Source organism: Durio zibethinus, chromosome 18 (assembly GCF_047325235.1).
Source record: "Durio zibethinus cultivar Kanyao isolate XHJ-2024 chromosome 18, ASM4732523v1, whole genome shotgun sequence".
NCBI classification, from domain to species: domain Eukaryota; kingdom Viridiplantae; phylum Streptophyta; class Magnoliopsida; order Malvales; family Malvaceae; genus Durio; species Durio zibethinus.
Window position 1 is genome coordinate 7450616 of NC_143179.1, and position 275303 is coordinate 7725918.

A 275303-nucleotide genomic window follows, 5' to 3' on the forward strand; every position below is an offset into this window, starting at 1 on the left:
AATTTTGGTGAAATAATTAGGAATTGAAACATTCAAACGAGAGTATTCATAAGTGGGTTCTCCCTCAGCGTTGACAACACGATGAGTTTAGTTTTATTGAAATTCCCATGGATTTATATGTTTGCTGATCAACATCATGATATTATCAACTTTCAAACTTTGATTTTCCATGATATTTTATTTCCTATCCCTTCTCTCAAGTCACCTAACTACCCACCTCCAAACTATTGGAGGATCCTGTCCCCTATCTCTTATATTTCTTGATTAATTTTTTTTTCGTTTTTGTCCTTTTGTTTTGGTTGGTTTAGGAGTGAACGCTATTTATTTGCAATAAAGAAAACAAAAAAGAAAAAAAATAAGGGACTACCATGTGGTACCCCTTGATCATATACAGTTTATTCTAGCATAATCAAAATTGAAACTTTTAATATGCTATTATTTGTTTATTTAGTCTTCCAAACGTATAACGTTATTTTGAATTTTATATCAAGGCCCTGCGCATCATTAAATTATATATATAATCACTAAGTAATTAGAGGAAAATTATCCATATATAGTTGGATTTGAATTGCTCTATAATTCACATCTACAGAAAAGCCAGCTTTTGTACAGATTTTCTAGCAAATTATGCTCATAATTGTGATTTTGATGTTGTTAAGTTATTTTCTCCTTCTGCTTAAGGTAGATTGTTACAGGAAGACCTCTTAAGTGTTGCAAGGGCTAAGGCCTGTGTGGTGTAAGTGGTTTAACCGCTCTGTTGCACAAAATATAAATATATATATATGCATATATACACGTATTTGTATACTTGTATATGTAGACTGTAGACTGAGAGTTTGTCCATTGCATGACAGTATGTTTTCATGGGTCCCAATTCTACAATATGTACATATTATGCTAATCACCACATAGTGTAGAGAGGAAAAAAGAAAGAAAAGATGCGGATGGAGCATGAGATAATATTAGATATGATTTCTTGAAAGAGAAGTGTGCTTGTAATTTTCTTTTGTTTAGAACCCAAGTTGGAAAAATATCCAACTATAAACTATACCTCCATTTTCATAAACCCCACCTTATTCCATCATCATATAAACCACCAAACATCTCAGTTATTTGCTCTCTCTCTGAGTTTGTTATCTTTGGGTGTTGGTCTGAGAAGTTGAGCTTTGTCTGGAAGGAAATGGGCAGGAAGTGCTCACATTGCGGAAACACAGGCCATAATTCAAGGACCTGCAACACTTATAGAGCGACTGCTGTGGGAGGACTTAGGCTTTTTGGTGTTCAACTTGACATGTCTTCATCATCTGTTTCCATGAAGAAGAGTTTTAGCATGGATTGCTTGTCTTCAGCCCCTCCCTCATCGCCCTCTCCTTCTTCTTCTAGAGTTTCCATCGATGAAAATTCTGATAAAACTTCCATTGATTATCTATCTGATGGTCTCATGGGTCGATCTCCGGACAGGAAGAAGGGTTAGTTCTTAATCAGTACCTTTTATATTATATATCCTTTGATTGTCATCATATTCCTTAATTTGGCATCGATTTTGCTTTATCTTTATGTTGTTCGATCTGTTCATAAAATCATCTGCTACAACCTGTTTTGATCATCTTTATTCAGCCTGTTGATTGACTAGAAATTGATCAAATATTACTTATATGATGAAAAAAATTTTATTTTTATCAAAGAAACTGATTTAAAAAAAAAAGCTAGTACTGTAATAGTTAGATTATAACCATAATTAGTGTTTACATGGTTTGGATATTTAGGAGTTCCATGGACAGAAGAGGAACACCGAACATTTCTACTTGGGCTGGAGAAGCTAGGGAAAGGGGACTGGAGAGGCATCTCCAGAGACTTTGTGACTACAAGAACTCCAACCCAAGTTGCAAGTCATGCTCAAAAGTATTTTCTTCGACAGTCAACTCTCAACAAGAAGAAGCGACGTTCGAGCCTGTTTGACATGGTACGCACGGTTTTTGTTCAATTCTAGGTTTAATTGCCAGCTTTATTCCTTGGTTATATTCTGATAATCCTGATTATGAAACCATCTGTTAAGATTTTATTTCTTGTTCTGAACATGACAGGTTAGAGGCAGTAGCGTGGCTGGATCTCATGTTAACAGCTCTAACTCCCAGCCTAGTCATACAATTCCTCAATTAGGTTTGCATCATCATCATCATCATGCCATGCCCGTTAACCTGGAGCATGGGTTCAGTGATTTCCGGACAGAAACATCAAATGCAGCACAATCTAGCAATATCTCTCCAAATGTGGCGCCTGATCTGGAGCTCACGCTTGCCACCCCAAGGCCTTTAGAAGAAAATAAGTCATCCTCAAGAACCCTCCTTAACAGACCTATTAGCGTTACTTGACAACTTTGCAAGGATAAGATATACTGAATGAATAACCATGTCATTTCTGTTCAGGCTGATGAAGATGAAGGAACATACTATCCAGATTTAGGCAATTACTTTCGTTTATGATACATAGTTAATTTTTTGATAATACACTCATGGGTGTTTTCGGGTTTTGTTTGGATCTATTTTCTTTCTCGAATAATTTTAAAAGGCGACATTATAGCAGAATCATCCTTTTATTCTTTAATTTGCCAATGATTGCAGAATGTGAATTAGCCTATTGCTGGGCCTAAGCCATTTCCCCATTGTTTTTTGGTATGTGAAAGGACCACAAAGTCAGAAATAGCAGCAAGAAATGAATTAACTTTATGCATGTTTATTGTTTGCATTAGCGATGATTAACAAAGGCATCTTTCCCTTCACCCCCTCCTCTCCTCCAAAGGAGTCAGATTTTTTTTTTTCTTTTTCAATGCCCATACCGAACCACCTTTATGTCTGCTTTTGTTCATTCTAAAATGGGGTCTAAAAGGTGATGATTTACAATTGTGACAACTTCTCACTTCATTTTACTCCTAGCTGTGTTAACAGCGATAGATGTAGAAAAGAACCAAAGTGATGATCATTGAACCAAGACAAAGCACCCTTTAACTTCCTCTCTTTTAGAATAATACAAGTACGTATCATCCTTGTTTGGCTACGGGGAAAAGATAGGGAAAGGAAAAGAAGAAAGAAATGGAATCTGACCATGTGGGATTGTAAATGGTTGTCTTATGGTTTTAAAGTGCTAAGAGGAAGAAAATTTGTTGCTTCTTTTTCAGAGTTCCAAACTAGGAAAAAGGTATATGCTGAAGTGTAAATTGGTTCAGACTTCAGAAACTCAACTAAAATCAGGAATTTCAAATTAGAATTTGAATAATGTTGACCTATACAACTTACTGGAAGACAAAAAATGTTAGAAAAATGTCATCAAAATTATTCAAATCTTAATCCAAATCTGCCTACCTCTTAATTTCTATTTCATCTTTTTACAAGAAAATTTTGTAACTTTTTGTTTTTCCTCTTTACAGCTGGTCCACCTTACTCTGATTCTCTAGAAATTGATCAGGAAATGTTGATGAAGAGACTGCACTTTTTTATGAAAAGGTATATTCATGGCACATAATAATTGACGTTGGTGAATAAAAACATAAGAAAAGACAAGGTATGTCTTGTCATAGAAGGAAAAAAGGGACCATGCTATTTGCTTCTCCATAGATTGAAACTTCAGCTATCAGAAAACATTATTCTGGAATTGGGCCCTGTTACGGGGTCCTCTTCTAAGACAAAACACTGCTTGGCCAAACTTTCATCAAATATTTTCATTTCTTTTCTCTTTCTTTCCTTCCTACCAAACGGGTAAAGATCCTGAATTCGATTGACAGCTACAATATTCCTTGTTCCTGGGGAAACAAGTAGAATTTTGGTAACGTATACATATCAGGATATTCTTCTCTGTAATAAAAAAATCTTCAATTTCTTGAGTTGAATTATTACAGTAATGAAATAATAAATTAGCCTGTCAAAACAAACCAGACCAGAAGATTGAAACCGAAATAACAATTTGGAAAAAAAAATAACCACTTTGACTGCTGACTTTTAAAAAATTGTCAACACCCTCAAAGACTTCAATGCTGTTCAAAGTTAAAATGTCTTTGAAAGTTCAATGAATATAGTATTAACTCTGATTAATTCAACCCCGCATATGATTCAACCCAGTAATTTTTCAAGAGTTTTGACATCATTTAAATATCTTCCAATTTTGTTTTGATTGGCTGTGGGACCAAAACCTTGGATTTGTGCCAGTTCATGCATGTATATGACTCAGATGAAAATGACTCGTGTTCCAAAATTTTAGCATTGAAACAAAAGAAAATTGTGACTAGAAAACTGGCACACCTCCAGGCAATTTTTGACTCCACCTGAAATAAACTTGAAAGATAAGGAAAACAAGTAAGGAAATGAAGCTTGTCCTCAAGCTTAAAAACTTGGAATAATCTCCACATTATCACCTTGGAGCAGTACTGGCATTTAATTTTACCATTTTGCTGTTGAATGGACAACCATTGAAAGGACTTGAGAAGGAGTAAAGGGGGATCTCTATATCTTCTCCGATCATGGTATTGTAAGCAAACAAATAATAATAGCACATAAAAAAATCAACGACATCTAATAATTTCAAATAGATATTGTGATAAGATATAAAAATGATAAAAAAAAATATAATTTAAAAAAATATATATTTTATACGAAATAAATATAACTCAAATACATATTGTATCAAAATAAGATCCTATGGATATAGGTAGCTTTCTTGGATTTCACTCACTTCTGCCCGTCTGTCTGACGAGTGATGGACTGGTTTGGTTTGTCCAAATTGAAATTCATATCTCACAATTATGATCACTTTTAAGACACAGTGACATTTCAACAAACAAGACATGTTTTTATTTACTAGCTGTAAACATCAATGAGGTGTCAAGTTCAGTTCTTTGGAACCTTTTTGCCAGAGCCAAGCAACCATCTTATTTCCCATCCTTTGTGTACTCCTATGGATAATAAAAGCTTTATATATATATATATATATATACATATTCCTATTTGATCTATATGTATCTACACCTATCGAAATCAGATTGTGACATTAAAATTTGTAGGAAAAATTTTTTTTATTTGGAAGAAGAAAGATTCGAATTCTATTTTGAATTAAAAAATTATGCAATTATAATTGAATCAAATATGATGTTTAATATAATAATAGTTTTTAACTAATATTTTTTTCTACTTAAATTATTTGAATGGTATTGATTTTTTCGAAATTTAAAAAAAAATTTGACTTTAATGTATTTAATATTAAAATTAATTTTTTTTATAAAATTAAAGTTTCATGACTTTTAATGTCAAAAAGTAAAAAAAAAAAATTTTCAAAATAAGTTTTAAAATATAAAAAAGTAAAAATTTTAGATATTCAAAAAAAAAAATTTTAAAGACATAAAAAAAATGAATAAAAAATGGGACAAAGGGAGTAGTATGCAATTACAATTTACAAATGTACAATTTAAGTACTAAAGCCATTTCTTTTTCACGTCAATAATAGCCAAAGCTTGTGTCGCATTTGCCTTTGAAAAATGTTTAAAATGTTTAATCTATGAGCAACGTACCAATAATGACATGTACCCAAAAAAAAATGCACCAATAATGACCCTAATGTTAAAATATATATATAAGTATAGAATTAACAAGGACTTGGGTAAAACGAAGATGATTATAATGAAGAGAAAGAAATCATTGGAAAAATGAATATTTTTCCAATTTAACATGAATGTCATGTTCAACATTTGTTGCTTTCCTTAAAACTATTGTTTTGGCTTTTTTATGGGTAGAAAGTTATGTCACCAATGACATCAAGTTTGCGAACCATGTTTTATTCGTGTTGTTGACAAGGTCCTAATTGGACAAATCTCAGGCCAAAAATGTGGGTAACCCCTCAATTTTCTTATGGAATACCTTACTTAAAAATTACTAATAATTTCCTTCACTTACCTTTCTTTTCTTTTAATTATTAATCCTAAAATTTATTCGGTTATAAATACTGATTAAGAGTTGTTAAGATGTTATTTTTTAATATATATATATATATATATTTATTTATTTACCCCAAAAAATTACATTTAATGTATTATTTTTATCACATTTAAAGAGAAATAATATAGTTATAAAAGTTATTAATTATTACTAACATTTACAAAGTTAAATGTTAGAGGAAAAGTAATAATAAACCAAACAAAAATGTAATTTGAAAAATAACTACAATCAAAACTTGAAATTTCAAACTAAATAAATGTTTTGTGATTGATGAAAAGATACCAAACAAACTATTACTTAGCTTTGTCTTTATAAAGTGTAAGAACGTGTAAGAAAGCTCCACAAATCCTTATCAAAAATATAGAAAAAAAAAAAAAAACAATACTGTCGATTTTACCTACTTGAAGGCAATATGGATTTTCAAATTTTAATGATCGCTTTCGTAATAAATTAACATTTGATCTACCCATATATATAATAAATATTGCATTTAAAGCATAATTAATACTTGTTATTTTTGTTTATATATATATATAGCAATAGGCAATAGCTCTTAGTGCCAATTTTATAAGGAAAGAAATAAAATAAGGCTTCAGGTGAACATTAATATTTACAAAAGAAAATAAAAAGGTAGGAACTTGGCTTTCATTACAGGATGCGAAATTAAAAAAAAAAAAAAAAAAAAAAACCCGCATGCGAAGGTTAGTAAAATCAGCAATCAAATGAAGGAAAGAGGGATTAATTATGATACTTTTATTCAAAATCAAGATATTCCTTCTGCTGCAACAATTAATCATTATTTCTTAAATATAAACAGTTGAATAAAAGTTTATCAAATGATCTTAATATGTGAAACAAAATTTTATTTTACAAGATCAAGGTGCGGTATCCACAGGAACCAAAACATGAACAGATACACTTGCAATTTGTAGCCTGGCTAATAGCTCACCCAGGAAAAAAGAAAAAGAAAAAAGAAAAAAGGATGAAATAAAACAAATAAACCAATCAATTGAACTGGGTAAAAGGGAAAAGATTGAAATAATACGTTAGAAATGGACCCTATTTTACAAAGGTCATCAGGGAAAGTTTAATGTGATGATCAGAACCAACATTAGGAGGAGGAAGGAGGATCATATTTATATTGCTGTTCATATCTCAGTGCTGGCTGTTTTTTGCACGGTCTTTGCTTGGTCATGGGAAGGTGGGAATGGAAAAGAACCTGTTCACTCAGTCAACTTCCTTTGCACTTTTAATCACCTGTCCTCCAGAGTATAACAACCCCATCAGGTAAAGGCTGAAATTGGCAATTTTCTGGTTCATGTTTTTATTTATTATCATGAATCATGAGAGCCTTGGACCATCAAAGTAATACGCTTAGCACTGTCCGCCCGAACAGTATCTCCTTTAAAACCAATCTGGGAGGAGAAATCATATTCAACATAACCTCAAAACACTTGTTCCCGCAAGAATCAGGTAAAAATTTAAAACAGGTGCAACCCTCTCTTCAGTAATCTGTTATCAGAATAATAACATTATACCATTAAGTTTACATTCAAAGGCAGATGGATTACCTCAGCTGGACTATCAGCAGGGAACCACCGCAAGAGCACACCAAGATGAACAACAGCTGGAATCAGCTTGAAAAGCAATGGAGTAGTCACCTGCAAGATTATTTTACGAGCACAATTTGAACCTTAATAGAAATTTAGTTTAGTGCTCTATCATAGAATGCTATTTTAACAACAAAAGAACTTCATGAAATTGGCTAGTGTCAGCTAAATCAGGCACTTAAAAGGTAAAGTTTCCATTCTGAACCGAAAATGCTTAAACCAATTGCATTGTTTCTAATAGACTATTGTTCTGGAACCTATAAGCAGAAGAAGCAACTGCAGCAAGACATTTATTGCAGTTGCACATGTTCAAACAACCCGCCAGTTGCATGTTCACTACTCACAATCAGAATAGTAAACCCACAAAGATTCTCAAAAGTCATTTTTTTTCTTGAATAGAATATAATGTCAAATGCTAATGCAAGCACATATAATGACTCACATACCAAACTAAGAGCTGTTGTGCCCAGAAGTAGCCGGTAAAGTTTACCCTACAGCAATGACAAAAATTTCAGCAATACTGTCAGTAAGGAAGCTTCAGAAAAAAGAACTGAAGTACTTGTTTTCAGATAAAGGTGCATGATTTTCTTAACACTTCTAAATTCAGATAAAAATGTATGATGTTCTTAACAACACTTATAAATTAAGTAAATTCATCAGTCAGATAACACTGTAGGAGATCTGGGCAACCTCAGGGTTACAGGAAGGTGGGGGGTGAAGAGAGAGAGAGAGTCAGACACATACGCAGTAGTAACTTCAATTATATGATGATTAAAGCAATGGAGTTCAAACCTCAACTAGATGAAGATTAGAAGCACGACTTAGAAGAACAAAAGCAAATTCTCCAATCTGGGCCAAAGACATCCCTACCTACACAATAAGTTAAAAGGAACTAAGGTCCCTTTATAGAATGATGTCAAAATAAATACACAATGCAAGTGGTATGCTCAACTCATACAAGAATCGAAGTTTTGTTGCTGTATCTAAATCCCTTGACAACTGCAGCAACTACCATTGTTTTAATAATAATCACCAATATTACAGCTGCTAGCAATATATCAACGTGATTCCAAAGGAAATGCACATGAATCAACATCCCAATACTGGCAAGGAAAAGAGCAGCAAAGAAATTGCGAATGGGTTCGACCTGTATATAAGAGAGAGAAAACCAAGGCAGAATTTCATTGGTTAGCAGATGTATGCATAAGGAATCAATGCATAACAAGGCAAGAACACCATTGTAACATACTATCTTGTATTAGTTCAGAGTACAAACAAAAAATATGAATAAAAAAAAGTTCAGATATACTAATATCTGAACTTATATTCACAATAAAGCTCTCATGCATGCTTCATAAACCAAATTAAACTTGAGGAAAAAAGTTCCAGTAAGTAGAAAATACCAATTAAAACCCTAGAGGCCACACCAAGATGGTTATGGTCGTGCCTGATGGACACAAGACTGTCCTAACTGCACATCTAGTACAGACAGGACTCTGAATTACCTTACTACAAGAACCACTCATCTTACACCATCAGTAATTGCCTTTAGCTGATTCAATAACATTAAGACTGATAACTCAGTCTAGAAAGGGATTACAATATTTACTCTGTGCAGAGATGGCCAATGAGCTCACATAACAATTGATTTAAGTAGGAAGTTAACATATTTTTGATCATACATAAATCTACTTCACAATGCAAATCACTTAACCACAAAAAGGACTTCGAGAGAAGCATAACAAAAGTAATCAGGCATTGCAAGTTCCAGAAAGAGTACACAAAACTAGAAATCTTACTTGTTCAAGCGTATGCTGACCCAGATCAGTGGTTGATATCATCACTCCCGCGGCAAAGGAACCCAGCTCAAGGCTTAGACCCAGCTTATCACTACACTGGAGTTTTACAACAAGCAATGTTACGTGTATATATATACACATAATTGTAGATTGCTAACCGAATGAAAAGGTAAGTAGGTCTTTTTGGTTGGAAAAGAAAAGCTGCAAGAATGAGCAAGCACAAAAAGTGAAGAAACTCATGCAATAAAATGAGAGATCGTTCTGATGTTTATGTTGCAATGAAATGCTAAGTTCATTACAATGCAAGAAGTAAGAAGGGAATGAGCAAACCCAAGCAACAAGCAAGCAGAATGCCACGGATGCCAACTGATAGAGCTCATTAGTCTGTGCAAGTAAATATTTGTGTTAATAAATCTCTACATGGATTAAAGAACAAAACCAAATAATACATGTTACCTCTGATGATAGGCTTATCATGAGCTTAAGAAACCATGGGACACAAGTCCGAGATAATATTGTCAAAATGGCCAGAAATGAGATTAAAACCACCAACCTGAAGATTGACAGAAAATTTATCATTAGAAACCTACAAACAGAGAAGATCTTTGCCTCACCTGAATCAAAGCGAGCTGATCCTATAGATTTTTCATTTACGATTTAGTCATGGATAATAATCCTTGAAGGATGCCAGAACTGCCACCTAGAACTGGAAGTAAAGCAAACAGCAAACCCACAGCGCAGTCCTGCCAACCATAATAGTTCAGAACTTCATACTAGCTAAGTATCTATGCACAACTAAAGTCAATATTCTTTTGACTGATATGTTGACCGAGAAAATAAATACCTGTAAGATAAGAGTTCCAATTGTAACCTGACCATGAAGGGCACTTGTACTATTCCTTTCCATCAAAAATTTCAAAACCTGGAACCACAAAATACAAAGCAGTCATCATGAGAGTAAAAGAAAACTACTTGTATATGGAAGGCAAATATTTGTAAAAGTGATTCCATGAACAAGCACCTGTCTCTATCCAAATTGAGAGAGAAATTAACCGACAAGGTCAAGATTCATGCAAACTGTAATATACTAAAAGTTTTCACCATTCCAAGTTCTCATTAGATATGCAGTTCATAGAGGCTTACCACTGCTGTAGAAGACATAGACAAGAATGCACCAACGAAAACCCCCTCTGAAGGTTTACCCCCACATAACTGCAAAAAGCATGAAGCTGCATTCATCAAAAACTCATAAATATAATACTCTGAGTAATGGAGAAGGTAAATGTTATAAGACTAGTAAAATAAGGAAAAAAAATAGAAAAACAGCATATCTTCTCCAATTTAAAAAGCAGCACTTTAGTCCACATGCCTAATTGAACAAACAAATGAATGGGTCCTCGCCCAACTGAGGAGAAAGAGTAAATAATATCTAGCCAGAGCCCAAACAACCATTGAATAATGCTCACTTATGCTGTTATGCTAGATGTTTTATAAGTGCAGTACATGAATGATAAAATTTGTAGGAAATGTATCATTCACAGCTTCTGAAGTAAATGTTGGAATCATATGACCAACACCTGCAGTTTTGTGCACATACCACTAATGTGAGTGTAAAACAACTGAGGACAGAAACTAGAGAGACCAATAATTCGAGCTCAAGCCAGTTTAGGCATAAGAAATATTCGGTGGCTTCTCTAGAATACAATTAAAATCTCAGTTCTCTATTGGGTACAAAATACAAACCTTATATAATAAAACAAAGAATCTAAGAAATGCAAAGGTTATTATGTGGTAAGGTTTTAGATATCAAACAACAAACATTTACATATGATATGTCTACCAATAACAGACATACCGAGACTGTTATACCACACAAGCACATGAATAGAAAAATTTGGAGAAGACCTCCAAGGACAGCAACTGCTCGAACAACACGAAGCTGTAAAAACGGTTACCAGGTTAGTGTCATTAATCATAGGAATGAATCTAATAGGGAAGTACAAGGCAACAAGCAAAACCTTTGTTGTTGAAAACTCCAAGCCTAGTGCAAAAAGAAGAAATATTACACCAAATTGAGCCACTGTTTCAACCTAAATGCATGTGCCAATAAAAATAAGAACATAGTAAGGGAAATTATTTGAAAAATGAAAAGAGATGTCGGCTTCGATCACTACCACAGTTTCCTTAAACAAAATTCATGAAGAATTAATAAGACATTTTTGTTTTGTTTGCTACAGCAGCACAAGTAATAGCACGTGTACCATTACCATTTTGATGCATATGGCATGGTTCTCTTTCTAGGAACCTATGCATGCAGGCAAATGTCAAACCAGTAGAAACTATGAAAACTATATTCTAACCAAAGCTGAAATTTTAAAAATTTTACAGGCATCAATAGAGAACAAGGGTACTGGGTGACAGTAGGCCTCAGTTCTTGCATTAGCAAGTAAATATGGTAGTTGTAGACTATACCACGTCATGCTCATAGGCTTTAGTTGGTTTACATATGTTAGTTTAGATATGCAACTAAACAGCTATCTCTATTTATTATAACACAATAGCATACATTTCATCCTAAATCCTAACTCAGCATCATGATTTTTAAAGTGTCTAAAATGTGTTGGACTCTTATATAACTCACTTACAAAATCTCCCCAAATCCCCCATTTTTCTATTTTCCTATAGGGGCTTAATAGGTCCAATGCTTAAATGCAACCCCTCCCCCCAGGCCAAAAAAAATGATTCATTGTAGGAAGGAGATTAGGATATCCTGCCTTATTCAGGTAACCAACTTCAACCTCACTTCTTATGTCTTGATGTTTAATCCACCAATGAATTAACATAAAGATGTTTAGGACAATGAGTTTCCTAAGCTAAAGATAAGTAAACTGCCAACTAGCATCCAAGCGGAAGCAACATACTTGCACCATTTCACCAACAAAGCTAAAACCACCAGGCCCAATAATAGATCCTGCAAGCAGATATCCAGTAATAACCTGAAATTTCCAAATGCAAAGGTGAGGCTCTCCGTTAGAGAAGACCTATCACTGTGAATCAAGAACAAGTTTTACAAAGCTTTTACAAAGAGACAGAGAATGAATCAAACAAGCAGAACAATATTGCAAAGGGTGAAAACCAATGGAATAAAGAACATGAAAGGTACAGCAGTGGTACCGGTTGTCCAGCACAAGCAAAAGCAATGCCACCACATGTAGCAGAGACAATGACAACTACCAGATCTGATATTAATCTGCACAAGGATTTTAGAACAATCAAAAAGTGTTTCCATTACAATTGTAACAGCATCAAAATTAAATACAAAAAATATTTAACAAAAGTATAACCTTAAGTCTAGTTGTAGAACAGGATATTTCGACTTTGGATTGGATATTATAAAGACATTGTCCTGGAAAGAAATATCCCAACATAATCAACATTTAATGTCCTTAAAATATAACAACTCTAAAAGTACAATTGCTTTAAGCAGTATTGTCATAATTCAATATAAACGCCAAGGCAAAGTGTCAACTGGATAGAAGAAGTTTCCTAAGACTTTTGCAGAACATACATTTTGATCTATCAATGTTGGCGCATCTTCTGCTCCATTTTCATTATCCAAATGGAAAACATCATGGAGCTGAAACGACCTGACATAAGGCTCAAAAAAATGTAAGCTGTCCTCTGGGTTAATGAAGCGAAATCCCTAAAATATCAGAAGAGGTAGGGTTTAACTCTTACTTCTCTTCCTTGGTCTCGTTTTTCTTGGTCTTAACTCTAGCAACAGTTTCCAAGACAGCCTAACAAAAATAAACCAATTACATTATCACCACCCAAGAGCAAGAGTTTCTTTAATACTCAATAGAAAATTCATAAACAGAAAAGTATTTTATAATTCAATCAACAAAATATACTTCATTTTCCATTACCAGAAAAATCACTCATTTATTGCAAGAGTGGCATGGTTGTGTACTGGTCTCAAAAGTTTTTCTCCCTTGAAAACTAGAATGGATATTATCCAAATTATAACTAATCCTAAAAGTAACAATGATTAATATCTGGTCCAAGATTTCTTTTTCAGGTTTAGGTCCTTTAAACACTAAAATTGAAATTGTAATTTAAACAGCAGCCAACTGCCTTAAAGGCCTATTCGCATTCCTATGTTGAGAGATGGAACGCAACAAAAGAATCCATACTTTTGACTGCTTAAAATGTGCACATAATCACTTTCAAAACTAAAAGGTCATAGAAAATGAATAACAATATTAGAAAATGTCACTAGCCTACCACCAACCTGCTTCCCCGCGACACTATTGTTGAAACTACCAGGATCAGTGGCTGCAAAAGAAAACACTAGTAAGAATTTCAATAATTGAAACTGAATGAATAGAGGAATTCACCTAAGCCGAATAAGCATTATATTTTATAACTTATAATACAAAAAGAAAAAACAAGCAATTTCATCTTTCTACTTCTCATTTTCACTGCAAAATTTAAAGCTCTTTACGCAAATACCTACAATTTTCTAAATAAAATAATGCGAACAAATATACGGAAAATAAAATAAAATAAATAAATTTTAAAATTAAACATTTTAATGAAAAATACAGAACTAAGAGAAATTGAGTGAAACTAAAGCTGATCTACAGACTTCAAAACCCTAGCTCAACCACCATTAATACTGAAACAAATGCAAATGCAAAAAGAGAGAGCTTGCGAGAGTTCAGATCTAGTACAGACCTTCATTTTGGTCAGTGTCATTGAATTCCTTCTCAAGAGCGCGATCGATCATGTCGGCGAAACTATCCTCTCTGGATCTCGGGTCCGAGAAATTGGACTGAGCGGCAGTGACATTGATCTCCGACGCAGACTGGGACTGGGCGTCAATGGCGGCGACCGAAGCAAAGAATACGAAGAGATCGCAAATGAATAAGAGAGCCACGAGTCCCCTCCTCATTGCCGAGGTTTTAGTGAGAGAAAAGAAAAGAAAAGAAATACGTAGAGAGTGTAAAGGTGAACGGAAAGGTGCGCAGAAATAGTAGAAGCGTAAGTTAGCAAAACAAGGAGCGAGGGTGTTGGATTTGCGCCTTTCGTCCTTCCTTTTCTTTCTCTTCTCTCTGTGGTTTGGGGAGAACGAGAGGGAAAAAATGGTGGTTAAGTAAAAGTACAAAAAAGTCCTTTAACTTGAGATACTGTAGACTCAAATCAGTACTGATCCTGCTCCTACGCGCTCAACGATATCGCGTGTAAAGAACGCAGTGTTTTGAAGATTGCGCCGCTAAACTGAGTCCCTAAAAAAAAAAAAATTGGAATTCCAAAACGGGAATTGCACTAGCAAAGTAGTTGGGCTGTGATTTCACGCTCCCCATTGAAAAGCTGGAATTTCTTCCCGACCAGAAAGTATGTTGTTTTTGGGCTCATAGTTTAGAGATGCCCAAAAATCGGATAGCTAGTCCAAATCTATAAGCTCGGAAAATTTCGGGCTGGGCTTAGACATAGCTCTTTAAGCCTAAATTAAGTTTGATGTTTAATATATTAATAAATAAAACTTTTTTATTTAATTTTAGTTTTAAACTATATTTTAAAATATTAAAATATAGGATATTTTAATATTTTAATTATGCCCTTCATATATTTCCAAAGGTAAAAAATGCAATATTGTAATTGCTATAATTAAAATAATCATTGTAAATTACTGAATAATATTTAGAACACTGTGCAATAGATTTAGTTAAATATTAAGTAATGCAATTCAGAGATCCTTTGTTTCCCTTCCAAAATTTGCGAAAAAAAGGGAACAAAAAAGAAGAAGAAACTCATTGATTGGAAGAAATTTCTCATAATCTTCAGCCCGGTAGCTTCTTAAGCTGTATAGAGCTTCCTAGAGTAAACAATGTACATAGGATCTGAGCGTCCAGGATTAGGAGATATATCAACAGCCTGCAGCCAGAAGCGAATTTTTTTAGAAGAAAGATCAGATTAGAATTTATCATCAGCTTGAGTGCCTTTAAATATAGGATATGCTCATTTGAATGCACATGGATTTACATCAATAGGCTGTGCATCAGCATATTCCGGTCAATATCAGCGGATATTATATAAAAAACAACCCCACTCTCTCTCTCGACACACAGCAAATATATAGAGCTAAGAGATTGCCAGCTAGTGGTTATCCAAGAACAACTTCATGGGTGAAATATTGAAGTTTATTTACCTGAGGAGGTTCAAATCCACCAGCATAATGGAAATATGACCCGACAATCACAACATGATCGGTGTCACCAGTGGATGTCCATATAGAGATTGCTTTTGTCCAAAAGCAACGATTGGAAAAGCTGTTCAGAAATGAATTACATCAAGTTAAAAAAAGTTAAAAGTTTTTGGATGCATAAAAATGGTTGAACAAAGAAATGGAAGATGCAATAGAAACAAGAAACATTGAAGGTATCTAGCAGACAGAAGTTCTATTGCAATACTAAATCATAAAAAAAAAAATGTGGTGCAATTATAGCCAAGGCTATAAATCACACAGGTTGTAGAAACAACAAGAAATACTGCCAGAAAATCAACATGACATGAGCTTAGTGATGATGGAAAATCAAATTCTTATTGAGTTGGAACTTACTAAATCTTTTCATTAGTTGTCAAGAATCACTTCATGGAAACAGACAATTCTTATAACAGATTGTAAAAAGCAAAAAAAATTAATAAAATTTGATCTCAAACTTGAATGCAATCATTAGTAATAAGTAGATGAAAACTTCACCTCATTATAGCTAATCCACCGGGCTTAAGAATCCGGCGCATCTCTTTGAAAACATCAAGAGGCTTTGTTAGATAATCAACACTGACCTACACATTTCGAAGTTAATCATGTAAGCATCCTTAAGATGTCATGTTTAAAAGCATACTTGGAGTTGGTTGTAGGCATCCAAAACTTAGAAAGTATGATTCTGCTCGGAGATAAGCATATAAGCCAAGCTTTCACAGAAGAAGTTCAAAAAATCCTGAAGCATCCTTCAGTTCATCCAAAGTAGGACAAGAAGAAGAGAGAAAGGAATAACTGATGTGCAAAAGGCAATTTTAAAAGTGAAACTTCAAAAGACAAGGAGATATTGAAGAGATGAGAAAAAGCACCTACCACATTAGTAATAACATCAAAGGAATTATCTTCAAATGGAAGCTTAGGATTCAAATTTAAGTCTTGCACAACATACTCTGTTAGAACCTACAAAGACAAATAATTAAAGTAATACTAATCTCCTCATCACATCAGTATATACGTTATTAATTGAAAAAGTCAGGCAAGGCTATAACTCCCTTGCTCAGAAACACAACAATGTCTTGAACTAGACATGTTTCAAAGTGATTCCATTAACTGCAGTATCACATTTCAGTTGTACCAATGAACTCAGTCAGATGAGAGTCAGATGACAATCATCTAGAAAGAATATCAAGACAAAAATAATAGCTGCAGTAGTGGAGACCTCTTGTACAGAGTAACTTAATGCTATGATTTGAATAGAACTTGTTAATCTGTTACAATTTTGATGGAGTCTACTTATTAAATTAACTAAATCGTTAAAGTTGTCGTTGCTAAAGTCAGCCTCATATAGCAGCAGTTTGATGACCAGCTTCAAGATTTTTGAAAATGTACTTATAAGCCGACTGTTACAAAAGCGACAAGAAAAATTTTAATCTCACAGGATTTTGCTTGAGCTCTTCTTCGTTCATGCCCGTTCCAACTACCCGTTCTTGCTTGTATCCTTTTGGAAAATGACTGACCTAAACATAACGACAAGAACTGGGTCATGAGAATGCAATAGAGAAAGAAGCTGATCTCAACATCAAGAATGTCTTACCCAACTGCTGCACATATCGAAGATGCTCACTCCGGGAGTATTGCTGGGAGGGAAAACCTCTGAATAGTACTTACTAAGTGCAGCAATGGCTGGATCATCAATGTGTGTAACAAAGCGAGGAGCTTCGTAGAACAGTGAATCTGGTGATCTGAAACATATCAAAAGGTGCATTACAGCCATGAAAATCTGGAAACCTGGTCAATATACTTAACATTGAGGATGAAACTTTGAAATCATTTAAGCAAAGCATAACTTTCAGCTAAATTATATCTTCTTGATTGAACAACTCATTAAAGCATTAAATCTTGTAATCAATATAGTATAGGATGATAAATGCAAGGATGAATTGTGGAGTGCTGTAAGATTTCCTGTTTGTTTGACAGTACAACGAACTTCATTTTCTATTTTATTCTAGCAAAGTTTAGAGGATATTACGAGAGATATAGGCAGAAAGTACAGCGTGCTTGATTGAAACCTAAAGCCCTTATTCTAGGAGAAATTAGAGGTTCAACAGAGTCATGTTCTTTGAAGTTTGAACAAAGGGTTTGCCAAACATGTCTCACATCAACACCCTCATTCATCTAAAATTGGTAATAGATGCTTCAAAATTTACTTCTCTAATCTCCAACCAGCAATCACAAATATGTATAATCATCATGAAGATGGTGAGTAACAGCAGATAGGAAATTAACGTATGGAAGAAGCAAAGCATGAACAAAATTAGATGAATAATCTCAAGGAAAGCAGAAATTTAACATAGATTTCAATTTAAACAGAAAATTTTAGTTTGTATTATTTACTCATCAAAACGTTGGAAATCCTCATCATTGAAGGGGAACTGTTCTGGCCATTCCACATTCTGCAATACCTGTGCAGTAAAGTGAGGGAATTTGGCATCTCAATCTGAGAGAATAACAATTTCCATTTGAATTTTAGTGATGAAATATAGCATTAGAACAATGGTGGGCTCATAGGTTCATTAATGTTTCAAATTTCAACTCCTCCATAACCCACGGACATAATTCAAAGTGCATGAAAATGAAACCCAGAAAACAAATCAACAAAAGAATTAGTAAACATTGAAAATGCACCTGTTCAACAGCCCCGTTGTGCCTTGCAGAAGCAATGAAAGATTTGCAATTGCCAGCCATGTTCATATACTGAGCCCAAAAAGAAGTCCCTAAGCCTAGCACCAGCCTACGGGGCAGTCTACCACCATTGTTCCATTTTTTCAGCTTACTCGAAGGACTAGAAACAGAATTAACAGCGCGAGCACGAACCGTAGCAGAAGTCAAACAAGAATAGCCAACACCGCCCCAGACAGGGAACCTTTGTTGCAGTTGAAGTCCGAGGATTACCATCTTTGATAACATCTCATCATATATATATAGATTAGTGCTTTTATATGCTGCTACTTGGGATACGGTAGCATGCACGTGGGGCCTTTATAGCCGTAGGATTGAAGAAGATAGATGTTCTGTTGACGATGATAGTCAAGGTTGTCAATGAAGAAAGTGCCCAGACAAGGGTGTGGTTTATATTATTTGGTGTCTGATCTTATACAAGTGATTCTCGTTTGGTTAACGTGGATATCCTTCTCGTCATCATTTGTTTCCAAAGTCTACGATTTGACAAATTGATTCCAAACAGATTTAGCCTCCAAATTCTGAACATCAGCACAAAATGATCCTTAAACAGGAAATCACTTGAGAAAACTAAACGGGAGTTTCATTTCATCTAACAGAAAAAAAAAAAAAAAAAAAGATGGCATTCTTTGTTGTTCCCGGATGAATGGCACAGGGTGAATCCACATTGGCAAAATGAATATGGGATTCATAGCATCAAACTTCCAAAGTTCAAAAGCCCTTAACGTTTGAGAAAATTAATCGAAGATCGTTACTGAATCGACAAATGAACCCATATTTGTGAACGCTACTACCAAGCTTGATAGGCCCAAATCAGTCCATGGATCAAAATGATGGACCAAACCAGGGCAATATCATCATCCTGAATCGTTACGTGAAGATCGGGGGCACCGGGAAACCGCAAGGTAACCACGCCAAGATACAATTTTCGTGTCAAAAGAAAGCCTATCATCTTTAAATAATCTAATAGCCATCTAGTGTAGAATAATCAAATGCCTGTAAGCTTGCAGCAACTAAGATAAAGAATTCCAAGGAAAGTGTGAATCAAATGTCAGCACCATTTGGCAATAAGCATATGGCTTTTTAGTATGGTTGCGTTCCATCTGCAAGGGTCTAAAAGCCAAGACTAATGACACAGGTTTAATTACCATGAAAAAGAGAAACAATAATCATGCAAAATGAAGTGATTGTCAAGGTGGAAACTATAACAAATAAAAAAAATAATAATAATAAAATTCATGGCTGTACAGTGGCTCCCATGAACAGGGGAAGGAAAATCATGCAATTGTGCTAATCTTGCCTTTATCCAGCTGATGAATTATTAAAACTTGCTCAATGACAAAATTTGATAACATATTAGATAAATTATTAGTATGGATAATGATTCTTTTGTTTGGTTGCATCATCATGTTGGAAGTTGACTTGACAATTGGATCTTATCAAATATCAATAATGTAGATGTAAAGGCAAAAAGGAGCAGAAAGCAATGGATCCTTTTCCAGTGTTTTATCATCAGCCTATAGGATTTATTTCATTGACCAAAGGTTGATTTTGATAGATAATGAGATTAATTTTGATAAAATTAAAATTAATAATAATTATTATTATAATTATGATTGAAAAAAATTATTATAATTATGATTAAAAAATTTTATAAAAATTTTAAACTGAGTAAATTTTATTAAAATTAACATTTAAATTTAATTCATAATAATTGAAGTTTAATTACACCTTATTAAAAAGTACAGTTGCATCCTAGGCTGAGTTTCTTGCTTTCACTCGATAAATCTTATTTTACCAGTGTTCTGACCATAATATCAAGCACCTTTAAAATGACTATCCCTCCTCCATCTTTAAGCATTAACAAAAGAAAACATTGTGTTCAAAATATCGTGGCTATGGACAAGCTTATCTAATGGTGGAATCAATCAATCAATCAATTATTTTAAGACAAATCTTTATATTTTCTTTTCCTTACCTTTTTCTTCAGTGCCAATAAATATGGCACATTGTTGTTTGGCACATGTACAATATGTTAAAAAACTTAATCAACCATCATCCAATTTTAAAAATAAAGGTTAAAAACAAAAAAAAAAACATATGTATTAAAGTAAATATAATAAACATATTAAAATAAATTAAAACAATAACAATTAAAAATAATTGAAAACTATCTTTGACTTCAAGTTCAATGAATAAAAAATCTTAAAAAAAATATTAAAGTTGGAGTTCGATTCCAACCCCCTCTCTTATTATAAATTCTATCATTTTTAAAAAATAAAAATAAATAAAAATTTATCAATAATATACACATTAAATATTTTAATTATGTACATATATATATTAAATATAAATATGGGACAAGTGTTATAATGTTTAATTATCTATTCATGTACTTATTAAATATGTAAAAGTCATATTTTTCACGATTTCATTTTTTAATATTCATATTTTGCTTTTTTTGGATAAAAATCCGAATACGCATAAAATATGAGCAAAATAGATATCTTAATTCTAGTAGTAATAATAATTAACACTCCTTCACATTCAAGAAATTAGTAAAAAAAAAAGCCCGAACTTATATCTTTTTGCCCCCCTAATATCATGGATCTAGCAAAATTTACCACCCTTAAACAGTAAAAAACTAACAGTTACATAGCAAAAGTTAGTAATACTTGTACTTAATCGGTGTTCTGGACAGCCATAAACCAATTCTCACTATAAATAATCCCCACTTACTTCTCTCCTTTACTCCCACCTCCCCTCCTTTTTATTTCCAGGAATGTTTGTCCTCCGCGGCCCACCGTCTCCGACCGAGTCAAACATAAGCCTATCTTCCAAAATGGATCGACCCAGATTCGTAATCGACTCTGTCGAAGCCGAACAAATGGCCAAACAATCAGGCCAAACGGTGCTCCAACTCCTTCCGTCCTTGGTCAAATCTGCCCAGGGCTTAGCCCGCCCGCCAATCTCGAACTACCAAGTTGGGGCTGTCGGACTTGGGTCATCTGGTCGGATCTTCTTCGGAGCCAATCTGGAATTTCCCGGTCTCCCCCTCAACCATTCCGTCCACGCCGAGCAGTTCCTCATCACCAACCTTTCCCTCAATGCGGAGCCACGTCTTAAATACGTCGCCGTCTCCGCCGCCCCTTGCGGCCATTGCCGCCAATTCCTCCAAGAGCTCCGTGGAGCCCCCGATGTTAAGATCCTCATAATCTCCTCCGAAAAGGAAAAAGAAAACAAAATGAACAATAATTGTAATGATAAAGACCACGAATTTACTCCATTATCTCATCTTTTACCTCACAGGTTCGGCCCAGATGATTTGCTAGAAAAAGACGTCCCTCTTCTCCTCGAGCCTCACCGAAACGGTTTGTCGATTTGCTCCGATATATGCAACGGCAAAATCAACGGTGAGGATGATTTAAAATACGCGGCTCTTGATGCGGCGAATATGTCACACGCGCCATACAGCGGGTGTCCATCTGGAGTGGCGTTGGTGGATGTTGAAGGGAAGATATATACAGGGTCTTACATGGAATCGGCGGCTTATAATCCGAGTTTGCCGCCGATTCAGGCGGCGCTCGTGGCTTACCTGGCGAATGGTGGCGGAGGAGGGTATGACAGGATTGTTGGCGCAGTTTTGGTGGAGAAAGCGGATGCTGTTATCAAACAAGAACATACGGCTAGGCTGCTTTTGCAGTGTATTTCGCCAAAGTCTGAGTTTAAGGTGTTCCATTGTAAAAAAACAAGTTAAAAATGCGAGTACCATGTACAATTTATGCTCATATAACCATTTGTAATGGTTTAATAATGGCAAATATAGGGAATTTGTCGATCAATTGATGAAAAGTTAATAAAATGTTTAATCTTTATGATGCTTTGTAATATCTTCTGCAACTTGAATTATTGTCTCCTGTTCTGTTTTCTCTCTGTTCTGTTGGGGTGTGTTAAATGGACTTGGATGAGATGCTGGAACTGTTGGGTAAATGAAACATGAAAAGCGGGTGGGTGTGGCTGCTAAGCTGAGGAATGACAATTCTTTCAAAGTTTTTCGTTGGTAAAAGGCATCCAAAAAAATGCAAACATAGAGATTTCACTTTTGGACTGGACTGGTATGGAAACTGGTCCATTTTCCAGCTGAAGTTTTGATTGGTGGGTGGTGGATCCTCGCTGCAAAGGAGTTCCAACATTTCAACTTTTGAGACACAGTTTACTGATCTATATGTATGTAGTTTTCAAGATCTACCATCATCATCATCATCATCATCATCATCGAAATGGGTTGTCCAAAGGGTCCTTTAGTTATTAACCTCAAATACTTGCAACTCTTCTTAATGGCCTCTCAAAGTGCCAGGACTTGTTCTGCTGCTGCAAAATTTTCTTTATTTTCATTTTTTCAGTTTGGTAGGATCATTTCTATTTATCTTGGTGATTAGGTTATAAACTTATGATCCATACAATTTATTATCAGAAAGTGGGATAATACTCTAGGGGCATTTTCACTTTCATGCAGGCTACTGCAGAGTAGTGACTTAACTTGATAAGAGATGGCAATAGTGAAATTGGTGATGATGAATCAAGTGCTGTAGGCTCAAACAAGGTGGAAATTGATAGTTCTTAACCACCAAAACTGTAGATTCTATTGTTTGACTTTGTCCGAATATTGTGGCTTTCAATGAAGGGAAAAAGAATAAAAAAGTACAGAAAGTACATTGTAGACCCAACTCATGGAACAACAGATTGAGGATCCACTCCAGAAAGGCAGCGCCAACAAGTAGGAAACAAAAAGAACATTGATGTTTGCCTTCAAAGTTAGCTACATCTCTGCACAGCATTTCTATATTGCTGCCAGGGAAATGCCAGCCAACCTACAGTAAATTTTAATTAACATTTCAGGGGAAATTAATAGATATTGACCATGTTAGATACCAAACCAAACTGGTAAATTTATGGTCATTTAGAACAGATTCTGGCAACTAAGACTCGTCATAATCTCCAAATTTATAATAGATCAGATCCATTTGCAAGGAAATCAGATTGCAAACTTCCAGGCTCCTACAAACACCGTTGTGCCAGATAAAGAAAATCCTAATCATCCCAACCTTGTTCATCTCTTGTATTAAAGATCCGATATGCCAATGTCATTGCTCCAGCCAAATATGGCATAAAGTTGCTTGCAGCTTGCAACTAGCAATTTCCTTCTAAATGTAGGAATCAAAGATTTCATCTAAGTGCAATGGATGTCGAAAGATGGTCAAAATAGCTGAACAAAGCAGCACCTATATTGCCAGCAAATTAATTTCTGTTTAACTAGTGCAATTCCACCCATAAATGATATAGTTTATTTTTTTTTTTGTGATAAAGTCCTATGGTGTCCCTATAAACTGATTTATTATCCCAGAAAAAGTTAAACCGTCTGTCATTATCGACATCAATCTTGAACTTATGACGGCATAGATGACTGTAACCTTGTCCATGCTTATCCTATTTAATCTCCATGCTTATCCTTCTTAATCGAATGATTAGAAGCTGAAAGCGAGATTATCTTTATATGAATCACACTCTTGGCACTTTTTTAGCAAAGTTACAAACTTGAATGGCTACTTTTTAAGGATTTATCCGACATGAAAGTAATTGATTTTGATTATCAACAAACTTGGTTCATCCGTTTCCATTCGGCCTCTAAAGCTTCAAAAGTCATAGCACTTCTAATGCCAACTTATAGAAAACATTGAATTTCATGCAACAAAAATTTTTCTTGGTGGAAGATGTTATATGATATACACATGAATCTTAAACCGCAAAGAATCTCTTGCTTTTCCCTGGGTCATGTATAATTCTAAATTGAACAACAGCTTTGGAAGCATTCAAGAGAACACTAGGACACAGAATAAGAAGAGGAGGCAGCATTCTTCGATGGCAGAGGCGCAGCTTCCTTGGCATGGCGCATCAACACTGGCAATCTGTTCGCTTCTTCCTCATCCCCGAAGAACAAATCATCAGTACTTCTGAATACTCCATGGACCAAAACAATAGCTAATCCAAGAGAAAGACCAATTATGATATTATCTGTCACATCTGTTAGGAAAAGCATGGCAAAGGTAACCAACAACAGACCCGTCGTCATAACGAAATCATCAATCACAAAGCCCTCAATTGATACAGGGTTGTCACGTAAAAGATATAGGAACAACCATGCAACTATCAGGATAATTAAGACAATCAGTGAGACAGGGTGCCAGAGCAAGTTGAGGAAGAGAAGAAACATTATGACGATGACATAGTTCATCCTAAAAAATGCAGCGTTGGTTCGGATTCTTTGTATGGAGTTATTTAAATTGGAGGGGAGGCTTATAGCTTGAATCTTGATCATCTCTTTCCATTGTCTTCGTGAGCCAAGGGCTGATAGGATCTCTTCTCTTGCAGGGAAAATGAAGGTCGTTGATGGAGGCAACTCTGTTGGAATAGTTCCATATGTTGTCATTTTTGTAATTAGATCCGCAGAGAGCTACGGGCCAAAGCTAAGGAAGAGGAAAGAGGGAAGACAAGAGACAACGCTACAGGAGGGGAGAGAAGAACATGATCTTCATAATTTGCTAAATTTGAGGTAAGTTGAATGTAACTAAATATAACATCTAGGTGGATTTCATTCTTCATTTTGTGGCTTAAGTTAACCCATGCCAGCTAGTTATTTCGATTGAGCGTAGATCAAATTGCTATATAATCAATGCGAGATCTTTATTAATTCGTTCAGGAGGATTGACACTGCATCACCAGTGGTTTCCCTTCCCTGCCTAAAGAATATCCTCAAGGAACAACCACTCTGCATATTCCACGCCAATATGCTATATTGAAAAAAAAAAACAAAAAAAAAGCAAGGGACACCTTGGGGAGCAAGATCAAATGACAAATAAAGGTAAGGATATTAGATTGATGAAATGCTAATGGTATGATTTTTGTTTTTACGAAGTGGTCTCTCCTCTTCACATGGAAATAATAAAGCTCCTCCCATGCAAATATGATACTAGAAATAATTAAAGACTAAATAATCTTCTATCTCAACTAATCATAGACAAACATCATCTATACTGTAATTATTTTCCAGATGCATCCTAAAGACTACCAAATCTGTAACTTGTATACAGAAATTGAGTAAAATAGAAAAAATGGCACAATAGTTCTTTGACTGCATCTTCTTGCTTTCACTGATTAGGTGGTAGGACATCACCTTTGAGCACCTTCCAGGGATCACCATAAAATTTCGGCTTCATGAGTGGCACTGCTTCCCCAGGGTGATCTTCCCAGTACTTTTCCGGATCAATAACACAAATTGCAACTCATCCTTGAAGATTGCAATTCCTAAGTGACCAATGATGACAACATGGGTTTCCATGAGCTTTTACAAAATCCTTGGCAACTTAAGTTTGAAAATAAATGAAATGAAAGAAAAGATAGAGAAAAAAGTGACAGAAAAACAAATTTAATTCCTTTTAGTAGTTAGAGGACTCTAGATAAATGATAAGAAAAACAAGATGAAATTCAATTATGGGACATTTGCTCCGCTCTTCGTTAATGAATTGGATGAATATATTGATTATGTTCGCAAAGTTGAAATCAAAACTTAAAGATTTATATGCACTTGATTCGTTAAGATACAATCTCTTGAAAGAAAACTTCATGACCATCTTCAATCACCTGATATAAGCCACATGATAGCTCAAAACTAAAATCTAATGTAATTCTGATTCAATATAAAAGAAAGCTTGAGAAAAAAGTGTTATACCAAAGCTTTATATATATAAGAATTGATAACTGACGGTAACCATTTCCACGTAATTCATTCCAAGTGATATGGACTTTCACCAAGCTTTATGGTAAATTGTTAAAATACAATTACCAAATATCTAAAAGAAGCTTAAAGCGTAGAATTGAGCTATAGATAATTCAGGAAAACATATTTTCCGAGTTTCAACAATTCTTAGTATTTTATAATTTCCTATTGTAATTTCCAGTTTACTTATATGAACTCCAAATTTAATATTTTTTCATCCAAGTTTTCACAAAAAAAATATATATATACTTCTAGTTTAACTAAACAAGTGGTTACAATATTAATACAGGAAATCCAAGAAAATGGTGAAAAGAAAATACTTGTAAAGTTGCTCAGTGATGCGTCGTCGATGAAATCAGTGTAAAAAGCTGTAATATAAATAGTGAGGGGAGGGAAAAAAAAAAAAATATATATATATATATATAACTTTTTAATAGAAAAAAAAAAAAGCAAACCTTTTTAGTTTAACTAAATAAGTTGTTATAATATTTGTAAACGCCATTTTTTATTATTATTATTATTTTTTTCTCTTTCTTTCTTTTTTTATTTGTCTCTTTTTTTCTTTCTTTTTTTTTCTTCTTCTTCTCTTATCCGGTGCATTAAATGCACTATCACCAAAGTTCAAAATATCAACGGCTGTTACCACCGACAGTTGCCTAACACACTACTTAACCGACAAGCATAAATTTTAAGTTGAAAATGTGGGATTCGAATATCAGAATATCTGATATTTGAATTCTAATAAATAGAGCTTTTAACTTGCAAGAAAAACAAAGAAAGGGAATCGAAAAAAAACTGCAAAAAATTTTTATAAAAAAAGAGAGCTTCTTGTCGAAAAAAAATCATTTTAGCTTTCTGTAAAAAAAAAAAAAACAAAAAAATCATAGTCTCTAAACAGGGGAACCTAGCGCCAAAAATAAAAAAAACACCTGCAAAAAGAAATCAAGGTCAGTTACAAAAAAATAAAAAAATAAAAAAAGAGTTTTTAACCGAACCTTCAAAGATAGATCTAGGTCGTTTGAGTCTTCTTTTGGTAAAACAGAGGCTGAATATGAATTTGGTGAGTCGAGAGGAGTTTGTGGAAAGATTTTGAAATTTTTCGACCACCGACGACAACGGCAACGACAACGACGAGATCGACCGACATCTCTATTTTGATTGAGTAAAAAAAAAAGAGGTATTTTTTTTTTTTGAGAAGGGAAGAAATGATCGAATTTTTTTTTTTTACTTTTATATAAGCTACCAAAACCAAAAACGACGTCGTTTCAATAATGCTTAAACAATGTTGTTTTGAGATCTAAGGATCCGCACGTCAATTTGCAATCCGATCAGGGATCTGCACAATAGACCCGACGATCCGTTCCCCTTTTGATCTTTGATCGGTCCAGGTGAACCGGACCAGACCGTCGCTAAACCGTCGAATCACCCAAACCAGCGCTGAACTGACGAAACTGGTCCAGACCCACGTTGACCGGACCGTTGACCTGTCCGGTTCAGGTAAAAAATTTTTTTTTTGAATTTTTTAAAGATTTTTCTATATATTATTTTTGTTATTTTAATTATTATTAATATTTATGCATGTAAAAATGTTTAAATTTACCAAAATAAAATTTTATTGTTTTATAATATTAATTAATAAAAAAAATAATAAAAAAAAAATTTTACCCGATGATGAGATTCATATATATTATGAGTAGTGATACCTATGAAATCTCTAGGTGAAAATATTTTTTTTTAATACTACCAGTGTATTGGAGTATTTATAAAAAATTTTCAATAGAATAAAATTTTTTTTATAGCATAATAAATAAAATTAATTAATTTATTAAAAATAGTATAAATAAGGAAAATGAAAATTTTATCCAATAATGAGATTCTAAAAGTATTCCGAGTAGTGATGCTTTACGAAATCCCTAGGTGAGAAAATTTTTTAAAAAAATATTACCAACGTATTGAAATATTTATAGAAAAACTTAAATACAATAAAAATTTCTTTTTTTCTTCAAAATAAAAATAAAAAAATTAATAAAACAATTAATAAAAAATTTTAAAAAAATAAAATGTGTGCATCAATATGTTATTATTTGTATTGCATACATGACATAATTTTTACGAAAAGTAAATTCGGACCTCCTAGGATGGGATTCTAAAGTATTTCGACAAGCGATGCTTAAAAAATCTTTATGTGAAAATGAGTTCTTTTAATGTTACCAACGTAATGAAATATTTTGAGAATTATTTCAATAAAAAGGTTTTAATTTATTTTTCTCGAATAAAATTTAAATAATAAATTTTCATAATAAATTTCTAAAAAATTAATTTCCAATAAACAAAAGAAATAAAAAAAATTATTTTTCAAACATAAAAAATAAGACTATTTTATTAAAATCGGAAGATAACATGTAGTTAATTGGTACCGTCTTAAACGGGCGTTGTGTGGGTGCTAATCATTCCCCACGCGTAACTGATTCTCGAACTCAGACTGTTACGTAGATCCTAAAATTATCCTTATAATAAATTTTAATTGATTTTAAGATTTTATTAAAAAGATATATTTTAATATGTGACCAATTATACTTAACTAAAAAAAATTAGTAACGATTTCGTTATTTTTTTTTATTTTCGTTTCTAAATTCATCATACGGATACAAAATTATTATAACAATATTAATACAAAAAATCCAAGAAAATGCTGGAAAGAAAATACTTGTAAAGATGAAATCATTGTAAAAAGCTGCAATATAAATAGTAAGGAGAGCGTAAAAGATTTGGGTCTTGATAGGGCTCTAACATGTCCAAAGAAACTTTCTTTCCTATTTGCTGTAAACATAGTCTGCATACTTTCTCCACAGAAAGTTCGCCATTATTTTGCATAATTTCTCCACAGATAGTTCGCCATTTTTTTTACACCTCTTGTTTGCTACTTTTCTTTATGGTTTATTTCTTTAATGTTAACCACTTGCTTATGACGGCGCTGAGATATAGTTTAGCAAATATAAAATATTTTAAAAATAATTTAATAAAAATTTTAATAAAAAAAATTAAAAGCAATAAATTGTATAATTTAAGGTAAAAATTAATAATATATAAAAAAATATAAAAAATATTGTTTATAATTCAAATTAATTAATATTTAATAATAAAAATTCTATCAATATTTAAAAAAAAAATGTTTGTCTAAATCCACGATGTACTTAAAGTTTGTGTTATGTACTCAATTAATTTTCTGAAAGTTTGAAAATAAGGTAAGAAGAAGAGAATTTAAAGCAAAAGTAAATTATTTACTTAAACATACAATTGTTGTTCTAATTTTTTTGTTAACTTTCAATGTCCCTTTATGTATTCAATCTATGTTTCTATCTCTCTATCTTTTTATATACAAATGTGGAAGGGCACCTTTATTTATATTTGAACCTTCGTAACATATGTGGTCATGGTCATTAAAAATCCAAATGTGTGTCTAATAAAATCCTTTTATATTGTTTTAGAACTTTTAAACTCATGCTAATTCCGTTTAACTATTTCCAGAAACTTATCGGTTCTAGGCCTTCTATTAAACACCAGATTTTTAAGAATCCAGGTATTTTCGCAAAATGCCTAAGTCTTCTAGAACCTTTTTTGTTTGCCGAGTCCTACTTTCGATAATGACAGTTAAAGAGCATATCATGCATTCTAGTCAGCTAAAAGATACTTTCCTTAACTAATGTAACAGTTAAAGTAATAGTTAAAAGGTATAATCGATTGAATTCGAATCGATATAATATTAAATTTGAATTTGAATTTAAATTTAATTTAAAATTTAAAATTTAAAATTTAATTCGAATTCGATTGAATTTTATTTTTTAATTTAAATTTAATTCAAGATAAAAATTAAATTACTCGAACTCGTTTGATTAAATTTTAATTAACATATAAAAATAAATTTGATTTTTATATTTGATAAAAATTTGATTATTTATACTCGAATTTGAGATATTTGATTAATTAAAATAATTAAAATATAAAAATTCGATTAAACTCGCGAGTTACTCAAATTAGATATAAAAATATTTAAATTCGATTCGATCGATAAGTCGAGTAACTTAAGCTCAAACTTGACTCGATAATAATCGAACCAAATTTAAATTTTATTCGAGTTAAATTTAAATACTTTATAAGTATTAATGTATTATTTATACTTATCATACCTATGTCTTTGGTCTATCTCCTGGTTGTTCTAAAGCTTTCTCAGCTTGAGTGCTTGCATCATGCTTCTAGGGCATTCTAAAACCTTTCAATGAACGACTTTTATACTCAACATCAGGTTGTTTACCCTACGGAGTATTCCCGCAATCTGATTATAACCCATACATTTGGGTCTCTTATGTGCCTTTAGAGACTAAATCTCGATACCACCTGATTCTCTGCCTGCACCAACTTGAACAAACACCATCATAGGCCCACTTGAGCTTAGACTTGCGCATAGGTCGTGACAAATAAAACTAGCTTCTAAGCCTTTTTTTTTTTTTTTGATCTTTTATTTTTATGATAATTGTTACCGATATCATTCAATTCGTTTTTTTCATCTAAATCAAAATTTTACTATAGATTTTCAAAATCCAGATGAAAATCCAGGACTCCCTTTGTCATTTGTAATTTATCAACTTACAATGCATAAATAACAATAGTAATAAGAATGAAATAAAATCAATTTTCATGAGCTTATATTTGTTACTTGTTTAGTTGTTTTAATTTACATAACCTCGTTTTGAGACATTAAATTTCTTATATGGTACGGATGGAGTTCAGAAAAAAAAAAAAAAAACACTCACAGAGACGTAGGAAGTGTTAGGTAAAAAAACCTCAATCCAATCCCTTTTCATATCTTCGTACTCTTAAAATTTTTCTTTTAAAAGTTAAATTTCTCTATTAAAATTTTTTTTTTTTCACAAATCTTTTTATCCATCAAATAATATCTATTAATCCCAAACAAATCTCATTATTCCTAACAGGAAGGTTCAGACTTCAGAAACATGGGAATTTGGTTATACTTGAATTTCTAGGTTACAAATATCACAGGCAGAGTAAGAATAAAAAAGAATGCAGCAACTTCAACCGAGAAAATGCCAGTAAACAGACATATTATTAGATAATCTCAAAATGACTCGCCCACTGTGGAATGCAATATGAATGGAAATGCACACATGCTATATAACGAATCCAGTTTTTAGGTTGACACAGCTGGCATTTCAATCGGAGCAGATACAGATTCAAGATTCAGGTATCCATCTACCTTAGATGGACCAATGTTGCAATGCGGTTGGCTGTGCATTTCGATAGCATCGTTTATTTTTTGAAACTGCAGATGATATGGCAAAGAACCAGATTTAGCAAAGGCATCGAAGATAAAGCTACTAATAATTTTGTGTGAAATAGTTGCATAAGAAAGTCGATCATCTATAAATGCGGTTTTCAAGCCTATATATGCATGAAGAAGAGTCTTTCAGTCTAACCTATAATCATTTCGAGATCTTTATTAATTCTTCCAGGTGGATTGACACTGCATCAAAAGCGGCGGTTTCCCTTCCCTACCATAAGAAAATCCTCAAGGGAACAACCACTTTGCATATTCCGCCCCAATATGCTATATTGAGAGAAAAAAAGGGGCGGTTGGAGAGCAAGATCAAATGACAAATAGGGATAAGGATATTAGATTGATGAAACACTAATGGTATGATTTTTGTTTTTAAGAAGTGGTCTCTCCTTTTCACATGGAAACAGTAAGGCTCCTCCCATGTATCTGATGCTAGAAACAATTAAAGTCTAAACAATCTTTTACCTCAACTAGTCATTGGCAAACATCGTCTCCACTGTAATTATTTTCCAGATGCATCCTAAAGACTACCAAATCTGTAACCTGTATACAGAAATTGAGTAAAACAGAAGGAATGGCAAAATAGTTCTTTGACTGGATCTTCTTGCTTTCACCGATTAGGTGGTTGTACATCACCTTTGCGCACCTTCCAAGGACTACCATAAAATTTCGGCTTCATGAGCGGCACTGCTTTCCCAGGGTGATCTTCCCAGTACTTTCCTGATCAATAACACAAATTGCAACTCTTAATAGATCCCCGAAGACTGCAATTCCTAAATGACCAATGATGACAACATGGGTTTCATGAGCTTTTACAATATGCTTGGCAACTTAAATTTGAAAATAAATGAAATGAAAGAAAATATTGAGAAAAAAAGCGACAGAAAAACCGATTTAATTCTTTTAGTAGTTTGAGGATTTGAGATAAATGATGACAAGAAAAATGAGATGAAATTCAATTATAAGACATTTGCTCCGCTCTTCATTATGAATATATTAATTATGTTCGCAAAGTTGAAAACAAAACTTAAAGGTTTATATGCACTTGATTTGTTAATGATTCAATATCTTGAAAAAAAAACTTCTTCACTATCCTCAATCTGCTATCAGCCACATGATAACTCAAAACTAAAACCTAATGAATCCTGAGTCAATATAAAAGAAAGCTTGAGATAAAATGTTATGGCCAGGCTTTATATAGACAAGGATTGATCATTGACGGATATCATTTTCATGTAATTCACTTCCAATTGTTATGGATTTTGTATCACTTCCCTAAACCTGAAAATTGAGCTACCGATAATTCAGTAATACATTTCTTTCAAGTTTCAACAATTCTTAGTATTTTAAAATTTCTTATTATAATTTTCAGTTTACGTTTATGAACTCCAAACCCAATCTTTTCTCATCCAAGTTTTCATAAAAAAGAATATAACTTTCTAACAGCAAAAAAAAATAGAAAAGCAGCATTTTGGTTTTACTAAAAAAGTGATTACAATATTAATACAAGAAACCCAGGTAAATGGTGGAAAGAGAATACATTATAGAGTTGCTCAGTAATGGCGGCACCGATGACGCCAGTGTAAAAGGCTGCAATATAAATAGCAACGAGAGGCGTAAAAGATTTGGGTCTGCGATAGGGATCTAACATGTCCCAAAAAAGCATTTTTTCCCATTTGGTGTAAAGATAGTCTGCATAATTTCTCCACAGATAGCTAGCCATTTTTTTTTCCACCTCTTCTTTGCTACTCTTTTTTATGGTTCATGAAATGTTGAAACCCGCTTGCAGCGCTTGAGATAGAGTTTATAGGGTTGGTAAATATATCCAAACCCGTCCATTCCAATCCGATATTTTATGAGATCGATTTTTTTTAAAATATAGGGTGTGAGGTTGAAATTTGAAAAAAAAAACATTGAAATTAATTCGGAATTAGGTTTTAAGTAAATCCATTTCGATTTCATTTAATATATATATAATATTTCTTAATTATTTATATATTTATATAAATATATTATATTAAAAAATTATTATGTAATAGTTTGATTTAAAATATTAATTTAATAAAAATATTATATTTATATTATAATTAAAATATAATTTACATTAAAAATAATATTTTATAAATATTATATTAAATTAATTTTAAATTAGATCAATTACGATTTTATATATATATATATATATTTATATATTTATATTTATATATACACACAAAGAGATTAAAAATTTATTTTAAAAAATTGGGATGGGATCGGGGTAAGACTTGCCATCTCTAATAGTTTACCTTGGTGGTAAGAGAACTAAATGGTGAAAATATCCAAAACCTCCCTGAATGAATCTAGCTTCTAAGCAATTTTTTTTTTTACCTTTTATTTTGGGTGATTGTAAATTATACCCATACCATTCAATTTGTTTTCTTTTTGTTTTCTTTTAAATCAAAATTTTACTATAAATTCCAAAAATTCAGATGAAAATCTAGAATCCCCTTTGTCATTTGTAATTTATCTACTTACAATATCGCAATAACACTAGCAATCTGGATGAAATAAAATCAATTTTCATGAGCTTATGATGGCGCTGAGATATAATTTAGCCAATATAAAATATTTTAAAAATAATTTAATAAAAATTTAAAATCAATAAATTATATAATTTAATGTAAAAATTAATAATATATAAAAAATTATAAAAAAATATTGTTTATAATTTAAATTGATTGATATTTAATGATAAAATTTTATCAATATTTTTATTAAAAATATCTATCTAAAAATATGTCTAAATCGATACTTAGAGTTTGTGTTATGCACTCAATTAATTTTCAGAAAGTTTGAGAAAAAACTAAGAAAAAGATAATTTAAGGCAAGAGTATATTATTTACTTACACATACAATTGTTGTTCTAATCTCTTTTGTTAACTCTCAATGTCTCTTTATGTATTCAATCTATGTTTTTATCTTTTTATCTTTCACCTCTATTTATATTTAAGCCTCGTAATATATGTGGTCACTAAAGATCCAAGTGAGTCTATTCCAAACTTTTTAAGTTGTTTCAAGACTTTTAAACTCATGCTAAATCCGTTAAACCATTTCTAAAAACTTATTGGTTCTAGGCCCTCTATTGAACACCAGATCTGGAAGGGCCTAAGAATTTCCGCTAAATGCCTGTGTCTAGAGGTTTCTAAAACCTTCTTGTTTGCGGAGTCCTACATTCGATAATGACAGTTAAAGAGCATATCATGCAGTCTAGTCAGCTAAAAGATACCTTCCTTAACTAATGAGTACTAAGGTGTCTCCTAAAGTGTCCGTGCACTTGGTCTATCTCCAGGTTGTTCTCAGCTTGAGTGCTCGCATCATGCTTCTAAGGCATTCTAGAACCTTTCAATGAACGACTTTTATACTCAACATCAGGTTGTTTTCCCTAGGGCGTACTTCCGCAATCTGGTCATAACCCACACATGGGTCTTTTATGTGACTTTAGAGATTCAATCTCGATACCTCCTGATTTTTTGCCTGCAAACAAACACCATCACAGACCCACTTGAGCTTAGACTTGTGCGTCGGTTCTGACAAATAAAACTAACTTCTAAGCCTTTTTCTTTTTGACCTTTTATTTTTATGATAATTGTTACCCATATCATTCAATTCGTCTTTTTCATCTAAATCAAAATTTTACTATAAATTCCCAAAATACAGATGAAAATCCAGGACCCCCTTTGTCATCTGTAATTTATCTACTTACAATGCAGCAATAACACTAGTAATCAGGATGAAATAAAATCAATTTTCATGAGCTTATATTTGTTACTTATTTAGTTGTTTTAATTTACATCACTTCGTTTTGAGACATCAAATTTCTTACATGTTATGGATGGAGTTCAGAAAAAAAAATATACACAAACAAAGATAGGATCACATTCTAAACTACCAACACCGGATATAGTTAAGACATTGAAGGTTAAGCTACTAATAATTTTGTATCGAATATTCTTTGTAGGTGATATAGTGGCATAAGAAAGTCGATCATCTATAAATGCGGTTTTGAAGCCTATATATGCATGAAGAAGAGACTTTCAGTCTAGCCTATAATCATTCCGAGATCTTTATTAATGCCTTCAGGTGGATTGACACTGCATCAAAAGCGGCGGTTTCCCTTCCCTGCCATAAGAAAATCCTCAAGGGAACAACCACTTTGCATATTCCACGCCAATATGCCATATTGCGAGAAAAAAAAGTGGCGGTTGGGGAGTAAAATCAAATGACAAATAGGGATAAGGATATTAGATTGATGAAACACTAATGGTATGATTTTTGTTTTTAAGAAGTGTTCTCTCCTTTTCACATGGACACAGCAAGGCTCCTCCTATGTAAATCTGATGCTAGAAACAATTAAAGACTAAACAATCTTCTACCTCAACTAGTCATTGACAAACATCGTCTCCACTGTAATTAATTTCCAGATGCATCCTAAAGACTACCAAATCTTAACCTGTATACAGAAATTGAGTAAAACAGAAGGAATGGCAAAATAGTTCTTTGACTGGATCTTCCTGCTTTCACCGATTAGGTGGCAGGACATCACCTTTGCGCACCTTCCAGGTACCACCATAAAATTTCGGCTTCATGAGCGGCACTGCTTTCCCAGGGTGATCTTCCCAGTACTTTTCCTGATCAATAACACAAATTGCAACTCTTAGTAGATCCTCGAAGACTGCAATTCCTAAACGACCAACGATGACAACATGGGTTTCATGAGCTTGTACAATATGCTTGGCAACTTAAGTTTGAAAATAAATGAAATGAAAGAAAATATAGAGAAAAAAAGCGACAGAAAAACAGATTTAATTCTTTTAGTAGTTTGAGGATTTGAGATAAATGATGACAAGAAAAATGAGATGAAATTCAATTATAAGACATTTGCTTCGCTCTTCATTATGAATATATTAATTATGTTCGCAAAGTTGAAAACAAAATTTAAAGGTTTATGTGCACTTGATTTGTTAATGATTCAATATCTTCAAAAAATACTTCATCACTATCTTCAATCTGTTATGAGCCAAATGATAACTCAAAACTAAAACCTAATGAATCCTGAGTCAATATAAAAGAAAGCTTGAGATAAAATGTTATGGCAAGGCTTTATATAGACAAGGATTTATCATCGACGGAGAGCATTTTCATGTAATTCACTTCCAATTGTTATGGATTTTGTATCACTTCAAAAAGAAACCTAAACCTGAAACCTGAAAATTGAGCTACCGATAAATTCAGTAATACATATCTTTTAAGTTTCAACAATTTTTAGTATTTTACAATTTCTTATTGTAATTACCAGTTTACATATATGAACTCCAAATCTAATCTTTTCTCATCCAAGTTTTCACCAAAAAGAATATAACTTCCTAACAGCAAAAAAATAGAAAAGCAACATTTTGGTTTAACTAAAAAAATGATTACAATATTAATACAAGAAACTCAGAAAAATGGTGGAAAGAAAATACCTTATAGAGTTGCTCAGAAATGGCGGCACCGATGACGCCAGCGTAAAAGGCTGCAATATAAATAGTAACGAGAGGCGTAAAAGATTTGGGTCGATAGGGCTCTAACATGTCCCAAAGAAGCGTTCTTTCCCATTTGCTGTAAATAGAGTCTGCATACTTTCTCCACAGATAGCTAGCCATTTTTTTTTCCACCTAAATATATCCAAACTCGTCCATTCCAATCTGATATTTTATGAGATCGATTTTTTTTAATAAGGTTTGAGGTTAGATTGAATTTTTAAAAATAAAAATTTTGAAATTAAATCAAAATCAGATTTTAGATAAATTTATTCTGAATCAATTTGATATATATTATATTTTTTAATTATTTATTTAATTTTATATTTATATAAATATATTATAATAATAAAATTATTATGTAATATTTTGATTTAAGATATTAATTTAATAAAAATATTATATTTATATTATAATTAAGATATAATTTACATTAAAAATAATATTTTATAAATATTATATTAAATTAAAATTATTAAATTAATATATATATATATATATATATATATATATATATATATATATATGAATTAGATCGAGGTTGAAAATTTATTTTAAAAAATTGGGATGGGATCCGGGTAAGCCTTGCCATCTCTAATAATTTAGCTTGGTGGTGAGAGAAGTAAATGGTAAAAATACCCAAAACCTCACTGAATGAAACTAGCTTCTAAGCATTTTTTTTCACCTTTTATTTTGGGTGATTGTAAATTATACACCATTATCTCTTACAAGACTTTTTTAAAAAACTCTTTCAGACAAAATTATTTATTTACCTTTTTTCATCTTAATTTTACAGGTTTTGGATATAGATTTTTAATAAGTTATATAATTTATAGAAATTTTATATCTTTGTAAGTTAAAATTTCATATTTGATAAGTTAAAAAAATCATATTTAAATTTAAGAAAAAAAATACTTGGGTAGAATATATTACAAAAATTTTTAAATTTTGGGATATACAAATCTAAAAATTTTAAAAAGTTTTGGGATATATAATTCTAAAGTGTTTTAGGAGCTTTCAAACTTGCAAATTCAAAAACTTTCCGCAGGAAAGAGTGTGAAGAGAAAAGAAAATTAGTAATTAAATAATTTCATTTAAAATAATTTTAAAAAGGGCATTTTTAGAATTTTCCTATATTTTTATGATAATTGATACCCATACCATTCAATTCGTTTTTTTTTTAAATCAAAATTTTACTATAAATTCCAAAAATCCAGATGAAGATCCAGAACCCCCTTTGTATAATTTATTTACTTACAATGCCGCAATAACACTAGCAATCAGAATAAAATAAAATCAATTTTCATGAGCTTATATTGTTTACTTGTTTTAATTTACACCACCTCATTTTGAGACATAAAATTTCTTACATGGTACAGAACTACAGATGAAGTTTAGAAGAAAAAAAACACACACACAGGTAGGAAGGTTCAGACTTGAGAAACAAGGAAATTTGATTTCTACTTGAATTTCGAGGTTATATATATCACAGGCAGAATAAGAATGAAAAAGAATGCGGCAACTTCAACCAAGAAAAATGCCAATATACAGAGATATTAGATAAGCTCAAAATGACTTGTCCACTGGTATGCAATATGCATGGAAATGCATGAATCCAGTGTTTAGGTTGACACAGCTGGCATTTCAATCGGAGAAGAAACAGATTCAAGATTCAGGTCTCCAACTCCCTTAGATGGACCAATGTTGCAATGCGGTTGGCTGTGCATTTCGATAGCATCCTTTATTTTTTGAAACTGCAGATGATACGGAAAAGAACCAGATGTAGCTAAGACATTGAAATTTAAGCTACTAATAATTTTGTATCGAATATTCCTTGTAAGTGATATAGTTGCATAAGAAAGTTGATCATCTATAAATGCGGTTTTGAAGCCAATAAATGCATGAAGAAGTGTCTTTCAGTCTGAATTTTCTTAAGGCTGTGCATTGTTAGGAATAATAACTCAAATTTCATAGTAGATTGGTTTGGGATTTGTTGGAGATTTTTTTAAAATTGGTCAGATATTACTTGATGGACAAAAAGACTTGCAAAAGAAGAATTCTAAGATAAAAAAGATTTTTAATAGACAAGTTTGACTTGCAGGAAAAGAATTCTAAGAGGAAAGGGATTCTTAATAAGCAAATTTGTATGGTTATAAATAGGTGAAGTCTTTATAGGGTTAGGTATGAGAAAAAGATGTAAGAGAGTTATAGGATTTTGTAAGATAGACATCTCATAGGAGTATTGAGGTTTTACATCTTATGGGTGTGTATGTTTATTTGTGAGTGAAGTAGAAGAGATTGAAAGGGTCAACATAGGTATGATGTATGGGTGCATATGGGTATGTGTTCGGTTGTGTTGAAATGGTGCATATGAGTATGTGTTTGTTTAGGTTGAGAATACTTCATAGGACTAGAGAAGATTATGAGGTCTATGGGTATTGATTGTTGAGTGGTTGATACGTTTTGATGTATATTTGTAATTCTCTACAACTAATGAATCTTGTTTCTCATCTGTGGATGTAGGTCAATTGGACCAAACCACTTTAAATTGTTGTCTCTTGTATAATTGATTAATTATTTGATTTCGCTTTCACTGGTGTGATTGGATTAAGGCTTTTTAGCCTAACATACATCACCTTATACATTTTTTTTTGCCATTCTCTTAAAAAAAAACCACCATCAAAATAAGAAAAACTTTGTATTTCTAATCTTTCAAGCAAGGTAAGCAATGCTGAAAGCTTCTAATGGTCAACCTATAGTTCAATAAGCAAAGTATTCTAGAACCAAAATTTGGTGCCACAACATTTACTTTAAGGGGAGTGCCTTGTTTTTATTTGCACTACAAGAAAATAAAAGATTAATAGTAATTTTGTAACAGCGTTTCACTTACAAATGTCGCTAACTTTCGTGTTTTTATAAAACTTAAGGCATTTATTATCAAAATGTCACTGAATATTCAAATAGCGGCGTTGTTACTTATAAAAACCACCCAAGACTTGATATGAGTGATGTTTTTCAACTAAAATGTCTTGAATAATCTTACCTTAAAATTTTGAGTGAATACTAAAGATATTTTTGGTAGAAAACGTCTTGAATAATCACGTTAAAAAAATGATAAAAAATACTAAAAGTGTTTTTGGCAGATAATACCTTCAATAATCCCCTTATAAAAAATATATGCGATTATTAAAAGTGTTTTCTACCAGAAACGCCTTTAATAATTCCACAAAAAAAATTCACAAGCTTATTAAAGGCTTTTTTTGGTAAAAAAATGACTTCAATAAATATCATATCAAAATTTTTGGATCGTACGGATGTTAACCATAAGGTGGTAAGTTTGATCCCTCCCTTTAGCCTTTTTTGGGTTTTTATAGAGATTATTTGTAATTGATTATTTTAGATATTTTCTTGACAAAAAAGCCTTCACCAATTGTTTTAAAAAAATTTAGAGAGAATGTTGAAGGTGTTTTTCATAGAGAAATGCTTTTAATAATCCATAGAAAAAATATAGAACCGATTCTTAAGGTGTTTTTGGTTGAACTCGCCTTCTATAATCCAATTAATAAATTTTTAGTTAGGATTATTAAAGGCAATTTTTATCAAAAACCCCTTCAATAATTTATAGACAAAAGTTGGAATAGATTTTTTAAGGCGTTTACACTTTTAATATTCTAGACAATAAATTTGAATGGTCGGATTATTGAAGGCGATTTTTTTCAAAAATACCTTTAATAACATTTTGTTATAGATTATTCAAGGTGTTACCTGTAGGAAAATACCCTTAATAATCCATTCAATTAAGTTTTAATTGGTATTATTGAAGGCGATTTTTTTTAAACACCTTGAATAATCCATACAAAAAAGTTAGAATGGATTCTTGAAGGTGTTTTTTGCCCAAAAAACATTTAATATTTCATAAGAAAAAATTTTAGATGAGATTATTGCAGGAGGTTTTGGTAAAAAATACTTTCAATAACATGTTTTTTGGAATTATTGAAGGCGTTTTCTTGCTAAATATGCTCGTAATAATCCACAAAAAAATATAGAACGAATTCTTAAAGGCGTTTTTGAGTGAAAACGCCTTCAATAATCCAATAAATAAATTTTTAACAAAAATTATTGAAGGCATTTTTTTTCAAAAATGCATTCAATAATCCATACACAATATTTTGTATGATTCTTGAAGACGTTTTTTTTTCAAAACACCTTTAATATTCTACACAATATATTTTTAAGTAAGATTATTAAATGTGGTTTTTGTTAAAAACGCATTCAATAACATTTTATTATGAATGATTTAAGGCCTTTTTTTGCTAAAAACACATTCATTAATCCCATCAAAAAAAATTTGATATTGTATATGTCAAGTCAGTTGTAGGTTTATGCCTAGAAAATGTTTGAAGTTAGTTGTATAGTTATGCCCAGAAAATATTTGGTTTATATATGTGTTACTACGAATTACATTTTGAAATTTATATAATAAACATTATTGTATTTTAATAAATTGACCATACATCCAAAATTAAAATTGATAATGTTGCCATATTAATAAACTTTTCTAAAATAATTGAACTTAATAATATATTAAATACACATAGTGTATTCATATTAAGTATATCAATAATATTAAACCAATACCTTAATGTACAAACTTAAAGTTTTCATTCAACATGGCATGTTAAAAACATTATAACAATTTATTCCTCATATATTTACATTCAACCAACAATGTCTAACTTCAAGGTTTATCAACATTGATAAATGATAATACATACTCAAACCATTCTTTACGGACTTCATCCAGTTCCTCTTTCGTGAAACTTTCTTTACTCTCCTACTAAAAAAAAATCAGAAGTAAATGTTAATAAATGAGAACATAAGGTACCTTTTTATTTTTATAAAGATATAACGAGTTTATGAAATTTATACTAACATTAAATGGTGTGGTTATAAAATAATGTAAAACTATCTCGCGTATAAAACGAAGGATATAATATCCACATTCAATATTATCGGGTTGACAAGATACCTAAAAATTAAATTGAGTGGGTTTAAGAAATATTTATCTACACAAATTTAGCATAAAAGAATATATTTCACATTTACTGGTAATGACACCCATTTCATTTTCTTTATCTTCTAATCAATGCAAATATTACCTTAAATTGAAAAGAAAAAAATTATTTAATATATAAATAAAATTACTTATAAAGAAACATAAGATATATAATATAATAAAGTGTAATACCTCTTTATAAAAGTTTGAATATCGGGATTAGGCATGACCATTGGATTTACTGAATTAAATAAGTATGGCGTTAAAGATTTGGTGTTAATCACAATAAGCATCCAATGACGACTGTAAAATAATAAAAATGATATATTCAGATTATGCATCAGATCGAATTTGGGTAAGGTTAAAATAATTAAGGTTGGAATATAACTTACTGTGCATTATACGAGAGCAAATAATAATCAACCAGTCTTTTCATGCATTGGATCACATGATTAGCATGATAAGTGACTATACCACTCTGCTCACTAATGAAGTTAGGGTCAACAAATCTAAATTTGTTGATCAATTGTCTCCCCTTAAGCTCTCTATATAGGAAATTACATGATAATAATCAATACTACTAGTTAGTATTACACCCTAATATAGATTACTACATATTAAATGTGCATATTTATATTTATAAGCTAATATCATATAAACAACAATATCAACAGCTGATAATGAGCAAACATATAAATTATTAATATTAATAATGAGCTTGACTTAATATAAAAATTATTAATATCAATTATGAATTAATCCATATCTGATCCGATCTATAAATACCTATAAGCCATACCATTAGTTTTTTTTTTCAAAATAAGGTCATTAAAAACTTTTATTCTCAAACTAGATATTTTTGTTCTTATTTCTTAAAAATTAGTTTTTTTGCCACATGCCACGTCAGTTTTTTACTTCTCTCTTACCCTTATTTTCTTTCACTTTCGGTTTGTTTTCCCTCAACTGATTTCCTTGCACAGCTACGAATCCGGATGCTAGATTACTTTGATAAATTGAATTTGTGTAAAGGGGGAGATGAGATACGAGGAGACATAAACTGTAGGTAAAATAAATGGCAACATCGAAGCCCGGATGGAAGGAGGTACAGTCGTCATTGATTCTTCCGACATGACTTTGCTTCCTTAAGTTTTTGCTGAGAGATCAAAAGAAGGGCACCAACAGAATTGCACAAGAAAAGGGTAGAGAGAAAAATGTTTGAAATGAGGGTGGAGCCTCGATTTGAGGGTTTAGTTCAGGCCATTGCCTATCAGTCTTTTTTTTTTCTGATGTTTTTTTTTTTTTCCAATAAGAGTGAAGCAAATCCTTAAAATCTTCTCTATACCTGAGAACAAACTGCTCAGAGTAAAACAGAAGAGATAAGAATCTGTTTTGCTATAAGAATCCTATGATAGAATTTATCCCACAAAACAAAAATGCATGATGAAAGTCAGAATAAATCAAAGTTCAAGAAGCTTGGCAATTTTCTCTACCGGCAAGACAGGGCATACATTGAAACAACTAGCTTCTAAATTATTTGTTTTCAATTTAATTGTGAATTCCAATTTCCAGGATCCAAGGTATGCGCTAGAAAAAGACACCAAATTGGATGAGCAACCTAGGCCTTATCTAAGGAGGAGCCAGAAGCAGAAAGAACAATACCAGAATACTTTGCACTATCCGATTTATTTTGATGCTACTTTTAAAACATGGTAACAGCATCGCACAAAAGAGCATATTAATTACAGATGGCATGATGCAGCTCAGATGCATGAAAAATTGAAGCCAAGTAACTACAGATACAAAGTACAAACACCTGTAGCTCAACAATCTAAAAGGATCCTAATTCCTGAGTTCATTAATATCCTTCTTCTGCACAGTCTCATCATATCTGCGTGGGTCATTTGGCTTCGCAGTAGCCTTCCTGCCCACTTCTGCTCCATACTTCCGCAGCTAAGATCACTTGGAACATGCTTAGGAGATAATTATTATTGGCTGGGCAAAAGAAGAGACACAGGGAATGCTGAAGACCCATTATTGGGAGCACCCTGTATCTTGAGAATTGAAGTTACCAAGTTATATATCTGAACATTCTCAAAAGATGGGACCTTTCCCCTTGCAAATTGAGGACCATGACCAATAAAAATAGTCCTCATGGAGAAAACTGCATTGTCATACCCATATGATCCTCCACATTCTTTTCCCTTAGTCCTTTTCAGTTCCACCTTAAAACTCTCCTCAATCAGCCCTATTATGGGAGGAATCCGGTCACTTGCTGCATAATGTAGCCGACTGGGTAGCTCCTCCTTAAGATAAACCTTCAAATACTTCCCATTCTCAACTTTCCCAGATTCCAGTCCTTCTTTCATCTTTGCAACAACATCCGATGGTGCATAACCAGGTGGTGGACGAATCGCAAGCAATGGACTATAAGACTGAACCCATTCGGCTGGAATTTCAATCCAAGATGCTAAATCATCAAGAAAAATTAGCTTTTTATCACATGTACCAACCATCCCATGATCTCCAACCATAATTATAGTAACATCCTCAAAAATCTCTCTTTTTTCTAAACCATCGATTAACCTCCCAATCATTCTATCAATTCTGGCAACAGCTTCAGTAATCTCGGGATCATCAGCTCCAACCTGGTGACCCTGATGATCAGGATCCTCAAAATACAATGTCATAAACACGGGAATTTCACTACTAGGCAAATCAAAATAACTTAAAACGGTATCAACTCTATCCTCAAAAGGAACAGAACCATTATAGAACTTACAAAACTTTTCAGGACAATTCCAAGAACCCTTTTTTACCTCACTTCCAGGCCAAAAATAGGTAGCAGCCTTTAACCCATGATTGACCAGAGTCTCCCAAAGTGGCTCACCTAACCACCACTTGGGTTCAGGACTTGCCATGGTGAAAGCCTCACCAGTGTTAGGATCCAAAAAATAGTTATTTATAATACCATGATAAGCAGGATAAAGGCCGGTGGCAATGGAGTAATGATAGGGAAAAGTAAGAGTAGGGAAAACAGGAATCAAACCCACCTCAGCTTCAGTCCCATTAGCAATCAAACGGTGGATGTTTGGTGTTGAGGTCTTGAATTGGTACCCAAATCGAAACCCATCAGAGGAAATAAAAAGAACCACTGGTTTTTCCAGTTTCTTCAAAGGACCGGACACGTTGTGTGCTGCACTGAAGAGGAAGATGATGAAGAGGAAGAAGAGTAAAAGAGTGAAGAGGAAGAAGAGTAAAAGAGGAAAGCAAAGGCAAAGGCAGCAGAAAGAGCAATGCAAGTGAGGAGTATTAAAGCAATGAAGATGATGGTAGTTCTGGGCCTTGAAGGAGATTCTTTTGCTGAAGGGTCTAAAGAAGAATCAGTGTTGAAAGAAAGGAGAGCTCCGGATTGGCTTGAAGGGTCTTCTTCTCGGGGTGGGCCTAGTATTGGCTTTGTTTGACTAACGAATCAGAACCCATCATTTCTTTCTTCTGCTTTCTCCACAGTTTCTGTGAAATCAAGGCCTCAGAGACAATTAAATTAGAGATCAAGAAGACTTAGAGGGTACAATGATAAGTGGTAGATTGGAGAGTGAAATGCAAGAATTAGAGGTGTTTCGATGACGGTTGGCAAGTCGCCTAAGGAGTCTTTGTTTGGGAAAGTGAAGTGGACAAATGGAGTCCAGTTGACGAAGAGCCCTTTTATTCGGAATATTCCAGTCACCGGAGAATGATCAGAATGCTGACCATTACTTCGCTGTCCATTTGCGCTGCTTTAATGCATTACGGGTCCCACTAATACAATTTGCGTCGGCCCAATGTATAGTTTAATCCCAAGTTTAGAACGTTGTCGTTTCCAATATCAAATTCCAAATCCTAGTAGCTCAAGGAGAAATATTTTCTTCTTTTCTTTGTATAAAAGGAAAAGCCAGGTTGAAACAGAAAACTACAGTTGAACTAGCGGACCAGTTGATCAATACAAAAGACTGAATTTTCATTTTTAAATGTACTTTAATTGATAAAAATCGAAACTTTTAGTGGAGCAATGGCGTATCCAACCATGGGTGAAGCCCATAGAAGAATCACCGATTACCTAAACAAAATTTTCCGACGCCGTTACCTACCAAGATGTAGCTTCCCTTGCTCAGCTCTTTTCCTTGTCCTCCAACTCTCCCTCTCTGCTTTCCCTTGCTGATGCCCTCAACTTCTTCCAGGTCTCTCTCTATTCCTCTTTATTCTTATCTATCTATTCTTTCAATAAATCAAAATAAATTTGTCATTTTTTTTCTTTGTGATAGGATGCTAACAGATTGATCAAGCAGTCAGATAAGTTTTCACAGTTTGGTGAGATTTTGGCCCCTCTTTTTTGTTCTCTGCTAGGCTATAGACTTGGAAACTTGGTTGATGCCTACCATGCCTTTGAAAAATTTGCCAAGTAACTTACATTTTCCTCTTTTGGTTTTTAAGATATATTTTCTAAAAAGTCTTTTTTGATTAAATAGAGATGTGTATGAAATGTGGGTAATGGTTAGAATCTTGTTTTGGCAGTGCTTTTATTCAGGAATTTAGGAATTGGGAATCAGCATGGGCATTGGAGGCATTGTATGTTATTGCTTATGAAATTAGGGTTCTTGCAGAGAGGGTATTGATGGCATAACCTTTTTAGTTTTTGTTTTTTTAAAGTAAATTTTCTTTTGATTTAAATTGAGATTGGGATGTTTTAAATTGTAGGCTGATAGAGAGTTGGCTTCTAATGGAAAGTCCCCGGAGAAATTGAAGGGAGCTGGCTCATTTCTTATGAAAGTATTTGGTGTTCTCGCTGTAGGTTTCTTTGTCTTCTCAATGCTTGTTTATACTTCATTGGCAGAACTAATAGCCATTGTTGCTAATTGTTGGTCATGACATGTGGATTCCAGGGAAAAGGCCCGAAACGCGTGGGAGCATTACATGTGACTTGCCAGCTGTTTAAAATCTACTTCAAGGTAATATTTATATTTCTTCTACCTTGCTAGAATCTTTTCGCTCTCTGTCCTACATTTTTCATGAGTTTGGTTTTGGCAAGTGGATTTTATGGTTAGAACTGGGCATTTTGGAGGTTAAGAAGTATTTAAGATTTTTTGTCAGCTTTTTCCTGGGATATTTTTTCCTCTCCATCCAACATGCTTACCAAAAGCAATGCAAATGATTCAGTTTCGATATCAGTTATGAATATTTTCTCTTTTGAACTGAGAAGGGCACAAGTGGCTATGCTACATATGAACATTTGCTTTACTTTTCAGCTTGGTACAGTTCACCTCTGCCGAAGTGTCATAAGAAGTATTGAAACTGCTCGTATTTTTTATTTTGAGGAATTTCCTAGAAGAGACAAGGTAAGTTCAATTTGAATGATGCTTTTTCCTTCTGGTATTTTTCATGTATACAACTCTTTGATGAATGCTACCTCCTTTTGCAGGTCACCTACATGTATTATACTGGGCGTTTGGAAGTTTTCAATGAAAATTTTCCTGCTGTAAGTAATTTAAATTCTGTGGGAAAAAGCTTTGCTTCTTTCTTTCTGAGATATAAACTATATTTGTGGTTGTTTTGTGTTTGCCTTTGGAAGCATGATTAATTTTGGCTTTAGACCCAGTTTATACCTAGCATCCAAGCTTCTCATTATTATTTTATCTGGTTTCATGTTGTCAATGTTGGATGACATAAGTTGCAAAGTATTGCATTTGAATTCCACATCCATTTGTAATGACTACTTGTACTGTATACTTTTGTAACCGGGCAGGCTGACCATAAGTTATCATATGCCTTGACATATTGCAACCCTCTCAGAGAAGCAAATATAAGGTTTGTTTCTGATGTGCTTTTTGTATATATATCTTGCATCTGCATAGTAGAGAAGTTACATCAACTGATCTATTAAAAATTGTTGCTGCACTGATCATCTACTGTGGCACTTGACAACTACTATGTGAAATTTCTCTTCTTTGGATTTTTTTTAACATTCTCTAACACATATGCTTCAACTTTTATTTCATTTCAACTGGTATTTCTCACTTGTTTTGTTGAGTTTTCTAGTTACCCTTGATGTCCTTATTTTGTTATTTTATCTCTTATTTTAGCATATGCATGGAGGTATCAATATTAATCAAATCTAATTACTGATAAAGTTAAATATTCCGTTAAGTAATCTGTTCATAAATGTTACAGATTTATTTCTATTTTGAATGTATTCTAAAATTACCATTGTGGAGGATGGATTTTAGTGAGTACGAATATTTTGACATTAGAAGTTGGGGATGACACAAAATATACTATATTAACAACCTCATTATTAACATTGTCTGGATAAGAAAATGCTAAAGCGTCAAGAAAGATGATTCACCTAATCTTACTTCTGCGTGAAACTTCTACACGAGAATAGCAAGTTAAATCCAAGTTTTTAATATTTATTTGATTCTTATTTCTTTCAGTTTGATTTTTGTAGGATGATATTGAAATACTTGATACCGGTGAAGCTTTCATTAGGCATCTTACCTAGAGCTTGGCTACTAGAGAAGTATAGCCTCCTTGAGGTACAGCCTCTCTTTATTATATTTACTTATTTTTCGTTCTTTCTTGTCGTCATGTGCAAGTGCTTCTTTCGCACTGAACATGTATTTATAACGTAATTTTACTATCAAAAGGAACAAAAGAAAATCAGATGAATGAAAGGCCAAATTGCAAATATATTTTTAACTCTTTTATAGTTGGTTCAACATATCAAATTAGTAATTAACAATGGTTGTATTCACAGTACAGCAATGTTATAGAAGCTCTAAAGAGGGGTGATCTTCGACTTCTTCGGCATGCTCTCCAGGAACATGAAGACCAGTAAGTTTATCATCCTGTTTTTGTTGTTAGTGAAATTAACTCGTGAAGACTGGGTCCGACTATTCTTCCCCGCCTGTCAGGTTTTTGAGATCTGGTGTGTATCTTGTTCTAGAGAAGCTAGAGCTCCAAGTTTACCAAAGATTGGTTAAAAAAATGTAAGAGCTCAAGCCACATGACCCCGTAAGCTACTCTCTTGAATAGTTTTTGCTCAGATATTGATTGTAGCATTCTTGTCCTGTAGTTACTTCACCCAAAAGCAGAAGGATCCAAGCAAAGGTCACCAGTTGAAATTGGAAGTAATTGTCAAAGCATTGAAATGGCTTGAGATGGACATGGATCTGGACGAGGTACTTTTTTTTTCCATTACATTCTTCCCTGCAATTGTATTTGGTTATGAGAATTTACCAGTATCCTTTTTCCATTTTGCAGGTTGAGTGTATCATGACCATTCTTATACACAAAAATCTTGTGAAAGGGTACTTTGCTCACAAGAGCAAAGTAGTTGTTTTAAGCAAGCAAGATCCTTTCCCCAAATTAAATGGAAAGCCTGTAAACTCGTAGAGATTTAACTCTTAAATGGTATTATACAGTTTTGTCAAACTTTTTAACTTTGATGATGACATGCAGGCTGATTTGATTATAAAATGATGAATCGATAGAGTGATGCCCGGCCAAGCCGGATTTTGCTGTACCTTTATGTTATATCAAGTATTTCTTCATCCATACGAATGGTTTAGATTCTAACTTCGAACATTGAGATTCTCCATAACAGACGATAAAGTGAAATACACAAGTAAATATTGAGAGCATCCTGCGGCCATAAAAAATGGAGAGAAAAAAAAAAAGAAAGAAAACCTTGGGAGCAACGATATTTTTACTCTGATGCACCAATGGGCAAAACAGAGAAAAAGAGTTGCTCCATATTTCACACATGTAAGGATATATGCTTAGAATCAGCTGCTCATTCATTCGTTACCACAATAGATCCAATCCGTTTTTCAAGAGCCATTGGAGAGAGTACTCTGTATATTTGAAGGCATTAGGATGTTGAAACCATCAGCTGCGGTTGACACAATCATTCCAGGAATTTGAGCATGCCAATGGAGTTCTTTCAAGTCCTTCTGCCCCTGTTCATAGTGGAAAGAGTGTTAAATGATAGAAGACAGCAATCATCCTCAATTTCAATGCTTTTATTAAGTACCTGATGAACAAAAAGAAGTTGCGGAGGTAAATCTTCTGGGGCATTTACTTGCTCCCTTGTTTGAGCTTTGAATTCTGCTTCCTCTTCCTCATCCTTTTCTAAAGAAAGATCCCATATTCTGGAAATTGAAGCAAAAGAAAATTAAATTAATACATCGATTAACCAAATTGTGTGAGAGAGATCTTCAAATCTCCAACATCCTATTCCTGGCATCTTCTCCATCAAGTTTGTTAGCCTAAATATTCTAGTGCTTTTGAAATACTTACGTTAACTGATTATCAAATGAAGAAACTGCCAAAGTGGAGGCTTCATGTGGACTCCACTCAATGGATGTCACTGGGTATTTATGGTACTTAAAATGAGCTACCACTGTATTTCCATCCTGCCCACACAAAATCCAGTCAATGGATTGAGTAGAGTTCGGCAGAAAACAATCTTCTCAATTAGAAATTAGAAAGTAAAAGCTTAGAACTTTAACTCCAGCCTAAGATAAAAAGAAGAGCACAATTGGATACAAAAGAAGTGCGAATGAATCTGGAAAGAATCTTCAATAACAAGATGTATCACGTTTAAGATAAACAAAAATTAGCCCAGAGGTATAAAGTCCAAGGTCAGATTTCCTTTTTCATCAAACAAAGTATCATCCTCTCCTAGGCAATAATAGACATACCTTGAGCAACCTAAAATCATGTATTGAAAATGTCCCATCATCACTTCCTGATGCTAACATACAACTAGCCTGCCTAAATAAAGAATCAAGGATGCACAAAGTCAAAAGTTTGATGATAGAAAGAAATGGTGTTAAAGAAAGGGTAAATAAATATATCAAGACTGATATACCTGTTCCATGAGATGACATTCACATCTGCATCATGTGCCTTAAAAGAAGCTGCTGGTGACTTCCCTAAACGGATATCCCAAATTGCAATAGTCCCATCCACAGAACAGGAGACGAATGCATGAGGTTCTGATGGACTCCACTGTGTATAAAGAGTTGAAAAGAGAAATGGTGATATTAGATCCAAGTAGTGCAAACAAAGTTTAATTATAAGTTTAGAATTCAAAAAGATTCAATCATTACTTTACGACAAAATTACGTACTTGTAGGTCTTCCACACTTGCAGAATGGCCAACAAATGGAGTAGCATCAATATTCCATGTTGAACCAGATGTAGGCTCCCACAAATGAATACAGTTCTTGCAGTCCCCTACAAAACATGAAGAACATCACCATCACAATAGAACATCTTCAATCCATAAAGCAAATGACAGCTCAAGATTACTGAGAAGTTAAAAGAGAATTTGTCACAATTATTACTCAACCAATACCAGTTACAAGTCTTCCAGCAACAACAGGACTCCAATCAATTGCATAGCCTTCATCTTTGTGGCCACGGAAGTTAACTAAAGGAGCCTGATTAAAAACTGAAGAAGCTCCCTGGATACCTTCTGTTTCTGACTCTGCTAAAGCATTCAGATGAGAACTGAAGTCCCATAGCTGCAACAAATAGTATCAAAAAGCAAAGCAAGAAAAAGATCATGTCCCTGGTTGATCCACAGATATACCAGAATTCCCAATCATTAAATGCATTAAAATATAAGTTAGATGTAAACTGAAATCAAAGTGTTAATCTCTCCCAAAATAAAGAAGAAAACAAGGCAAAAGATATTGAAAGGTACATAAAGAATTTCCTTTCTGTATGCTTTCTTGTAAGTATCACCGGGATTTACTCATCATACGTTTTCTTGTTCACCAATTCACTCTCCCCATCATACCCAATTCTCCATTTTCTCACTTTTGATAGTTTTTTGGTTAATAACTAAAAATTTTTGGCCAATTAGTTAATTAAATTTAAAAAAGCTAACAATCGACAATATCTTTGGATTATGAGTCTGACCTGAACATGACCACTATCAGCCCAAGATGCACATATGTGAGGATTTTGTGTCATGGCACGTATGCGATTAACACATCCATGATGAGCTACCTTTCGCAACTGCCACAACAAGAACAAGTGAAAAAGGAACAATATAAGTCTAACAATAAACCAGGAGATGATATAACTAGAAATGTTGAATCAAACAATAAATTGCCTGTAAAACTGGTGCGCCAGATCCACCTTCTTCTTCATCTTCACTATTCTCACTATCACTACTTTCAGCATCCATATCAGGGTCATCCTCTGCAGATTTGGTAGGAACTAGTTCACGCCTTGTCCCAGAAACATTACTTACTTTAAACACTCCAATAGAATTCCAAGAAGCTTTCTCTGCCTGCAAAATCATAAACAAGAACATCAATACACAGAATAATATTAACATGACCAGAAGAGATCAAATGAACTTAACACAAAGTCACAAAAGTAAACTATCTCCTCTGAGTGGTTCAGATAAGATGAATTTTGCTCCCTTCGATCCAATGATTATTAGCTCACCTGAGTCCCTGCAACAAAATATACTGTATGTGGAAAATCTTTCCGGTCTGAACCCAATGAATCGCGAACAATATCAAAGCTGTCAAAAATTATCAAAATTCTAAATTAAAACCAATAAAACAAAACATCCAAAAAATATAAAGTAAGCACCTTTCAAATACCCTTTTACATTTTTTATAAACCTTTCCAAATTCTCTCACTTTTCCCATCACTTACTCAGCAACCAAACACCAAAAAATGGACAAAAATTTTCAAAAATACCTCAAACAAGGCCATCCAATATGAAAAGCATGAAGAGAATTGTAAGCAGAAGGGTCACACTGAAGCTCTTCTCCTTCCTCCAATTCGTCAACTCCTGGTTGCCAAACCCTTGGCCGAAACGTTGGCACCGACGAAGACGTTGATGCTCCATCTCCTTTCTTTGAGCCCTTTTTAAGAAATCAATTACAGAACAATTTATTGTTACAAAAAAAAAAAAAAAAAACAAATTCAAGCTCAATTTAAAATTAGATTAAGAATTGATTTTTGCAATTGAACCTTGTTCTTTATCTTAGCCTTTTTAGGGTTTTTGAGAGTGCGAGCCATTTTCTTCCTTTTTTTTTGGGGGGGGGGGGGGGGGGAGGAGATGGGTTCGAGTTAACACTAGAAGATTTAGCAGCGACAAGGGAAAAAGGAGGGCTTTACGGTAGCCCCTAGGGTTTAAGAATTTATACGCTTTAACCAGGCCAGATCTTTTGGGTATTTTTTAAATGTTCCCTTTTGTTTGTTGAAATCACATTTAAATCCTCAAACTTTCAAAAATTAGAAACTGAACCTTCTAAAATGGGTGACTATGAAAAGAAATCCCACTAAAAACTCGTTCGAAACAACAAAGATATTTTTTTTTATTTATAAGAGCTCAATCTTCCATTGCACACTAGAGGAAACTTAAGCATGTGATGTGATTTATATGGATTAGATTTTGTGCTTTTAATAATATTTGATAAGAGAAAAAAATTTATTAATTTGAAATTAACATAAAGCGTAACAGAAAAAAAAGTATTTATTGTTGGTAATTTAAAATATCATGTATTTTATATTGAATAAAAAAATCATTTATTTATGGTTTAAAAAAATTACTTGTTTGATTTAAGTAATTGAATTAAATATTATAGTAGATCAAGTTATTTAGACTTATTAAAAATTTCTTAATAGTTCAAAAAATTTTAGAAGTTAAAGATTGATCATTTGAGTTTGTTTGATAAATGAATTTATTATTTAAAATAATTATTTATTATTTAAAATAAATAATTATTTAAATAATGATAATTTGAACAAAAAAAATGATTATAAAGATTATCATAATTTTTAAATAAAATTTTGTGATTGTGATATCTTATAGACATTATTATCTTTAAAATTTCATTAATTCTGATTTAAAGAATTTTAAAATTTTATTATATTTTCTGGACATTATTATCTTTAAAATAATATTCTTCACGTATCAAGCCATATATATTTTTCTTTTCTTATTAGTTCTATTTTTCTCAAATTTTTCATTCATTTACGTCAATGACTGGAATATGTTCCTTTACATATGTACTACTAGAAAAGGATTAAGTCAATATAAAGAAGAAAAAATGAACAAAAATCTTGCCTAAGTATACGATCCCATAATTACAAACTGTTGGGTAATGGCATAGATTTCTCAGCAGCTGATCAACTTTATCTGCAAGGTTATGAAACGGGCAATATACATCAGCTTATACAGAACAACTATGTTTATTTTGAGTTATAGGCTCGCATTTTTACCCAAGGATATGGAAATGCTGGTAAATAGAATGAAATTCAACAACAAAGACATGGATACCTCCTTTTTCTTGTTATGAGAACCAGTGTTGCAAAGCCCACCATGATTACGACTCTAATTACCTGAGGTAAAGAAGAGAAATTAGCAATGACATTTTGCAAAAAGAATCTCTTTCACGACTTATTGTTTTTATCCAACGTTGATGAAGGTATTAGGCAGTGACAAAGAGACTATAGGAGCATTAAAAGAATGCGTAGAAAAACATTCAGGATGATTCAAATTTTAATGGAATGCTGAAGATGAAATGGATTCACATCATGAAGTTAGATTAATTATTTGTCATTATGTCAACCTTCATTAGATCTCAAGGAAGATCTAATATCTTCTTGCAAAGGTAAATATATCATGTTACTTCAATGGTAAAAGAAAAAGTATAACCTGTCCAACAGGTCCTATGGAGTCTTCAGGATCCATGGAATTATCAACCTTTGGTCTTAACTTTTTAGAAGTCTGCCCATCTTCATTCGCCTTAATAGCGGTGCCAGCATCGGTATTAACCTGAAAATAAAAGGCAAATGAAAAGGTTTGGTTATGATATTAGAATCAACTGGAAAAAGATCCAATGCAACCAAATCTGAACATGTTTAATCATATCAGACTCTTTTCAACTTCCAGTTTATTGGCTGGCTGCTGTCTTATCAAACCAAGAACTTGGTACAGTTATCCTCAAGAGACACTAGTAGTTTAGTCCATTAGAATACAAATACATAAGAAAAGCCTTGCATTATGTCCACTCAAGAGGGATGACAATCAAACATATGTAGATATGGTGTTAACTGTGTCATATGAACTGTTCCTTTATAAGCTTTATATGCCAAACAAAAAAAAAAAAGGAAAATTGGCAACATCTGCCTAAGGTCTAAATTCAGTGCAGAGATTGAAAACAGTGTGCATAAAGGTTCCTTATGCTTTTTATTCCATCAAGATGCATGTGCATGCTGCAAAGTCAATTCCAAGTTCTTAGCATATTGCAAATCCTGAGTGCTTCTTAGTAGCTATGTGAACTATGTAGGGCTTGAATCGGTAAGAATGGTGTAATAGGTGACTTTATTTCCTGTGTTCAGTTCCACGATCAATGAAGTACCTTTTGATAGACAATTCACTATAGTTTTGATTTCTTCACCAAAGAATCAAAATTTTCTGAATAATATTTTTATCTTGAATGCTGAAGAAGGATTAATCAATTCTTCCTTGTTATATTTCCAAGCATGGACCCAAGCACAGTAAAATAAGTGTAAACCATTGCAGTTAATGGGAGAGAAACACTGATTTGCAGAAATATATTTTTTGTTTTTTCACTAGTTTACGGAAATAAAAACCTAAGACAAATGGCAGATGCCAAGACCTTTTATTTTCTTGTGCAACAGCATTGTAGCACAAAGTACAAACATGAAAGAGTCAAGATAGTAAAATTAATGTATCCAATATTAGTGAAACCTTAAGGCTTTATGGGATATCTTACAAACCTCTCCTGGATTTTTTGGATCACGAGCACTCAACTTTCTCTGGTGGGTATTTGTTTCATCCCAGAAACCTCCCATAAGATCCATTATTTGTTTGCCACCAGTTGTTATGCATAAACATTTTGCTTCACCTGGAAATATCCAGAGATCAGAGCTTCTAAAGGAACAATGGTCACCACAAAAAATAGCCATTGTTTTCAGTTTTTCATTTGAAGTTCTTTCAGCTTCTCGTGTATCCCTTTGGAAAATTTTGTCTCCACTCTCCTTTGTTACTAAACTTGTTCTAGAATGTTGCCTTTTGGAAAACAAGTTCCAAGACTGGTTGCCTTTTGGATGCTTGTCAAGCATTCTGTGGGAGAATGCAGCTTTCTCTATTGTCGATGCTCTCCTGAAATCTTCCGAATATTTCTTCTCTTCCTTCTCATCACTTTCTTTCTGTTTAACTTTGAATCTATTTTTCAAATCTAAAATTTTTCTTTCTGTTTGAATACATGCTACTGTTGACTCCTTCCACTGCTCAGTTTCCTTAGATGATGCAGCCCCATATATAGGGTTGACAAAACCAATTGTTTGTACTTTTTCCCTAATACTTATTTTGGTTTGCTCAAATTCCTTGGTATTGATCCTTCCCAAAGTTACCTTTGATGGTATGATCTTATCTGTCTCAACTTCATTAAGATGTGAATTTGCTAGAAAAGAGTCCATTCCAATATTTTTTATCTGAGGTGGTGGTTTAATAGAAGGTTTAACATCCTGACACAGATCAAGTTCCATTAATCTTAATAATGTGCCTAAATCGCAATAACAATTGGAGAATTTCAAGCAACAAAGTCGATATACCTGATTCAGACTATCCTCAAACGCAGTTATCATTTTCCTTATATTGCTATGGGCTTTCCCTGCTGGTCCCTGCTTCTTGGAGTTATTAGCCTTCTCTAGTTCCGAAGGAACTGAATCCTGGTGATATAATTCAGTTAGATCGACATTGACTGCTTCTGACATGGACTTGGCTGATGTATTTCCTTCATTTTCATCTCTGTCATTCTAAATAGTCATACGAAATGAACATTAAGAAAACTCAATGTTTGTTAGTCAAGAGCAAAAGGTTTTTACGGCAGTGCTAAGTAATCCTTAACTGTGCTCTTTTGCTTCTGAATAGAATAACTTCTGTCTCTGCCGTCACTATAGAACTTAGCCAAAGGAACTGACACTAGGCTGGCTTCATTAGCTAGCAATCCATTTTGGAAAAAACTTTCTTGTGAACCTAGAGAGGGGGGAGCACTCAATACATCAAGAAAAAGCCTTTTGTAGTTGAGTGCACTGTTTTATTTATTTATTTTCATTTCATGTTCCCTAATTTCAGGGAAAAAGGAAAATGAAAGTTCAGTAAGCAAGATCAAACCTGAAACTTCATTATAACCAACAGAAGCGCTTTTGGGACTTCCATGACCACTATTGCAAAGCTCATCACGCTTCTTCTTCACTGCAGATTCTCTCTGAAAATAAATTCAAAATATAACTTAATTATGATGCTAGGGAAAGGACTAACTTTATCAGGATCACAAATTTAAAGCAAGATACAGTAGGCTTGCCATTTATCATACAGCGTAACGCAGTTCATCATTTACGATATAGAGTACATTCGATATTACTGGCTTATAGTATAAATTATCTAGAGAATATTAAACATTTGATTTCCAGTTGAATTTACAGCTATAACAAGGGAACCGTTCTGTAAGTCCAGTGGCAAGAAGTAATGATTCATTGCATCAAAAGCAAAAGGGTTAAAGTAAAGGAAAAATACCATTATCCGGATTCTCTGGCGCTCCTCTTCACTGAGGACAAACTGTAACTTCATATGGACATGCCCGCCTCCTTCAAGGGAAAATATGTCATCCCAAACACCTTTCTCAACCACCAATCTGGTCTCAACCCCTGCCCCATACCATAATTATTTCAATCAGCCTAACTACTAGAATGAAATCCAATGTTGCAATGCATGTGGAAAACGAATGGGGACAAACCTGTATGAGAAATCTCATTTCCCTCAGCATCTTGAAGTGTTATAATCAAATTGTCACGAAGGGTTGTCAACGGACTGTGCAATAGCAAACATGTTGGAATTCGATGGCAAAAGTCACAGCAAAATCAAAGGCCAAATACAGAAGCCAAAACAGTGTTCAGAATCATTACAATGAGAATTCGCCCTTGTCCCAAGTCTGATACTCTCTTTTTCCCATGGAAACTGCATTATGAAGGATGAACTTGGGTAAAACTTTCTTCTGTGTGTATATATATATATATATATATATATATATGTATCATTATATTGCCATTCAAGACAAGAAAATTCGAGCAAAAAGGATGTTCATTGACTACCTTTTACTGATATTTCTGAAGATGGTGATGATGAGTGGGGACCCTTGAAATCCAGAACTGAAATGAATCAAACGAGGATGTCTTGAAAAAAGAGTATGAACTTAACTGCCATTTTTGAATTACAGTTAGGAGAGTTCTTGGTACCTGAAACTTGGATGGTTCCTGGCATTTGAAAGAAAGCTTTGCGGTGAGACTAGAAAAGTGCAGATGATGATAAGAAATTAACCAGTGACTAAATCTAGCATTATCATTTCAATTTGAAGAAAAGCAAAGGTTGCACCCGGGAGAGTTTAGAAGCTGTAATGGATGGAAAAATATATGCGGCTGGACTTGCAGTATAGGTTACATAACGGACCCCACTACTTCAAAATTATTTATTACTCATTTCATAGGTGGGAAGTGGGGGGGGAGCCAATCTCTATCTTTTGTCTCGCTTTGGAGCTAATTGGTCCAGATGCCTGCTGGCCCTTTCACCGTCGTCTATTAAGGCAACTTCGCAGAAAGAGAATAAGGAACTACCTCTCTGTTTGTTTTTGGTAGCTTTGGTTTTGTGGTTAATCAAAGCAAATTAGAGTTGGTTGAGTTGGTAAAATTCGATTTTTTTAAATGATTTAAATTCAATTTTCGTTATTAATTATTTTTTTTAGCCGCCATGTAAATCCAGTATAAATTCTTTTGAAATTTGTGATCGTCCTGAAATAGGAAATTCCATGTCCTAAACTTTAATTAAAAAAAAAAAAAAGCAAAAGCACACTTTCACTGCTAAATTACATTGTCTACACTGAATTGTTTTGCTGATGGCTAATGGAGACGATTCAACTAGTTAGGAGGAAGCAGACGTGATGAATGTCTTAGCCATGTCAGCACTGCTGTTAAAATCTAATTCAAGCTTTTAATATCCAATTTCGTAAGAGTCGGGCAACAAAAACAAAATGTCCATCTTTGGTATGGAATGAGAGGTGTGAATCAAATTTAGGTAGAGATTTTGCACAAATAAACTGTTTGAGAACGGCCTTCTCTTCATCAATTCTTTTCCTTTCTTCAGGATCATTAGGACTGACTTTTCTTTTCTCTTCCGATATCCACTTGAGAACTGCTTAGAAAAAAGAACTTAGCAACAAACTAATAAGAGATCAAAATTTTCAGCTTTCAACTAATCATAACAACAGCTTTCCTTACAAGTTTTCTCAACCCATTGGCATAAATCTTCCCATAATCTCTTTCAGCTAGACAATATATCAAACAAACTCTAAACCGAACGGTAAAAACAAGATTAACTAAAAGAACATCAACCCATTGCTAAGAAACTAATGTTAGATTGAAAAATATAAATGCCAAAAAGAAAGTTTTGAATCCTCGACTTTGATCGAATTGAAGGTTCGAGTGATCGAACATTTGAAAGGGCCCTCGCAGCCTGGCCCTTCCACCTCCAGCTTTTCTGTCAACTGAACTCTTTACGGCCCATACAACTTCTTTATTTATATATTGGCCCAAGAAAGCCATTAAAGCCATTTCTCAATCTATTCATCTCTTTCTTTAATTTAAGAAAAATAATCTTTGGGTCTTTGTTTTTTTTTCCATCCAAATGACACGACTATATTCAATTAGAAGTTACTAATATTATTTACATCCACCAAATCATTTTTCAACAAAAAAACATGATATTTATGTTAATGATGAATAATAAAATGCGTTATTAAAAAGTATTTATTAATGAATAATATATATTTTAAATTAGAATCATAAATGAGGCGATTCATTTGTATGATATGAAAGAGTATAGGAATGGTTAAAGTATGTTAATTTTCAATATTTTTCTTTCAGATATCAAACTCTTCATCATCACAAATTAAATCAACCTAGTCTCAATAAATACAACATTAGATAAACATTCAACATTTCAATTAGAAATTATTTGCTTTAATTTAATTAGTGATCTTGATTCAGTGTGCCAATCCGTGATCCTTGTCATTAGCAACTAATTGAAAATGCTAAATAAGGAACCGAACTCATCTACTTTATTAATGTAAGTATATATAAATATCAAATTTTAAGAAAATTCAAAAGTTAATTAATTTATTTTTTCTTGATTATAGAAAAAAATACAAATGTTAAGATTTGAATTTAAATTTATTGAATTTTATTTTATAAAATTCAATTGTATAAATCAATTAGATTATGCTTTCAGATTTAATTAATTTATTATGTATATACTATTTACTATATTTTCTCCCATCGACCATTAATAAATTAAACAAATCTATTATTTAAATGATGGCTATTCTTGTTTTTCTTCGATGTGGGTTTTTTTTTTCCAATTTAATACGGTAATATACAAATTCAGAGGTTGAACTAAAGTGGGTATAAAGCCTTGCATCATCATGACAAAGTCTTTGTTCAACCGCCCAAACAAAACTTAGTTTCTAACTGATTGTCTATCCCTGTAGCAGTGAACTGCTTCACTGGATCCCTGCATCAAAGAGAGAAGGCAGACCCAGTCTCTAGTCTCCGGTACAAATCCAGTTGTTTTTTTGTTTGTTGTTGTTGTCGTCGAACCTAGCTACTAGCTATATATTTAAAGCTAGCTACTATGATCTGACTTACACGAAGACAATATCCAAGGCAAAATTACTATCTTCTAGGCGACTTTCATCTAAAGCCCAACCAAAAAAAAATGCAGTATGCCTGTAAACCTAGCTAGGCTTTGATTCATCGATCACCATCATGATCAATTACTGAGCAAATTTCCTTTGAAACTCGTGATTTTCTAAATTACCATTGAAAGCCTAGTTATTGTTATGACGACTTACCAAAAATATGTGTCAGCAATGAAAATTTTTGGTCACGGTGGCGACCATGTTTATGAGAATTGGATAAAATATCCGAAAGCAAAGACGAAAGAAAATAATAAAATGAAAAGAGAGAGAGATAGAGAGAAATTGAACCTTAAAAATTTATTAAGTTCATAACACAGATGAACAAGAGATCCATAATTTTGGTTATCAACCTGTTTAAATCCACCTAATCAAGCTCTGAACATCTCCATGCAATTAAATTTTATCTCTAACATCATATAATAAAGCTAAGAAACCAATATATAAAAGCCTAGCTACTTGAGAAATTCAACCATGAGCAAGTCCATACGATAAGGCCATCAGCAGGATGGCAGCTTCTTTCTCATCCTGAGGGAAAACTCGATGAAAAGCCGAATTCTTGCTCAGGATTATCCTCAAATCCTCAAAACACAGCTTCTTTCCACTTTGCGATTGGGAACCACGTTTGCAGTTTTTATTCTTGAACTGTGGAACACAACCATTACTTGATCTCTTGGCCTTATGTTGAACCTTAGTCTTCATCCTTGGCGTGGTCTCAGCTACAACAATAGTGCCATTCGCCGCTGCAGCTGCTGCGTCAGCCATAGCTCGTCTTGCTTTTCTTTGTCGAATTCCACAGGCGTTGCAAAGGGACTGCAGCCAAAAGACCAAAAGCTAATCAATTTTCTCCAAAAAAAAAAAGGTAGTAATTGTCTTTAACTTAGATTTTAGAACCAGGGTTTGATCAGAAAAGAGAGGAAATTTAGTTGTACCATAGGGCCTCTAGGTCCACTCCTCCAAAGAGGAGTCTTAGTTGTGTTGCAATCAGCACAAACCCTAATTGTGCTGTTGTTGTTATTATTGTAAGAAGAGTTGCTGCTGTTATCTGGAGATGATGATGGCTGCTGCTTCTGATCTTCGAAATTTTGCGTAGAGCTATTCGATAAATCCGTGTGTTCCGAGCTCATCATCATCTTCCTCATCATCCTCATCTTTGAAGACATCCACTTTGTAGAACTATTCTCATGACTCTGACGACTTTCATTAACCCTTTCATCTTTTTTCCATATTGATAACTTGAGCCCACTGTCACTGTCCAATGGTCCATCTTGTGGAACATATATTTTTGCCTGAAATTAATTAAGTTATATACGTAATTGATCATTTATCCCAAAAAAAAAAAAAAACCTATGATCACATTAAAAAAACATGACATATACCTCAACTTCTTGATCTTGTAACTGCTGGGATTCCCTTTGATTATATCCTGCTTGCCCTGGAACAGTTGAGTTGAAGAAAATAGGACAAGTAAGAGAAGAAGAATTAGAAGATAATGAAGAAGGTTAAGATTTTAAGCTAAAAAGCTGGTGGTGTTGGTGTTGATAATCTTCGTTAAGGTCAATAGGATAAAGAGATGAATAACAATTACTAGAAGTCATCAAGAGAGATCAGCTAAACAGAGAGAACATTGAAGCAACCAATCCAATGATCAACAGTAGTGATCTAGGTGTTGTCCGGTAAAGGTGCAGGATGTTTGAGATTAATTAGCTAGGGAGATATGACGGGAGGTGATCAAAGATAGAGAGAAAAAGGCAAAAAAGGGCCTACGCCACTGAGTGGTAACTCCCTTTTAAAGCAGAGATAGAGAGCCAATAATTAAGAGGTTCACGTGACTTCATATGTGACACACGAACAAGTTAAAAAGACAAACGAAATGGAGAAGTGTGGAATGCTAGCTACTGCTCCATCCTATATATTCAAAAAAAAAAAATGATAATAATACACTTTAAACACATAGCTAGCTAGGATTAATACTATATATAAATGTCATCGATCCAAATTTTGATTTTCACATTGTAACCTTATGAATCTCACATTAAAAATATATTTGTAAAAATTTATTACGACTATAACATTGAAAATTAAAAGATGACGAAAAATAGCACCCAGAGCTAAGCTAGAATATGAAGACACAAATGATGAGCCATTTTTTAGTCAGGTACGTACAAAAAAGGGAATTAAATCTCCAAATATATAAAAGCAGCATCTTTCTAATTAGGGTATAAGGAATATTGGAGTATATATGGTCCATATATATAATTCGAGATGATCATATAGGCATTTTTAAACAATTATTAAATACTTAGAGGATGAAGTTCATGAATTTTTTAAATTATTAAATTAAAATTAAAATTAATAAATTAAAAGGTTTTATTATATAGATCAAGTATTTAAGTTTTAATAAAATTTTGATATAGGTATTTTTAGTAAAAATTTTGATAAATTTTTTATCGTTAAATAAATACCAATTAAATTTGACTTATTAACAATATTTTTAATATTTTTATATATTATTGATTTTCGTATTAAATTTTATCAATCTATCAATTTAAATTTATTATTTAAGTTTTTATTAAATCAATTTTTTTTTAAATTCACAAACTTTATTTAAAATACTTCATCTAAATTTTATAGTTTGGGTTACAATTTTCATGGGAAACATATATATCTCCATTAATTCTCCACCACCTTAGTCTTGCCAAAAAGCATTGAATACTTTGTGCAGGCCAAAGACAAATGCATCATCACCCCACACCTTTGCCACCATGCATATGTATCTTATCCATTTTCTTTCACCAGCACTCACTCATGTCATTATCATTGCTTTTTTACATATAACTCTATGAACATTTCCCTTTTACCCAGGAAACGTTTCGATATGAGCATCATGTTAATATATAGTCCACTATCTAGCTTGAACCAAACGGATTGTAAGAGAGTAATTATTTAAGTTTTTTGATACTTAAGTTTGTTAAAATTTAAATTTGATTATTAAAATTAAAAGTTCAGTAATACATTAATAAATTATTCGGCTTTTGGCAGTAATTACTTAATTTTTATATTTAAAATGAACAAAAAATTAAATTATAATTATTTAAATTAAAAATTTAACAGTTTATCAATAAATTAAATTATTGTCTATAGTAATTAATTAATTTTATTTATATGCTATACGTACAACATGGTTCAGTGTACCTAGCTAGCTTGAAAAGAAAAAGGATCTCTAAATATATATACCATGGGAACGCCAAAGAAAAATGTGAAAACATTTTTAAAAAAAGCTGAGCGAAGAAAGGAACAAGTCAAAGGAAAAAGCTTGTTGCTAAAAGCTACATATGAGACTTGCTCTTAAACACAAGATTTTGACGTGTTTTGAAATTTTAAGGAATTTGGATTCTTTCCATGTTTGACCTCTCCCTCTCCGCTAGTACTAGTGTTCAAATCTATCTAAGCACATCACATGAACAAGCAATATATCACCCAAAAAAAACTGTCATATTAATGCACTATCTTTTTGCTTGTTTCAAAAGAAATACCCAATATGATTATTCTCCCATTTTTACAATCAGTATAACAAAATAATCATCCTCATTAATGGTGAGTTCGTATAGTTGCAAGTGAAGAACTTGTTCATTCATCAGGATTATCAATTTAGATTTTGTATGATTGATGCCAAATTAAAAAAAAAAAAATACAAGATTCAACAAGACAGAAAATAGCAAAAATTCCAATTTAATTAAAGTAATTAAAACTTATTCTAGTGACACAATTAGAAGATTTTGGCTAAGAAATAAAAACGTGAAAAAAAAAGGTGAAAAATTCTAATTAGATTTAGAGCTTTTAATCTAAATTTTGATAAAAATTTGTGAATAAATTGATCATTATAATAATAGAATTAATTTGGTATTAAAGACATGCATATATGTGATGTCCCCATCAGATGAGAAATAGGTGGTTTTTTTTTTTTTTTTTTATCTTGGAAGAAGAATATATGATTAGGATATATCCACAAAAAAATAAAAATAAATAAGGCATTTTTGCTGTTGGTGCCATTTGAGCAGTAAATATTGACAGCAGAAACATCCCATTTGCAGCTGCCAAACTAAAAACTATATCTTGAGCAGCTAGGTAGCTGGAGATCAGATCAGACCCACCCCCAAAGGCAATTGGGAACATACACAAACATGAAAAGCAATAAATATCCATTGTAATATTGACAAAAAAAAAAACAAAATAATAATAAAATTTTACGATGAGGAGGGAGGCTACGTAGGCAGGTTGCTAATCACTCCAATAACATTTGTTTGAGGTGCAGACGTGGGTGAAAAATGATGATGGATTGTGTCATGAGTAATGGAGGGTATAACCATCGGTTGTTTTCAAAGAGGTGCTCACTAAACTGAGGGGGCCATTGGCCTTAAGTGCTACAATGAAACTTTTCCTCAATGCCAAAAGGTCCATCTCATCACGCATCCCTTCTTTCTTTCTTCTCTCCTCTCCTCTTCTCTTATGGATGATTAAGTGCGGATTTGGATTTTATCGTAATTTTATTATAGTGCAATTAAGTTCATCATATTATCAGTTAAATTTAAATATTAATTTCAATAAAATTTATTGGACATAAATTTTTCTATTAAATTTTTTTCAATCATAATTATAATAATAATTTTTAATTATAATTTAATAACTTTTATTATTATTTTTAATCTCACTGTTTAATCAAATAAACCCCAAATTATAGTGGCTGCAAAATTTTTCATGGGCAAATAAAACCCTTTAATGATATGGATTTAGGTCAAGATTTCCTGGCTTTTTTTCGTTAAAATACATATAGTCCTGTAAAAATATTAGACTTAGATAAAATCTGAGAATCTCTCTGCTCATAGTATAAAAATATATAAACATTAAAAAAAGTATTGAAACGAAAAAAAATGATAAAAAAATAAACTAAACATAAATTCATTTATGATATAAATAAAAATTAAATTGTACTTTCAGCTATATGTGGAAGCCAAATAAAAATAAATATATTTGAAGGTTCATTTTAGTTTTAATTTTCAAAATAATCAATATCAAAATCATAGTCAAAATTGGTTAAGTTCTTAACCTACACTTAATGTCATCTAAGCAGAACTCTCACCATTCACGTCAATGGCTCTGTTATTTTTCTACTACAGAGAAAAAAAAAATGGGAATCCTAAGTGGGGATCCTAATTCCTTGTTGGACTAAGGCCAATGATGAACGAGTGCCAGACAATTGGCCCATCCATGATGAGCCACTCCCACACTATCCAATGAGTTTATTGGGTCAGATTCGTGGTCACAGTATCCACAATTTCAACAAAATCTACCCATACGAAAGACTGGAGCGTGATTCAAAGTTGGAGGCCAGACCAAATTCTGGCAGCCCAAAAAGATTGCCATCGATCAAACTGTGGGTCTAGCTTTATCTTCATCCTGCATCAACATTTACTTTCATCTGCAAGTTGCAACTGGCAAGCACTCAATCTGCCAAGATCAGAAACCATTTATTTTCAAGGACACTTAGTCCCCACCCAAGTACAGAAATAAGAGAAACTTTTAATCAAATATAGTCCCTAGTAGTTCCCTTCAGCTTCTTGAGTTTACTGCTGCAGGAATTGTGAGCATTAAAAGCTTTTGAAGAGTTTCATACCTACTTGTTTCAATGTTTGAAGTATTTGCAGATAATTTACCGAACTACATAATCATAAAAGCTAGGATTGTTCATGAAATAGCAACTTTAACAACAATGACAGTCTGTTTAAAATTGATGTGGATCTTGGACCCAAGAAGCTTGTTGATGTGAGATATTCATCAATGAGTTTTATCATTGGCAAGTTACAATACAAGGTCTTAGCCTGTCTAATTAATTTGATCAATTTATGATGAAATTGAATTACAGTAAGGACTTGTTCACTGAATGAAGAGGATTGTAATTCTGTTTACGCAACAGGCTTGGTTTTTACTGATAATCACTTGGTAAAGTGCTGGCCTTCCTATGATCTGGGATCAAACCCTACAGCCTCAAATACCAAAGAAAGAAAAACCAGCAGGCTGCAGGCATAAAAATATATATATAATATAGAAAACCTCCATCCTTAGCCGAAGTTAAAGGTTTAGTATCATGCGCTGTGCAATCGTCTTCTCATGAAATTATTAGTATATTACCATTATGAGAAGTCAATTGAGATCTCTTCGAGATTTGAGTTGAACTCGACTTGTTGCAGCAATCTAAACTTGCCTGTTAAGGAAATGCTTCTCCAATTATTCTACCCATACGTCGCATCTTAATTACTACTACTATATTAATATCATAGTTAAAAGTGCCATAAATATTTTCATATCCTTCTTTTTCTTAAATCTCGCTATCATATTCAATATCACATTGTCAACGAACGTAATTCAAAAAAAAAAAAAAATGGTGTGTCCCAAATTGACCAATTCTAAGAATTTCAATAAATGTTGGTGGTACTCATGACTCGATTTCATTTGTTTTCGTTTTCCCTTTAGAGCTAAGGAACTCAATTGAAGGTTTGTTGGCCATCAGTCATCACTGCAGCTTTGAACTTTGGGCAACTTTAAAAAGCACAAAGAATTTGCCTAGCGACGGACATTCACCCATTCACGCAACAAGTTTTCATAAAATGGAGAGGAATGGTAGAGATTGGTGAAATATATATGCAGGCCTGGAGATTGAACTGAAGCAATTTTGCAGGGTGGTTGTGACCTGTTCCAAGTGGCACAATCCACTTCTTGTGTGGCTCGGGTCTGGTCCCTGGTCCCAACCGCAACAATCAAATGCTTGTTGGGTTGGCCTAAGAGCTCCGAGTGCCAACTTCACTGATAAGGGTAACTAAAGAAACATTGTTCGTTGTGGTTGACATTAAGTGTTGAATGAAGGACTGCGACAAAAATGCAGCAAAATTGTCAAATACAAGCCTCAAAATAGCTGAACAATTTCTTAATTTTTCATTCAGTCGATTTCAAAATTATGAGATATAAAATTTAATTTATTGTTGTTGATGGAAAATTCAACAAATAGATAACATAAACCAACTCTCTCTACTTGGCTACTCCAATTTCCCATCAGCATCTCAAATGGTTCCTCCTAATACCTATGGCATCAACATTAGTTCAGAAACCAAACCAGCGACCAGAGCAGAAAGAAGAGGACGAGATGGCAATTAGGTTTCTTCAATTGTTCATTTATTCCACGCTTCAGGATAAGTTATAAAAACATTCCATTTGATTAACAAGTCTTAAAAATTTTTTTGATCACTTAAGTCCTGGATCAAATACTTTTTTTTTAACTTTAATAAAATAATTTTATTTTTTAATTAACGCATGCAATCAAGAAGAAATAAAATATACTAGTGAAAATTTGTTAGGATATTATAAAGAATGCATGATTGGCACTAAAGTCTAAATACATGGACTAAAATCATTGAACCTGCTCTTTAAAACTAGTCCAATGTGAAGCTGGAAATCAGTCAGCAAATTCAAGGGTGGAATACCCAAAAAAAAAAAAAAAATTTGTTGACTTCTTTACCTAAAAATTTGACACAAATAAAAGTGTAGGATATGAATTTTTATTCCATTTTTGCTTCCAAAACTCAATTTCCACGCATGCATTAAGATAATCATCGAAAGCGAAATTAAATTGTATATAATTATGATAATAAATTATTTTTATCATTGTTTCCAATGAAATTACATATCAAGTATTTTATACTGAACTCCCAATTTCAAATCATACACATCGACTCCAAACATAAAACTTATGTTGCAAATTAAATTTATTTTTTCCTCTTAAAAAAATAAAAACTTGGCTTTGCCTTTTCATGGATGAAGTTGAAAACAACAATTATTAGATTTTTAGATTATGATTTCATCAAATCCCAATATATATTTTTTAAGAGTTAATATTATGAATAATTTTTAAATTATAATAAAAAATTTAATATGATATTCAATTTTTAATGTAAATTTAAATTATAAATTTATTAATTAATATAATATTTAATTTTAATATGATTAAATTCAAATGATAACATATGTCATACAAATAATTTTTTAAATATCATATTAATTAATAAATTTATAATTTAAATATTATATTAATAATTTTTAAAATTTAAACATCACATATAATATTTTATTATAATTTTAAAATTATTTATAAATTTAATTTTTTAATTATAATTATAATTTAAACTCAATAATAGACAAACTCAACCAATTAAGTGAGCTAAAAAAATAACAGTAACTACTTGCCTAAATGTCAAAACGTTAGATAGTACCGTTTGATCGTACGATCATACACGTTATCACGAATTGGCCCTCATAAAATTGATGACGTGTCAAATTATTATCCTCTAGATCACGATTAAAACGATTCATCATGTGGTTTTTGTGTGATTTCCTTGACCTCTTGGGAAGGTTCTTAGTTTGGGCTGCGGTAGAGGATGAAAGAAACGTGTGGTTTTGGGGGCATAAATGGGTTCGACCCGACCCTGTTGGGGCAAGATGGGGCCCATCCTTCCCTGGATCTGAACGTAAGAATTCTCTAAACCGTTATAAAGCCCACTAAATGTGGCCCTACTAAATATGTAAATATATAGTATAATTTAAAAATATCTATATTATAATTAACTATATAAAATATGACTTAAACATTTCTCTTACGTATTTTCATTTTTTAAATTTTGAAAAAAAGTTGCTTGAATTTTAATTTTTTTATAAAGAAAGTCCCAATTTAAAAATAATAAAAAAATTACGAATTAAAATGTTTTAATTGAATGAGATCGAAATAAGTATTATATTACAAAAGTGAAAATTAAATAAATATAATTCTAAATTTATTATTAGATAAACAAAAATGATATAACTTGAACTTAATTTTATGAATCTCACTTTTTTTTTTAAATAAAATTTGTCAATATTTACTCCAAATTCAACTTGACACTTGATCACCATAGTCAATTATGATAATATAATTAAATCTATTGATAAACAATTAGGTTGTTTTTAAATGAACAAAATCAAATATTCTTGCCCCCAAATTTCTTTTTGACAGGTACAACACTTATTTCCAAGAAAAATAAATAAATAAATAAAACATTTAATTATTTATTAAATAAACTGAATTTTGAAACCAATTTCATTAATTTTTCAAACATTTCTTGATAATGATTTGGGAGATGATTAGCCAATAATCACATGATTTATTGATAAATATTAAAAATTTTAATTTAAATGATTAAAAATACAAATCCAACAACTTCATACATTAAAATAAAATATTTAAGAGATGGATTAGCCTTTAAAGATAGTTAAAATAAAACTAGAAATTAAGCACAGGAAGTTAAGATATGGTGGAGTTGATTTGAATTAAGTTCAACAATGTTTAAACGCATGGCAATCACTTTGACTTAATTCTTTATATTTTATTTGGCCTTAAACTTAAAAATTATAAGATTAAAGGCCATTTCATCACCTAATTTTTGGATCAACCACCATAACCACTATTCTTTTTTCTTTTTTCTATCTTCTTAAAGAAAAAGAAATGTTTGCTTAATCGAAACATGACCAAACCAATTATACCGTAGCCATTATTAATAATAACCAATGAATATGAAATTCTTACAAAATTTTCGATCATCTATTTGCTTGATTTTCAAGCCACGATTTGTGAAAACAGCTGTTTCTAATGATCTCATCATTTCGCAATTCCCACTTGAACTATTGCTTTTCAAAATATATATTACCAATATTTTAATTTTTTTTATATGAAATTATGTTTATTTTGTAAACTAAATGAATTTATTAAGAGAAAATCAGCTATATCATTTAATTGCATTGTCTGAAACGTGCTCCTAACATGCAATTTCAAGATTTTCTTTTAATATTTAAAGTTATCAAAATTTTTAATTTTAAAAACTTATATTTTAATCATCAAAATTAAAAATTTAAATTTATCCACGATCATGTAATTGTTGATAACTTTAAAACATTTTAAACACACATTTTTTGGGTTTTTTATTTGATAAAAATAAAAAAAATAGTTTAATTTAATTAATTTATATGCTCATTTTTTAAAAAAATAAGATTAAAATTCAAATTTAAATTTAAAATTTAACATTTACTGTAAAACATCCTTAAAATAAAAAAAAAAAAAATCGGTTTCCAACTTGAAATCAAATAAAATAACAATAGTAATACGTCATTTGGTGTGTCAGTTTTGGGGATGCGGCAGCTTGACTTCTGACTTTTTTTTCTTTAACGTAGTGGTTAGTCCTACTTTGTTCTTATCTTTGGATATTTACCTTGTTGCACAAATATTAGTTAAAAAAAAAAGAAAAAAAATTGCTGCACAAATACAAAATTGATTCCAAAAATATTAAATTATAGAGCATAATGCAAACCACCGTATCAATTGAGTCCATTTATCATTTGTAGATCGTTGGATACTTGGCGCTTTTAATTTATTTTATTTTTATATCTTTAATATTTTTATTTGTAATAGCTTTTGGTTTTAATTTATGGTGAAAATCTTTAGTTTAATAGCTTTTGGTTTAATCTTTTTATTTATATTTCATCACACCCATATCTAACTTTTACAAATTTAAGCAATATAACTTTTATCATTAACAGTGAATTTTTTAAATTTTATTGCCAAAAATTGATAAGATAACATATATCTTTAAGATATAATAAAATATATAATAAAATTTTAATTTTATTTATAAAATTAAAAAATTTTGTTATTATTGTTTCAAGTACGAACTATGTTAGAAAGAGGTGAATAGATATTACTATTCTTGAAATTTAAATGAAAATTTTCTTTAAAAAAAATTAAAATTTTACGACCAAATTTCATTGTTTAATTAATTGGGTGGATAAAAGGGTGCAGAAAAACATTTTTGCCCTTTAAACGTCCCAATCATAACATTATCGTATCCTCCAAGACATCATATTAACACATCACGAGAATTAAATAAATATAATATAAATATAATATGATTTAAAATTTAAAAAAATTTATAAATAAATTTAATAAATTTATATTTTTTTAACATAAATTATGATACATAAATTTTATATAAATATGATATGAATACATAAATTTTTAATATTTTATATGATATAAATATATAACTTATTAAATTTATATATAAATATAAATTTATTGCTTAAAGAAATACTCAATTGAAACTTGCAAGAAAAGAAAATTTCTTTTGATTGATTGAGTGAAAAGAGAAACAAAGGTATCCAAATACACTACACTTTCAAGAAAAGCAAGTGATACCCTTTGCTTGAAAACTCTTAATAAAAACTTATAAATGCTGGATATTTAATTGAAGAAAAAAGAAACAAATAATTTAAGAAATGAAGAAAAAGAAGTAATAATAATAAAAAAAATTAGTGGATAACTAGGATTGGGAGAACCTTTCTCCAAGTAAGGACACACCCATCTTAATCAAATGCTTCTCACTTCATTTTTTTTTTCTATTTTTTTATTTGGTAATAATTTATTTTTTAAAAAACATGAGATCTAAGTATATAATCTAAGTATTTTACTTAGATGATGAATCAATATTAATAATTAAAAATATTTCATATGAAAATAACAAAATATTTTATAAATATTTTAATTGTTAATTATTTTCGATTAAATTAAAAAGTATAATGATAAAATTATACTGTTTAAAGGTGAATAATAAATTTGATTCATAATTTTAAGTAAAAATAATGAAGTTATCTTTATTCTTTTTAAAGACAAAGTAATTAAATGCTTACTTGTAAATAAAGTTAAAAAATATTAATAAGCACTTAATGATATCGATTAAGGTGGTATTTAAGAAAAAATGTAATTATTATTTTATTTTTTTAATTTTAGTAATAATATATAAAATTGTAAAAACTTTTCTTAAAATAATAATTTAATTATTCTTAATTAGTGGTTATAAATTGCTTATAAGCACATAATATAAACGAATAAAAATACATTTAATATTTAAAAAATTGAACATTTTTTAAAAATTTTAAATTAATGAATTAAAAAATATGATTTTTTAAAAAAGTCAATATTTAAAAAATATTAAATTAATATTCTTAAGATATGAAAAATTTCTTGAAAATTTTGAAAATTGATCTTTTTAGAAATAAAATAGGATTTTTATTAGTAATTGTATTAATATTATTAATTTCAATTTGTACGATAATGATTTTTTAAAAAAATTATATTAAAGGAATAAAATTTTAAATTTCATGTAAGTAATATTTTATTTGCATAATTTAACAATTAATTTTTATCCGCATAAATTGATATATCAACAAAGTTAATACATTGACAAAATTAATACCTATATTGGCAAGTTAATAATTACATTATCAAGTTGATGATTATATCAATATTTTTAATAATAAAAAATTAACAAAATTAATGATTGGATAAAAATTATTAAATAAAAATAATATAAAAATTAAATTTAGAAAAATTACGATATAAATACTAAATTCTAAATTTTCTTAAGTAAAGATGTATAACATAATTTGAAAAAAATAAAAGCAAAATAAAGTTACATGATGGGAAGAAGTTAAAGTTTCGTTTGAGGGAGGGTGAGCCCCACAAAAGGCAAAATTGTGGGCTCACTTTCTTTCATTCCTCAAAATATGTATAGAGGAGTTGCAGTGGGGGAACTTCTGTTTCTTATTCATTACACTGTACTCAAAACACCAAAACCAAAATCTCTGTCAAGTCCACTTTCTGTTTAAAACTCTGCCAACTCTCCCTCCTTCATAGGTTTATCAAAAGAGAAAAAACCCAAATCCACTTCTCTATCTCTTTCTTCCTTTAATAATTTATGGAAGAAGAAGGATAGACAAAGAAAGACAAAAAGCTCATTGCTTTGTTTGAAGTGCTAATAATGTGGGACAAAAACACGTTACCAAGGATCAACATGTTAATGTTATGGCTATTGTTTTCTTCTTGGGTTTTCTCAGTTTCAGCCACCGTTTCTTATGATAGCAAAGCTATCATCATTGATGGCAGGAGAAGGATTCTTCTTTCTGGTTCTATTCATTACCCCAGAAGCACTCCTGAGGTATTGTTAACCCAATGCAGCTCCTTGTGTTTCCCTTTCCTTTCCGATAATATGGCTGTTTCTCGGTTTTCTTAGCTTTCAAGATTCAAACTTCAAAGCTCATTTTTATTTTAAAAAAAAAGTAAATTTACCTTTTTTTTATATGCAGATGTGGCCTGATCTTATAGCAAAGGCCAAAGAAGGAGGCTTGGATGTTATACAAACTTATGTTTTCTGGAATGGACATGAGCCTTCTCCTGGAAATGTAATGCATGTGCATTCAAATTTATTTTACAAAGTTTCGAATTTAAAATTTTATTGCCTATTATATTATTTATTTCTTTTTGCAGTATTATTTTGAGGATAGATTTGATCTGGTTCGATTTATCAAGCTGGTACAACAAGCTGGCCTTTATGTTCATCTACGGATTGGTCCCTATGTTTGTGCCGAATGGAACTTTGGGTAATAATATTGAATATTTTAGCCAACTAATATCCTTTCAGCAATCAACAATAAAGCATTTGTGAATTTATTTCTAATTTTATGCAGAGTACTGATATGCTCTGTTTTCTGGTTCAGGGGCTTTCCTGTTTGGCTCAAATATGTCCCCGGCATTGCTTTCAGGACAGACAATGAACCCTTCAAGGTTGAGAACTTTGAATAACTTGATTATATCTAATTTCCCTTTTGTTAATTTTTTTTCTTTGCTAATTTTGATTTATTGATTTTATTAATCAAATAATTTGACTTGTAATTGACTATAATATAGGCTGCAATGCAAAAATTCACAGAGAAGATAGTCAGCATGATGAAAGCAGAAGAGCTGTTTGAGACTCAAGGAGGTCCAATAATTATGTCTCAGGTTGGAAAATCATCCTTGTAGATATCGATTATGGTTAATTTATTGGTTTTGTTTTGATGGTCATTTCACTGACTTTGATCATCAATTTTCATCAAAATTGACTCATTACTCAATCAAAATGGATTTATAAAACATTCTTTTTTTTCTCAATAACTTTTATAATGACAGATTGAGAATGAATTTGGTCCTGTTGAATGGGAAATTGGTGCTCCTGGAAAAGCTTACATCAAATGGGCTGCAGAAATGGCAGTGGGGCTCGACACCGGCGTCCCATGGATTATGTGCAAGCAAGATGATGCTCCTGACCCTGTGGTAAGATTTCCTGTCATATGTTTCTTTTTTAGTTTTTATTGTTATCATCAAAACCTTCCATTTTTGCTTTTGTTATTGTAATTTTCCTTTAAATATTTGTTGGTATTCCTTTTGATTTAGTGCTTTCCTCCTTTCTTGGTGGGGTTTGTAACAGTGGTTTCTGTCCAGCTAAGGTGGACTTAAATTGTAGTTGCACCTTATCTCACGCGGTTTTGAGTTTGGTTTGCTCTTTATTCATTACCAACTTCACGGGCACCTTGTCTCTCATCGTTTTCTGAATACTTTTGTCTTTTCTGAAAAATTCTTTTGGGTTCTGAGTTTCCCCGTGACATGATATGATCAAAGCCTCCATGGTCTCAAATGATAGGGTTCACTGAAAAAGGAAATTTTATTAACTTAAAATTACTAGTAACATTACATGCTACTGCTATAAGAAAAGGCTTCCAGATATCTCTGTCTCACTGTATCTTTCTCCATTTGTCTCTCTCATTCCCTTCATACTGTGACAGATAAACACCTGCAACGGATTCTACTGCGAAAATTTTACTCCCAACACGAAATACAAACCAAAGATGTGGACAGAGAACTGGACTGGCTGGTAATTTTGCCTGTATTGCCTAATATTTTGGCTATGCAGTTTCTATCAAAGTTTTTTCCAAGAGTAATTCTAAATTTTGACCTTTGTTTTTGTTTAACCCAAGGTATACAGAGTTTGGTGGCGCAGTTCCTACCAGACCAGCAGAAGACATAGCATTTTCAGTTGCAAGATTCATACAGAATGGTGGTTCATTTGTTAATTATTATATGGTATATTAAATGCTGGTTTATCTTTTCCTTGTAATATGCAGTGAAAGATTACGAGCTTTGTTTTTAACCTATTCAATTCTTTTTGCTTCAGTACCATGGAGGAACCAATTTTGGCCGGACAGCTGGTGGTCCCTTCATTGCTACTAGCTATGATTATGATGCTCCTATTGATGAATATGGTATGTACATGGGAACAGCTTTTTGAACTAGGCTGCCATGAATTTATTTATCTGCTTCATGATGAACATTAAAGATTCCAACTACTTAATTTGAGAACACTCTTAATTTGAGAACATCATTCTTGTTTGTGTGTTACACGTGGATACATATTATTTCTCTCATGCATAGAATAAGGGATGGTCAATTTGTGAAATCTAATGTTGAAGGGCTAGAAAGTTTGTTAAATTCTGAATATATAGGATCAAAGCTATACAAAAACTAGGTACTTGAAAATAATCCCACAAAAATCAACTCTTCTGGATTCTAAATGGCTTTTTGATCTTATACCAGGGTTACCAAGGGAACCAAAATGGGGACATCTGAGAGATTTGCATAAAGCCATCAAATTAAGTGAACCAGCTTTAGTTTCTGCAGATCCTGCAGTGACATCACTTGGAAGTAATCAGGAGGTAAGTGTTTTGTCTAGCTGAAGGAGATAAAGAAAATTACAGATAGAAAAACTCACACCACTGTTTCAGTTTTGGGATTTGTCTTCTCATAATTGATGATTGTTTTTATTCCCAGGCTCATGTATTCAAGTCAAACTCTGGTGCATGTGCTGCATTCCTTGCAAACTATGACACAGAATATTCTGTAAACGTAACTTTTGAAAATGTGCAATACGACTTACCACGTTGGTCCATCAGTATCCTTCCTGACTGTAAAAATGCTGTTTTCAACACTGCCAGGGTAAGGAAAAGACTTTGTTATAGCAAAGCTAATCCTGTTTCAGTACATTCATCTATTGTGTCTCCATAAAATTCTCGTGCATATCACTTTTATATAAATAAGCATTATAATTTCTTTCTGAAAACTGCATCTTTTGAGGGGGAAAAAACTTAGTAAAATGATTATGACAGAGATAGTATGGCCTTAAAGAGTCTTGGTGCATGAAATTCAAGCTTTTATTCGGTTTTATACATCAAAGCTCAGTTTTCTCTTTGTTCTATCTACATGAATAGCTCTTGAGTGTAAAACTTAACATCTGAATGTAATTGTTGCACAGCTTGGCGCCCAGAGCTCACAGAAGAAGATGATACCTGTGAACAATGCGTTTTCTTGGCAATCGTACAATGATGAGAGCCCCTCTACTGATGATCAGGATGCAACTGTAAATGATGGGCTCTGGGAACAGATATATGTCACCAGAGATACTTCAGATTATTTGTGGTACATGACAGAGTGAGTAATCTTGAGTAATGATCGATGATCTTATCCAGTAAAATACATATTCTTGTACCTCTGTGAACTTATTCAATTTCCTTGTACCATTTTCTTACATGCTTTTGTTCAATCAGTGTAAATATAGATCCTAATGAAGGGTTTTTGAAGAGTGGACAAGATCCCCTTCTCACAATTTGGTCAGCAGGTCATGCTTTGCATGTTTTCATTAATGGTCAACTATCGGGTAAAGCCAATACTTTAGCACTTTTCGTTCAATCATCTTCTGCGAGATAGGCAAAAGTTTGGTATGAACCTCAATGTTGTGCCCTATTCTCATTTCAGGTACTGTATATGGGGGATTAGAAAATCCAAAATTAACATTCAGCGACAATGTCAAGCTGAGAGCTGGGATTAACAAGATTTCTTTACTTAGTGTTGCAGTGGGACTCCCGGTTAGTTCTGTCACTTCTCTGATATGGCTTTGATTTTCTTAACTTCAATGATTGTGGGGAATATGACATTTCTAAATATTGTATTATCAAATTTCATATGTTTCAGAATGTTGGCACTCATTTTGAGACATGGAATACCGGCGTTCTAGGCCCGGTTACACTGAAGGGTCTGGATGAAGGGACAAGAGACTTATCTGACCAGAAATGGTCTTATAAGGTTTGTTGACTACCGCTACCTCGCTGAAAAATTTAGAAATAGGAACACAAATTCATCAAAATTTATTTAAAACATTAAAAGTAATGGTTTTATATAGATGAAACTCTTGGAATAATCTGGGAAATAAATTTTCAGAAAAAACTTAATTCCTGAAATGCACCTCTTGATTTGTGGGAACTTTTGAATACTGTTAAAACACTGATAATATTTTTAAATATTTATGAATTTTTATAAAACTTTTCAAAATGAATATCCAGAGATATTGTCAGGAAACAGACCCTAAGTTGTTGCACTTTGTAGATATACTAAAACACTGTGTTGACATGATACTGAGCAGATTGGTCTGAAAGGGGAAGCCTTAAACCTTCACACTGTTACTGGAAGCTCTTCTGTTGAATGGGTTGAAGGATCACTATTGGTCAAGGAACAACCTATGACTTGGTACAAGGTCGGGAAGTTTCCATGTCGATTAAAAAGATACCATGTTTGAAAAGATAGAACCAGATTTAAATATTTCATTATATCTATTGTTTACAGACAACTTTTGATGCACCAGAAGGCAATGAACCATTAGCTTTAGATATGAGTAGCATCGGAAAAGGGCAAATATGGATAAATGGCCAGAGCATTGGACGCCACTGGCCTGGATATATAGCCCATGGTGATTGTGGTGCTTGTGATTATGCTGGAACTTACAGTGACAAGAAATGCCGTACTTACTGTGGAGAGCCTTCCCAGAGATGGTGAGAAACTAATCTGTTTCTGTGTGTTATTATTTGTTGATCTGATTCAGATATTCATAGTAGAGTTTTTACTTTCAGGTACCATGTTCCACGTTCGTGGCTGAACCCAAGTGAAAATCTTTTGGTCGTGTTTGAAGAATGGGGTGGTGATCCATCAGGTATTGCTTTGGTCAAAAGAACAACCGGAAGTGTTTGTGCTGATATTTTTGAAGGGCAGCCAACAATGAAGAATCGGGGAATGTTGGCCCCTGGCAGAATCAATAGACCAAAAGCCCATTTATGGTGTTCTCCTGGTCAGAAAATTTCTGAAATAAAGTTTGCTAGTTATGGAATGCCAGAGGGGACTTGTGGAAGCTTTCGTGAGGGAAGCTGCCATGCCCACAAGTCATATGATGCGTTTCAAAAGGTATTGTCAAAAACTCTTAACATCTCTGACTTGAAGCTATGAAAATGAGTTTGCCCCATGCTATGACATAAGCACCATCATAGTTCTGGATATTGATTTCGTATTAGTTTTCCCTGTAATATATAATTAACAGGAGGGTCTCTTTCAGAATTGCATCGGAAAACAATCGTGTTCGGTAACTGTGGCTCCTGAAGTATTTGGAGGAGATCCATGTCCAGATAGCATGAAGAAGCTCTCAGTTGAAGCTGCCTGCAGCTGAAGTCAACAAAGGAGACATATCAGTGGTAAACCAAAAAAACGAAGTCCGCTTTAGTTCATGTTCAGTACATAGATACATCCCCATACTGCCAAGAAGAAATGGATTTGAATCTGATTCAAGATAATAAAGTATGAAAAATGGTGAACACAGCATACTTGATTAACTTGGCCCATGCCATATTGGCTGTGAAGTGGTTGAAAAGATGCTCTATGCACATAGAGAAGCTATTATTCATCTGATACAGCTTTACACAGCATACTGAGGATCACTTAATCCACAGGAAAGCAATTTCATTGCTTCTCTTTGTAAAAATAAATGGGAAAGTAATAAATCCAAGCATTTGAATAGCATTTTGAGCTGTAAATTCTTTCATAAAAGTTGTTACTGTCTTCTTTTATTGATCATTGATCTATTATTAACTTGATTCGATGACGTTTGATTGGATTACCCACGCACCATAAAAAATATACAAAATGGACGTGGTGGATGTTAACACGAAACAGAGCTTCCTACTGTCGACTCAAAGGACTGTGCAAGATTGATCACCCCAAATTTATATGCCAAAAGAGGTTACTGAGTCGCTGCAAGGAGCCTCCACCTGTCACAAATTATTTTTTTTCTTTTGATCCAATATGGTTTAGCTCTGATTATAGGACATATATTATTTGACAACCTTTATATACAAATGTAGAGAAATTATTAAATATATTTACAGTAAAATTTTTAAATTTCATAAATAAAATTAATAAAATAATATATTCTTTATGATATATTAAAAAATATAATATGCTTCAATCTTTTAATTTTATTTATAAAATTAAAAAATTTTATTGAGAACATATCAAATAATATCTTTTACCTTTGTAATCGTAAATAAAACAAATAATCCTCTTGCCTCCTAGATTAGTTTTCCTAAACCCCTTTTTTTTCAACAAATCATATTGAAATGGCACTGATGCCTAAAATTAATTGCAACTTCTGAAATTGGGATATACCTTTTGTTCATGGAGCATGCATTCTGTATACGTAGGGATGGGAATTCAACCCGATCCCGGCGGATTTCGACCCGACCCGACCTTATGAGGTCGGGTTTTTTTTTTTTGAATTTCGGATTTCGAGTCGGGTCGGGTCGGATAATGTTAGGAAATAATTGGGGTCGGATTTTAGGCATATCCGACCCTACCAGACCCGATATTATTTAAAAAATTATTTTTTAATTAAATTTTTAATTATTTATTTTTATATATATTTATATAATGATATTTTTAAATATTTATATTTAAAAAATAATATTTTTATTAATTTCGGATCGGGTCGGATCGGGTACTGATTATATAGTATCGGGTTCGGGTCGGGGTCGGGTATGAAAAAAATTAAAAAAAAATTAGGGTCGGGTCGAATTCGGGGCGAGCAAAACCCGTCTCGAACCCGACCGGATGCCAACCCTATGTATACGTCGGGAATGTTACATCAAACTGTTACATTAAAAAGAGAATTTGACGAATTATACCTAAAAAAAAGGTAATCTTGAACCTATAAATTATAATTTTTTTCATTTAATAAATATGTTTCTTGGATTGACAAAGTAAGCATGTAATGTATGAACTACACTTGAGATATTATCCAACATCAACTCCATTTTCAAGAAATAAGAAGAGTCATTTATTACTTTAGTTATCTATTGATTATTTATTAAATTTGATAATTTAAAATATAATATAATTATATGATATAAATATAAAAAAATAAAAAAAATAAAATTTAAAATTTTAAAAATAATTATATATAAATTTAATAAAATAAATTTTTTTATATTTTTATGTAACATAAATTGTAATAAATAATTTTTAAATAAAATATTATAAAAATATATAAATTTAAATATTTATAAGATACAAATATATAAATAGTGAAACCTATTGTTAATAAGTAAAGGGCGTGGAGGGAGAAAAAACAATTGGGGTTAGAGAGTGTAAAATCATCATGTCATGAAATAAAAAGGAGAGTGTAAAATCTGTTCAAATGGAATAATTGGTCTTTGGATAATAAAAACACAAACGCTGCAGCAGGATGATAAAAGTTTCAATCAAATTTCAATTTTTAGTGGTTAGGTGGGTCACAGACTCACCTTGAATTGAATAAGTGTAAAGAGGCTAATCAAATCAATCTCGTTGATTTGATACGAGGAGAGCCGGTGATTGATAAGATAACCTATGATATTAATTTTACAAGTATGGCTTAGGCAGTTAAATCAGACTGTCTCCACGTAATTTCACTGCCTAATATTCCCCCAGTTTTGACTTGTTGAAACCCTTTTTCCCTCTTTTACTCTTATTTTCATTAATTACAATGGCAAAGGAGATTTGCTGACCAAATATGACAAATACTTTTATTAATCTAAATTTATTGCACCATTGTGAATTAAACAGGTCAACTTGTGTTTCAAATCAAAATTTAACATATTTTAAGGCATCGTATTTAGTAGGTCTGATTCATAATTTTTTGTTCTGTACTTCAAAATGTGATATCGTATGTATAAAAAAAATTAATATCATTTACATTCTAATTAACGTATCACTCAAACAGACAATCATCAATAATTTCATTGAAGAGAAGATGAAATAACTCATTTAAAGCTAAAAAAGCAACTGATGGATGTTCGTTGAACATGGCAAAACCTTAAACCCCTCCTATCTGCAAGTCTGAAGAGGAGAAGTCTTCCTACAGAGAACAAAATCCCTGGATGGCTGGACGGAATAAGAGAAAATACTGCCATTCTCACCGTAGGGGAAAAGATGGTCCAATGAAAGGTTCTGAGTAAATTTATTAGAAAAGCACCCTCCATCAATGCTTGTTATCACCTAGGGTCTTACTTCTGTAAATTACTCCTACCTGCAGTGTCCCACTGGCCAAAATGGCTCCAAATCATAAAATTTTGTTTTCTATCGGTAGTTCCCTGACTGTTTTAAACTCATCAAAAAGACAAATATATCCAACAAGCTGGTGGTTTTGAACACTTTGTGAATGAAGGACAATAATATCGAAAGGACACATAATATGGATCTACCATTGCATCACCAATAAAGTTCACTTGCAGGTAAAAAGGAAGAAGGCATCAATTCAGACTCTAAAATGTTGATTATCATCAGCTTCTATACTATATCTTTTGTGGGGCATTAAGGGGAAAGCCTCCAAAGAACCCTATAAGCCCTATACGTAACTCTCCAGATTCCTTCCTATAAATTTTTTGACATGCCATTTGTTCTTTCAAGTTAAAAGATTGTGCTATGTTATCATCACAAGGATACTTTATAAAGCAAAATGTTGAGATGCCAACATGATAACTTACTTAAATCATACAATCTCCAAATTTGGAGGATCATTGGCTATCCATGGTTAGAAAAGTTTTTCTCATTTGGGAAGAATAAAATACATGGCTCTCTCCTTGTGTGTGTCAAGAAAGTAAACAGAATCATTTGATTAAAGAACAAAAAATATGGGACTCCTAACCCCAAAAGTTACATTGTCTTGAAGTGGAAAATGATGAGTCCCGAAATTTCAAACTAGAAAATGATTCGATCATTCAACAGAATAAATGGAAAGTATGGAAAAAGGGCTGGAATCGTACGTACAGTTCCAAGGTTCTGAATTCAAATTACTGAAATTATCAGCTGGCATGGAAAAACAGAAGATAAAGAAGGACCCTTTTTTTCCCATTTGACAGGATTGTTGAAGCAAGTTGCTTTCCTTTTAACTTGTTCAAAGATTTTATATTCTATCATGTCTGAATATTACTTGTTAGAACTTAGAATGGAAGAAGGGGGAAAGGAACAAGAAAGGGTGTTTAATTGGAATTGGTCAGCTGTGTTTAACTTAACAAGCTGGATTGGTCATTGGTTTTTAACAAATCCCTTTTTTCTTGTCCCTTTTACATTTTGTATTGCTTTGGACAAAATTGTTCCACCTTAGTTCAATCTTTAGGCTCCACGTTACATTTTTGAGTTTCAAAGAAATGATTGCAAGTAGCCTTTCAAATGAAAATAATTTCTATCTATGCAAATTCTATGGACCGTGAGAATGAAACAGGAATATGAAGACTGCCTAAAAGACAATGTTAAAAAAGTAAAATTTTAAGTTAATAATATAATCAAAATTCATGTAATCATTTTTAAAAGATAATATTTAATAAAAATTTAAATTTAAATATTAACACTTATAATCTAGTTTATTTTAAAATTTTTTTGTTAAAAAAATTAATAATAATAGTAATAATCTTCCCTGTATCATGAGTTTAAGGAGCAAAATCCACCAGCAAGTATCTCATTGCATTGAAGATTCTGTTGAGAGTGCGATGCCTTAATCCTGCGTTGATTACATGCTGCCTGCTACACGTGTTGGCGATTCGATAGCTCCTACCACGAGAGTGCTGCAATCAAACAGTGAAAAAAGTGTAAACCAAATAAAAGCATTCGATCCAAAGTAGCACAAAGATGAAAATTGGGGTTGGCTTACTACTGGTAACCTGAATAATTACAGCAATTTCTATAATTGGGTATTGATAATTGCAAAGACTTGTGAATTAGAGAGTGTGATCATGACAAGTTATGTTATCAGATAGTAAATCCAAAGAATTGATTAACCGTTAGCATTATGATTAACAAAGGAGCCGAAAACGATGATTAGCAGGCAGGCAGGGAGGCAGGCAATAAGAGGGTGTATTCAGGTAATTAGAAGTAAGATGTTCCGGAGATGGCAGTGTGTGAGGTGGGTGGGTTGGGAAATGGAGATTCTTGTTTGTTTGTTTATGAATCGGACAAGGACTTAGCAACGGAGGCGTCTGCGATATGCACTGTCACCAAGGGTGATTGAAGCCTACAAGAAGCAAAAAGAGATAGCAAGTGGGCCTTTCCAGTTTTTCTGGCAAATCTCACAAAACCGCAATAATGGAGACTCAATGAATAGCTTTACTGATTTGACCACACAGCGCTCTCAATCACCCTAAAAAAATCAACCCCAAACGCTAAGGTGATCAAAACCATTTTGGATTTTCCCTTAAAAATACCTTAGTAGACGTGGTTTTGTAGTCTTGTTGACAGAGATTTGGTTTTACATCATGATACATCTCCATATAATATCAATGAACTACATCACACTCAAAGCATCAGTGTCAATTATTAGGGTGCGGTGGACCTTACCGTTGGATGGTTGGATACCATGACATCAAAGGGATGGAGTTGGGATTTGCAGAAGAGAAACAGACCGAAAAATCTGTGTACTTTAACATTATCGTGTGCTTATCAACTGTCCTTCTCTATATCTACCATACAAAGCTACGGATTTGCTTTGCAGAGAAGTCTATGGTACCAAGAGGGTAGGCCGTAGGCCACTGGTGCCGTCTAGTAAGAGGCTAAGAGCTAACCGTCTTCGTTTATATCTGCAATGTCAGGAATGGATGGAGTTGGACAAATCATTGCGAATGGGTCCCCCACCAAAAACCAAAGATCGAAGCAATCAGATGCCAATAAGCATCTCTGATTCTGTCTGATCGTTCAGGAGATTTTTTGGTAAGAAAACTGATGGACTCCAATTCCAAGGACTCAGTTTCAGCTACTTGTCCGAGTCAGGACTGCGTTGTTTTGATACCGGAGGTGTCCTATTGGTGGCTCTACTCCACTACTTCACAGCTAGCTCATTGATTATCCCAAGCTTTTTGTTGGCAAGGCTCGATGAGAGATATAAGGCCTTATTTGCGTTTGAGCTCACAAAGTCGGGAAAGAGAAAGCCAGAAAAGGAACCGTACTTGAGATATCCTAGATGGAAAGAACCGGGTTTAGCGGATCCTGTCCAGTGAGCAAGGAAAAGCCAAAACAAGCACCAAAGACAGAGAGAGATGAAAAGAGAGGTGTGAACCAAAGCTTCTCTTGTTCTTTACTCCTAACTATAAAACATTCACTACCAAACACAACCTTAAAATGGTTTTGCTTTGAATATCAAAGCAAGATTATATATTGAAAAGGAAACCCTGAACTCACAAACAAAGAGAATACCTATAAAAAATTGAGAAGCCTTTTTAATTCATGAAAGATGTTTTAGATGGAAATTGAGAAGGATCAGGAAAATGATATTCAAAAATAAATTAAATTGCTAAGTCTAAACTCCAACACAATGATAATGTTGGAGAAGCCTATTGGCTTCCCTAAGACCACTAAAATAAGCTCCATGGGTTGCAGAATAATGGGTTCTGTGTGTCCTCCCCAGCAAACAAATTTTGATTGGATGCACACCAGCTGACTCACAGCTCCCAACCTTTGGCAATGGCTCAGCCATTGTATCCAAATCGGCACCACTTGATCCAACCGCAACATAACTGTAAGATCCCAAGAATAGAGGATCACTACCCCATTGCTCTTCAAAACCTTGACAAATCTTGCTTCACTTTCAGAAGGGTTCTCAACAGATTTCACATTCCCATTGCAGAATTCATGGGAAATATTAGAATTCACTTCCTCGTGGGATTGTGATAACAAACTAGAAACTGTTGTTGATACTCCATTTATAATCTCTTCTTCACTAAGTGTTTCCAGCTCAAGAGCCTCTTTCCCTGCAAACCAACATAGCGGGATGCTTGAATTGTTATAAATAGGAGACAGAGAAGCTGTCCTCCTCATCCACCATGGGATCTTTTTATGCCTCAAGTCGGAGCCTGAAGGATTAAAAACCATTTGCAAGGAAGGAAAGTTGCCCATATCATTGGCTTTTCGATTACCAGTTGGACTCAATTGGAGAAACAACTTGTTAACAACACCAAATCCAAGTCTTGATATAGCCTCTGTGTTGAAAGAAGGAAGGGGAGGATTTAACATACCTGAATCTTGCGAAGTTCCAGCTTTTAGGACCCCTATTGACATTGTGACTACCACATGATCAGCTGACATAACCGATCCATCACAGAAGTGTATCTTCACAAGCCTGGAATCGTAACCATTTGCCATTTCTACAGATTGATGACCATCATGTTGCCATTCAATTCTTGTGACTTTGCGGCCTAATTGAATTACACCGGGAGGAAGAGCAGATGCCAGATCAAATCAAATTTATAAAAATTCACTCCCATCCAACTCATTGGCATCTCTTATCGCAGCATAGGACCCAAAATGGTCTCCGTAGCTTCACGTGCACTTAGAAAATGCCAAAAACTGAGGACTGATGAGGTTAAAATCCAAAAGGCGAGTCAAAAACAAATAAACTTTTGTTTTTCCAAAATTTTCCTTTACTATTAAAAAATTCTAGGTTGTATTTTTTTTAAAATTTTACAGAGAGCATCTAGCTTTGTTTTTTTTTTTTTCTTAGTAAATATTATGGTATCAAAATCATCATTTCCCAATCGTTGTCGGGTTTATGTTTCTTTTTGTGTCTCAATTACGTCATGTCACAACTTTTTTCTCAAATGAAAATGATTGTCGTAATCCAAACTATAGTACCTATTTTCATATTTCTAAAGTCATTTTTTCCTTTAATTTACGCTCTCCCTTGTTTATTACTCTGCATTATGCAAGATTGGTTGCTTTATATAGTTTTGACCTTTATCTAACTATTTTCTTCAATTTAAGATTGAAATCTTAGGAGAATCTACAAAATACTCTTATTTTTTAATATAAAAAATCATAATTTAAAACTATGAACTAAGATGATAAAAATAATTTGTAATTGATAAATTTTAATATGATAAAATTGAATTTTTAAAAAAATTGGAAATAGAGTGAATTTTTTTTTTTAAAGGTTGGGCTTGATTTAAAGTTGGATTTTAGGTGGCATCATCTCGAATTGATTCGGATAGTATATATATAAATATTTTTATTATTTATTTAATTTTATATTTATATATATTATATTAATAAAATTATTATTTAATATTTTAATTTAAGATATTAATTTAATAAAAATATTATATTTATATATAATTAATATATAATCTATATTAAAAATAATATTTTATAAATATTGTATTAAATTAAATTTATTAAATTAATTTAGAATTGGATCGATTAGGTTTATGAATAAATAGATCAAATTGAGTATAAAAAATAATATTTTAATATCAAATCAAATTTAAGTATAAATATTACAAGATCAAAATCACAATTAAATCAAGCAAAGATCTTTTTTAATTCGAATTGTTGTCATCCCTAAATATAGAATAAATTATAAGTGTTATGATTTAAATTTAAATTTATTAATTTATCAAATATCATCTTTTAAAAGTGATTGCATGATATACTCTGCACTCTTCAGCCATCAACCGTTCACTTGTATTGCTATGTACTAGGTTTAATATCCGACCCTTAATTTTAGTTCCTAAGAAAGGTATATATTTAGTTTATCTGATTGAATGTTACTTTATTGGTTAATTCGTTTTATTACGAAAGATCAACCATTCTTCCTTTTTTTTTTTTTTGACAAAAAAGGACAAGCATTCTTATTGAGTTATAACGGCATATAAAATGAATTGATTTACCATTGATATATGTAGTATCAATTTCAAGCCTAATGGCCTTTTAGCTTTCCTTCCCAAGCAAATTTCTATTAGGAAAACCATTTGAATATACAAATATGTCTTAAATCCTTCATATGAATTACCAAAAATAAGCCAACAACATCCCTTCAAAGAAAAGTTTAGAACCTAAACTACCAATTAAGCTTTGAATTGATCTAGTTATAGAATGACATTCAGACATGCCAACGAGGCTCCAAATTCCAGCGACTAGACAAGAACCCGTAAGTCGAGAAGTACCCTGGAAGCATCCTTTCATTCAATATTTCAACTACAAACCTTTGGATCGGAGGGTAGAACTTTAACCCCGGTGAAGCCAGGTGTGTGTATATGATGTCAGTCTTCAATCAGTGTTAGCACTCACAAAATATCAAATATCAGAAAATCTACAATCACTAACAATCTGGTCTTCAAGCATATTCATAATCAGTGCAACACTAACATTCTAACATACTCATTAAGTTAACCAGGAAATATTCTGGCCTTCTTCCTTCCAATTCCAATCTCATCAATCACGACTTTGACGCGCATGAAATGACATGTGACTTGAATATCTCAAGCTCTGCTAAAACCTCCTCCTCGGGCCTGTAGATCAGATCACTCATGCGCCATATCTGCAGATCATCATTTAGCATTTCAATAATTGTAATTTCATTCAAATTTAATGCATTTCTTTCATTGAAACAAAACAAACACATGGAAAGAGATAGAAGTAAAGAATAAGGAACAACTCATGGGTGCAATTGGGCTGTTGAAGCCAATATGTGAAATAAGGCTCCTTCGAAAAATCAATTCCATCAAATTGGAGGGAACTTCATAACCAAGGGCAAAGGAATGTCATTACAAGCAGTTTCAGGTATAAGCATTTACTGCCAGCAATACCCATGATTCAAATTCCCATAACCATAAGCAACATGTTTTGTGTTGTCGGCTGGGAAGTGGAGTATCCTGAACAGTTTTACGAATGATTATTGTAATATGCATGCCGGGTAATGCTCTTGTGCATTGCTTTTGACTTATCATCATGTCATCTGTTTTATCTACCTTCACACTCACAGTAATAATTTGAACTGTCTCAAGAAAAAAAATTGCCTTTTTTTTATTCTGACACACAACATTTACATGTGTAGCTAGTAATTATACCTGCAATGTCCCTCCTCCACCAGTGGTATCACAGTCATCAGACACACTAACAACAGTCCACGGATCAGATGCATTCCAATGGAAATCAACAACTTTGTCCCTATACAAAAATTAAAAGATTGAAAGGGTTATGGAAATCAGTTAAAGTCAAATTTAAAAACTGTCAAACAGAATTTTGAAGTGTTGCAAAATTTTCAACTCAAACATATATTAGGGAAGACCAAATTCTGTGCAAGAACAATCAAATGTGTGGTCTTCAATGAACATAAGGAACTTGTTCTCATAAACCAAAACTTGTTTGCATGAGGTGCATAAAAACATAGTCTTTATATTCCACCAGTGAAACCAAAAAGTTTTGTACATGATTTAGAGATGCCTCAAGATTAGTTTCATGACATATCAAATTAGCTAGCAATTGCATTATTGTAACCACTTTTTCTTCTTCTTTTTTTTAAATAAAAGAAACTTCATGAAGGACAATGTTGTCAATGTATAAACCTCTCTATTAGGTGGAACATTAAAATTTTCCTTGAGGACTCTACAGAACATCAATAGATAAAAGATAAGGTGTTAAAACTTTTCTACATAAATAAATGTAAGAAATAAAGGTTTAGCATGATACTTTTAGCTGTACGTAGCAAAGATCATTAAGGAAACCAGTTTAATGGTGCAAGTTCAAAGGATAAGAAAATAGAAAAGAGGAAATAATGTGAAATGCATATTGAGATTAAGACAGATGATGTGGTTCAAAAGAAGAGTCCAAATACATGCTATATCACAAGCTGAAAACAATTGCAAACCTGTGCCCAGCATGCTGGAAAAACAGTCCAGCAGGAGTGTTAGGAGATTTTGAAGCACGTTCCACCTTTTTGCCAACCTGCAATAGAGACGAGCAAGTGAAACCAACCACACTGTCAGCAGTAGCAAGTACAGTTATAACAATCCAAATAAGCAACGTGTCTTAAGTAGGATTTGAAAGGTAAGGAGAATATTTTCTCCTACTAACGAAGCCAAGGCAAAGCCTTTAACCATGTTATACAAAAATAATTATACAAAAACAAAAGTAAAAGTCGAGAGAAAGAGAAAATAAGGTGACTGATAACTAAAAACTCATAATCCAAATGCTTAGCTACTTGCAATTACTTTATATCCTCTTTCACTGATTGACTTTCAAATTATTAAGTTATAGTTGTAACATAGACATAGCAACAGGGCTTGATTAATGAGGACAAAGAACTTGGTAATCTTTTTCAAGCCATCATTTTTTTCATAAATATACTCCAATCCTAGATAGGTAGGAACCAAAATTGCAACTCCCAAACCACATCCTCTTTTATTTGATGAGTTAACTTTCCTAAAATTGACTGTGTGAAAATCTAAAAACTAATTCCATACAGAATTATTCTTGCAAACTTTAAAAAAAAAAAAAAAGGATCAGCAGCATACAGATACTACACAGTTAAACACATATGCATAGCCAAGTATGTCATCTGTGTCACATGCATCCATGTTGTATCTTGTATGCAAAGGCAATTAGCCGGATATAGACCAAGCAATCACACCTTGTCATAATCCCAAATGCTTAAGAGCCCATCCTCAGCAGAACTACCAAATACAGATGACTTGTCTGGAGACCACTGGACCATGAGAAATATAAATTTGGTAAGAACAGTTACATGTGAACACCTATCGTCATATTTATAACAAAATAGGAAGTAGAGCATATAGAAATGATCAGGTTTTTTACACCTGCACACAAAGAACAGCAGCTTTGTGACCCTCAAATTTATAAATGGGTGACCCTACTCCATTAGAAGTGAGATTTCTTCGATCAAACATACGAACAGTATTATCTGCTGACCTGAAAGATCAACAAAGTAAGACAAATAACGTTTTAGTGTTTACCCATCATTGTAAAACATGAAGCACTAGCACACTCATACTGTTGCCATATTTTGATACCAAAAGAAAAGTGCAAAACTGATACAAACTCGAATGGAGACATACCCAGTCAGAACAAGATTATCATTGTGGGGATTCCAATCAACACAATGAAGATCAGCATTATGTGCCTTTTCAACCTGTCAACAAGAAACCGACAATTTAACTTAAATCATCAGAAGCATCAGCATATTTAAAATTCAAAATTACATACAAGCAAATATTAACAATATCGTAAAGAGAAACATGAAGCTTTGGTTGATTCACCTAAGAGGAATTCATGAGTGGAGAAAGAAGCTAAATGGTAGGCTTTCTGATATCAAATGATTCAAATCACATCCTCTCAAAAATGATTTGGTACAGACAATGGTCAAGAGAATCAAGTCCCAGACAGAAGGAACATCAATGTACAACTAGAATCATAAAAGCAGCCAACCAAACTTGCAACAAGTTTCTGCAAAGGATTTGAATAAGTGGCATGGCATTACAGTCCTACCCATATAAACGGGTAAAAGAAGGTGCAAAAATGATGCTACTTCATTCACTGATTCAAATCATACACATCATCCTCTCAACTATAAACCACTTTACAGATTGCACTCAAAAGCAAAGATAGATTCAAATTAAAAGGAGCAAGGATCACCATGAATACTTAAGATTTTTACTTTTCACCTTATATGCTACTCTTTAAAACTTTCTTTTCATGAATATATTTAGTTTTTCATCCAAAGTAATTAAAAATGAAAAAGAGAGGAATTAAAGGGGAAAAGGGGAACCCCAAGCAGTTATTATTGGGAAAAATAATTATTAAGAGGAAATTTACCTTGACAGTGGGGCTAGTGCCAACTCGTGCATCCCAAAATATGAGGCAGGAATCATCACCTACACTACAAAACTCCTGTGCACTTCAGTAGACATAAAAAAAATTGTCAGAAATTAGAGCCCTTATGAACATCTTCAAAAGTATCAATTCAAAAGCCATAACTACAGTGGAAGAGAAAATAATGAAAAAGCCATTAAAGATATAAAAAAAAAATTGTCAGAAATTAGAGGCCTTATGAACATCTTCAAAAGTATCAATTCAAAAGCCATAACTACAGTGGAAGATAAAATAATGAAAAAGTCATTAAAATAAACTCGCCTTTACATGAAAAGTTTGACGTGAACTGAAGAAGAATAAATAATAAAGAATTATGTGCATTTAGATTTTATCCAAGAGAAAGCAGCAACCTGGATGGACAGAATGTGACATCTTCAACTGTATCCTCATGCCCACAGAAGATACCACGAGGACCTACAGAAGGCCCGTTGGGAGCTTTATCATTACCTTCCTCAGGCTTGTTCTGTCTGATGATTGACCCACCAGATCCTGGAGATTTGGTTGGGTCTGTAGCTGTTGTTGTTATGTGGTCCTGGATACTCCATAAAACCACTGATTTGTCCTTCCCTGTCATAAAAGTCCTCTCATTAAGAAGAAAATCCCATCACATGAATGAGATTCAGTTTTGTTGAGCCAATTTTAAAAAAGTATAACAACCATTCTAGATGAGTGACCTCAAAGTAAAGTTATGCAGTTATGCACTAGAAAAGAGTAAGACATACCATAGAGCACAATCTGATAGACAATAACTTCCTAAATGATAATGAAGCTATTTCAAACATATCATACCTTTTATATGAGAAATGGCATATTCAGATCTAGAATTATATAATTTTAACTTCATTACCACTCTGTAAAAGGAAGATAATGAATTCCAGCATCTCATGAGCATATCAAAGAGATTTATACTAAATATATCAATAAAAGCATTATCTCCAAGCAAGTATATAGTTCATTGAATGATGAAACTTCCCAACCTCCAGAGAGCACATAGGGTTCAGTGGGACACATTGCAAGAGCAAATTCTGCATTATCTTGATGTCCAGTCAAAATCTGACAAAAGAAAAAAAAGTCATCAGTGAAAAACAGTTCATTCATGAGAAGAACACATACAAGTAGTACATAGATAGCTTTTACTAAAAACATCACTAAAAATTTAAAACAAACATACCAAATCTGGGCGAGAATTTGTTGCTCCAAGAACAGCATGACGGTTAGGTTGAGCTTCAACATCCCAGATAAGAACCTAAATTTCATCATGTCACGTGTTGGGTAGACTTTAACAAGAAAACACAACAGAAATATTGGCACCACATAATTTAACAAAACAAATATAACAAGAGTCTTACATCAGGACTATCAGTGTGAGTGGCCACAATCTTAGAGTTCTGTGGAAGTTCCCTGATTCTGTTCACCTACAAGATAGTATTTGGCAGTCACAACAAAATAAACTATCATAAAGAAATACAAAGCAACAGGATAAAATGAATATTACAAAAATTTAAGGTTATACATTGAAAAAGGAATTTAAGCAAGCAGAATATATATTTCCCACTGATGTCATACATCAAAGCATGGATTATATTTTAATGTCACATCTCATAAAAAAGAATTACATTGTCAAATCAAATAGCGTCTCATTACATAGAGATAGTTGAGTTCCAACGAAACTGTTAGTGTATATGTCAGCACACGACTTGACATAAACACATTTATTTGTTTAGCATATGCAAGATCTGTACCTCTCCAGGATGGATAATGGTCTTGTACTTCTTCACGAATGGTGATCGAGCTTCTTCATTAAACTGAAAGATATAGCATTCATGTGAATAAAGTGAAGAAAGATGCATGCATCAGTATTGAAGTGCAGAACAAGGAACCATGGAAATGAGTTACCTGTGATATGTGCTCAGCAGCAGCAACGCGAGGTTTGACAACTTCGCAATTCGCAATCACAAGAGTATTTGGAACACTACCATCAGTCTGGCATTACAACATAAGACAATAACCAAAAGAAAAGGTTTCAAAATAGATGAACATTTTTTCCCAAGAGAATGAGTTAAGTAAAATAATTTAACTACAAACTTATCAAACTTCAGCATTGTTCTACCAAGTTTTTTTTGTAAATTCCATTAACTTGAACAGTACTAACGTGATGCATCTATTGCTGTTAATAAATTAAGACTCCAGAATGAGCATTTTTGTTATGTAAAACTGACACATCAAGCAACCAACAAAAACTGAAACAAGAGATTCCTTCCATTGAGTTTGCAATTTATGTCCAAGCCCTGTTTAAGTACAAGAAAAAACTCCTAAGAGGGAAATACACTTGCCTGTTCAGAGAGGTAGAGACGCTGGCGATTCTTGTAAGTAGCTTGCTCAAGCTGTGGTCCCCAGCTGTTCAAACCCGAATGAAGCTATCATCAAGAAATATGAAAAAGAAGGAAAAAAAAAAAAGAAAAAGGAGCTAAATTGCTAACAGTCTAACACAAAATTGAAGCAAAGAAAAGCTATCTTCGTTCCTTCAGCAACTACAAACAGATAATGCCAGCCATCTCACATTTAAAATACAAGATCAATAGTTACAGGATACAAGAATGAAAACAGATCAGCAGCTCAGCAAGAGTCCACTAGGGTTTACCATAAAAAATTTAGGATATTTAGAAACAAACACAACAACCCAAATAAACCCTAAGCGAAAAAATAATATCTTTTATAACAACAGAACAAAAAACTCAAGCGTTTGCAACGAAAAAGACCAAAAACCCAAAAACCCAAATACCGGCAAGAAAGAGAAGGCCAGACGAGATTGTGATTAGCAAGCCAGTCATAGAGGACAGGGACCAAAGACTTCCACTGAGTGTACTTCTCATCAACGCTTGGTTGTTGGGCTTTCTTTCCTTCTTTCATTTTGCCAGCGCTTTGCTGTTGTTGCTGTTCTTTCTCGTCCTTTGGCTTTGGTTTTCGGCCTCTCTTCTTGGGCTGCTGTTGTTGAGGTTGGGGAGACTCCATTTTTGAGATTGGGAATGTTGCTGGTACTTTAAAAGCAAAGAAAGCAAAAAAAAAAAAAGATTGGTTTCCGGGGACCCGAGACCGGACCCTACTGGGACTGTGATGGGGTTTGGAAGAGAATGGGAGTGACAAAAAGTACAGTAAAAATGGTTGTGAGGGTTTTTGTTGGGTTACGCTCTTTGAAGTAGAATGATGTACACGCGGCAAGCTGGTAGAGGCACAACCGGTTCAATAGGGGCTCTCGCTATTCAACCCCTAACTCTCGTGTATAGGGATTCAACCATTTAGATTTTACTGGTCAAGGATTGGGACGTCCCCGTTTCATCTGAGATGTTAGAGTTTGCAGGGGCCTCCAAGTGGCTACATTTGGCAATTCATGGGTGCTTGCCAGCTTGCTTTAAGACTGCAGCATTTAGCAGTTGAAAGTTGGAACCCAAAGACCCCGAGTTACTTTTTCATTGTGGTTAAATGCATATTTAGCCCTTAAATTTTATATTTTTTATTATATTAATATTTAAAAAATTATAATTAGTATATTGATATCCAAATTTTTATTTTGTTATTATGTTAGTACTTATAATTAATGTTGTTAGTTAATTTTATTAACATATCATAAATATTTGATAAGATATTAATACATATAAAAAATATTCAATCAATATTACATTATCAATGTCATATTAATATAAAAAAATTTTCAAAAAAAAAACTAAAATTTATGAAATATTTGAAAATAATTTTAAAAATTGTTTGAAAAATTCTAAAAAATCTTTTTAAAATTCTAAAAATTTTTGAAAATTTTTAAAAAATTTTTAAATTTTATAAAAATTTTAAAATGTGAAATATTTTTATAAATTATAAAAGTTATCATAATTTGAAGAATTAAAAAAGTTTTGAGAATTTTAGTAAAAATAAAAAAATGAAAATTTAATAAAAATTAAATTTTCTTAAAGTTGAAAAAATCACAAAAACTTAAAAAATTGAAAATAAAACAAAATTTAAGAATTTTTGAAAAATTAAATAATTTCAAAATTTTGAAATACTCTTTATAATTAAAAAATCTAAAAAATTAAAATCTTAATATAAATAAAAAAATTTTCAAAAAAAATTAAATTTCAAAAAATAAATCCACAAAAAATTAAAATTATAAGAATAAAAAATATGAAAAATTTTCAGAATTTGTTAAAAAATTTTTTTGAATTTTATATTTTTTCAAAAAATTTGTTATTTTTTATTTTAACTATTTTTAAGTTTTTTTATTTTAAGAAAATTTAAGTTGATTAAAATCATCAATCTTTTATTTTTTGGATTTTTTTAAAAAATTTTTTGAAAATTCTTTAGTTTCCTTAATTCTTTTAGAATTTTTTAAAAATCTTTTAGAATTTTTTAAAAAAATTTAAAATTTAAAATTTTTTTGAATTTTATAAATTATTTTAAAATTTTTATAATTTTGAAAATTTTATAGAATTTTAAAAAAAATTTAGAATTTTTTAAAATTTTTATAATTTAAAAAAATTTTATACTTTTTAAGATTTTTTTAATTTAAATACTTTTTAATTTTCTAAATTTTTTAAAATTATTTTAGTATTTTAAAAAAAATAAATTTTTTTATAATTTTTAAACATATTTATACTTTTTTAGAATTTTTAAAAATTTTCTTTTAATAATGATGTAACATTAATGATATAATGTTGATTAAATTTTTTTTAACACATGTCGGATGTTCATATTATGTTAGCAAAACTTACTAATGGTATTAATCCAAGATACTAACATGATAACAAATTGAAAATTTGGATACAAATATGACAGCTATAATTCTTAAATATCAATGTGACAAAGAATATTAAGTTTGGGGGACAAATATATATTTAACCCTTTTCCTTACCATCCCCGAGGACATATTTTCTTAACATTGCAGAAGAGAGAGCCACAATGCATTTTGACCACCTAGTTCCGGTTGGCACAACACTTAGCTTTTTCCATTTCCTATAAACCGTGCCTTTCTATTTTCTCATTAAGGTTCAAGCTTGAATCCATTTTGGCAGCTATTGTATACCATGAGACAATAATCCGAGGATTGATGAACAAGTCATTGAATCCACCAAAAAAGTGATTTTTCGACCGGTGAGAGAAATGGGATCTTCAATTCTTCAAATGTTTACTCGAATATTTCACACTGAACGACTGCATGCAAAGTGAAATAATAATCTGAAACAACCCCAAGTCCTAAATTCAAGCATATGTATTAAGAACATCTAAGTGATACAAAATGTTATCAAAGAAGCTATTCTCATCAGATAAATACCAAAAATGTCTGTAAGTAACAATGTGAAAGCCATGGTCATTCACACGACACCATTCTGCTCAGCAAAACTCTTCAAAATGGTTAAACAATATCAAAATCAGACATAAACACCAGCTGAAAGTAGCAAAAAACAATGACCCAAAGCCCTGCAAGGATATCAAGAATTAAGTATCAGTAGTGCACAAAAGTTACAGGAATTATGAATGAGACAACCCGGCCAAACAGATATAAAAGCTGTACCAGGAAGACAGATGCCACTCCCCCAGTCGTGAGCTCCTTGGCAAGAGATCGATTTTGCTTAGAAGAAGTAGCTTCATAGCTGCATGTTTTGGGAAAAAGAGTTTTTTCATAAAATTTCCCAAATGTAATCTCAAGCCTATAAAGCATTGTATCAATTTGGGATCTTGTTTTAGGCAATGTCAAAAGGTATAGGAATCAAAACCCTGAGAATCAAATTTTTACAAACATCAGCTGCATAAGCAAAATTAAAGATTTTTCAGGAAAACAAATCAAGTAAAAAGAAGTTTGAATAATTGAAATAGAGCATTGCTAAAGTTTACTGCAAGGAGAACTCTAAGATCTAACTACAATATCCAACTGATTTGAAATTCATTAATCTAGTATGAAGAAGTTTTAGTAGATTCAATGGTAGCATCAGTACAGTTCAATAAAAAGATACCTCCAAGTTCTACCTCTAAGTCTAGCTATGAGATCTAACGCGTATGGAGAAATTCAATATTCTCAAGCAAAACCAAGTGCGAGTAGTTTAAAGGTATCATCAATACAGTTCAATGAAAAGAGAACTCTCAGTTCTAACTAAGAAATTCAATATTCTCAAGCAAAGTCAACAAAACATGATGGAAAGATCACTTTACAGTAACAAACTAGAGGAGCTCAGATACAATTTTAAACAAGCAAAAAGTTGATCTATGGCTTTTCAAAATCCGCTCTGTGCCTTTAGGCGTTGGAATTAACAGATAAAAGTTCAAACTTGAAAACAGCACAACCAAATCAGAAAAACAAGATACTCTTTAAGACAAGAATTTTTTAAACCCAAATGGACCCAAAAGCAGACATGAAATGGCACGACTCAACTGATAATTTTACAGGACAAAGGTAAATAGAAGTGAAATGTAGTATTGTACCCACAAAAAAAAAAAAAAAAAACACACACACACAAAGGAAAATCATCAACTTTCAAATTCACAATTTCATTATATTCTCACAAAAAAGTTAACAGAATAAAATATAACCTGCAAATTGCCTACTAAAAATGAAATTTATTCCAAACGCCTCATCAAATCTATAAAAGGCGCATTCAAATAAAAAAAAATTAAGTTCCAATTAAGCTAATGTTTCCCTATCGTATTGCCTATCATCAATTTTAAATTATAAAAAAACACCCGAAATCTTGCCTCCTAAAACGAATCTAATAAGAACAAAAAGAAAAAAAAATTCAAAGAAATGGAGTGGAGGAGATAAGATCAAGGTTGTTAAATGAAGAAAGAAGCGGTGAGGACAAGACCAATGGCAAGCATGACGACGGCTAGGGTTGGGTACCACGCATCTGACACTGGACTCGTTATTGCCTTGGCAGGAGGAGCCTGAAACAAAAACATTAATCAATCAAATCAAATTCACAAAAAAAAAAGAAAAAAATGGAACCCTAGAAAAGCTCCGATTTCAATTGAGAGAGATTTACCATCGATGTTTGTCTCTTGGCTTCGGATTCTTAAGGTCGATTGAAGAGAGAGGAAATAACGCGCGACCAGCAGTTTCATGTTAGTAAGACTTTTACGAGATTTCAAACTTTTAAGTCTCGGATAAATATTAATAAAGGAAAAGAGTGAAATTAAAGGAAAATAAAAAATACATGTAATTTTTATTTGAATAATTAAAATTAATAAAAATAAATAAATAAATAAAATTTAATAACTATTGTTTAGATAAAAAAGTGAAAAAAAAATAAAATGATTCATTATAATAAATTTTTTCAATTATAATTTTTCATTACTTATGATTTTAAAGTATTTTTAGATTATAATATGTTTATTATATTGTCTAACATCACAATTACTGTTATATCAATAATTTTTAATTAAATAAAATATGAAGATATTTTTTACAAAAAAATATTAATGGATCTCGAGCTAATCTCTCATTTTATAAACCCAAAAAATATATCTATTCATATTTAACCATTCATCAAAATTAAATCATCAAAAAATAATAAAAAAATTTTATATTGAAAGAGATATATAAAATTTACTTGAAAAAATAGATGATTTTAAAAAAATTATAGGATGATTGTGATCTACTTAGATTTTTTTATTAATTTTTTAGTATTAATAAAAAGATAGACATAATTATCTTTTTATAAAAAAAAATAATTTTTAATTTTTTTCCTTTAATTTTTCTTCCAAATCGGAGTACTAAAAAAATTAAGTTTACAAGAGAAATTAAAAATTATTTGGTTTTCACCTATTTTTTTTTAATTAAAAATTTATCGAAACAAAGGAATGGAGTTTTGTTTTATTTACACTTATTTACTTTATTTTTTTTTTATTCTCCCTTCAATCAAAACACACTGTAAGGCTCGTTTGATTAGAAAATAATTTTTAAAAAATAATTTTTGTATTTTAAAATATTTATTTGATAAAAAAATTAATTGATTAATAGAAAATAATTTATTAATTAATGAAAAATAATTTTTTAAAAATTATCTTACATATTTAAAAAGAAAAAATAATTTAAACAAATTTGTCTATGTATAACTATTTATTAATACTTTTGAACATAATTTTATTTATAAATAATATTATATGAATAAATAATATACTATTAATATAATATATTAATAAAAATATTAATATATAATATTATAATATATTCATAAATAAAATTATATTAATAAATAATATTATAAATAAATATATACTAATATATTAATATTAATAAATAAATAGTATTATATTAATAAATAATATAATAATAAAATATTATTAATTTAATTAATAAATATTATAATAATATATTATTAATAAATAATATATTAATATATTAATAAATAATATAAAGAATAATAAATAGTTTTATTTTAAGTATTTTTTATATTAACATAATATTTTAATATTAAATATTATTATTAAAATATAATTATTTTTTAATATTAATAATTTTAATATATTTTAATAATAAATAATTTTTAATATTTTAATAATTATATTAATATTATTTTTAAAAAAATCGAATAATAAAAAATATTTCTTATTTATTCATCTAAATAACAAAATAAAATTTTCAATTTAAATATGTAAATATTTTTAAAAATCATTTTTTTAAAATTATTTTTTACGAAATAAACGAACCTAAATCCTCATTTTGTATTGGACATTCGGATTCAGAACACTGTGGTGTATAAAATATTTGTGTTCTTGGGCCTTGGCGTTCAGATACTTTCCGGGTTATTCCAGTCTTTTGCATGATGTCTTCTTTACCTTTACCTTTATCCTCTTTTGACCTTGTTCCTCAAACGGTCACCAATCCTTTTCTCTTCCCTTATCTTTACACCCTGAAATACAAACCTTTTGTTTCAGATCCAGATTTTCAACCAATTTTTTCAGTTCACAATCTACCTTCTGAAATCCAGCGGATCATTGCCAAAAAGACACTTGAAAGGCGTGCTCATGATCTCATTTACAAAATACAGGCTATCTTCATCAGAAAACGAGGTGATCATGGTCTCAGACCCATTGGTTTTCATCCTTAGTTCCCTTTTCTACACCTGTTCCAGATCCCTCATACCTCAGGTTTATTCAAAGAAGCCTTAATTCTTTTATGGTACTTATGCCAACTCTACACCATTACCATTGAGTTTAACTCCTTTGAACTCAACTTTGCCACAATCACTTTTACTAATAATGACTTCCTTTATGAAGCTCATGTTCATTTAAAAACCTTTTTGAAGTGGTTTAAACCCCTCCATACTTGGTTTTCTCTCACCAAACACTTTCCCTCCCATTACCATGTTATCTTCTTCTTTCACCGACCTTGTGACCTTTCTGAAGATTATGCTTTCTTTCAACCCCGTTCAGACATGTATGTGTGTAATCCCTACTCTCTGTACAACTCTATCTTTCTCTATGCTCATGAGTACAAGCTCCTGTTAAAAAGACTCTGCAAAATCAACAACCTTCCAGTTCCTGCAGAACTTTCTCCTTTCAAGAAAAAACCATGGTGGTGGTACCCTCCAGAATACATCCAAGAACTACACACTCACCTGGCACATTGGATTCCTGAACCACCTTATGACACTTTGTGGAGTGATTTATCACACAGACTTGTTAATTTTGATCTTCACTGTCCTTCAGAATTAGCAGAACTTCCAACAAATCCTTACTGGCAAAATGATGAAGATCTCTCTAGACTTCGAGCAAGATTTGAACACAAAATTTACAATCACTTATTCCAATGTTGTGATTCTACTCCTGATAATTTTTAAGTACAAAAGATGGAGGAAAGGATAAACTAAAAGAAGATTTGGAGGAAGAAGGTTGAGAACTAGAGTTGCTAAGAGTGGATAGATCCATGAAAGTAAGAGTCTCTTTTGGCTTTTCTTTTTCCAATTTCAATAATCAAAATTTTAGAAACATACTTTTCTTCTCACTATCTTGGCAAGTTGTAAGGCTCTGATACCATTTATACCATTTATACACAGCGACAGGTAGTACGGCCAAGGCTCTGGCAACTGACACGACTTCAGTTCCAGGCTCTTCGGGTGGTAGAGTCCTGATAATACTATCTGGTACTATGATAACAGCGTGTAGAACGATCAAACTTGACAAGATAATACCAACGATAAGCTTTCCATAGATCAGACATATAACCAATGTATTCTAGCCGGTGTTCAAGACTCTGGCGCCTTTTTGGCTTAACGTCGAACTGGGAGCCTGACTTTTATGGAGATATGTCTTTCACTATAGTAACTTACTATTAGTATGATCTTTGGGCGGTATGATTTTTCTTTTGGCTGAGGGAAATGGATCAATGATCTGTTTAACAGATTAACAAGAGTTTCTGATACAGAGGATCCATAATAATATGACAACTGCAGAACATACTCAACTTGTATCATTGTAAACTTTGAATAGATTGAAGAGAAGGATGAAACTAAAAATGTAACTATGAAAAAAGGAAGATGAAATCACCAAAAGAGAAGATAGGTTTTTAGCCAAACATATTTTATAAAGGAAGGTTTTCTTACAAGGGCTATTTTGTTGGAGGATTACTATTTTTTTTCGATGATTACTTCCTAGAGAAGTATCATGCTATTTATACATGAAAAAGTAAAGGACTAGTAGCCTAATAAGACAATACTAGGACAAAGTAACTTTACAAGTGACTTTACAAGTGACTTAGGATAAGACTAAAGGACGATGAGTCATAACTAAGGTACAATGACTCATAACTATAGTACAAAGGTCCATTATTATGGTATAGTGACTCATCACTTAAGGTATAGTGACTAAACACTATGACTCATACTAAAGTACAATGACTCATTATGACTTGACTAAAACATAAAGGTGATGAAGACTTGACATAAGATTGTCTTGATGTGAATGCATCATTATCAACTTCTGTGGAGTCTTCTGGAGAAAACTGAAATTAGCACACGTAATTATACAATATTTGGACTGGAACTGGGAATCTTCTGTCTTGTAGCACCATGAGTGTCATCATTCTGAGAAATCTTCAAGGTACTGGAGAACTAGACAATCATCTACCCACCTGAATAGTTCTTATTCAAAATTATCAAGAGTAGAATCACAACATTGGAATAAATGATTGTAAACTCTGTGTTCAAATCTTGCTCGAAGTCTGAAGAGATCATCATTCTGCCAGTAAAGATTTGTTGAAAGCTCTGCTAATTCTGAAAGACAGTGAAGATCAAAATTAACAAGTCTGTATGATAAATCACTCCACCAAGTGTCATAAGGTGGTTCAGGAATCCAATGTGCCAGGTGAGTGTGTAGTTCTTGGATGTATTTTGGAAGGTACCACCACCATGATTCTTTCTTGAAAGGAAAAAGTTCTGCAGGGACTAAAAGGTTGTTGATTTTATAGAGTCTTTTTAACAGGAGCTTGTACTCATGAGCATAGAGAAAGATAGAATTGTACAGAGAGTAGGGATTACACACATACATGTCTGAACGGGGTTGAAAGAAAGCATAATCTTCAAAAAGTTCACAAGATCGGTGGAAGAAGAAGGTAACATGGTAGTGTGAGGGAAAATGTTTGGTAAGAGAATACCAAGTATGAAAGGGTTTAAACCACTTCAAAAAGGTTCTTAAATGAACATGAGCTTCATAAAGGAAGTTATTATTAGTAAAAGTGATTGTGGCAAAGTTGAGTTCAAAAGAGTTAAACTCAATGGCAATGGTGTAGAATTGGCATAAATACCATAAAAGAACTAAGGCTTCTTTGAATAAATCTGAGGTATGAGGGATCTGAAACAGGTGTAGAAAAAGGAACTGAAGATGAAAACCAACGGGTCTGAAACCATGATCATCTCGTTTTCTGATGAGGATAGCCTGCATTTTGTAAATGAGATCATGAGCACGCCTTTTAAGTGTCTTTTTGGCAATGATTCGTTGGATTTCAGAAGGTAGATTGTGAACTAGAAAAATTAGTTAAAAATATGAATCTCGAACAAAAAGTTTGTATTTCGGGGTGTAAAGATAAGGAAAGAGAAAAGGATTGGTGACCATTTGAGGAACAAGGTCAAAAGAAGGTAAAGGTAAAGGTAAGAAAGACATCATGCAAAAGACTGAAATAACCTGAAAGATGTTCGAAGGAGGTTTTGAAAGAGGTTTTGTGAGCATGTCTGGGATGAGGTTATCTTTTTCTTTTATATGTCAGGTGATGAAAGAGTACTGTGAGAATCACTGTGATAGCCTAAGTAACTGTGCATTTGGTATTTTTTTCTTTTTGAAATTGAGCATTTGATCAAAGACTGACATATCTAATTCCACGAGAAAGTGAAATCTAATGAGGTGAAATTCAAATCTTTGGATATCATATTTTACAGCTAAAATCTCTTTTAGTGTAAAGTGATAATAGAGTTTCGAATCTTTGAATTTTCTATTTTTGTAACCACAGATTTGTCTGATTTCATCTTTTTCTTCTAAAAAGATTGTTGACCAGAACTGTTCACTAGCATCTGTCTGTAATATTCTTTTTTCATCTGAGAGAATCTTTAGAGTGAAAAGTGACTTTGCTTTTATCTTCAAGGCTTGTACTGCATTTGTCTGAATCTGAGACAACGTGGGTGGTTCTTTTTTGAGCATCTGTCTGAGTGGATATGTGAGCTGGGCAATATCTGAGAGAAATTCATTCATGTAATTGACTATACCGAGAAATTATTGAATTTACTTCTTTGAGAGATTTGCATCAGAGAAATCTGCAAGTGACTGAACAATATGAGGTTGAGTAATGTACTGACCATCTTTAAGATGCATGCCTAGAAAATCAATTTCTGTAACACCAATGATCATCTTTTTCTCTGAAAGCATTATCCCATACTGTTGAACAATGCGCTGAAACTTATCCAATAACTGTGCATGAGATGTGTCATCAGGAGAAAACAGTAAGATATCATCGATGTAAATTAAGGCATTATCAAGAATTGAAGCAAATATCTTGGTCATGACTTTTTGGAATAGTGAAGGAGCAACTTTTAATCCAAAAGGCATTACGGTCCACTGGAAGTGGTGTTGAGGAATGCAAAATTTCATTTTGTATCTGTCCTGTAGATGTATACCTAGTTACCAAAATCCTGCTTTGAGCTCAAACTTTGAGAAGACTGTTGCATTTGCTAAATTTATGAACAAAATTTTTCTGTCTGGAAGAGGAAACTTATCATCTGTAAGAAAAATGTTAATACGCTTATAATTGATTACCAATTTGAGTTTTTCACGAACTTGTTCTAAACGTTTGTTGACATAAAACGCTTCACACGCCCATGGAGAGGAGGTTGGTTCAATTAATCCTTGAGCCTGAAGAAGGAAACATTCTTGGATTGCTTGCTTGAAATGATCTGGATTCATGCCTGAATGACTAGCTTTTATAGGATTGACATTTTCATCTTTTTTTAAGGGAAGGAAAATTAAAAATTCAGGGTTTTGCCAAAGTGGGTGATCACATTTCTGGAAAAAATCTGAGTGAGTTTCTGCACATGAAAAGTGAATGAACTTGTGTTTAAAATCTTGAAAAACATCTGGTTGAAGGGTAAGGGCGAAGAGGTTGGAAAGATTTTTTCAAGGTCTAAAATAACTTTCAAACTTGATACCGTTTTCACTAAGCTTTAAACCTGATATACTGGTAATGATATCGAAACCAATAACAAAGTCTTTCTGGGGAAGTGAAGATCCTAAAATCTTTTGAGTTATTCGACATCCTGAAAAGATTTGAAGGGTAACAGGGTTGCTGACAAAGTCTGTAAAAAATACATTTTCATCAACGATTTTGAAGAAGGTTTTCTGTTTTGTCCAAAAGTGTTTGGGTAAAATAAGAGGGTTTGCTATGGTTTGGGCTACACCAATATCAAAGAAAGCTATAACTGTTATAGGAGGGGAATGTTTGTGAGGGAAGATTTGAACTGGAGCTAAGGGTAATTTTGAAGGTTGAAGGGTTTGAATTTTTTAGAGTTCTTGAACTGACATACTCATAACATTGATCATCTGTGAAATCATCTGAGTATTTTGAGTAGTCTGAATCTGCATACTCATCATCATCAAACTGCTTTATCATAAACAAGGATCTTTCATTCTGCTCATCATCAAAAGAGAAAAATGATTCAAGATCATCATCTGAGAGATTGATACCTGAGATAGTAGCAATATCTTGGATCATCTTGACTGATTTTTTGTCTGACTTTGGGTAGTTCTTTGAGAAATATCTTGATTTTCCACAGAGAAAATATTTTGAGCTTTTGATCTTTGGGTCTTTCTTCTTTCTTGCAAATTTGAATCTTTGAAATCTTTTGGGTTTATCAGCATATCTAAAAAATTTCTTGTGTCTGGGTCTGAAAATTTATGGAGGTTTGAAAGGTCTGAATCTTCTGAAATGTTTCTTTTTCTTGTTGCTGCAAAAACATGTGGGATCTTTGGAGGAACATTTGATTTGAAGTTCTGAAGAGGAGTAAGAACAGGGCTTTTCTAGCTTTTTGGAGTTGTGCACCAAGGTTTTGATGTATTTGTGCTCTTTGCAAATCTTATCAAAGGCTTTTAACATCATCTTGTAGATGTCTCCAAGGGTTATAGATTTGACATTAAGGGATCTGAGGTTCAACTGGGTTCTTGTTTGCTGGGCAAGTTTTTATGGAACAGAATTGAGAAATGCTTGCTTTAAGTTGACATCATCGAATCCACCAAGTATGTAGAAATACTGAGAGAATTGTTGATAGTGTCTATCAAGATCTTTTGGATGGAGAAAACAGCATTTGAGTCTGAAGAATTGTTCTCTGATCTTTTCTAATCTGTGAGTTTCTTGTCCACAAAAGATTGCTGCAAATTGAGAGACAGCGTCTGTGATTGTTGGGCATTGAAGAAACTGAAGTTTTCTGTATTCACCAATGTTGTCCCAAAAATTTTTCAATGTTCCAACTAGTCTGGAAATAAATCTGATCAAAACTGTGTTCATCGTAACATTGGGATGAGAATTCAATTCAACAAGTTCCCATGCTAAGAATTCTTGAAATCTTGAGGGCCATTTTGAAGGAGGAACATCATTAATAGTAAAAACTGAGAATTTTGATGTTGAAGGAGGAGCATGTGATTGTTGTGGAGGAGGGTGTTGTTCAGCATCCATTGCATCAGGGTTTTGGACTTCTGGAGGATCATCTGAAACTTCAACTGTTGGTTCTGTCATGAAAATCTGAGGGAGCATCATTTCATCTGAGTCATCAGTATCATCTGATTCATCTGATTTGACAATATCCATGTGAGATTCAGTCTCAAAGGTAGAGAAAAAAATATCTTCAATAGAGAACTGAAGAAGGTTATCTTGTGCCATCTGGTGAAGTATTTCTGGAAGGGTTTGTGTAGGAGAAATCATGAGTTGTACAGGTTTTTGGTTTTGACGGTTGAGAAAGTGGTTGTTCTGCTACTCTTTTGGGTTTTGGATCAACTGATTATTTTTTTCGAAATTTGTGAATTCATTTTTCAGTTGTACCGAAAGGAGGTTGGTTTGATTGATCTGAGAGAGGAGTGAAGTATTGTGTTGGTTGTGAGGATGTTAGAATAGATGTTGGGGGAGGTTTATACTGAAAAGGTGTGAAAAAAGGTTTTGGAGGTGAGATTGGAGGATTGTAGGGTTGAAATGAAGGAAAAGTATAGGCTTGGTAAGGAGTATCATGCATACCAGTATGATATGGTGTGAAGATGTTGTAACTCGAAGCTACTTGTTGTTGTTGTTGTTTCTGACGAAACTGATTTTGAAGGTCTGCAAGTTGAATCTTTAAGCTCTTCATTTCTTTCTCTCGTTCAGTGAAAGCATAAGTGATTCCAGTGTTAGTTTCAGTCATGTATCTGAGTTCTTGATCAAGTGTGATTATCCTTGACTGAATTTCAAGAATAATATTTTGGAGATTGACAAGGCTTTGATCAAAGTGTTGACTGACTTGGTCCAACTTATGTTCGATTCTGTGCAGATAGGAATTTTGTTGGAGAGAATTTTCAGTTTGCCAGTTTAAAACTGCTTCAGCACGAGAAACACTTTTTTGGTTTCCATATTCATCTCTGTCAGTGGGAGTGGGGATTTTTGAAATGTGTTTGTATTAGTCTTTATGAAATTCTTCAAAAGGGGAAAAATTTGAGCTTGGGTAAGTTGGTTGCATCATGAAGATTTGTGGTAAAGGTTTTGTAGAATTTTGGGAGGAATCTTGAGAGGAATCTGGTTTTTGTGTGGGTTGAGTTGAGTAGGTTTGAAGGTGTGGTTTGTGACTGTTGATGCGATAATTATGTGTACCAAAATTATTTAATGTGGAGAAGTCGAAGCTACTAAGGAGTGTTTGACTTTGAGTTTCCAAAATGATTTTTATTTTTATTTTTCACTTAAAGGTGCCATGAATCAAAATTAATTATTGAAATTAAAATTTTAATATTTTATAAATAATTAATAAATACAGCATAGTCAAAAAAATGTTAATCTATACTTTGCTGTCCATTGATTTCTTAAGGACTTATTTGGTTGATTATATTTGTAATACTCAAAGAAATCCATGTATAAAAGTATAACAAGAATCCATTTCATGAATCTGTTTTTTTATATATTGAAAGTGTAACATTTTAATTTTACAAGTAGAACTAAAAAATTATCATGTCTTTTTTTTTAATTAATTTTTTTATTTTTTAAAATAATCTAAAAAATATTATCACTTTATTAATTCTACTCGTGAAATATAAAAATTTACATTAACAGTTGATTAGATAATTTCTTGCATTAAAAATCCATAACCTAGCCAAATTCTATCCTTCATTCATGAATCATGGGGCTAAGTAGCCTTAATTAAGTCAATGTGTACCTCAATATATATGCTGCCTATGCCATTATAGGCAGCTGCCTGATGAAAGCTCTTCTAGCTGCCAATCTGACGGTTATTACTAGCAGTGACATCCATCAGAAGTTCCGAATTAAGAATCTTGTTGCACAATTTTGCATTTCTCGGAGTTTCCTTGTTTATTTCCTAGTTTCAAAACCTTGCGCAACTGTTTCATCAGCATAGCACATGCCGTGAGTGCCTGCAAATTTTGACATAAAAAATCGAAGGACAAGTTGATGTACATTCGTTGGGGAAGAACTGGTCCTCCAGAAAAGAGCATCGAAAGGACCCGCTGATTTGTTCACTTGCTGAAAATATAAATTATAATCATCTTTTCAGCTCATCGCGGTTTAAAAAGGAAAGAATTAAACCCTAGCAGAAATATGGAGAAATTTTCAAAAATAAAGAAAATCAGAGAAAATTACAGAGTTGACTCGCTTGAAGAGCTGGTTGAGATGGCCTAAAACATCGCCGCATAGTAGAATTCGCACTCACAGAGGAGCCATCAGAAAGAAAGAGAGAGAGAGAGACCATTGAGAGTGAAAAGCACGAGTGAGGGATTGGTGCTCCGAAGTCTGAAGTCTAGAAGGCCAGAGGGGCGTGACTAGTGGACGCTTGGATTGGGTAAGAACAGGCTCAAATGGTCCGAACCTTTCGGCTTATATGGGCGGAGCCTTAGTTTTATTTTTTAGGGCTTCTCTTATCAGTCCCTCTTTTTTTTTTTTTTTTTTAATCTCGTGCATCTTTGCCCTTTAAACTATCCTGTCCAGCCCATATTTTAGTTCATTTTCTTTTTATAAGGTAAAATCCGTAGTTTAATTTTATATATATATATATATATATAATAGTGAATAATAATAAAAAATCAATAAAATATAATATAATTAGATAAATTCAATATAAAATTAAATCAAACCTACACACAAATTGATTTAAATTTAAATTTAAAATCAAAATTCTGGAACTTTGTTATTTCTACTTGGGCAACTTTTCATTGACTTGATTCCAAGTCTCATAATTCTCTACGACAATTAGTAAGACGATTTTTTCCAACTGATAAATCAGAGTAACAGTTTGATTGTATATGATAATGTTGCCTTCAATTTTTTTTAAATTCAAACTACAATTTTAGGTTAAAGGTTTCAATTCCAAACTGAAAGAGTTGTGTATGATAAATGCCATGGACAGATGCAAGTTCAACTTTTGATGACAATTTTTTCTTATTTATTTGTAGTCCATTTTAACCCTAGTAAAATGAGGCTGTCAGAAAGAACGAAGTCTGGATTTGTGGGGCCAATGAGGCCTGAGTGCATTCCTTAACACTTGTTTGGGCTCAAGCCACAAAGGATGGGCCAACCTGCCTGATCTGACCGATGGCTCGTCCACACCCCAAACTCTTCACTGTGGGCTTGAAATTGGAACTGATCAATTTGAGGTCGCAGGATTTGATTGGTTACTGATCCACACTACGTAAACATAACACCATAGAATCCCCATCACCATGATATAAAAGATTTTTCAGCGTTCTTTAATGTGGTTTAGCAATGGCGCTGTCACCATTTCCAGTAAATCATCAAACTTTCCCATCATCTTCACATTCTCTTTGCTATCTTCTTTTGCAAACCCGGACTCACTTTCCAAATAACAGTTTCAGAGTTCTCAAATTCAAACCTTCTTGTTGTTCTCATCAAACAATAAAGGTTGGTGTTGAAATAAGTAGGAAGAAGAGGAAGCCCAGGCCAAGTTTTTTGGATCAAATTAAGGATAAATGGTCTCAGAAACCAATCATTTCCACAAGACAGAAGTTCCCATGGCAAGAAAAAGACGGAATTGTAGAAGAAGAAGAAGAGGAAAGAGAGCAGTCTTTTGGGGCGATCCTATCTGAGTCAAAATGTGATAAGGTTCCACGAGAGGAAGTAATTGACCCAGTGGCGAGTCGGGTAATTTCTGCTCCTTGGTCTCATGGAAGGAAATTTAATGAACCCCATTTTGATTTTGTGCCTGAAATTTCAAATTTTGAGTCTAAAATAGGAGAAAGTTTTGCTAGTAAGAAATTGATTGAATTCCCAGGAGGAAACACAGTTGAAGTTGTTGGGGGCCAAATTGAAAAATTAAAACTTATAGATGACGACGCTAACTTTAATAACCAAACAATTGGACTACCAGTAGACAAAGAGGTTGCAGCTGTTGACCGCTTAAAAGATGTAGTATATTCCAGGGAGTATTTTGAGGTTTCTACTAGTGGTGACGAGGGTGGTTCAGTTGAAGGAGATAGCAGGAGAAGTATGAAGAGGAGCAACACAGAGACGGCGGAGAGAACGATACCAGAGCATGAATTGCGGAGGCTAAGGAATGTTGCATTGAGGATGGTAGAGAGAACAAAAGTTGGAGTTGCAGGGATCACACAGGCGTTAGTGGAGTACATTCATGAGAGATGGAAGTTGGATGAGGTGGTTAAGTTGAAGTTTGAAGAGCCTCTTTCTCTTAACATGAAAAGGACACACGAGATTTTGGAGGTTAGTGTTTATACATTGTTTTGATTTGTTATATATCTATGGCTACTTGCAAATCATTTCAATGATTGTATTGCTGTTAGTATATTGATGATATACTTCCAGGGGTAGAGTTATTGTATTGAAAATATTATTGATTAAAACTGAAATCTTAGTTTATATTAGGATTTGTATAGATTTGAATCTGGCTGTTTAGTGTCTTATTTGAATTATCCCCATTCTTCGTCAGAAAAGAACTGGAGGATTGGTTATATGGAGATCAGGCGGCTCAGTGGTGTTGTACAGGGGAATGGCCTACAAGCTTCACTGTGTTCAATTGTTTTCCAGACAGAATCAGGCAGATATGAATGCTTTGGATTGTTCAAATGATGTTAAAGATGATGCCTCCCAAAATCTGGTAGTCAAAGACTCTGCTAGGACCATGAAGTCCTTCATGCCTTCTTCAGAATATTTGAAGGATCTATCTAAAGAAGAGCTTATGGATTTATGTGAACTCAACCATTTGTTAGATGAATTAGGTCCACGGTATAAAGATTGGTCAGGTCGTGAACCATTGCCTGTCGATGGAGACCTGCTTCCTCCTGTTGTTCCTGGATATCAACCCCCATTCAGACGTCTTCCTTATGGGATAAGACACTGTTTAAAGGACTGTGAAATGACTACTTTCCGTAGACTTGCAAGGGCAGTGCCTCCACATTTTGCCTTAGGTAAATTATTGTATGAGATTGTCTTTGTATCACCAAATATTTCTTTTTCTTTTTTCTCCTTTTTTATTCAATCACCAGATCACTTTCTCTTGAGGGATTCTATATCTTGATTGTTATAGGAAGAAACAGGGAATTGCAAGGTCTGGCACAGGCTATGGTGAAGTTATGGGAAAGAAGTGCTATTGCAAAGATAGCCATCAAACGTGGAGTGCAAAATACACGCAATGAAAGAATGGCTGAAGAGCTCAAGGTGAGAATCTTGAAATGTAAATCTAAATATATTACTAGGGATTTTGTGAGCTTATGGAATGAATATGGAAAGTGTTCAAGTATTACAAATATGATTTTTTTGGTCTCAAGTTATTTTTCCATCACCTGGTTATCATTGTTTCTCTTATGAAAGGAAAAGAGAAAAATAATTTGTAATTATATTGTTATAATGGGAAACATACAAATCTGGTTTGCTAACGAGACATCTCATTTAAATTTGAAGCAAATGCATGTTCATGACTGTTTAAATTTCCTAAAATTTTCAGGTAGATATTGAAAACCGGAATTTCTTTATTTGAGCAGAATTGCTATAGATTTGAATACAATAGACCCATTTCAAAGTCGCATCAAGTTCAACTTCAGGCTGTTATAATTCATTACTATTTAGTTTATGAGACTTGCTCTTTTCTCTGTTCTAATGGTGTTCTGGTCTGTTGCTTCATTAGATACTTGTTGCTTATTGCTTGCTTATTGCATATGCACTTTGTGCATGCAGCAATTGACAGGGGGAACACTGCTTTCCAGAAACAAGGAATTTATTGTCTTTTACAGGGGTAATGACTTCCTGCCACCTATTATAATGAGGACATTGACAGAAAGGCAAAAATCAAGAAATCTTCAACAAGAGGAGGAAGAGAAAGCACGAGAGAGGGCCCTGGCCTTGGTTGGACCTAATGCTAAAGCTTCTAAACTTCCTTTGGTTGCTGGTACCCTTGCAGAAACCACTGCTGCAACCTCTCGCTGGGGGCACCAACCAAGCCTTGATGAGGTGGAGGAAATGAAGAGAAATTCAGCTTTGATGCAACAAGCTTCACTAGTTAGTCATCTTGGGAAGAAACTAGCTCTTGTAAGTTACAGATGCGGTCTCAAAGATTACCAAACATTTTAAAACCATGACACACTTTCGGATTTATGCTTTTTTTCTAACTTTTTGGTCCTAGGCTAAAGGGAAGTTGAGAAAGGCCAACAAGGCTTTAGCTAAAGTGCAAGAGCATCTGGAACCAGCAGATCTCCCAACTGATTTGGAAACTTTAAGTGATGAGGAAAGAATTTTATTCCGTAGGATTGGTCTGAGTATGAAACCCTACTTGCTTTTGGGTAAGAATGGGAACTTGGATTCTGCTTGATGTTTCTGACAAGAAGGGTTAAATATTTATATTATTTTTCTGTTTTAGGAAGACGAGGAGTTTATGATGGTACAATAGAAAACATGCACTTGCATTGGAAATATCGTGAGTTGGTAAAGATAATTGTGAAAGGAGAAAGTTTTGCCCAAGTCAAGCATATTGCAATTTCATTGGAGGCTGAGAGTGGTGGGGTGCTAGTATCTTTAGATAAAACGACCAAAGGCTATGCAATTATTATCTATCGAGGGAAAAACTACCTGCGTCCTTGTGTGTTGAGGCCAAAGAATTTACTGACAAAAAGACAGGCATTAGCTCATTCTGTTGAACTTCAGAGACGTGAGGTAACATCATATTTTAAGCTCTCGATGATTTATAGGATTCTTCTCCAACTAATTCTTTGTGCTTCCATCCAATTCTTTTTCATCTTTTTCTAGGCACTGAAGCATCACATCTCTGACTTACAAGAAAAGATTGAGTTGGCTAAATCAGAACTGGTATTCTTTTCATTTTAGATATATGTAATCACATAGTGATATTCAGCAAGAGGCAATTTGTTGAAGATTCACATCTTAATAATATATCGTTTTGATTCAGGAAGAAATGAAAACTGGGAAGGAGATTGATGTAGTAAAAACATCATACTCAAGGTTGAATGAAACTCCACTTTCGCATGAGGATTTTGTAGAGGTAAATTACCCACTAAATTTCTATGCATGCTGGTAGATAAAGTACATGCACTTCAGTTTCTTCCACCTTGTTATCAGCCAGTTATACCCGTTAGAAGTTGCAAACTTCCCTTTCGCTAAATTTCCTGTTACCCAAGAGTACTAACTCTTTAACAATTCACATCCCTCGATAGTCATTGATATTCTATAATTCTCTTTCTTCTCAATGATATCACAAATGGATGTAATGGAAGAGAATGGATTCTGTACCTGAAACTGGCCTCGATAGTCTCAGTTCATTTCAGTTTTCTGATTCTGAAACATGTCAAGTAGGGTTCTTGTTCTTATGCTACAATAGTATGTTTCCCATGCACTGATTGTGATAACAAATATATTTTTCCTTTGAACCAGGAGGAATGGGAAGAGGAGTATCTAGAAAAATATGGCAGTGGCAAAGAAGATGGTTATGAACAAAAGGAGCTTATGCCTGAAAGACCAGCTCGGTAGTTCCTCCACAACTGATTCCACATGCCACTGCAGAACTTTAATAAGAAAACAAATGCTTTAACATTCCAGCAAGCGGACAAGGGAAAGTTCATCAAGCAACGGAGATCATAGAATTGTGATTTTAATTGGACGTTGCATTAACATTATTTGCTAATTGTCATTTTGTGAAGCAAGTGATAGGGTAGGATTCATGGGCAAATTTAGAAGCTCGTAGGTGCTTTTAGTTGCGTTGAAAATACAGTAACCCAGCACAAGTTTCATTTATTTATTTATTTTCCCCATCTTCTATATTCTTGATTGGTTTGAATCAATCTGGTATTCTGTTGACTTGCTTGTTCGCACTCATTTAAATAGGTGTTTAAAAGACCAAATACAACAACACATTTTAGTATTCCCAATCATGCTGCATTGGGTTTTTATTAAGACCAAATATAAAGACTTCGACAGTTTAACTTAGTTGATTCAATAATTTATTTTTAAAAAGTGATATCTTAGTAAATTTGATATTCAAACTTTAATATTTGCAGTCTTTTTATCTATTTTAAGCTACAGTTTCTTTTGTATTACATTGCGGGAAAATTCCTCCAGACACTTGTATCATGTTTGTTGCGAGGAGAAAAATTAAATGCCTAACATCATGACGAAATTGAACTTCAAATTAAAAGCTTATCCTTTGTTCACAAAATTGCCTATTTTGCAACAACTCTGTCTTGCTCTAAGGCTGACTTTATAAAGTTCAGAACAATCGATGCCAACTCAGTTTGATGCGAGGTGTATCCATGATTGGCTCCTTCTACAATGTGTAATTGGTGATTAGGTATAATCTTGGCAAACGCCAATGCATCTTCAACGGGAATTATTTCATCAGCAGATCCATGGACAGTCAAGACCCTGTACGTAAGATTGGTGAATAAATGCATAGAAAGCATATACTAGTATTAACAATCATTTTATAATGACGTCTAAAGCTAGATCAATGAATTAGTGAAGAAAGAGTGATTTTGAAATAACAATAATTAATAGGTTCTAGATTCGAATCTTACCGACATTGTTTATCAATCTTGATGCAAGCTTCATGCATATCTGTTCTTAAACGCTCCGTCAAGCTTTCCTCAGTCACACGGTATTCAACACCTCCTAGATAGATAAAATGTAATTCAACTGTGAAATGTTCGCACTCAAGCATGCAAACAAGATTGAACAAGAGTAATTCAGTAATGAACAACCAAGCAAGATGCATGGGGCTGAGAGAGAGATGGGTCGGTAAGGTAGGGTAGGTGGGAAAGATATGTGCCTAATTTAATTGTTGTCTTGTTGATACAGTACTACATCTCAACCTTTCTACATTTTACAAGCAATGTTTTCATTCTGGAAATTGTTAAGAAATTTCAACATTTTTAATGCACAATTTCTATTTTTCTTTTCTTACAAATACCAAAAGCTAGTAGAGCACTGCAAGCAGCTGTCTTCGTCACTGATTATGTGGTCACGATCCTATCAGGATACTTTTAAGTAACATTTAAACTGAATGGAAAATCCAATCTGAAGGACTAGTGATTTGCTCAACTTAAAAAACAACAAATAGACCCTTGATGGACACACATAGATATAAACAAAAAAAAGTCAGGAAGTCATACCCATAATGAATAAAACAATTACCTTTCTTATTCTTAACTTCAAAGTATCCATCCTTCTCAATTATTTCCATAAAGTCTTCTCCCAAGCGTTCTGAAATGCCTCTCTTCAAATCATAGCGGCCAGAAACGTTGACAACTAAATGGATATCCTGATATTTAGAAGCATAAAGAAGCACTACATCTCCTCCTGCATTTACATTATTTCATTGATACAACACTTACAGGGTAATATTCATATGAAACTTATTAGCCAACTAACACATTAAGTAAACAGCAATTGCAGTGAACAGAGATAATTGACAGATTTAACACTTAAGCCTCACTAAGTCAGCAAGAAAAGAAATATAATCTAAATGTCAGCTTGGTTACAAATTCCTTGTATTAATGATCAAAACAATACAAGCAAAAGATATTGCCAAGATCCAGCAAAAGGAAGACCTGAAAATAACTCATTGCTTAGAATGAAATTGAAGATACAATCTTCATCGACGGTTTCTGTTAGAAAACTTACATACAACTTCTATTGTGCAGTGTGGAATCTTTTTCTATTTTAACTAGTTAAAATTTCATGTATGAAACAATAGGGGACACTCACCTTTACTATGCCCAAGAATCGCACTTACCACACGATTTTTCCCAGAAAAGTGTTGAATTACGGCATGTAAATCATCAGCTTCTCGGGTATAGTTACCATACTGAAATGAACCATCACTTTCTCTGAAAAATGTTATGATACAAGTTAACTACTAATATGAAACAAAGTGAACAGAACCCACAACTCCAGAAATTGACATAACAAGTAAGAACCACACCATATAACACATATTGTCTATGCAACAGAAAGCACCTCATAGAATCTCTAAAATGACGTCTTTTAATTCTACTCACCCATTTCCAGCAAAATCAAAACGAAAGACACTGATTCCTTCTTTCTCTAAAGCAGCGGCAAGGTTCACCATAGTATTATGTTCCTGAAGTAGAATTAAACCAAGTGAGATTCCATAAATTATTACTATTTCTACATAGACAGACATTTTCAGTCATTGTATTTGTTATTGAAAGCAATGTAAAAGAGACGGAAGGACCCAACTCCGACACTACCAAGTACCAACCTTGTTGCATCTGAAACCATGACATAAGATTACAATCCCTTTAGACCCAGTTTCATGCAATAAGCCCACCAGTTTTTCTCCATGCTTGTTTGGAATTATCACTCTCTGTTGCTCAATCACTAAATGAAAGAAAAGGGTCACTTTTTTTTCCAAATTTCTTTTAAGTTACATAAAAAATTGGAATCATAAAATTTCAAAAGAAATTACTATTAATTTGGGACCTGGGTTTTGAGCAGAGTGAGAGTGAGCCATCCTCGAGGTTGTTGAGTTTGCTGTGGAGATGCGATCGGCGAATAAGATGAAGCAATGAACCTGTCAAAAAGGAGATTTAGGATAAGTTGATAAATTTAAGAGCAATAGATGAAAGTTACAAGCAATAGCGTCCATTTCCTAGTTACCTCTCCCTCTCTTGTGGTGTACTTACTAAAGCAAGACCGCAAATGGGTTTTCTGTATCTCAGTCTCGCAGAATAAAAGAGAAGAATAAAAGAGAAGAATGATCAACATTTTCGCGTCCGGTTAAGGGTACATATTAATGAACATGCGATTTCGGTGAAATTAAAAATAATAGCGGTATAAGGTTAATTATGATGAAATTAAAATAAATGATAAAAATATATAATTGGTTGTAATGATAATGATATGACAAAAAAAAAATTATTGTGAGAATCAAAATGGTTACTAAAGATTAAAATTTATGTGTAATAAAAGTTTTAATATAATTTTCAGTTAATAATTAATTAAAATTTATTTCAATTATTTTTAATGTTAAATAAAATTTTAAAAATTTTATATTAAAAAATTAATTAAAAATTTAAATATAAAATTATAAAAATACTTCAAAATATTTAATATTTGAAATATAATATAATTATAAATGATAATTAGACAATTAATCTTAAATATAAATATAAACATAAATATAAAACATATAATAAAATAAACAAATTTAAATTACTAAAAAACCTATGTTACAGTGCCTTAGGAAATATAAAAAACAGAATGGGCATTATAGTCCAAAAACTTTAACTGGAGTCCGTGGTTTTCCATTGCACCTTGAAAGGCCCAGTACTCCATTGGAGAAATGGTAAGATTAATCCCACCGAACAATGCTATCCAAACAAAGCTGCTCTGCGATTTGAAAGGAAAAAGAGAAGAAAAAGAGACGTGAAATCACACCATACTGATACTGCGATTTATTCCAAATGCAGTCAAAAAGTCGGGCCCAATTAACCGGTTTGACCGAATAATTCGGTAAAATATTAACAATTCTTATATTTATATCATTTTTATATAAAAATTAATGTTATAATTTGTGTCAAAATATACTTTTTATTAAATTTATATATAATTTTATTAAAATTTTAATTTTTATCAATTTTTCTTTTTAATTCATATAATCATTATACTAAATTATCATACGATATTTTAAATTATCAATTTTTATTTACATGATTAATAAATAATTAAAAATTTACTCCAAAAGGCAAAATCTCATCCGTTTATAAAAATTAATTATAGAAAAATATTTTTGATTAATTTTTTTAAATTAAAATTAAATAAAATAAAGCTTGAACTTTAAAAAACCTTAAAAAAAGTTGGAAACATTCAAATCACTAAAATTTAAGTTGCTTCTTTATTCTGTCCATGAATTTTTTTTTCCCAACCGTTCTTCAATGCCTCCATTCAAATCATAGCGGCCAGAAACAACTTAAAAACACCTGATGGAGAGGAAATTCATAAAAAAAAGAGAGTTTGAGAATTTGATAAGTTTAAGATAAATGAACGACGGAGTTTCCATTTCCTTTTTACTTGTTCAGAGTTTCTTTTTTCTTACACGACAGCAGGCAGCAGCAAAGCAACGCTCCAAAAGTGTTGGGCCTATGGCCACTGACGTGGTCACGACACGACACGACACGACATGCTTTTAAGAATAGGAGACCGGAGGTTATAATAGAAAAAAAAAGGGAAAATTGTATTAAGTTAAAGTCTTCGAAGAACTGGGCCTAAACTCAGCCTGGTCACTGGAACCGATAAAGTGAGTGAGCTTGGATCTGGTACAGAAACCCGACTCACCTCTTTAAGAGAACGGAGATGCTTACTTTTGGGCCTAATACATATATTATGAGCCACTAAAGAAAATCAAATTTTAAAATTTATATCAATATAAAACCTAATTTATAAATTGAATAAAATTATAAAAATAACAGCAATAAAAATAAAGGCAACTATTATAAAGAGTAAGGTATTTAAATTTTTTTTTAAGATAATAATCAAAAGATTACATTAATTAACAAGGAATAAATGAATTATAAAAAATAAAAATCTTTGGGCAATATCAACTTATATTAATGTAAAATTTTTAATTTTATATTTTTTTAATCATTGATTTTAATATATCTAAGGATTAAGTGAAAAAAAATTGACAGCCAATTGTCCAAAATATCCCCCATTAAATCAATCTAACAAATTAATTAACCTCAAGACATCAATTAATTATCCAATTATCCCATAAAAATTCAATTAAACACACTTGGCACAAAATTGTTCTTTGATTTTGCAAAGTCTTGCATACTAATAAAGATTTTTACTTTTTATAATTCATTTATTACTTATTAATTAATGTAATCTTTTCATTATTATCTTAACAAAAACACATTTCTCTTTATAGAAATTACCTTTTTTTTTATTACTATGAATTTTCATAATATTATTCAATTAAAAAATTATATATATATTTTTTAAAAATGACTTGATGTGAAGCCGAAGACACCTTGTAATATTATATATTAAAAGTGTCAGCTCACTTGCTATTCTAAAGGGGAAGAAAGAATCTATAAATGAAAATAACACAATTTTGCGATAAGAAAAACTTATTATTGATGTTGATTGAGTTAATTTTTTTAACATGCAAGTAGTTTAATCGTAACTTAGAAATAAATATTTCTTCCTAACATTTGAAGTCATTCTCACTCCATACTATCTATTATTAAAACAAGGTTAGCAAAAATTCTTAAAAGTCTCCATCCCCTCAAAAATATTATTGCAAAAAAAAATGTCATTTCTTTTATAGTGATATATATATATATATATGTGTGTATATGTATGAAAAATCATCTCATTCGTTAACATTGGAATTTTTAAATTCCACCAACAAGATTAATAAAGATATTAAAAAATAAAAATTGATTAGAAAATTAATAAAATAAATGATAATTTTATTATCTTATTTTTGAAGTTTAAAACTTCCATAGAAAATGTATAAGAAACCTACCTTATATATTATAGCATATGACACTTACAAAATATTCTAAATTAATTACTTCTCAAATAATGCAGTATACCTATACTACCATAGATAAAGAGGATTTCTTAAGGATACTGTTTTTTAATTGGTTTTTTGTTGAAACTTCACGCAACTCAACACTTGTGTTTGACACCTGACTTTCGAAGTTTCTTTTTTGGTCTTCTTGATTATTGGTATTAAAGGTTATTTGAAAAATTAAAAAGGTGGGCCAAAAGATAGAGAAATGCTTGGATTTGTGCTCTTTTATTTCTCTTTCAGTTTTTTTTTTTTTTTTATGTTTTTCAATAAAAGTTTTTGTCTCTTTTGGTTGTTCAGTTGAATGTGGCTTTTTTTTTTTTTTTCGAATAGTGTCTGTTTTGCAATGTTGAATTTGGTTTTATGAAACTTAATTGTTGAATGGGGTTTCAGTTTTTATTTTTTTGAATTTTTTGTTTTTTATTGAAGAATATTTCTTCAATGTTAGGTTTTTTTTTTAAACTGTTTCTTCTGGGGTTTGCATATTATTTTATTCTCATTTAAAGTGATGTAAAGGTAATATTATTTGGGATTAGGTTGCATGAATGGTGATTTGAATGGGATTTCTTTGTAGACTGGTTTCTGTTTCTTATTTGATTGGTTTTTTTTTTTGGACAAGAATTGTTTGGTGCTATTTTGTAATTAAGTTCAAGGTGAGTAAATGTTTTTTTTTTTTATTTTTTATTGTCCTTTTGTGTCTTTAACTTGAATGGAATTTATTTCATTGCATGTAATGTGATGATGGTTGTTTGAATCATTTTTTTTTTACTTGAATGTTGATTCGATTTGAGTTTGTGTATTTGTAAGCTTTTTTGTGTTTTTTTTTTTTTTTATGTTTGATTCATTGTTGGTATTTTGAGGTTTACATGTTATTTTATTTTGGTTTGAAATGGATTAAAGGTTGTGTTGTTTAAGTTAGGTGTTTCATTTTTTTCCTTGCAAGAGTTGTTGAAAATTGTTTACTGATTATGTTTAAGGTAAATGAATAGTATGGTGTTTTGTTTTGGTTGGATTTTTGGTAACTATTTGTGTCAATGAATTTGTTCGATCCAAAACTTGAGACAATGGGTGTAATCCGAAAAAGGATTCATAAATGATTGTTAATGGAATCAAAGTTACCAAATTTTGAGGAGTCGGTATCAATTTATGCCTAATTGCTCTGCATATAGTTCCTCTAATTATATTTTCTAAACGAACTAGAGCCAATCCGAATTGATTTTGTAAGAGATCCGCTACAAAACAAATACGCTTATTTTTCAAATGATTCATATCGTCAAGTATACCCATTCCAAATTTCACTCCAATCAAATGATCCGCAACTGTCAATATATCTCACGGTAACAAAAATGATTTCCACTTTGACTTTGTGGACCACATCCGGAGCCATCCTTCTTTTTGGGTTGCTTGTACGGTTGATAGCCTTCTTTAATTGGGAGGCGGTGTTCCACCAAGTTCTATCCAGGCCAGGCATTCCATGGTAGTTCCAGGCAAAAACAGTCCTTGAACTCCTTCCAAGTAACAAGTAAGAAAGGAGTTGGGATCCTTCGTCTCATCTTCAAAGAGCTTTGCATGTTATTTTTTCTTTTTAGTTTAAAAGTTGTGTTGTTTAAGATTTTGTTGTATAAATGATGGTTGGAATTGTTTTCTGTTGGAGTTAGGTTTGAGGTGAGTGGAAAATTCAGTGTTCTGTTTTGATTGTATACCTTATATTGGAATATTTCTGATTGCTCTCGACTCTAATATTCACGTTTTTATATGTTAACTAACCTTAAGAATGCAGTTAATATATTGGATGTTAGGATTTAATAATGTTATGTTGCTAATAATGAAGTTCTTTTGGTTATTTTGTACTGTCTGGTGCAAGTTAAGAATAAAGATACTGAAATGAAAGATCACACCGATAGTGTGCATCAACTATAGTGGGACCCTATACATTTTGATTTCATAGCAACTGCATATAGAGATAAGACTGTTTAATTGTGGGATGCTCCCAGTAAGTGAATGCTTTTTTGCATTGTTGTTTAGAACAATGAAAAGGGGAGGGAAAGACAACTATAGTTTCATATGGCTCAACCATAATTCTTATGTTGAATATTATGAACACTTCATTGATTCTGAATGAAAGTTGCTTATTGAAGCTAACTAAATAAATAGTTATGATGTCAATCATCAGATAGGTGTTTACCTTTGCCTGCTTTGGCTTTTGTAGGTGAAAAGTGCTCACAACAGGCAAAACTTAGTGGGAAGAATATAAACATCACCTATAAACTTGATGGGACACATATAGCTGTTGGTAATAGGGTATGTCTTACTAATTTATGTCACTTGGAGATATGTCACTTGGACAACTTGAGCACACTTATGACCTGAAAATTTTTACATGTATAGTTTCTATAGCAATTTTCATCATGCTAATAAATTATTTTTATCATTGATCTTACTCTGTTTTATTTTACTGCAAGATGATGAATTAACAATATTAGATGTTTGAAAATTTAAGCCTATTCACAAATGTAAGTTCAGTTACGAGGTATTATTGAGTTCATACCATCTCGAGCAAGTCCAACCCTCTTAGTCTAGGACTTGTGCGCAATCCGTGACGCACACAGCTAGTTGCTACTGCATTGCAATTGACCCAACAAGAAGGTTTGGTTTAAATCTGTCTTAACTTCTAAGCTTTATTGCATCTTGACATTGTTGCATCTTAACATTGTTGGTCTTTGGGATATATGAGGGTGTGCAACCAACAATGTCAAGATGTAACAAAGCTTAGAAGTTAAGACAGATTTAAACCAAACCTTCTTGTTGGGTCAATTGCAATGCAGTAGCAACAAGCTGTAAATTAAACAATAAGTTAAACCGAACCTTCCTTTAACTTAAGCAGTAGCCACTAGCTGTAGGTTAATCCGCCTTAGCTTCTACGCTAGAAGCAATAAATTAAGCAGTAAGTTAAACAAGTCTTTCTGCTTAGTCTATAGCTCGTCTATTTTGGTAATAGTTGCTTAAAAAAGTCTTTGTCTTTGTTTCTTCAATTTTTGTGTGGAATTCTTCTGGAATTAACAATTAACAATGTTAAATTACTCTTAAATAATTAATTTATAGTAACTGCTCATATTTCTCTAAAAAAAATTAAGTTTTTATTTTTTAATTTTTTTTAATTTTAACTCTATCAAATATCAATTCAATATAACATTAAAAATTATTGTAATAAATTAAGCGAAAGCAGATGCCCCCATTAATTTCATAAAAAAAAAAAAAACCTTAATAGAGTTAATTAATGCATTTGAAGCTGTTTTTTTTTTTTATATATTAATTTGAAATTAAAAAAATATACTTTAATTATTAAAGTTAATCGTACAACATTCAACCAGCAAACCCACAACGTTACTAATATACTTTATCTTATTTTTATACTCTATCGAATAGACATATATATTTTCTCGTCCAACATATCTCACCATGTGTCGAAGTTGAAAAATCTTTCTTTCACACTATGAAACTTTGTTCAACGAGATATTCTAATTAAGGGATCAGAGAGAGAAGAGAAGAAAATTATTCATCAAAAATTAAAGTTGGGTTAACAGAGAAAAATATCGCAATCGTTTCCAATATTCTTCATATTTCCTTGCATGTCGTCTTGATAATGAATTATCACTCAATTTTATAATAATAATAATAAAAACGACCCAAAACTTAAAACCATAGGAAATGAAGAAAACCGTCAACATCGTTGGAGACGGAAAAGGGGATCAACGCATTCACACATATGATAAATACATAATCACATGCATGATCACTGGTCGGACTTTTTCATTTGTTTTGTTTATTGATGAATCTTTAATTTAGTTGTTGCGCGAAGCTAGAGGCCATTCTGCTCTGCATCAATCACAAATTGCAGCAATAAAAGATATTGGGTCAAAGTGTTAGACTTGGTTTTGCGAATCTAAGCTTCGGATAGAGACATGGCAGGAGCTAGTATTTTGGTCGTTGGAGTTGTTGGGCAGGAGAGGAAAATCTGAGCAAGGGTACACCTTCGAATTACAAAGGAACTACATACAATATGAGATACAAGGAAAGAATTACAGTTATTAAGTTTAAATTATATATTTGTTGAATGTTTAATTTTAAAAATAATTATACGAATGAATTAAATTTTAGATTTTAATGCAATGCAATACTTTTCGAACAAAAGAATCATACAAATTACTTAATCATTGTTCATTAATCTCATTCCTTTATAGCGATTACATATCGTCGTACGTGCAAATATTAGTAGCGTTTAAACAATTGTTAATTTGGATCAAATGTAAATTGATATTGAATGATAACTTTCTCACTTTAAAGTACTTGGCTATTTGCAAATCTTAAAATTGAATTTTTATTGATAATTTTTCTTCAATGGGGGTGGGATTTTGCTTACATATTGATATATATATATATATATATATTTGTGCCGCCATGTTTAACCCAAAAAGAAAGGTAACTAAGAAGTGCCTTAAAGTAGTAGTTAAGAGAATTGGCCAAAAGCTTAATCGCTCAAGACAGACGATGTCAAAAAGGAAAAGATTCTATATCTAACTTCAGCATACTTTTTCAATATGGTAGGTTAGTATCTCCTTAAAGGGGAAAGTTAAATAAGTGCAAATTGGAAAGCCATGGTTTAGGAATTAGTGCAAAGTTGGTATGTATTAAGATTTAAATTTAGACCTATTAATTATTTTTTAAAAGGTAATAGTATAAATTTATTAAATTAATTATTGGTCAAGAAAGTTTTTATATAATCTTAATTACATGCTTATTAGTAATTTAGTAGTATATATATAAAAACATTTATATGAAACAGTTATCCACATTAGTATATTCCACATCTAAGAAAGATTTAAGTGGAGTTTCTTATATGAAATTTGTAAAATTTTTTTACTAGAAATGATTAAATTAAAATTAAAATTGAAAATCAAAATTGATACATTAAAAGATTTTATTACATAAATTAAGTGTACAAATTTTGAAAAAATAAATATATATATATTTTTAGATAGACATTTGTAGTAAAATATTAATAAAATTTTTACCGTTAAATAAATATCAATCAAATTTAAATTATAAACAACATTTTTAATAATTTTTTTATATAATATTAATTTTTATATTGAATTCTATCAATCTATCGATTGAATTTTTTATTAAAATTTTTATTAAATCATTTAAAAAAAACTTCACAAATTTCATTTAAAAATCTTTATGTAAGTTTGATTATATGTCTCTTTCATTTAAATCATGTTACGAAATCGTTATATAATTAAAAAAATTAACTATTTATTATACTTCACATGTGTAAATTTATTAAAATAAATATTTATTATTTGATTATTGCTTTTGATAGGTAATATATGATTAATTTTTTAATAATGTGATCGATTAAATAATATAATTTGAATGAAAAATATATATATACTAACCTAGAATAGTAGTTTCAAGCAATATTTTTTTATATCGACAGGCAGATTATTATTATTAATGGATCAATAGATGTCAGATGATCTCAGCATCAAATTTTAATCAGTCCTTCCTTCAACTAGATTCTGGAAAAGGTTTTTTTTTTTTCTTTTTAAATAGTATTTTATGGTTGCCATAAAAGAAGCTGTTGTCATTACCATATATGAACACTAAACATGATACAAGAAACATTTTCTTACAATAAAATGGGGAAGGATTGTGTTCATACTTAGTTTATTTCAATGGAATCCAACATGTAATAATAAAACAGAATTATGTTTAGACTTTCTTTTTTTATGGAAAGAAAGAAAATCCATCAAAACTTGAAAGGTTTTTACGATATTAAACAAAATATTAATTATATATTCCAAAGAAATTTAGGGGAAAATTTTAAAAAATAAAAATAAATAAAGGGGCAAAAAGAAAACTGCATATTCGCTCCTTGACTCTTTTCAAACAAATCATCGCGAGGGAGGACTTTGAAGTTTGACCATTACTTTTCCAAATGTCTCTTGGCTGGCTGCTTCTTCTTTCGTTTTCTTTGCTTATATCAACCCTCCTTCTCCTCAATACTTTTCCAACTTCTAACTAGACAATTCTTTCCTCTCTCACCATCACCACTGCACAAAGAGGGGAGGGCCCCTTTCGCTGTTCCTCTCTAATGGGTCATAGCTTATTTCTTTGTTAGTTCTCTGCTACTTTTCAAACCCTTTCTATCTCTCAGTTGGCTTTGAGTGTTTGTTTGTTTGCTTGTTAGTTTGTTCTCCTAAGTGTGATCAACTTGATTTGGAATCATTTCCGGAGACCCTCTTATCGGTTCTCAGCCCAAATAAGCATCTCAGTTCGCTTGTTTTTTATCATGCGAGAGACCCAAGTGTCTTCTCCAAATACTTGATTTCTCCAATTTATTTCAAGCGGATCGAGCATCTCAATTCTCAGGAATGGCAAAAGGAAGCGAAACAATCAGATGACATGAAGGATAAACCGGCAGTATAGGGATCCAAAAGGGGTCTCGTATACTGCTATTTTGTTAGGGGAAAAGAAAAGGTTTTACAATCTAGAACTCCCATGGACGCTGTCTTCCACCTCGATGAAGCGTCCCGTTCTGAATTTCTCCAATTACTCATGCAGTCTACCGGCTGCACATACATTTGCCTATGGTCGTACCAGCATCAAGCAAAGTATCTTCTTCATCTCTCTCTGATCTCTCATTCACTAACGCTTCTATATATGTATTCTTTTATGATTTGGATCACTAATATTTTGATTTCAACAGCTGTTTAGTTGGTTGGGACGGATGTTACAATGAAGTAAACGCCCCACCCGGAGCTTTGGGGCTCTTCGTCAAATATCGCCAATTAATATTCACTCTTGGAAACGATCAGTATGATAAAATATTTTGTTGCTAATTAAATGTTAATTTTTTCTACTTGATTAATGAAGTTATAGTTTTGCCATTAACCTCTGGGATTTCTGTGGTACAGTGGCCTCGTTCCAGGATTTGCTTTCATGAATAACAGGCCCTACATTGAGCTAAGGGAATTGGACCTTCAAAATCGGGCATCCGATTGGACACAGCGGCAGTTTTTTCGGGTAAAGATCAATGGAAACTTTAACGACAAGAACTAATACTGCATTTTTTTAGCTGGAAGTAACATAGCATCTTTATGTCTTAATTGCAGGAAGCAGGAATTAAGGTTTGTTCAATTTGTTGTCGAAGCTCATGGCGCCTTTGATCTTCATAATTAGAAATAGTAATTTAATCCTGATGATGTGCTTCTTTTTGTCTGTTATATATTGCAGACGGCTGTGTTCATGGGATGCAGGAGTGGAGAGATTGAATTAGGGTCGTCCAATGTGGTACATGTAAGAAAGTATAATATAATGCCATTTGCTTTTGTTTATTGAAAATATTTGTCTATATAAGTATATCTAATTTCTCACTGAACTTTCTTGTTAATAGCTTAACATGGAGATGGAGATGAGAAACTTTTTCCCAGAAGATTTTTCAAGACAATTATGTCCGGCAGGAGATCAGCTTCCCCAACCAACTGATCCGAACAGGCCATCTTCGTCTTCATCATCGTTAAGGTCACTGTCCACGGGTAGTCCAGACTCTTCTCTGATATTCACCATCCCAACCGCATCCCACCCCCAGCTTCCGACTGAAACAACACCCTCTTCATTGCAACCAGTCTCTTCCTCAATGAACGATCCACACGAACAAGCCATGCAAGCCTTGTCTCAAATGCGGAGCAATATTCAGTTACCGACGCTAGAGAGCGAAAATGCTGCAATGACCAGAGCAATCCTTGCTGTTCTAACGTCTCCTTCTTCTTCTTCCTCTTCAACATCCCAACATCCCCAACAAAGCCAAAATTTGCCTTACAATTACCAGCCAAACCCCAAAGCTAGTGCGTTTAAACGTTATTCCTCCGTGTTAGGAGCCCCAACAACTCCGGTGAGGGCCAGTTTACGAGCTCGAAGTATGCTGAATCGAGCCATTATGTTTTATAGAAAATTCAATTTAGCGAGGCGTGAACAACTGCTGCGAAGCCGCCCTACTAGCAATCAGCTCCATCATATGATGTCAGAACGCAAAAGGCGAGAGAAGCTCAATGAGAGTTTCCATGCATTGCGATCGCTTCTTCCTTCTGGCACCAAGGTACCATATCATTTTTCAAGTACTTAGATTTTAGTCTCAATGTTGAATTAATTTTATACAACAATGTTCATTGAATTTGGTCGACTTGGGATTCATGTAGAAAGACAAAGCATCGATGCTCATTAGTACGAGGGAGTACTTGACCTCATTGAAATCTCAAATTGAGGAGCTGAGTCGGCGAAACCAGTTATTAGAAGCTCAGCTTTTGCCTTCCAGAGAAGCCGCTGGTGGGGAAGTAAGTGGTTCATCAAACGAGAGATTAAATGTTCGGATTACGCCTGTATCCGAATCAACATCTGAACAAAGACTTGTTGACCTGAGAGTCAGTGTTAGAGGAGAAAGGCCAATGGTGGATATCTTAATCCACCTGCTAGAATTTTTGAAGCTCGACAGAAATGTGAGCTTGATGTCCATTGAGGCTAACACCCAGATAACTGAATCAGGCTCAGTTAATCATGTTAACTTGAGACTCCGAATTGAGGTATGCCAATCAAATACTCTAAATTGATTCCTGCGTGAAAAAACTTTAACTTTTTTCCCCTTTTTCCCCTTTTTTTCCAACAAAAAATGCTATATTTAGTGTGTATTTATATATATATAATTGTAAATCTTAAATTTTGAATGTCAAATTTATTAAATATTTTTTAAAATAATTGCATGAAATGCATGAAGTATTAAAATGAAGTTCTGTATTCTTATATATGTTTAATTATTATAAAACTGTCATGATGGGAAATAGGAAGGAAATTGAATTGAAGCTAATAAAAATTGGTGGGAAGTGATTGATGTGTAATATTTACTAAATTCTAGTACTTTTGTGGTAATGCAGGGCAATGGATGGGATGAATCCACCTTCCTGGAAGCAGTTAGGAGGCTAGTAGCTGACTTGGCACAGTGCTCTAATATATAATATCTTTTTCTTATATTAATCTCTCTAATTAAAGTGGTCAGACCAATTTATTATGCGGACAGCAGCTATTTTCACTTGATGGTGTGCTCATCTTGTTTTTTTGTTTTTTCCCTCCCATATGATCACATCCATTTGATCTCCACCATCAGATGTTAAAATAGTAATCCAGTTATATGAGTGATGTGTCGCAATTTTGATAGCAAAAGCTAACAATTTTTCTGTAGTTGATTTTATAAATGTATGACTAAATTGATGTGTCGCCCAAATTGACTGGAATTTTGTTGAAGGAGGAGACTATGAAAGCAACCTTTTTTTTTAATTGAGCAAGAAATCATCCATAAATCCAATAATAAGACATTGACAGATGCATTCAAAGTTGGTCCAATGTAAAAAAAAATATTACTTTTCCAAGACCTCCCATTCACACCAACTGATTCAAAATAATTTTCAAGTAATGCTGCACAAATTATTTTACTAAGTTAGTAATAATCTAATTATATATATATACTAAGTTCATAATTGTTTGGTTAAATGTTAATTTGAAATTTAATTTAATTAATTTATATAATTATTTTTTAAAAAAATTATTTAATAATATTAAATTTTAATATTTATAATTTTTTATGTTCGATCTTAAAATTTGATTCTTTATTAAAAAAATTAAACGATTGGCCACGCCATCACCATATTCAGATTCCAAAAATCCAAAATTTGGGTCATCATTTCTTTTTCTCTTTTTCTGACGTAATAAAAAGAAATTCAAAGGGGGTTTTAGAGACGGCGCTTTTGACTGAAATTTTGTTTTGAAAGGAAGTGAAGCAGTGGGAATTTCGTCTGGACCATGTTTTTGTGATCCTATTTTCAATTGACTTGTCTTACCTAATCTGGTTTCGTCGCGGCAGCCACAGTTTTTGAGAGAGGTGTCGGCGACACGCCTGACCGATATTATATTATATAGGATAAAAGATTAAAATAATATATTTAATTTAATTTAGTTTAACAATAATTTTTGTTGTGCACATTGGATTTCCTCTAATTTTGGGCGTGGACGGGTCAATGTAATTTGGCTACCCACAATTTTTGTAGTCTATGGATAATAATTATATCCTAACAGATTTTTATTATTATCCAAAAATTATTTACATATAATTAATAAATTAAATATTACATGATTGCTCTTTTCAAAAAAAAAAATTGTTACTAGATGGCTTAAAGAGAAAATACTAAAATACCTTTATCACTTATTATTTTGTTTCTACGTAGAGTAAGATTTATTTAAATTATTTTCAAGCAAAGTTATGGTTTATCCAATACATCCTATGATTTTAGCTTTTTTTTTTTTATTATTTGCTAAGAGTGTTATAGAAAACTTGTTATATAAATCCATTTTATTTTTTTTAAATTACAACATAAAATAAAAAAATCTATAATATTGAATTTTAATTTCAATATTATTAGATATTATATTTTCTTTTCTTGTTTTTGAATGATAAGAAATGCACTGCTTAATATGCATATTCATCTATCACTTTTTTTCTATAAGTTTTCAGTTTTCACCTATCATGAACTATCTCGATAATATATTATCTATAATTATTATAATATAATTAATTTATTATAATTTAATATTGGATAGGATACATAATAAAATTTATATAATAAATTCTGAAAACATATCACCTATAATAACTATAGTATAATTAATCAATTACAATTCAAAATAGTATAGAATCCATCAAAATTTCATATGAAATTTAAACTTATAAAACTTTTATATAATTTTTTATTGTAATTAAATAATTATAAAATTGTAATAAAAAGAATTATAAGTGAAATGTTTTATAAATTCTTATATAATTTTTTGTTGTGATTAATTAATTATAAAATTGAAATTAAAAAAATTATAGATGAAATATTTCATATCTTCTTCATTTTTATTTTTTTAGATATTTGTAATAGTAATAATAAAAATAATAAATTAAAACATGGATGCAAAGAGTAACAAAGACATTATCCGCAGTTAAGATTCTGATATTCAAGTCAAAGTAGCTGTGCAAAAAGGTGTTCAGTATTATCATCCACTGAACAGCGTCAAGCGATTGATTCTTAAGAGAAAGAGAGAGTGAGAGAGCTCAACATTGAATGTTAAGATAAAGATTTTTTATAAGTCAACGGCCGTAGTCTTGCAGGGCAAAATTCGAGTTCCCATATGTAGTCCCGAAAAAATTGGTCTCAAAACGCTGCACCAAATCCACCGAGCCACCAAACCAGATGAGCCTTTTCAAGGTCCGTGAGTTCCTCGTTGTTGCCTTTTTGACGCATTTTCCCTTGATTAATTCCCTCGAACCTCAAAAGCTAGTGGATCCCACATCTAGAAACCAAATATTTCTTCCGTGAAAAAAAAAAAATAAAAAACAAACAAAGCATTTCTTCCCCCCTTGTTTTACTGAAAGAAATGGTTGCAGTAGTCAGCAGACAAACAAAAAAAAGGTTGTTCCCATGCTGGGATGGAAGGAAGCAGTTTTTGAAAGGAAACTTTTCACCTAATTTTTGGCATTAATAAAACAATTTAAGTACCCCTCAGGCCTCAGTCAAGATTTTGAAGCAATTAGAAAAGTTTAGAATCTAAGACTAAGAAATATGAAACAGTACAAGATTTTGAACACATGTTATAATTGATTTCAGTCAAAATATGACATTGCAGGCTTGAAGCTTGAAAACCTAAAAAATATGGGACTTTATAGAGTTGGATTCGAAGACTTGTAATTGTGTATTACTGACCATTCTTTTCTTCTTTCTTTTGGGTTTTCCTAAAGATCATCATTCTTCATAGATCCAATGCAACTGGAACCTGCAAACAAGTCATATTCATACAGGAAAGAAGCTAGCTAGGATAAAATTTTCTTTGGGAATATTAATGCAACAAAAGGATGAACAATCTGACTAGTTTACAGTTGCCAGGAACTGCAAAACTAGTCGATTGTGTTGTTGAGCTTGAGGCTGAAGCATCACCCTTCTTGCCTTCAAGCTTACCTTTAGGCACAAGGGCAGCTAGCTGAGATAAAAATAAAGCTATTATTAGGACTGCCTATAAATATGATAAATTGCAGTATTGCACCGATAAAAACATACAATTTCAACCCTTAAAAGGATGAATATCCAATATATTTGCTACATCAATAATTATTTCTGTTTGTGGCGAGCTGAGTTAGAGGGACAAAACTCTAAAATCACAAGAGAAAAAAAGAGAGTAGTTAAAAATAAAGGATGACATGTCATCGTTAGGGGTTTACTAACAAATTAGTGAGGTGGTTGAATTGATGTAACACTGAGATGTCAAATTGATTTAACATGTCAGATCAACTCAAAAATTCAAAATATTCTTGATTATTTATTGATTGTCTCTAATGAGAAAAGATAATCAAAATACCCTTTGAACTTAAAAATGCGACTAACAATTTCAAAAATCCTCCTTTAAATTAGCTTCATAACATAACCTAACTAAGCAGCCTACAGGAAAACTGTAGACAAAGAAAAGAAAGCAGATTTCACAAAGAAGAAAGAAGAGAAGCACATTCTACCAACTACCAGCCGTTTTGATTAGGTCACATTCCATCATGGAAAAGAAATGAAACCAAAACCACCTTACACTGTCAGCAACAACATCAACAGATGCATTCTGTATAACGGTAGCCACAAGACAGAGCTTGTTCTCCACAATCTGGTTGCAAAAGAAGCAAATTCTCAGTGTTTACCCCAATTGCCGAAACTAGAGATGAATCAAGAGCATACTCAGCATTGGCAGAAACACAATAACCTGCATTTTTAATGCTATAAAACATGTAAGTATCCGGCAGAAAGATAGCAGAAACAACCTCAAAAGAAAGATGGTCACAACAAAATTTCCTCCACCCTCCAAATGTGATCACCTCATGAATAGATTTAAGAATGTTATAAGCTGCATACAACACTCCTTTCCGATATGTCAGATGCTTATTATATAATAATCTTTTAAATGTCAGAAATCAAGAATTAATAGACAAGGCGTATATTGGAATGTGACACCAAAGCCTAACCCCTATCATAGATACCTACTATCTGTTCTAGTCATGAAACAGAAGAAATTTGTTTTCTAGCAGCATAGCAGGAAGAAGTTACAAATGGAAAGCTATTCTACTCTACCAACACAGAATAATGGATGTGATACTGAATGAGCAGTTCATCATAGCAATGCATGAATCACGCAGTACTAAGTTAGAATACATTAAGTGACTCCCTTGCTTCTGTGTTTCAGAAATTACATGTAAAGCAAGAGTTGTCTTCCCAGAAGCCTCTGGTCCAAATATCTCCATGACACGGCCCTGTAAAATTCCAATAAAGAGATGTCTAAGGAACTAGTAAACATTACAAGCAGCAATTACTTAGTAGCAGGATGTATTAAGCGAAGAATGAAAAAAAAAAAAAATGAAACAAGAATTGCAGAGTACCTTTGGAAGTCCACCAGTTCCGAGTGCTATGTCCAAAGCAAAAGAACCAGTGGAAAGTGCAGGAACATTTTTAGGAGACACAGAAAAGCCAAGCCACATAATAGATCATTTTCCAAAATATCTAGTAATCTGATCCAGGGCTTCTTTTAGGGCCAAATCTTTCCTGCACATATTCTCCTCCCAGGAATCACTTCCATCTGACTTGGATTTCCTTCTACATTCAAGCATACATAAATCAAGATACACCCAAACACAAGAAATTAAGTACCATATTTACTTTTCAACTAAAAATTAATTCAGCTCAAGAAAAAAATAGCCAAAGAACTTCATCTTCTACCTTTCATTTATTTATTTATTTATTTTTGATAGAAAGGTGACACTAATTCAGCACTATGCTTTATGGTATAGTTGACTTGTTTCAATTAAATATCATCTTAGAATTCAAACATTCATTAAGTTAATAAAAATCGAATGATAAAGCACTATTCTACTGTCACATTGAGAAAATTACCAGATTAAAAATTCAAACCAAAAACCAAAACGTTAATCAACCGAACATAGAATATTAAATACCCAAATAACAATATTTTGGGCATCAACATTCAAATTGAAGCATGCAATGGAAGATCCAAATAGCTTTAGAAGAAAAGTTAGACATTTGAGAAGACGACCCTAATAACCCTCCCCTACGTACCTGCAAAAAGAAATGATCAAAAGTTTCATTTTTTTTTGCTGTTCCTAAACTTTCTTATGAAAAAACTGAACACAGTGCAAGATAATCAGATTTTTTGAACAGGAGAAAAACAAAGGGATATGAACTTCTTGACGGAAATAAAGAAAAAGGGTAAGCATTAAAGCCTCTGGAGCGAGAAGAAAACGTTTCGTGCTCAGCTCCTTGCTCTAATGATTAGAGATCTCTTAAGAGGACATTTGCTTAGTGTAGTGGTTAAAGTGCTCAGCTCCTTGCTCTAGCGATTAAAGATCTCTTAAGAGAACATGAGCTTAGTCTAGTGGTTACAGAACTCTTAAGAGGACATAGACATTTTGAAGAAACCTCCCCATGGCACGCAATGAAAGGGCTTTGTTAAAAAGTAGTCTGACGAAGGAGGGAAGATGAGAAAAAATTAGCTGTTATTATATGTCAACTCCATGGATTAAAAAAATGTGCTTTTGTTTTTAAAGAGAAGAAGAAAGAGAGCAGAGATACAGAGAGACACTCGGCTGAGTGCTCCGTGAAACTGTGATGTTAGGGTTTTGGGTTGGACTTCAGTTTCCCTCCTTTTTGACCTTTCAGTCCCGTTAAGCACCCGTCCGTGACCGTCTTGGCCTTGAGGGGATTTGTCGTCAAATTACTGAAAGGGCCCAGTTTTAAGCATGGTTCAAGATCACGAGACCTTCAAAACGCCGAAAGCAGAATAAATGAAAACCAACACCATGGATATATGGAGAGCAGATGAAAGACTTTTAAGTCATTAGCCATTCAAGTGGAAATTTGGAGAGGTATCAACTGAAGAGATGGCAAGAGATTAAAAAATAACTATAATCAGACTGACCATAAATTGATTGATAATCAGCTATACAACAAGAACGCTAATGCAGACATATACCTATGAGTTTCTGGAAACATTCACATAAACAAATTCTCAACACATCTCGCAACCAGACCATATCCTATCAAACCAACAGACCAGACCAGACCGGACCAAAATAGGGAAAAGGATTCTCCAAACAAATCATTCATGGTATAACAAGAAAAATGTTTAAATAATAACCACCCAAACTGCAAAACCCCTTCACCCTTCTTTTCCAATCAACATCTTATAAAGCACCCTGTTGACATTTCCACACATCTGCCACATCCGCAATTAGAATCTACTGCTGCTTGCATTCTGAAGGCCTCTCACCTTGCTGCGCATCCCCTTTTGCTCTTCCACTCTTCTACAGTACACAACAACAGTAAGGCAAATTTTCAAAAAGAGGGGCCCAAAAAGAGACCTAAATCATATCGAATTCAACCAATTGGTGTACCTTTTGTGCAGAGGAGGACTGCAGCAACATTTTCATGCAATTTAATAAGGAACAAAATAAAAATTAGCATCATTTCATATTCTGAAATAATAATTGGGTGTACATCTAAGATTAGATCATTTCAAATTATGAAAAAATCTAGCATCTCATACTCGTACCTTCTTTTTGGTCTTAGTTTCTTCCTCATCATCCTCCTCATCATCATCATCCTCTTCCTCCTCATCATCCTCATCCTCATCCTCATCACCATCATCATCTTCATCCTCATCTTCTATCTCAAGCTCATCTCCCTGAAAAGCTTCTCCTGTAAACCATGACACAGCATGTGGAATAATCTTGTCTCGAATTGTTGACCTGCACAAATAAACAGAGAGCATAAAACATAGTATTTTATACATGTAACATTGAGTAATAATGACTCAAATTATCAAGTTGACTTATCAATATAAGCTCATACAAAGTATGAAGAAGAGTTTAAACTGAGAAACAAGCCTATGACTAAAGTAAGCTGAAAAAAAAACACACCCTATGTCATAATCCTGTTCCATTTGATTTTGTAGCTCCTCAGCCTGTGCAAGAAAGGAAAAACAATTTGAAGAGCATAAAAAATTAATCAATCATCCAAGTTTATATAGATATGGTGAGGTTGGCCATACAGTATCTTCATCAATGTCTTCATCATCATCAGGAACTTGAGGAGGATTGAAGAAGTTGAAGAAACTATCACAATCTTCTGTTTTTGTGATTGGCTTGGCATTCTTTGATCCCTTCTTAGGCTTCTTTTTAAGGAGCTTTTGTGTTAGGCATTTTCCTGGATACCATTCAATCTCCGTTCTACAAAATTAGGTGCAAAAAGTTTTAGTCAAACGAAGTAAGAAGTCTAGTAATTTAATAATGCAATAAGAAATTTTGTTCAAAAAAAAATAGTAATGGTATTTACCCAATAGCTTTCTCGAGAATAGGTTCATCTTCATCAATCATGTGATATGTCTTTGTCAACACAGTATTCTTGAAATAAGGATTGGTGTCAAAGTAAAACTCAAGCTTGAATCCTTTGGGTTCCTCTATCCTAAACCACTTAATATCCTTGAGATATTTGAGAGCTCCTTCATCACGCTCAGTAATCTGATTCCAAACACAAAATAAGTAAAATTGAGCACCACTATTTCCAATACAAAAAACTTATCAAGACATAACTGGATAACTGACCTCATCAGAAAGCACTTCATTATTTTTCATTGCAGTGAGCCAAAAATCAGGAACTCCTTTCTCTGCATGAAGCACAATTGCATAAATACCTGTACACATAGAAAGAAAGGAGCTGACAGAGAAAAAAAGGGACCAGAATAGATAAGATCATACCTTCAACAGCTTTATCCTCTCCTTCATCCATAGCTGCTTCATTTGGAGTTCCTTCAGTTTCACCAACACCATTCACAATATCGTAACGCTACAATCGTATGATAATTAATCAGATAAAATCAACAATAACTGATCAATAAAAGGAAACAAAATTCGAAAGGCAAACTTTGGCATATAAGGGTTGATATAGTTTCTGATATTTAGCTTCAAGTGCTGCCCTCTCCTCAAAAAACTTAGCCTCTATTTCATCATGTTGGCCCTGTTAAAGAAAATAGAAGAACCCAGACCATCAAAATAACATTTCACTTCCAAACATATTATAGCTCAGACAAGTTGAAATTTAATTACAACAATTTAGACCAGCTAGATGAGAATGGAAAGCAACTATAAAGCAAAAACATGCAAATTTCTACTCCATCAAGGCAAATTCAGTCCAATCAAAACGTGCACAGATATTCTTACAAATTCAACAAATTGAGTAATCCAAAACATCCAAGGACACACAAGTTTCTTAGCAATGAAAAAGTAAATCCGACCCCAAATTCGATTAATATAACAAAAACAAAACAAATAATTGAATGATATCATAGCAACACTTCACAGCACAATAAAAAAAAGTTTAGCAAGAAAGAGCATGCCTGGATCTCTCTTAGAACCTCCACACGCTTCCTGACAATCGGCGACAAGCTCGCCAGCATATCGGTGTGTTCCCCAGCAAGATTCTGAAGCTTATTCTGCAAACCAAAATATCAAAAACTAAAACACAGGAAAAACAAATAAACCAAAAAAAATTAAAACTCTGGGAGTCACCGACCTTGAGAGCATTAACGAGACCAGCTCGAGCTTCCTCGTTAAGAGCTGCAACCAAAAAACAAATAAAAAGATAAAGAGTGAGAGAAGCGAAAAAGAGTGAAGCGGCAGAGGTAGGGTTTTAGTTGGAGAGAGAGATTACCATCGCCGAGATCGGGCATGTTGAAGTTCATCCCTTCGTTGCTCATTGAGGGTTTCTTTAAGAGAAGAAACGGCAAGAAATGATTTGAAGGAAGGGCTAAAACCCTAGATTGGAAAGGGGAAAGTGTTATAGGAGTCTCGACTCTCGAGGGTTTGAGTGAGAGGCGTGTAAAGAAGACGTGGTTCGCTTCAAATCCTTTCCCTCTCCTTTATTAAAACTAGGGGTGGGAATAAAAATTAAAAATATTTAAAATATTTAAAATTATAATATTTAATTTGATTTGAATTAATTTTTTTTTACTTAATTTAAATCAAATCAGATATTATATATATTTAGTTTGAGTTAAATTTTGAATCAAAATATAAAAAATAAAAAAAAATTTAGATGAAATGAAATTATATATTTTTATTAGTTTATATATATTTAAAATTTTTATAAAATAAAAATAATTATTTTATATATAAATTTATTTATATATATTAAAATTTTTATTAAAAATATATAAAAATTTAAAATTTAATAAATTAAATCAAATCATTAAAATTTAATTCAAATTAAATTTATTTTTTAAAAATTTTTATTTAAATTTAAATTAAATTTTAAAAATTTATAATATCATATATTATATAAAAATATATAAATAATTTTAATTCAATCCAAACGGCTACCACTATTACTAAACCTAAACTCCCCGGACTCCTCATTATTATTGACTCCTCATTATTATTGTTGAGGCTTTTCTTTTACCTTTTTATAGGAACAAAAACAGGGTTCGCACTTCGCACGCTTTTCAATTTGAGGAAGCACGACCCGTGTTTTTTTCTTTGAATATATGATTACCACATCAATTTAGTTTATTTTCTTTTGTTTTCTCTTCTTCGTTTTTATTAAGTACATGGTATTATTTTTCGACTTTTAAAATCATTGTAAAATTAAAAAATCAGTGTATTTACACATTAAATAATAGATAAACAAAGTTATAACTTTTTTTTTTTTACGACTAATTTAAAAACTTTGGTGGAAAAGCCCTTGATTTTGCGTGCCTTATTTAAAACCAAATTTATTTGTGTTTTATAGGAGTATTGAAGTATTAGCTGTAATGACAGAATGATTTAAGACTTCGTATTAAATTAGGGTTTTGATTTTTGACATATTTGAATTTCAATTTTTTAATCTTTTTAAAAGGTTAGTGCTTCACTGAATTGAATTATTTAATGGCTTTTGCAGTTCATTACGTTCAACAATAAGTTTGCAAAATGAGTTATATCATCAAGGGCACTAGTCAAAGTGTTACTCTGTATCTAATAGTTAGCTTCTAAGACTTTCATTTGATTCCTGTTATCAATATCTTTTAATAAAATAATAATTTAAAATATAATATAAATATGATAAAAAATAAAATACGAAATCAAATATTATGCAGAGCCACTGGCCTCTGGAATCACTATCCGGAAGTAAGCTGCATCTTCCACAGAAGGCAAATGTTACTTTTAAGACAATAACACTTCCAAGGATTCAATACTATGCACATTTCTCAGCTCCATCCCTAACCTTGTTCTAACCGTCAAGTCTCAACAGCAGAATGATAAATTTCATGGGGTATGATAAATTTCATGCGGAATTTGCTCCATCTGCAGGCTCATCTTCAGCACCTTTTTGTTTGTTAGCTGTACCTAGCTTCTCCACATTTAAAACTCGTCCTGTCATAAGATCAACAGGACGTATGTCACGTGGTCGTCCTTTGCGTCCCATTGCCACTATTGATGGTGGAGGCAATACCCCAGCTCTGAAAAGAATGCGCTGGACTGGCTCTGATGGCTGTGCACCAACTGATAACCAGTACCTGCGGAAAACAATGAAAATGGAAGTTTATCTATATTGGGTGGTTTCACTGCCAATTAGTAGAACAAGACTACGTTAGTTGCTAAGCTTATGCATTAAAAGTGATTGATCATTCCTCTCCACAACTATAAATTGTTGGTAGAAATCTAGTACTTCTTTTCTTTCTTCAAAACTTAACGGTATCGGGCAAGTAAAGGATGTTAAACATTCAATTACGTGATACGAGGAACTATAAGAAGCCACTACTGACTACCCTAACATAAACAAAAATGCAGACATGATTTGCTCTACCTTTCTAAAATAGCCATATGATTATTCTAAAATAGCCATATGATTATATTAGTAGACACCAAATTTATTCGAATTTTAAGTAAGGGTTCTCTGATTTTCAGGTCGAGACCCAATTTCAATTCAATTGGTTTTCGGCATAATTTCAATTCAATCAGGCTCAAAGTATGATTTTGATTAAGCTCGAAGTCTATTTTGTTCTTTAGGCCCAACTTACTCTTTATTTTTTTTATTTCTTTTTTTGTTAAAAATACAAATGAAAAATGAAAAATGAAAGGAAAAAAAACACGCAGAAGAATACAAAGGAAGGAAAAAAACAAAGGAGAAGGGGGCTGGTGCCTGGTGCTGTGCATGACACCACTGGCACCGCCCACCCACATTAGGCCCTGTGCCACCTGCTCAAGCACAGGGCCAAGATTAAACAATACAAAAGGATAATGAGACAGAAACGAGGGCTGATGCTTGGGGTACCGTACAAGACACCCCCCTCTGCCAAGCCCTGTGCACTCATCCAAGCACACGACAAATTCGGAGCTCTATAAATTGAGCTCCGTGCCAAACCAAAAAAGGAGGGGAGATCCTGCAAAAAAAATTTTTTTAGAATAAAAAAAAATCTTCTTGCCAAAAAAAAATCATTTAAATAAAAAAACAGTCTCCTGGAACCGGGAACCCAGGGCCAAAAGCTTTCTTGCAAAAAAAAAAAAAATCAGCTTAGCTATTAAAAAAAAAGGAAAAAAAAGGTTTGACCAAACCTTTAAGGCTCGATCTAGGGTGTTTCGGTGAGATTCTGGCAAAACTAGGCCCCGATCTATGTTTAGGGAGTCGAAGAGAATTTTTTAGGATCTTTTAAGATTTTTCGACAGCTGTAGACGACGATCGGTGAAAGTTGGTCGGCTGACCGGTCTAGAGAGAGAGGCTTTAAGAATGTAGGAGAAAGAAAGAGAAGAGAAAATGAGAAAAAAAAAATTTTGACTTTTATAGAAAGCTAAAAGCCAAAATGCCGTCGTTTCATTAAATGGTCAAAACGACGTCGTTTTGAACTAAAGGATTCGCGTGTCGACCCTTGACCCGACTCGGGGTTCGCGCACCTGACCCGACGACCCGCTTCACCTTTAGCTTCTGACTAGTCCAACTGAACCAGGACCGAACGACTGAACCTGATCTTGATCGACCTCGAATCGCTGAACACGACCAGACTGTCGGACCGACAACGGTCCGGTATAGGTAAAAAAAAAAATATTTGAATTTTTTGATTTTTTTAAATATTATTTTTGTTACTTTAAATTTTATTATTAATATTTATATATGTTAAAATGTTTAAAATTGCTATAATAAATTTTTGTTGTTTTATAATATTGTTAAAATTTTTATAATTATGTTATTTTTAAAAATAAACTTAATAATAATATAAAATTAATAAAAAAATATATAAAAAGGAAATTTTTACTTGATGATGAGATTCAAAGATACTCTGAGTAATGATACCTATGAAATCTCTAAGTGAGAAGATTTTTTTAAATACTACCAGTGTATTAGAGTATTTATAAAAAAAATTTAATACAATAAAAATTTTCTTTTTTTGGTTATAGAATATTAAATAAAATTAATTAATAAGATAAAAATAAGTAAGAAAAAATGAAGAAAAAAGAAATTTTATAAGATGATGGGATTCTAAAAATATTTTGAGTAGAGATGCTTTAAGAAATCCCTATGTGAGAAGATTTTTTTTAATATTACCAATATATTAGAATATTTATAGAAAATCTTCAATATAATAAAAATTTCTCTTTTTTTCATTTTTTAAAATAAAAATAATAAAAATTAATAAAAATTTCAAATAAAAAATAAAATGTGTGCATTAACGTATTATCATTTACATTGCATGCACGGCATAAAATTTTTTACGAAAAATAAATTTAAAAGATGAGATTCTAAGGTATTTCGAGAAGCGATACCTAAGAAATCTCTTAGTGAGAAAGAGTTCTTTTAATGTTACCAACGAATTGAAACATTTTAAGAATTATTTCAATAAAAATGTTCTAATTTATTTTCTCAAATAAATTTTGAATAATATACTTTTAAAAAAATAAAATAAAATAAACTAATTTTCAATAAATAAAAAAAACAATAAAATTATTTTTCAAACACACATAAAATAAGATTGTTTTTATTAAAATCATAGGATAACACGTAATTAAGTGGTACCATTTTTAAATGGACGTTGTGAGGGTGCTAATCCTTCCTCACACGTAACCGACTCTCGAATCCAAATTGTTTCGTAGACCATAAAATTATCTTTTTAATAAATTTTAATTAATTTTAAAATCTTATTAAAATGATAAGTTTTAATAGGTGGCCAATTGCACCTAGCCAAAAAAAATTGGTGGCGACTTCATTTTTTTTATTTTTTTTTCCAAATTCGTCAAGCGGCTCCAAAATCGTTACGACAGCTTGGCGACTCCACTAGAAAAGTCATTTATTTTAGAGAGTCAAGCCAATATTAACTTTGTGTTATCCTTAAATGTTGATTTAAACATTCTTAATCGGTTCCTTAGATTTTTATTTTTCACTTTCCATAAAAAAAACAAATCTAAAATAAAAAGAAAATTCACACACGTTTCTTTTACTATGTTTCTTATACTTTATTTTTCTTGTATATATTACTTTTGATAAATTAGGAGATATATACACACACAATGACACGATGTATCTCATGCATGAGCTCTATACTCAAGCTCTGTCTTTTATAGAAGGAAGTAAAGTACATATACCCTCATAAAGTGATAACCTTAGCAATAGCAAGTGAAATACTTTCACTCAAATTGAATCATTTTCGTTTGTAGCCTGTAATGGGTGAGGATCGAGGTGCCTTATTAGTCTAGCATGGACGACAGTGAGGAATAATTTAGGAACCTTTAGAGGCATATCGACCTAAACCAAGCATGTAATAAACCTAGGAAGCTAACCTTAGGTAGAACCTTACCCACCCTCTTGTAGAGAATACCTAAGTCCAAAACGTATAGGAATAAAAGTTATGTGTAAAACAAAAACAAAACAAAGCAAAAAAAAATCTCAAAATTTTTTTTATCTCAAAACACCTCATCACACTAACTCAATTTTGTTTTATTTTTCTTTTTACGTTAATTATATTATACAGTTCTACATGAAGGTATTTGCTTTAAGATATCTTTCTCCCAAGAAGTCTTCATGGATCCTATAGAACTATAAACTTGCTCAAATCTCATGAAGAATTTTTTGTGCTGAAATTCATCCAAAAGTAAATATCTCCCACTTGCATTCATGCATCATGTGCACTATTTTTATTTTTAAAAAAAATAAAAAATACAAAATAAAATTTTCAACACATGGCATTCAAAAAAATTAAAAAAAAAAATTTTTTTTGGTAATGAAGGTTCAAGAATAACTCGCCCATCAAAAATTTTTAACTCAACCTACTTGCCATTCATACAATACCAAAGCTCAAACAAGAATTATGGAAAAATAACATGTCAGTTGATTTGAAAGGATTGAGAAAGCGCAGGAAAGACTAAAAGAAGATCTTAATAGGATAATGGACATGCTCAAGAATCCAGATAAAGAAAAAGTAATGGAAGAAAATCCAAGCCTCTAAGAATAATCGTCAGATATGGTGGATCCTACATACCCTTCAGGGTTTGAACCACGACCAACTCAACCTTCTCAAGAAGTTAGAATTCAAATTTTTACCATCGGAGGATATGCCAATCCTTATCCAAGGATGACATCCACACCTGTTCCAAGATAATTTCAAAATTTTACTAATCCTGTCATGGTAAAAAAACCATATGAGCCAATCCTGATTTCAGACTTGGATGATTCTAAGGAGAAAGAAAAGGTAGAAATAGAGACATCTGAGAAAGTAAAAGATAGCAGTGCTCAACATAAGATAAAATTATTAGAAGAAAGATTTAGGGCTATAGAGAAAATTAATTTTTATGGCTTCACAGATGCAACTGAGCTTTGTTTGGTTTCAGATGTGGTCATTCCACTTAAATTTAAAGTCCTTGAATTTAAAAAATATGATGATACAAAATGTCCAATAACTCATGTCATCATGTATTATCGTAAAATAGCAGCACATGCTCGTGATGAAAAATTATTGATGCATGTATTTTAAGATAATCTTACGAGAGCTGTAGCTAGATGGTATATTCAACTAGATAGGACTCGTATTTGTTCTTGACAAGAGCTCTCAAGGGCATTCATTACATAATACTGACATGTTATAGATTTAGCTCCAGATCGTCTATCTCTACAGAACATTAAAAAAAAATAACTAAAAGCTTTAAAGAGTATGCACAGAGATGAAGAGATATGGCTGCACAAGTTCAACCTTTCTTTACTTAGAAAGAAATAATTGTCTTGTTTGTAAATAATCTGAAGATACCATACTATAAGAGATTGATAGGCAATGCCACTAAAAGCTTTACAGATATGGTGATATCTAATGAAATTATTGAAAATATCATAAAGAATGAGCTTGATACAGGAGAGATAAGCGAAGCAAAGAAAAGTGAAGCCCCCAACAAGAAAGAGAACAAAGCTCAAGCAGTGAACTATGTAGGGTAACAGTTCAGAGGTTTCACTTCACACCCTACATCAATGTACTAAACCCATTACCTTCCCATAAACAATATCACATCCATCCCTTATCCTTGTCAATCGTATCAGCTGCTATAATAACCAGCTTGTACATCTTATTTTCAGTTATATTTTTAGACACCCAGCTATTCATACAATCATTTCACTACACCTACTAGATCAAAACCAAGATCCAATCTACGTAGTGATCCAAAAACCCCAAAAAACATAAAAAAACCATTTTTGACCTTATTCCTATATCTTACATAGAATTATTACCCCAACTTATCCAGAATCGACTTTTGAAATCTGTGCATCTAGAACCCTTTCAACCCCTTTATCCAAAATGATACGATCCTAATGCAAAATGTGATTACCATAATAAAAATTAGGGTCACTCAACAGAGAACTATCCTGCACTGAAATACAAGATTAGAGATTTCATTAAAGCTAAAAAATGAAATTAAAAACTAACAGTGATCATCGTGTTGTTGAAAACTCTCTACCTTGATATATTGGAAAAAATATGAACCAAAGGTGTTAAAGTATTAATGTGATGGATAGATAAAGAATTGGAGAATGATTCTACGATTTTTCTAAAAAAATGATGGATACTTCATTTGGTGCTGCAAAGAGGTAGATTGATTCAAAATAAAAAGTGTGCCATTTTTGTATTAGACATGTGTATGAACTTCATGACTTGTATGAAAGTTAAATCTGAATGCTAAAAGCTTTTTTTTTTCTTTTTTGTCTCAAGTTAAAAAAAATTTTTTTTCTCTTCATAATAAAAAGTCACAAAAAATTTGGTGATCATTATTATGAACCTACCTGAATAAAATATTCTCATGTCCTTTTTATATCCCAAAATTACTTGAAAAAAAAATCTTAATACTCTGAAAGATACAAGTTGGAACTTTGTGATGCTTCTCTCAAAGCAACAAACACTAAAATGATCAATATGAAAAAAAAAACTTTTGAGTTCATTGAAAATCAGGTAAATATAGTGCTCTTTTATCTAGATATTGATGATTTGATAGGTGTCAAGACTATACTTCAAACAAAAAATCATCTAGATAGCCATAAATACACAAACATACCATTTTTTTTTCGTTTAGGGGGCATAATGATAGAAGAGCATGATTTTTAGTTGCCTCCAAGATTACCTAGTTTAGGGCACTAGGTAATTTCATGATGATGTACACAACTGAGACCCAAATACTTTCAACATTATTTCCATTATCACATAAACCTTATTGACTTATCAAGATAGGACAAACATTGATTGTAATGTGAGTTATAAAAACAAGAAGAAAAAAAAATATTGATGGTTGCATTGTGCACTCTAGATATTCAAACGATCCCAAAAAGAAAAAAGAAAAAGAGAGGTGATAAAAATAAAATTTTGATTTTTCAAGGAATCACTCTTTAGTACAAGTGACCAGATTTGATATGGCAAATGGCCATATTTCTTTATCTTTTCACAATAAGAAACTATCCATTTGCTACCCATTTGAGCCTAGTAAATTCTTTCTAAATGAACCTTGATCAGTGATTGCCCTTTACATTATGAGAAAAATACAAATAATGATTTATTTGATGAAGTCATGAAAGAATGCCTTAAGTTACGGGGGCAAATGTTAAACAAATTGAGTTTAAAAGTTTTGAACATATTTCAGCAAATGTTGAAACATGCAAGAAAGAGCAAAAGTGAAAGCAAAAAAAAAGAGATGATTGGATGTTACGATTAAAGAAATAAAAGGAATGAATGCCTAAAAGAAAGTCTTGCACATGATGTAAAATGGTCCTTGGTCTAATCACCTTTAAACATATGTTTTGGGCCTGTTTATTCATTGTTTCAGAACCTCGAATCCTGGCCTATGTTACATACCTTGAAAAATTCATTTCGATCAAACATAGATGCTTGAACTGAAAAGTTTGTTTCTTGTAGAATCCTTCATGAACAACCTCTCTTTTATCCATTTTCTTTTTCACAAGAATAATTGAGTGCAAGATGAAATCGAAAAAAAAAATCATAAAAAAATTTAAAAAAAAACAAAAAAAAGCAAAAAAAAATGAAAAATGAAAAAATAAGCTCTAAGGTAAAAATAAAAAAATGGACAGTCTAAAGTAAGAATGAGATTGCAACACCAAAACTCATCGCAACCAATGATTGAGATGTGTATAAGGGTTATCATAAAAAATTTTAGCCTTGCCCAATATGATCTTGAATTAACCATAGATGGTCTTGACATCTATTAAATACCACATTGTGATAATGAAAAGAGTGTCAATTTTGATTTAACCGCTACAAAACTTTCCAAAAAAAATTTGTTATTGAGCTTAGATAAAAATTCAATTTCCCATGCGGACCTTAATTTGTCAATTGATCAGCCAGCCTTTTAAAAAGATAGAATTGTCATGTGCATAATAATGATCACCATTTTTTAGAGACTTAAGAGTCACATTGTTTCATAAAGGTTGACTAAGGTAATTTTTTTTTTAGAATTTTGTCATTAAAATAAAATATTTTTAGAGAGAAAAAATAAAATTTTGAAAAAAATTTTGAGTAAAATAAGGGCAATATGGGAACACAAAAATATGTTTAATCAGTTGAGTTTTTACCATGGTTTAGGGGCTTATTTTCTTCAATTCCCTTTCATCGAGTTTGAATTGGTCATATGCATGTTCGATTTAAAGATGAAAATGGAAAAAAAAGTCGAGAAATCCAAATTGTGAAAAAAAAAAAACAAAATTGATGTAAATTAGTAGCAAAGAAAGGATTTGAAATTGAGATGAAAGATTCGAGATTGAATGAAAGAGAACTTTGAAGAAAAGAAGATTTTGGGCAATAGCATATCTTGACTTCTCTTTTTAAATAAAAATATTTTTTTTTTAACATTTGAACCTTTTGACATTGCATTTACATCATTAACTTATCCTTCATTGATAAAGTTTGTGTATTTATGGAAGAGATATTTGCATTTCATGTGCATCATTTTAGGAAAAGATATTTGTATTTCATTTTAAGAAAAGATATTTGCATTTCATATGCATCATTTTAAGAAAAGACATTTGCATTTAATTTACAGCATCATTTTAAGAGAAGACATTTACATCATAATGGTGTTCACCAATTTTGGAAGCATTAAAAAAGTGAAAAGAAAAAAAATGGCAAAAAAATATATTCAAAAAATCAAGACAAGATGGTACAAGATGAGAGTTTTAAGCCTAATCTAACTGGCAAGAAAGTTGTTAACCCAGTGAAATCAGCATCAGTTAATAAATATTATGATAAATTATTTTTAAAGTTTTCGGTGGTGATATTCAAGTGTTAAGATTTTAATTACATTTTTTCAGTGGTGATATCTGAGTGTTAAGGTTTGGATTACATTTTTTGGGTGGTGATATCCGAGTGTCAAAGTTTGAATTATATTTTTTCGGTGGTGATATCCGAGTGTTAAAGTCTGAATTACATTTTTTTCGTGGTGATATCTGAATGTCAAAGTTTGAATTACATTTTCTCTGTGGTAATATCCGAATGTGAATGTTTGAATTACATCTTTTCGGTGGTGATATCCGAGTGCTAAAACTTCATTTGCATTTTTTTCGATGGTAATATCTAAAGCCATTTACATCTTCTCGATGGTGATATCCGAGTGCTAAAGCTTCATTTGCATTTTCTTCAATGGTAATATCCAAAATTATTTACATTTTTTTATGATGATATCCAAAATCATTTACATCTTTTCGGTGGTGATATCCGAATGCTAAAACTTCATTTACATTTTTTTTTATGATGATATCCGAAGTCATTTGCATCTTTTCGGTGGTGATATCCGAGTGTTAAAGCTTCATTTACATTTTTTCAGTGGTGATATCCGAAATCATTTACATTTTCTCAATGGTGATATTCGAGTGTTAAAAATCATTTGTATTTTTTTATGGTGATATCCGAAATCATTTACATCTTCTAGGTGGTGATATTCGAGTGTTAAAAATCATTTGTATTTTTTTAGTGATGATATTCGAGTGTCAAGGTTTGAATTGCATTTTCTCAGTGGTGATATCCTAGTGTTAAAGTTTGAATTATATTTTCTCGATGGTGATATTCAAGTTTCCTTCGATGGTGATATTTGAAGTTATTTGCATATTCTCGGTGGTGATATTTGAGTTTAAAATTTAAATTTGCATTTGCATTTCCTCGATGGTGATATCCGAGTATTAAAGTTTGAATTACATTTTCTCGATGGTGATATTCGAGTTTCCTTCGATGGTGATATCTGAAGTCATTTACATATTCTCGGTGGTGATATTCGAAGTCATTTGCATATTCTCGATAATGATATCTGAAGTTATTTGCATATTCTCGATGGTGATATCCGAGTTTAAAGTTTGAATTTGTATTTGCATTTCTTCGGTGGTGATATCCGAATATTAAAGCTTGAATTACATTTTCTCGATGGTGATATTTGAGTTTCCTTCGATGATGATATCTGAAGACATTTACATTTTTCAGTAGTGATATGCGAGATTATTTATCCTTCGATAGTAATATTCAAAGTTATTTTTTAATAAAATTTTAAAGTTGTTAAGCCTCTGCTAAGATAAGCATTTTCTGAAAATAAGAATTTCTTTAAAGTTGTTGAGCCTCTGCTTAGAGGATTTTTTTTTAAGATGAGAATTTCTTTAAAGTTGTTGAGTTTCTACTTAGATGAGCTTTTTTTAAGATAAAATTTTTAAAGTTGTTGAGCCTCTACTGAGAAAAGCCTTTTCTGAAGATAAAAAAATTTTTAAAATTGTTGAGCCTCTGCTGAGATGAGCATTTTCTGAAGATAAAATTTTTTTTAAAGTTATTGAGCCTCTGCTTAGAGAATTTTTTTTAAGATGAGAATTTCTTTAAAGCTGTTGAGTCTCTGCTGAGAGGAACCTTTTTTGAAGATAATAATTTCTTTAAAGTTGTTAAGCCTCTGCTGAGAGGAGCCTTTTCTAAAGATAAAATTTTTTTTTAAGTTGTTGAACCTCTACTGATATGAGCCTTTTTCAAGATAAAATTTTAAAGTTGTTGAGCATTTGCTAAGATGAGCCTTTTTCAAGATATTTTTCAAGATAGAATTTTAAAGTTGTTGAGCCTCTGCTGAGAGAAGTCTTTTTCGAAGATAAGATGAATTTTAAAGTTATTAAGCCTCTGCTGAGATGAATTTTTTAAGATATAATTTTTAAAGTTGTTGAGCCTCGAATAAGAGGAGCATTTCAATTTGATGAGAAAAGCTTTTTGATTAGTTTAAATAAAAAAAATCTCTTTGAATTTCGGATAAAATTGTTATCTTTATTTTTGCTCTATTTTTTATTCTCAGTAATGTACAAAGAGGGATAACTGTGGACACCAAATTTCTCTGAATTTTAAGTAAGGGTTTTCGGGTCGGGGCTCAATTTCAATTCAATTGGGCTTTAAGCATAATTTTAATTCAACCAGGCCCAAAGTCTGATTTCGGTTGGACCCGAAGCCCATTTTGTTCTTTAGGCCCAGCCTACTCTTTATTTTCTTTATTTTTTTTTATAAAAATATAAAATAAAAAAGAAAAATGAAAGGGAAAAAAACAAGCAGAAGAATACAAAAGAAGAAAAAAAACAAAGGAGAAGAGGGCTAGTGCCTGGTGCTTTGCACGGCACCACTGGCACCACCCACCCACGCTAGGCCCTATGCCACTTGCTCAGACACAGGTAGGGGTGTAAACGAGCCGAGCTGAATAGTGAGAAGCTCGAGCTCGAGCTCGACTCATAATTCGAAGCTCGATACTCGGTTCGAGCTCGATTGAGTTTTATTTTTCAAGCTCGAGCTCAATTCGTGATCGAATTCGAGCTATTTGAGCTCGCTCGATTAAGCTCGATTAATATGTAAAAATAAGTTCGATTCGTATATTCAACAAGAGTTCGATTATTCATGCTTGAATTCGAACTCGAACTCGGACTCGAAATATTTTATTAATTAAAATAATAAAAATATATTTAAATATAAAAGCTCAATTAGGCTCACGAGCTACTCGAGTCAGATATAAGAATACTCGAATTCGGCTCGATCGATAAGTCGAGCTACTCGAGCTCGACTCGACAATAATCGAACCGAATTTGAGTTTTTTTCGAATCGAACCCGAGTAGCTTGCGAGTACTAATGTATCATTTACACCCTTAGGCACAGGGCGAAATTAAACAATACAGAAGGATAATGGGGCAGAAAGAAGGCCTGATGCTTGGGGTACCGTATACGACACCTCCCTTTGCCAAGCCCAATGCGACTCATTCAGGCATAGGGCATGGTCGGAGCTTTATAAATTGAGCACCGTGCCATACCAAAAAATAAAGGGAGATCCTACAAAAAAAAGTTTTCAGAATAAAAAAAATCTTTCTGCAAAAAAAATCATTCAAATAAAAAAACACAGTCCCTTGGAATGGGGAACCCAGTGCCAAAAGCTTTCTTGCAAAAAAAATCAGCTTAGTTGTTTAAAAAAAAAGAAAAAAAAGAGGTTTAACCAAACCTTTGAGGCTCGATCTAGGGAGTTTCAATGAGATTCAGGTAAAACTAGGCCTCGATCTGTGTTTAGGGAGTCGAAGAGAATTTTTTAGGATCTTTTAAGATTTTTTGACAATTGTAGACGGCGGTCAGTAGTCGACGAGCACCGATGGTGACCAGAGTGGCGACGATGACCGGTCTACCGGTTTAGAGAGAGAGGATTTGAGAGTGTAGAGAGAGAGAGAAAGAAGAAAAAATGAAAGAATTTTTTTTTACTTTTATAGGAAGCTAAAAGCCAAAACGGCGTCGTTTCATTAAATGGTCAAAATGATGTCATTTTGAACCGAATGATCCGCGCATCAGCCCTTAACCCTACTCGGGGTCCGCACACCCAACCCGACGACCTGCTTCACCTTTAGCTCCTAACCGGTTAAACTGAACTAGGATTGAATCGTTGAACTCGATTCGGACCGGCCTCGAACCATTGAACACGACTAGACTGCCGGACCGACTTTGACTGATCCGATTTAGATAAAAAAAAAATTTTAATTTTTTGATTTTTTTAAGTATTATTTTTGTTACTTTAAATTTTATTATTAATATTTATGATGTTAAAATGTTTAAAATTGCTATAATAAATTTTTGTTATTTTATAATATTGTTAAAATTTTTATAATTATGTTATTTTTAAAAATAAACTTAATAATAATACAAAATTAATAAAAAAAAGTATGAAAATAAAATTTTTACCCGATAATGAGATTTAAAGGTATTCCAAATAGTGATACTTATGCAATCTTTAGGTGAGAAGATTTTTTTAAATACTACCAGTGTATTAGAGTATTTATAAAAAAATTTTAATACAATAAAAAAAATTTGGTTATAGAATATTAAAAAAATTAATTAATAAATTAATAATAGGTAATCAAATAATGAGAAAAAAAGAAATTTTATCCGATGATGAGATTCTAAAAGTATTCTGAGTACAGATGCTTTAAGAAATCTCTAAGTGAGAAGATTTTTTTTAATATTACGAGTGTATTGGAATATTTATAAAAAATCTTCAATATAATAAAATTTTCTTTTTTTTTCATTTTTTAAAATGAAAATAATAATAAATATTAATAAAAATTAATAAAATTTTCAAATAAAAAATAAAATGTATGCATTAACGTATTATCATTTGCATTGCATGCACAACAAAAAATTTTTTACGAAACATAAATTTAAAACTTTAAAGATGAGATTCTAAGTTATTTTGAGAAGCGATGCCTAAGAAATCTCTATGTGAGAAAAAGTTATTTTAATGTTACCAACGAATTGAAACATTTTAAGAATTATTTCAATAAAAATGTTCTAATTTGTTTTTCTCGAATAAAATTTGAATAATATACTTTTTAAAAAATAAAATAAAATAAACTAATTTCTAATAAATAAAAAAAATAAAAAAATTATTTTTCAAACACACATAAAATAAGACTGTTTTTATTAAAATAATAGAATAATATGTAGTTAAGTGGTATTGTTTCTAAATAGATGCTGTGGGAGCGTTAATCCTTCTTTATACGTAACCGACTCTCGAATCCAGACTGTTTCGTAAATTATAAAAAAAAAATTAATAAATTTTAATTAATTTTAAAATCTTATTAAAATGATAAATTTTAATAAATAACCAATCACATCTAATCAAAAAAAAGATTGATGACGATTTTATTTTTTAAAAAATTTTTAATTTTTATTTTTAAATTCGTCAAATAACTCCAAAACTGTTTTAACAATACCAGCTAATTCTATACTGTCACCGGTTTATCCAACGTACTGGTCAAGTAATTGAAGTTGAGCTGTGAACTCGAGGTAACTCTTGCTACATTGCTTCAAGTTTGCGGAAACTACTTGTTACCCCTCCCATGCAACCGCTCACAATAGTTACCACAGCTTCGAGGAGTCTCCTTTGGTAACCTAATGCAGTAAAATTTCTGTGAATCTAACGGCTATCCGCATCATGTTCACCATAATTACATAGCATATCCTCTTCAAATGTTTCATATCAAGTTTTTTAAAAATATTTGATTGCCTACCTGGACACGGTGGCTCGTCCTCCCAAGTTCCAGTCAGAAAGCATTTCTCCCTGACTAACCTTTTATTCTCCACCTTTTGATAACAATGTATAAATCCAGAAGAATTTCTTGATAAATAGCCATGCTTTTGTATGATATCAGCGAACTCTCCTCTTGTCCTCCAGGAAATCGAAAGATGGCTTACTTCTCTAATCAAACTAGAACTATCAAAGATCAGACACCCAAACCAAAGCACTAAACCCTCCTATATTATTTCTATAAAACTAAAATTTCAAAACACTGCTCACTATTAGCAATGCTACAAATAGATCCTATGGTCTTTGCAGTCTTCCATGCCTCACAAATTCAGTAATTCACAACGAAACAGAGACACGACACCGCAGCAGAAACAGACTTAACATTCTGAACAATGAAAAACAGATTTAAAAAAATTAAAAACCAACGGCATAACATAATCATTCTTCCAGTCTAAGTTCAAGCATATAACAAAAAGGTAACATCTCCAAATGCAAAAATCTAGAATTTATGAGAAAAGAGAGAGAGAGAGAGAATAGAGTGGAGGATAGCTTCACTCTTTCAAAGTTAAGACCTATTCGTTTACCCCTTGGCCTGTAGAAAAGAAAAATATCAAATCGAAATGTATTAGCAATTCGCCTAGTCAATTAGCTGCACTTTCATTTTAGGGAAAAGAAATGGCAATCGTCAGGAAGAAGATGACCAGGCAAAGGATTGTCGTAACCAAGGACTTCAAGATGCTTTTCGAGGTGTAACTGATATATTAATACTCGTAAACTACTTAAGTTCGATTTGAATAAAATTTGAATTCAATTTAATTATTATCGAGTAAAATTCAAGTTCAAGTAATTCGACTCATTGATCAAGTAGAATTCAAATATTCTTATACTCAGTTCAAATAGTTTACGAGCTTAATCAAACTTTTATATTTAAATATAATTAATAAAATATATCGAATTCGAATTCAAATTCGAATATAAATAATTGAATTTTTATGAAATATAAAAATCGAATTTATTTTTATATGTTAATCGAGTCTAATCGAACGAATCTGAATAGCTCAATTTTTATTTCAAATCAAATTTGAGCTAAAAAAAAATTTTATCGAGTTTGAATCAAATTTTAAGTTTTAAATTCAAATTGAACTCGAATTTAATATTATATCTACTCAAATTCAATTGATTACTCCCTAGCGCTTTCCATCCCTTAGGGATCTGCTATTAGCAGCCATCACCCCATAAAATGGCTTGTTTTTGCATGGAAGATGCTAGCCTTCAGAGAAGATGACATAAAAACACACCAAACTCAGCTCAGAAGGCACCGATGTCTACTCTAGCAACTGCAGCAAAGTTCGAGTCTGGAATGAAATAAAATCAGTCCGTTGTCCGTACTAGGTTAATGGTGAATCAAGGGATAGTAGAATTGGTGAAGGTTAAAAAACTGGCTCAGCAAAAATATTCAAAGCTTTTGGATTTGCTGACTTTATAATGGTTAATGTGGCTGAAGCATTTAAAAATGGGTTTTTTGGGGGTTGGGGGGATGGTGGATTTTTTTCATGTGAATGAGAATTGATGAAATCTATAAAGAAAGGAGGCTGGCTAGTGCTGTCTGTGTATCTGCCATAGTCAAGCATTCATTTAAGTTATTTTCAGCACCAGTCAAGCAGGTGAAGCATTTAGCACGTTTCATTATTTTTTATGTCAGTTAACAGGGTAGAGGCCAACTGTTGAGCATAACAATTCATGGTATAGGCCGGTTATCATCGCTGTGGCCGTACCAATTGATGGAGGTGAAATACTTCTTTTCACTGGAAATTTACGAGTCTTTATCTTCTTACTCCGAATTCTGAAACCTTGGCTGCCAGTAATATTGTCAGGTACACTCTTTAACCTCTGTTATCCAATGAGCTTAATTCTGGCTGTGTGCAGCCTAAGAATCTCAAGTTTTGTTGATCTGCAGTTGACTAAATATGGAATAAGTCATTTCATTCTGAAGGAAAACTATGAAAGTTGCAGTAGGGATCTCTTATCATTCATTTTGAATCTATGTAGCATTTCTTTATCATGAGAAAGATTAATCTTTTTTTGGGGTTTATTTTTTGGCTTTAAGCAAGGGGTTTGCAGGATCTCTAGATCATTGCATCTGTTTCAGAACTTGCACGCTAATAATCCAAGTAGTATTGGATCTGATGAAGATGATAAAAGGTTCCCATGTTATTATTGTCTTTAGTTCAGGAACCAAATATTAAATTTGATCTGTACCACTACTAAAGTACTTATTTGAATTATGTTCAGCTCAGTCTATGTGAATGATTCTAACAGTTTTTTTTTTCACAAAAAAGTAGTGATGAAAAAATTCCAAGTACTATCATTAAATTTTAAAATTTATTAAATATCATGTTATGATCATATAAATTAATTAAATTAAATTATATATTCGTTCAAATTACTATTTACTTTTAGTATTTAGTCGAGGAATCTGTCTTGGAGTCCATGGTTTTGATAAGGTGGAGCCCTCTGCTTTCGATTTGAAGAAAAAAATTATTACCCTTGGCAAGGCTAAGAAGTCTTCTTCCTTGGTGTAGGTTGGCCCATCTTGTTGACATTTCAAATTTTTTTGTTCGGTTTTGATTCACTGATTCAAATTTGTTTGAATCTTTTTGGATTAATTTAAATGATTTTAATCTTTTTTCCGATCAAGAATTCAAACATTTTTTAAAATTTATTGCTTTTAATATTGTAGTGAGAATTGATTATTTTGCTAATCTACAGTGACCATCACTTCTCAAAAGAACCAAAAATCACGGTACAATTAACAAATGTTCTATAGCTGACGAAACTATCCATTTCTGAAACAAAATTCCAATCATTTGCCAGCTTAATTTGTTGAAACTACGTAAACCAGATGCGGAAAAAGGCGACATCAGATGGTGCAGGCCAGTTCGGGTCGGCTGCACAACGCTTTCTGCAGGTTGTCCTCCGACCCTAAGACATATTAAAATCATAGCAAAATCTTAAATTGTTTTTTGGTACATAAAATCCAATGTAGATATGTTGCCCAATCCAATCTTTTAACTCATATTAAAAAGTGTTGGTCCTTAAAAGTAAATGCGACGAGTCCTAAAATTGTATTTTATAAAATATTAAAATTTACATGTTTATATCATATTTTAATAAAAATTATATATTATAATATATATTAATATAAAAATATAAAATATATTTTTAAATTTTATTAAATTTATATATAATTTAAATTATATTATTTTTATATTATATTTTAAATCATCAAATCTACTCAAAAGCATCATGTTAACTTTTACAATGAAATCATTGGTAGGATTCACAAACTTAATATCAGTAACGTCAAGATGAGCAAATTTTGCGATTGAATCAATGTTAGTGGGTCGAAGACATGTTAAACTTGCGAAAGTCTTGATTCAGAAACAGACCCCTACAAGAAATTTACGTTACTCTATCCCTCAAAAATTGGTTCAACTAGCGGCCCAGTCGTAAAAAGGAAGAGCCAATTTGAAGGACAAATAAAAGGGCATCATGTGAATTTTGAAAGCATCAATCGACTACTTCAGCGCTTCATGGTCCCTACTACTGTTTGTAGGAAAGCTCAATCAAAAGCCTCCATGTGACTTTGCTGCTTGTAATCAAATCCGGCCCCCGCCCACAACTCCTTGCTATAATTACCGTTAATGGAAAAAATGTTGGAAAACCCAATTAAAATTAAAATGCATTTTTTACTAAAAGAGTAATAATTATGCTTTGGTCAATAAATCAACGTTTGAAAAGACCGAGAAGCAATATTGGTCGGTGTCTTCCACCAAAAAAAACGGTTGGCCACGCTAGCATAGCCCCCCAAGTGGAAATTAACTGCCACGGAGGAAAAAGACCGGTTCACTAACATCACTGAACCGGGTTCCCCTTCAACTTCTAGTCTCCAACTCTATTTATAAAGCAGACCCCAAAGGCCAAAACCAACTCAAAATTCACCGAAAAAAAAAGGAAAAAAAAATACAGTGTGTATAAAACCTGCCTTTGAATAGTAATCGCCATGACCACTTCCGTGAAGAACAACTTCCTACCTCCTCCTTTGATCTCCAATCTCCAGCAAGTTCTTATATCCCGAAACGACACCGTTGAACACCAATCGACCAATTTCAACTCCTTCGACTCAACCTCCCTGAACTCCTCTCCATCTTCCTGTTCACGCAATGAGGAGCCACATTGCTCTAAGCCAGAGCTTCTGATCACCAATGGCGAAGGAATAGATTCACCTGGCCTCGCTTTCCTCGTTCAAGCTCTTCTCTCCGACGGTCGTTTCAGTCTTTACGTCTGCGCTCCTCAATCGTCAGTTTTTTTTTTTTCAAAATTTCATCTCACATTTTCTTTTCAACTAAAAATATATGCAATGTGGTTTAATGGAGTAAAGTTTTTGTTAGTTTTGAACCAGATCAGTGTGAATCTTAGCAGAGGCCTTTTTTTGGAAATTTCAGGGATAAATCGGTTGCCGGTCATTCCATTACGGTACGAGAGACGGTCGAGGTATGTTCGGTCGTAATGAGCGGTGCCCCTGCTTTTGAAGTTTCAGGTAACTAACTCTATAGTTAAAATGGAAAATCTTGAATTGGATGATGCTGTCACCTTGAAATCGGCTCAAATTCCAGCACCTGCAATACATTTACCTGTTCCCAAGCCACGGCCTCTTTGTATAAAAAAAAAAGAAAAAAAAAAGTAATTGTACAAAGTAAGAAATTTGTTTATTGTCTTTATGATCAGGAACTCCTGTGGATTGTGTCTCGTTAGCTCTGTCTGGAGCATTGTTTTCATGGTCAAAGCCCGTTTTGGTATGCCCTTTTTAGTTGTTGCTTTAAATTTGAGATTGTCCATGTTTTAGAACCAATGCTTTTCTTATATCTGTATGTTTTTCATTTTATTATTATACAGGTGATTAGTGGAATGAATAGAGGATCAAGCTGTGGCCACGACGTGTAAGTATTTGTTGTCTTCATAGCCTATATATGCGCTGTCTTTCCCTTCTTTGTATTATCTTTTTGTTAAATTTGATGGCCATTGTCTCAATTCTAATCTTTTTCTTTGCAATGTCCATGACTTATTACTATTAGGTTTTTCTCAGGAGCTGTTGCCGCGGCTAGAGAGGCGCTAATTTGTGGTGTGCCATCTCTTTGCCTGTCATTCAACTGGTAAATATTATTTCTTATTGAAGTTTAGTATTTCCAGAGTTTTGTGGTATGTGATGACTTTATATTAATTTTAGGAAGAAAGATGTGAGCTGTGAAAGTGACTTGAAGAATGCAGCCAATGTTTGTTTGCCTTTAATATACACAGCTGTAAGAGATATTGAGAAGGGAAATTTCCCGGGATGTTGCTTACTGAAAATAGAAATCCCTTCTTGTCCCCTAGCAAACAAGGTAAACCCTTTTCGGTAATATGTAGTTTCTCTTATTTTCATACTGATAATTGAAGATAAACAGTGTTGAAACAGTTGCTGCGTGAAAATATGCAGAGACAGTTCAAACTCCCTAATCACTTTTACATTTCAAATGCGATAAGTTAATTAGATGAGTTAAATTGGATTAATAAGGAGATAAATGAGGCATCTATAGATGGGTGGAAACTACCTGTTTTCTTTGTAGCTGCAAATGTGGTAGATAATTCATATATTGTTGGCACAATTTGTGTTTCACAGGGATTCAAATTGACCAGGCAGAGCTTATGGAGGTCACCTTTAAGCTGGAAAGCTGTGTCAGCAAATAGGCACCCTGCTGCTGGTCAATACCTGTCTAATCAGCAAAGCCTTGGTATTAAGCTTGCACAACTCGGCCGAGATGCCTCTGCAGCCGTAAGTACCTGTCACAAAACAAAAGAATCTCCAGGTTCTAATTCAGAAGCAAACTTGCTTTAGCTTTAGTCCTTAAATGGCTCTCTTTTTGGACTTTTCAGGGTGCGGCAAGGCGATTAAACTCACATAGGAAGAATGTTGAGATTGAATCTGTTAGTGTTGCTGGAAAATTAAATGGCCAACATACAGTGAAAAAATACTTTCGCTTAGAGGTAAGAAAAAAACTATGACTACTACAATTAGCACTCTATCAAATCCATTGTTTTTAATTTTCATTGCTTTTCAAAGAATTCTGCCAGCAAGCATTTGATGTTGAAACAGATTTCTGCGGTGCCCCCCACTCACTAGTTTATACATTTATATTTAAGCAGTTCTTGGAAAAGGAGAGGGAAGATGCAGACGATGATCTAGATTTCAAAGCACTAGAAGACGGATATGTGAGTTGGAATTGCCCTTTTTACTACAACTTTTCATCAAATCTTTTCTTATTGCTTATTTGGTTTTATCTTGTTGGAATGGCAGGTTACTGTAACTCCTTTATCATTATCTTCAACCGATCAATCCAAGATTGAAACCTTGGTTTCAAACTGGATTACAGTTGCACTTGCCAGGAAACAATGAAACGAAGTTTCCTCTGCTATTTTGTGTATTCCATGTATTTCCCATCGTGTATCAGATCAGTACGGTGAGAGCTACGAAAAAATGAGTGATGTTTGAGTTTGTGTAATATGCAGGCTCTATTGCCTCCTTTTAATTTATATGTTTGGCAAGTTGCCGGCCGGTAAAAATTGCCTGGCAACTCATATTACCTATGGTGCTTAATTGTTTGGACTGGGTAGCAAGCATTATATTCTTGATGGTTAAATTTTCATTTGGGACTGAAATTCGGAAACAAGACTTGTAGCATATGGCAACAAATGCTCATGCCAGTGACATTTTCCCTGTCAAATGTTCATAGCTTTCTATATTTCCCCTTTCCTTTCCCTAATTCCTCTTCTTTTACTACAGATGTCCTTTAGGTTGTAAAAAAATTGTATCCTATACCAAAATACACAACAAGCAGGTCCCTTGAACATCTATACCCTATATTATCAAACTCTGCTGTTGAAATCGTGGTATTACATATTTGATGCTTGGCTTACATATAGCAAAAGAAAATCTTTGGGGTTCTGCCATTGCAGTTTGTGCCTGAGATTGAGATATGTCGGAATGTGATGTAAGTTGGGGTCGGATGGTTTGATTCGATGAGCAGACCAGTTAACGAACTAACAACTGTAACGACGGAATCAAATGTTTTTTTTGCAGCTGCCAGACTGTACCAGGAAGAAGCAGAAGCAGCGTTGCAGGCCCACTTGAAACTTTACTATCATCTACCATTCACAAGTTGACACCTGTACTCATTGGTACCATAGTTTTAAAACAGGTGGAAAAGGTTTTAATCTTGGGCTTTAGGATTCGACGGCTACAGCTTTAAAGGGCTAACCGTCGGGTTTTAAAGGACTTCTCTATCAGTAAAAAGACTATTATGCCCATGATTTGTTGGTCCACCACTACCAGGCCATAAAAAGGCTTCATTTTTTGGGCTTTGGGTGAAACCAGAAAACGCTTTGCGCAAAAATAGAAATGCAACTTATTTGTTTTCAAATTGGTGAAAACAAAGACATGAAATATTCTCTCCTTTTTTTTAGTTTGTTTATATTTTATACAATCTTAAAGATTAATATTTTGCTTTAAACTTAGTTATTTATTAATTTTGTATCATGTGCAGGAAATTGAGAAAATAATAAGAAGCTTACATCTGTTTTTTGTTTGTTATTCAATTTTTTAGTCATAATCTTTTATGTAGTATTCCCTCTATTTCAAATTATTTCGATATTATTAATTTTAGTGAAATTTAAAAAGAAATTAAATTTTATGTATTTAATATTAAATTTTAAATTTTTTATAAAATTAAAATTCAAGATTTTTAATGTTAAAAAAAGAAAATCATAAAAATAATTTTAAAATCTAAAAAATAAAAGTGTTAAATGTTAAAAAAAAATGATATAATTTTGAAATATTTTTAAAAAATTATGGATAAAAAAAATGAGACAAAGGATTACTGTTATCAAAGAATCATCTTGCAATAACAATAATAATCTAATGATGTATGTACCTCGATAGAGTTGCTATATTATTTCAATAAAGACACTTTTTCTTTATAAATAAATGTTTTGTAAAATAAAAGATTATTCACTTATTTTTATTAAAAAAGCCATTATTTTCTCATATTTTTTATTTTATCTTTCTATGTAAAGGAATACACCATGACTTACAAATTTAGAATCTCTTACTTAAATTTCATCTTATTAAGTCCCAAAAAAGAAAAAATTAACATAAAATATCACAATATAGAAACAAGAAAATGAGTTGCACTTGTTGAAATTGAAATATAGATATCCTGAATGCTTAAAACTGGTTACATAAATTAACTAAATTAAAACTTCATTTGTTTTGTAAAAATTAATTTTCAAATAAATTTTTTTTTTTTTTATAAAATTGATATATTAAAACTTTTTATTAATCAATGAAAATTAAAGTAATTTTCTTTGAAAATTATCTTTCCCTTAAACAAAAATTTTGAAAAAAAAATTATAAATAAAACTACTTATAAAGTTCGAGAATATATTTAACAAAGTTTAACTTTAAACGTGATTTTGTTATATCTATAAAATATTATTATTTAATTAAAAAATTTGCTTTTTAAAAATTTTTAAAAGCATTAAGATCACGTGACAAATAGAGTACAAATGAATAAAAAGCACGTGACAAGGTGACCCCCAACTTGATAGTTGCTCAATTTATTTTTTTAAAACTCAATGATTTGTATATTTGTATTATGTAAAATATTAAAATTTATGTATTTTTATTATATTTTATATAAAAATTATTTATTATAATTCATGTTTATACAAAAATATAAAATATATTTTTTTATTTTATTAAACTCATATATAGTTATTATTGAAATTTTAAGTCTTATCTTTTTTGTATCTTAGTTTTAAATCGTATTCATATCATATTATTATGTCGTATTTTAAATGTTATATCTATTTTTTTTCTTAGACTCATATCCGATTTAGATTAGTTTGTAATACCAAATGAGGTGCAAATTTCGCTTTTAATTACATCATGCATATGTTTGGCAAACACAAGTGTAGAATGGTAGGATTTAATCCATTATGCTGCTCTATTTTTTTAATTGAATCCTTATATAATGTTTGATGTATAAAATGATGGATATGATAATATAATAATTATTTTATATTATATTTAATTTGTATCTAATTGAAATATATATGATTAAAAGAAAAATTATTATCCTCTTTATATAAGACAATTTAATCTTCTTAAAATAGAGAGAATTATTTTTAATCTATAAGATTAAATTTATATATTTTATTATATTCTTAAAAATTATATCAATAATTTAAATTATATAAACCATAAAAAAAGATAATTTTTACCAATAAATAAATTATCTTATTTTAATCATTACACATATCAAATATAAAATATAATAAAATTATTTAATCTAATCCTATTCATAATATTATATTATCATATTTTATTATAATTTTATAAATCAAACATGATCTTGATGATTTAATGAAGTTTTTAATTTTTTATCACAGCTCCCTTATCTTTTATGCTCCTCCTATCTTTTTTTTTTTTTTTTTCCTGCTACTTCTACTCTACGATATAAATACAAAAATGTCCTAACTTTTGTCTTTTAATTGTTTTTCATTTTTTTGGTTATTTTATTATTTTGCCTGACTTTTTTATTATTTAAAATATATCATTTATATAATTATATAATAAAATATTAATAAATAAATAGATTAAATAATATAAAAAAATAATTAATTTTTATAATCAAATAAATTCCTAGTAAATATTAAAAAATAAGTATATTAATTAAAATGTATTGCTAAATAAATAAAAAAATAAATTAATATGAATAATATTATTTTAAGATGTGTATTCTAATTTTTTTAAATAATAATTATTTATATTTATATTTGAATTTGTTTATTTTGTTATAATTTTTATTTTAGTATTATTTTATAATTGTTATAAGTATCATTTTTTTGAGATCTTAAATATTTCAAATAATTTTTAATACTTAAATTTTTTATTCTTATTTTAATATAAAATATATAAAAATATATTGTTATTATATTTTTAGATTAATACCTTAATAGTTTTTTTTTTTACTATGAGGTATTTAGTTTGCAGAATCTTAAATCTAAAAAAAAAATATGAAACCTGAGAAAATATGATACCTTAAGTTTTATTTGATTTTCAAAACATTCTATTTTTAAATTCAATCGTTTGATTAAGAAATCTATGTTTATTAAATAGTGTATTTTGACCATAATTTCCTTGGTAATCTTGTAAAAAATCTTTTATTTTGTTTAGAAAAAATAAATAAATACAACAAATAATACATTCATCATCAAACGAACAAAAGATTTTATTTATTTTTATTTTTATCATCAAATAAACATGACAAATGATACCTTTATCAAATTTTTATTTATATAAAATTATAAAATATTCAATTACAGCATTTAATTAAAACAAATACCATAATTGTTTGGATTTAAAAATTAAAAATATTCAATTATAACGTTTGATTAAAAAAAACGTCATAATTACTTGATATTTAAGAATTAAAAACACTTAATTACGGTATTTGGTTAAAAGAAATGCCGCTATTACTTGTATATAAACCAGATGATGAAAATTACAGCAGCTTTGCTGAATACCACGAAGCTTTGCTGAAAGTTGCCTTTCTCAATTGAGTTGGATATCCAACACTCACTTAATTGTGCCAAATGTTGTGTGATACTATACCTATTTATATTTATATATAGTGATTTATGTATTCATTTAAACAAAATATCCTAGCCTGGTTGCATAGAAGGCAACTAGCTTTAGGAGGTGATACCATGAATATTTTCTCATCTTTAAGCCAAGACGTCTAGCACAACAAAGCCAAATGGCATGAGATGATCATAATGTGCCAAAGCCATGCGATGGGTTCTCGTATCAATGTAACACTTGGCACACATTTCTCTGTTGCCATATTGCCCTCGTGGAACCCATTTGCATCTATCACAGCATGTGATGCATAGTTCTCAAGTGATAGAAACGTAAGGCTGTTAAGGCGTTTTAATGAAGAATTACGACGTTTCGTCGTTAAAACACCGTAACAGCTTCATTTCATATTTCAAATAAATGATAATTATGATGTATATTTAAGATAAATGTTATAATTATCAATTATAGAATATATGAGATAAAAAAAAGAGTTAATTATGATGTTTTATTCAAAAGAAATGTTATTATTGACTTACAATAAAATTTAATTAATTAAAAATTTATTTTTTAAAAAAATAACATAAATAAATTTTTTTTTATTTAGATCAAATTTTAAAATCAAATAATTTTTCATTTAAAATCTTAAAATATCAGAAAAAGATAAATTTTTTATATTATTAAAAATTTAATACTTTTTTTAATAATTAAATAATTTTGAATCAATCGTAAGATTAAATATCCACAATCAATAACTTGAAAAAAAAAAGAAATTCTCTCTAATAAAATGTACTCCAAATTTTCTTTCATCATTGTTGTTACATTTATATAAAAAATATCTACTTTACTAATAATTAATTTTAATTTTATTATTATTTTTAATTTCATTAAAATTAATTACTATTGTTATCTAAATGGACGCTAAAATCAGTCACAATCCTAACAAGATGCGATTGCATACAAAAAATGAAAGAAAATTCCATATGGGTGTATCGGGCACGGCTAGATTCGATCATTTTAAGCTGGCTTTGGATTTATTCGCACTAAATGTTCAGTGCGATTAGCCACCTTTTCGGTGCGATTAGCCACCGTGATTTGCTTGTAAGGTAGCAAACCCACAATTTGATTATGCTGACATGGCACTAGTGGTGACTGACTTTCCACTGTTGGGTAATAGGTGTAGTGAGCCACCGCATCATACTTTTGACATTTTTGGACATTTTTGTCTCTGTTGATATTTTTTAAATACAATTTTATTCTTATATATAAAAATTAAATTATTTTTTTAATTTAAAAATAACATTTCTTTTTTATCATATTATTATTAATTTGTCCAAATTGTACCTTAATATTTTTCTTAAAATGTCCCTTAAAATTCTTAAACTCTAATATGAATAAATAATAATTATATTCATATAGAATTAGATAAATTAATAATACTTAATAAATAGAATTTATGTATAAATTAGTAATCAAATATATAGTAAATAAAAAAATTGAGAGCTCAATGTATATTTAAATTAAAAAAATCATTTGATATATTACTATTATTTTTTAATTATTTATTAAAAACTATTATTTGATATAAAAATATTTTAGTATTTTTTAATTACTCTAAAAAATGTCAAATAATCTAAAAAATTTTTATATACAAAATTAATTTAATGTTCTTAATGATTATTTTTTTATTATATTTTATTTTATCATAATTATTACATTTATATTATAACTAATTTTAATCTCATCATTATAATAATTAATTTTACTTTTAATATTATTTTAAATTTTGCTAAACCAATATCTCCGTTTATTTAAATACACCTTTAGTTTTTGACTATTTTTTGGCCTAGGGATTAAAGGCCCACTCACTTTTTTTTTGCTCCTTTTTTAGTTTTTAATTTATATTGTAATGATAAAAATATCCTTACAATATAATTATTTTATATTATATTTTATTTTATTTTAAAATTATGAAATAATTTTATTAATTTAATCATATTTTAAATTATTTATTAATTTTATGAATATTAAATAATTTAAAATTTTTATTATATTTAATTTTTAATTTAATATTTTTAATAATTATTTTTTTCTCATCCTAATTTATTTTATTTTATCATTATTTTTTTATTTAAATACATATCTTATTATTAATTTTAATTTTATTATAATAACAATGAATTTTAATGATATAATATTAATTTTATTTTTATCATTATTTTTAATTTTATCATAATTAATTTCATTAAGCATTCAAATAGATTCGCAGAAGAGCTTTGGTCACTTTACGCGTATAAAACACGCGTGGCAAAGCATCGCTTTCTCTCAAACCCATTATTTTTTTATTAAAAAAACAAAGGAAAAAGAAAGCAAGAAAGGAAGAAAAAGAAAAAGAATAAGGGAGACCCACAAATAACAAAAACACGCACATCCTCCGTCGTTTGAGGCTTTTTTTTTTTTTTTTCTTCGATTGGATCAAATCCACAATGCTAGAAAACAAAGCTTTTAGAGAGAGAAAATATGAAAATTTAGCAGTTTTTAGAGAGAGAGAGAGAAATAGAATTATGATTTCTTAGCTATTCCTCCCCACCTTTTTTTTTTTCCCTTCGATTAATCTAACCTAACCTTAGTTTTTTTGTTTGTTTGTTAATTTTATATCTTTTATGGTTTAAAACAAACACGGAACTCTAGATCTTTTTTATCTTTTGATTTTTCTGTCGATTTTTTTTTTATTTTTTGACGTGATAAAATATTTGGATGTCGGTGCTTTTTCGGTGCTTTGATTCGGTGTTTAGTTTCGCCATATAATTTCCTCGTTTTTTTATTTGGGGGGATTTTTCTAAATTAGGGTTTCAAAAAATTTTTTTTTTTTTTACTTATTTGAAGTTGAATTGATGGAGCCTCGTGTCGGTAATAAATTTCGGCTTGGTCGTAAGATCGGTAGCGGCTCTTTTGGAGAGATCTATCTGGGTTCGTTACATATATTTTTTTTTCCTTTTGTTCTTTTTTGTTTGCGTGATTTTGAGTATAATTTAGTGGTTTTTATTTTCTTTGCAGGTACGAACATTCAGACAAACGAAGAGGTTGCGATTAAGCTTGTAAGTAGTCGTTAAAATTCACTTCCTATTTTTGTTGAATTTTGTATGAGTTTCTTGCTTTTGGTTGTTTGCTTGTTTCCAATTGTAGTTTGTTGCATGTTAACGTTCTATAAAATAGCAATGTAGTTGCTATTCTGATTAGGCTTTAATCAGAGCTCATGTTCATTAGATAACACAATCATTTATAACTTAGTGATGCAGTTGAATTATAGGATATATTGAAGCAAGAAAGTGTAGGAATCTGCTATTGTTTAGTTAGTTGGGTTCTAACCAATGTGCGTAGCAAGGAGAAAATTGGTTCCAATTTATAGGAACTGGTTCAAATGTACTATCTTGGATTAGTATATAATGTTCAGAGGAAGCGTGACAAGTGTACTGAATACTGATGTTTGGAACCACTTGACACTTTGGTTTATGCACTTGACCTGGTGTTAGTTTTTTATTTCTGTTTTTTGTTTGCATTAAATTAATGATAAACATAGTTAGCGGACTCCATCAAAGTAAAAAGGGAAAAGCATAGAAGCAAACTATTAATTAAGTTTTAACATGGTGGGATCATAATATCTTATCAAACGGAGGATCAAATTTGTTCATTAGTGATTTCTTATTATTCTCTAATGGTTGGCTCATAATGGACAAGAAGAATATTTTCTGGGTGGTTATCTGTGGCGATAAATAAGGTTAAATGGGGTGACTTCCTTTACCGTGTCAATGGCCAATTTACCATTATATATACATTATTCTATTTATTTTCTCCATATTTGGTGTGAATTCATTTGCTGTTAATCAATGATACTTATAAGATTTTAGGAGGGGGCGTTATCAGTTTGAATGACATAATTAATAAATTAATTTTCTGCTTGAATTATTGGTTTGATTCAGTTAGTCCAAAGTTTTTCGTTCTGTAATTGCTTTCTTATATTTAGTATTGATAGTGATTTCTCATGTGTTGCGGTTGTTTTAACTATAGTAAATTCTTTTTGGTACACAAAGAAGGTGATGATCTTGTTTTTTAATTATTTTTTATTGATCAGGAAAATGTGAAGACAAAGCATCCTCAGTTGTTATATGAATCAAAGTTATACAGGATCCTGCAAGGAGGAAGTAATGATACTTTGATTTTTTTTTTGTGTGTTTCCAGAAAATAAAGTTCTAGTTCCAAACTGTGGCTGTTATTGAATTTCATATTTATTTATCATATTTTTTCTTACGACTGCAACTGTTGACTTTACCCATCTTGAACTTTTTCTTGGCAGCTGGGATTCCAAATGTGAGATGGTTTGGAGTTGAGGGAGACTATAATGTTCTGGTTATGGATTTGCTTGGACCTAGTCTTGAAGATCTATTTAATTTCTGCAGTAGGAAACTCTCATTGAAGTCAGTTCTCATGCTTGCAGATCAAATGGTAGTTTCATAGAATTCCATACATTCGCAACTTCAGTTACTCTTACTTAATGTCTTGTTACTTCATGCTATTTTGTTTTTTCTTGCCAGATCAACCGTGTCGAATTTGTTCATTCAAAATCGTTCCTACATCGAGATATTAAGCCGGATAATTTTCTTATGGGCTTGGGAAGGCGTGCAAATCAGGTTTGTGCTTTCTGGTCAAAATATTATAATGGTATATATCTTTGTTTTTTTATATGTTGGAGGAGATTTTAATGTGTTATTGCTTTTCATGTTCACATAGGTCTACGTTATTGACTTTGGTCTGGCTAAGAAATATAGAGACAGTTCCACCCATCAACACATTCCTTACAGGTGAGAGAACTTTGTATGCATTTGATCTATTGAATTTTACATTTAGTTTCAAAGGCCTGGATTTGTTTACATTCCCCCTCCCCTTTAAAATGGAAGGAAACTTTTTTTAATTCCCTTTCTTTGTTTCACATTTTCTTGATTGGTTTACTAATACGAATAGCGTCATTGGAGCTGATTCCACTATGAGATTCTCTTGATTGCGCCTCTATTTTTCACTATGTGCTGAGGAATGTAGAGATGGTGCATCCTCTTTTAGAAGAGGCAACTTCTGATTGATTTCCATATTTCTTTTGTGATTATAATAGATCTTATGTGTAATCTACCATATATGTTTTGGCATTAAAATGCTTAGAGTTCGTACTTATGTCAAGGCATGAATGAACTAATATGATGCAGAAAAAATATGCTGTCATTTGGTCATTTTAGAGAAGTTTTGCTGTTAAAAATAAAGTCATCAAGCTTGTACTTGAGGCTATATTACCTGAGAAGACATGTTTCCTTTTCCATTTTTGTTCTGCAATCTGCCTGAAAATTAATTGATACCTGTCTGGCACCCTGGACTATTTTGTCTTCTGAGTTATGAGGATTTTCCAATAAGGTTGGTTTTAGCATTTTAACATGTAGCTGTAATCTTTTAGTAGCATGTATTCATGAATTTCCAAGATAAAGCCCTGTGTGAAAAACTGTAATAAGGCTGGTTGTATTACTTGTGGATTTGGCAATAATGATGCGTCCAACTTCTTTGCCTTGCACTGGCACATCTATATTTCAATATTCTTTCGAGTGATTTTTTTGTTGAAAATTTGTGGTGAATGTGCCTAGCCATTTTTTTTGATCCTACCTGGTCCTGACTGTTTCAGGGAAAATAAGAATCTGACTGGAACTGCAAGATATGCAAGCATGAACACACACTTGGGCATTGGTATGTATGGTCAATGTTTGTTGCATCTTTTCTTTAATTTATGGACATTTCTTTAAGGCTTTTTACTTTTGATTCTGTCCTTCCATATACCATGTAGAGCAAAGCCGTAGGGATGATTTAGAGTCTCTTGGATATGTGCTTATGTACTTCCTAAGAGGAAGGTGATTATTGCTACCTATGCTACTTTTTTTGTTTATTGTGTTTGCTTCCTTTATAATTTTCATTATTGATGCCTCTTCTCTTTACAGTCTTCCTTGGCAAGGTCTGAAAGCTGGAACTAAGAAACAGAAATACGAGAAAATTAGTGAGAAGAAGGTTTCTACTTCAATTGAGGTAAGGATGTCTTTAAAATTTACATCTTTCAGTTGCATTAGGTTTCTGTAAAGGGAATTTGAGGTAATAGAAAGAGGTGGATTTGTGGCTTAGAGGTTCTGGTTTTACATGCAAAATTGTGACCGAAGATGATGCTGTTTCAGGCCTTATGTCGAGGTTATCCAACAGAATTTGCATCATACTTCCATTATTGCCGTTCACTAAGATTTGATGATAAGCCAGACTATGCTTATCTCAAAAGAATCTTTCGTGACCTCTTTATTCGCGAAGGTTTGGATTTACATTTTTAGCAGTCCATGCTGTCAACTTATATTATCTCTACAGATCACAGTGACATTACATCTTCTCTTTGTTCTTGTTAATCCTTGCTGAACAGGCTTCCAATTTGACTATGTCTTTGATTGGACCATTTTGAAGTATCAGCAATCACAGCTGGTGACTCCTCCAACTCGAGCCCTTGTGAGTTTTTAGTAGGGTGTTTTACTTCTGTGAGTAATCAGTAAGGAATGCATCTTTTGTAATGCTTGTCTCTCTTAGGGTCCTAGTGCTGGAACAAGTTCTGCCATACCCCCTGCTATGGCCAATGCTGACAGACACACAGGTATTTGGTGCTCCTTTCATATAATTGATTGTCTCATAATTAGCACTACCGCTGATGTTTTGAATTATTTAGTATTCAACTTTTTGTGTCTACACCCACGCACATGTGTGTGCATGCAAACTTGCAATGTTATTCACTTACCCTTTTCCAATTTTTAAAAATTCTTTTTGATATTTAATAAGAACTGAAATACTTGCATTAGTATCAAATTTGTCTGTTCCGTTTCTTTCAAGTTGAAAAATCAAGTTATGCTTGGAATTATACCATTTGCATCTATTCATTGCAGCTGTAGAGGATGTGCGAGCAGCTGGCTTGTCTTCCATGGATTCCTCGCGGCGGAGAACATCAGGACCCTTGATGAATTCTGGAAATTATGCAAAGCAGAAGAGTCCTATTGCAAATGATCCTGCAATTACTAAAGAGGCTATGGTAATTTTTTTATTAGGTTTCATTGGTGCTGGTACATAGGGTGACCAATATCAACCTAAGTGCTTATAATTTTCCGTCAGTCCTCTGTCATCTGCAAGTCACCTCTTTAGTTAAATTAGGAGGCTTGGTATATTAGTTCATATAAGTATATATGTTCAAAAGTTGGATATCATATGTGCATCCGATTCCCTGTCCTATATTTTTAGCAACAGATATTGGATAGTTTTCAACTGCTTCTATGAAGTAGTCCTATTTCCCTTTAACCGTACCGTTGTATAGTTTATTGCATTCTTATCTTTTAGTGCTAATTTGGTTTTACTTGGACGAAGTTTATGGGGCAGTCAGGTGGATCCTCTTCAAGGCGAGTTGCTGTTTCTAGCAGTCGCGATGCCTTTGCTGGTAGTGAGGTTGATCCCCAACGTTCTCGTACAACTGATGCTAGCCCTGGAGCATTGCACAAAATTTCAAGTCGACAACGAAGTCCTGTTGATTCTGCTGACCCTAAGCGGATGATGTCCGGGAGAAATACCTCTCATGGCAAGAACTATGAAGCCGCCCTCAAGGGAATTGAGGGCCTGCAATTTGAAAGTGATGAGAGAATTCATTATTAAATGCTCAGTTATATGAGTTGTTGTAAACCATGCTATGGTTGATGTACTACTACATTTTGCAACAGATTGTGTATGTTTCCTTCTTGGGGGGTTGAGTTTTAAGGAATTTGTTACTTGGAGCTCCTGATTGGGAATCTCGTGCACCCAAAGCTTAAATTCTTCGCAGATGGAAAAGAGCTTATGAAGAGAAATTTGACTGCATCAAAGTTGTTGCCTGTGAAGCCAATAAGTGTGGTATGGCTATTTTCCTAACAGTTATAATAACTCCCTGTTTTTTGTGGTGTCCCTTTCATCTTAATATTATGCCTTCTCTGTCATCTGAGAATTCTTGAAGTTTCAAACTTTTATAACATTGTAAATTGTTTCTTGTACTTATGTCACTCGTGTTCTTACGTTTTTGTTTCTTTTTGTACGACTGCTCGGAAGGCAAATTTATAGATTTTTTTTTCCTTAATGGTGGAGAAACATACATATAAAGGGAAACTAGGATTCAATCAGGACATAATAAGCAAGATTTTATTCTTGTGGATTAAAGGGAACTTAAGAGTAGGAAATGGACATGAATCCTGGTCTCGATTCTGTTCAGTTCCATGTGGATTTTTCCTTTACCTCTGACGCTGGATATATTTTCTTCGTGAATCAAGATAGTAATTGTAACAAAACATCCTGTTACGTCCAAGTTAAATGTCTTTCAAAAAACCTATTTCCAAAGGAAACTTGGCTTGAAATAAGACGTGGTCAATATCTGGGTGGAGCCGGGAACTGAAATTATACAAAGCGATCCCAAAACAGTCTCGGCTGCCCTGAATTTCTACGGATTGAGTTCAATTAATTATCCATCAGGAAATCTCCATTTTATACAACTACTCTTTAACCTGTAATAGCATCGATGTTTCAAATTGTCAAATATATACTATATGCCTTCGGAATTTAGATGACTGCTTACATTTTGAGAAGAGCCTCAAATTACATACCGTTGAAATTCTCTACATATACCCAAGTATACAAATGCAAAATAAAACTATTATTACTTCAACAGGGGCAGGACAGGACCTTTCTCTTTTTGGGAGAGTTCGTACATCTTTGATCTTTTTACCCATAAAATTCATTCAAACGGTAGACAAATTGAACTACCAACTATAAATTTACCACCACCCATAAACTACCCTTGGGCCACCTAAAACTCTTCTTGAAAGACCTTCACTTTCCCTTCAACTGTGTAAACCTTATAGCTATCTATCCTCTGCAACTAGCTATCATTTAAACTCCAGCTCTTCGAAGAATACGCATTTGATCATGGGTGTAATAAAAGTCCAATCACTTATTCACATGTTTAATTAAACTTTTATTTATGCTAAATATTATAAGAATTTGATGTTAGATTATTGAAACTAAAGTTCAATACTTGAGGTAATACACTGCAGCAACAGGATCAAGTTCCACCAGGCAGGCACCGGGTTGTTATAATAACTAGTTTAATCTGCTTTCCCTTTGCGATTCATCAAATCGTGGTAGCATAAAAGCACGCACATTGGCTGACCAAGAATATGCAGAAAATGATCCAGAAAATCATATTGCCCACCTGAAATTGAAAAGAAAAAAAAATATGAGTGATCATATGACAATAGACAAGCATTAGCATACCACAAAAGCCGGGACAGAGACAGTGTTACCATTACCTCATATCATTAGGCAATACAAATAAAGAGCATACCATCGAGCTTCTAAACTTGTTTTGCAGAGAATTTGTGACCAAGACCAAGGGAACCTGACAAGAATTTTGGAAGAAAAGGAGAACAGATAAATTCATGAATCTCATGTCTGATATCAGTTCTTGTTCTACTAGTACTGGTGCATATTACATAAAAGTGCCAAGTGATTATTGATCCTCATTTTGCTATATTAATGTACCAGGAACAGGAAATGTGCTTACCTGAAACATGATGCCAATAAAAAACCCATAACTTAAATTCGTGGCAAGCAACAGCAATACAGAGCTGTACTAGAGTAAACAGAATTATGAAACAATAGAAGCAAAATCAATGTGGCAAAATATATTTATAGGATGATGAAGGAATTTGGAAAAAAAAAAAAAAAAGCATGCCATGATCATGATGACTCCAACGACGACGTTCCCTTGTACGCAAAAGCAGCCCAGTAGCCCAAGATTTATTTGGGTTTGGGCTCAATTGGAGTTGAAACGCTGCCGTTTAGTTGGTTAACAAAAAATTCAACTGTTTTCTTCAGTCACTGTTACAACCGAAGTGAGTGTCGGCATCTCCAAAGCCGCTCTGTTGAAGAAAACCCTATAAAGGTTCTCCCTTTGCCTAATAAAATCCAAACAAGAACTAAACTTTCTATTGCTTTGGGCTTTGGAGATCTGATTTTGGATTTCCCATCTCAAAGTCTGCCTCCAAAATCTCTCAACATTCCCCAAATTCAAAATCTGCTAAAGTTTTGTCCTTTGAAATCGAGTAAGTTACTTATTTCTCATAATCTTTTAAACTTAATCTCGCTGATCTATTAACTCATTATATCATCTTTCAATATTTTTGATGTCTTTTTGGGAAAAAAAACAGTTTTTTTCAATTGATTCAGGTATATTTTGAGAAAATAGTCGAGATATTCAAATAATCTTCTGGGTGTATGATATTAATTGATTGCCTGAAATGAGTGACAATAATTAACCTCCTGGCTCACCCAAAGAAAACCCAGATCAGAATTCTAAAGCAAACCCTTTGCCTAAAGATGGTAGCTCACTCGAAACCGCAGTTCGAAGATTTCAGGATTCAATGTCCTTAGCAAAGAGACACAAGTTTTGGGAAACTCAGCCTGTTGGTCAATTTAGGGATGTTGGGGACACAAGTTTGCCCGAGGGCCCAATCGAGCCCCCGACCCCATTGTCTGAAGTCAAACAGGAACCTTATAACCTTCCCAGTGCGTATGAATGGATCACATGTGATATGGATACGGAAGAGACATGTACCGAGGTACAATCTTTTGAAGAACAATTATGTCGGGGATGATGAGAATATGTTTAGGTTCAATTATTCCAAGGAGTTTCTTAGGTGGGCATTGCGCCCTCCTGGATATTACAAGAGCTGGCATATTGGGGTCCGTGCTAAGGCTTCGAAGAAGCTTGTTGCTTTCATTACTGGTGTTCCTGCGAGAATAAGGGTGCGTGATGAAGTTGTGAAGATGGCAGAGATCAATTCTTGTGCGTTCATAAGAAGCTGAGATCAAAGAGACTTGCTCCCGTGATGATTAAGGAGGTTCTAGGAGAGTTCATTTGGAGAATATTTGGCAGGCAGCTTATACAGCTGGAATTGTTCTTCCAACACCAATTACTGGTTGCCAGTATTGGCATAGGTCATTGAACCCCAAGAAGCTTATTGATGTTGGCTTTTCTAGGCTTGGAGCTAGGGTGACAATGAGCCGAACCATTAAACTCTACAAATTGCCTTTTTCTCCCGCGACCCCTGGATTCAGGAAGATGGGACTTCATGATGTCCCTGCTGTTACTGGGTTGCTTAGAAACTACTAGAGCCAGTTTGTTGTTTCTCCAGATTTTGATGAGAATGATGTGGAGCACTGGCTTCTTCCTACTGAGAATGTCGTGACACAGTTACTTGGTTGAGAGCCCAGAGACGCTTGAATAACTGACTTCTGCAGTTTCTACACACTACCCTCATCAATTCTTGGCAACCAGAACTATTCAATTTTGAAAGCTGCCTACTCTTACTATAATGTCTCCACCAAGACTCCACTGCTTCAGTTGATGAATGATGCACTTATTGTTGCTAAGCAAAAGGATTTTGACGTTTTCAACGCACTGGACGTCTTGCAAAATGAGTCTTTCCTTAAAGAATTGAAATTTGGACCAGGTGATGGACAACTTTACTACCAGTATAATTATCGGATACGAAATATCTTGAGACCATCGGAGCTTGGTCTTGTACTCTTATAGGTTGCTATGTTTCAGCTTTGGTCCAGCAGTTTTGTTTCGAAATTAGGTTTGGATTGTATCCAAGGATCCGGATTGGAGTGCACCCAACAGCGGCCTCTATTGTGTTCCCGAGCTTTAATTTTTTAGGCAAATATACTATTGATGACGACAATGCATATTGTTATATGGACGCCAATAATGTTCCAGATTTTGCATGTGGCTTATTTCTCAGTCTTTATAATGCTCTTGCAGTTTTTCATTTCTTTTTCTGCTTATTGTCTTTGTTTCTCACTTGATTAATTCCATTAAAGATTTAGCAACTATCCAGTCACTATAAAAAATTTATATAAGAATATACCACTTATAAGTGTAAATTTTATATAATTTTAAATTGTAATTCAATGATCAATGATCACAAGTAATATACATTCTTCTTTCTCGCATGCAAAAACCATTAATCATTAGTTTTTCGTACACGTATTATCGATTAGAATTCAAGTATAAAGGTTTATGGTTTCTTATCTTTTGTCCTCTCCAAAGGGAAACTGTGGATAGCTCACAGAAATGGGAAATGGGCCTTTCAGTTTTTGCTTGAAGGAATGGAGAGCGAATATTGAAGTTTCTGCTGCACTAACAAGTAGCAACAATATTCAAAATTAGTCAAGTCACATCCCAAGAGAAAGAAGAGAAAACACAATCAACAATATGTACATATTCTAATTCAAGGGGCCATCTCTTTTAAGTTAATCCACATATCCTATGCGATAACCAGAATTTCACCTCGAGAACCTGAAATAAATGACAAATGCGGATTTCGTAAGAAAGGCAACATAATGCTGAATAAAGGAAAAATATGAGCTCTAAATATGATGCATATTACATGTTTCAAAAATCTCTTCGGCCAACCGTAGCAGTGAATCCATATCTTCAGCCATTTTAGAGACTCTTTCTGCCTCTTTAACTGCTTCAGCTGCAACAAATGACTTATTTTCTGCTTCAGCAATCAGATAGGCAGCAGTTACTGAAGCATCTTCAACTGCATCACACGTTATACGACCACTGTTATGCGACTGCTTAAGCCGCATGCCTTTCTGTTTTGGTGTTGGTGTCTTCGTCCCAAATGTCTCATCTTTTCTAATCTTGTAGCGATTGTGCACCTGCATTTTTATGACAGATAAAGCAAAACAATTTTCAAATTTCAGATCTTCTTCTCAAATGAAAAGTGGATGAGTCCATGCTTTTTCAAAGTAAAGGTTCATAATTAAAATGTCTAACATGGCCAGAAATCACAAAAGGCAAGGAAATTTGTAATAAAACCAAAGAAACCCAATATTAGTGGAACTATTAACTCTTTATTTAAGTAACGTTTATTCTATCTTGAATTAAATATAACTCGGTAAATAAACGAAAACTGGTTATGCAGTTGTTTCCATCTGTTAGCACAAGAGACCGTCGCTTTTACCTTAGTGTCTTTTTGCTTATGACGGTTGCCAAAAGATTGATATTCACTTTGACTCCCATGATCTATTGTTCTTAAGTTCCTTGAAGTGGGGAAAATTTTGAATAAGAAGCATACTATATTGTAGGTATCCCTAAGTTCCTATCCATTTCTCCAGAGAATGATATGTTGAATACAGGGTAGTAGTGATCACACCTATATGTGGCTGGAATACTTATCAAATATAAAATTTTGCGTTAGAAGGCAACAAAGATATTCAGGAAAAGTTCTAAGCCGTCATACTTTGTTAAATGAATCATCTATAAGTCCATCAGAAGCTGATTTACTTGAAAGGTGTTGATTGGTGGTAACACTAATAAAAAAATCACATTTACGAAGGATAAGTGTTTTTATGATTTTAAAGAAGTTGTATCAGCAATTTGAGACCAGTTATATTTTCCTTCTATAGTTTTATTCCACTGAAGTTAAAGGAAAACATATAAAAGGCAATTTCAGCTCTTCTTCACAACTCATATCAGAAAATCATTTTAATCTCTAAATAGAAGTGCCAGGCTCATTGTGCAGCAAAGAAGCCCAAAGTCAGCTCCATAATTTGTCTCCCTTTAAATAGTACCTATACTAATCCTATATGAAGAACAATAATTTTATTGATAGTAGTCTAAATAACTTTAAAGTAAACATTTCAAAAAATAGTAGTAACTTTTATTTTCTTGGCCAAGCAAAAACTAGTAAATGTCAATGGATAAAATGAAGGATCACCTTTTCTAGTTTTCCTACTGCGACCAGCCTTTTCAACCTTGAACATAACTGCTTCTTAAAACTTTGAGATACCTCTTGCCTTTGCTGCATAATTTATTATTGAAAGAACGCACTCATGATTTTGATGATGTAAGCAAATAACCAATGAAAAATAAGTTACAATGCTAAGATACAGAGACCTCAAAATGGTAAAGGAGCAGCAATTCTGAATACCATATCTAAATATTCAAGGTCAAACATCATTTGGTATTTCTGTGTGTCTTAAATGAAGAATTGTAAAAGAAAAGGAAACAAATGGAGATACATGGAAGCCGTAGCTAGTTTTAGAAAATTTCAGGTTTGAAAAGCCTTTGGCAGCAAGCCTAGCATGCGCAGCACGACCTTAGGCCCAGACATAGTTTCCATAGAGGGAAAACTCCTCTACACGCACGCACCACAGATATCCACATGCATGGTCATCTAGATGCAGCTCTTTCTCAAATTCAGTCTTAGCATCAATAGTTAGATGTATGGTTTATTCAAAAACCAGTTCAACCACTATCATGATTAGAGACAATATCTCAAAACCAATCTGGACATATACAGGAAGCAGCAGCAAAAAAGACTTCAAGTCTACATATTCTTTTGGAAATGTTTCCTACTAACCAAACAGGTACTTTTCTCCAAAGAAATATAGATAAGCGTTCATGAAATGATGACGAAAAGAAAATTACATACTACCTCAATGTAGCTCACAATTGCTCCGTTATCTGATCCGTTTGGCTCTTTCAACGCTGATACAGCTTCGATAATCATTTCATTGTACCGGCTACATTTATGCAACAATGTCAAACATCACAGTACAAAAATGCTTATCACAAAGAAATTTGGGGAAGGGTGAAGAAGTAATTTACTGGCAAATAGAGGAGGTAAAATTTGCTTACTTTGGAGCAAAGCTTTTTGATGAATCATCAGTGACTGGTTTGGGTAATGCAATTCGCTTAACAGGAGCAGAGCTCTGCGGAGTTGAACCGTCGGAGCTTACTTTGGGCTTGGGCGTCCTTGATTTTTCCCGGGGACCATGGCCGCCGGGACCACCACTCAAATTTCGCCACTTGTCCTGTTTGAAACAGAGAAAAATTAGAGAAAGAAAATAGTAAAAAAAATAAAAAAAGATGGGGGAGGGGGTAAACCTTGAGATCAATGTTGGAGCGAGCGGAGAGGAAGGGGCTTAACTCAGGGTCTCTTTGGATTGATTTCCAATTCCCTTTGCCGTATTTGGCTACTCCCGCTCTCAATGCTTCTTCTTCTTCCGCTATCCACTTCTGTTTCGGGTTCCCCATCTCTCTGTCGCCCCCTCAAAGATGATGCCCAACCCCCTGTATGCTCCCACTAGCAGCCACCACTGCCGCCAGCGCTACTCTTTGCTGCTGTGGTTTTTTTTTTTTTTTCAGCTCCGAAAATCCTTCGAATGTTCAGGTCACGTGGCCGTCGACGGACACGTTATTTGCCTTTGTTTGTTGCACACTACGACATCGTTTTAATTTTGCGTCTTGTGAGAGCAGTTGTCCACCTGGAATTAAAACAGGATTACAAGTTTTTTTTTTTCTCATTTTGCTCATTAAATATAATTTATTATTGAATAAACAAACTATTTAATATTTTCACTAAAATTTGTCAACAAATTAAAAAAATGATCACATATATTATTATACATATATTTTAAAAGTTAAATAAATTAATATAATAAAAATACATAATAATATTTTAATTCCATTAAATTATGTGAGATATAATATTAATCTTTAAGATCATGACTAACGAGATATCGAGATTTTTAGATTAACACGTAATATGACGTCGTTTAAACTTAGCGGTTGCGATAGGGGTTAGCTTAGTGCAGAGAGTTGACAAATCCATAGCATCCACGTGGCAAAATATGACAGTTGAACATTTAAGCAGATTAAATGACACCAGACAAACTCTTTTCCTATCCCCTGAGCTTCCTTTAAGTCTTTGCCCAGCTCTCGGTTTATCAAAGTAGAGGAAAGGAAGGAAAGAAAAGAAAGAGAAAAAAAAAAAGGCACTTTCTTCTCAAAATCTGCACTTTGTTGCGTTTAGAAACGGCAATGGCTTGAAGAAAGGAGAGTTTTTTTTACATGCCTTTGTTTCTCTGTTTTTGTTACTTTTAAAGGTGATGGTAATGGAGTGTGTTGGAAGTCGGAACTTTGCGGCAATGGCGGTTTCTACATGCGCCACGTGGAGGTCTCGGAGGAGAAATCTGATGAGGACGAAAACCGCGTTGCGGAGTCATCATCGGTTTATCTCGTTTAAGGTGAGAGCTAGTGGAGCAGGGAGCGAGAGTTGCGTGGCGGTTAAGGAAGATTTCGCTGACGAAGAAGATTACATAAAAGCCGGTGGCTCTGAACTTCTCTTCGTTCAAATGCAACAGAACAAGGAAATGGATAAACAGTCAAAATTAGCGGATAAGGTTTTTTCTTTTTCCCTTTTTTAAGATTTCGATTTTCATTTGTTGAAAAAAAAAAAAAGAAAAAAAAGGGGGATATGGAGGCCCTACCGGTGGATAAAGCTGTGCCCTTTGAGCCACTAGAAATTACGGCCTTGTTTGGATTGTGTTTTTAATTGGCGACATGGAGATTGTGAAATAGTACTAGTAAATGAAATGCTTACGAACATTATGACATGTGAAAGTCACGTGCGTTTGGTTATTACTAAGTTTGCCTTTGCCTTCAATTTTGGTGGGAACTAAGAACTGAATGTTTGCTTTCTATTAGTGGGTTTACTGTTTTGTTTGAATATCCTTTTGAGTTCCTTTCTGGTAACACGTATTTTTTCGCAGTTACCGCCGATATCAATCGGGGATAACGTACTGGACCTGGTGGTTATTGGTTGTGGTCCAGCTGGCCTTGCTCTTGCTGCAGAGTCAGCTAAGTTGGGTTTAAATGTTGGACTCATTGGCCCTGATCTTCCTTTCACCAATAATTATGGAGTCTGGGAGGATGAGTTTAAAGGTATTAGTTCAATTTTTTTTTTAAAAATTCAAGCAAGTATTCATCATTTCTACAATGTGATTTATTTATCCATAATTTCTTATGAAAATTTTTAACTTGTATGCACTTTATGCGCTTGATGTTCATAACAATCACATAAACATGTAAATTAATCTAATGTCATTTCCAGATCTTGGACTAGAAAGGTGTATTGAGCATGTTTGGCAGGATACAATAGTATACCTTGATGATGATAAGCCCATTATGATTGGTCGTGCTTATGGGCGCGTTAGTCGACACTTGCTTCATGAGGAGTTGTTGAGGAGGTAGTCATAGTTCCTTGCCAATGATGTTTATGGCCATTTTTCTCAACGTCATTGTTTCTTCTGGATATCCTACCATCAATATTTAATTCCTATTGATTTCCCTAGGTGTGTTGAGTCAGGTGTAGTGTATCTCAGCTCAAAGGTTGAAACGATCATTGAAGGTACAGATGGCCATAGTCTTGTAGCCTGTGAAGACAATCGTGTCGTTCCTTGCAGGTAGGCTAATTTCTTTTTCCCCTACTGCCATTCCTAAATTTTGACCTTTTAGTATCACAGCTCTTTTCAAGCTCCTAATGTATTATTATAGGCTTGTTACTGTTGCTTCAGGAGCAGCTTCAGGTAAACTGTTGCAATATGAGGTAGGGGGTCCAAGGGTCTCTGTGCAAACAGCTTATGGTGTTGAGGTTGAGGTAGGAATGTATGATATGCGTGCCAGTATGCTACTTCAATTACAAATTTATTATACAGCTTCTAGTGTTGACTGTTGTCTGTATCAGTTATCGTTGCTCTATTGCAGCATGGCCTTCTCCTGCCGAATTGATTTGTACCAACTCTGTTTGGTACTTTTTTATCATGGCTTTTCTGTTCTTATTATAAGGGTGAAGCAATGGATTTTCAAATTTTGACTATCAGAAACAAAAAAAGTAGAAAGGCGAACACTTTCTTTTTCCTTCATCAATTATATAGGATGTTTATGCTCTCTCTCTCTCATTTTTTTTCAATGGGGGAGGGGGGAGGATGTGGAGGGGGTAAGTTTATACTCCAAAAAATTACCCTTTATGAGGTTGGATGGAGGAAAAAATTTTCTGAACTTGTTTGACGGTTGTTATAACTCTACTAGTTTTTTTTTTGTTATGCCAGGTGGAGAACAATCCTTATGACCCAAGCCTGATGGTTTTCATGGATTACAGAGACTATGCTAAACAAGAATTTCCATGTTTAGAAGCTCAGTATCCAACATTTCTTTATGCCATGCCAGTGTCATCAACAAGAGTTTTCTTTGAGGTTTGTGCCATGCAATTAATTTTGTTTATTGTTCAAGTTGTATGTCATGATTTCATGCAAATGATTTTGAAAGTTGCACTGCAGGAAACTTGTTTGGCTTCAAAAGATGCCATGCCTTTTGATTTGTTAAAGAAGAAGCTCGTGTCAAGGCTAGAGACCATGGGAATCCAGATTTCAAAAGTTTATGAAGAGGTAATCTGTGTAACCAAATTAAGATATTAGATCAATGGAATGTTCAACACATTCCATTACAATGGATAAGTAATACTATTTTTTATTGTTACTTAGCACCAAAACAGGGCTTCATGTCAATCAGCTCCTTGCCATTTTATAAACTAATGACAGTTGCCTTGTTCATTGATTGGATGAATTTATTTAATATCAATACTGCCATCTTTCAGCTTCCCAATAAACGTTTACATGGATATCAGGCCTTTTAGCCTTCCAGCATGATATTTGTTGTGTTTATTTTATTATTAATTTCCTTTTTTATTTTTAAATGGGTTTATAAAGTGAAACTTGTTTGAATTCTCCCAACATATATATTTTTTTGGTTTCACAATCAAATGACACCTTCTCTCCATGAGTTATGTTTTTTATTATTTCCTGATATATGATTATTTATTATTTGAGGGACAGCACCTTAAATTCATGGTTTCAGCTTCCTATTATAATAGTATAAAATCTCATATAACAGCTTAATACAACAGCACATCAAATTCAGAATTCAACTTTCTATCATCGTAGCATATAGTTTGCAATTGAGTTGGCTTTTGTTCATAATTGTGGTCAATGATGGAGTGCAAAGTCTAGTGGTTTAAATCCTAGCTCACAAAGAACTAATTCCTGTCTATGTTTTCACTTCTTAATGAGTAGATCTCATTTCATCCTGACATTTCCATGTTCCAATGTAATTCCAAATTTTGTTAGCAAGATGCTTTTTTCTTGGATTGTAAATATTAGTTCCAAAACCTTTTAATCTTATGCAGGAATGGTCTTATATTCCAGTTGGTGGTTCCTTACCAAACACAGAGCAGAAGAACCTTGCATTTGGTGCTGCTGCAAGCATGGTGCATCCAGCTACTGGTAAGAATTGGGCTAATAGATGTTTCCTTCAGTAATTTAAACTTGATATTGCCTGTCTAATCCTTTTTTAAACAGGTTATTCGGTTGTGAGATCATTGTCAGAAGCTCCAAATTATGCTTCTGTAATTGCAAATATCCTGAAGAAGGATCATTCCAAGGGCATGCTTAACAGTGTAAGAAATAATGGGAATATCTCAATGCAAGGTATGCTGTGTGATTTATCCTCTGAACGCTTTTTCAATGGTTAGTAACTAAGATCTTTCATCTTAAGCAAGACCATAGTAATAGCAATCAAAATTTAGTTTTTCATACAGATGATATGCTGCATATGGATGTATGCCTATGATTATATATGTGTACTAGATATTTGAATGGTTTTATTCTAGAGTATTATGCATTATTCTGGTTTACAAACATTATTAATTTTTCTTTGTAAATATTATTGTCAATTGTCATCCTTGATAAATGTTGCCTTTGTGATGTATTGTTTGTCTCTTGCTTGGTTGCATGTTTCTATTTGCTTAATTGTCCTTGAGGGTACTTGCATATTCATTTTGTGATGTGATGCTATGGTGCTCTATGTAATGTTTTAACTTTTAAGAACCCAATGTATGATATCACCTTCTGATGATGTGTTATTCTAATTGGATTCAGCTTGGAATACTCTTTGGCCACAAGAAAGGAAACGGCAGAGGTCATTCTTTCTCTTTGGGCTAGCTCTCATATTGCAATTGGATATTGAAGGCATTAGAACATTCTTCCACACATTCTTCCGATTGCCAAGTTGGTATGATTTAACCATTCCACATTTATTTATGTTGGTGCTTATTTATGAAGAAAACCACCCAAATCTTCTGTTTTTAAACTTGAAACAGAGAAACATAACTCCATTCGTGAATAAACAGAAAAAAACAAACAAATGCTTGAGTAGCCCGAGTTGCTTCAGCTTAAAATTTTAATTTTATAATAATTAATGGATATATTTTATTGCAGGATGTGGCAAGGATTTCTTGGTTCTACTCTTTCTTCTGCTGATCTCGTTCTGTTTGCCTTCTATATGTTTGTTTTAGCACCAAACGATATGAGAATGTGCCTTGTCAGGCACCTATTGTCAGATCCAACTGGAGCAACTATGATAAGAACATATCTCACAATCTAGATGGTATCTTTCGTATTTCTTCCCTTGTTTGATTCCATTTTAAATTGCCATTCAAGCAAATATTATGAGGAGCCTACCCACCTTGAAAATAACTAGGCATTTGTATATTCATACATTTGCATGTAATATATCTTCTTTTGTTAAAAACAGTGGATAGCATTTTTGTAATATCTAAGTGAAAATATATTAATGTTATGTACTTTTTTCTTGACCTAATAAACTTGAGTTGCAATTTCAATTTTCTTGTTCCCATCATTCTGCGACAAACCTTTGACAGATCTAAAATGATGAAATGGCAGTTTATGCTTTTGGATGTTGGATCGCTCCAAGGAATATGAATGTATTACAAGGAATCTCCAGAGATGATGGCTGGTGTGTAGGTGGCCAAATGCTGGTCTATACTGCATCCTTCAAGGTGACATTCTGTCCTGTCAGAATGGCAGAAAATGAAAAATAAAATAAAATAAAAACTTGAGCCTCTTTTGTACCCCTAAGACATCTGCTAATTCCACAGAAGCCCACAGTAATCCCAGGCCACAGGGTCTAATCCATAAATATTCTAGACTTAGAGGAGTTGTTCCCCTTCCACTCAAGTTAGTGATGAGTGGTGACATTTAATTTATTTATTAGCTTTTTAGTCCACAACTCCCGAGAATCTCGCAAGCTTTTCTTCATGCTTTTCAGCATTTGAATTAACTTAATCCATTATATGAACACCTTTCATGGGCATCGTGACTAGGCAGCAAGACAAACATTAACAATCAACTCAAAAGTCAAAGCAGGAAATAAATATAGAAAGAAATGCTTGAGATAATTGGAACAAGCAAATTAAAACTGTTCTTGTCACGAATCCTAGTTGGGTATTTGTTCTCATTAGCAACTAAACATGGGTTTTTCTTTTTTTTTTTTTAATACAAAAATAATTCTTGGCTCCTTTCCTTTACATTGTGATTTAGGCCCCATTGAGCACTCTCCCTTCCCAGTACCGTTCTGAATTTCTAATTCATCCGTCACTGGACAAATGGTATTTTTCCAAATTTGTGGGGATATTATGTCCCCAAAGGACAAAGTTTACCACTCATGGATATGGCTCAAAGTCCACAAGCACTCTTTCCCTTCTGGAATCAGAGATGTCCTCCTTGAGCCAAGGACCCATGGTTAGTTAATAGTTAAGACACAGCAGTTTGCTGCTGGAGCCTGGAAAGGCAGCCATAGATTTCATTTAAGCAAGATTACATTCAAATCATCGAATGCTACTTAAGTTCCAGCCTTCACTTTGTTAACCTCACATCAGTATTTAGGACATCAGAATCTACTATATGTTTGGGAATTGTGTTGAAAAGAAATCTAGTCTGCTTTCTCGATATAACCATCACTCTGCATATATCAGAAATGGTAAAGACTTTCTAATCACTAACTACCAATGTCAGTAAGATTAAGATCACATCGAAGAGACAGTTCTGACAGCATCAAACACTAAAAAAAAGTGGCATCCTTCCCACTGATCAAGATTGTGTTGGGCATTGTCATTAGGAGCAAATATGAGATTCTAGCATGTTTGAAAAATGCTTTATCTTTAGCTAATAGGAATGAATAAAAGTTTAACTTAGACGATTCATACGACCACATAACATCCATTAAATCTGAAGTTTAAATCTCCAACACTTCAATATCTTTCTCTATTCTAACACGATTATAAAAAAAAATAAATAGCATGAATGGCACTTGAAAGAGAATGTAATAAAGGCTTGATATCACTTGGCATGATTACCAAATTCAATGGTTCTTAGGACCCAGAATTTTGTTTAATTAACATAAAGCATATATACTTTATGCTACTTTTATGCATTATAAATCATGGGTAAGCTTAAATTAGTGTATATTATTTGAGTACTTGGATTTTGGCAAGCTCACATTGGTTGATCCCTTTGTAGAGGGATATGAAAACTTTTTATTTTCCCATTATTCTTCTTCAACTTCTTTATACTCAATAAAGACAGCCATTACTCAAACCATATTCCTTAATATGTGGTTTTAACAAATGATCAACGATTATAAAAACCCATGTCTAAATTTTTATTGATTAATTTGATTTAATAAAATGATATTTTGATTGACTTTAAGGTGTCCAATTATCATTCAAAATCTTCTCAATTCGTTGTCATTCAAAATTGTATTAAATTTGAAAGCAATAAGTTGATTAATTAACAAAAAGAAGAAGAATATTATCATTGATCACATTTACACCAAGATAATTAATAATAAGTTGAGGATATAGTGCACTAAATTGTGCTTGAATTGGGATACATATCTCCAAAAAATAAAAAAAAATCACAACTCAAATCCAAATTCATATAAAAAATGATATTTAATAAATTTAAAATTTAAATCTCCATCCCTTAAGACCAATAAGAGGTAATACAAGAATATTTACATGCTGTCCATCAACTATGCCTTTCTCAAGCCAACATTTTCGCTTTCACTTCGTCTACTCCTGTTCATGCGGGTGCTTCTCTATAAAGTGGAATACTCCCTTACTAATGTATAAAAACCTATAACTTTTTTTATTATTATTATTTTCAAGTTTTTTGAAAAAAAAAATTACCGTAATAACCTGCCACATGGAATAATTGTACTACCTGAAACAGATAAAAAAAAAAAGTTGTACAGTATGTTGTATAAAATCAAAAGTATGCAAAAGTTAAAATTTGTATAGTTATTATCATGTTTAATTTCAGCCCTAAAATTAGAATTTAGTCGATTTGCAAGTGATACTACTAATAAAATGACTAGCTCGGCCTCTGCCGCCCCGCATGCTTGCCAATGGCCTTTGGCTTTAGCCTGTTCATTGAAAAAGTTCGAGTGCCTTTTCTTTTCTATTCTATAAAGTTTCCAGATGGCATTCAAAGTATTAATATTCTTTGTTGGCACCATGTAAAACCCTAAACCATAGAAACTAAGAAAAAGAGAACAAAGACAAATGAAAAAACAAAAACAAAAAAATTTCTGGAAAGGATTTTTCTTTGTTCATAGATTCAACAAGCAAGAGACTTGTGATGTCATCAGCATCAGTTCTTCAGTTTTTCACCTTCTATAAAAGGCCTATAGCCTCTCATCATTTCTCCACTCAAAGAAACAAAGATTTCTTTGCTTGTGCAATACTAAATTAGAGCTTTAGGATGAAGCAAGATCTTTGTAACTGGTCGTTTTGATCTAGATCAGCTTGTCGTGTTGGAAATTGTTTATGAAGGTAATTTGACAGGAAGGTGACAGAAGAGAGTGAGCACACAGGGTTCCTTCTTGCATAACATGCCCATGCTTGAGACTTTATGTGCTTACTCTCTTTCTGTCGCCCACCTCTTTCTCTCCAGTTATTAATTTTAAGTGCATCAACTTGTTGATTAATTTCTATTTATAAAGATTTTTTTTGGAAAGATAATTTTTTTCCTGAAATTAAGATTCTTGCAGCATAAAAAACAGTAATTCTTTGGTTCAGAAACATTCATGTGTCAATGGTAGATAGATAACTTGTGCCTTCATTTTCATGGTTCCTGACTATTATCAAATTAAATCTTTCATTTTTTTATAAATGTTTAGATAATAGTATAACCAGTTTCATGGTTCAGCAAAGCTTCTTGGTATATATCCAATCAGAACGAGGCAACGTAGACACTTCTGATAAGCTTGATACCCTTTGTATATACCTCCATGAAGGCACACACTCTCTACACTATTATTTTTCCTTTTCTCGATACTTTATTTCACTATTCATTTGCGAAATATTAACTTGATCATTGGAACACGTCTAGAATACCAAATCTAACATTCATCGAGTCTGTTTTGCATGTTTCTCGGCCGAACAACACCATATATTATTAAAATAGATTTTAAATACTCAAATTCAATAAAAAATTTAATTTTTTTATCCGAATGAGGATGATGATGAGTATTATATTGTGAAAATGATAGTTAAGATAAATATGATTTTAAATTTTTTATTAAATATGAAGATAGAGACGAATAATATAATAACGTATTCATACTCTAAATCTATATTTATATATATATATTTAGTAAATAAAATTTTTTATTAGATAATATAAACTATTATTTTAAATTAATTAAAACTAATATATTTCTATTTAAAATAAATGTTATTATATTTATAAAAAAATTAAAAAAATAAGCAAGATAAAATTTTTTAAAAAATAGTAAAAAATACATTTTTTATTTTTATTTTTTATAAAATGTTATGGGTACGGGATTACCAATACCTCTTAAATACTTACGAAAATGAAAATAAATTTAAAATATCCATTAAATAGGGTATGAAAATAGATATACCATAAAAATTCAAGAATGAAAATGAAAAATATTCTACCTTTCCCATATCTTATACATTAACATTCCTAATATTAATCTCAAAAACACTAATTCCCTATTTCTACATTAAGTGGAGAATTATATATATTTTTTATTTTCCTTTGTTCTCTTTTATGAAGGGCCAATTTTAAAAGTGGGGAGGTTGAAGCTTGGAATTTGAAGTTCAAAAAGGTTAATCACAATCCCACAACCAAATTAGCTAATATGCATATATATATATATATATATATGTAATGTTAATTTATGAGGTGCAAGCAATCAAGCTTCAAATAGTAACTTTTTTGTGTGGTTAAAATCAGTACTTTTAGATAATGTTTCAAACACATAAATTGTACACATGTATTTTTTGTCAAATTTTATTATTTTAATTTAATCTTTGCTTTTGTCAAATTCTATGTGTATGAAATTTAGATAATTGTTATATGCATATAATTTTTCTCTTAATGTATTGGGAATTGATGAATTTGACATGGAGCATGAGAAATAGTATGAAATATGTGTTCTTTTTTAATCTAAAGTTTAACTCACTTGATTATATAATCATTTTTAAAATATAATATTTAATAAATTTTAAATTTAAATTTCAATAAATGTAACCTTTTTTTTTTAATCTCAAACTACGACCTCTTATGTAAATTTTTTTAATCCCAAACTATAACCTCTTATGTAAAATAATAAAAATAAAATTGTGTTCTTTTTTATTTGGATGGTCAAGAATCGCCCATTAGTTGGGCCATGGTACACTCCCATCTTACCTGGGTTGGAAGAACTAGTTTTGGGCTACGGCTTGGTCTTGTGAGATTGGGCACCCCAACTTACAGGATCTCGGCTCAGAACTCTGAGGTTGGATTTCAGTAATCGAGTGAGGCAATTAGGTTGGGCCGTTCTTTGATATTATTCTATGGAGCCAGGTTGGATCTTGGTAGTCTATTAAACGTTAACTAATTTCTTATCTTTATCTTTTTTTTCATCCAAACCTGAATGCTAGTCCATTGTTAAAACTTAGAAATAGAGAGAAATGAAGCAGATGGATCTAAAACTGTATGGGAAATTCTTGATGGTGTATTTTTGAGAAATGGCTCTAAAACTGTACCATTCATCTGCAAATCCGAAAACAAAGAAAGGGAAGAAAAGGGTGTTAAAAGAACCGGCAGATAACCTAACAAAAAGCTTTCATCCAATTCAACATGGTTTCAGCCAAATCTTAATCATTTGCCTGACTACAAAATTGAGTTCAATGATAAAATTTTTGTGCAAGTCTCTTTGTTAGCTGATGTACGTTACAGAGAGTTGCTGCAGAGGGACTAAGAAGAAGAGAGGCCGTGGCTTCACTCTAATAAGTTAATTAAACCATTCCCTAATTCTTGGCTTAGAAATTTCTCAGAGCCCAAACACGGCTTGAGAATTGGGATAATCCTGTAAGAAATAATAAGATATAAGTGAAATGTGTAAAATGACATTAATTATTGTGCATCTGAGAAAAACAAGACAAAAAGAACGAGAAAATTTTGAAAAAAAAAAAAAAAAAACAATGAATCTGATGTTGCGTCAGTGTCTGTGTTTTTCTTTACGTGGTGTGAACGCGGCAAGTCAACTGGCTTGTTCGTTGCAAAACCGAGTGGGAATTCAACGACCAATAAAGATGTCAAAATAAAAAAGTCCAAGCTCAAATGTGTGTGTGATGCACGGCTTTGATGTTACAGCTTGTTGTTCGTACAATGATTTCCCAATCAATGCGTTTATTGCTTAAGGTGCTGAATATTTTCAGGACTTTCCCATCTTCGCCAAGTACGACAAAAGCTGAAAACACTTTGTCGTCCTCATTTTCCACGCAATTAATGTAACTATAAAAAAAGAACAAAAAAAAAGTACGTCTGTCAAAGTAAATTAATGGGTGTTAATAAAATTTTTTTTAACAACTTGTTTATGATAATGTTCTATTTTTATTGGTTTATTAAATTTAATAAATAATTTTAAATAATATTTTTATATTTATTTATTAAATAAATTAAATATAAATAAAAATTTATTTGATTCATTTATATTAATAAATAAATTTATTTAAAATTTATTTAAATATTATTTATTTATTATTCGTTTGTTATTCGATTATAATAATGTTAATAAAATTATATTTATATTTTTTATTTTTATATTTATTTAGATTCGTTTATATTTGTTTATGATTCATTTATTTAAATTTATTTGATTATGATTTATTTATTATTCATGAATATATTCATTTATATATGTTTGTGAACATGTTTATTTAATAATTTTAAACGAATTTAGTTAACTTAATCGAATGAATATAAATTGAACGTAAATAACTTATTATTTAAATAAATCAATATAAATGAATAAAATAATTTTTTTAACAAACACAAACCAAACACGAATACCTTTAAAAATAAATAAAATAAATCACAAATATATGTTTGTTCGTTCATGTGTAATTCATTTTACAACCCTATACATAAATGAGAAAATCAAATTCTTTTTAACATAAATTTAAGCAGGAATATTGTATTTTATTTTATTTTTTAATTTTTTTATTTAGTAACAAGGCATTTTTTAATTTTACTTATACATCTTTTTTGCATAGGTCGAAGAAATATTATTTATGTCGAATTTAATGACTTCTTAATGAATTTAAACACAATAAAAGGAAAACACTCATTTTACTACTTGAGCAACTATCCGTTGATTAATTTTTCTTGTTACTACTTATACAAGTAATATTTGGGATTTTTAGGAAATAATATTTGGAAGATTTGATTGATTTTGTCTTGGCAAACTAAACAACCATGGGAGAGAAGGAAACAAGAGTTTTGGAATTAAACTCTGGCAAATTTATGTGCAAGTATGATTTTTAATTATTGGTCTCACAATTTTTTTCTTTAATTTATCCAATATCCTATTGTATTTTTTTTTCTTTTTTATGAAAACCATTATTTTAAGAACTAAGCAGTTAGGATATCTAGTCATGGATGGAGTAGGTGTAGGTTAATGTAATTATAATAAATTATTGATTCATTTACCAAAATGAACAACATTTTTGAGATTCGCTTTTCGCTTTTCGCTTGGTAAAATATTTTGAGAGATTCTTAATCCTGCAAAATCATCATAATTAATCAAGTTTGGTTCCAATCCATCTAAAGATATCAAACAAAATTTCAACATGTTTAGATAAATCAAATATAAAATGAAATCAAACCTAAAAAAATAATTTGAGATTTCAAAAATTTTAAAATCTCATCATTACCTCTAAACCAAAGCTTCTCAGCTCAATTTTTAACACTCCATTGACACAAATATATTAATACTTCTAACTCAAAGAAGATTTTCATTAATTGTTTCTTGTGCCAATATCTTAGTATGGATGATTACTGATTAAGTGATTGATTATTGTAATAATAACAAGAATGAATGCAAAAAAAAAAAGAGAGATAATTATTAGATCACTTTGCATAAATGATTGGATTTTCACTTTTAAGCTTCTTTGGAGAGTCCTATTGCAATCGAGGGAAACTTTTTTAATTTCTTAAGGACAAGTAGTTTCCTTTTTAAATGTTAACCTTACCCTTTTTAGTTAATTTTTTTTCTCAGCGAAATTTAGTTGCTTTTCTTTGCTATATTTAATAATTTATATAATATTTATTTTGTGTTAAATATAAAATTATTATAATAAAATTTGTATTAGTATATCAAATACAAAATATATTTTTTAATTTTTACTAAATTTATATATGATTTTATTAAAATTTTAAACATATCATTTTTATATTATTTTTATATTATATTTTGATTAAAATTATTAAATTTCATTTACTTTCATATTTAAATTGTTAACCTTTAGTTAATACCAAAAAAAAAAAAGATAACGACAAAAACTTATAATTAATTTTTATTTTTTTACCAAGAATCACTTTTTTTAATTTTATAACTTAATCATCATATGCATAAAATTTTATCCTCAATACTTTTTCATTTTTTACCCAGCAAAACCTATGAACCTTCTTACCGCCTTCCCCTTTTCCCAACGTGTTACCCCAAAAATCCCCCACAGAATTCATTAGAATCCACCACTCTTTACCAAAAAAGAAGAAAATAATAAAAATAAAGCAAATTTCCACCTCCGAGTGGCGTACTTTTTTTTCAACAAAAGCAAAATACAATCCACAGGAAAAAAGCAAAAGTCAAGTCCCCGTCAAAGCCCCACTCTTGTACCGCGTTCAGACCTACACTTTCCACGCGCTTCCTTAGTCCCTTCTACCTAACCGCGTTGGCTGATACGTATATAAATCACCAAATCCCTCCGTTCCCATCTCCAATTTCAAACAACCTTGCTTTCACATTTCCTCAGTCAAGCCATTCAATCAAAACTCAAAAGAAACCCAGTGTTGGTATCATGGAAATCGGTTCTTTCACATTTCTTTCTCCAGAAGATTTTTCTTTTAACAACAGTAGCAGCAGTTATTTCTCATGGTTTAAGGATTTGGAAAATGGGTTCAATGCGAACAGCCGGAAGAGGGGTAGAAAAGATACTGAGGAATCTTTAGTTGACGAAGAATTGCAGATGAGTGGGTTCAGAGATATACTTTCCTCGATTTTGTTGTTGGACGAGGAAGCAAAGGAAGAGCAACACCAATGGGTCGCTGACTCTGATCAAGAAAGGGCTTTCTTCGAAGCCAATTACAAGGAAAAAGTTCAAGAAATGAATTGCTATTTCGACCATCTCCAAAATCATTACTCTGAAATGGACGAGTTGGATAGTTACAGAAACAAACGCGCCCGTCAATCCAGTTCAGCAGTTGCTGCTGCCGCGGTGGCGGCGGTTTCAGCTGGTAATTCGGACAATATGGGTCCATCCGAATCGAGCAGCGGATTCGGACAGCAGAAGCGGTTATGGGTAAAAGATCGATCAAAGGACTGGTGGGATAAATGCAATCACCCGGATTTCCCCGATGAGGAGTTTAAACGCGCTTTTCGGATGAGTAAAGCCACGTTCTATATGGTCTGCGAGGAGTTGGAACCGGTGGTGATGAAAAAGAACACGATGCTTCGTGACGCCATCCCAGTTCGTCAGCGCGTGGCGGTTTGTATTTGGAGGTTGGCCACGGGTGAGCCACTTAGGATGGTATCGAAGCGATTCGGATTGGGGATTTCAACTTGTCATAAGCTGGTATTGGAGGTTTGCACAGCCATAAAATCCGTTTTGATGCCAAAATTTGTTCAATGGCCTGACGAGAACAAAATGAAGAGGATTAAACAGGAATTTGAGTCAATCACTGGCATTCCAAACGTGGGTGGTTCAATGTACACTACTCACGTTCCAATCGTTGCACCAAAAACCAACGTCGCGGCGTATTTCAATAAAAAACATACGGAGAGGAATCAGAAAACTTCATATTCCATTACCCTTCAAGGAGTTGTCGATGAAAAAGGAGTTTTCACTGATGTTTGCATCGGATGGCCTGGTTCGATGTCCGATGATCTAGTTCTGGAAAAGTCAGCCATTTCACAAAGAGCCACCAGGGGGCTTTTGAAGGATCTTTGGGTCGTAGGAAGCAAAGGGTATCCTTTAATGGACTGGGTTTTGGTCGCTTACACTCACCAGAATCTAACTTGGGCACAACACGCTTTTAATGAGAAAATTGGGGAGATTGAAAAGGTGGCAAAGGAAGCATTTGCGAGATTGAAAGGGAGGTGGGCATGTCTGCAAAAAAGAACCGAGGTTAAGCTTCAAGATTTGCCTGTTGTGCTGGGAGCTTGCTGTGTTTTGCATAATATTTGTGAGATGAGAAATGAGGAAATAAACCCTGAGCTTCAATTCCAGCTTTTCGATGATGAGATGATCCCAGAGAACAATTTGAGGTCTATGACTTGCGTACAAGCTAGGGATCACATTGCTCACAATTTGTTGCATCATGGCTTTGGTGGCACTGGTTTTCTATAGTGGTTTATTATTATTATTACTACTACTATTGATTTAGAAATCATTTTGTAGTATTTTAGATTTTGCTTGTAATTCTTTTTGGCTATGGCAATAAATAATTTACATAACATACATGGAATTTTCAACAAATTTTCTGTACGTTAGCTTAATTATTTAAACAAAATGAATGTGCTTGGATAATTGAGTCACAGAAATTAATGAAATTTGTTGAGCATATATAGTCAGTGCATTTTATATGTATGTTACACTAAACTATTGAGCCTTAATTTATTCCATGAACCAAGTAAACCACTTAATTTATGTTAGTATTCATATTTTCTTCATTTGACTATTAACAACAATCCCTTCCTTGGCATTGATTGCGGAGACTGATGACTTCTTTGATGTTATCTCACTAGGGCTCATTTGGATTCCATCACAATTTGAATAGCATTTCATTGATGTAATTGGGGACCAAAAATCTCATTGCTTCTCTAATTGGAGACTGAAGTGAGAAGATTTCAATAATTGATTGCCCTGTTTTAAGGCACTCGACTGCTTTTAATATAAAATTGAAATAGAAACAATTTTTTTTATTTTATTGTGGTAGTTAACTGTTTTTGTTGTGACAATAGATATACTTAATTTAAAAACTATTATTGTATTTGCATTGAAATATATATTTTAATAATTGATTTTAATATTATTGTAATTAATTTCACTACCATCAATTAAAATTGATTTTTAATTGAGATAATATTATCAATAGTCCTTAAATTATAATAAAATTTTAATATAATGTTTAAATTGTAAATCTATTAGCTAATATAATATTTAATAATTTATTTATCAATCATGAAATAAACCACACACATTAAAAATAAATATCATATTAATTACAAAAATTTATAATTTAAATATCACAATAAAAATTTTAAAATTTAAATATTATATTAAAATTTCACTATAATTCATATAGGAATACATTAAACTTCTTTAATTTAAGAAAATCTTAACCGGTGGACAAAAACTGCTTGCCAACAATTATTTCCAAAATTAATTACTTTACAAAAGGAATTGTCTAAAGATTTGTTGAAATAATTATTATCATCATCTCTGTTCTTTCCTGATAATTTTCTCCTATATGACGTTAGCTTCTCACATAATATATAGTCTGAGCAGAACATTTTGGTAGGTCCCGTTTGCTTGTTTTTTTACAGAAAAAAAAAATGAAGTCTTTTCATCTGATCAGATACTAACATCGGCACACAATTTGATGCGCCGTTTTCCGCTGAGTCCGTGACCGATGATCAGGCGGAAGGGGTCCTATCTGATCCCATTTTTATTGAAACAACCGGCAAATCAAGGCCAGTCTGACCACTAAACAGTAGTCCACGATTATAAAAATCCTGCGTGTCGGACCCAAGTTCCAGTTGCCAATTGTAAAATACTACGTGTCAATAAACAATGTCGGGTTGTTGAATTGAAAGGAAGGCAGGGGGAACAGCGAATGGAAATCCTCTGCTACACTTGGCGCCTCGTTATGTGATTTATGCCACGTGTCAAGTAAAAAAAATTTTTTTTTTGAGGTTTCCGTCAAGTTATTAGCATGCATGTTAATTCAGTCATGTTTTTGACAGAGCAAATTTTGGTAAATTTTTTTGCGTTTTATTTCTTTTATTTTTTATTTTATGCACAACATTATTAATAATTAAAAAACAAAAGAGCTAAGATAATAATTATTTCTTTATAAGGTTTTCTATAAAAAAACGCTTTTAACTTTAATTAAAGTTGTTAGATAATAATTATAATAAAAGTTTCGTTTGTTCTGTAAAATTTTATTCTTAAAAATGATTTTTACGTCTTTTAATGTTTTATTCCACAAAAAAATTAATTGATTTACGAAAAATGGTTTGATAATCAATGGAAAATAAAATAAAAAGCTTGAAAATAATACTATTTAAAAAAAGGGAAAATTTCTAAAAAAAAATTATTATTAGTCAATAATAACGAATTTGGGCATTTTGTTTTAGGGTCCCAACTAAAATTATACTTTATTTTTTTCAGTTGAGGTATCTTATAATATTTACTAATATAAAAGATATATGATAGAATATACTAACAAAAATTAATAAACTCACTTAATTTTATTAATTCATAAACAAATGTATAAAAAATAAAATTATCAAATAAATAATTTTACAATTTTATTTTTACCTAAAATTATTAGTGTTCTTTTAAAAAAACTAAAAATTCGAGATTTAACTCTAAACTAAATATCTCATTAATCCTCACTAATCTCTCTTCTAATATCGATGACTAAATAATCTTGTATACGTATAATTTAATATTTGCAACAATCGTATTGATCTTAAGGGTTTATGAATAATGATCGGTAAATATAAAAAATAAAAAATAATAATGTGATTTTAATGTATGAAATTAGCTTGCAGACAAAAAAATTAACAAATAAAAAGTTAATTTGAGGGGACCAATTAAAATTTATTTATTTGGAGCTTCCATTATGATCCACCATTGTGGCTCGGGCTATTTATCCAAGTTTGTGAGTTTAGATTGAATGGGGCCAGGGGTGGATAATGTTTAGGTGTTAATTTTTTTGGCAAAAGAATGAAAAATATAGTTATATAATTAAAAATTTATTTTATTTAATTTTAATCAATCTTATTGTATATAAAATAAAAAATAAAAGAAAATAATTAATCGGAAACTTTTATATGTATATATAAAAACCTGAGCCATGCCGGAAAAGCTTTGTTTTTTTTTAGATCTCGTGCGTCCCCCACATGGAATAACCTGAGCCTTTGGCCTGCTTCGTTGTCACAATCACCAAAAACCACACACAGGAGAAAAAAAGCAAAAAAGAGTTTATTGTATTTATAAGAGAAAGAGGAAGATAGCGAGAGAAGGAGAAGGGTATAACAATAATGGAGAATCATAAAGAGGAGGTGAAAGAAAGAAAGGAGGAGGTGGGACCAATGGCTGGGGCGGACGAGGGGGAGGAGGAGGAGGCGGAGGATGATGATGAAGTGACTAGCTTGACGCTTGAAAGGGTGGCTGCCGCTAAGCAGTTCATTGAGAGCCACTATAAAGCCCATATGAAACATATCCAAGAACGCAAAGAAAGGTATGTGGGAAAGCAAATGTTTTCTACGATATCATAGCATGTTAAATTCATCTGTATGATTCATTTGCTAAATGTTTATGCATGGCCTTGAGTCTTTTTTCCCTTTGGACGTTTCTTTCATGAAGATCTTGTCTTGCGTTTTTTTTCTTGCCAGTGTCTTTTTCTTTTTGATATGGTCTTTGATTTGGGAGCTGGAATGTGTTTAGTGTTTTTATTGCATGAGATTGCTTTGGGCATTTTGGAAAATTGTGATTTTGTTGTAGTTGTTATTCTTGTTAACATTTTGGGAAATTACATGTTTTCATTGCAATGCAAGTCCATTTGTCTATGAGCACCACAGCTAGAAAGGAGCTCTGAAAGAAATATTGAAACTGCCATCAAGGCCTTGATCCAACGTTAAAATGATTGACTGAGACCATGGGAGGTCCAAAGTTCAAATCTGCCTTCCCCATTTGTGTGAGGACATAGTTTATATAAAAGAGCCATGATATTTGAGTTAGAAATTAATGTCACAGAAAGTGGCATTATCTTTTACTCACATGGTTTTCCATTTTAGTCTTCAATAACTCTGCGCTCTTTGTTAAGTAACTTTTTTCTTGTAGTCTCTCTTTCTCTTTACATAGAAATAGACATAAATGTGTTGTATTTATTCTTATTTGTTTTACAATGTTAATTCTGCCTCTTCGATATTCCTTTTTTTTCCTAGTAATTATTTGTATTTACCTTATATGATTGTAGTTTTGTTGAAGGAGACTGTTATGGATATGAGAATAGACTGTTAAGATGTTTGACTTTGGCATATCCTTGCAAATTTTATGAATTGCAGGCGTTCAGTGCTGGAAAAGAAGTTGGCATCTTCAGATGTTTCAGAAGAGGAACAAAAGAATCTGCTGAAGGATTTGGAGCGCAAAGAGTCAGATTATATGCGGCTTAAAAGAAACAAGATTTGTGTTGATGATTTTGACCTTTTAACCATTATTGGGAGAGGAGCTTTTGGAGAGGTTAGAAATACAAACATTGTTTATAGTGTTCATTGGACATCCTTTTGACTATTTTCTTTTTCTTTCTTTTTCCTGTAACAATTAACATGTTGTGTTGAAACTTGTGTGATATTTGGAAATGATTGCAAGATTTACAGAGTGAAACATTCTGTTAAAATGGAAAACAAAAATAATAATTACAAAATCTATTCTACTTGAAATCAGATTTAAAAATGTTAAGCAACTAACAGATAGCAATAGCATTCATGAATGTAGCAATTGTGGTGTAGATGAAGCTACGTATAGTGGTTACTAAGGTGGGTGATGGTAGAAGTTTATTGATTCACTGATGTTTGTTTTGAATTTCTGTTATCAAATTATGCATGATATCATGATTATTGTGCTTAATAAAAATTTTAGCATGGAGCAACACTTCTAGTGTTGTGGTAGGATCATTGTGCAATTGCTAGGAGAGCTGATTAATGAAGTTCAAAACAAATACACTTCTAATTCTTCAATTTTGTAGTATGGTTGAGACATGTCAATCCTTTTTTTAAGGAGATCACTTGAAAATTAAAGTCCAAGCTTTATCTATGCACCAAGTTGTAGATGGTATTGAAGACCTTGAGTTTCAAGAAAATTACAAATCCTCCAATTTGAAACTGATTAGAACCCTGTATGCTATTAGTGTATAAATCTCAGTCATATGAGTTTAAATTACAGCAGATAAACATTGTTTCATATGCATATAATTATTAGATGTGGATTCTAGGCTGTGGATTTCCTTTTTTTTTCCTTTTCCGACTTGAGTGATCCTATTACTTGCATAATTCATTATTATGATTTTTCTTTTTAAATCTCAGCTGTTCTGTTATGATTTGGGAGGTTATGGTTTGCTCATATGTTGTTAGTTTACAGGTAAGATTGTGTCGAGAGAAAAAATCAGGTGATATTTTTGCCATGAAAAAGTTAAAGAAGTCAGAAATGCTTAGCAGGGGACAGGTGATATCTGAATTTATTAGTCATTTAAGTTCAATTTATGCATCCATAGCATATTTGAGGAATTCCACCTCCATTTTTCTTTCTTCTAGATTTTTTTCATGATGTTGAAAACTCTTACTCACATGTTGCTGTGCCACCTGTTTAATCCTTTTACACTCACAGATTTTGTACATACAACATAGGTTGAACATGTGAGAGCTGAGAGGAATTTGCTTGCAGAAGTTGCCAGTCACTTCATTGTGAAACTCTACTATTCTTTTCAAGATGCTAAGTATCTGTATCTAATCATGGAGTATCTGCCTGGTGGTGACATGATGACTTTGCTAATCAGAGAAGACACCCTAACTGAGATGGTGGCCAGATTTTACATTGCTCAAAGTGTTCTGGCCATTGAATCTATTCATAAGCATAATTACATTCACAGGTTAGAAGCCTTTTGTTTATTACCAACAGAAATATCAGGTTGTGGAATATTGTTAAGGCTGTAATATTGTTGCTCTTGTGAATTTTATCAACATCTGAAAATGTGCATGTTTCTTTTTCGTTTCTCCAGAGACATTAAACCTGACAATCTTCTGTTGGACAAAAATGGTCATATGAGGCTCTCTGACTTTGGTCTTTGCAAGCCTCTAGACTGTAGAAATTTATCTCCCATAAATGAAAATGAAACACTGGATGATGAGAATTTGAATGAATCAATGGATGTTGATGGGCAGTTCCCTGAATCTGGTAGAGGAAGGCGGTGGAAAAGTTCCCTTGAACAATTGCAGCACTGGCAGCATAACAGAAGGAAATTGGTACAACTTTTCTTTCTTTTTGTTAAGTTACAAATGTATCATTCTAATGCATGCATGCATATGTATACATGAAGCATGTTCACTGATTTTATTTCAGAGGATTCTATAATCTAAACTCAGAGATTGTAATATCATAATGGATGCAAATGAATTTTGTGGCTATCCATGGAGCCATCGTGAGTGCGTTTGTAGCAGAGAAAATTCATTTCAAGATTTCATCAATAACTCAGGTGCATGTTCCAATGAAGTATGGAAGGAGCAAAAACATGTTGCGTAATGTTAGGTTTAATCTTAAGGATGATTAAGTGTATCAGTAAACAAATTTGTCAAAGTTGTTAAACCCTAAATTCTATCCCCATTTCTTTTATATCTTTTAAGTTACCGGATGAATTGAACTTTAGGATTCTACTGAATTTTTTTATTCCTTTCCCTTTTCTTTTGTTGCTTGTATGCCTTGTTAGAAGGTGGCATCCTTGTTAGTAAATTTTTGGAGGGAATCAAGTAATATGTCCAATTATTTATTTTGTCAATTATTCTTAGGTTATTTTTCTTCCTGTTTCAATGGCAGGCATTTTCAGCAGTTGGAACACCAGATTATATTGCACCTGAAGTATTGCTGAGGAAAGGATATGGCGCAGAGTGTGACTGGTATGACTTAGAATGAATGATGTTTTCTCATGAGATTTTTAAAACTTAGATCTTGTCCTCTCATTCTGCATCTGCTTTTTGTTCTCATGTTTTTGATTGAATGTGGAGTTAACATTTTCAAAGCAAATGTATCTTATTGGAAGAAAACTTGGTTGAAGACATGCTGGTCTTATTGTCGTCTGAATGTCACCAAAGTCTGAAGAGGCCAAAGAAACAAAGTCGTGTTCTCTACAAAAGAATATTTAATTTTTTCCAAGATGAATATTGTTTTTGGTTTGTTTCTTCAAGATCTTTTAAATTTAAATGGTTAGAGAGTGATCTAAAGTAAGTTGCAGGAGGATATGCAAAAGAGTTCTCTGAAGACTATTTCGCACTGCAATAACAGGATAAACTTCATAGAGATGATATTTTATGTATATCTATGATATGCATCGTATATAATCACAATTCATAAGGTAATTGGATTTTCTCTTTAATAAATTCTTATCATTTTACATGTGTGCAGGTGGTCACTTGGTGCTATCATGTATGAAATGCTTGTTGGTTATCCTCCATTTTACTCTGACGATCCAGTGACGACATGCAGAAAGGTTTTATTTGCTCTAAAGTTTTGTTTTCAATTTTTCAGCTATTTTGAGTCAAATTACGGGATCTCTAGTTAGCTTTTAACTTATGTTGTCCGATTTCAAATGTTCATGTGCTCTTCTTCATAACACCATTCTATCTCGTCTGCCTTATTGTCATTCTTTTTTCTCTCATTTTGGTAGCCTTAATGGTATTCTTAAGGTAAAATGCTTGATGTGGTGTTTGACTAATTCAATTCATTCAGTAGATATAGCAATGATGTGATGTTAAGTGACTAATTGTCTAGCTCTCTAACCTCTTAGAAAAGGTTAGAATACTCGATTTTCTTTTTATTTACTTATTCCTTGATGTACTGACAAATGCATGCCAGATAGTGCACTGGAAAAATCATTTGAAATTTCCAGATGAAGCAAGGCTGACACCTGCAGCAAAGGATTTGATCTGTAAGTTGCTTTGTGACGTTGACAATAGGCTTGGTACTTTAGGAGCAAACCAAATTAAAGTAAGTTCCGTGAATGTCTAAATATTCAATTTCCATTTTCCTTTATATTTTGTTCTATTTTACACATATTAACAATGCGTATAATTAGGCTCATCCTTGGTTCAAAGATACTCAGTGGAACAAGCTCTATGAAACGGAAGCAGCATTTAAACCACAGGTCAATGGAGATCTTGACACTCAAAATTTTATGAAATTTGATGAGGTAAGTTATTGTGAGACATATCCATACTTTCTCAATATTTAACAAGGTTTTTTTTTTTTTTTTTAGTTATTTTTTGCTTTTGATGCTCTTCAAAAGGCATTTTCTGCCTTTGTTTCTATGGAGCCTACTGGTGACACAAATTCTGACTGTGCCCCAGGTAGAATGTCCAAAACCAGAAAGGACGGGATCTGGGCCATTAAGGAAGGTATCTAACTATTCTGCAAGGACTGTAAGGATGACTATCAATGCAATTGGCTGCAGTTTGAACTTTGAATGAGTTAACCATTGTTTTGCTGTGATCATTTTGCATTTTAGTTGAAGATCATGATTGAAGTTTCTTGGCCGGCCTCTAATTCTTCTCTACTGTTATTGACTAACACCGTGCATTTGAATGTCCTTAATTTATCGAAACGTGATAATGTCTTGCATAACTTACCATTATTGTTTCTTGCTGTTTTGGCAGATGCTTTTAACTCCTGAAGATCTTAATTTTGTGGGCTACACATACAAGAATTTTGAGGCTGTCAAAGGGTTACGTCATTCTTTTGGTATAAGATTCTAAGTTCTTTTTGTCAAATCTTTGATTTCGTGATTTAAAATCATATCATTAAAACTTTTTTCCTTTCTATGTTGCTTCTTTTGATCAAAACAAAAAAATTCTTTCAAGTAACCTAAGTAACTGATTGTAAAATGTTCACATGGGAGGACACTGTTATATTCCACTTATTACTTGCATTAGCTCTGTCAATAAGGTCATTATTGGTCTTTCCAACAAGCCAAACCCATGCCTGTTGACCTTTAGAGGATAAAATCTTTTTAGCTTGCTTGGAGAAGGAAAGAAGGGAAAGAGAGAATGTGCCACCATTAAACTCGAATGCAGTTGCATCTCATTTGCACATGCATGTGTAGTTTAAAACTGTATTCGACTCCTTTTGTCGCTCAACATAGAATTTTCTCATCATTAATTCATTCAACTGCTGCAGATATAAAGGAGACGGCACCACTAAGGCAGTCATCAATTGACTCGTTCCACAGTAAGATCTCGTCCCTAGACTAGCATTGTTGGGTCTGGTTTTTTGTTTGCCCCGATCAAGTTAAACTTTTCTCATAATGAGTTTGTCTTGTAGGTGATTCTGGTGTGGACTACTCTTCTAATGAGACAGAAACGAGTAAGCTTTGATGATCGGGAGATGGCATGGAACGTCGAGGAATGGCTCAAACCTTTCCATGTATAGCACCATGCACAATGGATAAACAAGCTCTTCTTACTTTTGCTTGATGGGTCTACCTGCTTATTTCAGTCAGGTTCTACCCTGATTTTGCTAATTCATTGAAGTTTGCTGCCACAAATTGTCCAAACTAACAAGTGTACAGTAAATATCGATTAGAATGAGCAGAGTTCTTCCAATGGGACTGGCGCTGGTAGCCATAAGCGAGAGTTTCATGTCCATTTAGTCATTGAGATTTTATTGAGGTTGTCCTCTTTTCATCCTTTGTTGATAGTCCAGTGAATTGTTGAAATGTCTAAAAATAAGTGGTCAGGCTCGGGACTCAGGACATTGACCGGTACATTTACAAGGAAAGCCTTGTCCTTTGGCAATGAACCGCAAATCATGTGTCTCAACTCTTCGCAAAGTATTTTTCATCAACAGAAAAAAAAAAAAAAAACCCCAGGGAACTTATTAAAATCATTCATTTGAATTTAATTAATTCACCCATTAATTTCAATTGAGCATTCATTAGTTGTTAATACGTTTTTTTTTCTTTAATTCTTGTTGACTTTTTTTTTTTTTCATTAAAAAATTGTTATATGTCCTAACCAATCAATAACTAGTGATTGTTCTTTGTGGTATCAATCATTAAATCTTTTTGCATAGATGCTGCTAATCAAATCAATGATTACTGACATGGTAAAGCCATTATTAATTCACATAAAATTTTATTGATAAATACCCTTTGTTTTATATTTTAATTTTATTTATATATTTTGTTTCACGAATATTATATGTATAATTCATTTATTTTAATGATATTATAAGATGAAGTGGCATAAAATATTATAAATATTTTATCTTATTAAAAAATAATCATAACAACTAATATTTAACGAAATTAAAGAGTATCAAATTATACACCAAAAATAAAAAAATATTGAATTATACATTTTTAAAATAAAAATATTAAATTGAAAATTTTATATAATATAAAAACTAAATATGACATTATTACACTTGCATAAATTTCTTACAAGTCAACTTTAAATGTTTTCATTTCGTTATCTTTTATCTAAAATTAGTAGTTTACATATTGACAACTAAAAAAAAAAGTGTTTTTGGATTCTAATTTATATAAAATTAAAGTTAAAATATTTTCAACTGAATTAATACATTTTATCGTTATATTTCACCAAGACAAACATACCCAGGACTCCAACATTACATGAACCGCAAGCTGTCTTACGAGCCGGCTCAACATTTTCTTATTACCAAAAAAGCCCCGTTCAGAAACTCGACATCTTCGCATTAAGGACAACGAACTATGGCCATAATCGTCATTTAATTTAGCCCAATTCCATGCCGATCAAAACACGGGCGCTGTCGACCTCCATGGCCATGAACGAACTTTCCACTCTTCCGATTTCGAGCTTCGAATCAACTACGTAAACCAAATTCGTATCCGTAATTTAAAGAAATTAATTATCTTGCTGAAAATTACAGCCTCTGCCATCATCTCTTCTCGCGATTCATGGAAGGTAGATTTCTACTCACATTCTTGATTGCAAGCTCTAGGGTTTTCTATTTTTAATTTCTTAACTTTTGTTTGTTTCTTTGATTGACTTTTATTTCAGTTTTATTTTATCATATTCGTGTTGGCTTAGTTTTTAGGGTTTTTCTGCAATTTTTTTATCAGTATTATTAATTGTTTATTCAATTGTTAACGTCTGATGTATGAAGTACGATTGAGATGTAAAATGGACGAATTAGAGATAAAAATGGTAATTTTTGAGCTTAGATTGGCTTTACTGTGTAAAATAGAGCATTTCATTTGATGCAGCTGGATTTTGTTGAAATATTGAGGAATATAACTGAGATAATATGTTGTTTTGTTGTTGTTGTGACGGTATTTTAGCTCGGATTAATTGAAGTAAGGAAAGTGAAGTTGAAGGCGATTAGACGTATCTGTGTCATGGTCAATGAAGGCAATTATGTGCATCTTTGCTATGGTCAAAAAATGGAGAAACAGAAGAACAAGGTTGATAAGGAAATAATTAAAATGGGAATGCTGCTTCAACTGACTGCTATGAGCAAGAAGTCTCTGCCATCTGAAATCACAGTTAGTTCCATTAATTAAATAGTGTTGGTCTTACATTTTAAATTGGTTGAGATAGATATTTAATTAATTTATTGAATATAAAGTATAGATGTTGCTCGGTCGGAGATTACAATTAAAAGATGGCACTATTCTTCTCTTTGAGTGTAATTAATGTGCTGAAATTGATTTCTGGGGCTAACTTTTTTTGAATTATGATTCTATTGGACAAAATAAGGTAAACCATTTACTAATTTTTTTTCCCTTAATGAGTGTATGCATGCACCCTCATGAATCATGGTAAGGTAGTTAATGGTTTTGGCAGGTACTCTCAATGGCATCATCTTTTGATTCAAGAGGCCAACCCCTCATTTTTACATTCATTTATTATCTATTCCATATTTCTTTCATAAGTCCTAATGTGTTAATGATATTATTGTAAAATGCTTTTGCTACATATATACCCTGATTTGTGTCTATGCATCTATCTATGATTCATGATTCGGATATTGATTTGCTTGTTTTCTTACATGCACAATGCAGAGACAGGCTGACAGCCTTAATAGCAATTTTTGTAATAGGTCATTTGATGCATGGGAGGGTGATCCAGATGGAGGGGTTATATAGTTTAGAAATTTATTTAAATGAAAAATAATTTGAATTTCATGGGTGGTTCAATCATAATTTTTTATTTATATGGGGTTTGCTTGTGAGTTAGGTTATATTAATTGTCTTTACTTATTTACCAATTATGAGGCTTATGGAGTGCCCTCAATATCTATGTGAGCTCAGTCATTACTTATTTACTAATTATGAGGCAGTGGAAGGTAATGAATCTCCTCTTAGTTCCATGGTCTAAGATATTTCTTTATAACTACTAGGGAGTATGCTATGACTTAATTTTAACCTACTAGTTCCAGTTGTATTTTTTATGTGTGTAATATCCATAAAACAGCATAATTTTTGAGGTGTTATTGAGTGTATTTGGAGTCTAATGCAAAATTTATGTGCTTATCCTTTATTTCTACCGTGCAGATATGTTGTCTGTTGTCCTTAAGAGTTTAAATCAGCCTTTATGTGCTGTTGTTCTGCAATTTTGTCATGCACCGCTGTATTTATTGGCTTTGTAAAATTGTTGATTTGCAAAATCTGATGCAATGGCAACATCTAGCAAGTTTGATCTGTCTTCTGGTAGCCCAGATAGGCCACTATACACCAGCGGGCAGCGTGGAGCCCACTTAGCTGCCCAATTAGACAGATCAGGTAGCTTTCGTGAGACCATGGAGAACCAAATTCTATCTTCTTTGCCAAGTATGTCGAGGAGCAGTTCTATAGTAGCCCAAGGAGATGTATCCAACTTCTTTCAATGCTTGCGATTTAATCCCAAGGTGGTTGCTGCTGATCATAAATCAAATCGTCAAGGAGACTTTAAACAGCACATTAATGTTGCTCTTGGCATTTCTGCTGATGAATCTCCTACTGTGTTGTCAAAAGGCAAGCTGCTGCCTTCTCCTGTACCAGAGGAAATCAAACGAGTTAAGGCTGGCCTACGTGATTGCTCTGTCAAAGCCAGGTAGTTCTTTGTAAATTTTGTATCTTGGGTTGAAGTTGTCATTAGTTATTAAAGTGAATTAGTTGACAGGGAGCGTAAGAAAATTTTCAATGAGGCCTTGTCAGTATTCAACAAGTTTTTCCCAAGCATACCATCTAAGAAGAGATCTCGATCAGAAAGCTTTTCTAGTGACCGATCTAATGCCTTGTTATCTAGTGATCTTTCAGTCTTGTGGCCAACAATTGGTAAGATGGGAATGCATAATCATTCCATTGCTGGAGGTTTTGAATTTGAACAGCAGAAGTCAGAAGAAAGGCCTAAAAGTGCTGTTCCAAATAAACGTACTCGAACTTCTCTGGTGGATGTGAGGGTTTGTATCTTTGATATCTTCCATCTCTATGCATTTTCTGTCATGGTAATATTATAATTTCATATCTGCTATTGGGCCTGATAATAAAGTTGTGCAGTGGCTATTTTATGCGTTACATTCAAGTATGATTGGAATCAAAGAGTGCTATCTCGCAATGTAATTATTGTTGTCAATATTGCTTCTTTTGTTTCTCCTCTCTGGTGTTCCCTTTCTTTCTACACTACTAGTTGATTTCTTCTTCTTCATTTGTCACTGAATCCAAACACCACTTCTTTCTTTTGATTCAACTAGGTGGTTGTGGCTGGTTTGTTCTCTTCACTCTTCCTTGTTAATAGATTTCCTTATGTACTTCAGTCATTGAGTTAGTACTTATGTGGGTGATAGGAAGCCCATTTTCTGTCACAAGAATCCCCATAATATTCTGTTTTACATGTGTACTAATATGTACATGGTTTTACATTGCATTTTCTTACTCTTCTGCATAGTTGTAATACCTCTGGTCTCATCTTGGTGGCTTCATGCTCAATTTGAATGTGGTATGACTTTTTTGCATCACTATCTCCTGAAGAGAAGACTTAACATTTGTTCTGATGAATCTAGATGGATATGCGGAATAATGCTCTAGTCAGGCTGCCTGGTAATGCAGATAGGGATAGGGAAATGCTCAAGGTTTCAAATAGTACTGTTGCAGTTCAGGCTGAAGAGCGAACTTTATCGGGTGGTGTTGATGGATGGGAAAAGGCAAAGATGAAGAAAAAGCGTTCTGGGATAAAACCTGATGTTTCTCCAAGTATGGTATCAACTAAACCCATTGAAGGGTACCGGGAATCTAAACAGGGAATACAGCAAAGGCCTGTTACTGATGCTCGATCAAGGTTAAATAATGACTCCCATGGGTTCAGGTCGGTCTACTGAAAATGCTACTATTGTGCACATACCATGGTGATTACTTGATTGCTTGTCTTAATAACATCTCTTAAGGGCTTGGAGGACAACCACCCTTAAGTATTAGGAACCACTATTATCATTGGCAGCTTTTACCATAACTATCATAACAATAAGAATCATCTATGTAATTCACTGTTGTCGGAACCAGACTGGACCGGTTGAATTGGTAACTGGTGGTCTATCCAGTCCGGTAAGGTTAATTGAGCTGGTACACATTGGACAGAAACACCAGTTGTACTGGGTTAAACCAGACCGAATTGGTATCAAATTGGTTTTAGGTATTTATTTATTAATTAATCTTAAAAAAAATTTTATAAATGGTGAGATTTGAACCCTTGACCACTTACCTTTTCATTAAGGATTCAAATGTGTGTCCTTGTTAAGTATTCACTATACATAATACTTATTTAATGCCAACATCATGCATATAACAATAACAACCCTCTTTAATCAGAATGGCTGGTCAAGTTGGTTGGACTGAAACTCCAATGGTTCAACCTCTGGTCCAGTTTTAAAGGCATTGATGTAATTAGCAACCTATGGCGATTGATATCCTCAGCCCACTGCCAAGAGTTCTGTGGGAATGAGGGGCTTCAATCATAATAATGATGGCAGTAGCAGCTTTTGTCAATATGCTCTTGTAACCTAATTTATCATGCATGAATTGTATTCCTTCTTCCTCTTTGTCTTAATTGCAATGTTCTGTTGGATTTACTGAATTATAGATGTCAAACTTATATTTTATGCTTCTAAGGTTCTTTTTTATTCTGACTGCAATCGTATATTTATTTTTCAAGTTTCTTATTCTATTTTGAGCATGGTATTAATTATATTGTCAGGGTAAAAAACGATATATACTTATGGTAAACTGTTGTTCATTCTTTCATATTTGTTTGTTATGTTTTACCCACCTTTTATCATCCTGTGCTGTATTGTCCTTATTAGGCATGCCATTGTGGTTGAGATTAAAATCACCTCAATGGATGATATGGAGCTCTAGATTATGTGAAGTTGCTCATGCCTTTGTGCATAGGATATCTAACTAATGCCTTAAAGCTGTATTTACACTTGAGAATGTTTGCCAGAGAAGTATAAGATGGTACATTTACTAATTTTATCCATCTTGCACATAATGTTTGTGAGGTAGAGTACTTTAATCATGGTTTGACCTAACTTTCTGATTTAGATCCAAGCACATGATTTTCAGACACATTAAGAAAGAACTCTTATTGGGGGCCTTCACCTCACACTATAGAGGAGTGCAGTTTCCTTAATAGGTGATCATAATGGTGAATGTAGGGAAATAATGTTAGGGGTCTTTCTTGGTTTGCCAATTCTTCTATTTGGAGCATTCCATGAATTGAACCTTCTTTTTCACTTTTTTTTAACCTTTTGATCCTATTCTTGATTTTATATTAATAAATATATCATTTCTTAGGTCAGGAATTGCTAATGGATCTGTTGGAGTTGGAAAATCAGAAGGTATCTCACAGCTGACAGGCTTGGGTCCACGGTCATCTGTCCCAAGGACTGATCCGGACAACAGTTCCCTTCTCAATGATAGGAGAGATGGTCCTGTTGGTTCTGATAAAGAGAGAGTGACTCTTAGAGTTGCTAACAAGTATGCATAGTTTTAATACATATTTAATTTTCCATTAAAGTTTTTGGTTCGTACTTATAAGGGATTTGTTTTTGACATTTGGGGCATCTTTATTTCTGACTCCTGCAGTGCTTTTCCACCTTGGGCCTCACGGCACTATGTGTACTCATTTGTATGCCCCTTATTCTGTAAATGTGCAGGATGAGTGTTCGTGATGAATTTAATTCAGCTAGTCCTACTTCAAGCACAAAAATGAATGCATCTATTCGCGGTCCACGATCAGGTTCTGTAGTTGCTTCAAAGTTGTCACCAGTTGTTCACAGAGCAACTGCATCAAATGACTGGGAGCTTACTCACTGTATGAATAAACCACCTACTGCGGGTGGAGCTAATAATCGCAAGCGCACAACATCAGCTCAGCCTTCATCACCACCTGTTGCCCACTGGGCCAGCCAGAGACCACAGAAGAGCTCCCGTACTGCAAGGCGAACAAACCTTGTTCCTATTGTTTCAAGTAATGATGAAATTCCATCACTGGATACTGTGTCTGATATGGCAGGTAATGAGATTGTGTCAGGATTTGCTAGACGCTTTTTGAGCAGCTCTCCCCAACAAGTTAAACTAAAAGGTGATGCCTTATCTTTGGCTGCTCTTTCTGAGAGTGAGGAGTGTGGGGCTGCGGAAATTAAATCTAAAGAGAAGGTCAAAAAATCTGATAAAATAGATGAGAAAGCTGGACAGAATGTTCAAAAAGTAACCACTTTGGTTCTCCCATCAAGAAAGAATAAGCTGATGAATGGGGAAGACATTGGAGATGGTGTACGTCGACAAGGGAGGACTGGGCGGGGTATTTCTTCTACGAGGTCTCTTACGCCAATGGCAGTTGAGAAGTTTGGCAATGTGGGAACAGCAAAACAGCTCAGAAGTGCAAGGCTTGGTTTGGATAAGGCCGAGAGGTTAAATATTTCTTCCTATCGACCCCTGTTCCCTTTTACTCTAATAATATTTCTTTTTATGGTCTAGAAGCATCATTCCTTCGGATTGAAATCTCATAGTATTATGAATATTTTACTCAGCAAGGCTGGTCGTCCTCCAACTAGGAAGCTTGCTGACCGCAAGGGATATGCACGTCAGAAGCATACAGCAATCAATGCAGCTGCAGATCTTCTTGGTAATTATACTTCAAGCTAACTAAGAAATTTCCTTGGATTCTTAAACACCTATGCTTAACAAAATTTTCTGGAATTCTAAATCTTCAACTACATGTTCGTGGCTTCTTATCACTTTTGGTACAATTTTCTTAGTCGGTTCAGAGGATGGACAGGAAGAGTTGGTGGCTGCTGTAAACGCTCTTATGAGTTCTGGTAGTGTCTTCCGAAATCTTTGGTCATTTTTTTGTCAAAGATTTTGTTATTTTCTTTGTTTCAAAATTTTTCTTTTTGCATTGGTTGATTTTACTGTCATTGCAGCCCATGATTTCCCCAACTCCTTTTGGAGGCAAATGGAGCCTTTTCTTGGTTTCATATCTGATGCAGATATTGCCTATGTGAAGCGGCAGGTATTGTTCCTTGTCCCACCAATTAAGATTGATTGTCACTGTTATTATCAGACTGTAGAAAACATATTTTACTTGAAATGTCTTACATGGGTCTCAGAACCTAGACCTTGACCCTCCATTGCCGCTTAGGTTGTTGCCATTATTTATGTTTTTATCAAATTTTGCAGAAAAGAATGAGATAAATAAATAAATTCCTGTTGACTTGCTGATATATATATATATATATATTAGGTATTTATGGTTGTCAGACCATGTGATTACTTTTTGAGAATTCATTTTATTTGATTTGGTATGAATACTTTGCAATCCTAGAGCTTACCATGTCAAGTTTATTTATTTAACATTAAAAAATTGAGTTTTGTCTCCAATCACATATCTTTTTAATGCTACAACACCATCGTAAAAATCCAAGAAGCAAAAACAAAGAGAAGATGGCAATAGAGTGCCTAAAATGTACTTATACCTTCTTGTTCCTTATTAAATTTCATAAAATGTTTTTGGTTTTGTTGTGATTGATGTTTGAGATTCAAGAACCCATCTTTTTCTCAACTATTTTTGTCTCTCTAAACTCTTTTCATATCTTTCAGGGAAATTATGAACTCACCAAATTGGGATCAACAGCAGTTCCTTCTATTATAGATGGTTGTCGTACCATCCCCAACGGATGTGGGTTGCTTGGACAGGAAAGAGATGGTGGAATTGCTGCTGTAACATCAACTATTGAACCCCTTTCACAACAGTTTCTCTTGAATGCAAGGGACAGTAATGTGATTCCCCTCTGTCAGAGATTTTTAGCAGCTTTAATTCCAGAAGAAGATAGTGAGAGTGGAAATGAAGACCTCCCATTTGATGTATATGGAACTGGATTTGAGATTGATGGAGAATTGGGATCCAATGGTTTGAGTCATATTGTAAACTTCCAATCTACTGGGCATGCTTCTTTCAATGGTTATGGTATAACTGGGAAGCCAGAACATGATGATCCTGAAATTGATATGTTGGGAAATACAGGAATTAACTCAAATTTTAGTCATTCCCTGAATGGCACTTTTCCAGACCAACTGATGCCTAGCATGGTTTGTTCAGAATTCCCGTATGAGAGTATGAAGATAAATGAGAAACTCTTTTTGGAGGCTCAAAGTATTGGAATTTTCTTAGAACCACTGGTTAGTCTACTTCTACATGAATATTCATATTAAATGCTGCATTATCATTCTCGTCACATTAGTTCATCCTGCAGTTGGCAGCTCCTCTCTCTCTCTCTCTTGTTTCAAAATCAATAATAGTCATGATCTAGCAATCTGGTCTGCATTTCTATTGTTACCTGATCGGTTGGTTGCCAAATGGTGCACATATGTCCACTGCAGCTGTTTATTATCTTGGGGGGCAATGTTTTTTCTGACTTTGCTGTGGTTTACTGTGGATGCTTGTGTCTGTCTGGTTTGTTCTGTTTCAACCTTGACATTAAGGTTGTTAATGTATTTAACTGTATGTATTTCACTCTTTTTCAGCCTGACATAGCACAGATGGAGGATGATGAAATCCGTGTGGATATTAGTAAGCTAGAGGAGAAACACAATGAACAGGTAGTTTCTCGATGGAGTTATTGAAACTCTAATACACAATCTGATATTTTCTTTTTCTTTTTCCTTTACATTATTGTTTTCACCCTTCCATTTATGATAACTGTCATTAGATATTCAACAAATTCTTTCTTTCTTTTTTGGCCTGCTACTTTATTTATTTGTTGGATTTTCCATCATAAAGTTCAAGCTTGTTCTGAGAAGTTCATTTTGTAATTTTGTGGTGAATGCAATAGGTTTCAAAGAAGAAAGTTTTGCTTGATAAGCTGTTGAAAGCTGCCTCAGAAACAAGAGCAATTCAGGAGAAGTAATATTTTGTCCTTTCTCTCCATATATTTTTGTATGCGTTTACCTTTTTAAGTTAAAGTCTTTGGTGCCTAGCTCATCATAAGCATATCATTTTTTATATAGGGAATTCGAACAACATGCCCTTGACAAACTTGTTACGATGGCTTATGAAAAGTACATGGTAATTCTCTTAATGTTCGGTCTCCTTTTACTTTTGGTTTTCATTTGCACACACATACACACAATGTCTTATGTCTGGGGTGCCCAGAACCAAGTCTGTTGTGCCAAAGTGATGTAGGAAAGCCCATTAGCATGAGAAGATAGAAACTAAGCTCTGGTTTAGAAGAAAAAGTTAAAGGATTTCAAGGAAATAGTTGTCTGGATGGATTAAAACCAACAAAGAAAGGAAATAGAAAAAATCATAAGTAAATGGGCAGGATGGGAGTATTGTTTAACCATAACCAATTGCTGAAAAAAAAGCCCACCAAAGTTGGTGAAAATCTTCTGTTGAGGGGAGGGCTACCTCCTATGGGGTGGTTCAAAGTTCAAAATCCTCATGATATTCAGATAGTGAAGAGAACATCTCAACATAGGTCGGAGAAATCTTTTGGTTGCTATCTAAGTTCCAAGCGCATAATGCTTCTCCATTTCTCCTTGATCTTATATTTGGAATCTGTTTCAATCATGACTATCACATGTTTGACTGTCATCTCAGTTGTGGCAGGCTACTTTCTCCTTCCCCTTCCTGGTAAATATGCCTGGGTGCTCTCTTTCAACATTCTCAAGAATTAATTATTTTGTCACTTTTGAGTCTCTGGGGTTTAGATGGTGGAAATTCTTTTAAAAACCTTATGAGGAATTTGGCCTGGAGATATTTATATAATAACTCTTACAGTCTTTTCATTCTCTTTAGCTGCATAGATGACAAAGGTAGTTAGAAAGCGAAGAACTGAATGGTTGTTAGGGCTTTTTGTTGCAAAATGTTATATCATAAATGGGATATTGTCTTGAAATTCGAGTTTGCTTCTAGTTTTTCTCCCCTCCATAGTTTCCTACCAAGGCGGATAAATCTGCTTGATTCTCTGTGTGTGTTATAGCTTTTCATTTTCCATTGAGAAATTTTAATTATCTAAAAGTTGGACTGTTTATTTACCCATTAATTATCATGCTAGATGCTGACATATTATGATATGATACTGGTATTCTATTTTTGATGATTTTTTAATAATTTTTTAATAGACTTGTTGGGGTCCTAATGCTGCTGGTGGGAAGAGTTCCAGTAACAAAATGATCAAGCAAGCTGCCTTAGCATTTGTTAAGCGGACATTAGATCGATATCTTAAATTTGAAGATACAGGCAAGAGCTGCTTTGATGAGCCCATGCTTAAAGACATGTTTCTTTCTGGGTCTTCCCAGCTAAATGGTGTACTATCAGTAGATACTCCTACAGATTGTGAATCTGGAAAGCCATGCGCTAACAGCTCCACCCATTCTCTGGAAGCTAGAATGTCAGGTATTTACTTGATGCCTATGGAGAGAGTACATGCTTTAATTCCCACGTGTGTTTGGTCCCTTGCAATGTAATCATCTGCAAAATGTTTTCATGGTTCTTTTTTTGCAGTCTGCAGAACTCTATCTTCTGCTTCTTCATTCTCCATTTTTCTTTGCCTTATGGTGTAATTCAGTTGTGGATTGTCACTCTGGTCTCTTATGCAAGCTTCTGTGGTTTCTCACATACAACTACTTCTTTGGCAGGTCAAAATAGGGATAGCTATGCTGTTAATTCTTCTGATCTGCTTCCACCCACAAATCAGTTATCTGATCAAACAACTGTTAAAGATGAATCATTGTCTAACAGGGTGAAAAAGAGAGAGTTATTACTAGAGGATGTAGTTGCTGGTACTATTGGTATTTCGAGTTCCCAGGCAGGCATTGGAAGTTCTTTGTCAAGCAGTACAAAAGGAAAGAGGAGTGAGAGAGACAGAGAAGGAAAGGGACATGGTAGAGAGGTTTTATCTAGAAATGGAACTAATAAGATTGGTCGACCAGTATCCAATGTTAAGGGGGAAAGGAAATCAAAAACAAAGCCTAAGCAGAAAACAACTCAGCTATCTGTTTCTGTAAATGGCGTTCTTGGCAAGATGTCAGAGCAACCCAAACCAGCTACTTCTGTATCAAAGCCAAGTGAGATAACTGCCAATAATAATGCCAAAGAAAAAGATGAGTTTAGCCTGGATGTATTGGATGACTTGCAGCTACCAGGACAAGATCTGGGTTCATGGTTGAACATTGATGATGATGGATTACAAGAACATGACTTCATGGGCCTTGAAATTCCAATGGATGATCTTTCTGAGTTGAATATGATGGTTTGAGTTGCTTTCTTTGTATAGTCTTGTTCATTATACTGTTAACAAACAAAAACATGATCACTGTCATCAAGAAATGACCGTTACATGGATGGTTGTTTTGGCTGTCCGGTCCACAATTAGGTTACATAGATTCTTTGTAGACTCCACAAGTTGATTTTCGGGTGAACCATTTGAACATCATGAATTTTTCTTGTAAGTTGGTGACTTCGACTGAAAAGATCTTTTGTTCCTACCAATTAGTATGTCTAGCAATTATATCTTAGCAAACACTGTATCCTGGCTGTAGCTTTACAAATCAGAGAGCAATGCTCTTCTTGTACATACATTTATATTCCCAATAAAATTAGTTTTTTTTTCCCAGTGTAATTATACCTTGTAAACATAATCATATAGGGTTTTCTTTCCTGGTTTTCTGGTTTATGTGCCTTTAATTTCACTTTACCAACTGCAGTTGCAGTTGAAAGTTGTTGTATCAGATGTAATTTCTCCTTAGGTTTGTTCATGAAGAAGTTTCTCTTCCAAGGCTAAGAGGTAAGAATGTTCAATGAAGTGTCAATTCAATAATTTCAATCAGAAAAGATGATTTTGGTACTGACTGGCGACTATTAGCTCTATGTGTTTCCTGCTTTATTACTTGAAGTTGCAGGTTCTCACTTCAATAATCTCAGGAACTATGGTAAGATCTTTATCCTCTGCATTTGTTAACATCATACTAAAAAGTTTATGTTAAGCTTATACTATAAAGTCTTTGCATCATATTCAAGCTTCTTTTTAGTGTGGTTCTAGGATACTGACTTCTTATTGTTTTGCTTTGCATTCCTTCCCCTCCCCTCTCTCAGTAATAAGTCTAAAATGTTTGCAGGTAAAACTGCTCTCTTAAATTTTCTGATCAATATGTGTCTACCTGGGACTGAATGCTAGAATGCCATCCACCATATTTTGATAAACCTGCATTACACTGAGGTAAATCCGGAATACCTTGTTCTAGTCTTGGCTATAAACTTCTGTTTCGTTCTCTCATTTTTTTTTTTTTTGTTCCTTTGAAAGGCAAGGCACCGATTTTAGGAAACTGTTGAAGGATTGGCAGTGGAGGCTCTTATTCTGTAATGTTCATCCACTGCAGTTTAAAGCTTACATTTGAGTTCATGTTTCTCAACTTGCTTTATATAAAAAGTTTGATATATAGGAGGGACTGTAAGAATCTGGTCTTGTTCATATTGAGAATTAATTTCCATTATAATTTTTCCTTTAGAACGGTAGATTTTAGGCTTGAGTATACCTTTGCTTTTGTTCATATCATCCTAGCCAAGGCCTTCAGATTGGAACTCTGGATCAATATCCTAGTTACTTCGTCCCTTTTCAATGTTTTCATATTAATGCACTTTAACATGTTTCATATCCTTCGCTGCTTCACTTCATGTCAAAATCTAGCTGTTTTTCTGGACGATGCTGTACATTGTTCATGTATTGGCATCCTTTGAGCGTCTCAGAATTCGTTTGGAACTCACGACTCTTTCTCATAATAATTGCAAAGCCTTTGTTTGGTTACTCCAATAGGGGCCAAATCTTTAATGAATTTTGTTCAGTTTCTTGAAATTATTCCTGTATGTTCTGGTTCGAGAGTCTGAGTTGCAAAACAAAAGAAGGAAATTGTTGAGGTTGGCCTATTTTTCTATGTTCATTATAGCAACTATCAGAAACCACCTCCTTGTTGCATTCATATAAGCTTTATGTTTGTATGAAAATTTTCCTCATTGGTTACATTAATTTCAGACTCATGCATATTTTTCCCTTAAAGAAGCCTACAAAAAGCAGCACCATCTTGAAGAAAGCATCAAGATATCGATGATGCAGGCAGGCAAGCAAACAATTCGTCACTTTCCATTCTCTGATCTGATCCAATACAATTCGTTTTTCCAGCAAGTTTTACAATTAATGCTTTAGTTCTTGATGATATATGACAGCATTACTATTGGATTGCAAGCTAAGGACATATTTTTTTAGAATCCTTGAATGCCTAGGTCATCATAGCAGCGGCTCTATTAGTAGATTAGTTTCATCGTCCTCGCTTTGTTCCTTGATGATTGAAGTTAGCTGCAAAGGCTGGTGATTCAATTCCCCAAACCCCTCTTTCCCATACCCACCACCCCTGTTCACGGTTTCAATTGATAATTCTGCTGGTGAGGCAGAATTCGAGTTCTAAATTTTACATGAAAAAAGGGAAATAAAAATAATTCAAAATTGAGTTCAATCGATTCATATAATCATTCTTAAGATGTGACATTCAATAAATCTGAAATTCAAATTTTAACATATACAATCTCTTCTCTTATACTTAGGTTGCGGTTTCCTTATAATTCCTTTGTACCCAAAAAGAAGGAAAATAACAAAAAAATCACCCATGTCCATCCCCGCGCGCTGGTTCAGTCAAGAGTAAACTTCACACAACATTCCATAATCAAATTGTGGGATGATATCATATTTCGCATTTCAGCAGATAGCTCCTTAGAGAAAGGAATTTTCTGTATGAAAAAACAATGGAGATAGATCTAACATTCTTATAAGGTATGAGTCGGAAAGATTGTCAAATTATTGTTCATTGAAGAATCAACCAGATTACAACTAACCATAACAATGCGGATGACCCTAAATTTGCCACATCTTAAGGTCAAACCATGCTTAATACGAACTCAAGTGCATGCAAATGTGATAGGTCCCACAATCTAAACAGAACTAATCCACCCGGAACTCACATAGGTAGGTAAAAATTGTCACTTTCCATTATCCAATTCAGTACAATGTCTATTTCAGGAAGCTTATAAAATTGTTCTCGATATATGACAGCATTAACTTTCAATTATGAAACAATAATACACAGCCGCAAGCTGTACCTCACACTCCGAGTGCTCTGGCAAGAAATATTTATCTCCGATGCCTAACTTTGGGCGCTGTAATCACAACAGCCGCTCAAATAAGTCCCGCACTTTAGTCACAACAACACCACAACTAAAATCTTCCATGCTTCCACAACTTTGAGTTCTGCTGACATTCTTTTGAGTCCTATTCGCTCAGTCTGAACTCTGCCAAAAAGAATGCGACAGTGTTGGTTTCACTTTAAAAGGCAGAGTCCTAAAGTAGTAGAGAGCATCACCATGTAAGAATATTATGACACCAAACACACGCATAGGCATACCACAAAAGTTCTAAAGAGTTGCAAGTGGTGATCCTGCATTGTTGAAGTAAGATGAGAGGTCCACATCCAAGTCATCATACATGCTCAAGAAAGGAAGTGCCTGTAATCACATTGAAGACTATATGTAAAGTATCTTTAACAGAGATTTTAATTGATTTTTTTCTACTTGAAAATAAAGGTGCCATAGAGGAATTGAGATATTTATATACCAGCAGTTCATGTGCCGACTTTCTTTCCTTTGGGTCTTTCTTTAAACTGCCATGGATAAAAGAACCCAAGGCGGGCTTGGTAAACTCATACAATCAAACAATTTTATAAAATCCAACCGAAAAAAAAAAAAAAAACCAATTGCAGACGCTATCTCTCCAGTATCAAAAGGATACTAATAAATGATCTCTTCTAACATAATAACAATTTGATGAAAACTTTTGATTTAATACAAAACTCAATAACTCATTATAGTGCAAAAATATTCTAGAACATCTTTTAAGGCAAGTGTACCAAGTAGTAACTCATTCAAAAAATAATCTTTACCATGCAGAAATAAATGAGCAAAACTCAGGAGAAAATTGCTCGGAAGGTGCCCAAGGTGGTGGTTGTTCAACAATTTGTTCCATGAGCTCATAAAAATTAGTCCATCCTTCTGCCTGCTCTGGTGGGGAATATGGGAATTGACCAGTTGCACACTCGAGCAACACTAGCCCCAAGCTCCAAATGTCACTTTTATTGCCATAATTGCCACCGATAATTCTCTCTGGCTACAAAAAAAAGAAATATACATTAAAAAACTAATAAGTTTTGAACAAATAAGAACAAAATACACTCTAGACCGAACAAATAAGAACAAAATACACTCTAGACAACAAAAAAACAGTATTTTGCTAATGCAAATTACTTACAGACATATAGTTGTACGTCCCTACAAAAGTGTTTGCTAGTCCTTGAGTGCTTGTCATTATCGCACTCACACCAAAGTCAGTGATCTTGACTTCTCCTCTATGATTTATTAACAAGTTAGAAGGCTTTAAGTCTCGGTGGATAATGTGTCTTTCATGATGAAGATACATCAAACCATTGAGCACCTGCATTAATGAGATGAATTTCAAAATGCATGCATACTATAATTAATTTGAAGTTCAAATGTACCAACCTGCTTACATATTGCAGCAAGATAGTGCTCAGGAATGGATTTAACATTTTTCAGAAAGTCTGCAAGGGATCCACCATCCATATACTCCAAGATGATTGAAATGGCACCATTAGTATAGAAAGACTGATAACAAACAACAACATATGGGCACTGAGAGGACTGATTTATTTTCAATTCCTTTGCAATCTGCTTGCGAGCTGACTCCTCAATATTCATTTGAATAATCTGATAAAAGAAGATTAGCCAGAATTTAAGATATTGTTAGAATAACATACAGATGCAAAACTAAAAATGCATTTCCATTTTACGTTGTTTATTTGGCTAGCTCCAGTTTTAAAAAGGAACAACAAGATATGTTTAGAATAATGGCTTCTATGAGACCAAGAAAGGCTGAACATGCTCCATTAATTCATAGTGTAGCCAACAACAGTTTCATCTCTATAACAGGAAATAGATTATGATAAATCTGTCAAGCACGATTTAGGAGACATTTATCATGTTCTAACCAATGAATCAGTTTCCAGGAATCAAGGGGTTGACTTGAGTTGGCATAAGGTAAACGAATAACTTCAAAACAGAATTCTGGCACTTTAACTTTATAAGCCAGAACAACCACTGAAATTACATTTTTTGTAAACTAGGGCATTATCAAATTTAACTGTAAATAGAAAAATCAAAGGTTCAAGGAACCAACTTTTGTTTTTTGCTCCCAACAAGACAAATTTCCAACTTCACACAATGTAATTTCCTTACCGTAGAGGTGATATATGTAACAAATCATGCAAAGGTTGTTGAAAGGGCATTACTTCTTGCTTAACAAAAAAACAGACAATGAAAAAAAATTTTTTAAAAAATGAAAATAAAAAAGCGTTAAACTTGGCACTTGGATTTATACCTTCAATGCAAAAAACTGACCAGTCCATTTGTGTTGGACCAATTGTACAATTCCACCATTACCCTTACCGATAACTTTAATAGCATCGAAATCTTCTAAACTCAACTGATTGTCATTGTCAGTTACTGATGGTTTAATAAGCGGAGGCTAAAACAAAAAAAAAAAAAAAGAGTTTTCATCAATTAATAAATTTGCTTGGTAACATCTTTTTGGTCAAGAGCAATCTAGAGATGCATAAAAAGTCAGAGAATTTGAACAATGAAAAACATTTAAAAAAAAAAAAGAAGCAAATTCATTGAAAATGAAAAATCTTACAGCTTCAGGTTCGGATTGAGAGACAATTCGAAGTCCGTCCTTGTTGACGAGGAGATCGCCGTCTTTGAATGTACCGCTTTCGGTTCTGCCACGAAAAAACCATCACCAAAATCAAACTTAAAAGAAAGTAGAAATTTTGAATGAGTGGACATAACAATTATTATCATTACAGAAATTTGGCGAAGGAGATCTCCGCTGAAGGTGGAAGAGACAGCTTCAGATTAGCGTTTAAAGCTCCCTTTCCCTTCATCATTTCTTTCTTCTCTTCGGTTTCTTCTTTCTTTTTGTTGATACAGTGGAAGGCACTCAGTCTTCGTTTTCATATAAGGATTCCCAGATTTAGATTTTGCAGAGAGAGGAAAAGGGGATATTTAAAAAATAAAAAAATTTTGATTTTGAGGGTTTTATGGTTGGTAGAGAGAGAAGAGACCAGTCTTCCTCCATGACATGACAGCCACGACCTCACTTCCCATTACTTTCCTTTAGTTTACCCGCGCCTTTTTTTATTTATTTTTAAGATTAATATATTATTTTAACTAACTTTTTAATCTATTCGTTATTTATTAAGAAAAAGAGCCGGCAGGTTCGAGTGGTTAAGATTTAGTATTTTGCTGTAAAATATTTAGATTTAAAATTTTAAGCTCTTATTTTAAAAGGTGATTTATAAATTTAAAAAATTTTAAAAAATTAATAAATTTTTCTATGAATTAACGAACTTGTCATTTTCGAAATAAGGTAACGTCGCATTTTTTAAACTTATTGTGAAAAAAAAATTTGTTAAAGAAAATTTAAATTTATAAATATTACTTTATTTTTTCACAATTTCACTTTCATTTAAATTTTTTTATTTTAGTTTTTAGATAACCATCCCTGCTCTTTTTCTATTGCATGGCATATTTGTCCGATATAATTTATTTTGTTTTTGTTTTTGTAATTTTTAAATGCAAATAAACTTCCAAATGTGAAACACTAGAAATGAGACGCTTAAAAACCAACTTATTCATCGTTTATACTTAATAGTCGTTGAAAACTTGAATTAGCAAAAAATTCAATTTATTATCTATAAAGATAAGTCTGATCATCATGATTCATATCCTTATAAAGTATTATCCGTTTTAGTCTTTTTGATCTAATAATTTTATCCTACAAAAAAGACCTCACAAGAAAGAGTTAGTGTGAACCCTTTTATACTCCAGTGACTTCCCTATTATGTTTGAGAAGATGTAGTGTGAATCTTTTTATACCTCAGTAACTCTCATATTATATTTGATGTGAGATTCATGACTCTTCTCTAAGTCCGTGACATTCTTTCCCACCCAACCTCGTGACACCCTCGTCACGGAGGCTGATCACCCTACCTACCTCCCTCGAGGAGCTTGACGTAAATCGAACGATTTAGGGTTGACTTTGATACCACTTGTCACGGGTCGAGACTTAAGCTCTGAACCTGCGCGGCTCTAAGACCCGAGCATTCACCTTTCCGACGTCTCAGATCAGCCTGACCGCCACGATTCACGGTCTTGTGAGGTATTATCTGCTCTGGTCCCTCTAACTTCACGGTTTTATCTTACAAAATGCGTCTCACAAGGAAGTGATGGTGTGAATATTTTTATACCCTAATAACCTTCTTATTATGTTCGATGTGAAATTTTAGATTCTTCCTTAGATCCGTGATAATAGCATGTCGAAAAACTTTAATCAACCCTTCTTAAGGAATATAGATTATGAAATTGATTTTGATAAAATTAAAAATAATGATGAAAATAAAATTAATTATTATAATAATAAAATTAAAATCAATTATAAAATATATGTTTGAAAATAAAATAACAGTGAATGTAAATGACCATTAAAAATTGGACTTAAAAGATAAAAATGTAAAAAAGAAAAGAAAAATAATTTACAAAGTTGATAATAAAAAGTGCTGTGGGTGAAATTTTTCTTAATATACCTAAAAGATTAAGTGAAAGACTAAAGGCAAACGTGCCTTATGGATGTTCTCCAAACACCGTCCGTGATAAGATTAAAATAAAAAATGAGGATAAATCGCATCGAAATGGCGTAACAGTGTGATCCAAATGATCTCTTAACCAGCCAGACGGACATGTGCTTCTATCATGGCTACACTCTGAGATAAGTCAGCTAATACATTGCAAAATAAAATACCAATAAGATTCAGTTTCGTTGCCATCTTCTCTGACAGAAAGCTCCTCTGAAGCTTACGTCTCAGTCCATCAAATTGATCTGGAATTTCAGCTCAATCTTAGTTCAGTTAGAAGAATGCCCCACATCTCAAGAATGGTTATAGGAACTAGCAGCTTACCCTGATTCACTTGGCTTTCAAACGACCACCAGGGAGCTTAAAGATGAAATTTCTAGTTACTTGCAGCAGCAACAAATGACAGTGTTTGTACAACTCAGCCTGATTAAAAGACATTGCTTAAAACATTTGTAAAGAACATAACTAACCCCATACATTCCCATGAGACTAATTCTCTGGTCACAACTACAACAGTTTTGCCATTCTCACAACACAACCCTTTATTAGCAGTCACATCTGATGCCTAAAAATCGTTGTTCTCAACCTCCAGAAGCCACCTCTTTGCCAATTGGCCTAGTATTGTGGACTGTTGTACGGCAAAAGCAAACAAAAGACTTTGGATTTTGGAATGGGTCTGGGCTTGGACATTTTCTTCTTTACTTCTGCGCTTAGCTTAATATGATCCGACGCATGGAACATCTAAAAGCTTGTCCGCTCTTACTTGTCAAAGTCGAAGAACAAAAGATTGTATTAAAGTATTAAAATATTAGTAATGTTTTTAAAGATTATAGTAGTAATTATTTAAAATAAAAATAATAATAACGGATAAATGTGTTTTTTATTAGTTCAAGTACAAAAAATTGTTAAAAAAATTAATTACAAAGTTATTATGTAAAAAAATAAATTAACGTATCATATGATTGTTAAGATCTCATTTGATAAATTTATTAATAAGTCTTGAGTGTCATTTAAAAAAAATTAAGTATTGTGTAGCCTGTACATTAATCAAATTACATTTTTATAAGAGTGATAATAATTTAAATAAGTTTGGATTTAATTTAAATTTTTTTAATAATATATAAAACTATAAATTTTTAAAATTAAATTCGAGCCCAATCAAATTTTTATATATGTGATTTAAATTAAATTTTATTAATTTAATTTGATTTAATTTGTTGAATAATCCTTAAAATATTTGTTGAGTTGTCCATATTCTATTAGTTTATTATCTTTACTTGTCTTAGTCTAATCTTTAGCCGCTTAATAAATTTATTGATTGACATGGGAGTTCTATTCCTAATCTTTAGGATTACAAGTAGTTGCTATTTTTCAAATGAATAATATGTATTGCAGATTTCCTTTTCTATATATCTACTTAATTTTCATATATTAGCATATAGTCTTATTCAATTTGAGCGGTTAATCTGAATTCTTTATCAAGTCCACCAAGTGTATGAGGAAAATCTTGAGTGAGTTTTATCTTTTGTAGGCTCTGTTTCTGACATGTGGTATCAAACGGCACATTGAATAAACAAAAGGCAGCAGCAGTAGCAAAAATGACTTCCAAAACATTTGTGCAACCAATCATTCCTCATTTTGATGGTCACTATGATCATTGGAACATGTTGATGGAGAACTTTCTAAGGTCGAATGAGGATTGGGATGTAGTTGAGACTGGAATAGTAAAACTGGAATAGTAAAACTAGTAGCCGGTATGAATGATGCACAAAAGGATGCACAAAAGGCAAAGTTGGAAATATTAAAGCTGAAGGATCTCAAGGTAAAAAATTGTTTCTTTCAGGCAATTGATAAGACAATCTTAGAGATTATTCTTTTCAAAGATACCTTTAATCAGATTTGGGACAAAATGAAGAAAAAGTACTAGGCATCCACAAGGGCAAAGAGGCAGCAACTTCAAGCATTTCATTCGGAGTTTAAAACACTTCGAATGAAAAAGTTTTCGAACTCTAAACGAAAGAGTGAGAGTCAGCTACAGACTATATTTTGAGGACAATGGCAATTGTCAACAAAATGAGGACTCATGGTGACAAGACATAAGATGATACCACTGTTGAGAAGATACTCCGATCCATGACACCAAAATTTAATTTTGTTGTTTGTGCTATCGAGGAGTCTAATGATCTTGATGAATTATCACTTGATGAACTCTAAAGTTCTTTACTGGTTTATGAAAGAAAGCTAAATTGGCAAGATTAAGGTGAGCAAGCTTTGAAGGCCTCAGTTTATAACCATTCTGCAGCACCAAATAGAGCAAGCAGAGGAAGCGGTCGTGGTAAAGGACATATAGAGAGGAAATACCACAACGTTAGCATTAAGAAAATCAATCCTATGATGCTTAGGGAAAAGGATGGGGCATGGAAGATCTCACTCGGCTGCTTACAGATCAAGGACAGAAGATAAGTCCAATGTTAAGTGCTATAGGTGCCATAGGTATGGTCATTACAAATATGAATGTCAAACTAATCTACAAAAAGAAAGATAGAGAAATATCAATTTTTGAAGAAACAGAACATGATGAGGAGATTTCTTGTTAATCGTTTGCTATGCTAAAAAAGAAACCAATAGGAGGAACTTGTGGTATTTAGACATCGGCTGCAGCAACCATATGTGTGGAGACAAGTCAATTTTCTCCAAATTAGATGAATCATTCCGAGATAATGTGAAGTTTGGAGATAATTCGAAGGTTTTGGTCAGATGAAAAGTGTAGGTACCATTCAAACTAGAGGAAATTCCAGTCAAACAATTTTCAATGTCCTTTATGTTATAGAATTGAAGACCAATCTTCTAAGTATTGGTTAATTACAGGAGAAGGGTTATGAGATTGTCATCAAAGGTGGGGTATGACGAATTCAAGATGCCAAGTTGGGCTTAATTGTTCAAGTCAAAATAACTCAGGACAGGATGTTTCTTATTCATCTCAGTAGCATTAATCAGTTATGTTTCTCAGTAAGGTTACATGATGTGGCCTGGTTATGGCATTTTTGCTATGATCATTTAAATTTTGGTGCTCTCAGGACACTTCAACAAAAGAGCATGGCAACTGGTCTTCTAAATTTTACAAACCTTTCGAATGTTTGTGAAGAATGTGTTGTTGTCAAATAACACCGAGATCAATTTCCAACAAGAAAATCAGTGAGAGCAAGAAAGCCGTTGGAGATTATACACTTTGACATTTGTAGATCGATCAATCTTGTTTCTGACGGAGGTAAACAATATTTTATCACTTCCATTGATGATTTTAGTCAAAAAAACTTAGGTTTACTTCTTACAGAAGAAGTTCGAAACTTTTATGACTTTCAAAAACTTCAAAGTAATTGTAAAGAAAGAAACAAGAAGTTTAATTCAAGTGCTGTGCACAAATCAAGGAGGAGAGTATAATTCGCATGATTTTGCAAATTTTTGCAAATAATGTGGCATCGAAGGACAATTGATAGCAGCATACACTTCACAACAAAATGGTGTGTGCGAAAGAAAAAATCACACAATCCTTGACATGGTTAGAAGCATGCTAGCAAGAAGCTAAGTTTCAAAGAAATTTTGGCCGGAGGCAGTCAATTGGAGCACTCATATTTTGAACAAAAGTCAAACTTTTTCTATGCATAACATGACACTTAAAAAGGCATGGAGTGGAAGGAAACCAAGTGTGGATCATTTTAGAGTTTTTGGTTGTATTGCTTATGTTCACATTCCAGATGAGAAGAGAAAGAAGTTAGATGACAAAGGAGAAAAGTCTATTTTTCTTGGTATTAGCAATTATTCCAAAGCATACAAATTGTACAATCTAAACACCAAGAAAATTTTTATCAGTTGAGATGTGATTTTTGATGAAGAAAGGTTCTAAGAATGGAATGGAGGCAATGTTCAACAACAAATACCAGCTAATTTTGATAGAGAAATGGGAGAGGAGAAACAGTAACAAACCATAGAGAATGAGCAACAAACACCAACCAATCAAAAGTATCATTTCAGCTGGTCAAAGCATTATTCTAGCGGCTAATTCAAATGATGAAAGATGCCCTTAACGTGTTCGAAAAAGCCCTGTCTGGATGATTGATTATGAGGTACATGGAATTGACCAATCTGATGAGAATGGACTTAAATATTTTGCTTTATTTTCAGATTGTAATCCTGTAGCTTACAAAGATGCTGTGTTAGAATCAAAATGGAAGAAGGCAATGGATGAATAAATTACTGCCATTGAAAAAAATTCAGTTTTTTTTATTCTTCTAGAAAGAAAAAAATTTATTATTTATTATTATTATTATTATTATTATTTAATGTTGAATAAAAAATATGAAAACTAGTAAAATTATAAAACTAAAAATAATAAGATAAAAAATGATAAAATAAAATGAAATATGAAAATAAAATAAAATAAAAAAAAAACCTTGCGATTTGGGTTGGGATGAAACGAGTTTGCAAGTGGGGTTCATGCGGATTCTAAATCACCCAGAATGACGTTGTACAGATAGTATAAAAGTTAGGTTCAGTGTTTTTTGCTCATAAGCCTCATTATTTTTCTCTCTCTAGTTGGATTCTCTCTACCTTCTTTCTAAAACCCAGCTAAGAGCACCATCGAAAAATTCAATCGAAAATTGAAAAATCCATCAGTTTCTGTAAAAACCACTGGAATCCTATCAAAAAATTCAACCTTGCTAAATAATTTAATCGAAAAATTCAAAAACTCATTGAAAAATTCATCTACACCTAAACTTTTTTAGAAAAATCCTAGATTTCTTCAAATTAACCCAGATCACTTTAGGAACCCAGAAACCTAAACTTAACCTTAGAAACCTAAATCTAACCCAAAATTTTTAAATCACACATAGAAACTTCAAATTGATCCTAGAATCCCAAAACCCAGTGCCACCTAGAAAATTTTGCCAAAGTCGCAATTTTTTCACCAATTCCCCAGTTCACCCCAGTCAGTCCTCTCTCCGTTATTCATTCTAATGTTCAATTCAATTTATAGGCAGCTTTAAAAATCAGACATAATCCAATCCTAAGGTTCAAGCCTGGATTGGTTCTGTCCAAGCATAATTCTTGGCTAGATTTTGATGAAACTGAAAGCTTTTTTAATTCAGTTCTGATTTAAAAATTCATTGACCAAAAGAGTTCTCTCCAAATCCGTTTCTTTGATCACCAGCAACTAAGGAAAAAGAAAGAAAATAAAAACAAAAATAATGATGATGATGATAATAATAATAATAATAATAATAATAATAATAATAATAATAATATGATATGATATACTAATAATGATAAATATAATAGTACTAATATGATGTAATATACTATACTATATAATATGATATAATAATAATAATAGTAATAATAATATACTATTATACTATAATAATATATACAAAATAAATTAGTCTTGATTTAATCTGGACACAAATGGGTGTCTAGGGGTGTGAAATGGGTTTACAAAACAAAAGTTGAAAAAGAATGGCAAAGTTGATAAATACAAGGTATGATTAGTTGCTAAAAGCTATAAATAGGAGTTTGGTGTAGATTACTAAGAAGTTTTTGCTCTGGTGGCGAGGCATGACACTATCAGATTGGTGATTTCCTTAGTAGCATAAAATTCATGGTCAATTTTCCAACTTGACGTTAAATCAGCCTTCTTACAAGACTTAGATGAGTAGGACATTTTAGACAGGTTTAGAATGAAGGGATGTAATCCTGTTGGCACACCAATTGAAGCCAGTATGAAACTTGTTAGAAATCCCGAAGGGAAGAAAGTTAATAGCACAGTTTATAAGCAAATTATGGGAAGCTTGATGTATTTAATTACAACAAGACCAGACATTAAGCATGCTGTCAGTTTCATTAGCAAATTCATGGAGTGTCCGAAAGAAATTCATCTCCTGGTAGCAAAAAAAATTATTAGATACTTACGAGGTACTGTCGTGTATGGATTATTCTATAAGAAATGAGAAAAATTATACTTATTTGGGTTCACAGATAGTGATTATGCTGGCGACTTGGATTATAAAAGGAGTACATTAGGTTATGTCTTTATGATAGGGGCAACAATAGTTTCATGGTCATCAAGAAAACAACTAATTGTAACTTTATCAACTATAGAAGCTGGGTTTGTTACAACAACAACTTGTGTTTGTCAAACAATTTGGTTGAGAAAATTTTTTTCAGAGTGTCAGTTTAAATAAGGATCTATTGCTTTTTTCTACGACAACATCTCAACAATAAAGTTGTCTAAGAATCCTATTTTTCATGGAAGATGCAAGCATATAAATGTGAAAAAATATTTTTTCAAAGATCTCACAATAGAAAGAGTTGTTGATCTTATCTATTGCATGAGTGAAGATCAAATTATTGACATTTTTACCAAACTTCTCAAGTTGTTCGCATTTCAAAAACGAAGAAGTTGCTTGGATTATGCACTTTGGATAATGTTTAAACTGATCATTTAACATCACTCAGTTTAATGGAGGGTTTGTTGAATAATCCTTAAGATATTTGTTGAACTATCCTTGTTGAGTTGTCCACATTCTATTAGTTTGATATCTTTATGTGTATTTTTTTTAGCCCAATCTTTAGTTACTTAATAAATTTATTGATTGGCATGGGAGTTTTATTCCTGATCTTTAGGATTATAAGTAGTTGCTATTTTTTAGGTTATTTATATTAATGTATTTTGCCTATTTAAGGCATGTTCAATGAATAATATTTATTACAGATTTTCTCTTCCATATATCTACTTAATTTTTATATATTAGCACATAGTCTTCTTTAATTTGAACAATTAATCTGAATTCTTTATCAAGTCCACCAAGTGTTTGAAAAAAATTTTGAGCGAGTTTTATCTTTTATAGGGTTTACTTTTGACATGATTTATCGATTTTTAAATTTAAATTTTTTATATATTATTTAAATATAATTTTTAATATATTTAAATAAAATTAGATATAAAATAATTATTTTTATTTTTTAAAAATTTTAAAAAATATATAAAAATATATAATTCAATTCAATTCAATTTCTTTTATTTTTACTCCTCATCCAAACTGAATATATATTATATATTTCAATTTAATCTAAATCAAATATTATAATTTTAAATTAATTTTAAATTTTTGTTCTTATCCTTACCTATATGACAATCTTCAATAAATAAGGATTTTCAAATTACAAATTTCAAATAACAAATCCTTTCTTGGTACTATAATAACTCAATCATTGCCGGCAATAAGTCGGCCATTTAGAAATGCGAAAAAAAGGTTGTTTCCGCCGTCAACCAATAAAAGTTCAATAATACCAAGAAACGAAAGGGTTTAGTTGTCATTTTAAACGTGGTGGTCCCCAAGCAAGAAAAAAATAGACTATTTTGCAAGGAAGCAGTAGCACTCAAATTAAAATAATAATAATAACATGTTTATTTTATTACAAGCTATGATAAATATAATAATAAATGACTTTAAGACAAAGCGGAGAAAAATAAAATTTATTTTTCCATAATTTTCCGCCATAAATTATTATTACAAAGAAAATATAAAGTGAATCAATTCCTTGCTCACTATTCGAACAGAGGAAAAAAGTTTTCTGCTTTCTTCTCAGGCAAAACACTCCCCAATTACAAATTTTTTAAATTTCTTCCTTTTTTTATATATCAATCCAAAGTTTCATTCCTTAGTTGTGGTTCTTCACAGGCAAGTTTTTCCATTCTTCCTTTTTTTTTTTTTTTTGTTTAATGTTCTTTGATTATTTCTCATCTAATTGTTTAAAATGATGTCTCTTCTCTCTCTACCAACCATTCGATGGTCATTTTCATTTTCCACATGTTGAAAAAAAGAACAGTAAATCACAAACAACTTCATGGCAAATACCCCACAAACACAACAAACCCAAACTTTAGAAATAAATTAATTGAGTAGTTACATTACATGAGAAGTGTATACAGATGAAACACTTGCGCATAAATCCTAGTAGGTTCAAACTTTGTTGGGTGAATGCAGAGTAAAGGTAAGCATGTTCATGAGGCACAACCATCTATGTAGGTTACAAGTCTGATCGCCCAAAGCCACAAATATAAGACTTTTATTGAACAAGTTATTGACGCAACTGTTACAAATACCGAACTACGTGTAAAAGCATTAAAGCTTCTGACTCAAAAATAAGATAATTTATGTGGCTAACGGATGATTTCTACAGAGTAAGCCAACCTAGACCAAATCTATATAACAAATGAAAGAAGCAAGGCAACACCAAAATTAAAAACCAAGCATAAATCTCAAAACGATTCACCTAGTGCTTAGGAGCTTTATCTCCCAAGTACTTCATCAGCACATCCACAACAGAACCAAAATCCGCCTTCACTTGCACGGGTGGATTAGCAAACCGGCAAGCCATATCAGGGATCTCCTTGGAGTGATAATCAACCTTAGACTGTGTAAACTTCAATCCATGAGCTGTACTAACCACAACCGTCCTGTCCCCGGCTCCAATAACCCCACTATTTCTAAGCTTAATCAAAGCAGTCAATGCAACTCCAGTATGAGGGCAAATAAACATCCCAGTAGAATCTGCCTGCACCGTTGCATCCATTAACTCCTCCTCAGTCGCTTCCTCAACAATCCCATTTGAATTTTTCAAAGCATACACAGCTCTATCAATAGAAACAGGGTCACCAATTTGAATAGCAGATGCAAATGTAGTATTTGCCTTGACTGCCTTGAACTCATTCCACCCTGATTTATAATACAAGTAAAGTGGATTAGCATTGGCTGCTTGGGCACAAACCAATCTAGGTATTCTATCAACAAGCCCTAGTTCTTGACACATTTTAAACCCTTTGTAAAAAGCATAAATGTTCCCCAAATTACCACCCGGAACAATAACCCAATCCGGAACTTCCCAATCAAACTGCTGTAAAATCTCAATGGCAGCCGTCTTTTGCCCTTCGAGTCTCAAGCTGTTCAAGGAATTGGCAAGGTAAATCGGTAACTCGGCGGTAACTTCCCGGATTAACTTCATGCAACCGTCGAAATCAGTGTCGATACTCAAAACGAATGCGCCATTTGCAATCGGTTGAACTAGTTGGGCAATGGAGATTTTATTTGCCGGTAAAAAGACGATGGAAGGAATCCCAGAGGCAGCGCAATAAGCGGATAAGGCAGCTGACGTGTCACCCGTGGAAGCGCAGCCGACTCCAACGACGGCTCGTTTCATTTTTCGTAGACGGTTAACTTGACTGACCAAAACGGTCATTCCCAGATCCTTGAAACTGCCGGTGTGGCTGATTCCGCAGTGTTTAACCCACAAATCGTTCATCCCTAAAAACTGTTTCCCGAACCGTTCGGCCCAAAACAGATTGGAGTTCCCTTCGAAAGCAGAAACGATGTCGTCGGGGTCAATCTCGGGTAAAACCCATTCCTTTTTGGACCAAACTCCTGATCCTAACGGCCACGTGGTCTTCCCGACACGCGAATCGAATAACTCCCTCCAATACGCGCCGTCGAACTTCTTCAAAGCCTCCATGTCATGTTGAACGTCGAGCAATCCGCCGGAACGGCTCCGGTAGACAATCTCGTCGAGCGAGTAGGACTCGGTGGAGTCGGGTCCGGCGTTAAAGGGAATGTATTTGGCGGAGAAGATGTTCTCGGCGGTGGAGTGGCGGCGCCGAGCCTCGTCGCGGATGTTCTCATCGGGAAGGCGTCGGTTCTTTTGGGGAGAAGGGGAATTGTTGTTAGAGGAGCTAGTAGTAGGTGAGAAAGTACATGAGATAACAGTAGGGGTGGGACGATTGAATTTTGGATTGTTTTGATGATGAAGCAATTGGAAGTTGGATTTGGTGGCGAGAGAGGAGTTGAATAGTGAGCAGGAGGAAGCCATGTTTGTGAATGGATGCAGCAAGCTGTGATGCGAGGATTATTTGTTTCTTTTACTTGTATATACAACAGACCTGTCTTGAAGGCTTTTTTGCCTTCGAATTTTCACTTGTGCTGGATGTGTGATATTTCTCTGTGGACACGAACAAATGCAAGCACAAAACTCAAAACAATGTCTCCGTGTGTTTTTTTTTTTTTTGGAGTACTTTTCGTCTTGACAATTCAGGCGAATTAATTTAAACGAATGTCTGGTTTAGGTTATAAAAATTAAGGTAACTATATAAAAAGATTAAAAATTTTGAAAAGCTATGGAAGAAGTAACAAGTCAATTGCGAACGCCAAAAAGAGAGATTTTGAATATGGTCCATATATTGGTACAAATTCATCAATACCTATATGTGGTAAGTTAAGTTGAAGTTTTGTTGACTGACGCAATTCAACTTGTACGTTTTTAGTTAAATTTAAGAGTATCGTCCGTTTTGGATTGGCAATGTTTTCAACAATGATAAATTATATTTTTAATTTTTTATATTTAAAATAAACTAAATAAAATTATTTAAGAAAATATTCAAATATTAAAGTATTAATTTAATAATTTTAATAATTTTTAAAATAAAATGATTTATTTATTATATTTTAATTTTATATTTGAATTATATTATTTTTAATTAAAATTTTAATTAATTATATTAAAATTAAAATTTTAATCGAATTAATCAAAAATCAAAATTTTTTAAAAATTATTTTCAATAATCAATCAAAATTAATTTAATAATTAATTGATTAATCAAGTAAAATTAATTCAATTAAAATTAAATTTTAAACACTTACCTAAACAAATCAATTAGAAATTATAACCTAATTTGTCTTTGATGGATTTCGATTAAATTTTATAAAATCAAAATTTTTTAAATTAAATTTTGGATCCGATCAAATAAATAATAATAAAAAATTAAAATCAAATTTTAAGAAAACCTATCTCCGATCCAAAAAAAATATATATATATATAAAACAAATTATTTATTTAATTTATATATTTTGTTATATTTATTTAATTTTATATTTATATTAAAAAATAATATTTTATTAATTTTAAATTAAATCAAATCAGATATTATTTTATATAATATTAGATCGAATTCAAATATAAAAAAAATAAAAAATTTATTATAATTAAATTCAGATATTATAAATATAAAATAAAATAAAATTCAAAACAAACAAAAATCTATCCCAACTTAATTCGTCGTCGTTCTTACCCACAACCTACCCCCGCGTGAGGCTTAGAATCATACGAAACCAGATATGACGCACTTCAGTTAATACTGACACCAACCATTAACTAACATTTTCTTGTCCTTTTGATAACTATCGAAAAAAGTGACTCGTGACTGACTAGGGCTATTAATAGGCCGGATTTTGTTTTAGTTTTCTTACCGTAAAGTGTGACCTGATTCAGTTCTGTTCCTACATCAATTACTGGGGAGCTAGATTTCAGGTTCAAAATTTGCCATGCCCAAATTCCTACAATTAGACCCTCTCAAACAAAGCAAAAAGAAACAATACACAATCTATGCCAACAAAATGAAAACGATTAACCCATCAGGTGATAATGAAATAGATCAATCTTCACTTGACAGGGAAAGAGAATTCCTACACAGTGGAAATGTTATACATCCCAATTCTTAAATCAAATAGAATACAAAGTTCAGCACCTGAAAACTACCAATACTAATGTATCCAACTGCAAGTCCCCGAGAAAAGTACTTGATAGATGAGCTGGCCAACTTGTCCCGGCATAGAAAATCTGACTGACCAAAGAATTAGCTGCCAAAAGCATGGGAGATGGAGAATTAGAAGAGGTGAAAACTACTAAGCATCTCCTTAATATCAAGGTCTTGTTCTCTTGTTGCTGCAAGAGGGGCACTTGTACTGTTTGATGTGCTCAGCCCTGGCAGAGGTTATCTTTACACATTTGCCATGAAACCACTTTTCACATATGTCACAACAAATCCAGAACTCATCTGAAGCATAGTTCTCTCCACATGCACCACACAAGGTTTCCTTGTGCTCCTCTTCATCTTCCTCTTCCAATCCCTCTTCCTCATCCTTTGCTTGCATGCACTTTTAGAATTTAGCAGGTTCAGACCCTCTGTGTATTTATATTCATTGCCAAATTAAAATAGAGGAAACAAACATGTATACAATAGCACGAAAATGGAAACATAAACTTTCAACACCGAATAAATTAAAGAACTGCACATCCAATTGATACTAGATAGTATTACCATCAGCTTAGCTCATAATCCATATACCCAATTGGAAAGGTCACTTACTTTTTTGTTCAAAATGTTTTTACCACCCCAAAAAGGAAATCAGAAACAAGGGTAAAATAATAAAATCATAGGTGATGATGAGAATCCACATTCAGGAATTATAATGTGATACAACAAAGAAAGAAAAGACACCTCCTGTGGATAGAACCCAAAAAAAGCACAGTACATAACAAATGATGTGCGCCCCTAAATAGCCTTGACAGGCTGAATAAGTTTGCATTATGGATAATTGACAGAAGATTACACGACATAATTAGGTTTACGAGAATGTTCAGCTAAGTTTGGCCCAAATAAGGAAAAAAGGAAGGTTCAGCTACCAATATAGCAAGGGACAGAACAATGAAGTTCTAGATATCCCAATAACATCATAGGTTCAGACTTCATAGGATACCACATTGCTATTGGACTTTGACATTACTATTAACCAATATCTATACTTTACTTAAGCCAACAGAAAGCTTTAAGCATTAATATCCCACTTACTGTTTTGGAGCTTGATTTGGATTTGTTGCTGCTATGATTTGAAACTGATGACTTCTCCTTTGCCTGTTTCTTGGCACTTCCAGTGACAATTTCAAATATTGTTAGGAGATCATTTATCGTAGTGAAGAGACGTTTCCTGCATCAAAAATTGGATATGTTCGCAAATGAGTCCTTCAACCACCATTACAAACATAAGAACATCCAGCAAATTCATATGGACCACAACAATGACAACCTTCTTCCTTATAATAAAAAATTCCATTAAATCTTGGTTTTAATTTCTCTATATTGGAATTATTATATGAAGTACATTTCACACAATATCTAGACATCTGTCCCAAGCTTCATGTCCAGCATTAACTCACATATTCTTGACCATTCATGTACAAGAGTTGATCCTGTAGAACTCAGGGTCAATGAGGTGAACAACATGCTTGCATGCACTTATAGCCAGTAAAAGTTTAAATACTTATTCAACATGACATGAAGACAAAAGAAGAAAGATGAGAGAGACATAATGGTAGGTGAAATTTTGTCATGTGCCCATTTCCTAGTATTATTATTTTTTCTACCACCAAAGCTCACAGGTACAGCAAAGTTTATCATGTATGTAGTCCACCAAGCATTAATAATGGCTCTCATATGTTATTCAATAGGGAAAAGAATTTGCAACAAAACGCAGCAGTTAAGGGAAAAAATTATACCTATCAGCTTTATCAAAAATTCAAAAACAAACCTAGCACCAAAATAGAAAGCCACCACTGGTAACCATACATCACTGTGAACAGCAACAAGTGACAACCAGTCCTTTTCTTGCATCGCATCTCTAGCAAAGTTAATACCTATGCAGGCTCTGGGAGCTCTGGGGGCACTTCCTCAGCGGGTAAATTAACTTCCCACTGTTCATTAGGATATCCATACAAGCGAAGATTCTCCTTCTCTGAATAAAACAATGTTGATCGAATAAAATTTAAAGTAGACATAATAGAAAAACAGAGTGATCTATCCATTCTTATATAGGTTTGGCAAATTACTTGCAAAATAATACTCAACAAGAAACAAGCCATCTAGAGTGGTGACAATAATTCATTATTAATGTACATATATTACCAAATTGCAACAAGTTGTATTACCCAGAGAAACAAATTACGCTATTCCAGTTACAAATTATTATCAAGGCACCTTAAAGACAAGACTCCAGATAACCAAAAACGGATATCATACTAAACATGCTTAGGAGTATAGTAGAAATCTATGTTTCAACCAAAACTGAAGAAAGTTGTGGAAAATGCAAGACAAGAAACAAGGTTAAACGCAAAATTTAATTGAATACCTACCTAAGAGTTTAGCAACAAGTTCAGAATATCAATCACAGCATTTAAACTTAATACTTACAAATAATTACCCAGAGACAAACTCACTCGATAAGCATGTCAATTACCCAGAGAACCTATCTAAATGTACTAAAAATACAGCATTGCTCTGTCAAAAAGCAATCGACAGACAAATTCAAATTCTGGAATAGTACAATCATAAGAGGAAAGGAAAGAACTTGATTTGAGCTATTTATTAATTTCTACTAGCAGTTGCAGTACTATGACTAGGACTAAGAGATTTTGGAGATGTAGGGGATCATGACTATGCCTAGGTCTGACATGGATGATAGACACCGTACAGTCCACGTGGCGTAAAAGTTCAAGAAAGCTATTGGGTATTTTTACGGATTTGAAACCCATTTCGGAGCTGGAATTTTGGGTAAGGTTACGTTTCCATTGCCGTCCACGTGTCCTAAATTTATCTACCAGTAAAAACCCGCTCTCCCAGACCGCCATGAGAGAGATTCAATATTTAGCCTGATTCGATCTGGGAACTGGTGAGGCTTTGCCAAAAAGAGAAGGTGTGCGGGGACTGGGCAGACAAGGCGGTTAACAGCACTTTTAAGCTTGAGCATTTTTCTTTCTTCTCTGGCACATGTTGTTCAAAAAACTGTTGAATTGTGCTCCAGTAGTGGTCACCACCAGCTAATCAAGTGTCCATGTGCATGCCAGTAGGGAATTCTACAAAGAGGCATTGCCTGTTATGAGCTGCTGCTTTAGCATACAGCATTTGCTTATGGGATGGGGACACTATCTCGTCTTGCAAACCAGAGAGAAGAAGGACAGGCTGCTTAACCTGCAGATGTTGTTCAAAATGGCAAAAGATGTATCATATAGTGAAGTGACTTAGGGGGCATATACACACCAGGCAAAACAAGCATCATTACCCTGTCCTCCAAGTACAAGAAATTGCTTACACAAAATAGAAATTAAGAAAAGCAACTTTTCAGAATGGAAAATGTGTATTTCAATTCGCTACATAGCAAAATTCAAATAGGTACAAAATGCAAAATGTTTCCATAAACTATCATGTAGCTAAACTAATTTTACTCTTAAGCATCCAATATACAACCAATTGGCAGTGAAGATTGTAAGCAGAAGCATAAGTGTCTAGGCAGACTCCTTTCCTTTATAATTCGCTTAGAAAATTCTCATAGAGGGTGCATGCTCAAAACAACTTATGTTAAGTATCAAGAACCATGAGACAGACTACTAACAGATAATAAGAAATGTTTCATCATCCATATGCATGTAAATAATATAGTCTAAAAGAGTCAAGAAGTCAAGTTAAAGTTCCAACCAACATGAAACTACCTAGCCGATGACATCAATGGTACTCCATGGAGTGCGGACGAGAAAATTAAGAATTTTAGAACCTTTTGTATCAGGGCCTCCAATAAACCACTTCAGGAAAGGTAATAAGACTCCAGCCATCTCCAGAATAGATGTGAAAGTGTTTTCTAGTATCAGGGCAGCAACCTGCAATTTAAAGGCAAACCATGAAATGACATGCCTAATATGGCCTTTGAAGGATAAAGATGTTCATTTGACCAAAAATATTGAAAACTCCATAGGTGAGTCTAGCAAGAAACACATATAATGATTCTAAAAATCCCTTCCACCTTTATCATGAACAGTAAAAAGTAGAGTGACCTGATCATATGAGAGTGGGAGAAGTGAATGCAACATAGAGAAGTAGAGTAATAGTAATCAACTTGGGAATATAACTGTCCAAATAGATGAACATTAAAGACCCACTTAGTTGTACAATGATGACACCTTAAAGTGAACTAAAATCTCTGTAATGCATCCACATTATCCAAAAAAGTATAGTCTCAGTCAATTTGTTATGCTCAACTGTCTTCCTTTTTTAGGTCATCAACATTATACTAGTGCTCATATCCAACTAAGTGGGTTGTAATGCCACTATCATTCCATTCCCTATCATGATAAAGTGCCATGATTTCAAAAACGAAGACCAAGGGTTTATTTCATTAGCATGTTTCTAGTTCTCCCATCATCCCTGAAACTAACTTTAAACTAGATCATATTTCTCAAGCTCGTAAACATTGATACAAACCTAAGGTGCAAGCCCCAAGTGACCCAAGATCTCCAATCAAACCACAAGTTTTACAAGAATAAAGTGCCAAATGTTATTAAAATCTTGTCATGCTATTGATACAATCATGTCATGTCATGTTAAAGCAGATATCATCAAAGGTTAGTCAGGTGTAACAAGTTCAAGCAGCAGTATGAGTTTGACCACGGGGTTATAATATGGTGGTTTCTGATTCTAAATCTCTCTAGTCTCAGGACGAAAGAAATGTAAATAAAATAATCACCAGAGGATACCTTAACAGGATTGTTTTTGGTAAGATAAACTCCGACAGCACCTCCAAGTGATCTTCCAAAGACTACTATTCTATCTTGGTCAATATCAGTCTGCTGAGAAAGATGATCCAATGCAGCCTAAATGACAAAAAGGAAAAGAAAGAAATTGTTAAGATTGCTAGTTTGTTAATTTAGTAGCTTTCTGAATCTAGGATAGAAGAATTAACAGAGTAGTAGCAACCTGATCATCTTCAATAATTCCATGCTGAGAAGGATAACCATCACTTGCTCCATAACTGTTTTCATCAATCGGATGTTAAATTTCATTCATTAGTTGAGTGGTATACTAAGAGTAATCAAGGTCATGATGCCAACAACATAAGAAAGCTAAATCAGAGAGGCATCAAATTAGATATTTAGGACATGCATCCTCGATATGAAAGCATGAAGACATTGCACTGTAACCTCTGTAACATTATGCAAACCATTTCCAGCCGGTGAGCAATATCTGCAGATCAGAGATCAAGGCTGCCCACGGACATTGGATTTCACAAAGACAAAAATATTTCGCCAATTGAATCTGCTTAGATGTCAAAAAAATTATAGTGCAAAAACCCTAATGATGATGAAAAGGATACTTCCAGCATTCTCTTGATAAAACAGAATGGTTGGACCTGCAAAACCAGCAGAACTACTTTCTAAGCAGTGAAATAGCGTTGCAATCTTAATCACAAAACACCAACATACCATGTGTGACGATATATTACAAAACAACATCTTAGCTTATGCTTAAGTCAAGCTGCACGTGAATGCTTGGTATGTTGTCATTTTCATTTTCTCCCAAAACTTTCAAAGACATGCAATATTCAAACCCAGTAACTAACCCAAAACAAATTGAAACAGATACAATCAGCATTTTAACAAGAAACACCAGTTTTGCCTAGCGTATATCAATCTTATCAAATTGAACCAAAAACATATACACGTCATAGTCAAAACCCATCATACTACATCCATAAATAAATCACATGTAGCCCATAATTTTTCAGCTACTTTTAGATCAAAGTCCATGCGCTTAATCTCAACAGTAACTTCAGCTCTGATTTATTTCAAATAAACCCTTAGCATTTAGCAATTGAAAATTTACCAGTTCTTTCAATCATCTTAGCTTCGGAGTTCAAACAAAGCAAAAACCAAGTATAAAAGCAAATTATACAGTTTAATGTCAAGTGAACATAACATTTCAAACCAAAAAAATAATAATAATACAATAAAGTTCTTCCAAAAAATTGAAAAGTCTCAACCTAAAAGTAGCATTCAACCAAAAAGGGTCTTACACCAGCCAAAAACCACTAGCTCCAAAAATTCAAACCGAAAATCAAATCCAAACCCCCATAAAAGACTAAAACAAGCAAAATTACTATAATTCAATCCAAAAATAAAACAAAAACTAAATAAAACGCTAAAAAAAGGCGGATCAGGAATGAGAGTGACCTCAGCAGTCAGGTAAGAGCTTGCTGAACCAAGCATGGAGTCCGACTCTATCGGAGGATCGGAGCAAAACGTCCTCGTAGATGAGTCGGAGTCCGGCCTGCGTTATCGTGTAAGACTTGGTTAGACGGGGCAAAACGGAACGTCAACGAACTTCTCTTGAAACGTCACCAGTAACGCCATCCCCGCCACCACTATCCCTGCCACTCCGTACAACAGCAAGCTTACATAAGACACCATTTTCTTCTTCTTTTCTTTCTCGTAGTCGTCTCGTAGCTGCAGAGTTTTTCTTCTTTTTTTTTTTTAATTTAATTTCCAGATTTTTTTGTTTGTCTTGGAGGGGTGATGGGTCCCTTCACAAGGACATTGGGCATTTGGGTAATAGGTCAGTTGCTCTAGACTTAAGGCGAAGGCCTCAATGGTTTTTTTTTTTAGGTGGTGTTGTTTGAATGGGATTTAATTTTTCATTTATAAAATTGGTTGGGTTGATATATAATAAACACTGAAAAGATTATTTAATAATGGGTTGCTTTGGAGATGAAGTTTATTATGCGTTCCCTCGTATGTTTTATCTGTCCAATTAAATTTTCATTATGATAAATAATTGGATTCTAGTTGGAATCCTTTTTCTTTCAAAAAAATATTTTTTATAAATTAGAAAGGGTATTTTAAAGCTGAAAATTGTCTAATAAAATCGGTTAAAGCGATATTTAAAGAAAAAAACAAAATTAATGCGTTATCTTTTTTGAAATTAATGAAAACAATACCTTAAATGCAAAAAAATTTCAAATAGTATTTTAATTATTTTTAAACAGTGTCTATCGGTTATTAATATATATAATATAAATAATATGAAATAAGAAGTGTTTAACATAAATTCACCTTTTATCACCCAATATATATATATATATAAATAAAAAAATTATTGAAAGTTTAGATACAGACAAATCTTTATTTCATAAACAAATTATAAAGAATCAACTATGACCTATGCATTTAGCCCAAAAAAAAAATTCATGACCTAAGCAGATAACAAAGTTTTCTGCTCGAAGAGGTACATTATGGCCAATTTATATATGCAAGGAAAAAAAGTTGAAAGTTCGTTGTAATAGTTGAATTTCTGCCGTGAAGCATGAGAAGTTGATGGAATCCATGGAACAGGAATCGACTTGGAACTCTCAAACAAGTGCGTGCTGTTTTGGCGGTCCAAAATGCAACGTAGGACAATTTGTTTGCATTGGGAAAAGCTGACACCGTGGCTGATGGGTCAACTACAATAGGAACCCTAGTGCTCCACAGTTCACTCAATCATATGAAAGGACGGCTGATCTGAAAAAGGATGGAAATCGATTATTTGCTTATAAATGATCTGAAATTATGCAGAGTTCTTGCTTAGTTTAACATGAATAACAATCATGAAAAGTAAGACCAAGTCAAGGATCACCAGAATAAATTCAAAGACAGAACGTTAGAAGAGATTTCACGACAGTGTACAGTCACTCGGAGACAATTTTTACAGCATATGCATGAAAGAAAATTGATGGAGTGATAATTTCATAAAGCCAAGAATGAGTTGCCGGCTTCTTCGCTGCCCCCGGCTCACCGGCCTACTGAAGCACAGTGCTATATTCCATAGAACATGCTGCCGCCACAGTTTTGCATGCGCCCGCCCACACGAGGAGAGTTGTTTGGGAATCTTTGTTCTGGCTGCTGCATATTGCCATCACTATTGGAGACACTTGTGATGTCAGAGCAGCTTTTACTTGAACCGGTATATTCTACCGTGCTTGAGCATCGCCTCTCAAGTTCTGATCTACTAGTCTTTTGGTCCACGCAGCTGGCATCAGAGATGCATTGGGAACTTCTGTTAAAAGTTGCATCAGGCTGTCGGAGCTTCTTTTTGCTAAGAAAACGTCCACCGCTTCCCCTAACCCTATTCAGTGCATGAAGATGTCGAGATTCATGAAGGTATGGCTGCATTTAAATCAAACCAAAGCCGATCAGTGGATTTAGGCTGTTATACTGGGAATTCAAACAAATGCCCAAACGAATTCAATATTTACCTTTCGAGATTTGACAAGTTTGTTTTGCGCCTTAAGCTTTGCACGATACTGCCTCCTTCTGAGAATCCTGTGATATTGTTTTGCATTGACATAAATGAACCCATCTTCTGCAAGATCAAGAGGCAGCGGAATTCGTGTAGCTCCACTTCCTTCTATCTGGGCCTAAATATGATCAAGTTTAAATCACATTTACATCGATCATAAGAAGAAAAATAGTTTCAAGAAAGATTATATGGTAAACAAGGTGAAACCTAGAATTTTACTAGAGGGGGCAGGAATAGTGGTAGAAGAAAAGAATTAGAGCTTATCGAAGCCTATCAGACCCACAGCTAAGAAATATCAATTGGTCGTGAAACAGCATACTGGAAAAGGTCCTATAAAGCAATTAAGAAGCAATCTTGGACTGATAAAAAGTGATTACCAACATACCAATAATTCATAGAAAAGAAAATATTTCCACTAATAACTAATGCATAACGAAGCGCATAATCTATTAATCAAGTGTTAGACTTTTAATTTCAGTCAGGATTCGAATTATGATAGTTTCAAATAAAAAAAAATGCAGATCTGGTAATTTCAAATTAAAAAAATGCGGATCAATGGCAAGCTACAATAATTCACTGATAAGGAGATATACAATAGCCTGTTGCCCAGATGGAGTAAATAGCCCACCAAAGGAGGCATCAGAGCAAAGATATGGAGTACTGGCCTGAAATGGGTTGAGAAATATTGATTTACAACAAAGCCAATAAAATAACTTAATAATGACAGCTAAACATACCATTGAATGGTTATAATTTGAATGAGAAGGGCTGAACACAGTGTTTGGATTGTTAAGCAAGTAAACTGGCTTCATTTGACCCTCAATGTCCTTCCTATAACTTTCATCCTGACCTGATGCATGAGAAACAATTAATATCAGACAAACATTGTAAACTGTTAAGCTTGACAACAAGCTTCCCTCTTCAGTAAACAGTCTAGAAATCGCTTTCAGGCCATTCAAAATCTGAAGCAAAGCACACTAATGCATCAACAATGATGAGAGAAATTTATAGAACGCCATCAACAAGATTTGTGTAACAACAGAACACTAGCAGTCACCTGAAATCTATCAAAAGAATAAAGCATCAACAACGAGAATCCTGTTTGCAATACTTACAAGTGACTTAGACAATTAAAATATTATACGGTGATATAATATAAAAATAATATAAAAATAATATGAATTAAAAATTTAATAAAAATTATATATAATTTAACAAAAATTAAAAAAATATTTCATATTTTTTTATATCAACATAAATTATAATATATAAATTTTATATAAAATATAATACGAGTATATAAATTATTAATATTTTATAACGTATACACAAATTGTGTCTGCTTGCAAGTACCAACTACAAAATCTAAGACATCGCTAAAAAACAAATTCTTCCAAAAGTTCATATCTTCTCCAGCTACTGATCATTAGCAATATCAATCAAAGTCAATGTGAAGCACATGTACGGCGAGTAGAGATATCTGTTGTGTTTTAGAGTGTTTCTTAGCCCCAAAGCTTTTGACAAAATTCAATAGTTGACGGTAGCAACCGAGCAAGAATAGTGGTGAAAAGAGAAGGAAAATAATATAAAAAAGAAAATTCCCAATAAATCACACTAGCTTCCAGAAGCATCAATACCAGATTCAGATGAATTGCAATGAGAATTGATCACTCCTATGACACCCACTTCATGATGAGATTGACCAAATTTGCTTGAGGATGTCGATCCCTGAACTGGTAGTTGAAGATCTAAATGCTTTGCATTATGATTGAGTTGGTAGGGGGTTTGGACTTTCAAGCTTATATTCTGGGATAAAGACTGTGCAATATTTAGCAGCTAGTTTGAATTCCATCATGGTGGGCCACTAATAGATAAATGGGATAGGGAATGAAGAGAACTTGCATCAAAATTTTTCTTTGGCAAGTTTTGAACCCGAATAGCGATCTAATTCATCAATTGTCTTGAATTTTGATGCAAAACTCAGAAGATCCTTATCAACAAACAGATTCTTTTTGTCTCACTCCAAGTTTAACTACTAAAAGGGGAAAAACATAGAATGAGCTGTGGATGTCTAAGTTATACTCAAAATATGAATGTCATCAACACTGTTTGCAATTATCAAACCAAACCACGGCATTGCGCAAGAATCAATGGAATTGGCACACTACAAACACAAGCTCAGCACATATATCCAAGTAAATGTCAAAAGCAAAAGAACTATTAAGGCTAAAATTTGCTAGTATAAAGAAAACTCATGAAGCAGCAACCACCCAACCATAAAATGAACAAAAGGGACAAAACAATACAGAAAGATTATGGCCACCATAATTGCATGAAACTCTAAGCATAGCACAAGAACCAAAATCAGAAGCTAGATTCTCAATGTTATAGTTGACAACTTATTAAAATTTGAATAAAACACAAAGACAAGAAGAACAAAAAGATGTTTGATGGGGTGTTCTTTTGCTGCAGTCATGTAATTTTCCAAAACATCAAAATTTTGAGGGAAAAAAAACAGATGAACATATACATCAACGCAGTTAGAGGTTCAAATAGAATGATAAGAGCAACCAAGTGCACGGAGCCATTTAGGGAGTGTAATTTGAAGAGGAATTCACTTTGCAATCATGAATAAGGTAATAGTTTTGATGCTTATTTCAAACAAGAACTCGTTCAGTTGTAGACATTTGGATATATAAAACTCACAAAGGGATTACAAGAAATTAAGCATTAATGAATGTGACCAAAAGTAGAATTCAAAAGAAAAGAATGTATTTGCAAATTCTTAAACATAAAAGAAGAAGAAACAAAAGAAGAACATAAACGTTTTTTATCACTGGTGTGTGAACATAAAGAAGAACATAATAGGTTTTTTACAAATTCTTTATGTGTGAACATAAAGAGGAACATGATAGGTTTTTAGAAATCACATTCCATGATAGAAATATCATATTCAGAAGAATCAGAACCCAGATTCGATAGCATTTTCTAGATCTATTGAGCAACTGAAACATATTTAGACATCATCGTCGTTACATGTCAATTTTCAACAAGAAAATGAAGCAGTTTGTGCGGTTATCAGGCATGCCCAAAAAGTCAATTAATAGCAGTTTTGCTCCACATGCAACTAGTTGTGAAAAACCAGATAATATGCAAACAGTTTCGCCACTGCGCCTCAAAAGATTGGCAGTCTATAACTAAAGGCCTAGACTACAAATCCACCAAATAAATGATGGTTTTCCATGAATAAAATAGCAAAGCAGTTACAAATTCGAATGAGCTAGAGGAAAACCCTAGGTTTTAAAGACACTAAACTGCAAGAAAAATAGACTTTTAGCTAAGGAATTTTCTTGAATATATACAATTAAGAGGATTGGCCAAAAAGAAAACCTAAGGGGCTTCCTAATGGCATGCAGCATAAATCAATACAAGAACCATAAAAGATTTGAGAGCTTGAGAGGGAAAACAAACCAATCAACAAGATAGAGAGGAAGCTTTGATCAGAAAGGAAAAAAATAGTGTTTCAATATCAGTAACTTAAATGAACAAAAAAAAAAATCCTTGCAAATTAAGAATCTAATTACCAAATCTTAGCTGAATAAAATCCAAGTTCATCCAGAAACTCAGTTGTGTTGAAGAAGAAGAAGAATAAGAAGAATAAGAAGAGCTGACCAAGAATTATTCCTTTCTAAGAGCAAGAGGCAAAAGGGCAGGGAGGATATAAAATCTATTGTGTACGGATAACAACAGCTGTACGGACAATGTGATGCTTATAGGCATGATTCATGAACTAGTCCCACGGCAGCTAAAAAAGCCTTACATATAAAGTGAAAAACACGATGCACCCAAAAAGCCAAAAAAGGGAAAAACATAGACAAATGTCGGAACCACTTTACCAAGAACAACTTTCCCAACTTCTACAAAGAACAAAAAAACCTTCTTCATCATCATCACCAGCATGCATTAGAGGATAAAGAACAGTAAGAAAACAAAACGCCACTTATAAGGCAAATAATAAACATATCAGGGGATATATTTAAAAAAAGAAAGAAAGAAAGTAAAAGGAAAGAATCAAGCAAAGAAAGGAGAGGAAATTAGGCAAAAGAGAAAAAAAAAAGTAGTAGTTGTAGTAGTAGGGTTAAGTAAAGAAACGATAAAGCTTAAATCAAATAAACAAAAGACATTGAAAGAAAGACCTATGGCATCCGATGAGCTAGGCATGAAGCAGAAGTAAAGAATTGTTCTGTTGGACGAACTTAGGCTTGTTTCCTCTCTTGAAAGCTCTCCAACCACCCTTTTTTCTCTCTCTCTTTAAATTTTTTTATCACTGAAATTGAGAGTAATACTCCAATCCTTTTTTTTTTTTCAATTACTTTCTAGTAAAACAAAAAAAATAAAATAAAAAAATAGCTTTAGTATTATAATTCCACCCATCTCCATTAAAATCCATTCATGACACAAATAGCTTTCTTCTCTACCTTTGATTACATTTTTTTTAGTTAATGATTGTCTCCAATGTGTTTGTGGGAACCACACTCCTTCCCTTGAGTCCTTTTATGGCTTTATTTTATCACAGCCAGCGGCCCTTAACGGCTTCACTGTACATATTTAGGGCAAAATTTACGTAAAATTTTTTAAGTGTATATTTTATAATTCATCATTAAAGCTTTTGTCATTGTTTAACGTTTACTTATAGCTGTTAATATTTTATTTCTTTTCTACTTTATTTAAAACATATAAAATCTTGTACCAAAAAAAAGTTTAATTATAAATATCTAAAATTGTTTACTTATTAAAATCTACAATTTCGTTCTGCATATACGTAACCCAAAAATAATGTGAAATTTCAAACTTCCAATTTCATTTCACCATTAACATAATTATATATATATAAACTTAACAAAAAAACATAAAATATCCATTCATTTACTCCATAATTATATCTTGCTAAAACATAACTAGCAATCCCCATCGGTTAATTGATGCAGTAACATGCATCAAAACAAAAGAAAAAATTAGCTCCAATGTCCTATCTTTTTATCCAAATCAAATAGAGTAAACAAACCCGAAATCAACACTTTTTTTTTTTTTTTAAATTTTTAGTATAAGATAACAATTCCTTTTCACCAGAAGATGGAAGAGGAATAAATATACAAGAAAGGTATTAAAACATATACACACACACACACACACACACACATATATATATATATATATATATATATAGATATAACAACTTCATATTAAGAGTTTTTACAAGATATCAACTTGAAGAAATTGAAGGACCACATATTTGATGAACTTGATTTTGATCAATAGCCTCTTTATATATACATAACAAAATGGAGAGAAACTAACTATGCTTAAAGCATGGAGGAAAACATGGAGGAAATGATGGAAAGCATTTGTCCTCATTATATAGTTAATAAGAGGGAAAAAAAGTATAACTTTTCCAAAAAAAAAAGACTTATGTGAACAAAAGGGAAAATAATTAAAAGTCTCCTTTAGATTCTGTCATCATCACACTTTCTACCAAAAAAATAAACCCACACCATATTTTAGCTATTTATGTTTTTGATTCTCTTGTTTTCTTACTAATTAGATACAACATAACAAAAAAAAAAAATAACATGCTTAAAATCGAATATTATATTTTATTAAATTTTTAGATTTTATGTTAAATAAATTTTATTAAAATAAATACTATGCGATCGAAAACATAAATAGATATTAAATGAAAAGTAAATTTAAAATTTAGATCAAATGATTCATCTATTTTTCATTATAAAAGATAATTTTTACAAAATGAGAATTAAAATCGTAATTCTTTTTTTATTTCTTTAAGCGCTGACTTTTTTTGTAAAATATATATATATATATTTGCTTACAATAGTTAATATCGGTAGGCGAAATTTATTAATATAAAATCTAGTGCTTAACTAGTGGTTAGAAATTCGTTTGTTTGTATTTATTTCTAGCTAGTATGTAATTCTTTCATTGTGCTAGTTCAATAGTCAATGAAATGACCCTTTGCTTAGTTTAGTTAGCAAGTTGGTTTAGAGGTAATGTTTAGAATTAGATCCGAAATTAGCAAAGCAGTAAAACCCACTACCACTAGTTTCTTGATAACGACTAAATGGAAAATTGGGTTAACTTCAATGAGAATAATCCAAAAAATGATTACTTCACCCATCAAGCCAAGCTTTATTTTTTTATATAATTTCTCTCGTGTTCAAAGCACTAAGAACACAACAAAATATCCAAAAACAACAAACATAAAAGTTAAAAAGTTTTATCTGCCATCATTATATTCATTCTTATATTCAAAGTTAAATTGTATGATATGTTAATAGAACATTAAATTTTAATTTATGACAGTTTTAAATATAAAATATATAAAACAAAATTAAGAAAAATATAATATAAGGATACTATAAAATAAGGGTAGATATCAAATGTCAATACAAATAAATATATTTCAAAAATTAAATAAAAAAATTGCATGGTTATTTTTCATGTTGTGTGGTGGGTGGTTTTAAAGCTTCAAAGTGAATGGCGAAAAAGAAGATGAAGAGAAAGAGAAAAAAAAAAATTAAAAGGAAATAACTTGACATTTTTAGGCATGAAATTTCCACATATGCAATTCATGTAAGCAAAAAACATCCACGCCGGCGAACCTAAAGGTGAGAATTTAACCAAATCAAAATTTCTAATTAAGATTTTATATTCCAAAAAATAAAAAATTAAATTTGTTCAAATTATTGTTCATGAATAAAAAATTCTGAATTTTGAATGAGTACGAAAATCAATCTCATAATTTGACACAAATTGTTGAATATTAATAACTATAGACGTTAAGAGTCTAAATGATAAATTAATATTCATAAATTATTTAAGTTCAATTCGAATAAAATTTAAATTTGACTGAATTAATGTTAAGTTGAGTTTAAGATCGAATAATTCGACTTATTGAATAAGTTAAATTCAAACATTATAATACTTAATTCAATTAATTTGTGAGTTTAATTGATGTTTTATATTTTAATATATTTTTATTATTTAAATTAATAATTTACAATTTTACTTTTAATATACCTAACATGGAAATCTCTAATGCATTTTTCATTTGATATTTCTTTAATCTTAGGCTAGTAACGCCTTTCTCCTCTTTTCGTCGATCAATATCTTACGCCCCAACAGTACAGTAGCATCATGTGGGTTTGTGAACCACACTTGGATAAGTCTTTGTAAGTTTCTAAGGCCATTATTACTTTAAGCATTATTTTCTTTGTGCAAATTTAAGTTTTTCATAGTTTTAAAATCATTCGATAACTCTTTTATATTCTACTATACTTTATGAAAAATTTCTCTTGGCAATGGTAAGCTTTTATTTAAGTGAACCAACCTTATAATCACTTTTTCTCATAAATGGATTTATATAATTTACTTTTTTGCAAGCCAAATCTTTGCTGGACACTTTTCCAACTTCAGATATGTCATGTAATAGACTTCTTGGTGAAGTTTTATTTCTTCCCAACTCTGCCTTGAAACTATTTGATGATCTCTATTGTTCTGCTGTGTTCGATGTTAATGGGAAAGAGATTCATGATGCTGAGCATGTGACACAAGGCCTTGCTTGAAAATACAATATTTATTAAGTTTGATAAAAAATTGTTATAAAAAATCTCTAACTTAAGTGCGATCACAAATAATCAAGCTTATTTTTATATATTAAACAAACTTAATTAAACGAGTTTGAATAATTTGATTTTTATCTCGAGTTAAATTTAAACTAAAAAAATAAAACTTGATTGAGCTTGAATCAAATTTCGAATCTTAAATTTAAAGTTAAGTTTGAGCTTGAATTTGATACTATATTACTTGAACTCGATCAATTATACTTTTAATATGCATTTTATTTTGTTCGAAAAATATTTTGGGATCAAAACAAATTTCGATCATAAATTGGGCTGAGTACAAAACTTTTAACCCCAACGATTAAAAGTCCAAAAGTTTTGGTTTAATTTTAATTTTAATTTTTAATTTAAATTTAAAATTTAATAATCAAGTAAAAAAAATCAAGAAACAAAAAGAGGAAGAAAAACATGGGATTTTGTTTGAGGAACTATGTAGATTTGGTGTTAGATTAAAGGTTGAAATCTAATGAGTCATTTAAGTATGGAAATACTTAGGCTTTAATTTATGAAAAATAAAAGATTACAAAGAGAATAAAATTTTTAAAAAAATCTCAGCGAAGTTAAATTTTTTTTTTCAAATTGAAAAAGTTTTGATCTTTATAAAAAGATCCTTAATCTGCAATCACAAGAGAAAGCAAAAAGAAAAAAAAAAAATGAAAGCAATTGAAGAAGCATCAAGCAGCAAGGCAAGTTTTTTGAGAAATTTTTGGTAGGCAACTAGATAAGTATTCAACAAAACAAGAAACAATACAGAAAACAAGAAGCCATTGGTAATCAAACAATTAACAAGAGAAGAAAGAAGCAATTCAGATGAATTGGCAGCAAAATTTTGGGGTTTAAGGAGCAATAAAGAAACAATTCATCAGCATTTAATCAAACAACTTCCAATCAGAATCCACAAGTACACATTTGGCAAACATAGAAAAAAGGCTTCCAACAACCAACACAGATCCAAAACAGATTCAATTACCAGGCAACAAAAACCCAAACCCAGAAATTCCATCACTTTGACAAGCAATTAGGAGCCAACCATCAGCAAATTCAATCAACTCAGCAGCTAGAACCAGAAATTCAATCAACCCAAGAACACCCACGGTAGAAAATAGCTAACCAGTAATTAACCATCAAACACAAAAACCAAAGGAAAAAAAAAATCAGCAAGTAGTCAACCCGCGAATTCAACAGCAAATCACCTAAAAAAAATCAAGAATCACAGGCAAGTTATGACAAAGAAACTGTAACACCCCAAAAGATTCAAAAGATATGCTATGATATATATAGATTTAAACTTAAACTTACAAAACATTTTTTGTGAGACAAAACTGTGAGATTTTTGAATTAAAACAAATAATAACTCGTAAGTTAAGTAAAAATTTTTATAAATAGTATCAGAACGATCACTAATCGAATGAGAGTTAAATGTTATATCGTATGAGTCACCTTTAGAATCTCAATGTCTAGTGTGATATTGTTATTTGTGTGTACTGTATGTTGGATTTACTTAAAATTTTATGTAATTTAATAGATCTGTGTGTTTGGGCTTGCTCAAAATTTAATGTGATTCAATAAATTTATATGTTTTACGTTGAGTTTGACGGGAATATTAATCTTGAACGGATATATATAAAATTTTAAACTCTCGCATATTTGAGTTTAAGCTTAATTTATATATCAAACTTTAAATTATGCCGATGTGAGATTGTAGCGTCACATAAACATAAACAATTCTTCACAACAGAAGCAATACACAGTGAGCAAAAAGAAAGCTTCATTCTTTGAGTGTTTTAGGTTTTGGGTTTCTAAGATCTTCAGAAACAATAGAGAAAAACAAGAAATATTTCGGGTAGCTGGGGCAAAAAGAAAAGAGCAAGAGGAGGAAGAAAAGGGGACGAATCAATGAAGGTTGTTTTCGAGTTTTCTAGCACCATTGTACGGCGGCGACTGGTGGTGGCATTAGCTGACTTCAGTTTAGTTCTAGGAATTGTAAAGAATAAAGGGTTGCGAGGATCCGAAAAGGAGAGATTTCTGGCACAGGTGCGGTGGCCGGTGGTGAAGGTGACGGCAGTAAGTTGCTGGGATCTAGTCGGACGGTTCTTGGTTTTGGCTGTGTTCTTCAATTGAAGAGAAAAATGAAAGGATCTGAAATCAAGAGAGAGAAGCTCAGAACAGAAAGAAAACGAAGCTTGCTGACTTTAAAGCTTTTTATTTTTATTTTCCATAAAAAAGGGTTTCATTTTTGGGCTGTAGAAGAAGCAAGTGGAGGCTGACCCGCAATCCATGTAACCAGCGCACCAATTTGTTTTGCAACTCGATCCGATCCGTGAATGTTCGACTTTTTTTATTTTTAATTATGATTGAGTTAAAAATGAAAAGAAGAAAAACTTGATATGAATTGTTATGTTTTTGCATGATTATTCGCATATTTTTACTTTGATTTTTTTACGTGATTTTATTTTGATATTATCACATAATATTATTATTATTATTATTATAAAAAAAAAATTGATAACTTGCCTCCATAATTTTTATATTTAATGAATAGGTTCTCCAACTTAAACAATCGCTAACACCGCTTCCCAAGCTTTCTTAGAGGAGGCTTAATATTCCGAAGAGAGCAGAGCACAACAGCTCAATAGCATTAGAAAAACAAACGCTGAACTGTTGGTATTTCTGCATAGAAAGCGGCTTGGCGGAAGGGAGCAACGACGCAAGGGCAAGTATTTCTGCGCATGCATGCAAAGGCACGCATACATCTTCATAATTATTTCAAAAGGGAGAAGAAAGACAGAATATGATTTTATGAACTGCTATAACAATAAATTAATAGAATATAAATATCTGAAGATCAAGGTAAGTGCTCCTAGCTAGAATTAAAGGAGCCTTGCATGTCATAACGAGGGATGCCATTTTCATACACTACAATTTGATGCATTGCAAAAACAAAAAGAAAGAACTTTTCAAGTACAACAGAAGGAGAATACAACATTTTTGAAGAGCTCAATCCCATTTCTTGCACTTAAGTAGCTCAATGCAAGCAACAAACTGAATGTCCACGACAACGTCTGCCACCACCACCAACAACGGATATAGTTCAATTCATAAGGTAAACCCCAGGGGGAAGTGAAAGATCTTTGTCATCACTGAAAGAATGATTGAAAAAGCAAATACGCTCAATATAAGAGATAATCTTCTCTTTGGTTAATTATGTATTATTTTCCCGATGATTAAGCAGATGATATACATTTCAATAGCAGTACACTGAATTTGTGGCAACACCAGCCTTCTTAATAACTGATCAAGTGCTCTCAATATTTATTTTTCATTTTACATAATCAAGTTCCCTTATTAAGCCAGCTTGATGGTGAAGGAGTAGCTTCATAACTCCCTAAATATCAAGTTGGAGATGATATTTCAATCAATCTATGCATTCAACTTTGACCTTTGAGTGCTTTCCTCCTGAGTCCTGAATCCAGAGCTGTAAGATAATCCTTTCAGACCGTTCAAAAATATCAGAATAAACACAATCTCCACCTAGGTCCTCACCCAGTGGCCCGTGCTGCTACTCGGAAAATATCCTCAATCAAAGAAAATTTTCCAATATATCAACATGACCACCACTTTGGGTGTCCCGACCTTCTAGAGGATTAGCCGGAGGGGCATAATTGTACCCCCGAATGTAAGTACGAATTCCTGAAGGATTAAATCCCGTTTTACCCCGCCAACCTTTTGCACACTTGAAACCTGCACTCAAAGCAGGAACTGTCTCATCTCCATCAACAGAGAAAACACCATCTTTTAGACATGAATCTTCACTATCACCCACTACTGAGGTGTCTATCTGAAACGGAATATAGCAATCACGGGCAGTAGTTAATTTGCAGACATAAGCTCTTTCAGTGGGGATTCCAACTCCATAAATTGAGTAGATTTCCATGTCTGGAGCGTTTGGTAACCTGCAAAATCATATGGCACTAGTCAAGAAAAACATAAAGCGCGAGAGAGAGATAACCGGGGGGGGGGGGGGGGGGGATCAGGGGTAGCCTAGCAGTATAGAAGGTTCAACAGCTTTTAATGACAAAACTCAAAAGGATAACAATTTAAAATTGCTCTCTGCTCTGCAACAACGAACCAAACAAGCGATTAAAAGACAAACAATTAAATCAGCAGAATACTTGGGATCCAGAATGGATACTTTCACTATCAGTGACAGGTCACAAATATTAACCACAACTTTTGCAATCCTAATAAGCTAACTATGGGATTGGTTAATGATACAAACTCAACCAATTAAAAGCTACAATATCACAGTTGATCACTTCCTTCAAACTAGAGGTTCTCTAAAAGAACAGTTTAGATTTAACCCAGACTACTGTAAAAAACAATTATTGCACCTAGAAAAAAATTACAACCTATTAGAATAACTGAGAAAAGTTGAAAAACCTCACTTTGTTTCAAAGGGGTTTGACCAATATTTGTAGCGTTCATACTTTGGGTCATCCAAATTATCAGCTATCCCAAACGAAAAATGAGCAGCTCCCCGCGCCATCAACTTGGGGGCAACAAAATGGAGCAGATCCAAAATTGATCCAGCAGTGTAAACTTTGTAATCAGCTCCCTGTAGTAAACACTTCATTTTGTCTGGATTAATTTTGTAATGTAATTTATTGTTTGGCTAAGTTTTTTTTTTTTTGTTAAATTCAAAAAAAAAGAAGAATTGTTTTGTTGAAACTTAAAAATGTTTAATTCTAATTGAGTTGTTGAATTGAAAGTATTTTAATTAAAAAAAAATTTATAAAAGGAATTTGGTTTGAGAGATAAATAAAAATCCAAAATTAAAGTTGATTAGAGATTTAAACAAAAAAAATTCATTGTCCTATTATAATTGAGATTATAGGCCTACAAAAAGGACCCATTAGGATCAATAAAAAACAATCAACAACAATAAGAGAAAATATACATGGCAAAAACAAAGAGAGTACAGGAGTAGAAAATTCTTTTTCAGGAAAGTTTAATTTTGAGTTTTCTGGGATTGTGAAAGTTGGAATTGGTGTTCTCGAAAGGATTTTAAAAGACACAAGGAATTTTGAAATTTTTGTAACTTTTTTTTAGAAATTCCAAAAATTGATTGAATTTTTTAGTGAAAATTCAAAATTTTCAATGAAGTTCTAGTAAGAAACCCGATTTCCAACAATAATTTTTAGAATCTGGTGATCAAACTTAGATTCCAATAAGACCCCATCAAACTTCTAGCTAAATTTGTAGAAACTGGAGGCCAATGTTCATCTTAAAAAGGGAAGCAGAAGGAAAACCAAGCTAGAGAGATCAAAAAAAAAAAAAAAAAAATTTTTTTGAAGATTTTATATTATCTAGAAACGATGTCATTTTTGCCTTAATCAATATCAAGATCTACGTGTTTTAAAGTGGGAGACTCGACCTGTACCATTCAACCCAATTTTTAACTCGCATTTCTTCAACTATTGTCAACTAAGCCACATCTTTCTCTAGTCATCCAAGCTGCTCCTTTGTGCCTGCAGTTGCACCCCTTTAAGTCGTCAAGTCGAGCCTTTTTGTTGGTATTTTTTTTTTCTTATTTATTTATTTATTTTATTTATGTTTATTAATTTATTTATCTATTTAGTTGTTTTCCATCTATGTTTTTTTATTATTTTATTTATTGGTTATTTATTTATTTGTTATTCATTTATCTAAAAATATTTTTAAAAAAAGAGAAAAAATGTTTTTTAAAATAAAGATAAAAAACCTTACCAATATATTGGAGGGTTCCAATTTTTTTTTAAATGAAATTTTCAAATAAAAAAATCTTACCAACATATTGAAATATTCGAATATTTAACAAATTGTTTTAATAAAAAAACCTTACCAATATTTTGTAAGACAATTTGATTTTCAAAATAAGATTTTACCAACATATTTGGAAACCTTATGATTTTTAAATAAAAATTAATTTTTAGAAAACAAGTAATTTTCATAAAATCCTACCAACATATTGGAGGATAATTTTTAGAAGAAAATCTTACCAACATATTAAAAGATATTTTTGAAAATCAAAAGTATTTTCATAAACTTAGATTTTAAATCTCCAAGATTGAATAATTAAAAGTGTTACAAATAGCAATCCAGTGTAAATTATTATGTGAGACATCCTTTTTATATTTTACCAACATATTGGAGAATTTGGATAGGAATTTTTTATATCGAGATTTTGAATCTCATTTGATTATCACACTCAATTTTTTTTTTAAATATTAATGAATCCAATGATGGAGCCTTTTTAAAGTATAACAAATTGTCTCTTTGAATGTTCATAAGGTGAGAGGATGTTCTTGAATTATTACCAACATATTTAAGTAATTTAAGGATAATTTTTGATATTAAATTATTTGGTAAGTTTTTAGGCTTTTGGATAACACGAAATCAAACTGATACCATCCTTTGAGTGGGTGATATGAGGGTGTTATAACCTTTCTCATACATAATTGTACTCCTAAACTTAGTCCTGATTTCATAAACATGAATTTACCTTTTAAAGATATCTAAGTCAAGTTTAAAATATCTCTTTAAAATGAGATAGATTTAATTAAATGTCCAATCACACCTATACAAAAAAAAATTGTGACGACTCCTTGAAGTCATATCTAACCATAGGTCTACGAAGTTACGACACCCGTGACATGTTTGGTATAGGACATTATTTCTTTGCCTTGGTCAAAAATGATACTACGGTTGATGGGTAAACCACAACAAAAACCTTAGTGCTCCATAATTCACATAATTGTCATAACTATAGATCTATAAACCTATAGCTAGATCTTACTTAAAGAGTCACCACTAATCTTTTTTTTTGTATAGGTGAATTGGCCGCCTAATAAATTCATGTTTATGAATTCAAAACTAGATTCAAAAGTATAGTTAGTTACATGCCATATCACCTATCCACGGAATGATACTAGTTTGATTTCATGTTATTCAAAAGTCTAAAAAAATGTATCAAGTAATTTAATATCGAAAATTATCCCTAAATTACTCCAACATGTTGGTAATAATTCAAGAACATCCCCTCACCTTAGAAGTACTCAAGGAGACTATTTGTTATGCTTTGAAGAGGATCCGTCGTCGGATTCATTTAATAATTGTAAAATCCAATTTTATGAAAAAACTCTTTATTTTCAAAAATATCTTCCTATATGTTGGTAAGATTATTTATTAGAAATTATCCTCCAATATATTAGTAGGATTTTATGAAAATTATTTCTTTCTAAAAATTAATTTTTATTTAAAAATCATAATATTTTCTAATATGTTGGTAAAATCTTATCTTAAAAATCAAATTGTCTTTCAATATATTGGTAAGTCTTTATTAAAAACTATTTTTTAAAAATTTATTTTTTATAAAAAATTAATAAGGTTCTCTAATATGTTAGTAAGATCTTATTTTAAAAAATAAAATTGTCTTCCAATATGTTGGTAAAGTTTTTTGTTTTATTAAAAAAATTTATTAAAAATTTAAATCTTTCAATATGTTAATAAGATTTTTTAATTTAAAAAATATTCTTTCTTTTTAAAAAAAATGTTTACAAATAAATGAATAATAAATAAATGAATAACAAATAAAAAATAACAAAAACATAGATGGAAAACAGATAAATAAATAATTGAACATAAATAAATAAATAGGAAAAAATTAAAAAAATAAAAATACTAGGAAAATGGCTTGGCTTAGGCGGTTAAAAAATGCGGCTTAAGACACAAAGGAGCAACTTGACTGTAAAAACATCAGTTGGTTGCAATGGTTTGGGGCAACGGCTTGGCTCGACTTAAGCTTCAATGGCTAGATATGGGTTATGGGTTTGTAGACACCTTAATCTGTCTGGGGTTTTACTCAATCTGATTTTTGTTAATTAAAAAAATAAATAATAAAAATAAAAACTATGAAAAAAAAAACTCTGACAGGTTGAGTTTGTACAGGACTATGTATAAGGAGTTTAATTGGACTTAAAATCTGAAGTTAAAAAAAAATTGAATTCTTTTATGGTATAAGGTTTTTTTTATCAAAACCCTATAAATATAGATATTAAGCAAGCATCAAAGAATACACACAGAAATAAAAAAAAGAGATGCAAAGAGAGAGATACACAAAGATCAGAGAAAAAACACATAAAGGCAGTAAAAAGCAATCAAAAAATTTTTTGGAAATTTTTTGGGTTAAAAGTAGATTTTTTTTTAAATTTTTTAAAAAAAATTTCAGATTTTGATAAAATATCTAGCATCGTTTGAATTTTTCGATGACTTTTTAGTAGGATCCCCAGTTTTCAACATCCATTTTTTGGAAACCAATGGACTTTTGGCCAGATTCCGATGAACTAACCTAGATTCCAATGAAAATTCAAAATATGGTGAAGATTTAACTGGTGTTCTTAAGGAATTTAAAGAGAGTGAGAGAAAATAAGAAGAAGAAAGAAAGGGAACGGAGAAAATCTGGTGAAAAAAGACTAAGTTTGGGCTTTTATCCCCTCACCAAAACGACGTTGTTTTGGCTTTAATAAACCTACCAAGATTTGCGTGTTTTTATTTGGATGATCCGACTCAAGCGTAACTTGCTTTTACTGACCCACGTTCCAACCGATTCTTTTAGGTAAGCTGAGCTGAGCCTTCGAGTCAAGTTGCCAAGCTGTTTTTTGTGCTTGGAGCCGAGTTGCACTAACTCATTCCAACCAAATCATTTTTTTTTGGTATTTTTTTTAATTTTTTATTTATTTATTTATGTGTTTGTTTATTTTTAGGAATATTTTTACACGATCAAATTTAAAAAAATTAAAAAAATATTAAAAAATAAAATATTTTTTGGGAATAAATATTAATTACCCAATGATGGAGCTTTTAAAAATTTCAAATGATAAATTTCTATAAATTTCTTAGGTGAGAAATTTTTTTTCTAAATTTGTACCAAATGGTGGAATAATTTAGATAAAATTTCAATAACAATAATTAATATTTATTTTCAAACAAAAAAGAAAATAAAATAAAATTTTTTGATGAAAAGTATTTGATAATTATCCAATGATGAGGTTTTTAGAAATTTCAAAAGGTAAATTCTTAATAAATCTCTAGGTGAGAAATTTCTTTAAATTTGTCCTAAATGACGGAAGAATTTAAATGAAATTTCAACAAAATAATTATCATATTATTTTCTTTCCAAAGATTAAAAAAATAAAAAAAAGAAAAATAAAAATAATTTCTAAAAAAACCAAATGGTGAATAATTTAAAAATAAAAAATAAAAAAATTTCTAAATAGATCCAAATGGTGAAAAATTTAAAAATTCAAAAGAGAAGATATTTCTAATTTGGCCCAAATGATGAAAGAATTAGATATATTTTTAATAAAAAGAAAATAAAATAAAAAATAATTAAACATTTTTTTGTCGACAAAGCCTTTTCAAGAAAATAAATGAGATTCTTAAATACTCTTGAAGTAAAAAAATATTTTTAAGAATTCTACTAGATTGATGGAGAAATCTTAAAAGTTATTTCCAATATTCAACATTAAATTTAAGACCATTAGTATCAAGACTTTAAGATAAATTTAAAATAAAATAGTACCATCTTTTGGATGGGTATGTGAGGGTGTTATAATCTTTTTCATATGTAACCGAACTCTCAAATCATGCTCTGATTAGTAGACCAAAACCTATTCTTTTAGGGATCTTGAGTCAAGCTTAGGAGTTCTTTAAAAGGATAGATTCATTAGATGACTAATACACCTAATAAAAAAAGATAGGTGGTGACTCTATTTGTTAAGTCTAATTATAAATTTTTAGATTTATATGTTATAACAGTTTGACGACTTTGATGGAGATGAAATACCTTTTAGAAGAGAGTAAAGTACCTACGCTATTGTGGAATGATAATATCCGTAATGGCTAGCAAAATACTCTTACTCAAATTGAATCCATTTCGTTGGTAGCCTGTGATGAGTAAAGATTAAACTGCCTTACTAGTTTTTTATGGACAATGATGTAAGGAATAATTTTGGAACCTTTAGTGGTCAAAATCACCTAACCCTACATATAGTCTATACTTAAAAAGCCAACCTTAAAATAAAGCCCTTCCTACCCAGTGATAGATATACCTTGAAATTAAGACATAAGAAAGAACAATTTGTGTAATATATTGATTATCTAAGCATTTTGTTTGTTTGATTTTATGCATTTGCATTATTTTCATATCATATCATTCTATGCATTATTCTCATGCTCATATTTAACATTATCATTTGCATCATTCTCATATAAGAAATATTTGCCACATATCAGTTATTGATAAATCAGATCTTACACCTCTATCCATGGAAAGTCAAATGCAATCAAAGCTACATCAGTTCATTGTGAATCTCTTCATCAATTAAAAATCAAGTCAGAGAAAAGTCAAAGAAAATAAGATAATTACTTGCTCGAAGGCTTCATCTCATCATTACCTGAGAGAGTTCATCTTGATCTCCAATAAAATAACTTGGTTGACTTAAGTAATGTTTAGGGATGTATGAGTAGAAAAAGACAGAAGGCTTTTGAGAATAAATATGGAAACATAGCTTCACTACTCCAATTGAATGTGGACAATAATCTTATTAATGCCATCTTTTAGTTTTAGGATCCTTTTTATAGGTGTTTCATCTTCAATGAAGCATATATGGTGCCCACAATTAAAGAATATATGGTTTTACTCCGCTTTGATTTACCAAACTCATATAAGATTTATTGGTCAAATAAGGTGGTTTATCATAAGAAGCTTATCCAAATGCTGAGACTTAGCTTGCCTTAAGTTGATGCATGTGTTAAGACAAAAGGTAAAGGTAAGGCTATCCCATGAAACTCTTTTTGAGACTTCATCTAAGGGCATTTGGATGATGATTAGGGGTTAGTGGCAATGGTTATAGCTTTATATGGATTAGTGATCTTTCTAAAAGTCATTAGACACAGTTATGTCATAATGATGGACTTTATTGATCGGTTAGCATACAAAGTCAATCAACACCAACCATTTTAGTAGAGACCATTCATTCTTTGAATTTTTATCATAGAAATGGTAATGGTCGATTTAATAGGTGCTTACAACTGCTTTATGTATGGATGAAAAGTCATATTGAGTGTAAATAAGGCCAGTTTTGCAAACCATACCTTCGTTCCAATATTCCAATCAAGGAATTTTATTGCAACACATGGCCTAAAGTAAAGTAAAAAAAAGAATGGATTTCTTATTTTCGTGCACTTGATAGCTAAAGGATAATTTAAAGAGTACCTTAGATGCATTATGATACAGTGTTATATAGTTATGAGAATCAACCTTGGGTATTCTTATTGGGCCTATAAGGTGCTGTTACTGTAACGCCCTCAATCTCATATCGAAAAGATGTATGGATAAGAAATGATATATATGTAGAGATCTAAATCTAAACTTATGAGATATCTTTTGTGAGATAAAATCATAAGACTTTCAGGTTTAAATGAATAATACATCACAGGTTGAATGTGGGTCTTCATAAATAGTATCAGAGCTGGCTCTTGGGGTACTAGCGATGTGCCACCGAAGACGATGGGCCTCCGTTAAAGTGATGAGGATGTCATGGTCCTAAAGAGGAGCCATGAATCTCACATAAATTGTGTACTAGAGTTGATTTTGGGATATAAAGGTTCACATCTCTTCAACTTACGAGGTAACTTTTGTGGGATAAAATCGTGAGGTTGACAGACTAAAACGGATAATACCTCACAAGTTAGTGTGAACTGTGACATTTGACATCTGATCGATCACCAGTCGATAGTCGTGGGAGTCACTAAGTGCTACCTCACAAGTTAGTGTGAACTGTGACATTTGACATCTGATCGATCACCAGTCGATGGTCGTGGGAGTCACTAAGTGCTACACGGAGGGGTCATAGGAGTCACTAAGTGTTACACGATAGTCTAGTGTGATATTGATCCTGTGGATGGACTCGACTTGATAGAGACATCAAGTATTAAAGGTGAAGAGATTATAACGCCCCCAATCTCACATTGAAATAATGTGTGGATAAGGAATGATATATATGTAGAGATCTAAACCCAAACTTGTGAGGCACTTTTTGTGAGATAAAATCATGAGACCTTCAGGTCAAAGTGAACAATACCTCACAGGTTGAGTGCGGGTCTCCACAGTTACTTATACTCTAACTTTGATAAGAAGACAATTCAGTTATGAGTAATTTATTCCAAAAACCTATGTGCTTAACCAGTGAAAATTTTTTCACTAAAAAAAAAGGCATATGGAATGATCGAAATGATTAAAAAAGCATAGAAACAAACTATCAGGATTAGTCAGAGGAAGCTTACTTATGATGTCACTCCGAAATATATTGTGTGGCATATAAGGAAGGGTAAGGATATTGTGCTTCTTCGAGAACAAATATTTGACTATTCTCCAAAACAAATTCCTTAAGATCCCTTGCTCAAAGTGAAAATGGCCAAAAGAAAACTCCAAATTGAGAAGGATAAGCTAGAGTAAGAAAATAAACGATTGAAGGTAGAAATGAAAGAAACATTGATGCTATAAAATAAAAAATTTAGAGCTTTACTGAGCAAAAAGATCAGTGAAAAGCCTTATTCTATGATCTGGATAAGTCATATTCATCAGTTATACCCAAACTTACTTGACTCTTAAAAAAATGAATTATTGAAAGCAAGGGTATAAAAAAGATAAAAGGCCACTGTTAGGGCACACAGACATAGCCAGATGCTACAAAAGATAGTGGATCGTGCATAGCACAATTAGAAGCTTTGACTAACGAATCCAAGAAACAAGTAAAATATAGTGAGCTACGGATGGACATGTGCATAGAAAAATAAAAACATCTAATGCACCTATTTGATCAGTTATGCACTGTTATGAATAAGGCATCAGAGATGAAAGAAAAAATAAAAAATTTGAAGGCTGTGGTGTAACCAGTATAGCTCATAAGTGATGATTACTTGACTTCTTAGATAAGGCATAAGATCATTACCAACAAGCTAGAAAATTTATAAGGAAGCATTAGAGTAACGTTGATGTTTAAGACTTTAAAGTATTGTTTTGGCTTTGTTAGGATATAGTTTTGAAATTTTATTAAATAGAGTTTCAAATTGAGAATTTTTTTATCAATGATAGTTATGTGGCAAAGATTAGTACATTCTATCCATTAATATACCAAACATGAAACATAGCATTTTTTATAATGTAATTGTGGTATTTAAGGTTTATAGATAGCTCCACTAAGAATAACCTAACTCACCAATACAATACAAGAGCTCAAGCTAGACATATGGAACAAAAAAATTTCAATCATCTTGAAAGGATAGAGAAAGCTCAAGAAAAACTTAAAAAAGAGTTAAGTAAGATTCTAGATGCTTTGAATAAATTGAACAAAGGGAAAATGATAAAAAAAATACTAGCCAGTAGGATTATCCATCACAAAAGGTGACTGATCCTCTATATCCTCTTGGTTTTGGTCCACAGTAAGCTAAGTCCACTCAAAATGCACCAACACAATAGTTTACATAACCTGTAGGGTATACATACCTCAAAATACCATCAGCTTTAAATCTTGGGCAGTACCAAAGTTATGTAAATCTTATCTTTCTTGAGAAAGTAGTAGAACCAATCCCCAACTTGAATGATCAAGAAGAGAAAAAAAATCTAAAGCCTAAAGAGAATGAGACTTTAGAAGGCTCAAAGCTAATAAGAAGATGAATATGTTAGAGGAAAAATTACAAGCAATAGAGGGAGTTGGTTTTTATAGTTCTGTAAATGCTACTAAACTTTGTCTAATCTTAAATGTTATTATTTCTCTGAAATTCAAAGTATCAAAGTTTAAAAAGTACGATGGTACAAAGTATCCAAAAACCCATATTATCATGTACTGTCAAAAAATGGCTGACCATGTTAATAATGAGAAACTATTAATGCATGTATTTTAAGACAACATCACTGGCTCTACTAGTAGATGGTATGTCTAGTTGGACAAGACCTACATTCATTTTTAAAGTAATATAACCCATGACTTTATGAGTCAGTACCAACATATCATAGATCTAGCTCATGATCACCTTCCCTTATAAAATATAGAGAAGAATGCAACTGAATCATTTAATGAGTATGCTCAGAGGTGGAGAAATATAGCTTTTTAAGTGCAACCTTTTTTAACTAAGAAAAAGATCACAGTATTATTGTTTATCATCATTTTAAAATCTCTCTATTATGAAAAAATGATAAGGAATGCAATAAAAAATTTTATCAACATAGTCATCTTAGGTGAAATCATTGAGAATGCCATTAAGAATGGTAAGTTGGAAGGAGAAAAAATTTTCACTACGAAAGTTCTAAAAAAAAAGATACTAAAGCTCAAGCTGTGAGTTTTGATAAACAATAGTTCAGGGATTATCAACCTTATCCACCACAACCTTACTCCCCATATTAACCTTACTCCCTATATTATCCTGCAGTGAACAATACCTCATCCTACCAATATCAGCCTACCCCACAATCATCTTACCCACTAATATATCAACCTACTTTTAGATCCCAAACTGTTATTCGTCATACTAGTCCAATAAGTGGTTCACGAGAGTAACGAACCATTCGAGAGAAGCCCATATTTGATCCAATCTCTATGACTTACACAAAATTATATCGAGAGCTCTACAATAATCACTTGATGCCCCTAGTCGATTAAAGCCATTAAAGCTACCTTATATTAAGTGGTATAATCTTACAGCTTATTATGACTACCACTATGGAATTACTGGTCATTTCACTAAAAATTGTATTACTTTAAAGCATAAAGTGCAATAATTGATCAAAGATGAAATGATAAACTTTGACATAAAAAGGATAACAACAGCTAATATTAGTGTCAATCTATTGCCTAATCACGATGTCAATGCTCTGAGGGAATATCAAAGGTGAGTTTAATCCGAAATGGTTTGGTGAGCTTCAACGAATTAAAAGGTCAAATGCCAATAAAAGCCTTTCTTCTGATCATATGGGGGCATAATTTTAAGAATGATGTTAAAGCTAATTAAAAATGGCTTGTCATTTTAAGATTTTTTTTAGAGTAATGTTAGGATTTCTTCTATGCAATAGGATTTCATTTGTTATCATTTTACTAAAATACAAGTTGATGCATTTCATTATATTTTCTCTTTCATCCAAGCCATTATTTCATACTTTTTTATTTGTTATATCTTTTCATTCCCATCTCAAATTCCAAATGATGAATGTTTAGACAATGATAACAATAACTTTGAGATTTAATTTTGAAAACTCATTCACATTGATCTATGGAGACCATTTGAGCAAAAAAAGCAAGCTGCTAATAGATGCGAAATATTTATGTCTTAAAGATATGTAGTCTTTTATAAAGATCCATGAGTTTGTTTTTATTCAATAGATGATGTTCAAAGAAAACATTCACATTTGAGATGAAAAATGACCATATTTCTTTTACCATTCAAAAAATCATTCATTGTTATCCTTTTTTAGCCTATCATGATTTCTTTTTCTGAAGAATACCAACCAAAAATCACCTTCCATATTGGAAGGTAAATTTTGAAAAGAACATGCTTGAAAAAAAAAAAAAGGCAAAAGATCACAAAATGTCTCAAAGATATAGTCCAAAAAAAAAAAAAACCCTTTACAAAAAAAAAAAGAAAAAAAAAAAGAAAGAATGCCACAAATGAGTTAGGGCAAATTAATGAGATTTTTTTTGTGAGAAATAAGATGAGTGGAAAAGTAGTGAAAAGTTATGAAATTGGGGCAAAATAACAATTTGCAACAAATGATCTTTTGGTTTTAAACCTTTTAAACACATATGCTTTGAACTTATTTTATTTCTTTAATGACCCTTCACCATAACCTATATTATAACATTTAAAAATCTATTTTAATCAAATATGAATGCTCAAATTGAATGATCATATGTTGGGCTAAGGCATTCTTATGATGGAGCAATGGAATTATGCTATATTATTGTGTTTTAGATATTAATGTGGAAGAAATTATCAATAATGGATGAAAAAAATGAAAAAAAAATGAAGGAAAAAGTGGAAAAAAAAAAAAAAAAGACTCAAATTGAAAACCTAAAAAAATGATTTGGGTAAAAAAATCTCTAAACTGAAATTTGGATAGATAGTTCAAATATATAGAGGATCAAAGACATTTGAGGATCCCTCAAAGCTGGGATAAAGTTCAATGAGATCAAAATGACTTTGAAAGTCAGTGGAATGAGTTTTTGAGAAAGAATTATGGATTAATGTTAAGAATTGTCTAAGTATTCATTATTTGGACATTGTTATATCATTCAATACCATCTCTAGTGACATACTTTAAACTTGTTCCTTTACCCATTTATTTTTGTACAAAACTCACTCCTTATTGATTACCTTTATCCAATTCACCTTATGCTCTTTTATTCTTGCATCCCCTGAATGAATCGAGAAAATGAATGATTGCATTATCTTTGTCATGATTTGAAATGATAATAAATGAATGATAATGTGTATAAAAGATTCTTGAATTCTTTTGAAAAGAAATCCTAGATGATATGGGGTAAAAAAAATGATGAAATGGCAGAAACCTGAAAAGATAATTTGAAAGGACACATGGTGTAACCAAATAAATATGGTGATGGATTGATCGACATAACTTGTGAGATGTGATCAAATGATGGAAATAATATGGATCAATAGATGAAATTCATAGTTAGTACTGAGAAGCCTATGAATGGTAATCAAGTGATGAACATAATGTGGAACAGTTGACAAAACTTGGTCTGAAATAGCTAGTGCTGAGAAGCTAAAAGGGAAAAATATGATATGATAGAGTCTTAAGAACTATATCATCACAATTAATTAAAATTTTATGACATTCATTTTAGTGACATCTGTATTACATTTATGAAATTTGGTTTGACTATGCATTTGCATCATGCAATGAACATATGAATCATGATTTAGAATATGACATTTGTAGTATTGTGAGAATCTAGACTGTTACATTTGCATCAGTAGAAAAGCATTTGCATGACAAAGTTTTGACTTTAATGAAAGATTGAGAATTTCATGAGAAAAGAAAGCTTGGCATTTACATAGTATACATTGCATTTCTGAATGTTTAGTGATAGCATGCATGCATTGCATTGCATGTGAGAATGTCCAGTGAATGAAGTTGGGATATTTCAAGATTCCTCATGTATAGGATAAATATGAAGACTTTCCAGTGAAAAAAATTCAATTTCTTATTTGAAACAAGAATACCTCGGAGGTAAAATTATGATCATTGAAAAAGGATATTTCTTAATATTATAAACGATTTGTAAGACCTCCAGGCATAATCTCCAAAAAAATTTTTAGATACGATTTGTGACTCATCTAGATATGGTTGTCGATGAGCCTTATTTATTTTTTAAAGTCATTGAGCCTCTGCTTAGAGGAGTTTATTTTACTTTTCAAAGTTGTTAAGCATTTATTTAGAAGAGTTTTATTTATTTTTTTCAAAGTTGTTGAGCCTCTATTTAGAGGAGCTTTATTTTTTCAAAGTTGTTGAACTGCTGTTTAGAGGAGTTTTAATGGAGTTTGAATATGCTTATAAAAAAATAAAAAAATATATGTGTTAATTCCTAGTTAGGTTATTTACGACTTTGCATAATTTTTGTTTCACAAAAAATGTGCAAAGAGGGGCAGCTGTAGACACCCAAATCTATCTAGGGTTCTACTCAATTTGGTTTTTGTTAATTAAAAAATAAATAATAAAAAAAAACTCTAATAGGTTAAGTTTGTACATGACTGTGTGTAAAGAGTTTAAATTGGACTTAAAATTTAAAGTTAAAATTAAAAGGGAATTTAATTCTTTTCTGGTATAAGATTCTTTTAATCAGAACCCTATAAATACAGACTTTAAACAGGCCTCAAGAAATACACACAGAGATAAAAAAAAAAGATACAAAGAGATAGACACATAAAGTTCAAAGAAAAAAACACGTAAGGACAATAGAGAGTAATAAAAAAAAATTTTGGAAAATTTCTGGATTTCAGCAAAAATTTTCGGCACTTTTTGAATTTTTCGATAACTTTTCAGTAAGATCCTTAGTTTCTGGCATTCTTAGTTTTCGACATCTATTTTTCAAAAATTGATGAACTTTCAACCAGATTTGGCGAACTAATCAAAATTCTGGCAAACCAACCCAGATTTCGATAAAAATATCAGAATCCAGTGAAGATTCAACTGATGTTCTTATGGAATTTAGAGAGAAAAAAAAGAAAAAAAAGAGAAAAAAAAATCTAGTGAAAAAAGACTAAGTTTAGGCTTTTATCCTCTCACCAAAATGACGTCGTTTTAGCCTTAATAAACCCACTAGGATTCGCGTGTTTTTATTTGGATGACCCAACCCGAGTGTAACCTACTTCTGTCGAACCTTGTTTCAGTCGATTCTTTTAGCTGAGCTGAGCCAAGCCTTCGAGCCAAGTTATCAAGGTGCTTTCTGTGCCTGGAGTCGAGCCGCACCAAGCCATTCCAATCGAACTGTTTCTTTTTTGCTTTTTTTTTAAAAAAAATTTTAGTTGTTTATTTATGTGTTTATTTATTTTTTAAGGGTATTTTTGTATGATTAAATTTAGAAAAAAAATATTTTTTGAGAAAAAATATTAATTACCTAATGATGAAATTTTTAGAAATTTCAAAAGGTAAATTTCTATAAATTTCTTATGTTATAAAATTTTTTTTCTAAATTTATCCCAAATGGTAGAATAATTTAGATAAAATTTCAATAATAATAATTAATATTTGTTTTCAAACAAGAAAAGAAAATAAAATAAAGTTTTTTTATGGAAAGTATTTGATAATTATCTAATGATGAGATTCTTAAAATTTTCAAAAGGTAAATTCTTAAGAAATTTTTAGGTGAGAAATTTTTTAAAATTTGTCCCAAATGGTGGAAGAATTTAAATGAAATTTCAAGAGAATAATTGTCATGTTATTTTCTTTCGAAAGATTAAAAAAATAAAAAAAAATAAAAATAATTTCTAAATTGACCCAAATGATGAAAATTTAGAAATTCAAAATAGAAGATATTTTTAATTTAACCCAAATGATGAAATAATTAGATATATTTTCAATAAAAAGAAAACAAAATAAAAAATAATTAAAATTTTTTTCAACGGTAGAGCCTTTTTAAGAAAACTAATGAGATTCTTGAATACTTTTGAGGTGAGAAAATATTTTTAAGAATTCTACCAAATTGATAGAGAAATCTTAAAAGTTATTTTCAATATTTAACATTAAATTTAATACCATTAACATCAAAATCTTAGGATAAATTTAAAATAAAATGGTGCCATCCTTTACATGAGCATGTGAGAATGCTATAACCTTCCCCATATATAACTAAACTCTTAAATCCTATTCTGATTAGTAGACTAGAATATATTCTTTTATGGAACCTTAGTTAAGCTTGGGAGTTACTTAAAAGGATAGATTCATTAGGTGGCTAGTCATACCTAGTAAAAAAAGATTGGTGGTGACTCAATTTGTTAAGTCTAGCTATAAATTTTTAGATCTATATGTTATGACAAGGTCAAGGCACTACAGGTCAGGTTGGAACTAACAAAATGCACGGATCCCAAGCTTTTATGTCTAAAACAACGTAGTTTCATGCCTGTATAAAAGGCAAAAAAAAAATTTCACTTTAGATCTTCTCTTGCTCTTTCTTTCCTCATTTCCCTTTCTTTGCCTCTCTCTTTAGAATTTTTGCCAAATTTTGCAAAATGATGTTGAAATATGGGTTTGTGCAAAAAAAGTCACTGGATCTTCAAATGTCATCGGAAAAGATAAATTTCATTGAAAAATTTCACCTAAATCTGGATATATTCTAAAAAATTTCCAAAAAATAAAAATCAGTAAATCTTCCCCCTTTTGGGATTGATTTCACAACATTATTCAATACCAATTAACCTCCACCAATTCCCAAATTTCCAAAAAAAATACTTTCTACCATAAGAATTTTCTAGAAATTTTCTACTATTCATATAATTTCTAATTGCTAGTTTTTTCGTATCTCTCTTTTTGTTTTTTATATATTTTCTCTTAATTCCTATTGTTTTTTTTTGTCCTCTATTCTATCGAATTTGGGTTCGTATTTATAGGGTTTTAACTTATGAAAACCCTAAATCAAAAAAGATTTTAATTTCACTTAAATTCCAACTTTAACTTTTGATTTTAAATTAAACTTTACAATCCCAAAAGAAACAATCCTAGACAAACTCAACCACCCCTGACTCTTTTCTTTTTCATTTTTTTAAATAACAAAAAATGATAGAAACAATAAAATCAAATCCCAAATAAAATGAGATGTCTATAGTTACTCTTCTTTACATATTTTCTATGAAATAAAAATTGTACAAAGATATAAACAGCCTACGTATCTAAATAATCGACTCAACACACATTTTTTTTTGAAAACTCTTTTAAAACAGACTCTCAGACTTTTTGAATAATATAAAAGGCTCCTCTAAACAAAGGCTTAACAACTTTTGAAAATAAAAAGTTCTTTTCAATGGAGGCACATAACTCTAAAAATAAAGACTGCTCTTAATAGAGGCATACAACTTTAAAAATAAGGGCTCCTTTTAATAGAGGCACACAAAATATAAAAAGTTTCTCTCAACAGAAGCTCAACAAAATATAAAAATAAAAAACTCCTTTCAACAAAGACTCAACAAAATATAAAAAATAAAAGGCTTCTCTTAACAAAGGCACACCATTTTAAAAATAAAGGCTCCTCTTAACAGAGACACACAACTTTAAAAACAAAAGCTCCTTATAATAAAGGCACACAACTTTAAAACTAAGGCTCCTCATAATAGAGGCACACAACTTTAAAAATAAAAGCTCATCATAATAAAGGTACATGACTTTAAAAATAAAAGCTCCTTATAACAAAAACACACAACTTTAAAAATAAAAGCTCCTCCCAATATAAGCATATGACTTTAAATAAACACCCAAAGGTTTTGACAATCACACTCAGAGGTTTTATAGATCACATCTAAGAAATCTAAAAGATTATGCCTAAAAGTCTTACAAATCATTCCTAATATTGAAAAATGTTCTTTTGAACAAAGGTTTCACAACGTTTAAAAATTTAAAAAGTCTTTCTTGACCATGACTGATTTTAAATATCATTTTTCAAGGATTAGAATCTTACCTTAGTTTTCTTATCAAATGACAAAATTGAAATTTCTTCACTAGAAAGTCTTCATATTTATCTTTTCCATACAAGATCTTATAATATCCTTGTTTCCTATATTCATGCACTAGATATTCGTAAATGCAATATATGCTATGCAAATATCAATTAATATCTTTTTATTATGGTACATAGGTTCTCAAGCCTCTTTTGTTTGGATCTTAGACTCTTCAAACTTCAAGTACTAAAACCACATCGATTCGATTCTCAATCATCTCTCTTATTCAATGCAAGCACCCATATTCTCCTTTTAAAGAAATTTTTCTTTTCCATTTCCAAATTTAGTGTCTTCACCAGGCCCTGAACATTTCACCCTTACCTTTATCACTTTCAACCTTTCCAAGCTAATTGAGAAATCTTTCATGCTATTATTCATTTATCAATCATTATTTCAATTTCAAAAAGTAAAAATGCAATCCAAAATTTCTTTCATTGCAGGGTATTCAAAGGAAAAAAATAGAAACGGATTAGGAATAAATGAGACATAATCATTAAAAGAGACATAAGAAACAATATCTCTTAATAAAAAAATGATATAACAACTTTGGCCATTGAATAATATAAAAAAGGAAAAGTTACAAAGATAGGTTATTGGGATAACAATGCCCAAAACAAACAATTAGATCATCATGATAACACATCTTGAAGTTTTTTTGAAAACTCAATTACCTGATGTACCAACAACTCAAAGCTCATTAGAACATGCAAGCCTTCGTATTGGCGAGTTCCTAAATTCGATGTTGTATCCTCTTCATCCAAGTCATGTTTTTAAGTTTTTAACTTAGATGAACTCTTTTTAACTTAAGTCATCCTTTTGGGTTTTCAATTTGAGTCTTTTTTTTCTTTTTCATTCAATCATTTTATTTTTTTTTAAGTGTGATATTTCTTTATAGCATCAAAATTTATAGGATTGGGTAAATCATTTTCATCCATCTCTATTAAAATTAATACTCCTCTCGAAAAAGTCTTTTTTCACAACATATGACCATTCCCAATTCAAAGTCCACTTTTCTCTATTATCATGCTGGCTTGGGAGAATTCTTTTCAAAATCAACTTTTTTTTTCAAAAATAATGAGGTTGAATCTTTTTATTATAAAACCTCATCATCCTTATTTGATAAAATTGACCATGGCAAAACGTTGTTAATCTCTTTTCTTCAATGAAATTCAATTGCTCATAGTGATCTCAAATCCATTCAGCCTTTTTCAATCCAACTTCTTTTAAGACTCTCAAGGATGGGATTTCTTTCACAGGTAATACAACTTCCATCTCATGAACCAAGAAAAGTAAGGTTACTCTAGTAGAGGTACGCACTGATGTCCAATAAGCATAAATAACAAATGATAACTTTTCATGCTAGTTTTTATACGGCCCTGTCATCTTTTCAAAATTTTTTTTTATTTTCTTGTTTGCTGCTTCAATTGCCCTATTCATTCTTTGGATGGTATGGCATCGAATTATGATATTTGATCTTAAATTAAGCACATATTTTTTTTATCATCTTATTATTCAAATTCTTTGTATTATCTAAAATAATCATTTTTAAAAGTCTATATCTCAAATGATCTA

At 32.3% G+C, this 275303-nt stretch overlaps 28 protein-coding genes, 2 long non-coding RNA genes and 9 pseudogenes across 58 annotated transcripts; 14 read left to right on the forward strand and 25 right to left on the reverse strand.

Moving 5' to 3' along the window:
• The first annotated feature begins 1064 nt into the window (after nt 1-1064).
• Nucleotides 1065-2597, forward strand: LOC111300359 (transcription factor MYBS3-like). The gene is made up of 3 exons (XM_022895995.2): nt 1065-1469; nt 1767-1963; nt 2085-2597. Exons 1-3 carry the CDS (start codon nt 1181-1183, stop codon nt 2370-2372), a joined length of 774 nt encoding a protein of 257 aa, XP_022751730.1. The 5' UTR covers nt 1065-1180; the 3' UTR covers nt 2373-2597.
• A 4203-nt stretch (nt 2598-6800) lies between these two features.
• On the reverse strand, nt 6801-14510 carry LOC111299156 (K(+) efflux antiporter 4-like). Of its 4 annotated transcripts, none has more exons than XR_002691252.2 (20): nt 14125-14510; nt 13679-13722; nt 13126-13184; nt 12956-13034; nt 12732-12793; nt 12562-12637; nt 12309-12383; nt 11406-11477; nt 11243-11326; nt 10531-10599; nt 10232-10309; nt 10042-10130; nt 9844-9940; nt 9718-9771; nt 9388-9483; nt 8547-8735; nt 8381-8454; nt 8035-8079; nt 7550-7639; nt 6801-7393 (listed from the first exon to the last, which is right to left on the reverse strand). XR_002691252.2 is itself a non-coding variant. In XM_022894189.2 (20 exons), exons 1-20 carry the CDS (start codon nt 14339-14341, stop codon nt 7313-7315), a joined length of 1734 nt encoding a protein of 577 aa, XP_022749924.2. In that variant the 5' UTR covers nt 14342-14510; the 3' UTR covers nt 6801-7312. The 4 variants fall into 4 exon arrangements, 3 of the variants coding, with proteins under 3 accessions (XP_022749924.2, XP_022749926.2, XP_022749925.2); XM_022894189.2 differs by having other exon boundaries at nt 8381-8458; XM_022894191.2 differs by lacking the exon at nt 11406-11477 and having other exon boundaries at nt 8381-8458.
• A 542-nt stretch (nt 14511-15052) lies between these two features.
• LOC111300360 (S-adenosyl-L-methionine-dependent methyltransferases superfamily protein) lies at nt 15053-18713 on the reverse strand. 3 transcript variants are annotated; one of them, XM_089747195.1, is made up of 8 exons: nt 18338-18713; nt 18047-18105; nt 17247-17394; nt 17089-17169; nt 16526-16612; nt 16151-16236; nt 15599-15719; nt 15053-15324 (listed from the first exon to the last, which is right to left on the reverse strand). In XM_089747195.1, the coding sequence occupies exons 1-8, from the start codon at nt 18617-18619 to the stop codon at nt 15247-15249; spliced, it is 942 nt and encodes a 313-aa protein (XP_089603321.1). In that variant the 5' UTR covers nt 18620-18713; the 3' UTR covers nt 15053-15246. The 3 variants fall into 3 exon arrangements, with proteins under 3 accessions (XP_089603321.1, XP_022751731.2, XP_089603322.1); XM_022895996.2 differs by having other exon boundaries at nt 18047-18114; nt 18338-18710; XM_089747196.1 differs by lacking the exon at nt 16526-16612 and having other exon boundaries at nt 18047-18114.
• Nucleotides 18714-21092: 2379 nt separating this feature from the next.
• On the forward strand, nt 21093-22281 carry LOC111300361 (cytidine deaminase 1-like). Its single transcript, XM_022895997.2, has one exon. It carries the CDS (start codon nt 21174-21176, stop codon nt 22146-22148), a length of 975 nt encoding a protein of 324 aa, XP_022751732.2. The 5' UTR covers nt 21093-21173; the 3' UTR covers nt 22149-22281.
• Nucleotides 22282-24123: 1842 nt separating this feature from the next.
• Nucleotides 24124-25063, reverse strand: LOC111300362 (PRA1 family protein F2 pseudogene; annotated as a pseudogene).
• A 473-nt stretch (nt 25064-25536) lies between these two features.
• Nucleotides 25537-29089, reverse strand: LOC149513663 (uncharacterized protein At4g29660-like). Its single transcript, XM_089746812.1, is given in 2 exon segments — nt 25537-25730; nt 28933-29089. Coding segments are annotated over 2 exon segments (291 nt in total). The 3' UTR covers nt 25537-25596.
• Nucleotides 29090-32188: 3099 nt separating this feature from the next.
• On the reverse strand, nt 32189-33301 carry LOC111300363 (uncharacterized protein At4g29660 pseudogene; annotated as a pseudogene).
• Nucleotides 33302-35622: 2321 nt separating this feature from the next.
• Nucleotides 35623-37259, reverse strand: LOC111300364 (uncharacterized protein At4g29660-like). The gene is made up of 2 exons (XM_022896000.2): nt 37080-37259; nt 35623-36245 (listed from the first exon to the last, which is right to left on the reverse strand). The coding sequence occupies exons 1-2, from the start codon at nt 37257-37259 to the stop codon at nt 36135-36137; spliced, it is 291 nt and encodes a 96-aa protein (XP_022751735.2). The 3' UTR covers nt 35623-36134.
• A 6597-nt stretch (nt 37260-43856) lies between these two features.
• LOC111300869 (nucleotide pyrophosphatase/phosphodiesterase 1-like) lies at nt 43857-45859 on the reverse strand. The gene has a single exon (XM_089747197.1). It carries the CDS (start codon nt 45108-45110, stop codon nt 44178-44180), a length of 933 nt encoding a protein of 310 aa, XP_089603323.1. The 5' UTR covers nt 45111-45859; the 3' UTR covers nt 43857-44177.
• A 305-nt stretch (nt 45860-46164) lies between these two features.
• Nucleotides 46165-49779, forward strand: LOC111299158 (enhanced ethylene response protein 5-like; annotated as a pseudogene). The gene is made up of 13 exons (XR_016329703.1): nt 46165-46406; nt 46491-46627; nt 46741-46834; nt 46924-47013; nt 47109-47174; nt 47472-47561; nt 47645-47701; nt 47969-48030; nt 48671-48758; nt 48980-49056; nt 49137-49211; nt 49298-49403; nt 49486-49779. The product of XR_016329703.1 is annotated as an enhanced ethylene response protein 5-like (transcript).
• A 9-nt stretch (nt 49780-49788) lies between these two features.
• LOC111299157 (protein HEAT STRESS TOLERANT DWD 1-like) lies at nt 49789-53374 on the reverse strand. Its single transcript, XM_022894197.2, has 12 exons — nt 53230-53374; nt 52954-53120; nt 52693-52771; nt 52352-52531; nt 52156-52254; nt 51587-51755; nt 51359-51465; nt 51098-51237; nt 50928-51000; nt 50524-50639; nt 50258-50375; nt 49789-50183 (listed from the first exon to the last, which is right to left on the reverse strand). Exons 1-12 carry the CDS (start codon nt 53275-53277, stop codon nt 50055-50057), a joined length of 1425 nt encoding a protein of 474 aa, XP_022749932.2. The 5' UTR covers nt 53278-53374; the 3' UTR covers nt 49789-50054.
• Nucleotides 53375-54200: 826 nt separating this feature from the next.
• Nucleotides 54201-58903, reverse strand: LOC111300365 (uncharacterized). 2 transcript variants are annotated; one of them, XM_089747198.1, is made up of 12 exons: nt 58528-58903; nt 58384-58440; nt 58198-58249; nt 58029-58102; nt 57809-57939; nt 57407-57500; nt 57141-57268; nt 56845-57048; nt 56008-56757; nt 54920-55039; nt 54542-54603; nt 54201-54400 (listed from the first exon to the last, which is right to left on the reverse strand). In XM_089747198.1, exons 1-12 carry the CDS (start codon nt 58550-58552, stop codon nt 54397-54399), a joined length of 1701 nt encoding a protein of 566 aa, XP_089603324.1. In that variant the 5' UTR covers nt 58553-58903; the 3' UTR covers nt 54201-54396. The 2 variants fall into 2 exon arrangements, with proteins under 2 accessions (XP_089603324.1, XP_089603325.1); XM_089747199.1 differs by having other exon boundaries at nt 54202-54400; nt 58384-58426; nt 58528-58734.
• Nucleotides 58904-61312: 2409 nt separating this feature from the next.
• Nucleotides 61313-62722, reverse strand: LOC111300367 (GATA transcription factor 21-like). The gene is made up of 4 exons (XM_089746813.1): nt 62626-62722; nt 62417-62472; nt 61970-62326; nt 61313-61850 (listed from the first exon to the last, which is right to left on the reverse strand). The coding sequence occupies exons 1-4, from the start codon at nt 62633-62635 to the stop codon at nt 61506-61508; spliced, it is 768 nt and encodes a 255-aa protein (XP_089602939.1). The 5' UTR covers nt 62636-62722; the 3' UTR covers nt 61313-61505.
• Nucleotides 62723-73721: 10999 nt separating this feature from the next.
• Nucleotides 73722-79935, forward strand: LOC111299159 (beta-galactosidase-like). Of its 2 annotated transcripts, none has more exons than XM_022894199.2 (19): nt 73722-74164; nt 74313-74408; nt 74494-74606; nt 74724-74790; nt 74914-75006; nt 75175-75318; nt 75828-75916; nt 76020-76125; nt 76217-76304; nt 76636-76754; nt 76870-77034; nt 77351-77526; nt 77643-77752; nt 77851-77960; nt 78067-78177; nt 78515-78625; nt 78715-78920; nt 78999-79326; nt 79475-79935. In XM_022894199.2, the coding sequence occupies exons 1-19, from the start codon at nt 73988-73990 to the stop codon at nt 79583-79585; spliced, it is 2520 nt and encodes an 839-aa protein (XP_022749934.1). In that variant the 5' UTR covers nt 73722-73987; the 3' UTR covers nt 79586-79935. The 2 variants fall into 2 exon arrangements, with proteins under 2 accessions (XP_022749934.1, XP_022749933.1); XM_022894198.2 differs by having other exon boundaries at nt 73766-74164; nt 79460-79935.
• Nucleotides 79936-82095: 2160 nt separating this feature from the next.
• Nucleotides 82096-86955, reverse strand: LOC149513664 (putative polyamine oxidase 5; annotated as a pseudogene). Its single transcript, XR_016329705.1, has 3 exons — nt 86451-86955; nt 84781-86288; nt 82096-84011 (listed from the first exon to the last, which is right to left on the reverse strand). The product of XR_016329705.1 is annotated as a putative polyamine oxidase 5 (transcript).
• A 1406-nt stretch (nt 86956-88361) lies between these two features.
• LOC111299160 (WD-40 repeat-containing protein MSI4-like) lies at nt 88362-95413 on the reverse strand. Its single transcript, XM_022894200.2, has 15 exons — nt 94883-95413; nt 94434-94497; nt 93997-94083; nt 93843-93905; nt 93450-93515; nt 93272-93346; nt 93078-93153; nt 92451-92667; nt 92044-92125; nt 91287-91360; nt 91029-91140; nt 90842-90916; nt 90080-90156; nt 89280-89379; nt 88362-88750 (listed from the first exon to the last, which is right to left on the reverse strand). Exons 1-15 carry the CDS (start codon nt 95110-95112, stop codon nt 88649-88651), a joined length of 1500 nt encoding a protein of 499 aa, XP_022749935.2. The 5' UTR covers nt 95113-95413; the 3' UTR covers nt 88362-88648.
• Nucleotides 95414-96887: 1474 nt separating this feature from the next.
• On the reverse strand, nt 96888-99270 carry LOC149513665 (uncharacterized). Of its 4 annotated transcripts, XR_016329706.1 has the most exons (5): nt 99123-99270; nt 98946-99024; nt 97661-97739; nt 97421-97566; nt 96888-97299 (listed from the first exon to the last, which is right to left on the reverse strand). XR_016329706.1 is itself a non-coding variant. In XM_089747200.1 (4 exons), exons 1-4 carry the CDS (start codon nt 99199-99201, stop codon nt 97480-97482), a joined length of 324 nt encoding a protein of 107 aa, XP_089603326.1. In that variant the 5' UTR covers nt 99202-99270; the 3' UTR covers nt 97338-97479. The 4 variants fall into 4 exon arrangements, 1 of the variants encoding a protein (XP_089603326.1); XR_016329707.1 differs by lacking the exon at nt 96888-97299 and having other exon boundaries at nt 97338-97566; nt 97661-97863; XR_016329708.1 differs by lacking the exon at nt 96888-97299 and having other exon boundaries at nt 97338-97566; nt 97661-97891.
• A 9572-nt stretch (nt 99271-108842) lies between these two features.
• LOC149513666 (uncharacterized) lies at nt 108843-109781 on the reverse strand. Its single transcript, XR_016329504.1, has 2 exons — nt 109448-109781; nt 108843-109330 (listed from the first exon to the last, which is right to left on the reverse strand). It is a non-coding gene; the product is annotated as an uncharacterized LOC149513666 (long non-coding RNA).
• Nucleotides 109782-110557: 776 nt separating this feature from the next.
• Nucleotides 110558-115092, forward strand: LOC111299161 (CRS1 / YhbY (CRM) domain-containing protein). 2 transcript variants are annotated; one of them, XR_016329709.1, is made up of 9 exons: nt 110558-111538; nt 111765-112242; nt 112362-112492; nt 113009-113359; nt 113454-113610; nt 113692-113980; nt 114074-114133; nt 114234-114326; nt 114716-115092. XR_016329709.1 is itself a non-coding variant. In XM_022894201.2 (9 exons), the coding sequence occupies exons 1-9, from the start codon at nt 110567-110569 to the stop codon at nt 114809-114811; spliced, it is 2631 nt and encodes an 876-aa protein (XP_022749936.2). In that variant the 5' UTR covers nt 110558-110566; the 3' UTR covers nt 114812-115092. The 2 variants fall into 2 exon arrangements, 1 of the variants encoding a protein (XP_022749936.2); XM_022894201.2 differs by having other exon boundaries at nt 113688-113980.
• Nucleotides 115093-115280: 188 nt separating this feature from the next.
• On the reverse strand, nt 115281-118114 carry LOC111299162 (putative uncharacterized protein YDL057W). The gene is made up of 8 exons (XM_022894203.2): nt 117959-118114; nt 117782-117872; nt 117561-117679; nt 117337-117419; nt 117044-117165; nt 116471-116635; nt 115855-115948; nt 115281-115702 (listed from the first exon to the last, which is right to left on the reverse strand). The coding sequence occupies exons 1-8, from the start codon at nt 118064-118066 to the stop codon at nt 115501-115503; spliced, it is 984 nt and encodes a 327-aa protein (XP_022749938.2). The 5' UTR covers nt 118067-118114; the 3' UTR covers nt 115281-115500.
• An 8879-nt stretch (nt 118115-126993) lies between these two features.
• Nucleotides 126994-130175, forward strand: LOC111300368 (basic helix-loop-helix (bHLH) DNA-binding family protein). 2 transcript variants are annotated; one of them, XM_022896004.2, is made up of 8 exons: nt 126994-127558; nt 127654-127761; nt 127862-127970; nt 128060-128074; nt 128181-128243; nt 128341-129042; nt 129143-129523; nt 129872-130175. In XM_022896004.2, exons 1-8 carry the CDS (start codon nt 127446-127448, stop codon nt 129950-129952), a joined length of 1572 nt encoding a protein of 523 aa, XP_022751739.1. In that variant the 5' UTR covers nt 126994-127445; the 3' UTR covers nt 129953-130175. The 2 variants fall into 2 exon arrangements, with proteins under 2 accessions (XP_022751739.1, XP_089603327.1); XM_089747201.1 differs by lacking the exon at nt 128060-128074.
• Nucleotides 130176-134023: 3848 nt separating this feature from the next.
• Nucleotides 134024-134654, reverse strand: LOC111299165 (DNA repair protein recA homolog 3, mitochondrial-like). The gene is made up of 2 exons (XM_089747203.1): nt 134440-134654; nt 134024-134313 (listed from the first exon to the last, which is right to left on the reverse strand). Exons 1-2 carry the CDS (start codon nt 134536-134538, stop codon nt 134131-134133), a joined length of 282 nt encoding a protein of 93 aa, XP_089603329.1. The 5' UTR covers nt 134539-134654; the 3' UTR covers nt 134024-134130.
• Nucleotides 134655-135965: 1311 nt separating this feature from the next.
• LOC111299164 (nucleosome assembly protein 1;3-like) lies at nt 135966-138966 on the reverse strand. 3 transcript variants are annotated; one of them, XM_022894204.2, is made up of 12 exons: nt 138782-138966; nt 138644-138687; nt 138468-138563; nt 137996-138088; nt 137830-137917; nt 137677-137738; nt 137408-137592; nt 137124-137301; nt 136993-137036; nt 136626-136821; nt 136468-136485; nt 135966-136377 (listed from the first exon to the last, which is right to left on the reverse strand). In XM_022894204.2, the coding sequence occupies exons 1-12, from the start codon at nt 138825-138827 to the stop codon at nt 136312-136314; spliced, it is 1116 nt and encodes a 371-aa protein (XP_022749939.2). In that variant the 5' UTR covers nt 138828-138966; the 3' UTR covers nt 135966-136311. The 3 variants fall into 3 exon arrangements, with proteins under 3 accessions (XP_022749939.2, XP_022749940.2, XP_022749941.2); XM_022894205.2 differs by having other exon boundaries at nt 136223-136374; XM_022894206.2 differs by lacking the exon at nt 136468-136485 and having other exon boundaries at nt 136223-136377.
• Nucleotides 138967-140392: 1426 nt separating this feature from the next.
• Nucleotides 140393-155390, reverse strand: LOC111300871 (small ribosomal subunit protein bS16m/bS16c-like; annotated as a pseudogene).
• Nucleotides 155391-158118: 2728 nt separating this feature from the next.
• On the forward strand, nt 158119-160815 carry LOC111300369 (uncharacterized). Its single transcript, XM_022896005.2, has 10 exons — nt 158119-158493; nt 158640-158734; nt 158923-158990; nt 159091-159134; nt 159270-159347; nt 159422-159575; nt 159854-160006; nt 160108-160218; nt 160378-160443; nt 160529-160815. Exons 1-10 carry the CDS (start codon nt 158198-158200, stop codon nt 160625-160627), a joined length of 1164 nt encoding a protein of 387 aa, XP_022751740.2. The 5' UTR covers nt 158119-158197; the 3' UTR covers nt 160628-160815.
• A 6539-nt stretch (nt 160816-167354) lies between these two features.
• LOC111299167 (casein kinase 1-like protein 1) lies at nt 167355-172999 on the forward strand. 4 transcript variants are annotated; one of them, XM_022894207.2, is made up of 14 exons: nt 167355-167839; nt 167927-167967; nt 169002-169071; nt 169224-169372; nt 169462-169557; nt 169658-169728; nt 170589-170650; nt 170748-170811; nt 170899-170983; nt 171127-171253; nt 171360-171442; nt 171521-171584; nt 171871-172013; nt 172343-172999. In XM_022894207.2, the coding sequence occupies exons 1-14, from the start codon at nt 167764-167766 to the stop codon at nt 172622-172624; spliced, it is 1413 nt and encodes a 470-aa protein (XP_022749942.1). In that variant the 5' UTR covers nt 167355-167763; the 3' UTR covers nt 172625-172999. The 4 variants fall into 4 exon arrangements, with proteins under 4 accessions (XP_022749942.1, XP_022749943.1, XP_022749944.1 ...); XM_022894208.2 differs by having other exon boundaries at nt 171360-171418; XM_022894209.2 differs by lacking the exon at nt 169002-169071.
• Nucleotides 173000-175151: 2152 nt separating this feature from the next.
• On the forward strand, nt 175152-176828 carry LOC111300370 (glycylpeptide N-tetradecanoyltransferase 1 pseudogene; annotated as a pseudogene).
• Nucleotides 176829-177135: 307 nt separating this feature from the next.
• LOC111300371 (telomere repeat-binding factor 4-like) lies at nt 177136-180251 on the reverse strand. Its single transcript, XM_022896006.2, has 6 exons — nt 179961-180251; nt 179712-179887; nt 179509-179596; nt 178789-178872; nt 177451-177727; nt 177136-177359 (listed from the first exon to the last, which is right to left on the reverse strand). The coding sequence occupies exons 1-6, from the start codon at nt 180108-180110 to the stop codon at nt 177328-177330; spliced, it is 807 nt and encodes a 268-aa protein (XP_022751741.2). The 5' UTR covers nt 180111-180251; the 3' UTR covers nt 177136-177327.
• A 511-nt stretch (nt 180252-180762) lies between these two features.
• LUT2 (Lycopene beta/epsilon cyclase protein) lies at nt 180763-185999 on the forward strand. The gene is made up of 12 exons (XM_022896008.2): nt 180763-181258; nt 181628-181799; nt 181969-182104; nt 182210-182320; nt 182412-182514; nt 182966-183109; nt 183194-183301; nt 184099-184195; nt 184271-184399; nt 184850-184982; nt 185189-185357; nt 185654-185999. Exons 1-11 carry the CDS (start codon nt 180965-180967, stop codon nt 185352-185354), a joined length of 1593 nt encoding a protein of 530 aa, XP_022751743.1. The 5' UTR covers nt 180763-180964; the 3' UTR covers nt 185355-185357; nt 185654-185999.
• Nucleotides 186000-198489: 12490 nt separating this feature from the next.
• LOC111299170 (uncharacterized) lies at nt 198490-205140 on the forward strand. Its single transcript, XM_089747206.1, has 13 exons — nt 198490-198820; nt 199647-199821; nt 200719-200802; nt 200985-201226; nt 201356-201599; nt 202168-202247; nt 202753-202837; nt 203203-203334; nt 203423-203536; nt 203694-203741; nt 204000-204084; nt 204520-204570; nt 204664-205140. The coding sequence occupies exons 1-13, from the start codon at nt 198621-198623 to the stop codon at nt 204714-204716; spliced, it is 1593 nt and encodes a 530-aa protein (XP_089603332.1). The 5' UTR covers nt 198490-198620; the 3' UTR covers nt 204717-205140.
• Nucleotides 205141-206148: 1008 nt separating this feature from the next.
• Nucleotides 206149-217482, forward strand: LOC111299171 (uncharacterized). 6 transcript variants are annotated; one of them, XM_022894212.2, is made up of 16 exons: nt 206149-206288; nt 206666-206869; nt 207881-208418; nt 208488-208767; nt 209368-209669; nt 211154-211336; nt 211516-212271; nt 212392-212486; nt 212620-212679; nt 212785-212873; nt 213461-214039; nt 214385-214459; nt 214693-214763; nt 214868-214925; nt 215984-216257; nt 216500-217482. In XM_022894212.2, exons 3-16 carry the CDS (start codon nt 208003-208005, stop codon nt 217117-217119), a joined length of 3858 nt encoding a protein of 1285 aa, XP_022749947.2. In that variant the 5' UTR covers nt 206149-206288; nt 206666-206869; nt 207881-208002; the 3' UTR covers nt 217120-217482. The 6 variants fall into 6 exon arrangements, with proteins under 6 accessions (XP_022749947.2, XP_089603337.1, XP_089603333.1 ...); XM_089747211.1 differs by having other exon boundaries at nt 208488-208761; XM_089747207.1 differs by having other exon boundaries at nt 212620-212873.
• A 173-nt stretch (nt 217483-217655) lies between these two features.
• On the forward strand, nt 217656-218302 carry LOC149513667 (uncharacterized). The gene is made up of 3 exons (XR_016329712.1): nt 217656-217792; nt 217979-218079; nt 218164-218302. It is a non-coding gene; the product is annotated as an uncharacterized LOC149513667 (long non-coding RNA).
• A 1572-nt stretch (nt 218303-219874) lies between these two features.
• On the reverse strand, nt 219875-223164 carry LOC111299172 (mitogen-activated protein kinase kinase SIPKK-like). 3 transcript variants are annotated; one of them, XM_022894214.2, is made up of 9 exons: nt 222840-223164; nt 222670-222754; nt 222355-222501; nt 221460-221684; nt 221209-221391; nt 220844-221067; nt 220519-220564; nt 220310-220409; nt 219875-220196 (listed from the first exon to the last, which is right to left on the reverse strand). In XM_022894214.2, the coding sequence occupies exons 1-8, from the start codon at nt 222920-222922 to the stop codon at nt 220320-220322; spliced, it is 1083 nt and encodes a 360-aa protein (XP_022749949.2). In that variant the 5' UTR covers nt 222923-223164; the 3' UTR covers nt 219875-220196; nt 220310-220319. The 3 variants fall into 3 exon arrangements, 2 of the variants coding, with proteins under 2 accessions (XP_022749949.2, XP_022749950.2); XR_002691261.2 differs by lacking the exon at nt 220519-220564 and having other exon boundaries at nt 222840-223143; XM_022894215.2 differs by lacking the exon at nt 222355-222501 and having other exon boundaries at nt 222840-223143.
• Nucleotides 223165-230403: 7239 nt separating this feature from the next.
• On the forward strand, nt 230404-232875 carry LOC149513668 (secreted RxLR effector protein 161-like). Its single transcript, XM_089748080.1, has 3 exons — nt 230404-230638; nt 230702-230853; nt 232756-232875. The coding sequence occupies exons 1-3, from the start codon at nt 230404-230406 to the stop codon at nt 232873-232875; spliced, it is 507 nt and encodes a 168-aa protein (XP_089604206.1).
• LOC111299173 (threonine synthase 1, chloroplastic-like) lies at nt 232600-234916 on the reverse strand. The gene has a single exon (XM_022894216.2). The coding sequence runs from the start codon at nt 234587-234589 to the stop codon at nt 233003-233005; it is 1587 nt and encodes a 528-aa protein (XP_022749951.2). The 5' UTR covers nt 234590-234916; the 3' UTR covers nt 232600-233002.
• A 1244-nt stretch (nt 234917-236160) lies between these two features.
• On the reverse strand, nt 236161-238561 carry LOC111299174 (PHD finger protein ALFIN-LIKE 5 pseudogene; annotated as a pseudogene). The gene is made up of 3 exons (XR_016329714.1): nt 238110-238561; nt 237406-237541; nt 236161-236738 (listed from the first exon to the last, which is right to left on the reverse strand). The product of XR_016329714.1 is annotated as a PHD finger protein ALFIN-LIKE 5 pseudogene (transcript).
• Nucleotides 238562-238709: 148 nt separating this feature from the next.
• Nucleotides 238710-242883, reverse strand: LOC111299175 (alpha/beta hydrolase domain-containing protein WAV2-like; annotated as a pseudogene). The gene is made up of 7 exons (XR_016329713.1): nt 242607-242883; nt 241751-241786; nt 241536-241620; nt 241354-241408; nt 241134-241250; nt 240096-240260; nt 238710-239577 (listed from the first exon to the last, which is right to left on the reverse strand). The product of XR_016329713.1 is annotated as an alpha/beta hydrolase domain-containing protein WAV2-like (transcript).
• An 877-nt stretch (nt 242884-243760) lies between these two features.
• On the reverse strand, nt 243761-247695 carry LOC111300872 (nuclear transcription factor Y subunit A-3-like). The gene is given in 7 exon segments (XM_089748081.1): nt 243761-244577; nt 244667-244822; nt 245304-245375; nt 245448-245560; nt 246348-246654; nt 247017-247108; nt 247641-247695. Coding segments are annotated over 7 exon segments (1146 nt in total). The 3' UTR covers nt 243761-244226.
• Nucleotides 247696-255946: 8251 nt separating this feature from the next.
• Nucleotides 255947-257159, reverse strand: LOC111300874 (phospholipid:diacylglycerol acyltransferase 1-like; annotated as a pseudogene).
• Nucleotides 257160-275303: the final 18144 nt, after the last annotated feature.

Excerpts from the sequence above, each read along its gene's own strand:
- LOC111300359 (XM_022895995.2), top strand. The coding sequence starts at position 1,181 with ATGGGCAGGAAGTGCTCACATTGCGGAAACACAGGCCATAATTCAAGG. Across the intron at positions 1,470-1,766 it reads ATCTCCGGACAGGAAGAAGG|GAGTTCCATGGACAGAAGAG; the intron begins GTTAGTTCTTAA and ends TTGGATATTTAG. Across the intron at positions 1,964-2,084 it reads GTTCGAGCCTGTTTGACATG|GTTAGAGGCAGTAGCGTGGC; the intron begins GTACGCACGGTT and ends TGAACATGACAG.
- LOC111299157 (XM_022894197.2), bottom strand. The coding sequence starts at position 53,277 with ATGGCTCGCACTCTCAAAAACCCTAAAAAGGCTAAGATAAAGAACAAG. Across the intron at positions 51,756-52,155 it reads CTGATAGTGGTCATGTTCAG|CTATGGGACTTCAGTTCTCA; the intron begins GTCAGACTCATA and ends TATTTGTTGCAG. Across the intron at positions 51,001-51,097 it reads AATGTCATCTCATGGAACAG|GCAGGCTAGTTGTATGTTAG; the intron begins GTATATCAGTCT and ends TTCTTTATTTAG.
- LOC149513668 (XM_089748080.1), top strand. The coding sequence starts at position 230,404 with ATGAAGGGATGTAATCCTGTTGGCACACCAATTGAAGCCAGTATGAAA. Across the intron at positions 230,639-230,701 it reads AATTATTAGATACTTACGAG|ATAGTGATTATGCTGGCGAC; the intron begins GTACTGTCGTGT and ends TTGGGTTCACAG. Across the intron at positions 230,854-232,755 it reads TTGTTACAACAACAACTTGT|GTTACAAGTCTGATCGCCCA; the intron begins GTTTGTCAAACA and ends CCATCTATGTAG.
- LOC149513665 (XM_089747200.1), bottom strand. The coding sequence starts at position 99,201 with ATGAAACTGCTGGTCGCGCGTTATTTCCTCTCTCTTCAATCGACCTTA. Across the intron at positions 99,025-99,122 it reads CCAAGAGACAAACATCGATG|GCTCCTCCTGCCAAGGCAAT; the intron begins GTAAATCTCTCT and ends TTTTTGTTTCAG. Across the intron at positions 97,740-98,945 it reads CGTCGTCATGCTTGCCATTG|CTATGAAGCTACTTCTTCTA; the intron begins GTCTTGTCCTCA and ends CAAAACATGCAG.
- LUT2 (XM_022896008.2), top strand. The coding sequence starts at position 180,965 with ATGGTAATGGAGTGTGTTGGAAGTCGGAACTTTGCGGCAATGGCGGTT. Across the intron at positions 182,105-182,209 it reads CATGAGGAGTTGTTGAGGAG|GTGTGTTGAGTCAGGTGTAG; the intron begins GTAGTCATAGTT and ends TGATTTCCCTAG. Across the intron at positions 184,196-184,270 it reads CATGGTGCATCCAGCTACTG|GTTATTCGGTTGTGAGATCA; the intron begins GTAAGAATTGGG and ends TTTTTTAAACAG.
- LOC111300371 (XM_022896006.2), bottom strand. The coding sequence starts at position 180,110 with ATGGGGAACCCGAAACAGAAGTGGATAGCGGAAGAAGAAGAAGCATTG. Across the intron at positions 177,728-178,788 it reads CAGTAGGAAAACTAGAAAAG|GTGCACAATCGCTACAAGAT; the intron begins GTGATCCTTCAT and ends ATAAAAATGCAG. Across the intron at positions 177,360-177,450 it reads CGAAGAGATTTTTGAAACAT|GTTCTCGAGGTGAAATTCTG; the intron begins GTAATATGCATC and ends CATTTATTTCAG.
- LOC111300365 (XM_089747198.1), bottom strand. The coding sequence starts at position 58,552 with ATGCCAGGAACCATCCAAGTTTCAG. Across the intron at positions 58,103-58,197 it reads GACAAGGGCGAATTCTCATT|TCCGTTGACAACCCTTCGTG; the intron begins GTAATGATTCTG and ends GCTATTGCACAG. Across the intron at positions 55,040-56,007 it reads ATCCAAAAAATCCAGGAGAG|GTTAATACCGATGCTGGCAC; the intron begins GTTTGTAAGATA and ends TTTTATTTTCAG.
- LOC111300360 (XM_022895996.2), bottom strand. The coding sequence starts at position 18,619 with ATGTTATCAAAGATGGTAATCCTCGGACTTCAACTGCAACAAAGGTTC. Across the intron at positions 17,395-18,046 it reads GATTTCCAACGTTTTGATGA|ATCACCAGATTCACTGTTCT; the intron begins GTAAATAATACA and ends GATATGTTTCAG. Across the intron at positions 15,325-15,598 it reads GTGGATTTGAACCTCCTCAG|GCTGTTGATATATCTCCTAA; the intron begins GTAAATAAACTT and ends TTCTGGCTGCAG.
- LOC111299159 (XM_022894198.2), top strand. The coding sequence starts at position 73,988 with ATGTGGGACAAAAACACGTTACCAAGGATCAACATGTTAATGTTATGG. Across the intron at positions 77,035-77,350 it reads CTGTTTTCAACACTGCCAGG|CTTGGCGCCCAGAGCTCACA; the intron begins GTAAGGAAAAGA and ends ATTGTTGCACAG. Across the intron at positions 77,527-77,642 it reads TATTTGTGGTACATGACAGA|TGTAAATATAGATCCTAATG; the intron begins GTGAGTAATCTT and ends TTGTTCAATCAG.
- LOC111300367 (XM_089746813.1), bottom strand. Across the intron at positions 62,327-62,416 it reads TACAAGATCAAGAAGTTGAG|GCAAAAATATATGTTCCACA; the intron begins GTATATGTCATG and ends AATTAATTTCAG. Across the intron at positions 61,851-61,969 it reads GTGGACCTAGAGGCCCTATG|TCCCTTTGCAACGCCTGTGG; the intron begins GTACAACTAAAT and ends TTTTGGCTGCAG.
- LOC111300869 (XM_089747197.1), bottom strand. The coding sequence starts at position 45,110 with ATGGCAAGTCCTGAACCCAAGTGGTGGTTAGGTGAGCCACTTTGGGAG.
- LOC111299161 (XM_022894201.2), top strand. The coding sequence starts at position 110,567 with ATGGCGCTGTCACCATTTCCAGTAAATCATCAAACTTTCCCATCATCT. Across the intron at positions 113,360-113,453 it reads TTGGGAAGAAACTAGCTCTT|GCTAAAGGGAAGTTGAGAAA; the intron begins GTAAGTTACAGA and ends TTTTGGTCCTAG. Across the intron at positions 113,611-113,687 it reads GAAACCCTACTTGCTTTTGG|GAAGACGAGGAGTTTATGAT; the intron begins GTAAGAATGGGA and ends TTTCTGTTTTAG.
- LOC111299162 (XM_022894203.2), bottom strand. The coding sequence starts at position 118,066 with ATGTTGATCATTCTTCTCTTTTATTCTTCTCTTTTATTCTGCGAGACT. Across the intron at positions 117,680-117,781 it reads TCACTCTGCTCAAAACCCAG|TGATTGAGCAACAGAGAGTG; the intron begins GTCCCAAATTAA and ends TCTTTCATTTAG. Across the intron at positions 115,703-115,854 it reads AAGATTGATAAACAATGTCG|GGTCTTGACTGTCCATGGAT; the intron begins GTAAGATTCGAA and ends TCTTACGTACAG.
- LOC111300368 (XM_022896004.2), top strand. The coding sequence starts at position 127,446 with ATGGACGCTGTCTTCCACCTCGATGAAGCGTCCCGTTCTGAATTTCTC. Across the intron at positions 127,559-127,653 it reads TCGTACCAGCATCAAGCAAA|CTGTTTAGTTGGTTGGGACG; the intron begins GTATCTTCTTCA and ends TGATTTCAACAG. Across the intron at positions 127,762-127,861 it reads TTCACTCTTGGAAACGATCA|TGGCCTCGTTCCAGGATTTG; the intron begins GTATGATAAAAT and ends TCTGTGGTACAG.
- LOC111299156 (XM_022894189.2), bottom strand. The coding sequence starts at position 14,341 with ATGAGGAGGGGACTCGTGGCTCTCTTATTCATTTGCGATCTCTTCGTA. Across the intron at positions 10,310-10,530 it reads CTATGTCTTCTACAGCAGTG|GTTTTGAAATTTTTGATGGA; the intron begins GTAAGCCTCTAT and ends TTGTGGTTCCAG. Across the intron at positions 8,080-8,380 it reads CTAATCTTCATCTAGTTGAG|GGTAAACTTTACCGGCTACT; the intron begins GTTTGAACTCCA and ends TCATTGCTGTAG.
- LOC111299171 (XM_089747207.1), top strand. The coding sequence starts at position 208,003 with ATGGCAACATCTAGCAAGTTTGATCTGTCTTCTGGTAGCCCAGATAGG. Across the intron at positions 209,670-211,153 it reads AATGACTCCCATGGGTTCAG|GTCAGGAATTGCTAATGGAT; the intron begins GTCGGTCTACTG and ends ATCATTTCTTAG. Across the intron at positions 212,874-213,460 it reads TTGCCTATGTGAAGCGGCAG|GGAAATTATGAACTCACCAA; the intron begins GTATTGTTCCTT and ends CATATCTTTCAG.
- LOC111299173 (XM_022894216.2), bottom strand. The coding sequence starts at position 234,589 with ATGGCTTCCTCCTGCTCACTATTCAACTCCTCTCTCGCCACCAAATCC.
- LOC111299167 (XM_089747204.1), top strand. The coding sequence starts at position 167,764 with ATGGAGCCTCGTGTCGGTAATAAATTTCGGCTTGGTCGTAAGATCGGT. Across the intron at positions 169,558-169,657 it reads TGGGAAGGCGTGCAAATCAG|GTCTACGTTATTGACTTTGG; the intron begins GTTTGTGCTTTC and ends ATGTTCACATAG. Across the intron at positions 169,729-170,588 it reads CATCAACACATTCCTTACAG|GGAAAATAAGAATCTGACTG; the intron begins GTGAGAGAACTT and ends TGACTGTTTCAG.
- LOC111300369 (XM_022896005.2), top strand. The coding sequence starts at position 158,198 with ATGACCACTTCCGTGAAGAACAACTTCCTACCTCCTCCTTTGATCTCC. Across the intron at positions 158,494-158,639 it reads TACGTCTGCGCTCCTCAATC|GGATAAATCGGTTGCCGGTC; the intron begins GTCAGTTTTTTT and ends TGGAAATTTCAG. Across the intron at positions 158,735-158,922 it reads CCCTGCTTTTGAAGTTTCAG|GAACTCCTGTGGATTGTGTC; the intron begins GTAACTAACTCT and ends CTTTATGATCAG.
- LOC111300364 (XM_022896000.2), bottom strand. The coding sequence starts at position 37,259 with ATGGCTAGCTATCTGTGGAGAAAGTATGCAGACTCTATTTACAGCAAA. Across the intron at positions 36,246-37,079 it reads TTTCTGAGCAACTCTATAAG|GAAAAGTACTGGGAAGATCA; the intron begins GTATTTTCTTTC and ends GTTATTGATCAG.
- LOC111299165 (XM_089747203.1), bottom strand. The coding sequence starts at position 134,538 with ATGTGGCTTGGCTTTTCTGTGTCTCCTAAAAATGTTCCTGCACTTTCC. Across the intron at positions 134,314-134,439 it reads GAACTGGTGGACTTCCAAAG|GGCCGTGTCATGGAGATATT; the intron begins GTACTCTGCAAT and ends GGAATTTTACAG.
- LOC111299170 (XM_089747206.1), top strand. The coding sequence starts at position 198,621 with ATGGAGAATCATAAAGAGGAGGTGAAAGAAAGAAAGGAGGAGGTGGGA. Across the intron at positions 201,227-201,355 it reads AAGCATAATTACATTCACAG|AGACATTAAACCTGACAATC; the intron begins GTTAGAAGCCTT and ends TCGTTTCTCCAG. Across the intron at positions 204,085-204,519 it reads AGGGTTACGTCATTCTTTTG|ATATAAAGGAGACGGCACCA; the intron begins GTATAAGATTCT and ends CAACTGCTGCAG.
- LOC111299160 (XM_022894200.2), bottom strand. The coding sequence starts at position 95,112 with ATGGAGTCTCCCCAACCTCAACAACAGCAGCCCAAGAAGAGAGGCCGA. Across the intron at positions 92,668-93,077 it reads ACCCTATGTGCTCTCTGGAG|GGAAGGACAAATCAGTGGTT; the intron begins GTTGGGAAGTTT and ends CTTTTATGACAG. Across the intron at positions 92,126-92,450 it reads GTCACATTCTGTCCATCCAG|TGCACAGGAGTTTTGTAGTG; the intron begins GTTGCTGCTTTC and ends TGTCTACTGAAG.
- LOC111300361 (XM_022895997.2), top strand. The coding sequence starts at position 21,174 with ATGTTTGTCCTCCGCGGCCCACCGTCTCCGACCGAGTCAAACATAAGC.
- LOC111299164 (XM_022894204.2), bottom strand. The coding sequence starts at position 138,827 with ATGAGCAACGAAGGGATGAACTTCAACATGCCCGATCTCGGCGATG. Across the intron at positions 137,739-137,829 it reads AGAGGATAAAGCTGTTGAAG|AGAAAGGAGTTCCTGATTTT; the intron begins GTATGATCTTAT and ends TGCTTCATGCAG. Across the intron at positions 137,302-137,407 it reads ATTCTCGAGAAAGCTATTGG|AACGGAGATTGAATGGTATC; the intron begins GTAAATACCATT and ends CTAATTTTGTAG.
- LOC111299172 (XM_022894214.2), bottom strand. The coding sequence starts at position 222,922 with ATGATGAAGGGAAAGGGAGCTTTAAACGCTAATCTGAAGCTGTCTCTT. Across the intron at positions 222,755-222,839 it reads ATCTCCTTCGCCAAATTTCT|AACCGAAAGCGGTACATTCA; the intron begins GTAATGATAATA and ends TTTTCGTGGCAG. Across the intron at positions 221,392-221,459 it reads TTGCTGCAATATGTAAGCAG|GTGCTCAATGGTTTGATGTA; the intron begins GTTGGTACATTT and ends TCATTAATGCAG.